At 42.2% G+C, this 250,004-nt stretch overlaps 4 protein-coding genes and 2 long non-coding RNA genes across 11 annotated transcripts; 1 reads left to right on the forward strand and 5 right to left on the reverse strand.

Moving 5' to 3' along the window:
- Positions 1-2,050: 2,050 nt before the first annotated feature.
- Positions 2,051-80,921, reverse strand: ttc27 (tetratricopeptide repeat domain 27). Of its 2 annotated transcripts, XR_007964978.1 has the most exons (21): positions 80,631-80,921; positions 65,520-65,703; positions 63,141-63,270; positions 61,020-61,160; positions 57,639-57,741; positions 52,715-52,873; positions 51,083-51,213; positions 40,403-40,515; positions 37,142-37,208; positions 23,598-23,711; positions 22,150-22,245; positions 20,284-20,406; positions 14,339-14,566; positions 14,052-14,150; positions 12,421-12,473; positions 10,633-10,798; positions 6,340-6,537; positions 6,098-6,209; positions 5,478-5,578; positions 2,889-3,671; positions 2,051-2,421 (listed from the first exon to the last, which is right to left on the reverse strand). XR_007964978.1 is itself a non-coding variant. In XM_052081037.1 (20 exons), the coding sequence occupies exons 1-20, from the start codon at positions 80,719-80,721 to the stop codon at positions 3,546-3,548; spliced, it is 2,535 nt and encodes an 844-aa protein (XP_051936997.1). In that variant the 5' UTR covers positions 80,722-80,921; the 3' UTR covers positions 2,051-3,545. The 2 variants fall into 2 exon arrangements, 1 of the variants encoding a protein (XP_051936997.1); XM_052081037.1 differs by having other exon boundaries at positions 2,051-3,671.
- On the reverse strand, positions 15,003-18,052 carry LOC127610762 (uncharacterized). The gene is made up of 2 exons (XR_007965033.1): positions 17,032-18,052; positions 15,003-16,995 (listed from the first exon to the last, which is right to left on the reverse strand). It is a non-coding gene; the product is annotated as an uncharacterized LOC127610762 (long non-coding RNA).
- A 14,186-nt stretch (positions 80,922-95,107) lies between the features above and the next one.
- On the reverse strand, positions 95,108-211,674 carry birc6 (baculoviral IAP repeat containing 6). 3 transcript variants are annotated; one of them, XM_052080968.1, is made up of 73 exons: positions 211,240-211,674; positions 202,119-202,300; positions 198,699-198,836; positions 196,617-196,810; positions 195,266-195,377; positions 194,935-195,017; positions 194,590-194,815; positions 194,310-194,479; positions 193,522-193,580; positions 191,747-193,384; positions 191,134-191,283; positions 190,830-191,055; positions 190,592-190,752; positions 187,487-187,618; positions 186,048-186,179; positions 185,776-185,942; positions 185,539-185,672; positions 183,231-183,392; positions 182,914-183,045; positions 182,735-182,832; positions 182,502-182,649; positions 182,028-182,161; positions 181,088-181,234; positions 180,809-180,996; positions 178,467-178,778; positions 178,227-178,326; positions 176,017-176,231; positions 175,515-175,723; positions 174,651-175,003; positions 169,506-169,725; positions 167,655-167,791; positions 167,399-167,536; positions 166,094-166,221; positions 165,653-165,781; positions 165,227-165,442; positions 164,859-165,042; positions 157,470-157,643; positions 157,117-157,247; positions 155,594-155,747; positions 155,396-155,512; positions 153,800-153,960; positions 153,169-153,289; positions 152,947-153,057; positions 151,876-152,134; positions 151,221-151,792; positions 150,966-151,141; positions 150,783-150,879; positions 150,454-150,648; positions 150,179-150,379; positions 149,018-149,297; positions 148,674-148,930; positions 148,469-148,577; positions 147,944-148,168; positions 146,791-147,643; positions 146,556-146,699; positions 144,996-145,125; positions 141,344-141,475; positions 141,082-141,243; positions 140,836-141,009; positions 139,923-140,122; positions 138,550-138,883; positions 138,161-138,378; positions 136,502-136,666; positions 135,992-136,163; positions 124,773-124,995; positions 122,629-122,774; positions 120,004-120,114; positions 116,212-116,429; positions 113,227-113,388; positions 110,727-110,804; positions 109,598-109,786; positions 97,249-97,383; positions 95,108-96,309 (listed from the first exon to the last, which is right to left on the reverse strand). In XM_052080968.1, the coding sequence occupies exons 1-73, from the start codon at positions 211,448-211,450 to the stop codon at positions 96,130-96,132; spliced, it is 14,931 nt and encodes a 4,976-aa protein (XP_051936928.1). In that variant the 5' UTR covers positions 211,451-211,674; the 3' UTR covers positions 95,108-96,129. The 3 variants fall into 3 exon arrangements, with proteins under 3 accessions (XP_051936928.1, XP_051936929.1, XP_051936927.1); XM_052080969.1 differs by having other exon boundaries at positions 153,806-153,960; positions 165,653-165,784; XM_052080967.1 differs by having other exon boundaries at positions 165,653-165,784.
- A 4,125-nt stretch (positions 211,675-215,799) lies between these two features.
- Positions 215,800-222,136, reverse strand: yipf4 (Yip1 domain family, member 4). 2 transcript variants are annotated; one of them, XM_052081168.1, is made up of 6 exons: positions 221,914-222,136; positions 221,191-221,344; positions 220,206-220,377; positions 218,625-218,702; positions 218,433-218,546; positions 215,800-217,450 (listed from the first exon to the last, which is right to left on the reverse strand). In XM_052081168.1, the coding sequence occupies exons 1-6, from the start codon at positions 221,969-221,971 to the stop codon at positions 217,313-217,315; spliced, it is 714 nt and encodes a 237-aa protein (XP_051937128.1). In that variant the 5' UTR covers positions 221,972-222,136; the 3' UTR covers positions 215,800-217,312. The 2 variants fall into 2 exon arrangements, with proteins under 2 accessions (XP_051937128.1, XP_051937129.1); XM_052081169.1 differs by lacking the exon at positions 218,433-218,546.
- A 751-nt stretch (positions 222,137-222,887) lies between these two features.
- exo1 (exonuclease 1) lies at positions 222,888-237,750 on the forward strand. 2 transcript variants are annotated; one of them, XM_052081050.1, is made up of 14 exons: positions 222,888-222,948; positions 224,473-224,647; positions 224,747-224,866; positions 226,573-226,696; positions 227,334-227,471; positions 227,798-228,010; positions 229,058-229,245; positions 229,368-229,470; positions 229,708-229,927; positions 231,423-231,612; positions 231,830-231,881; positions 232,227-232,322; positions 232,441-232,518; positions 237,266-237,750. In XM_052081050.1, exons 2-14 carry the CDS (start codon positions 224,487-224,489, stop codon positions 237,434-237,436), a joined length of 1,854 nt encoding a protein of 617 aa, XP_051937010.1. In that variant the 5' UTR covers positions 222,888-222,948; positions 224,473-224,486; the 3' UTR covers positions 237,437-237,750. The 2 variants fall into 2 exon arrangements, with proteins under 2 accessions (XP_051937010.1, XP_051937009.1); XM_052081049.1 differs by having other exon boundaries at positions 231,830-232,322.
- On the reverse strand, positions 227,347-231,501 carry LOC127610738 (uncharacterized). The gene is made up of 3 exons (XR_007965008.1): positions 231,400-231,501; positions 228,350-229,892; positions 227,347-227,461 (listed from the first exon to the last, which is right to left on the reverse strand). It is a non-coding gene; the product is annotated as an uncharacterized LOC127610738 (long non-coding RNA).
- Positions 237,751-250,004: the final 12,254 nt, after the last annotated feature.

The following is a 250,004-nucleotide window of genomic DNA, read 5'->3' on the forward strand; positions in this document are numbered from 1 at the left end:
GGACTGGAGCAGGAGTCAGGGACAGTTCCAAAAAGCTCTCAAAGAGGAGAAAGAAAGATGTTCTGAGTCAGAGGAGAGAGCTGCTCGGGTTTCCTACGCCCTCCAGAAGCAGAGGAGCATCTTTGAGAAGCACAGCCGAGATCTTGAGAATGCTTTGAGCAAACAGCTACAACTGCTGGACGAAAAGCAGACGCTGAGGGTGGCTTTACAGAACGCTCTGGACGCCAACTTAAGGCTGAAGAAACAACAAGAGGAGGAAGCTGCTTTTCACTTCAAAGAGCTCCGTGACGCGGAATGGAAGCTGCAGCAACAGACACGTTCCCTGGAGGGATGCAGACAGGCTCTTGGCCAGCTACAAGAGGCACACATGGATGTTGCCAGCAGACACACTGACCTCAACTCAAAATACTGGAAAGTTCTACAAAGTCACAAAGCCTTGCAGGTTAGACATGAGAGGTTGCGTTATATAAAAGGTAATGCCAGACCAGAAATGAGTCCCACTTTAGTTCGCTATAAACAAGCATGCACATAAGCATGTTGCCATGGTTTCTCAAATGAACATTTGGAGTTGTTGGCTGCTCATTTTTTTCCCCCCGACCAACGGACCTGAAGAATGAACTGAAAGACTTACGGCACATCTGTGCAAGGTTTATTGTTATGTCTGTAAATATAACATTTTAATCAAAAAATGTATTGCTTCCCTCTGACTTGCAGTATGGGACCCTGTGAGCAGTTAACTTACATGGCACAATTATCTCGGGCAGCCGTTGGCTGTCTGTTCTTTTTTTGTAGAACGGAGCACTTTCTCGCAAGAATACATTTTGACCAGGGGTCGGCAACCCAAAACGTTGAAAGAGCCATATAGGTAAAAAAACAAACAAACAAACAAATATGTCTGGAGCCGCAAAAAAAAAAAAAAAGCCTTCTATAAAAGTTACAAGAAAGGAAACACATGCCGTATGCATGTAGGAGACTGGGTCTCTCTCAGAATTGTTTATTCATTCCTTTGTTGTGTGTTCACAAACACCCCCATAGAATTTATTTATTGATTTCCACGCTTGACTTTTTGTTTTGGTGCATTATTTTCATTTTTCTTAGTGTTAGTGAAGTGATCATTAATTTCTGTTTTTCGGAGGCTGTCTTTGAACGAGAAGAGAGAAGGCACGGAGTCGGACGCAGACATGTGTGTTTGTCGAGACTGTTAAAAGCATAAATAAAGTGTGTGTTTTAAAAAACAGTGTGTGTGTTTTAAAAAACACACACTTTATTTATGCAGAGCAATTTAATTTTATTTTTTTTTGTGCTAATGCGCACGGCTTATGTGCACCTCTTGACTACGGTGATCCCTAACTATTTCGTGGTTCGTTTGTCGCAGCTTCAGTGCAGCGCGGATTTTTCTCAAACATCATTAAAAAAAATAATAAATTCATATACATGTAGTACAGTACTGTATATGTTGCTCTATGTGACTCGCTGTAGTTTTGCTGACCATCGCAGCTTCTCGCGGACCGTTTGCGTTTTTATGTTTACTGTATTTTGTTATTCATAAACTAACCTAACTTATACATGTTTAAATCTATATGGAGGAGGGGGGTCGCCACTTTGCGTTTCGTTTATCGAGGGTGGTTTTGGTCCCCATTAACCACGATTTAGCAGTTGCAATCGATTCTACGGTTGGTGCTCACACAGCAGCGGACATCCGATGAGTTGAAAAATTGCTCAGTGCAGCACATCTCAACACTGGCACTCAAATGTTGTCCAATCAGGCGATTAATCGCTAGAATAATTGATTCTAGGAATATACACACACACACGCACACACACGCCGTAAATCTGGTAACTATAATATACAACACATTATTTAGATTGTAAAACATCTTTATTAACTCATTCAGTATCAGCCATTTTCGGACCCGTTTAAAAAAAAAATTGACTTTCAGTATTGGTAAAAAAAAAAAAGCTCGGAAAAAAAGAAAACCTCAGCATTTCGGATTGAATGTGTGAAGTCTGAAATGACATATAAATATGTCTTTGGGAGTGAATGAGTTAGAAGTCTCTTTAGACTAAAGCAAATGTACATATATTGAGTTCCTGGTCACGCAGCCTTCCAATCACAAGAATGGATCACAGAAAATGGCAAAGAGCAGTAAAAGAGAGACAATCTCAAAAAGTGTACTATAGTTGATGATCGATGCTTTGACATACAGCATACTTTGGAATTGTGTAATCGCTTTCACGGCATTCTCCCAAACAGATGAAAAATAAGACTCACGTGACCAATTAATGCGAGGAGCGAACACAGATATATATCGTGGGCAGCGGGCAGACACCTTAAGTCACAATTTGGTTAATTTTTTTTCACAAATCTATGCTACTGATCAGACCACGTGTGGGTGTTGCTTTGACAAATTACTGACCAATCTGAAATGTTGAAAAGGGCATGCTCTCTTTCATGATGAAATGTTAATGTATGAACAAACATGCCGTTTTTTGGGGTCTCCTGAAAAGTGACGTTTCGGAGATACAAGGTTTCGGCTGGATGCCAGTGACATGCAGAATTTTGGTAGTCATTACCACAAACATCAGGCGCACCTGACACTATGCTTTAAGTACAATTTGGCCAATTTTGAACAACAAAAAGCAGGCACATTTGTGAGGCCAAATCTTTTTTTCCTTTTATCTGGACAAAGATGTATGTGCTCAGTGTTGTCAAGTTAAATCCCCTGTGAAGAGGTTGTTTCTTTGTCCAACTTCTGATCAATTCCTTCATCTAAATTCTCCTAATAAATAATACAGTGATTAAAATGCATTTGTATGTTGTGGTTTACCTCAGCCAGAAGAGCATCATTCGCATTGTAACACATGAAGTGGATGTCGACAGTCCAGACATGCAAATATCTGGGGGCTTTTTTGTGATATAAAAACGGGACCATGATCACCATTTCAAAAACAACTCAAATGAAAAAAAAAGTGAAAGCTTTTTGAGAGGCGAAGTGAAAAATAAACGAGGTAATGTGTGTGCGCCGACTTCCATTTGACGCGAGTTTGTAAAGGGTTAATTATTGAACACTGACATATCCCCCAGATCAGTTGTGCAACCGCATTCTCATTTATTTTTCACTTCCCCTCTCAAAAAGCTTCATTTCTTCATTTGATTGATTACAAGGTTTGGAAATTCATAATGCACATTTTATAGTCGCTGCTTGCACACAATTTGTACAATATACAGTACATGTCGCTGGCGTCAGGCTGAAGCCTCCAGTCAATCTTACAATTTGGTAAATTCTTATTATTATGACTCTTCACAAAACTATACAATTGGTCAATCGACATGTGTGGGTGTTCATTTTAAAATTTACTAACCAGCCTAAAGTGTTGAAAATGGCTTCAGCTCTTTAGAATGCAATGATGGCTTTTATTAATTTTTCCTACTTAATTTTGTCTCCTGAAAAGTGATAATTTTGGAGGTAAAGATTACCACCTAACGCCATCGATGTGTTAGATAATAAAGAAAATAACGTGAAGAGACTCCTTTGTGTCGTTATTCAGGATAACTGGCCCCGTAGTTCTCCACAAAGTTCCTGCAGCTCTGTAACGAGCCGCTCGAGAGCCGCGACATCATTTCGCAGCTCAGCGCGGATCTCACCAGAAGCCACGTCAGTGTGCATTTGCTGGAAGGCAATCGGGGAACATTCAAACAATCAGTTAAGGGGGCATGATACTGTCAATGAAAATTGATGTTGTCGTAGATTAACAGTACTTGAAAGACTTGTTGAGTATTTATCGTGAATTAGTCAACTCTGAGGGACTCAAAATAGGATTTTTAAAGTTAGAATGTCTAGGTACAGTGCAGCTCTTTTCTTTTTTGCAAGTTACCCTACATTTTTCCCACATACACACTTAAAATTGTCAGCTCTAGGATCTTTGCATTTTTAGGCACATTTAAAAACTTTACTGAAGCATCTTTGTGTCATTTTTATAGTCTTTGCAAGACTTGTGAAATTTCAAGTGAGGAAACCATTGGAAATATCACAATGGCAGTGAACTTTGCCCCATGCGGCTGCTCTTTTTCGTCTTTATCCTGTCAACATTATACAAATGCTTGAAATTTCAACAACTTGGACCTGAACAGCCTGCACCTTCCTTGAAGTGCTTTGGCGCCCCCCGGGGAGCGTGCATGTCACACACTGTAAACAACCCCACTAAGCGATCCATGCAGAGCCATGCAAAGACGCTCCCCCGCGTGGCCCATGATTGCGGTGGGAAACCTTGTTTCTTTACATTTGGATCTGACTCAAACGTGCAATACGTCGCTTCTCGGTGGCTGACGGTGGTCTCAGACCATAAAGGGGAGATATGAAAAATTCTGCTCTTCTGCGGCAAACTGTTCTGAATGTTGCCGTGATGTCATCATTTGGCTAATTTACATAATAATGGCATCAAGTTTTTCTACCCATGAATTGGCAGCCGGCCTGCCTGAAGACCTGATATTGTTCAGTGATAGCCGATGTCCGATTGCTCAACTACTTGGCATGAGAGAAAGAAAGTTAACCAGTGTTCATTTCTGATAAGGACATACTGTACTTAAATGTTGTCGTGTCACGTCACGACACAAATTGTAAATCTTGGTGACGAAGTGATGCTCCCCTTGGGTGCAGGTGCAAATACCGTATTGGCCCGATTATAAGATGCATTGAAATAAGACTGAAAAAGTGGGGGTCGTCCTATATTCGGGGTCTAGACATTATTCCCATTCACGACGCTAGTTGGCGCCAGATATCATTGAAGCGAATGCCGAACTTGACTCCCCAGGCCAAAGTAAACCCCTGCCACGAAGAAGAAAAATAAAAATAGCGGTATCACGAAGAAGAAAAATAAAAAATTGCGGTAACAAGGAAAATAGAATAAAACAACAGAAGAGATAAGAGAAAATGGAGAAACGTAGCGACAATTTGGAGAAAAGTGGGTCTCAGATGTACTGTAACTATTTTCTGTAAAAAAATTAATTTGGTGTTCAAAAAGTCTTTTTTCAAAATTGAGTCTTGAAAAAGAGGGGGTCGTCTTATAATCAGGACCGTCTTATATTCGGGCCAATACGGTAGTTCAATTCGTCAGTAGCGGCTTTGGACGAGCACCATTCATTTGCAGCCTGGACTCCCAATGGTGAGCATTTGTTCTGGAGGGAGTCGCAGAGACTCCAGACGTCTCAAAGAATGCCACAAAAAGTTGCCAGGTTACTTTGCTAGCCACTTTAAAAAATAAAAAAGTTGATAGAAAGGTTGTGAAATGCCAATAAGTTGTAAAAACGGAGTCTCTGATGTCAGGGTAACAAAAGGTGCATTTGAACGAGACCTCACTGTGACACATGCAGTAAATGAGGACAGGTGGAGAGAAAATTTCTTCACACAGTATGTGTCTTTCTTGAATTCTGATCCGTAAAAGACTGACTTTTCTTGAAGAACATGAGCGGATTGTACCTTGGCTTTGCTTGCCAAGCCTCTCAGGCTGAGGCGTATCGAGGACAGCATTTGAAGAGCTTCTGCAGGATTTGTTTTCTGCTTGCTGCAACTGATGGTTACTATGAAAACAAGAGACATGTTCACATAGATAAATTAATAAAATGATTGGTCATGATATTCATCTCCAAGAAGAAGACTCTAATCATGCTAATGATTCCTCATAATGGTCCCCACAATGATTTAACAAAGTAGGAAACGGATACATTATCAATGTGCACACTTTTTTCTGTAAACCTCTGCAAGTGTTGACATTTTCAGAATTTCTGGAAAATCAGAATCCCCTCCCTGGTGAGAAAGTTTTAGAATAGACCCACCATGACAACATTCTAAATTCAACATGTTGCACGAACGACAACTTAAATGAATATACAGTGTGCTGTGCTGTGTTGTGTAACACTGCCCCCAAACCCTCCGACCCCCCACCCCCCAAATATTGAAAAAATACAATAGTAAACAAAATCTGTAAATATGCAACTCCCCGAATGCCCAACAAGTATGCAGAGGTCGACTCTGCCATCGTTGCGTGGCACATGACGGGCGGCAGTGCGTTATTCGGTACTGCAAATGGATGCCCTCACCTTCGCCCACATCGATGGCTCTTTTGAGCACTTCCTGAAAAAGATCCGGCTCCTTTTCCCAGCCACCACCTTGCAGCTCACAGCGATGGGCCTTGGACAAGAACTGCAGGGCCTAAAACCACAAGCCACATTTATTATTTGGAAAGAAGAAAGGGGCAGACTTGTGGCGTTCTGGCGGTTTGAGCATATATCGGGCTAGCGGGGACTTTGGAGACATTTGACGAAAGATGGGCATCCCAGACCTTTTCGTTCTCTTCTGCCCTGGAGCTGCGGCCGCCCCCGTACAGCGCAGCATACTGCTGCCATATTTCGGGATCGTTGCTGTGGCGGGCACTGATCCGGCCAATCAGTTCCTTTAGCTTGGACTGCAAAGATGCTGGCTGCTCACCCTGGCTGTCTGTCAACTTTTCAACGACAGCCCTAACGAGGATTTTGACAATCTGCAACAGACCAATACAACTCATACATATTGCATGAATATCGAAACAGATATGCACCAGTGGCGGATGCTGGTCTGTCATGGATCAATTTCGGCCGACATCATAAAATGTGTCTGTTTCTTTATACGTGAATTCTACTCTCCGTTCCTTTTCAAGAAAATTATCTGTGACTCTGTCATACCAACAAGGCATCTTTTCCAAGGACTTAACTGGTGTTCTATAACTACAGCAACTACAATAAAACCCACCAGCAATAAAATATTAATTTGGCACTCGTCGATTTCAACAAATAGAGTGTCGCTAAAATGATTAGAAGTCTCCAGTTCAAATCAGAACAGAATGAGAATTGAAAAATACTCCCGCGGATGCCTCCACCAAAAGATCGGTGATTGGCTCATTTCGCTGTCAATCAAAACGAGATTCCGCTGCAGACAGATCATCCAATCATCATGCAGAGAAGCTGAGCGTCCGGGCTAGCCCATAAACGCCCCCTGTCCATAGACTCCCAGAGACGCTGAGCTTCCGATAGGCGGGACAAAACCAGCATTTATCCAATGACTCGTCTCGTTTCAATGCATTGGGACAACCTACAACCAGCTCTCCAGATGCCCAGCGTCCACTCTGCAGACGCTCAGCATCCACACAGTCGAAAGGACAGTGACGCTGCTGGAATGAATGAGAAGAGAGTCGCATCGTAACCAGTAATGAGACGCTGATTCGGAACAAAAGTTGTGGGCGTTGTAGCGCATATTTAGTCAATTACATGTACACACAATTGTATGTACACACATTTATTTGATCACCTGTTTTTTGACATTTTAGGGGAAGCTGAGCTTCCCTTGCAGTCTTAGAGCAATCGCCTCTGATATGTACATATTATTTATTGACAAGTGCAATTAGGTAATGCTTATGATCTATTTTTGTGACGCCCTTTTAATAGTATAGTATTAAATGTCAACCCAATGTCTTAATGGTTTTAGACACTCACAATTGTTACATGGGGCTCTTTTTTTTTTTTAATTCTGAGGTATGCATTTCTGACGCAGTGACCTCGGCTTGAATAAAAAGGTGAATTCCAACTGCATTTCCTCAGTCCCGTTCAATCTGGTAAAGCACGAAGTGCTCTTTTATGGCAGGTGATCGAATTAACTCATTCAATCCCAAAGACTTGGTCCAGAATTGGCTGGTACTGAATGAGTTAATTTGCATCTGCACATGTATGGCCCCAATACGTCGACTGACATCGGGATATAATCGGGATACTGCGTGCACCAAAATTCGGTGCTCTCTGAATATGTGGTAGGAGGCCTGATTCTATTTCCTTGTTGATTTCATGGAGATGCAGAAGGTTATAGCTGCCGTTTTGTTTTCAACTGACATCATATGACACACTATCCAAATCGAAACAATAAATCAGTCATGCTCATAATTCCAGGCTGAAAGTAGCAGTGACTGTTCTTATAGATCTTATGCCAGGGATGAGCAATTCATTTTTCAATGGGTCGGCCATATGGAAAAAGAGATCATCGGCAAGGTCTGCAGAAGCTGGATAATGATTCTGATCATTTAAATCAAGTGTATTGCAGCAGGGAGAGATGGAAAACATGCAGGACGTCGGCCCTCGAGCAACAGGATTCAAAACCCCTGCTGTACTGTACTATCAGGCCAAATCTTCTTGGCACCTTTGCCTCCACCGTGCAGTCAATAAGAACGTTGCTAACATGAGGAACACTGCTGTTATTTTTGCTGGTCTCCTTTTGAGGCAAAATAGTTGCTGGAGTTGTCAGAGAAGTGGTGAAATATAGCAGAAATGTTCCTAGGTTGACTAAGTGCACTGCTTGCTACCTGGCCTTTTTACTCACATCCCTGTGTGTGCACATAAAAGCACAAGTCCCAAAATAAAGTCATAGCATGTTTGACGTTTGACTTCACTGTGAGGGCCGGTCGGAAAATGTACTTTGCTAAGTGTTCTGTCTTCTGTCTCGCTTTTGCACAGAAAACTGATCTGCCTTTCTAAAGTATGCAAATTGTGGAAATGGGTGTGGTCGTGTCCACATCTGCGCCGAAGAGAACTTTTGTGTGAGATGCCATTCATTTGAATGGACTTCTAGTACTCCATCCATCCATCCATCCATTCTATGATGCACTTATCCTCACAAGGGTCCGAGGCAGGCTCGAGCCTACCCCAGCGGTCTTCGGGCGGTAGGCGGGGGACACCCTGAACCGGTTGCCAGCCAATCACAGGTGCACAGAGAGACGAACAACCATCCGCACTTGCAATCACACCTCGGGATAATTTAGAGTTCCATTAACCTGCCGTTCATGTTTTTGGAACGTGGGAGGAAACCAGAGTACCCAGAGAAAACCCACACAGGCACCGCAAGAACATGCAAACTCCACACAGGAAAGCCGGAGCTGGAATTGAACCCTGCACCTCTGCACTGTGAGTCGACCATTGGGCTGCCCACTTCCAGGACTCCGAAAGGTAAATTTGTAATCATAATAATACTGCATATGCATGTGCATCTTGTGGATGTTTAAACGTTGTTGAAAAACAAGAGAGAAATGCCAGACAGTGATAATGGTGACGGTTCCAGCCTTTGGACATATAATGGAATAACTGGAGGGGAAAAAAATTAAATAAATAAATAAATAAATAAATAAATAAAAAGCTTCTTAGTAGATTGCATCTATCGCGGGTTATTTTTTGGAATGGAATCGGATAAACTAGGGACCACAGCACTGCATATATGGTAACCACTTTTTGACTGCACAATGTGCTCAATCGTGCTTTACCAATGATGCTTCTTAATGACGTACTGGCCAATTGGTGCTGTGCATGACGCATGTTTCCCCACAGTGCATACAGTGGCCATGTCCATTCCTGTCTATTGACCGGCGGATCCACCTGGTCAACTTTTATGTGCACTTCAACCAACTACAGTGATCACTCGCTATTTCGCGGTTCGTTTTTTCCGGCCTCAGTGTATCGCGGATTTTTTTTCAAACATTAATAGAATTTTTTTTTAAGCGAGAATGCCGCAAAAAGTTCACAAAAGGTTCGCGAGAGGCAGTGAAAGTCAGCAAACAGCAGCGAGTCACATAGAGCAACATATAGACATACATACATACAGTAAACACATACATGTGTACATGCATACACATGTATGTGTTTACTGTATCTCATTCATACACTAATCTAACCTAACTTATACAGTACATGTTTAAATATATTAGTATATAGCATGAAGTAATGTTGATTACTACAAACATGCGTGTATTAAATTTGGCCTCATAAATATTTATACTCATACACATGTGCATATACCTAGACGGGGCGGGGGGTTCGCTACTTCACTGATTTTCGTCTATCGCGGGTGGTTTTGGTCCCCATTAACGGTGATAAACGAGGGATTACTGCACTGCCAGACAGAAGTAAACGGCTGACTATATGTATAGAGAGAGAGAGCGCGATCAAGCCTGATACCTTCCACTAACTTATTGGCCATTCTATCGCTTGCACTCTGATGCCTTGATCCATGATCCAAAACAAATCTCAAAGTACAATTTGGGTGAGGAAATCTGATTTCACAACAAGTGCAGATGTTGGAGCCTTAAATTGTTCCTTGAGAGAGAGTGTTGAATGCACTAGATTGGTGGGAGTAATATTCCTGAGACATGATCGATACCGCATTTCCATGTTGAAAATCACCCAGTGGTTTCTTTTTCGAATGACAGCGAGATTAAGAAATGTTGCTATGTACAAAAAGCATTTCGTCTTGTCGCTCTGCGTGAAACACGACTTGAGAGTAGGTAAATGATCGTGACTGTGGAAGCGTTTAGATAGTCAGGAAGTCATCTGGCTCTCTCAAATGTTAACCGTGTATGGAAGTGACAAGTTGAGGAGGGTCAGAGCAGTGACGGGAACCGCAAGACACATCAATATTGGACACATGCATCCCCACCTCTTGCAACCATGTCAGAGGAGGAGACCGATCTTGAGTATGTTTCAAAGCACTCAGATGAGCCAATTGTCGTGGACTTTAGGTGTCAAGGGAAGTGTTTTTTTGTTTGTTTGAGGGTTTTTTTCTTGACCTGAATGTCCTTGTATCTGTCCTTGAGATCCATCAGACGATGGTAGGCCTTGATGGCTTCAGCGAAGGCACCAATGTCAACACTGACCACGATGAAATTCTCCCAAATCTGCCAGTGTTCATAATTACACTTGAGGGCTTCTTGGAGGGTACGAAAGGCCTTGTTTCTGGAAAAAAAAAGGTAAAAGGGGAAACTGCTTCAATTTTGCAAGAAGCAGCAAATATTAATGGTTTATATGGGTCCATTTTAAAATGTTTTTGAGGAGTTGCTGTCAGTACAAATTAGTGAGAATGTTTGGATGGTCTTTGTTGTGTTGCTCCAAGTAAAGAATGTTTGCAATTGCTAATTATTTTCATTATTCAAAAATCACACTTGACTCCCATTTTTGTAGTGCCACACAAGCTGTCTGCAGGGATGGACAACTTAAAGGCTGGAGAGGGGCGGGGTTGTTAAATATAGGCAAAATACATGCTTTTGATGTCATTTTTGATCATATAATTTCCAATGCAGGCATAAAAGATCCACTATCCAAGAAAGTGTTTGAAGCTAACAACAAAATAACCACACACTCTAATTTTGTAATAGGCTCTCTTGAGAATGGCACAAAACTGCTGAATAAGTAACCAATATCGAGCGCAAGAACCCATTTTGATTTTTTTTTTTCCCCATAAAAATCAACTCACTCAAAGTAATTCAGAATATTATTGAGATTGTATATTTGTGTTGCATATTACTACAAAGCCGCAAACAACGATTAGGGCTACTCAGGTTGTAGAATCGGGCAGTATCAGGCATGATCATATTCACACTGCAGCCCAATTCAGATTTTTTTTTTTGCCCAAAAGCAACACGTATCTTTTTTTTTTTTCACGCAGTGTGAACAGTACAAATCAGATTGTGCGTGTGCAGTGTGGATGCACACCCTCCGGGCGGCTCATCAGCTAGTTCCTGCGGAAGGCTGGTAAGGTGGTAAGTGTTGTTGCTTGGTTCAACTTTTTGTTCATCTTCATTGCTTATCGCGAAAATAAAGAGATGTTTAGCTCTACTAAATAACTAACAATTTTATTGCAATGCTTGTGGGTAGACAACATTTTTTCGCTAAGATGCCCGCGTGATCGTAGTGAGCCACTGCCTAAGCGGCGCAGTGGCGGCGCGCAGCGGCGCGGTGAAGTAGGTACGTTTTGAAAAGGGACAGACGGAAGGACAGACCGCATGACGCGCAATATATATATATATAGATGTCATCAAAAGCCAAATGCCTTATTTACTTGCGTAAAAACAGTGTCACGTAATGCCAGGGGTTTTTTTTTGGGGGGGGGGGGGAGTGCATGTAACTCAATGTCACACTTTGTGCGCATGCGTGTCGCATCATGGGCGGGTGACGTTCACATTGGAGGTCAGATTTGTTTTTTGTCAACAAGTACAATAAAGGATCGGACTTAACAAAGACCAAGCGTAAGACAAGTCTCCCATCTGGTGATGACAACTTCAAACTCCAGTCGACTCCTGAATATTAGCAATTGGGCACCCCTCGCCTCCGTTTGCCCAGTTTTTCATGGAAAACGTAAACTGAATCTTTGTCAACATTTTTTAAAAAGAATTTGGCGTTTGTTACGAGTAATTATAATTATTATTATAAAGATATGTTTTCTTTTTTTTGGGGGGGGGGGGTGAATCAAGTGCGGTAACAAGCCAGCCGCCAGTTGTCCCTCCCTGGTCAAATGAGTTTTATTGTGAGCCATTGTTTTGTCAGTCATTGAAATACAATCAGCAGTGGCTTTCACTTACTTATTTCGTAGGCGAATGTATGCAGTCGAGAGGTTGTTCCATGCTTCTGCATTCTAAAACCACAATGGAAGAACGTGGAAAAAGAGAGAGCTAAGATGAGAAGACAATAGACTTGTATCTACAGTATTCCACAGATGCTTTGGAAGTGAGGTGTGCGCGCTGAATTCGTCTTACGTTTATTCCATTCATTCGTTCTACCTCTTGAGATTAGAACGCTTTTGGGTTCAAAAATTTAAGAGCACTGAACCATGCAGTTAAACTGTTTACAAATATGAACAGTTTTCAGACATTTTAAATTAGCCAGGCCAGGGTGGCTCCAGCCAACAAATTACATTGAGTGTGTGTGTGGAGGGGGTGTGGTGGGGTTATCTGAAACCTTGGGAATTTTGTGCAAAATTACATTGTAGATATCAGGTGAAATTGAAAGTGTTGCTGCACTGCATCTTTGCAACTTCAAGCCATGAACAAGCCTCTCTTTTCTCTTTTCACCTTATTTATTTCTATTTGCACGAGTCTTGGGAATTGGTGAGCTAAGCTGCGACCTCGGCTGTCGTATTTCATGCCATATCATGTGGAAATGTGTGTTGGGATGACAATAAAAATTCCTTGATTCACCAAGGACAGCAACGATGACCGTCTCGTAAAAACACTGCGGGACGCTTGAAGTTTGCAAAAGAGCACTTGGATGTGTTTGTTGACCGATGACACCAAATTTGATTTATGTGAAAACAAAACATTCACCATGTGCGGAGGCAAAATTGAGAACTTGAATATTTACACATTATGTTCTAAAATTTTAAAAACATAATCATGTTTTTTTTGTGCGTTTCGGTGGTGTTAGTTTCAGCAGATTCAACAAATTCTTGTGATTTCAATGAAGCTCTGTTTCATGACTAATTTGTGAAGAAATGTAAGAAATTCCAAAGGGTAAATATTCTTTTCGCCTCCCACTGTACCTGCCAAATAACTAAGACATCATATTAGTTAGTTACACACTTGCACAATCATATTTTCAGGACACCGAAATATTTGACACAGGCTTGCACACCAAGTTCAAGTACAACCGACCCAACTCTGACAAGTTCGACATCCAATCCTGAAGCAAAGTTCATTTTTTCTCCTACTAACTGATAACCACAAATTGATTTCGACACACTCTTGTGTCAGACGCCGATGTGATGGAGTGCCCTCCAAAAGTATTGGAGCCGCAAGTCATTGGTAAACTCCAGCCAAATAGTGTTGCGCGATAACCAGTTGCCGTTGATGTCATTTTCAATATGAGTTGAACTCTTCATAAAAGAGCGAGTCAATAAGAACTGCGTGAAAAATCAAAGGGAATTGACATTCAACAGGAAAAAGCAGCATTTTGTTTCGCCATAATAATTCATAATCATCGCCCATTCCTAAATTGGCACAATGGAGGCCTCAATAATATTTAGAGTTGTTATTCAAACGGCATGACATTATTTTTCTTCAGTCTAGACACGAGAGACAGTGTGTGTAGAGCGAGATATGAGCATGTGAAAAGAAATGTGTTGTCAAGCAATAGATTTATGGGTTTGTCAATTTTTTTTCTTTCCCCCCTGACTACTGCTGTAACGTTTCATCAGAATGTTTATCTTGGTACTCACATCTGGCTCCAGTCCCACACATCGTTGGAAAGCCCTGGCCGCTCCCTCGTAGCCCTCCAAGGCCAAGTAGGCACAGCCGAGGGAAAACCACACACCAAGCTACACACGCGCAAACACACAGGCAGACAGTCACACGTTCTGCACGCATTCAGTTTCATTTTTATTTCGTGCTTAGATTTATAGTTCCATTCACTTGGGCAGGTGAATGTTCTAAATCAACAACTTCATGGGGACATTCCAAGTGAACCATATCATCCCATCAAAATTTTGCATGGAATAACTTGTACCTGCAGGGCGTTGATCTTGAGTGACTGTTCGAAGCAGTCGACGCACTGATGGAACTCCTTGTTGCGGAGATGTAGCAGGGCTTTGGAGCGCATGGCTCTAGCACTGCGATGGCCTGACAGCTCCCAAGCCCGGTCGTAGTGCTGATGCTCTCTTAAAATGTCCCCCAGTAGGCAATACAGAGTCGCTGTCTCCTTTTTTTCCAACTCCCTGCGGACAACCTCTTCAGCCTGAGCACATGGAAAAACACTTGTCACCTCGGTTCTGATTCAAACAAAGTGTTGTGACATCGAGCGAAACAGCCAAACTGAGACCACTTGAGGAGGTGAATTACCGTATTGGCCCGAATATAAGACAAGTTTGAAAAAATACTTTTTGAACACCAAATCATTTTTTATACAGAAAATAATTACAGTACATCTGAAACAAATGATTATAACAATATATATAGAATTGAATACAAATTCATTGTCAAATGTGCTGTAACTAAAGTGCAATCACATTCGTGAATGGCTTCTGGTTTGTGAAATGTAAATTACATCATAACTTCTCCTGAGCTGCCGGTTAACCTGACTGATCCTCGACCCACTTTTCTCCAGATTGTTGCTACGTTTCTTCATTTTCTGTTATCATTTCTATTATGTTCTTCTCTTTTCTTTCTTACCGTTATTTTTTATTTTTCTTCTTCGGGCTACCGCTATTTTTATTTTTATTCTTCGTGACAGGGGTTCACTTTGGCCTGGGGAGTCAAGTTCAGCATTCGCTTCAATGATATCTGGCGCCATCTAGCGTTGTGAATGGGTATAATGTCTAGACCCCAAATATAAGACGGCCCCCACTTTTTCAGTCTTATTTCAATGCAAAAAACACCGTCTCATATTCGGGCCAATACGGTAGATGCACTTGCAAGTGAGGTTGAGGTGAGATTGAGTTTATTTCGGTTCAAGTATGAACGGTGCACGATCAACGACATGAATTAGTGTTCAAATGATTGATGAGTGCAGCACATGTGTAGGAAGTGTTGTATGGGGCTTGTATCCCAGCTTGTGTTGGTGTGTTGCACAGACAGGCCCACCAGGCAGGCGCTTTTTAATGAACATTTGAGGAACATTTTGTCACATCTCAGCAGCATGTAAAAATAGCACAGCACTATGCTCGTAATGTTCTGGTCCAATTATAAAACCGCAAGTGGGTAATATTATATTTTTTATTTCGGTTGCTTGAAAAATCTCCTTGCTTTTACATGCGTTCCTGGCTAATAGCAAGCAACTATGTTGAAGGTCCCCTTGAAACATAAAAAACAACATTGTCATTTTTGATTTACCTAAACTTGGAAATTAGTTGGGCGCCCTTTTTCCAAAATATTTTTGCTGGTCAGAAAGAACTGTGGTTTTGAATGCTCCATTTTTTCATTAATATGAAGAAATAGTCAAAATATAAATAAGCTTGACTCCAATTGTGTCTCTGTTTTCCTTAATATGTGGTCGTCCTGTCCTGTGGTGACCATATGTCTTCATTGTTTGGCTCGATGCACGTGTCTACAAGCACCTCAGAATTTGAGAGATCTTAAGATTTTATTGACTGTACGTCTATTATAACAGACAGTATGACAGTCCTTGATGAATTGTGTAGGTGTGTTGCACAGACAGGCCCAGCAGGCAAGCGCTTTTTAACGTTTAACATTTTACACGTTAAAAGGTGTTACAGAGACGAGATGCCCATTATCACTGACACTCCTATCGTGTGTGTGTGTGTGTGTGTGTGTGTGTTCCGTCACCCTTGCTTACTTGTTGTTGGGGGGGGGGGGCACTCTCTTGCAAGTCATGCTTTTTTCCCCTTGATCCCTCATTTAATAATTTTTTTTCCTCGCAATTATAAGGGAGCATCAATTAGTCACAGATTTCTGCGATTCATTTTCAGGCTCAGTCGACTGTATTTGTTGAAACCTGTCACGTTCCGTGCCTGCCTGCAGGGGGCGGGCTTTCTCCCCGCCGACTGCACACCTGTTGTTCATTCGGGATGATTATGCTTCCTTTATTAGGAGACTCCGGCAGTTTACTCACTGCCGGAGAATTCCTTACCGTGCCGTTGTTCTCTCGCGCTATTTCATCGTTCGATATTACTCGCTGCCTTTTTGCCTTACGGCCACTACTATTGTTATTCGCGTTGCATCCAAATTGTTATTGCTCTAAGTTTACTGATCTCTGTACTTCCTCGCTCTTTGTTTTTCCGCGAGCGTTTTCGGTTGTCTCCCTTATTTCCTGGTCCTTATTTGACCAGCGTTTTTTGTTACCGTTTTCCCTGTCGGGCTCTTTCTGTTCGTTATTAAAACCTTTTGTGTTTCATACAAGATCTTTTCGTGTCTGCTTTTCCCTGGGATCCACCTCGTTATTTGTGTTGTGCACGAGGCGATTTTTCATCGCCTCGGGCGCAGCGTGACAAAACCGGTATGATCCGTGAACAAACAAAACAAAACGGGTACCTTTAGCCCCTTTTAAAGACAAGACTCAGGCGCCAGCCCGAGTAGGCAGCCGTCAGCAAGTGCTCTCATGAGCCTTGCTTTTTTTGTTGTTTTTGTGTTTGTTATGTTGTGTGGACCTGATGTGGACTTTTTTCAGCATTTTTTGGCCACGACATTCATCAAGGAGGAGACTCTGTGCTTGGTGGTTGCGCCTTTTCGGCAGCATGGGTATACCAGCATTGTTTTTGACTGGGAGGAATGTCGGCGCCATTTGACTGTCGTTGCTGGACAGTCCCGCGGCGCTTGTGTCTTGCGCCTGTTATGGGCAGCATTTTTCACTGCCCCGCTTTATTCAGCGGAGAGATCGGTGCTGTTGAACGGTCTGCGACTGGATGGATGTAAGTCTTGAGGAGCCGACGATGAGAAGAAAGGAGCGTTAGCGCGGAGCGCCGATGCGGATTTGGAACTGGGAGTCGCGCCTTGGAGTTTGAAGCGGATTACGTGGGACAGGAGAAGTGAACTAATCTCTTTTCGTCAATGGACGCTACACCTTCGCGTTTGCTTTCAAAACTTAGCTTGTAGCAGACGTGTGCACATTTTCAGCATGACGTCTCTGATTCACTGGTGAAAGGACACTTTGATCCTCTCCTCTTTCATCTCAAACTGCTTCAGACAACAAAGTGTATGCAGAAAAGTGGTGAAGATTGCACGACAGTCTGTGTCCTATGTGTTGTGTTGTATTATTTTTGTTATTTTGACTTCAAAATGGCGCCGCGAGAGTGGCTGCCTTTCCAGCAGCTCCTATATTTTGTTGTTCTACTTCTTCCTTTCATAACTATGCTGCTGTGAATTGGGAATTTATCCATTGCGAGACTAATAAAGGTTTTCTTATCTTATCTTATCTTTTACATGTGAATGACATTATGAATGAAGTGGATTACAATTTCAATCTCTCATTAAACATCCACAGATCCCGGAGCCTTTATACGGGTCACTGGAGATTTTAAGGGAGCGAGAGATCGACAGGCGGATCGGTGCAGCGTCTGCTGTGATGCGGACGTTGTATCGGTCTGTCGTGGTGAAGAAGGAGCTGAGCCAAAGGGCGAAGCTCTCAATTTACCGGTCGATCTACGTTCCAACACTCATCTATGGTCACGAGCTATGGGTCGTGACCGAAAGAACGAGATCCCGGATACAAGCGGCCGAAATGAGTTTTCTCCGCATGGTGTCCGGGCTCTCCCTTAGAGATAAGGTGAGAAGCTCGGTCATCCGGGAGGGGCTCCGAGTCGAGCTGCTTCTCCTCAACATCAAGAGGAGCCAGATGAGGTGGCTTGGGCATCTGATTCGGATGCCTCCTGAACGCCTCCCTGGTGAGGTGTTCCGGGCATGTCCCACCGGGAGGAGACCCCGAGGAAGACCCAGGACACGCTGGAGAGACTATGTCACCCAGCTGGCCTGGGAACGCCTCGGGATCCCCCGGGGAGAGCTGGAAGAAGTAGCTAGGGAGAGGGAAGTCTGGGCTTCCCTGCTAAAGCTGTTGCCCCCGCGACCCGGCCCCGGATAAGCGGTAGAAGATGGATGGATGGATGGATGGATGGATGGATGGAGATTTTAAATCTGCTCCTCTCTCTTATACAGTAACAGCTTCATACGACATGCGTGCAAAGAGGGCAATGTATGCAAAACGGCAACATGAAAGGCAGCTTTTGTACATCTTAATTAGAAATGAACATATTTATTTACCTCTATTTTCCACCCTAAAAGGCCCACCAAAAAGCCTTCCATTTTCTTGAAAGCTCACAGCGCGCCTTAAAATCCGATGCGCCTTGTGTATGGTCATTACGGTAATATTTTGAGCCCAAAATGGCCCCTTGCTCGAGACATGCTGACAATGCAGAGTTCAAATTTAAGGTGATCGGGTATGTAGATGAACACAGAAATAGAGCAGCGGCAAGAGAATTCAACGTTAACGAGCCAATATTATAACTTGCTGTTGGTTAAGTGAACTGTGTCGCTATGTAAATCAGGGTGTAGTGTGGTGTAATGTTCTGTTGGCATTTCCATGAGCGTAGCTCCATCTAGTGGATGAATTGCCGATGGTATCTTATAATGCGGTGCGTCTAATAAATTAAAAAAAAAATAGGCCATTCATTGAAGGTGCGCCTCATAATCCAGTGCACCTTTTAGTGTGGAAAATACGGTATGTATCATTATTGAAATAAATGTCTTATGCTATACGAACAGCACTTTGTTAGGGCTGTGATTGTAGTTAAAGTGCCACAGTAATGATCTTGAGCCGAGTTTCATCAAGTATGACAGGTGTATTTTTTTAATTACAAAACCTTTAAGCATGGATACATTAGAGAAACTTACAATGTAAACCAGGCATGTCCAAAGTCCGGCGCGCGGGCCAAATCCGGCCCGTGGTCGAATTTCATCCGGCCCTCGGCCCCTGTCATAAAATCAGTGCCGTATGGCCCGCAGGGTGGGCGCAATGGAACACGTGTTGCATTGACTGAGGTCTCGTACACTGGTGAGTGATGTTTCATAGAGTACTGCTTCCCTCTAGTGGCTAAATGAGTAATAGCATTTAGACACTAGAGGGCATCACTAACGAGTTAACAAGACATCACTCCGTGTTTATATCGACTGATATGTCATATTTCAAATGATCCTTACAGTTGTGGATATGTGTATTGCTTGTTCATTTCCCTGTTGTTCGAGTCAAAGGTTTTGTGACTATTGAAAAGTCATGGTGATACATTTTATGTTTCAAATCGATCAATTTGCACTCAGGAGACTTCTGTTTAAGAAAAAGTCAAGTGAATAAGCAGTTGCATGTGATATACCTGTTTCAAATGAACCAAAAGAAATTCTTAAGATTGTTGAAATTAAAATAAAAATGGAAATGTGAAACAGACTGGCTTACTAAAATTTGTTGAACAATATTGTTGTTCAATGTAAAGAATGTCAGCCAAGGTCGGCCCCCCGACATTTTACCACATAAAATCTGGCCCCTTTGGCAAAAAGTTTGGACACCCCTGATGTAAACAAACAGCCAAAACAACTGGTCAACTCGGTTTTCCAGCTTTTTGTGGTTTTCTAATCATTACAGCATGTCTTTATTTCTTTTATGAACCTTGAGTGGGAAACAAAGGACTGAAGTGAATCCTCTTACCTGTAAGATTTGCATAACACTGTGTGCAAAATTTAGTCAGACTGAAATTCGCAGCCATGATTTTCACATCTGTCTTTAAGTTTTAGTTTTGGTCCTAGGGTTGGGAAATGATACATTTATTGAAATGGATGATCATTTTTGTTGATCTTGTGGAACAACTTGAGGACATTGCAGTAACCAGTGGAGCACAAGTAATTCAGACACAAGCCGGCAAGAAGTGGATGAAATTAAAGCAGGAAGTGCATTTTCTGTTGGACAAATTGTTGATTTTTGGGAGTCTCTCCTAATCTAAGTGTGAGTTTGTATACCTTGCCATGTTGCCCAAGTCTCTCGTAGCAAATGATAACATCTTCCCATAGCTGCAGCTTTTCGTAAATGAGTAGAGCTGAACTGATGCAGGCAAGGTCTGTCAGAAGAGTCGCCAACTGTTTCTGTCGAGAAAGCCGGAATGAATTTTTTTCTTGGATTGACATATTATCCAACATACACACACACACAATGTCATTGCCCACGTGAGCACTTCAGTTTCTGAGCAGAATGAGGGAGTCCCCAGGGGGACCACTCTGCTGCAGAACTTCTCTGCCTCTCACAAAAGCGCGGGCTTCTTCCCTGAGAGGTGCCATTGCATGTCCCGAGAGCGTGTTCCTGTAGCCGGGGACTGGACAGCCAAGACTTTGGCTGCTGCCCAGCTCATCAAGCACCAGACCCCTTTGGCCCCTCTCACAGGTGGTGAACCCTTAGGAAAGGAGACTCACATTGCCTTTTCGGATTTCGAGATCTGCAGGAAAACGAAGTCCAAAATTTTAACTCATCATCACGATTCTTTTGAGCTGTGCTTTGTCTTGTCCCTCACCGAGGAAGCGGTTTGCCATGAGTGACCCTGCCAGAAAACTTATTTACCAAGATCATTGGGACCCACAAACCACGCCACTATGATAAAACTGGTAACTCACAAAGTGGTGAAGGTTTGCAAGTGTGTGCGCATCTAGCTAATGTTGTTGTTTTTTGTTTTTTTTTTAAATCAGGGTTCACCCAACATTGCAAACAGCTACAGACGTGCATTCGCAATTTTAACGGTCATAAACGGCTTTTCATGTCGCAAAAAAATTTGCAACTAAATTTCTTAGCAACATGAAAAATTGCTTAAAACCATAAAACAGTTTGGGAATGTCTGTAGCTGTTTGTAACACTGGATGAAAAAAAACATTCGCTAGGTGCGCACACACCTCCAAACCTTTGCCGCTCAATGAGATACGATCTGCTGTTTTAAGCTGTCATTGGAGACATTGACATGTGGATTTTAATTGGATGAATTCTTCAACCCAGATTAAAACATTCTCCGGTTATTGTCAGATGTTACACTCATCCTAGAAACAATGAGGAAAGTAGCAAGGAAACACAATGAAAAGTCGCTATACTATTCACAAGTGCAGAAGAATTGCGTTAAACATTAACCGTTAAAGCCAATGTTATCTTGATGGTATGCCTTCCCATGTCACTGTGAAATCTGAAATTCTCTAGCTCGGCTCCCAATTTTTTTCTGTGTGTGAAACAAGTAGGATATAAATGGAACATAAAATTTGGCATGAAAACAAAGCACACTCACACCGAGCCCACTTTCAACCAGCTGACAATATAAAAGCTCTTCTTTTTGCAGGCCATTCTCCAAGAAAAAAAAAAAGCATCGCTTCACTAGCTGCAATCAAGAGGCTCGACCTACTTTCTTGTCCCCAGGCTGCAATAGGGAGTCTTCAATTCCGGCTTTATTGCTGTTATCAGTTATTATATGGCGCCTGGATGAGCGCGACTCCTCAAAATGCTTTCTCCCTCTCTCAGGAATTCCTCCTCCGTCGATGCTTCAGACAAGTGTAAATTATTCTATTTCTGCAGTCTTTTTTTGTACACATATCCGAGGCATGTTATCATGTCTTTTGAGCAATTATGAAGCTTTGTGGCTCAACAGATGTCAATCTCAATAGATTTCTTTTATAGTGGGGTCCTCATGCAATCCTTTTGCTGACCAAAAGTAAACACGGACTTAAGTCTTATTCCGTCGAAATCTATGTGGAATCAATTTTATGACCACACTTTGGTTTGGTCTTCGTGAAGCCTATTGGTGACGCTAAATCTGGTCGCTGCTCAGAAAACCAAAAACCAATCACACTCCTTGTTACCTGGACAACCCATCTGGTTGGAGCATGGCAGCAGTAAAAGACTTTCAGACGCTCAGTCAAGGGACAGTTCTTGTCTTCAAAGTGGTCTACTATTGCCTGAAATAGAAAACATAAAATGCGCTGCAGAAATAAAGATATTTCTTTTGGACAAAGGATTACGGCAAATCATTTTTATCGACCGAGATGCTATTACCTTTGATTAGATAGCAAGCCCCCAAAATAGACATCTCAAATCTCGACTACTCCACAATACACTCGGCTTATTACACATAACTTCAATGTGAATCACTGAGGGTAGAGAACATATACAGCAATAAAATCGAAATCTAATGACGATATGTGAAGAAGCTCGATCAAACTAACTTTAACTTTTGCTCTGGAGTCTTCCCAAATGGGCAGCACACTGGTTATTGTTCCAAATAACCAATACTGATATAAATGTATTCCCTCTTATTATCTATGCGGCACAAATGCAATTCCACATAAAAGTGGGTACAAAAAGAAAAGGAAAGCAATATAATCAAACAAAATTTGTCCATAACGCTGACATTTCCATTTGAGTTGATGCAGATCCAAAAATCTAAACATTTTGTGGGCCCATTTGGATGCATGGCAGGCTTCCATATCGGGACATGGAGAAGGGGCCAAAGCAAATGATTTCCTGTTTTTGATGTGAACTGCATTCGCATAGGACAGGATGTACATACATAACAGAAACCTCTGAGGAGACATGTCACAGAGTGAAAAGGATACAGCCAATAGCATCACAACCTAAGCTACTTGTGGTTTGGTGCCTTGGTCTCTGCATTTGTTCGTCATTACTCTCGGTCTGTTAGTCCAGGCGGGACATGGACACCGACCCTTCCATGAGCCACAAGTCCTCCAAACCACCGTAGGAGTACAGCCCACTGGTGTTCAATGGGGCTGCGGTGAGCTTTCTTCCACATCAAGCTCTTTCAACCTTGTCATTATGACTTGCTTTGGGCATTGGGACACAATTTATGCCGACCAAAAATGACACTGAAACACCATGCCCAAAATGTCTCAGCCTTCCCGAACAATGCATCTTGACAGCTGATCCATACAGAATCCAGTCAGATTCCGGCTATCCCAGCTGTCTTTGAACTGGTTGGCAGCCAATCACAGGTCACACAAGGACAAACAACATTCGACACTCACACCTAGGGATTGAGAGTGTTCAATGAACCTGCCACGCATGTTTTTGGAAACCGGAGTACCCGGAGAAAACCCACGCAGGCACAGGGAGAACATGTGAACTCCACATAGGAAGGGCGGAGCCGGAATCGAACCCTGCATTTCTGAACTATGAGGCTGACGCACCAACCAGTCAACCACCGGGCTGCCCAAATATTCTGGTCAGGCCCTAATCTTTGGAGCACGAATGATGGGCTGATGTTCACGCCACATGCACCCGCCGTGTAGTTTACCTGAGTTTGCATCATGGCTCTCTCAATACATCGGGGACTCCCTTTTTCCAGTTTGGTCCTTAGGCAAAGTGCAGTCACCTCCACAGCCCAGAACTTGGGCTGAGACAGTAAACACTGCAGACACACAAGATAGACAAGTACATTTCAAGTCGCGCAAGTACAGATTAAGTCTTGGCAAAAATAATTCAATGACTGTGGCCCACACTGTAGCTGGTGTGGTCACCTTAGAATTTGTAAAGTCGTTAATTTTTGGCCGACAAACAAAGTCTATAATACCTAAATTAAAAAAAACAAATTCAAACCTGTTGGTAACCATCAGGACATATTGTATCATTTGAGGGGTATGGTGAACGCATCTTTTTTTTTTTTTGCCTCTATGGTACTTTGCACTTCATTTGAAAACAGCTACAACCACTCGGTAACTGTTGCGATTCACCCAGCTGACTTTATTAAGGGCAGTGTGGGTTGTCTGTCTCTCCATAGTATTTGCTCTGCAAGTGACTGGCAGTCATTCCCCTGGCCAGTGCCAAAGTCGGTCAGGAACACAGAATAGAATATTTTCGCTCAGTGTGGCATCGACAATGGCTGGATGTACGAAGGACAGTCAAAAAGTAATGAGCCATGTACACTTCACCCAACTTGCAGTTCATATTTCAGTGTGGAGTTGAAAATACTTGTTTCAGTAGAAGTTGAATTAGTTTGAACATTTTTTGGAAACAAAATGTTAACTCTGGTAATGAAGGAAATGCATGACGCTCGATGTGATGACAACGCAGTGCTAGTCTCTGTTGGAGTAAATTTGCCTGCTTGTTCATTTTTGTTTTTGGAACGACATCAAACTGATGTTGCGTGCTAAGACTTTCGAACAAAAAGGATTGTCTTCACAATGAAACCTGCTATTATTTTGATGCAAGCCAAGGTAGTTATGTCTCAAAGTACAGTATACCACCGTACATGGGTGGCACTTGCAAATCAATCAATCAAGGGGAAGGAATCCTTTGCTGTCATCATGTGGCATGTAGAGGCTGTGACAGTACCGTGTAAACTTTTGGGGGTTAGGTAATCGCCTGCAGATTTTTGCTATTTACAACAAAACCTGGCAATTCCCTTTAAAAGTGAGTGAACGCTGTTTACCTTCATGCTTCATGTCTGAACGAGCTTTTTCAGTGACAAAGTTGTTGAAGAACAACATTAATACATTATATTGAATATTTAGCTTTTGGCTATACTGTATTTGAATTCAGACTGAAGACATTTGGACATAATTTTTGCTTTTGGTCACTTTGCACTGTGCTACATCTTACTGGGGAATCGAGGTTGAATTTTAGCAAATTTCTTAAATGGTTCATGATGTTAGCATAGATCACATTTTGGCTATTGGCTAAAAATGTGAGTGATTCAGAGTTTGGAGCATAATCATACTGCAATAATCCCGTCCTTTCAAACAACTTGGAATAAACAACATTCATCAAGATTTATGAAGCTAATTTTCTCTTGTAGTATAACAATGTTAGTTAACCCATAAGAGGCGAGAATTATTTAAAGTATTTGTGACATCCTGGGTGTGGAATTCAATTAAACAAAAAAGCATCCAAATCACACCTTTTGATTTGTTCTTTTGACATTGGGACTTACAGTTTTTAGTCAAATAGGATGTGCAATGAATTCAACTGTGCAGTGGGGGAATCAGCCACTTTTTTCTTGATGTGATGCTGCTGTACATATATAGTAAGGGGACAGACATTTTGAGAGATGGCCTTATCGGAGCAATAGCATGTGCCATATAACTCTAGCTACGTCTTGTCTAAGTGCTTAATGTTAACAATTTTAACAGAAGTGGAATTTGAAAAATTGGTTCCTCAGACACAAGTCGACAAAAAAGTAAGTATCTAAGTACGTAAGTAAGTAGGTAAATAAATAAATAAATGCTTGTATGGCAAAACCCCAGCAATTATTGTCTGTTTTGATTCTTTAAACGCCCTCATACAGTAAGTGACAAATTCTGGTCTTCGAGGGCTCCTATCCTGCATTTTTGTAGTTTTTATCTTTCCCACGTCAACCACACCTGATTCAAAAGATCGGCTCATCAGCAAACCATACAAGAGCCTAATAATTATCCTGATCATTTGAATTAGGTGTAGTGGAGGGAAAAAAATATATCAAATATGCAGAATACTTGAGTTTGACACCAGCGTGCTACTGAGAATTAAAATGCACTGTACTTGCATTAAGACTGCTGAAAATTGTGTTTGCTTCCTCAAAGAATGAGATCTTACCAACGTAGAAACAATTTATCATCAGCCTGAACCAAACCTTTCATCAAACGGTTTAAACTCAAAATTCCCTGTTGCTTTCCATTTCAGTATGTTTCTTAGAGGTACTTTCTATCCACACTTTTGTAACAACAAACCCTATTACAACGAAGTTGGCACGTAGTGTACAACATAAATTAAAAAAAAAAAATAACAATGATTTGCGAATCATGTTTAACCTATCATTAATTAAATACACTATGACAAGATATTTCATGTTCAAACTGATCAGCTCTGTTGTTTTTAGCAAATAATCATTGACTTAGAATTTTATGGCTGCAACACACTCCAAAAAATGGGATAGGGTCATGTTGATCATTGTGTTCATTGCCTTTTCTTTTAACAACATTCAATAACCGTTTGGGTAAAGACAACACTAATTGTGTGTGTGCGTGTTTGTGTGCGTGTGTGCATCCCCTCCACCCTGCGCGTTTATGCATTTTTGTGTATGTGTGTGATATAAAATGTAGCAATTGCCCTGATACAAGGTCACACAATATGTCTTAAATCGCATTCTGGTTTCACTTTGTGAAGGCACCTTTGCTGCGGTGAGGCTTTTGCACGAGTACACACAAAGCCACTTTTGAAGGCTGCTTTTTACTTTTGTGCAGACAAAAGTGTCCTGCTGCTCTCAGCATCTCCATGTCCCAGTCATGGTGGAATATATTCTCCCACAAAAGCAATCCTCATGGGTTATAGTTTTGATTTCTCCATCGCCACTGGTTTGAATGCACTCTCTACTAACTACACGTGACTCAGCCGACTCTACGCTACTCCACAACTCTGCTCATGAATTCCTCCCCCTCTAAAACGGAAATGACGTATACATACGTCATGGGTAGGTGGTCGTAGTGGTTTTTCTTGACCTAAACGTCATGGGGAATAAAAGATTTCATGTGTGGGGTGCTGTGTTAAGATTGTTGGAACAGACCACACACACAATACAACCAAAACTGCCTTACTTTCTATCTTCATGCATGGGGTCTGTCACAGATTAAGAATCTTTTGAGATTTGAAAGCTCTTTATGTGTGTGTACCAGGCCTGAGATCCAAGGCGGTGCAAAGTAACTACTGTTAATTATTTATGAAAAATGACACACCGAGACCTCCAGATGTCTTCCAGCCAGAAGGGCGACTGTGGCCAGTTAGTGGCGAAGACAGCCAGACATGTGACAACCATCTAACCAGCCTGCAGATTCCTGGATCTACATGTAGACTGGGAAGATGCCTGCTCACAGAGCTAGCAGCTTTCCTGTCACACATGGTTACTTTACATTCATATGTTACAACCTGATGACGGCAAAGGATGACAAAAATAAGGTAAGCAGGTCAAATACTTGTTTCTTGTTCTCACCCCAATGGCCTATTTGTATGTACAGAACACTCCAAGTAAACACTGGAGTGTGTGTACAATTTATTTTCAGTGCTGAAAAAAACAAAACAACAACAAAAAACCCACAAGGATTTTTTTTCTGCGTTAACGTGTGGCGGCTCGTCCTGCCGACTGGAGAGGCTCGAGTGCCAGTTTACATTGCTGTCAGTAACGGTTGTCAGCAAGATCAATATAATATCATATGGAAATCATGTTCAATCACGTCATTCACTCCCAAAGACGTCTTTCAGACCCTTTTCAAGTACAGTAAATATAAAATGAGGAGCTGGGATTAAATGTGTGGCATCTGAAAAGACATCTAAATACGTCTTTGGGAGTAAATGAGTTAAGGAAGATAAAAGAAAAACTAATTGGTTATGCTGACATTGTATGGCACCAGTTACCAACGTTAGCAGCTAATGGCTAGCAGCTAAGCGAGTGCCTGATACAGGCTGGCAAGAGCCATCGGACTACATGTGAAAGGCAGTTTAATAGGCAAAAATTACTAAATTTTAAACAAATTAGGCTTTCTTCTAAATGTGCTGTTTTAGCTGTCAAAATCGCTACTTAGTTTCTGACGTTACTAGGAGAAAAAATTTGGCATCCAGATGTTACAGGGGAAAAAAGTGTTTGGATGGTAGTTTGCTCAATGGCTACTGTCGAGGTATGCTTAGGCAAGGCATTGCCTCACCCCCAATTCAAGCAATGTAACCCTCCCATTCTTTCACTCTAAATCTCTGCTGCACACTTGTGTGGGAGCTTGTTCTATGTGTGCTTTGCAGCACAAAGTACAACTGAGTATGAGTTAAATTATCCAAGTACGAGCATCGTAATAATGAAAAATGTAATTCCGTACTGAATTTTACAATGGTCTGCACACTTGTCCAACCACATTATTCACCACATACAGGAAATCTTGGAAACATTTTTTTCCCTGTCCTCAAAATGACTCCTCATTTCAATACAGGCATTTTACGTATTGACCTCCTCTTCCTCTGTTTATCACAACTGATCTAAAATAGCCAGCACATTCTGGACACCTTGTAACCTATAGTATCATCTTACCAAACCACATTTTACTATTCTAAATTTTCCAAGAAGTTTACAACAATTGTATATAATTATCGCCTCACCACATTTCACCACCAAGTCAAATCATTCCAACTTCAAACTCCTCAGCTTATTCAGGTAAAATGTTAAAACAATTTAGCATGAGCCAAAATGAGCGTATGTTCACATAAAACATCTCCCAAAATATTGAACAAATTTATCCCCACCTTCCACATTTCTTGACCAATTTAAACATTCCAATGTTAAACTGTGTGGCTTACCTACGGAACTATCACCATACCAAAATTCCAACACTTTCTGAATAGAATTCCCAAATAAAGAAATATTTAATAAACTTACTCCCTCATTTATCTCCTCCTTCCACATTCCTTGACTGACTCAACCTTCAAACAGTCCAGCTCATTCAGGACCTCTTGGAAATTATTTTTCACATTTCTGAAATTCCCCACATCTTCACAGTTAAGTTCCCTAATAGAGAGATTTCTTTACCTATGAAATTAAGATTTTGTTATAATGTATATTTATTTGCAACAAATGTGTCACACAGGCCAAGTTTCTCTTTTGATGAGAAATCGACAGAGAAATTGAGAGAGAGGGCGAGAGAGAGAGCAAGAGATGAGAGACGGACGAAGAGAGAGAGAGAGAGGGAGGGTGGGTGAGACAGAAAAAGAGAGAGAGAAAGAGCGAGACAGAGAGAAAAGGTGAGAGAGAGAGAGAGAGAAAGAGAGAGAGAGAGAGAGAGAGAGAGAGAGAGCGAGTGCGAGAGAGCGAGAGAGAGGGGAAAAACAACATAATCAAGTCAAACTGCTGGCCTGGGGCACACGTGTCACAAGTACGGTAACTCCAAACAAATGGAATATTAATATAAGAGACAAGATATTTTTATCGTGTCACATGCAACAGAATGATTTGGCATCAAACGATTCCAGCTGGATCTGTTAAGCTCCGGAGCCCTGCTGTTTTTCAATTTTAATTTCCTGTCCTGACAGGCACTCTTATCAGCCTGGACAGATTCAGGACCGTCACCGAATAAGCCAAGTACGCTATCCTATTACTTTGTTGAGATGTCTCCAGACGAACAGGCTGTCTCCAAATGAGATCTGTTGAATTAAAGAGGCAGCCTTGTCTTCCAGCGTTTATCAGTTCCAGTTTAGTTTTCAATGATGGAAGTCGACTTGGGTCCCTGACGCTCAAGTGGCAAGTGGGATAATAACTTGAAGACATCAGGAACGCCTCATTACGTCAAGGTGACCTCACAATGGCCGGGCTCTGACGACAATGAATGAATGGCTTTTGCAGCTGCTTTAAGTACAAACGTCTCTCGATTCACATTTGAACACAAATTACAGTGGAATCTTTTACGGCAAACATAATCTGGAACAAGATGGTCAACCATTTGTTCTGCTTTCAAACTTTTTTCCCCCCCCATAGGAAATAATGGCAGGAGAAATGATGACCAAGAAAATTAAAAAAATAATACAGGGTAAAACTCCTGCCATTTTGTGATTTCATGCATCACTGGTATGAACTGAAAGTTTCTTGTAACTTTACGGTAAAAAAACAAACTAACAAAAAAAGAACAAAAGTCAAATCAGCACAATAAATCGCAAGACTTTAAAGGGGGTTGTGTTTCTTCTTATGTCATGCTCTTCTGTGATGCTTCTTTTGAAATAACTGTTGAACTGAGTTCTTGTGAGATGCTGATATGACATCAGCATGACGCTCGGTCGAATTCTAAATTTGGCAACAATTGGGCTGAATTCCAAACTCAGGTGCATTTAACTTTATGGTTCTACTGAAAAGGTTTGTACCCTACCTGAAATACTTTAATTGTTTGGTAAAACAGAGCGGTGCGGTTGATTGACTGGTTAGCACATCTGCCTCACAGTGCAGAGGTACCGGGTTCAATTCCAGCTCCGGCCTCCCTGTGTGGAGTTTGCATGTTCTCCCCGGGCCCGCGTGGGTTTTCTCCGGGCACTCTGGTTTCCTCCCACATAGCAGGCTAATTGGACACTCCCAATTGTGTCTAGGTGCGAGTGTGAGCACGGATGGGTGTTCCTCTCTGTGTGCCCTGCGATTGGTTCAGGGTGTCCCCCGCCTATTGCCCAAAGACCGCTGGGATTGGCTCCAGCACGCCTCGTGTGGATAAACGGTTTGGTTAATGGACGGATGGTAAACCAGATGACGAGTCACTTCCATTATATATGCGAGAGTAGGGCTTAGTCTCAGAGCATCTGTCCTGTTCCCAGTTCAAGTGAAATTTATACAGTTTTTATGGAAGTCACAAGCAACTCGATACTCTTTACTGCAAAGGCAATAAAATATTGAAGATTTAAATGCCAGGGAGAGCAATTTAACAAAAAGCAGCTGTCGAAACATCCACAGACACAGCATTATCAACAGTCTGGTCCACAGGGAGTGGTTATGAAATCATCTCTCAACCAGCAGCAACGAGAGGAGGACAAAAGGGCCAGAGTGAATTGTGACCATTTTCATTCTTTGGGGACTTTGACCACAATTTTAACGCTTTGTTTGTGAATGGTTAACCATTTGTCACCTACAATATTCACATGTTAACAACTAGAATATAATATTAATGGTGATGTTGGATACAGGAAGCCAAAATGTAATATGCATGACAAATGACAACCAGGCCCGATGAGACTAAACAGAGAAATCCTCATCATCAGTCATAAAGAAAAATGGCATTTTCCATATTTACTGTCGAATTGTTAGTGGCGTGCCATCACTGACGAGCAGCCTACAGCGCGCTGAACTTGTGAACAGTGAAGTCAATCAGACAACTTAAATAATACTCACATGCCAAATGTGAAATCCAGATAAGCAGCATTTTTGTTCCCTTTTATTAATTTGAAACTCTAAAAGTTAGAGTCTAAATTGTCCAACGGTGTGACTGGTTATTTATAAGAAAACAGTATAAGAAAACCTTTATTAGTCTCGCAATGGAGAAATTCCTGATTCACAGCAGCAAAGTTATGAAAGGAAGAAATAGAACAACAAAATATAGGAGCTGCTGGAAAGGCAGCCACTCTCGCGGCACCATTTTAAAGTCAAAATAACACGACACAACACATAGGACTCAGAGAGTCATGCAATCCTCACCACTTCTCTGCAAACACTTTGTTGTCTGAAGCAGTTTGAGATGAAAGAGGAGAGGATCAAAGTGTCCTTTCACCAGTGGATCAGAGACATCATGTTGAAAATGTGCACACGTCCACGAAAAGCTAAGTTTTGAAAGCAAACACGAAGCTGTAGCGTCCATTGACGAAAAGAGATTAGTTCACTTCTCCTGTCCCACGTAATCCGCTTCAAACTCCAAGCCGCGACTCCCAGTTCCAAATCCGCATCGGCGCTCCGCACTAACCCTCCTTTCTTCTTATCGTCGGCTCCTCAAGACTTACATCCATCCAGCCGCAGACCGTTCAACAGCACCGATCTCTTCACTAAACAAAGCGGGGCTGTGAAAAATGCTGCCCATTACAGGCGCAAGACACAAGCGCCCCGGGACTGTCCAGCAAAGACAGTCAAATGGCTCCGACATTCCTCCCAGGCAAAAACAGTGCTGGTATACCCATGCTGCCGAAAAGGCGCAACCACCAAGCACAGAGTTTCGTGGCCAAAAAATGCTTAAAAAAGTCCACATCAGGTCCACACGACGTAACAACAAACACAAAGTGACAAAACAAAACAAAAAAACAACAAAAAAAGCAAGGGTCATGAGAGCACTTGCCGACGGCTGCCTACTCGGGCGCCATCTTGACTTCAAAATTTGTGATTTGTGCTCTGCAATTGGCTAGTAAGTAGTTCAGAATTTGAATTCTGAAAAAAAATCATAATAGAAAAAAAAAATCACCAAACACACTGACAGTAAAATTCCAAAATACTGTACTTCAACTCTACATCACTTGTGACATCCCTTTGGAACAGTGAGAGGGCGCTCATTAAATTCAAGACAAAAAAAGAGGTGTGATAAATTGAGTATGAATTCATTCTAATTCTAATTCAGGAGCATGTTAAACACGCAATGTAATTCAAGCACTCAGGAGTGAACTTTTAAGAGTGCTTTTTGCTGTTAAGGTAATTAACCACTAACAGAGTGCAGCCAAGCCTGTATTCCAAATAGAACTGATGTCTCTCTCTCTCTCTAAATTAATCAGTTTCACAAAATAAGTCATCAATGATTTTTTATCGAAACATGACATTAGAGGTGTTGACACGGCACACATTTGCTCCGGTGTTGCACCGATGTATTTTGTTGCGATATATCTTACACAGGAGCAAATTTTGTGGAGCGGTCACACAATGGAAATCAACAATGACTTCAATGACACTCAGAAAAGCAAACATATAATGCTCCAAACAGAAAATCAAGAGAGGAAATCACAAAATAAATTCTATGGGGAGGTTGTGAACACACAACAGAGAAACAAACTACACAAACAACTCTGAGACAGTCCAGGCTCCTACAAAAGGAAAGATGTTTGGGGAGGGGACTACCCCCCCCCCCCCCGTTCTAGTTGAGATGGTATAACCCAAGAGGTGCCGCTTGCTACTGTTACCAGCCATGTCTTGTCGTTATTAAACAAACACATGACGGAAGTACAACAGAGCACGAAAGCAACGCATTCTCGCCATATGTAATCAACTCTTCTCATGCGTAGTGAGGCTACTCCCCCTCACAAACGAGCATTTGTTCCGGAGCAAATTGTAGAGTTCACACATGCAAATTTACATTGGTGCTGCCCCGCAAATGAGCATTTGCTCCGGAGCAAATTTTTAAACCACCTCCATGAGGTGAGGTAAGCTGTTTTCCGGGGCTACTCCGGTGTAGATATGTCATCAGGCGCCGACAGGTATGGCAGCCTCGGTCACACGCTCCCTAGTATTATCCCTGTTTTTGTCATTTTCGTTTGTTTTGGGCGACCCTGAGCGGCTTACTTACACGAGGGAAAAGTTGCTGCGCATTGGGGAGTCTACGCTTGGTCTTTTTTCACCAGCACACGAAAATCCACAAGGTTTTTCGGAGCTAATCGCGAGTGGAGCGGCTGCGCTGTACGGAGCATGGAAACGCCGCCGGAGGAGGGGGAAGCGAGCCGGCGTGCTCGTCAAGCTCCGGCAGCGCGGATTTCGAACCCCGCTCCCATCGATCCATCTTGCTAATCTACGATCTCTGCCAAACAAGATGGATGAACTTCTTCTCCTCACAAAGACCAACAAAACATTTGCACGTTCTGCTGCGCTCTGCTTCACTGAAACCTGGCTCAGTGACCGCCATCCAGATCCCGGGCTACATCTACCCGGCTTCCGCCTTCTCCGAGCCGACCGCGACACGGAGCTATCAGGGAAATCGAAAGGTGGTGGGATTTGCTTCTATATCAACGAAGAATGGTGCACTGATGTCACGAAGCTCGACGCACACTGCAGCCCGGACCTGGAGTCGCTGTCTTTAAACTGCAAGCCATTCTACTCGCCATGTGAGTTCACCTCCTTTTTACTAGTCGGTGTTTATTTGCGCCACAAGCCAACGCTAACACGGCGATACAAACGCTAGCCGAACAAGTAAACAAACTCGAACTAAAATACCCAGAGTCACCCCTGATCATTTTGGGCGATTTTAATAGAGCACATCTTAACCGTGAACTTCCCAGATATAAGCAGCACATCGACTTTCACCAGAGAAGGCAACATTCTCGACCACTGCTATACAACAATCAAAAATGCATACCGATCGGTCGCCCGTGCAGCATTGGGTCTTTCTGACCACAATTTAATCCACTTAATACCTACATACAGACAGAAACTCAAATGTGTTAAACCGGTTGTTAAGACTGTGAAAAAATGGACAGATGAAGCAAAGCTAGCTCTACAAGAATGCTTAGACTGCACTGATTGGGGCGTCTTTGAAACTTCAACGGGCACACTGGATGAATACACAGACACTGTAACATCATACATCAATTTCTGTGAGGGCGTGTGTACCAACGAAGTCCTTCTGCTCCTTCAACAATAACAAGCCATGGTTCACTCCCAAACTCAGGCAACTCAGGAAAGAGAAAGAGGCCGCATTTAGAAGTGGAGATCAGGCACTGTACAAACATGCCCGAAACCAATTGACAAAGGAAATTAACATCGCAAAGATAAACTATGCAGAGAGGCTGAAAAAACAGTTCTCTGCTAACGACTCTGCATCTGTATGGAATGGCCTGAAAGCAATCACTAACTATAGAATGCCATCCCCCCCAACAGTGAACAATAAGTCTTACTAATGAACTAAACATGTTTTTCTGCCGATTTGAAAAGGACACCCCCATTTCCCACACACACACACCTCTACCAGAAACCATTCTACCCCCCCCCCCACCCTCTTTTTCTCCACTACAGATCCACGAACAGGACGTGAGATAGCTCTTCAAGCAGCAAAAGATCAAGAAAGAAGAAGATTCTGTTTGTGGATTTCAGCTCTGCGTTCAACACCATCATCCCGGAACTCCTCACCCCCAAACTACTCCACCTCGGTGTGTCCCCTACTATCTGCCAGTGGATCCTCGGCTTCCTGACGGGACGGACACAACAGGTGAGACTGGGAGCAACAACATCATCAATACGCACCACCAGCACTGGAGCCCCACAGGGATGTGTCCTCTCGCCACTGCTCTTCTCTCTCTACACAAACGATTGCACCTCAACAGATCCAGCTGTCAAACTCATAAAGTTCGCAGACGACACCACGGTCATCGGTCTCATCAAAGATGGCGACGAGTCTGCGTACCGCCAATAAGTTTGAGCAGCTGGAGCTCTGGTGCGGCCGACACAACCTAGGGCTGAACACGCTCAAGACTGTAGAGATGATCGTGGACTTCAGGAAACATTCTTCTCCTCAGTTGCCCCTCACACTATCCAACTGCTCTGTGTCAACCGTCGAGACCTTCAAGTTCCTGGGAATCACAGTCTCCCAGGACATGAAGTGGGAAGTCAACACCATCTCCATCCTGAAAAGGGCCTGGCAGCGGATGTACTTCCTGAGGCTGCTGAGGAAGCATGGCCTGCCACAGGAGGTGCTACGACAGTTCTACACGGCAGTCATCGAATCAATCCTGTGTTCTTCCATCACGGTTTGGTTTGGGGCCGCCACAAAAAAGGACAAAATCCGACTTCAACGGACAGTTAGAACGGCAGAAAAAATCGTTGGCACCGCCCTACCCACTCTTGAGGACTTGCACACTGCAAGAATCAAGACAAGGGCACGGAAAATCCTCCTGGATCCCCCGCACCCTGCCCACCACCTTTTTCAGCCACTCCCCTCAGGCAGACGCTACAGATCCATGCGCACGAAATCCAGTAGACACTTAAACAGCTTCTTCCCTCTAGCCATTAACTCCTTAAACAGTCACTGACGTAGTCACTCTTCTTGCACCACAAAATGGTACTACAAAACTACTGGTTACTCTAAAATGGTTCAATGATTTTGTTGTTTACGATGATACTAGTGCAGCGTGTTATACCGGAGACAAATTCCTTGTGTGTTCTACATACTTGGCCAATAAAGATGATTCTGATTCTGATTCTAAATTTGCACGTGTGAACGCTCAACTGGAGCAGCGCTGGCGCAGCACTGGAGCAAATGTTGCCCTGTGAACACCCCTTGTGTTGTTGTTGTTTTTAACACAGTATTGTATAAGTATACTGTAGCTCCTTAAATGCAGAACAAATATGTTAAGAGCATCAATATTGTACAAAAAGAACAGAGTTTTGACCAGTGCCATCTGAACTCCTGGACTTTTATGAACCACAATGAAGCCCATAGACACGAGTGTCAGCAAAGCACCTGTTATACATAGGGATGGCTATTGATAATCTGTTTATCCTCACAAGGGTCGCGGGTCATGCTGGAGCCTATACCAGCTGTCTTTGGGCGGAGGACACACTGAACCGGTTGCCAGCCAATCGCAGGCCATACACAGATGAACAACCTTCTGTCTCACATTCAAACCTCGGGACAATCTTGAGTGTTCAATCAGTCAGCCATGCATGTTTTTGGAATGTGGGAGAAAACCGGGGTACCCAAAGAAAACCCTCACAGGCCCGGTGAGAACATGCAAACTCCACATAGGCAGGCCGGAGCCAGAATCATACTCTGCACCTCTGCATTGTGAGGCCGACGTGCTAACCAGTCGACCACCAATCTGCCCTCAGCCAAATACCCTCAAATATTTTTAGTAGGGGGGAAAAAAACAGGAATGCTGTACCATCATTGTTAGATTTATGAAACTTTGCAACTCCATTTATATGGCGGTTTCTCAAACTATTTGCAAACAAAGTATAACAAAAAAAAAGACAGAAAATATTTAATTATAAATATAGATTTGTGCACATAAAAATAATCAGTGTCCTCCACGGGGATCAGAGTAAAAATCTGTCCTCCCATCCAAAAAAAACCCCAACTTAATTTTAAAGTTTTCAAATGTTGACAGGTGATATTAGGAGGCATATGACAGGTTGTGTTGAACCCTTCTGGGTATGGGTGAGACTCTGTTTTGGGGAAAATTAAATTGAACAGCCTACTGATTAGAACATTCATTTTATGAATATATTTATATAATTTTTAAAGGATTCTTGGATGGATGGTCATTTTTAAAAATATATATTTTAAAATCTCATATACCTCGTGAAGTGCATTCACGTCACCTAAGGGGTACACGTCGCCCAATTTGACAACCACTGCTTCAACATGTACAGCAGTTAATGTTGATATTGTGGAAGCTACTTACTGATGTGAAAGCCAGAAGCTCTTCTTGTGTCAGTTTGTAGACAGGGTTATTCTTGTGAAAATCAGTGCTGAAAAACACAGTATACACAAAAGTCCAGAGCTGAGTCAAATATTGCCCAAGAAAAAAACTAGCATATTAGTTCAGACATTCTGCTTCAAGCCTCACCCCTCCAAAAAAAAGTGAGGAAACACCTTTGCCAACAACATCCCAAAATTGTCATTTTATGGTGTGTGTATATGTGTGGGTAGCCAGAAAATGACAAGACAGCTCTGATTGCGAATCCATCTCCAAGCAATCTTGCAGGCTTCCTTCACTTGACTTTGTAGTCCGCCTCTCCAGCCACAGATGTCATTCAGCCGATGGATGGCATGTGACGGCTCGTTTGAATGGTTTGAATCCAGCTCAATAATTTCATTTGTTTCGGTCTAATTTTAACTGTGCAGATATTGCTTCTCAGCAACACCTCCTACTTGTTGTCATGTTGTGATATTATTTTTAGATGACCTAGGGTTATTATTATAATTGTTTTTTTTTTGTTTTTGGTGCGTTCTAGAAGATTGTAGGTGACACCACTGCTTTTCTCTCTCTCTCTCTCTCTCTCTCTCTCTCTCTCTCTCTCTCTCTCTCTCTCTCTCTCTCTCTCTCTCTCTCTCTCTCTCTCTCTCTCTCTCTCTCTCTCTCTCTCTCTCTCTCTCTCTCTCTCTCTCTCTCTCTCTCTCTCTCTCTCTCTCTCTCTCTCTCTCTCTCTCTCTCTCTCTCTCTCTCTCTCTCTCTCTCTCGCCCACCCCCACCCCCTCACCCCACCTCCCTATTTTACCTTACAAATAAGAGCAGTAGTTTTGTTTAATTAAACCCTTTCAGGGAAAGTGGTTACTACAATGGACGGCTGATCAGGTTACAGGGTGCATGAAAGGGTGAATCAAGAAGACTCATCAAACAGTTTGCAGTTTTCTCAGTCCATTCCTTTCTAACATTTTTGGCTCCCCCGTCGTGCCGTTTCAGCCCAAGCCAAACTTCTGCCATATAGTTGATCACTTCCCCATCGCCTCAACTGCAAAGTGCTTTTCCCGGATCTTGATCTATAAAACTGAACTCCACCAGTGGGCATCCATCAACCTGTTTCTCCAATCAGGATCGGTACTATGAATTCTTGACCCACTGAATGAAACCCAGACACTGTTGGGCTCTCTCTTATGGATGTCTTTTTCTCATGCCATACGGAATTAAATTCAAGGCACACATGGGAACTTCCTTAACTTTGAGAAATTTGTGGATACATTTCATCTGAATTGCACGACACAATAACAGTCCATGGCAGTCAAAGCAATTCCACAAGGCATGCTGACGACGGTAAAAGGAATGTTGCATTATGAAATAAGGCATGATTCCGTCACTCTTGAGAGATTATGCTTTTAGAAGAAAAATGTAGTGACACGATTCATGCAAGGTGACCTCGACTGTCTTGATAAAGGAAAAATATGTTGAAAGATTATAAGATAAGATATCCTTTATTCGTCCCACACTGGGGAAATTTACAATCCATCCATCCATTATCTGAACGGCTTATCTTCACAAAAGCTAAATAAGCATATTTGAAGACACAAAATGTCTCTTCTTGAGTAAATTAAAACACATTTTTGTATTGGAATAGGGACTTCGCAACATTAGTTTTTTTATGGTACATACATACCAACAAAATATATCTGAAAAAAAAACAAAACCCTAAGGACCCAAAGCTAGAATACAAACATTAATGGTGCCATTCCATGACTTTTTTTTCTTCATTACAATTGCTTTATAATCTTTCATCTTTAATTAATAATTTTTAAAAATCTATATGGAAATAATTTTAAAAAAACATAGGGAAAACGGCTTTCCTTTGAATGGGAGCTAACAAACCTTCTTGGTGTCATCATGGGTGTGTATGGGTATTTCAATTTGGAAAAATCTGAGTATAGCGTACACTAAGCGTTTCTCCAAAAGGAAACAGATAACCTTGCTAAAAAAAAAATAAAAATAAAAATAAAAGCAGACTGTTTTGCAGGTTTTGCCTTCGTGCTGGTCTTCAAAGCAGCAAAAGCAAAACAAGCCATGATTCCAACAAAATAAAGCCAAGATTCGAACAGCCGAATCATGACCAAAATGCTTTTGTTAACGTGCTGGTCACCAACTATCACTAGCTGCAGCCTGGGCCTCACCAACATGATGATATTGTTGCGCGGTTTCGGCTCATTTGGTAGAGCTGGTTGACCAGTGACTGTTGACACGAGCAAGACCAGCAAGAAAACACAAAACCATGCGCTGGTCAACAGTTTTTTGTTAGCAAGGTATTTCTCAATTCCTAATGATTGACAAACAGCCATCATAATGATTACAATTCAAGTCAGCTCCTTTCTGGAGGCTTTCGAAGTCCACTGCAAGCAAATAACTGTATTGTTCTATATGTTTAGGTAAGGCTCCGTTTTTGAATTTTGATATTTCCTTGAGGAATGTTTGTTGAATTGTGATGCTACATTTTGATTAAAATTAGGGGGAAAAAACATGAAGGGGATCTAAAACATTTTCGAGCATGGGCTCAGACATATTGTTCACGATTAGAACGACCATCGTACTGTGAGACTGTGACATACAGACGTGGTATTGTATTAATTTGACTGTTGATAGTGTGTGCTTGAACTGAACTTTAACGACGGTAGCCCTCCCCATATTTGCAATTCGGCACCCTCAGATTCGCATTTTCACAGATGTTTTTTTTTTCTTGGGTTGTAAAATATATTCTTAACTATTTTGACATAAATTGCCCGTGTTTGCGGAACACGCATATTGAATGCTTATCAGCATTTTTAAGCATTAGAAGATTTTTATAAATAAGAGAATATATAAAGAGAGAGAGAGAGAGAGAGAGAGACAGAGAGAGAGAGAGAGAGAGAGAGAGAGAGAGAGAGAGAGAGAGAGAGAGAGAGAGAGAGAGAGAGAGAGAGAGAGAGAGAGATATTCCCTCAACAATGATTTTCATTGAGCGCCAGTTATACGTGGATTTATGGTATTCGCGGGTATTTGAGTCTCTGTTCAATTGTCCAAGGGAGCATCTTTGACACTGACCCAATCCCTATCCGCGGGATTAGGGATTGGGATTGATCCACTGTAACTGAAATGTAAGTCTACGTTTTGGATGATAGCGTTGAGATAAAGCTGGAAATAACACACAACATGCTGCTCGTGTTTGCAGGTCGCGTGCTTATCCAAGTGTAGAAGACCTACCAGATGCCCAGGATGACTGCTTGCTCCTCCGCAGTGAATTGCGGCAGCTTGTACTGCTCTGGCTCTGCTAAATTAATCTTGTCTAACACTGTGTCATCCCCAAGATTGCAATCCTGCAAGTACAAAAAAAAAAAAAAAAAACATCCATATGAACGACTGCATTTGAACAGAACAGACTATGGTAGAAAAGCAAACAAGATTTTTTTTTGTTAAAATATTGTATTTTAAGATTCATTATTCATGCTCGGTGGAATGACTCATTTTTCTGTCGTCTGATTTTTGCTTAACCCAAATGGTGTAGTCAATTGAAAAAATCTAAAAATTGTGAATGACACCAAATATAATTTCTGCAAACAAATCAGTTTGTACAGCATCAATAATGTGTGCATGAATTCTTGCTCCTCCATGACAGAGATCCCGCAAAATTGGCGCCTCACAGCAGTGCACAGTAAAGCTTGCATTTAGTCCTTTTTATAAATAACGTAAACAATTTTTAAATTCCTGGAAATTGAACAATTTTAGGTTAAACAAGACCTCTAAACGATTAAACGATTGGCAAAAATAATTTATTAATTTGATAATAGATTATTGTCGATTAATCGTTGCACCTTGAATAAATAGCCAACCATGCAGACAGAAATTTACGCATTGGCCAAAACTTTGTCTTCCTCCTTGTTTTTGTCACACAAATGAACATTGTGCCAGGGAAGCCCCCCCAAAAAATTGTTAGAACAGTAAATAAATCTCCTGCATGGAACTAAAATATGGAAATCACAATCATGCAAATCCGAATAGAAATTTTTTTTTAAAACAAAAAAAAATTAGCAGGATTAACAACAGACACAAATGCATTTGTTGCAATTGCAGCAAACTAAATCCTCCATGGTAACCTCTCCGTATATTTTTTTAAGAGGCAGCTTCTCCACCGGGGGTGTTCGTCTCTACTGTCTGTCCACACGCACTCATTTCTCTTGCACGGCTACCTCAGTTAATGGCTTTCGCAGTTGGTCAACAGGGTCCTTTTTTACCATGCATCATACTGTTCATGTCTAACCATTCAGTAGGAGGCCAGTGAGATCTTTGAAGTCAGTTTGTAGTTTGAGATCAGGAATTTCATCTGTGGGGTTCCTGAATGACTGTTCCGCAAGAAGATTTAATCTCTGCTGCAGATATATTTTGTTTTTCCTTCTAAAGTTCTGGATAACTCTCAAACAACTGAACAGAACGTCAAGAGTAATTGCCATTCAAACAGAGCACGGGACTTCAAAAACAACACGACCTACTTAACTTGAAAAAATTGACATGAGTTTGAAACAGAGCAGCATCCAGCCCCAGGTTGATGACAACTAAAAGTGGTTGCTCTGCGAGCCGGGTGCAAAAGGCCACTCACCCTTACATAGTAACAAGATAAATTGCGGCGTCCAGCGCAAATCATTCAATAAAAATAAAATCTTTTACTGAACTGCAAAAAGGCAGCGTATTAGCCAATGCAGTTGAAAGGCATCCTCTTTTTCAGTCGGCTGTAGTTTCTGCACTGCGCATATGCAAACTGCTATGGACTTGCACCTGGTTCCATTCGTGGTACATTTAAGCCCAGGGTTTACGTCACGACCCGTTCCACAAACGCACATACAGTACAGTCAAACCTCGGTTTTCGAATGTCTCGGTTCTCGACCAATTCGGTTTTCGAAAATTTTGATTTTGGTTCTCGAACAAACTGAGCGCACTTAAACGCACCATTTGAATCCTCTCGCCTTCCTTACACGAGGAAGTGACGCTTCCTCATGTTGCTTTACAGTGTTAGCAGACGTGTTCAATAAACATTTTTATTTTCAAAAGAGCTTCAAAAGGTTTCGGTTTTCGAACAGCCTTCTGGAACGGATTATGGACGAAAACCGAGGTTTGACTGTAGTACCCATGCCTTCCGGTCGATGAACACGTTGCACACATGTGCATTTACGATCCAAATGGCGATCACGTGAAAATTAAAAAAAACAGCTCCTGTGTTGGTTTTGAAATAGGATGGAAAAAATTGCGTATCTCATTCTTCAATTAGAACTACATGAGGCAGGCAGCTCAATATGGTCAACACTTGCATGCCTGATTCTTTCCTCTTCACTTTTATTTAAAAACATTATTGCTTTTTCTTTTAACACGATGTAAACAGAGTTACCTGTTTAATTCAACTTCGGAAGTCATGGCTGCCCATCAGCCGCACGTTTTGCTGTACGTTTTGTTAATTTCTTACTATTATTTCCTGTTTACTGCTGCTTTCGTTTATTGGCGGATTGTGTTTATTTCATCTTTCTAGCCAATGTTAAAAGGAGGATTCAGACTGAGTGGAGTCGAGCACATTTCTGCCACATCTGATGGAGTAAATTTGCTCATAGCTCACAGTTCTGTCTGTGTACAGCCCGGTCCCAAATGAGCCGAGGCTCGGTACCGGTCCGTGGACCGTTGGTTGGGGATCCCTGCTCTACGGCACACTTTCAAAAAAACCCCAATAAACTGCAAATACATCCCAAAAATTGCTATATTTATATATTTAAATATATATTTCACTATAATTGGTAAATGGGCTGTCAGTTATATCGTTGTTTTTTCTACCTTTGGTACTCAAGTGCTTTACACCGTTTCCCCATTTACCTACTCATGACGCAGCGTCAGGAGAAATTGGGGGTTCAGTATCTTACTCAAGGACACTTCGACAAGGCCCCAATGACTGGCTATTAAACCCGCAACCTCTGGTTTGGGAGATGATCACTCGACCGCTGAGCCATGCCGTCCCAAATAATTATCGAAATAGTTTTATTATTATTGTTATTCTCATCATCATCAAGCAGTAGTTCACCATATAAATATCAGTAGCTTGACGCCACTCCCCAACAGTTAGGCCTTCACTCTTGTCTCCGTTCAATTTGGCTGAGGACATGCAGAAAGCTTTTTAATTATTTCTGCTGAGGCGCTGAACGTCTTTCTTGTGTTTAATTAAAGCAACTCCAACATCATCATCGTATCAAGATAAAACTGTTATGTTGTAAACCCCCAGGAAAAACAGGCCACAAACACAAGAATGGATTTTCTGAAGGACGGGTTCCAGGGACCATGTACAGAGCATCGCAGACAATGCACAAGCCTGCCATACACCTTTATGCAGCCTAAAAGGAAAATACAAACCAACAATGATCTGATGAAGAAAAAAAAGCAGTAAAGGAGAAGAAGAAAAACTTAAAATATATAATATAAAAGATTGGGTACAAAAGAAGAGCACCATGAAGAGGAGGCAGAGAAGGTCCCAACTACACTGCAGTAATATTCATTGTTCCCAAAGAGGGAGTATAAGCCTGTGAGTAATGCTCTATGCTAAGTTCGTATATGTGACTGTGCCGTGTATTAGTAGCAATTGTTCGAATGTTTATAATTACAAGAACAGCAACGCTCATTTCTGTTTGGTCATTGATGGCATTTTGCACGAGAGGTTATTTATTGTGTTATGTTATTTCACCTTACAATTGTTTGTGTCATTTCATTTCCTGAAAGAGATGAGGTACAATAGTCTTCCAATTCTTAACAGCAAGACAGAACAGGCGCAATGGGGGGGGCGTTCAAATATGTGTTTTAATAAGTTAGTAAGATGTGGGAGTAGCAAAACAAAACAAAAAACTTTTTATCGTCACAGATTTTCACCTGGTGGGCCGGGAAAATAAACCCCCGATAAGTCGCGGTTCAGTTCGGGTTCCCACTTCTCTGATGGCTCTGATAAACTACGACCAAAGTCAGAAAGATCCAATCTTTTACAGGCAAGTGTGAAACTAATCAAATTCTTGGTAGCAAGAATGATCTTCCTGAAAACAGTTTACACAATTAAGGGAAGGTTCTATGTCAAGTTCGCAAAAGTTAAGTGCAACATGAGCATGACCTGGCGGACTGAGAATTAACAGACATCCAGTTTTGCATCTCGGATTCTGTTATTGTTTGGTTTGGAAGGAACGTTTGTAATCTTTTAATTACAATCTTAAATCATTTTGTTCAGTGTAATAATTCTAAGGAGGTCCCGTTCCGCTCCGGCATGACTCTGCCTCAATGCACAAACCAGGGTTGACAAAGTCATGTTTCGATGAGATTGATGAGGCCCTCTGCGCAAATTGATTTTGTTTTGTTGCTCTCGATGTATTATTTGGGGTTCCAAATAATTTTGTCCAAATGTAAGTAACAGCCGAGATTATATATGACAGGTTTTAGCCTGGAAACTTTTGTAACTGATTAAATAATTAAACGTAGTCCTCTAGTTTTCATTCCGTTTGAATTTGAATCCAGAAACATTTGTCAAATGACGGCCTTGATTGAACCCACTTACCGGTACCTCCTTGTCCCCCAGTAATGAGGACATTACTGGTCTGAGCGCACACTTTAACAAAAAACACAAAGCAAATAGGTGGAACAATACGTGTTTTTTTGTGGTGTCTTATCACTTGGTTAAAAAAAAAAAAAAGTGGTACGCATCTGACCGCTTACTTCAAATTTCCCATCGTCCCCCAAATTATTTGCACTCTTTGCCCCACTTTGACAAATAACATTGTTTAAACATATTCGAGCAATCTGTTAAACCCCGGCTTTCAAGGCAGCTCTTTCAATTCTATTTTTTCCCCAATCATAAACAAAACAACTGTACAGTGGTACCTCTACTTGGGAAATTAATTGGTTCTGGAAGAAATTTCTTAACTCGAAAATTTCGTTAGTAGAGACGTGTTTTCCATGTAAATGCCCTAATCCGTTCCAAGCCACACAAAATTCAGACCGAAATGCTTTCTACAACATATATGTGCATCAAAATATGTAACAAATAGATGTTACAAATTAGATTATTGCACAATAAATGACTGTTGTGCATAATGTAAGCAATCAAAGAATAGAAGAACAAATAAAAATGATGGTCATTTAACTGTTAACTGCATCCTCATCATTTTTTTTTGCCTTGCCGAAGTGGTTTTCGCCTGGCGTTTTGGAAAGAACTGATCCATGGATGTTTGCTTTTGTCGACTTTTAACAATCCTTCGAAAATGTCCAAGGTAAACATTAGCATAGTGAGCAATCGCCCGACTGGTGAACAGTTTTTTTCCAGGTGATTCACATTTACGTAAAACTATCAGAACACCTCATGGCCCGAGGGCCGAATGACGAGGACGCTGTATAGACATATCTATTTATCTATCTGCACACAGACACATTCGGTGCGGTAGAGGTCCCTCTTAGCCAATGGGATTTCAGGATAATGCTCGGAAGTAGCCAATGGCAGAGCAGCTCTAACTAAGTATGTTGCGTTCAGGAAACTCGGAGCTGCGAGTAGCGGCCAATACTGTATTTTTTACCTTTCGTCTCCTGAAATTTCTTTCGTAACAAGAGGCAATATTTTCCTGTTGAGGTGTTTCGTAACTTGAAAAATTCGCATGAAGGGACACTCGTCAGTACAGGTACCACTGTACGTGACTTTTGTCTGCCACTCCTACCTATGCATCTAAATTGTGCTTTTCAAAATATTAAACATAACTAGTTTATTAGTGACTATATTTCTGCAAACACCAAAGCAGCCTGTGTAGTCAAAAAGTTTGGAGACCCCAATGCATAACCACTGTCAGTTGCGAGTAAGATTTGTGTTGAAAGTGCGGTCTGGGTCCTTGAGGGCAGCGCACGTATTTGAATCAGAAATTCCAATGAGCTGCAGTAGGTCAGAGAGTAACAAATGAATGGAGCAGAGCAAGCAGATTGATGTTGACAGGTAAGAGATTCAATATTTATGAGAGTGGCGGTGTGGATTTTCAGGGTTACAGTATTGGTGAAAGAAGCAAATCTGAAAGTGTGATTTTCTTAAAAGTGCGCTTGAAATAACCGTCACGCAATTACTGTAGAGCAGTGGTCCTCAACTAGAAATGCTGTAGGTCCACTTTTTTTTTTTTTAATAAGACCAAGGTTCAGTCCCATGCACAGCGGTCATGGGGAGCAGGCCTATATGCCCATTTAGTATGGTCAAGCCAAGCTTATACAAATCAACACTCCTCACAACCAGCCAATAATGGGGAGCATGAAAATAACAATTATTCACTTTGCCAGTACACAGCAAATAATGAGAGGTATTGTGTTGAGGCACATGAACTCTTTTATTTTGTTAAGTTGTGCCTGATTAATAATAGAAATAGCCCTTTTAGGGAAATAAGACATTTTACTTTAACTTTGTTAAACAGTAGTTGTCTTTTTTTCTCCTTAATTTATCAAAAACAAAACAAAATACTAATTTTACCAAAATAAATACTAAACGTGAAAACAAAAAATATCCTTTTCATTTGTACAATTCCCCTTTTCACGTCCCCTCTGAAATCACTGAAAAATATATCAGAAGAGGAGTTCAGAACCATTTTAAATACTGACACAAGGGAGCACAGGAATGTGCAGTGCTGTTCTTCCACTAAAGGTGAATGCAATGTCTGAGGCATGCAAATATTATTTGAGGATGCCATTGTGATGTTAATTTACCATGTTGCGGTGTTTTGCTGTTAAACAGCTGCAAAGATCCCCGGGTAGACGGGAGCAAAACTGCACACAATCGAAACCTCCCACGATTCGTCTTGTCTAATTGTCTGTGTGCGGCTCTCCTGGGCTGAAGCTGTGAGCACACTGTGGCGTCGCGCATGCGTCTGTTTCCTGACACAATCATCCATTTTGAATGTGTGTGTATTGGGATAGCGTGCTGATGCTTATGTATGGACACACCTTAAGTTCAGAGGAGCCAATCAGCGCATCGTTATCTCCGACATGCCCTGCTCAGCCAGTGTCTCCTGAACACCAAAATATATGTTTTTTGAAATATTCGAAGCTTTAATCCTAATTTAGGATTTGGGCCAAATTTGACCCTTTGGGATTTAAGGGCCCCTCCGTGAGTCGTCACCTTACCGTGGTGGAGGGGTTTGTGTATCCCAATGATCCTAGGAGCTACGTTGTCTGGGGCTTTATGCCCCTGGTAGGTTCACCCATGGCAAACAGGTTCTAGGTGACGGGCCAGACAAAGCACGGCTCAAAGACCCCTGATGATGATTACAATAAATGGATCTAAGTTTCCCTTGCCCGGACGCGGATCACCGGGGCACCCCTCTGGAGCCAGGCCTGGAGGTGGGGCTCGTTGGCAAGCGACTGGTGGCCGGCCTACACCCATGGGGCCCGGCCGGGCACAGCCCGAAGAGGCAACGTGGGTCCCCCTTCCCATGGGCTCACCACCCAAGAGAGGGGCCAAAAGGGTTGGGTGCAATGTGAGCTGGGCGGCAGTCAAAGGCGGGGACCCTGGCGGTCCGATCCTCGGCTGCAGAAGCTAGCTCTTGGGACATGGAATGTCACCTCTCTGGCAGGGAAGGAGCCCGAGCTGGTGTGTGAGACAGAGAATTTCCGACTGGATATAGTCGGACTTGCCTGCACACACAGCCTGGGTTCTGGTACCAGTTCTCTCGAGAGGGGTTGGACTCTCTTCCACTCTGGAGTTGCTCACGGTGAAAGGCGCAGAGCAGGTGTGGGCATACTCATTGCCCCCCGGCTCAGTGCCTGTACATTGGGGTTCACACCGGTAGACGAGAGGGTTGCCTCCCTCCGCCTTCGGGTGGGTGGACGGGTCCTGACTGTTTTTTGTGCATATGCACCAAACAGCAGTTCAGCATACCCACCCTTTTTGGAGTCCTTGGAGGGTGTGCTGGAGAGTACTCCTGCTGAGGACTCCCTTGTTCTGCTGGGGGACTTCAATGCTCACGTGGGCAATGACAGTGAGATCTGGAGGGGCGTGATTGGGAGGAACGGCCCCCCCGATCACAACCCGAGTGGTGTCTTGTTATTGGACTTCTTTACTCGTCACGGATTGTCCATAACGAACACCTTGTTCAAACATAAGGGTGTCCATATGTGCACTTGGCCCCAGGACAGCCTAGGCCGCAGTTCGATGATCGATTTTGTAGTTGTATCATCGGATTTGCGGCCGCATGTTCTGGACACTCGGGTGAAGAGAGGGGCGGAGCTGTCAACTGATCATCACCTGGTGGTGAGTAGGCTCCGATGGTGGGGTAAGATGGCGGTCCGTCCTGGCAGACCCAAATGTATTGTCAGGGTTTGTTGTGAGCGTCTGGCGGAATCCCCTGTCAGAAGGAGTTTCAACTCCCACCTCCGACAGAGCTTTTCCCATGTTCCGGTGGAGGCGGGGGACATTGAGCCCGAGTGGACCATGTTCCGTGCCTCTATTGTTGAGGCGGCCAATCTGAGTTGTGAACGTAAGGTGGTTGGTGCCCGTCGAGGCGGCAACCCCCGTACTCGCTGGTGGACACCAGCAGTAAGGGATGGCGTCAAGCTGAAGAAGGAGTCCTATCGAGCCTTTATGGCCTGTGGGACCCCAGAGGCAGCTGACGGGTATCAACTGGCCAAGCGGAACGCAGCTTCGGTGGTCGCCGAGGCAAAAACCCGAGCGTTGGAAGAGTTTGGTGAGGCCATGGTAGCCGACTTCCGGACGGCTTCGAGGAAATTCTGGTCCACCATCCGACGTCTCAGGAGGGGGAAGCAGTACACCACTAACACTGTGTACAGCAGGGGTGCCCATTAGGTAGATCCTGCTCTACCAGTAGATCTAAGACAGGTCCCAAGTAGATCCGAGGAGTGTCGAGGAGAAAAAAAACAAAACCATTTGTGTTTCTTTAACCATGTCAGTGATATATTTTGTGTGTTAATATACACTGCACACTAATCATCAGTCTTATTTTCACAAAAAAATTAAATTAAATTAAAAAATAAAATAAAGCAGGTAAATCTTAAATTCACGCTGGCGCGTGATTATGTCACCGGAAGTTGTTAGTGGTCAGCAGTTTGCAATTGCAGCTTGTGATGAGAGCTGTTGCGCTCTATCTTTTATCGTCATGATTCTCATTCAAAGTTTGCTTCATGTACAATTCCCAGAGGGCACGAGCAAAGAATAGGAATCTTGGAGGGCCCAGGAAAGCACTTTAAAATGGTATGTGTGAGATACGATAGTTAACAGGCTGCAAAAGTGCGTGGCATGCCTCCGTTTCAGGTGGTTTCTCATCATGGCGTGCGCGCCTGTGTGCGTGTGCGTGTGTGCGCGTGCCGGTAAGGGTAGATCCCGGGATGTTAGTTGATCGAAAAGTAGATCTTCGGTCCAAAAAGTTTGGGCACCCCTGGTGTACAGTGTTGATGGGGTGCTGCTGACTTCAACTCAGGACGTTGTGAACCGGTGGGCAGAGTACTTCGAAGACCTCCTCAACTCCACCAACACGCCTTCCTTGGAGGAAGCAGAGCCTGGGGACTCTGAGGTGGGCTCTCCTATCTCTGTGGTTGAAGTCACCGATGTGGTTAAAAAGCTCCTCGGTGGCAAGGCCACAAGGGTGGATGAGATCCGCCTGGAGTTCCTTAAGGCGTTGTGGGGCTGTCCTGATTGACACACCTCTGCAACATCGCGTGGTCAACAGGGAGAGTGCCTCTGGATTGGCAGACTGGGGTGGTAGTCCCTCTTTTTAAAAAGGGGGACCCGAGGGTGTGTTCCAATTACAGAGGGATCACACTCCTCAGCCTCCCTGGTAAGGTCTATTCAGGGGTGCTGGAGAGGAGGGTCCGTCAGGAAGTCGAGCCTCAGATTGAGGAGGAGCTGTGTGGTTTTCGTCCAGGCCGTGGAACAGTGGACCAGCTCTACACCCTTCTAGCAGGGTCCTCGAGGGTATGTGGGAATTCGCCCAACCAGTCTACATGTGTTGTGTGCGTTTGACCGTGTCCCTCGGGGAGTTCTGTGCGGGGTGCTTCATGGGTATGGGGTACCGAACCCCCTGATACGGGCTGTTCGGTCACTGTACCACCGATGTCAGAGTTTGGTTCGCATTGCCAAAATGGAGCTGAGCCAAAGGGCAAAGCTCTCAATTTACCGGTCAATCTACGTCCCAACCCTCATCTATGGTCACGAGCTATGGGTCGTGACCGTAAAAACGAGATCCCGGATACAAGCGGCCGAAATAAATTTTCTCCGCAGGTTGTCCGGGCTCTCCCTTAGAGATAAGGTGAGAAGCTCGGTCATCCGGGAGGGGCTCAGAGTCGAGCCGCTTCTCCTCCACATCGAGAGGAGCCAGATGAGGTGGCTTGGGCATCTGATTCGGATGCCTCCTGAGCGCCTCCCTGGTGAGGTGTTCCGGGCATGTCCCACCGGGAGGAGACCCCGAGGAAGACCCAGGACACGCTGGAGAGACTATGTCAACCAGCTGGCCTGGGAACGTCTCGGGATCCCCCGGGGGGAGCTGGAAGAAGTAGCTAGGGAGAGGGAAGTCTGGGCTTCCCTGCTAAAGCTGTTGCCCCCGCGACCCGGCCCCGGATAAGCGGTAGATGATGGATGGATGGATGGATGGATTTAAGGGTAGCAAGCATTTGAGTAGCAGAATTTATAGGGGCCAAATTTGACCCCGTGGTTTCTCCAGGGTTAATCCCACTTGAAACAAAGAGCAAAAATTGGACATTTGTGGTGACGGTCATAATTTTGCCAAGAAGACGATGCATTTGTGGCACGCGTCAATGACGTGCCGTCATCGTTAGTAGGCGTCCCCATCAAATGACTACTTCTCTCGAATATAGGCTGGCCATCCCTGCTATAGAAGTAACTCTTACCTTGGGGAGTAGGGCTTGCGGTGTTGGTGAGGGACTCGCAACAGGTTGATCCTGTGCCTGCTTTCTCTTGACCTCAAGGATGAGCTGAGCCAAGTACTTTTGCTGGAAATAGGTACGTTTTCCCAAGGCACCTTTATTGACCAAAAACAAACAAACACATAAATATCTTACTGGGGCTCATTTTATCCAATCAGTTGAAAATGATGAAGTAAAAAAACGTGAAAACAATGGTCCCATTGAGTTCCAAAAAATTAGGGTGACTTGGATAGCCAAAAAGGGGTTTCAAACTAATGGGCCAAATGGCCGATATTAGCCGATTGTTTTTACCTTTATGCACTCCAACAGCAGTTGTACACATCTAACACTGGTTATTTTATTAAACATAAATCTACACCATAATATTGTATCCGGAAATATACTTTATATCACAAAATTTGTTGATAAGACCATTCTATGGACAGTCCATTCAAAACAAAGCAAATCTTGATTTTTTATTTATTTTTTAACAGGCAATGCTTAGGAAGGAAATTGTGCAAGCAATTGACCTGGATAACACTACTATACACACAACCTGTGTTAAAATATGACACACATTCAACGACTGGTAACAGAATCTCACATACAGGTATAAATAAGGATTAATGCCCTTATAACATCATTAATGACATTAATGAAATACATTGTGCCACGCGTTGCATTCTGGGAATTGACCATCCATCCATTTTCCAAATCGCTTGATCCTCACTAGGGTCGCGGGGGGTGCTGGAGCCTATCCCAGCCGTCTTCGGGCAGTAGGCGGGGAACACCCAGAATCAGTTGCCAGCCAATCGCAGGGCACACAGAGACAAACAACCATCCACGCCCACACTCAAACCTAGGGACAATTTATAGCGCGTTTTTGGAATGTGGGAGGAAACCGGAGCACCCGGAGAAAACCCACGCAGGCCCGGGGAGAACATGCAAACTCCACACAGGGAGGCCGGAGCTGGAATTGAACCCGGTACCTCTGCACTGCGAAGCCGACGTGCTAACCACTGGACTACCGGGCCGCCCTTCTGGGAATTGAAGTATTTTAAAACCACACATTTGATGATGAAGATGCTGATCCTCGCTATTTTTTTTGTGAACGGGAACCACGGTGTCTCGCAAATAGCGAGAAATCGCATAGAATAGACAACCATTGAAATGGATTGGGGAGTTATTTGATGCTTTTCAAATTGCATTTAGCAATGTGAAGTGCGTCGTTGATGGACTCATTCATGTGCAAAAGTGTAACTAGTTGCCATATGGAACATAACCATTAAGGGTGAAAGCTATAACCATCTCGCACTCAAGCCACACCACTCCGTTAACAAATATTCCATGAAAGTAAGACTAATCTCGACAAATTTAATGGAGAATTCTGACATTGAACAAACAAAAAAGCTAAGGCTTTGAGACAAAACCCAAGTTCCTCGTTGATCTCTGGTGCTTTTTTTGGCATGTAAATTAAACCATATTTTCCATATCAGATTTAGCAATGAATGGACAAAACAATCAACAGATTTAGCAATTATTAGGATGATCATTGGTGGAAGTGCTAGTTATAATAAAGGGAGGAAAGAGAAAACAAGGTATGTGTATGCATCATACCAGTCACGTTGATATCAAGCAGTGAGAGCTCCTGGGCTTTCTTGATGTGTTCCTTGGCAGCCTGGTATTCGAAGTAGGTCAGACTACAGTAAACACACTCCAAGTGGAACTGGATTGCCAGATTTCTCTGCTCAGAGAACAGAGACTCGCATTTCAGCACTGTAGGGTTAGGAAGAGGAAAAATTCATCACAACCCAAAATTTGTCAGTATCATTTTCTTTCCCCCCAAAAGTCACTCAACATGTTGATCATTTTTATTGATGTCTATGTACAGGAGGCCCCCCAAGTTACTCACGTCCAATTTAACATTCGTAAATACGAATAATACTGACTGATGTCCATAAATGTCATAAATGTTCATAAAATGCCATATTTTTAACCGCACGCCACATCAGACTGTACAGTACTGTAATCCCCCTTTCTGCCGTAACCCACACCACGCAGTCGTCTGCAATACTTTTGTCAGCAACGGCCTCCCCCACAATGAAAGCCTCACCTGAACTTCAATGTTCAAACTGGCAATGACAATGAGATGTGGAAAAGTGTAAGTGGGAGGAACGACATGCCCCCGCTCATCAGCCCCCCACCCGACCCCCCAACAACTCAAGCGGTGTTCTGTTATTGGACTTCTGTATTCATCATAGAATCCCATAACAAACACTATGTTCAAACATTGGGGTGTCCATACATGCACTTGGCACCACGATACCAAGGCCACAGTTCGGTGATCAAGTTCGTGGTTGCATCATCGAACTTGCCGCCGCATGTCTTTGACTCAGTTGAAGAAAGGTGCAAAGCTGTAATTGGTCTTTGCCCGGTGGTGTGCTGGTTCAGATAGTGGGGTAAGATCCAGTTCTCACCTGGCATATGCAAACATATAGTGAGGGTCCCCCGAGGCAGTTGACCACAGCTGTGGCCATAGGTGGTTCATGCCTGTCGTGGCGGCAATCCCCTGGTGCACGCCACTGAAGCTGAAGCTGAAGGAGGAGTCCTAACAGGCCTTTTTGGTCTGTGGGTCTTTCAAGGCAAGCTGATTGGTACTGACTAGCCAAGCAGGATGCAGCATTGGCGATAGCAGAAGCAAAAATCAGGTGTCAGATTAGTTCGTTGACACCATGGAAAATTACTTACAGATGACTGAGGAAATTCTGGTCCACCCCCCGGGGTCTCGGGAGGGGAAAGCAGTGCACCATTAACACTGTGTATAGTGTATCATGACATTGTGAGTTAATCGCGAGTGTACTTCAAAGACCACCTGTATTCTTTATTTGAGGAAACAGTGTCTGGGTATTCTGAGGAAGACTTTCAAGTCTCTGGGATTGAATGCACCATGGTGGGCACAAAGCTCTTCCGTGAAAAGGTCCAGGAGTAGATGATATATGCTTAGAGTTCCTAAGGGCACTGGATGGTGTGGGGCTGACCTGTTTGACACACCTATACAATATCGTGTGGTCAACGGGGACGGTGCCTCTGTATTGGCAGACCTGGATGGTTGCCCGCTTTTTAAGAAGGGGGACAGGAGAGTGTGTTCAAACTACAGGGGGAATCCCACTCCTCAACCTCCCTGGTATGGTCTATTCAGAGATGCTGGAGTCAAGGGTTCATCCATAAGTCGATTCTCAGATGCAAATGGAGCACTGAGGATTTCGTCCTCACCGTGGAAGTTCCATGAGGGGGTACTATAGTGGTACCAGGTACCACGCCCCCTGACACAGGCTGTTTAGTCCCTGTATGACCGATGTCAGAGTTTGGTTTGCATTTCCGGCAGTAAGTCTGATCCGTTTTCAGTGAGCCTTGGACTTCACAAAGGCTGCCCATTGTCACCAATTCTATTCGTAACCTTTATTGATTGAGTGAGAATCTCCAACCTGTGCATTGAGAGGAGCAAGATGAGGTGGCTTGGGTTTGAATATGCAGATTTTGCTAAGTGGCTCCTGGTGAGGTGGTCTGGGCATGTCCCACTGGGAGGAGACCATTTGGAGGACCCAGGACATGCTGGAGAAACTATGTCTCTAGGTTGAGATTCTCCCGGAAGAGCTGGGCGAAGTGGCTGGGGAGAGGAAAGTTTAGGCTTCCCTAAAAAGGTTGCTGGCCCTGCAACCTAGCGCCGGATAAGTGGAAGAAAATGTATAGATGGATGAAATTCCATCCATCCATTATCTGAACTGCTTATCCTGTAATGGGTAGTGGCGGTGCTGGAGCCTATCCCAGGTGGTTTCAGGCAAAAGGAAGAATACACCATGAATTGGTCGCCAGTTCGTAGCAGGGTACATATAGAGATGAACAACCATTCACACCATCACTGAGTGGGAACCGATCCCACGTTGCGCGCACTCCACTTTGCCAGGTCTATTATAGTCCGTCAAAAGGAATTCGCCTTATTTTGACATACGTACTTCAGTAGATTGTGAAAAAAAAAACATTGTGATTTTAAATAAATATACTAGGAAGAAGACCATGCTGTATAAGTTTCTAAACTGCTTCAAAGTCACTGTAGTACCATCCCAAAATATTGTGCCAAAAAGAAAAACTGAATCAATAGTAATCAGTTTCCTACAGTTACTATATATTCCATTAACAGCATTTGTGCTCTTTGCATCAAAGTGTTTTGTCTAACCACATCAATGTTGAGTGAACGCTGGCGCGTTTTGGCAGCCGCTGCCCATCTCTTATTGTTTTGTGTTTTTTTATTGTAAAGTGTTCTTGGGTGTCTTGAAAGGCGCTTGTAAATAAAATGTATTATTATTATTATTATTATTATTATTATAACGTGTGATTTAGCCACAAATAGTAACACACAATGAAATACATTTTGGAAGGCCAATTCATTGATAAATTGCTTGCTGACAAAACAGAAGAGAATCTCTTCAACAAAGAGTCCCAATTGAGATATTAGTTCTGGGCAGGATTTAGTCTACTGTTCAGTCGCCAAGCAAATACCCTTCCAATTGTGCTAGAATTTACAATTATGATGACAAAAACCAGTTCCTCAAATATTGACAATAAAGACAAAACTATGTACTACCAAGAGGACATCTAGTAAAGAGATTAACTGAGTGAGAGTTGAATGAAGAGGTGGATTTGTCTATCACATTATGATCCTCGTTTGTGTTTATATGTTTGAATTACAAACCACAAAACTCCTATCAAAGTTTTTGCTGTCAACATGTGGGGTTTAAATAACCAATTAAGTTTGCTGAGTCTCATCCACGTGTACAAAGAACAGAGTTGCACACTCCCGGCAGAACAGCCAAGAGTTTGATGTTAAAAAGGCACTGGACACCCAGCACAAAGATGAGGACTGGAACAAAATTAAATAATTGTTTTACATCTTCCCGTCTGGGCTATGAGTCTCAATCCTTTTTTCAATTTGATCTGACAATTAATTAGGTTCTATCAGGTAAAGTGACTATGCCCAGCAGAGAAGTGAAAGACATCATCGGAAATTACTTCCTTTTATCTCGATGCAACATTAATGAGGGAAAGTAAGTTCATGGTGCCAACAGCAAGTCAGGAGCGAGAAAATCGACATGGCAAAGCGGTAAATGCAGTTTAAAGTCATCTAAAAGAAATTTAGATGTGAACAGAATTTTGCCTTTACTTTCTGCGTCAATATACCTCCTCAATATACAAATGGAAACTCTGTGGTCAAACACAATCCAATCAGGCACGATGGACCTTCGCTTTGTTTGAATTTTGATAAATCCCTTACAAAGTCATGCAAACAGGAATAATCCATTCCATTGTCAAAAACACACCCACACAATACCCCTCCACCCCAAAAAAACCCCGAGATGCTATTTAAGATGAGGTAAACCAGGCATGTCCAAAGTCCGGCCCGCGGGCCAAACCCGGCCCGCGGTCGAATTTCATCCGGCCCTCGGCCCCTGTCATAAAATCAGTGCCGTCTGGCCCGCAGGTTGGGCGCAATGGAACACGTGTTGCATTGACTGAGGTCACTACTGAGGTAGACTGGTGAGTGATGTTTCATAGAGTACTGCTTCCCTCTAGTGGCTAAATGAGTAATAGCATTCACTAAATGAGTAATAGCATTTAGACACTAGAGGGCATCACTCACGAGTTAACAAGACATCACTCCGTGTTTATATTGACTGATATGTCATATTTCAAATGATCCTTGCAGTTGTGGATATGTGTATTGCTTGTTCATTTCCCTGTTGTTCGAGTCATAGGTTTTGTGACTATTGAAAAGTCATGGTGATACATCTTATGTTTCAAATCAATCAATTTGCACTCAGGAGACTTCTGTTTAAGAAAAAGTCAAGTGAATAAGCAGTTGCATGTGATATACCTGTTTCAAATGAACCAAAAGAAATTCTTAAGATTGTTGAAATTAAAATAAAAATGGAAATGTGAAACAGACTGGCTTACTAAAATTTGTTGAACAATATTGTTGTTCAATGTAAAGAATGTCAGCCAAGGTCGGCCCCCCGACATTTTACCACATAAAATCTGGCCCCCTTGGCAAAAAGTTTGGACACCCCTGAGGTAAACTGTAGTCTTGCATGCTATGCTGGCAAATCGTGTAATTTTATACATGACTGCAGTCTTCCTTTTGAAATCGGTGTTGCAAGAAAAAGGTTAAGAAGGTGAATTGATTGAACCTCGCCGCAATCTGGCATGCATCAGGCATGATGGCAGTTCAAAAGTTTATATTTGTAGGAAATTTAGGAGCATTCTGCTTCAGAAGCTTCATTGTAAAAACATGTTTCAATTCCTAATTGACCTAATTTTTATGAGCAGCATGACTAACTTACTGAATGTAAATTAATAAAATACATTTCCGAACCACACATGGATGTAATTATCTTGCTATTGATTTCAACAAGTTGAACTTTTCAGCACACAGCTCTAATTCTATTCTTCACCCATCTGATGGTAATATACATTGCGATATGTAGACCTTTTTCCATGCTCATGAGGGACAAGTTGAGGAGCTGCTGAGAAAACGCCTCCAGGATTTGCTGGTGCAAGTTGATGTAGCGCAGAGTCCACCAGGAGAGAAGCTGCCAAGAAAAAACAAACAAACAAACAAACAAACAAACAAACAAACAATTTAAATGGGGGGGAAAATAACAATATGTTCTATGCACCCCCCATAAGTCTAAAAACGGCATTCAGATTAATATTGTGTTTGTGGAATGAGAACTGAATCTTTTAATGGCAGCGCGGGCACCCGCAGCGGCTCCTCTTGTTGTCTTGTCTGTTGAGAGGGAAGAAATTTCATCTGTGCTCTAAGCTGCACATACTGCACATTTGACAATAAAGTTGTACTTGACTTGAAGTACCTCCTCAATAAAAAATATGAACAGCAAAATCTACTCGTTTTTATCCATCTTTACGAGCGAACAATTTACCACTTGCTATGGACTGACAATGTTTTCGGATTTGGCTCAGGTGATGTTCACAAGCTGAACCGTGATGGGTCATTCCCTGAGTAAGTGTGAGATCATTTTCAGTACACAGCAACTGGAAAAATGGCCGCCCCCTGACGTGGATAAAAGCAGGTGGATTCTGCTGCTTAATTCATGTTCCACAAACGCAGTAAGAATCAGAACACCATATGTAAACTAGTGGGGCCACATCTAGCATGTTATTATAAAGAACATTTTTGACTTGGGTGGAACACTTTTTTTCCATTTATTAATATTTAGGAAGTAAAAAAGTCAATACTGGTTAATTGAGAACAAGACCATTCATAACGGTAAAGCTGTGGTGACATTTGTTACTTATTTCAATAGAATACCCGATAAAAGTAGCAAAGAATTGGCTGGTAGTAAATTTGTCCTCAAGATTGGGAACACTCTGAACACACACAATGAAAGAGTCAATTCAGTACAGTATTTGAATCAATTGATATCCATTCTTTGGCATTCGACTCAGCATGACTTAGTTTTGTTCTTGGTTTTACTGTTTGGTGCTTTCTACTGCCTTTATTACCGATTTGTCTTACTGTTTATTGTGCATGTTAAATTGCTCCATGTACAGCACTTTGTATGCAGCGATGGCTGTTTGAAAGTGCTCTATAAATACTGTTGACTTGACTTGACTTGATATGGAATGGGTTAGTCAACCACTGTTGATAAGAAAAACAAGCTCAGTCGATTGCCTGAAAAAGTCAACATTTTTACAATCAATGTGATCAATCACATCAAATCAGACTGGGTACTAAACTACTGGTGAGAAATTCTCAATTGATTGATTGAACATAAAAAGGAAAATGGAAGAAAGAAAGAAAGAAAACAAATCATCAATAATTGTCATAGTCCAACTTGGTTTTTGCGTTCAAAGGGAGTAGGAAGAAGTGCAAAACAAGTCCGACAACCTTGTTCACATGTCAAATTATTCCACCAGTAGGTTATTCATATACAAAAAGGGTCCCGAAGTACAACAAAAACAAACAAAAGACACTTCTCAACACACACGTTGCTTGTGAACTCTTTCAAATATACCGTACATGCTATATATGAAAACAAACAAATAAACAAACTCCATTAAATCCTTGCTTGTACTGATCATTCATTCAACAAGGGTACACTGAGACACCGAGTTATTGTAATTCATGTTATTTTAGTCATGCTGCCGAGAACTGTCCGCATCTACTTTTTTTTTTTTAAATACAATGGTACCGTACTTACGAACATCTCTTCATACAAAATTCATCAAGTTACGAAACGTCTCAAGAGAAAAATATTGCCTCTAGTTGCTACTTGCAGCTCCGAATTTCCTGAATGCAACATACTTATAGCTACTCTGCCATTGGTTATTCCCGAGCATCTTCCTGGCATCCCATTGGCTAAGAGGGACCCCGCACCGAATGCGTGTCGATAGATCGATGTGTGTTTGTGCAGCGTCATCGTCATTAGCCTCTCAGGCCATGAAGTGTTACGATAGTGTTACGTAAATGAAAGTGTTCAACATTGTAACATGTATTAATTACATAGTTTTTATGCTTTAGAAAACATTTTTGTCTGAATTTTCGGGGGCTTGGAACGGATTAGTGCAAATATGGGAAACGCGTCTCTACTTGTTCTTGTTCAGAAATTTCTTGCGGAATCAATTAATTTCGTCGGTAGCACTGTACAGTGTTGCAGAAACGATGTCCTGAGAACAAAAAGTAGAAAATGAGGACACTGGATCAAAAAAAACCTCATCTGACTGCAACGGCTTCGAGAAAAAAATAAGTGGGGAAAAAAAAAAAGGATGAAGAGAACTAACCAAATCTAGCTCTTAAATATCTTTCCATGAGCTGAGTCTTGAAACAATGTACTTTTAATATCAATTAATAGAGTCGCCCATTGTTTTGCAACAAGAGGGTGCAAGATAAGCATGTAAGAAGCTTTGCAATGTGTCAAGGAGGTCCTGCATCGTTGCAAGAGTGAAATGGATCCACCATTTGTCTCTCTCAGCTAATCAATATCCTGACACACACTAGCCAAGAATGTTCGCACATGCTCTCAAAATGTCAGCATTTGCATGGATATTTGTCTTCTGGCCTGACAGCGCTTCCTTTTCAGCTAGTCGAGGTGTGAGGTGCTGGCAGGGGTAAAGTAGCAAGTGGGTGAACTTGAGCTTAATATGCACAAGGGATGAGCATGCACGTGCATGCACGTGCATCTGGAGGTTTAATTTAAAGCGAGCCTGGTCCTATTCCCGCATGCCCGGCAGACACCGGCAGTAATAATTAATTTCCTCAACATCCATTCGTATTTAAAGAGCAAATTAACATTGAATCACCTCGGACAGAAAAGCACTGTTGAACTTGTATGTACATCAGTGTTGCCGATGTCAGATCAAGGGAACGTGACAGTTATTTTCTGCCCAGTGACGTGACGTTGATTTGCACTCAAGCATTCGCGATGACTTATGGCTTGCTGAGAATGGAGAAAAGGTGCCATTTGCAGTTTCTTCAGTATTGGTATTAGCAGAGAGGGAGGATTAAGCGGATGACAGAAAATGCCATTGAGTTCCTTCCGACAAATTTAGAAGCTGGCTTTTAACGAGCAACCGTGTCATTCTAAATCCATTCAATGAAAGACAAAGTCATTAGCTGTTAGCCCGCTGGACGTTCTTGTGGGGAGGATGAGCTACTTCTCACGGACACATTTGATATTCCCAACTCGACTCTGGGACCACAGAGTCGAGTTGGGAAGATACTGATGCTCAGCTATGATTAATCCTCAATAACAAAACTTGATGCGACAAAATAAAACACACACACTCAACACTGGTTAAATAAGAGTTTTTTTTGTTTTAGTTTTTATTAACGCCAGTGATCGTTTACCTGAAAGCTTTCCATCTTGGAAGAGCATTTGGTGAGAATAACCCTCGCTAGCAGGAGGAGGAATGGGTTGGCCACCAGGCTGTACACGGACTCGCCGTCCAGGAGCAGGCACGCATGGATATTTTCCACTATAGACTGGGGCTGGAATCAAAATTGCATCGGAAATTACGCTATCAAGCTTTACTACAAGATCAATGACGGTCATGTGCATGCGTGTGTGTATTAGGGGTGTGGAAAATAATCGATATTAATCGATACATCGATGCGCACGTCCGCGATCCGAGTGCATCGGCTCATTCACTGGGTACGATGCGATTGACGGGTGAAATCGCGATTCATCACGATGCATTGATGGGTATCGGTGAAATCGCGATTCATCACGATGCATTGATGGGTATTAGGGGTGTGGAAAATAATCGGTAAAATCCGATTCTAGTAACCGTTTTGACGGGTGAAATCGCGATTCATCACGATGCATTTGGTGGGTATCGGTAAAATCCGATTCTAGCAACCGTTTTATTCATGTTAAACGTCACCTATTTGCCCTTTCCTAGGCGCAATGAATGCACCATCATTGTTTTGCGTTTTGTGTTGAATACGGACGGTACACAACTAGCGAAACATGGAAGTTAGCGCAAGCAGCAGCGAGGAATCTATTATATTTAATGCACCCGCAACATTCAAATCTTATGTTTGGAAATACTACGGCTTCGAAAGGAAAGACGGAAAGCTTGATAAAACCTCCGTAATTTGCAAGGAATGTCGAACTAAGAAGCCATACAACGGCAGCACCACAAATATGCAGACCCACTTAAACCGATGGCACCAGATCACCGACAAGTTTCCCTTCCGCTTCCCCGCCCAGTTCCTCGTCGGACACCGGAGAAACTCTTGGTAAACCAGGTCAGGATCAGAAAAAAATCGCCTCTTATTTTGGGAGTCCCCTTGCAACTCACTGTGACCGCGCATTGGCTATAACTAAGGCCACTGCTTATTTCATATGCAAAGACCTCCAGCCTTAGCGTGGTGGATAACGAGGGTTTCAGACAGCTCGTGCACGTTTTGGAACCCAGGTATAAAATACCAGACAGGTCTGTGTTCACTTACAAACATATTCCCGATGTGTACAACAAACTGAGAAGTGAGATTACTGTGTCGCTGAACAGTGCGCAAAGAGTTGCACTTACAGTGGATGGGTGGACATCTTGCGCTAGAGATTCATATACATATATATATATTATTATTATATTTCATATGCAAAGACCTCCAGCCTTAGCGTGGTGGATAACGAGGGTTTCAGACAGCTCGTGCACGTTTTGGAACCCAGGTATAAAATACCAGACAGGTCTGTGTTCACTTACAAACATATTCCCGATGTGTACAACAAACTGAGAAGTGAGATTACTGTGTCGCTGAACAGTGCGCAAAGAGTTGCACTTACAGTGGATGGGTGGACATCTTGCGCTAGAGATTCATATACATATATATATATTATTATTATATTTCATATAAGACACTCAGTGAGAATAGTCTGTTTGTGTTTACACTATAGCAACAGCTGTGAGTCTCAGGTGCCAAATTGTTTACATTTTCTTTGCACAAAACCCAATTGTGAAAGGGCTTAAATAAGTTGTTTTACAAGTTCTACTCTTTATAAGGAATAAAGTGGTATCCTTTTTGTAATACCATACTGAATTCCATCTTTTTAAAAGCTTTTTTTCTTTGCTTATTTGCATCATGTTTAATTGCACAATATCGCAACAAATTGCATTGTATCGTATCGGATCGCATTGATTTGAACTTAATGTGTATCGAATCGTATCGCATCGTGACGACGGTGAATCGTATCGCATCGTATCGCCAGAAAATTCCATGTATCGTTTAAGTATCGCATCGCTGGCAGTGGATCGTGATGTGTATCGAATCGTCTTCAGTGCTGAGATTCACATCCCTAGTGTGTATGTGTGTGTGTGTGTTTAATGTTCTAAAATGTTTTAAAATGTTTAACTTCTTTTGTAAATGTACCGTGAATGAGGAATAGAAAAATCTCCAAAGGTTTTGTTAAGATAGCAAATAGCTGAAGGTAGAAGACAAAAATGGTAACGCAATGTTATGTTGTACCTCAGAGGAGAGCAATGCCGAAGGCAGAATGTCAGAGAGCTGAATGGAGAGTGGCGGACCGGTCCAGTTGCTTTGAACAAACATGTGGAGGCACGAGACTGCCAGGACCATCACGATCAGTTCTCTGAATCTGCAAGGACAAGACAGTCTTAACACAGTTTAGAGTGAAGGTTACCTCTGGGTTTCGAGTGGGAAGCTGAGTTTCAAAAAAAAGGAGACCGCTGCTCTTTGGAGCTGCCGTTACACTTTACAGACAATTAACGCGCTTTAAAAATTGGCAATCGGCGACATGCTTTGCTGCCTTTCGATTTGCTTCCTTTCTGCGTTGATGGAGGGTGATGGAGGAGAGGAAACGGAAGCAATCATGACAAGCGAAGAGGAGGGGCAATATGTGCCACATTCATTTTATTTATGAGCCGTTTTCGAGCTAGCGTGAGGAAGGGCCATGTTAAGCTGTCCTTAATGAGAATTAATAATTCATGACGAAAGGAAGAGAGACTCTTAATAGGAGCGAACAAACACTTTTAACATCTTGGAGTTCACGCTCAACTACTTGCAGTTCATTAGGTCATTATGAAGATTTTTTTTTTTTATCAGTGAAAACTGCAAGCAACATAGACAGTGGAACCTCCGGAGTCAAATTACCTGAGGTCATAAAGTTTGGAATTTGAGCACAATATTTTGGGAAAAATATCCGGTGATGGTGTAGTGCAGGGGTCGGCAACCCCAAATGTTGACATATTGGACCAAAAAAAAAGAAAAACAAATGTGTCTGGAGCCGCAACAAATTAAAAGCCTTAGAAAGAAGGCAACACACATTGTATGCATCTATATTAGCTACATTAACAGACTATCAAAATGACTACATTGGCTCCAAATACACAATGAGCCTTCCTGATTAAACGGTTTGTTTTCCTGTAGAGCAGGGGGGCCCAACCTTTTTTGACCAAAGCTCTATTTTTCGATCCACCTGCCTCCCGCCATCGGCCCGTGACTGCACACGCCGGCACTTACACAAGCATGCCATAATGAGCAACAGCCATTACAGCCCCTGAGATGAACGAGACACGGGATGCACTTTTGCAGCGGGTTAACTTTCGTAGCTGAAGTGTACCCTTTTAAAATGCTTCTCTCGGTCCTTCAGATTGACATTCTTTGCCAGTTCCCTCTGTGAATTGGACATGAAACGCCCTGCTAATAGAACCGTGTGTCGCAGGCGTAAACCGTCGTTGACAGAAATGTTGAAATGTAATATTTATTCGACACATTTTTACAGCATTGGAAAATGTTAACTCATTCAGTACCAGCCAATTCTACACCAAGTCTAAAAAGACGTTTAAAACGTCTTTGGGAGTGAATGAGTTAAGAATGTTTGTCCTCCTACAGAAACTAGATTCAAACAAAAAAATTTCACTCCCTCAATTTTTTCCATTTTCAAACATTTTTAAAAAGCTCCAGGGAGCCACTAGGGGGCGCTGAAGAGATGCATGCGGCTCCAGAGCCGCGGATTGCTGACCCCCGGTGTAGTGGCACACTCGCCTGACTTGGATGTGGGCAGTGTGGGATCGTTTCCCGCTCAGTGACGGTGTGGTGGTGGGTGCATGTGGTTGCTCTTCTGTATGTGTGCCCTGCGACTGGCTGGCGACCAGTTCGGGGTTTAGTCACCTAAAAGCAGCTAGGATAGGCTTCAGCACCCTAACTCACTGCACCCGCAACCCAGGAGAGGGCAAGTGCTGTTGAAAATGACAATATTCCTCAGAAGTCACATAATATTTCTCTTTTTTCCGTCTTTAAGAAAATGACACCAACAATACTGTGTCCACATTTGAAAGCATAATTTATTTTAAAAAAAACATAGTCTACAAAAAACTGGGGAGCTTAAAAATGCGTACAATATTGACCTGTACAGACAATTTTTTTACTAAATGTTATCCATGAAGGACACGGCTGTATCTTCTTATATATATATATATATTGCGCGTCGTCCCGCACGCGGTCTGTCCTTCCGTCTGTCCCTTTTCAAAACGTACCTACTTCACCGCGCCGCTGCGCGCCGCCACTGCGCGCCGCCACTGCGCCGCTCAGGCAGTGGCTCACTACGATCGCGCGGGCATCTTAGCGAAAAAATGTTGTCTACCCACAAGCATTGCAATGAAATTGTTAGTTATTTAGTAGAGCTAAACATCTCTTTATTTTCGCGATAAGCAATGAAGATGAACAAAAAGTTGAATCAAGCAACAACACTTTTGTGGGCCGAAGGCCCACCTTACCAGCCTTCCGCAGGAACTAGCTAATGAGCCGCCCGGAGGGCGGCGAACCAGCTAGTACTGTATAATTTCAGTCAGCATGAAAAGAAATGATGAGTGAGTGTTAGTCTACCTGTTGGTTTGATGCCCATCCGTGTCATCTGTCAGGTACAACAGGATGCATCTCTCCAGATATACCTCAATGTTCTCATCCTCATGACAACTACCATCACCGGTAAGCAGCGCCAACACCTGAGGGCTTCTCAAAACTGCCTCAAAGTCCCCATTCATCAAGGACTCCAACAAAGAGCCCATTTCTAGAAGAAAACAAAGATTGACATCAAAATTAGAATATCTGAGGTTGTTCAATCCGAGACACAATTGCACAACACAATTGTGCAAGTATGGTTTTAAATACAGGATGGTTTTATTCACATTTTTAATGAGGGATAAAAATTGCAGCAGTTGATTAAAAAAAAACATTTCCTCTCTTTCACCTATAAAAAGCTTCAAACATCATGTTGACTGTGCAAACAATAGAGGAATAAAATTCTGGACCTCCTGTATGCCAAATGCAAATGTCAAGGGAGCCACAACTGCGTGAGAACATAATCAAACAGTTCAAGGACAATGTTCCTCAATGTACAGTTGCAAGGAATTTAAGGATTTCAACTATGGACCGTAATAGCATCAAATGGTTCAGAGAATTTGGAGACGGACCATTTAAAAAAAACAAAAAAAAACAAACTGAAATTTTACTCCTTGGATGTGCTTTACACTCATTTATACTTATTAAAACGAACTTATGTTTTTGAACGAGCATTAAAAAAAAATCCAAGCATAAAATAAGGTATAAAACAGAAGTATGCAATTACAAAGAGATTCTGGGGGGGGGGTTCTCATAAGTCCAAGGTTCATTTAATTCGGTTGGTCAGGCTACCTGCAATAATACTGCAATATTAAAACCAAAATTATGTTTTGATTTAAAACAACTAAAACATGAACTAAAATAAAATGTTATAAAATAATAGCTGTTCATAATTATTTAATCGATTGTCAACCTAATTGAATATTTTGATGGTCCATTCATCATTTTGAGACCTTGTTAAATGCAAAATTGTCATTTCAAATGCATGAAAGCAGAACGATTCTTTGTATTGAATCAAAATAAGACATTTGCAAACATCTGATTTTGCTCTGTAAAACAACGCTCAGCATTTTTTGACAATGTTCTGACCAGCGGCCTCTTACCGGTACTTTCTTTGTATTCTTGTAACAGAAAAATATAGCTAGAGGGCCTGGAGCAAGTCTTTTTTTTTCTTCCTTGACAATCACGCCATGTTTCTGTTTCAATAGGCATGAAGTTTTCTGTTGCAGCAAGTGGGAGGCTGTGCAACTGTCAGTTGCAGATTGGAATTAATTTGTCCTTGGTACGGTTGAATATTAGCTCAGTCTTGTCATCCGCTGTGCAGCTGGCTTTAAGTGACGTTGCCGGCAGGGGTAGACAAACACCGTTACATTATTTGAAGTACAGAAATAATTGGTTTTGGTCCAATTCGGTGAAATTAGGTAATTTGCCAGGGCGCAGTAATGTGCGACGGTTGGGAATCGCCGGTTCTAACTATTTTTCATCATCCATTAAATGACTAGTAGTTTATCATGTCCACCCTGTGACTAAATATTATATTGGACATACATACTGAACATGTCGTTTTTCCTTAACACTCCAAGTAATTTACATTATCTTTTAAGAACACCCCCGGCTTTAATAAGGATTTGCAGCACCTGGTGTGGTAAAAGAGAAGGGGAGAGGGTTTTTTTGTAGATCTAATGAAACCCCGGGGCTGCTATGAGAGCACTATCAAAAGGCTGGGAGGGGATGAAGTGATGGAGGTGCTTTGGCTTTATGAGGGAGAAAATGAAAGCCTGAGGACACGGCCAAGTGTTTAATAACATTTCAGCTACTCTCCACGTCTGCTGATGAAATGGCAGCAATTATGGAAAACAAGGCCGAGGTCCTCAAATTACTCTATAATTCATAACAATTCAGAGGGAGCACTGCATTTAATAAGCGGCGGGGAGCAGAATTTGCGGCTAAATTACCTGAGAGAAGCAAAAGATCCAAAATGAACAATGAAATAAATCTCTCGAGACACTTCGATCCCTGAGCCTTCATTAAGAAGCCAACAGCGCAGTCAATGTGTGGTGGTTTCTATCCATCAGTTAATATGTGGGCTGGGTAGCCTTGGTTTCATCCAGAGGAGACTGTGCTGAGATCATATTTGGGATATTTTGGAGGCTTGAGCTTATTGACCAAATTCCAGGTCAAAGGGAAAATAAAATATGGTTGATATTCAAAGTACAGTCAAAGGAAAGACATCCTAATGGAGTTATTACAGTGTCTGCAATTGGTCATATTTTGACATTTCTTCACTCGCCATTCAGTTTCAATCAATTCCAGATGATGTTTTTTTGTTTTGGTTTGGAATAAATACAGATTCGCTCTGGAAAGATAGACAAAATTTTTTCCAGAAGTTGTTCCCTCCAAGGATTTTGCACGATTATGTAGGAGAATCCTGTTTACCAATCAGTCCAAATTGTGAAAAGAGGCTTCATCATCAGGAAATCAAACAAAATTATATTTCACGAGCTATCAACTTTATTTCAAGGTGACCATTCACATTGCACTTCAGCGATTCTCATGGTATTGTACTGGTGGTACACAGGCTCCCTCTAGGGGTATGCAAAAGAATGCTGAATATTTCCCCTCCGTGAGTCGTCACCTTACCGTGGTGGAGGGGTTTGTGTGTCCCAATGATCCTAGAAGCTAAGTTGTCTGGGGCTTCATGCCCCTGGCAGGGTCACCCATGGCAAACAGGTTCTAGGTGAGGGGCCAGACAAAGCACGGCTCAAAAGACCCCAATGATGATAAAAATAAATGGATCTAGGTTTCCCTTGCCCGGACGCGGGTCACCGGGGCCCCCCTCTGGAGCCAGGCCTGGAGGTGGGGCTCGTTGGCAGGCGCCTGGTGGCCGGGCTTACACCCATGGGGCCCGGCCGGGCACAGCCCGAAGAGGCAACGTGGGTCCCCCTTCCCATGGGCTCACCACCCATGAGAGTCAAGTCAAGTCAAGTCAACAGTATTTATAGAGCACTTTCAAACAGCCATCGCTGCATACAAAGTGCTGTACATGGAGCGATTTAACATATACAATAAACAGTAAGACGAATCAGTAATAAGTAATAAGTAATAAGGCGGTAGAAAGCACCAAGCAGTAAAACCAATAGCAAATCTAAGTCATGCTGAGTCAAACGGCAAAGAATACAAGTGAGTTTTGAGGAGGGCTTTAAAGATGGGCAGCGAGGAGGCTTGCCGAATGTTCAGTGGGAGGTCATTCCAGAGAGATGGACCAGCAACAGAAAAGGCTCGATCCCCTCTGAGCCTCAGTTTAGTTCTTGGTACGTCTAGCAAAGACTGGTCCACAGACCTGAGGCGCCGGGCAGGGGTGTAGGGGCGTATGAGCTCAGAGAGGTAAGGTGGCGCGAGATTATTCAGAGATTTGAAAACAAAGAGGAGGATCTTAAAAATAATTCTAAAATGAATGGGGAGCCAGTGAAGGGGCCAAAGGGGTCGGGTGCAATGTGAGCTGGGCGGCAGCCAAAGGCGGGGACCCTGGCGGTCCGATCCTCGGCTGCAGAAGCTAGCTCTTGGGACATGGAATGTCACCTCTCTGGCAGGGAAGGAGCCGAGCTGGTGTGTGAGGCAGAGAATTTCCGACTGGATATAGTCGGACTTGCCTCCACACACAGCCTGGGTTCTGGTACCAGTTCTCTCGAGAGGGGTTGGACTCTCTTCCACTCTGGAGTTGCTCACGGTGAGAGGCGCAGAGCAGGTGTGGGCATACTCATTGCCCCCCGGCTCAGTGCCTGTACATTGGGGTTCACACCGGTAGACGAGAAGGTTGCCTCCCTCCGCCTTCGGGTGGGTGGACGGGTCCTGACTGTTGTTTGTGCATATGCACCAAACAGCAGCTCAGCATACCCACCCTTTTTGGAGTCCTTGGAGGGTGTGCTGGAGAGTACTCCTGCTGGGGACTCCATTGTTCTGCTGGGGGACTTCAATGCTCACGTGGGCAATGACAGTGATACCTGGAGGGGCGTGATTGGGAGGAACGGCCCCCCCGATCAAAACCCGAGTGGTGTTTTGTTATTGGACTTCTGTGCTCGTCACGGATTGTCCATAACGAACACCTTGTTCAAACATAAGGGTGTCCATATGTGCACTTGGCACCAGGACACCCTAGGCCGCAGTTCGATGATCGACTTTGTAGTTGTGTCATCGGATTTGCGGCCGCAGGTTCTGGACACTCGGGTGAAGAGAGGGGCAGAGCTGTCAACTGATCACCACCTGGTGGTGAGTAGGCTCCGATGGTGGGGGAAGATGCCGGTCCGTCCTGGCAGACCCAAACGTATAGTGAGGGTTTGTTGGGAGCGTCTGGCGGAATCCCCTGTCAGAAAGAGTTTCAACTCCCACCTCCGACAGAGCTTTTACCATGTTCCGGGGGAGACGGGGGACATTGAGTCCGAGTGGACCATGTTCCGTGCCTCTATAGTTGAGGCGGCCAATCTGAGTTGTGGCCGTAAGGTGGTTGGTGCCTGTCGTGGCGGCAATCCCCGTACTCGCTGGTGGACACCAGCAGTAAGGGATGCCGTCAAGCTGAAGAAGGAGTCCTATCGAGCCTTTATGGCCTGTGGGACCCCAGAGGCAGCTGACGGGTATCGACTGGCCAAGCGGACCGCGGCTTCGGTGGTCGCCGAGGCAAAAACCCGAGCGTGGGAAGAGTTCGGTGAGGCCATGGAAGCCGACTTCCGGACGGCTTCGAGGAAATTCTGGTCCACCATCCGACGTCTCAGGAGGGGGAAGCAGTGCTCCACTAACACTGTGTACAGTGGGGATGGGGCGCTGCTGACTTCGACTCGGGACGTTGTGAACCGGTGGGCAGAGTACTTCGAAGACCTCCTCAACTCCACCAACACGCCTTCCTTGGAGGAAGCAGAGCCTGGGGACTCTGAGGTGGGCTCTCCTATCTCTGTGTTTGAAGTCACCGATGTGGTTAAAAAGCTCCTCGGTGGCAAGGCCCCAGGGGTGGATGAGATCCGCCAGGAGTTCCTCAAGGCTCTGGATGTTGTGGGGCTGTCCTGGTTGACGCGCCTCTGCAACATCGCGTGGTCAACAGGGAGAGTGCCTCTGGATTGGCAGACCGGGGTGGTAGTCCCTCTTTTTAAAAAGGGGGACCGGAGGGTGTGTTCCAACTACAGAGGGATCACACTCCTCAGCCTCCCTGGTAAGGTCTATTCAGGGGTGCTGGAGAGGAGGGTCCGTCAGGAAGTCGAGCCTCAGATTGAGGAGGAGCAGTGTGGTTTTCGTCCCGGCCGTGGAACAGTGGACCAGCTCTACACCCTTAACAGGGTCCTTGAGGGTATGTGGGAATTCGCCCAACCAGTCTACATGTGTTTTGTGGACTTGGAGAAGGCGTTTGACCGTGTCCCTCGGGGAGTTCTGTGGGGGGTGCTTCGTGGGTATGGGGTACCGAACCCCCTGATACGGGCTGTTCGGTCACTATACCACCGATGTCAGAGTGTGGTTCGCATTGCCGGCAGTAAGTCGGAATCGTTTCCAGTGAGGGTAGGACTCCGCCAAGGCTGCCCTTTGTCGTCGATTCTGTTCATAACCTTTATGGACAGAATTTCTAGGCGCAGCCGAAGCGTTGAGGGGGTCCGTTTTGGGGGCCTCAGTATTACATCCCTGCTTTTTGCAGATGATGTGGTGCTGTTGGCTCCTTCAAACGGGGCTCTCCAACTCTCACTGGAGCGTTTCGCAGCCGAGTGTGAAGCGGTTGGGATGAAAATCAGCACCTCTAAATCTGAAACCATGGTCCTCAGTCGGAAAAGGGTGGAGTGCCCCCACCGGGTCGGGGAGGAGATCTTACCCCAAGTGGAGGAGTTCAAGTATCTTGGGGTCTTGTTCACGAGTGGGGGTAGGAGGGAGCGGGAGATCGACAGGCGGATCGGTGCAGCGTCTGCTGTGATGCGGACGTTGTATCGGTCTGTCGTGGTGAAGAAGGAGCTGAGCCAAAAAGCGAAGCTCTCAATTTACCGGTCGATCTACGTCCCAACCCTCACCTATGGTCATGAGCTATGGGTCGTGACCGAAAGAACGAGATCCCGGATACAAGCGGCTGAAATGAGTTTTCTCCGCAGGGTGTCCGGGCTCTCCCTTAGAGATAAGGTGAGAAGCTCAGTCATCCGGGAGGGGCTCAGAGTCGAGCCGCTTCTCCTCCACATCGAGAGGAGCCAGATGAGGTGGCTTGGGCATCTGATTCGGATGCCTCCTGAGCGCCTCCCCGGTGAGGTGTTCTGGTCATGTCCCACCGGGAGGAGACCCCGAGGAAGACCCAGGACACGCTGGAGAGACTATGTCACCCAGCTTGCCTGGGAACGACTCGGGATCCCCCGGGGAGAGCTGGAAGAAGTAGCTAGGGAGAGGGAAGTCTGGGCTTCCCTGCTAACGCTGTTGCCCCCGCGACCCGGCCCCGGATAAGCGGTAGATGATGGATGGATGGATGGATGGATGGATGGATGCTGAATATTTGAAAATTATGCAAATAAAATTCAATTCATTTTTAACCCTTTCAGGGACAGCGGTCACTTCAGTGGACAGCTTATCGTGTTATTAGGTTCCAGGTTATCATTAATGGTGCATGAAAGGGTTAAATATGATATGCATCCATCCATTCGTTCATTCTCTGTACCACACATCCTCAATAGTGTCACAGGTGTGCGATGAAGCCTCAGCGAAGTGATATACCTTGAACTGGTCACCATCAACTTGCTGACATAAAACCCATCAAACATATTACAATGAAATAAAATATCTGGCAAGATAATGCATAATTGTGAGAGCATCAAGTGGTATAGCAATCTCTCCCATCGGGCAGAATCATCACTGTTCAGGAAACCCGCCCAAAAAAAATCAGCATTTGTTAAGCCAATATTGCATTGTCAAACAGACAATGCCATTTTTTGTACCTAATATTGGCCATTAATTTGCATGGCTTCTTCTCCAAATCAAGCATCAGGGCAATATTCAGTATGTGCAACATTTACATGACAGAAACTGACATTATGCCATCCAAAAATTAAAAGCTATTACTCTGCTAGGACACTGGTGAACATTTTTTAAATCACAGATGCATGTAAACGTTGAGATGATATATATTTTTTTGTTTTAGATTATGAATCTGCCTTTGTTTTGTTTTTTTAGCTAGCACATTAGACTTTCATAAAAATAATATTCCTATCATAATAATAATTGTAACCTAGTAACAATTACAAATTATGGGTCACAGTCAGCAACACCTGGAATTTTTTCTTCATAGCTATAAATTACAACGTGTGGTAAAATCTGGATTAGGCAAACTTGTACAGGTCAACCTTGAACTAAATTGCTTCAAATGGAGCCTGAGAGCTCAGGGATATGGCCTAAAATTCATATCTTGGCATAAATTGAATCCTTTCATGGTAGCGGTACCTACTGGAATATAAACTTAAGCGTAAACATTACAATGGATTTTTTTTTTTTAATTTAAATGTAAAAAGTAAATATTTCTGTTTAAGGAGGCACAAATAAGATCACTCGAAACGTAGTGGCACCAAAAGACACACGGAGGATAGGGGCTGACAAACGCAACAGGACAACGCATGCGACAGAGCCAGTCCCAGGAACTGACGACACATACAACAGGGGACCCCAAACAGTTGCTGCAATTGCAACGCCACAGACACGGCTCATAACTCTTGCTTGCGACTTTGCTTGTACTCACCTCCACACATGTGAACACAACATAGAAAATATAAGCACCACATATTTTATGCTTTACTTTGACTTCATGGTCACATGTTGGGGTGCTGTCAGAGATCGTGGCCTGATATGGACCCGGGGCACACTTTGCCCAGGGCTGTCCGAAACAAGGAAAGGCTCCATCAAATTATTGTGATGGCTTCAATCAGAAAAGTCAAGAAAACTGTGGAGTAGAAGCGCCAAAATTAAAGAGGACTAAAGATGAGCCACATATAGTACATATGTAGTACTGTTGGAATTGTTTACAATGTACAAGTACCACATTTTCCGCATAATAAGATGCTTTGGAGTAAAAGGAACACCTTCAATGAATGGCCCGTTTTCAAACTGTTTTCATATAGAGCAGATGTGGGCAAACTACGGCGCGCGGGCCAAATCCGGCCCGCCGAAGGTTGGTACACATTAAAATTCAATGTCAACGACTGCATTCATTTCATTTGGACTTGTAATGACAGGCATTTCAACGCCAGGTGGCACAGTTACTTGAAGTTGCGGAGCATAGGGACGAAGGGGGAGACGATACGGAAGCCCGCAGTAGCGCCAAGTCAAGCAAATCCTGTTCGATACAACGGAATAATGTACTCTTAAAGTCTGAAAAATGTGCCAAAAAATGCAAAATACTGCTTTTTAAATAAATAAATCCGATTAATATTATGTCAAATTTAGTTCACCCTTTTGATCCGGCCCTCCATAATATTTTCTGGTTCTCGTGTGGCCCTATGCAAAAAATAATTGCCTACCCCTGATATAGAGGGTGCACCGCCTTATAGGGTGCATAGGATAGAAGCAACAATAGAGGCTGTGGTTGTGTTAGGCATCCACTAGATGGAGCTGCGCTAAAGTGAATACAATACAGCTGTATTTATGGAGAGCTCTCAAAGCGCATTACAGAACATTTAAAATACTACGTCCAACAAATCAGAATATTGATGCATAAATAGTGCACATTGGATTGTAAGGCGCACTGTCGACTTTTGAGGAAATTGAATGCTTTTAGATGCGTCTACGAGTGCGGAAAATACGTTAACTCATCGATGCAGGATTTTTTTTTTAATCAAGTAGTTATTTTTAACTTTTCATGTAAAGTATAAAAAAGAGTGACTACAGCTCAAAATAGATGGATTTAACTTTTAAGTACAATAATAAAAATAACAATGATAACCATGATTATCTTTGAAAATTCTATCTTCAGATCTGAACCATTTTATAAGAATCTTCTTATGCTTCTATGACAAATAATAGTAGAAACATAAACATTTTCTATCGAGTAAATGAAGGTTTCAGAATGCAAACAATTGGCTGATACAAATTATTCCTACTATGGGTAATGTAATGGAAAACCAAAATGGTGTTTGTCATGAATGTTATTGTGAAAAACCACCAAATCAACCTATGGCGAGGGTCACAAAAGTGACTGAACTTGTACTTGAAGGTAATCTTAAAGCAGTGGTCACCAACATGGTGCCCGCGGGCACCAGGTAGCCCGTGAAGACCACTTGAGTAGCCCGCCAGTGCCTGGACATTGTGATTTGCTAGTAGAAATTATGATTTAAAAATGCAAACATTGGCAGTACTGTGAGACATTTCGAAACACGATCAAAGTCTGACAATTTAAATCATCAAGTATTAAAAATAACACATCCTCATATTATTGAAGGTATTTTGGACAAATATGTTATTTCAGACGTGTATCAATTTGGTAGCCCTTCACACAATCGGTACACATGAAGTTGCTCTCACCCTCAAAAATGTTGGTGACACCTGTCTTAAAGCTAGTCATGGCCAAATGAAGCCCCATGAAGCAATGAAGCTTTGTAGCCAATTGGTTTGCACATGTAGCAAAGCTTCATGGTGCATTATACTCTATGGCGCCATCAAGTGGTCCAGAAGCCCAACAGGTCAACAGTGTTATGAATTCAATGGCTATTTGCTTAAGACAAAGATATGAATGTGCTTGTGTTAGTAATTTAGTATGTGAACAAAATACAACAAGTGCTAAAGATAATTTGTTATTCATTTTTATTTCGAAATAAAAGCTTTCCCACAGTGGCTGGCTTTAATCGGGTTCTTTTTTGGACAATATTTCACCAGCTTTAGAAAATATTCTTTCACAAGGCACAGATGAAGCTAGGGTGCAGAGAAATGCGAGTGCTAGTTTATATAAATCTGGGTTGGTATGGCCCAGTTTCATGGCTCTCCTTGCTCTCATGCGAGGCTCTATAATGCATCAACTTAGATGAGGCGTTATTGTTGTATACAAGTTCCCCTGCACACAACAAACACTTCACCTGTGAAATAACAATTAGATAAAGTTAGAAAAAAGAACAAACGAAAAGCTGCATTGTCACATTAAATTAATGTCATTTTTCTCCCTTACCTGATTGGAAGCAATCAAATCAAAATGTTCCCTTACAGGGGAGGATCGCCTTTTTCGCGCATGTTCCATCGCAAGCAACGGGCACGGCTCGAAAAAAGATTGCACTCGTTGCACTGTTGCGCACAGGTGTAACAAGTCCAGGAGCCCGAAATCCACAAAATGTGAGATAACAGGCGAACGCCATTGCCTTTTGCAACCTATTTACACCGTAGTCTGTATTGTGTTTGCTATGCGTCGGCCCATACACGTGATTCAGCCGGCCGGCGAGGCTTCACACGTCATCATTTACGGGCTTTGCCCGAAATGAAGCACGCCTCGATACAAGCTTCGTGGAAACGCCCCTCCCATTACTCGACACAAGCTTCGGAGCCTCGACCCATTTCGTCCCATCACTACTTAAAGCTATGAAGAGGGCAGTGCCAAACCGTAAAGGGTCATCACACACCTTTTGAAAACTGTTTGGTTGGCGCTTCAACAGTCACAAATTTTTCGCAATTCATTATTACAAGAACACAGCTGCTGTCATGTTCAGACGACAGCCGTGTTTACCCATTGATGTGTTTCTTGGAATATCTACTGTCACGTATAAGATCTCACTTTGTAAATGCCAAAAATCTCACACGTTGCCTGAAGGAAAACAAAAAGTCTGCCAGCTGAAATGCTGCCAACACACCAAAGAGAAATAGAAATCAGTCACCTCAAAGCTGGAGGTTGGCTGTTTTCTTCTTTGTAAAGCCAGACTGAGAGGAAAACACAAGCTTGTTGATAAATGGCAATCTGGAATCAATGCTGTCGTGATCTCAGGATCTGCATATCTGTACGATAAAGCCTTTCATTAAAGTCATGTTTCTTAGCTGTTATATTTGTCACTGTCCAGTAACTATGAATGCCATGAAAGATGGGCATGACAGTTGCTGATTCAGATTTCAGTCGATTATAACATATCCTTTATTTGTCCCACACTGGGGAAATTTACAGCCTCCAGCAGCTAGAATGTGGGTAGAAAGAAGAAAGAAGAAAAAAAAAACACCGTTCAATTAAGTGCAATATAAATACAAAATGGATAAATCGCAGTGCTATTTACAATTGTTTTTCACATCACACACATCACATCATTTAATTATTATTATTATTATTATTGTTGTTATTTTTATTCAGCAGCCTGACAGCAGTCTGTAGGAATGAGCGGCGGTATCTCTCCTTCTTACAGCGTGGGTGTGAAACTGTTTATTAATCTTGTCTTGACGCAATAGTCAAGTCAAGTCAACAGTATTTATAGAGCACTTTCAAACAGCCATCGCTGCATACAAAGTGCTGTACATGGAGCGATTTAACATACACAATAAACAGTAAGACGAATCAGTAATAAAGGCGGTAGAAAGCACCAAGCAGTAAAATCAAGAACAAATCTAAGTCATGCTGAGTCGAACGCCAAAGAATACAAGTGAGTTTAGAGGAGGGCTTTAAAGATGGGCAGTGGAAAATGGAATCCACGATCTGGCTGCAAACAGAGGAGGTGGTGTTGATTCATAGTCTCAACTAGTTGGATTTATCAATAAAATAGGACTTCAGTTGAGGTTCCGAACAGACACACACACACACACACACACACACACACACACAAAAGGAATGGTAAAAGTTGATGTAGTGATTCAACTTGTCCTAACTTACCGGTAAGTTAAAAAAAAAAAGTAAGTATTGAAACTGAAATGTACTTAAGTAGGCATGCTGGCCGACTGGTTAGCACATCCGACCTTCCTGTGTGGAGTTTGCATGTGACTGCATGGGTTTTCTCCGGGTACTGCGGTTTCCTCCCACATTGCAAAAACGTGCATTGCAAGTTAATGGAACACATAATTGCTCACCGCTCAGTAGGGTAGGGGCTTAAAAAACACAAAAATAAACTCTTGGATTGGTTATTAATTTGGTTTTGGCGTTATAAATAAGCATATTATGATGAACTTTGTGGGTTATGTGTTTTATTGTAATGTGTTGTCATGGAGGGCTTGTGGCAAATATGTCATGTTCTTTTGCTTCGAGTGCTACTATGTGCGAGTTCATAAATGTAAAACTGTGTGGTCACCAAGTAATTGTGAGGGGCGCCTGGTAAATGTCAATCATGGGCATACACGAATTGTGTTTTGGCAGTTAAAAAGCGTGAGTTTGCTGACTAACGCCTCCATCATGCAGCGTAGATCCAACAATATGTATCAAACCTGACAGGGTAGCTTGTGTGTGCTAATGCTAGCTTGGTGACACGATTGTCCCTATGACAGAAATTAAATCGGTCATCAGCCACAATATGCTTCCTTTTCAATATTCGTTTATCACCGCCGTGCTGACATGACAGGGAAGTTTACAGGTATAAAGTGTTTTGGTTGAAACGTGCCCGAACTTTCTGACTGCTGTTAACACGGCTTCACCATGACAATGTCTTACCCACAAAGCCTCGAACTACAGCCAACAAACTACAAACAAAGCGCCGAATAATAAATAAATCAACAACTTTGAAATTCATTGTGAATGATTTTGATGGTCAACATTGTTGTGACCAGTGGACAAATCTTGGCAGTGCTATTTTGAAGGTGTCATTATTTAGATTTATGTTTTTCAAGACTTTAATAAGTGCAGTTTCATTGCTGTGGTGTGATTGAAATCCAGACTCTAATGTATGAATGAGACTGTTTTGAATCATAAAATTGTGACGCTGTTGAAAAACAACCCTTTCAATGACACATACTGCATCACACTGTCCCTAAGAGGCCAAAACGCACAGGAACATTTGTTTTTCGTGTTTTTCAATTTATATTATTTTAGTATGTTTTTATTTTACTTCTTTGTTCATTTATTCTCTCATTGACCTTTAAAGTTCTATTTATTTTCAAGGATTCAAGGAATTTTTCTTTCCTCAAAATTCAAGGTTACAAAGATCCAAGGACTTTTGTCTTTTTTGGTTGCATCAACCCATATTTGCACATGACATGGCATGAAAATCAATTTCTGAGATCCCAGGTTAACCCGGTAAGTCTCAAGAATACTGAAAATAGCAGAAGAAAAATTAAGTATTACAAAGACATAACGGTAATGCTTATTCAAGGCTTCAATGTGTGCAATTATAAGCAAAGCATAAAAGTTGTGGATGTAACTGAATGGCTTGACTTTCATGTTATTTGCGAGGTCATTTTGTACTTGACCAAAAATATATATATATACAGTGTCCAAGAATAAAATGTTCCAAGTGTAAGGATGAATGGACATAATGCTATCATACAGTTTTTGAATTTTAGTGGGTGAATACACACACCGTTTTGAAATGAATTATGCATATTCTCTTGTCGAAATGAATTGCTACGCATGTAGCTATAGTATGTATTGTCATAATTAGGAAATATAAAATGATTAACCGTCATTAAAGTGACGTCTTGACACTTCAAAAATGATAACATTCATTTTGTACACCGAAGAACAACTCATTTTAGCCGTTCCTCATGAGTACAGTAATAAGTGGGAAGCACACTGTCATATTATGGACAGTGATGTATAACCATACAGTGATGACTTATACATGAATCTCGAGATTTGCATGAAGTATATTCAGGGAAAACCTTCTCCCTATTCTGCCATGCAGGAAATACTGTATGAATGTTGCTAACATTAGGACCACTGTTGTCATTTTTGCCTGTCTTGTTTTGGAAAAATATTTGCCAGAGGTGACCACAGACACATATGGCAGAGGTCCCCCTCTTAGCCAATGGGATTCCAGGAAGATGCTCAGTAATAGCCAATGTCAGAGCAGCTACCTGTGTTAGTATGTTGTGTTCAGGAATCTCGGAGCTGCGAGTTGCAACCCATACTGTATTTTTACCTTTCGTATCTTGAAATTTATTTCGTAACAAGAGGCAATATTTTCCTGTTGAGGTGTTTTGTAACTTGAAAATTTCGTATGAAGAGACGTTCCTGAGTAGAGAGGTACCACTGTATAGCGAAAATGTTGCCAATTTAGCAACACTGCAGATACAAGTTATCGCTCTCATTCGAGGTCTTATTCAATATCTTGTTTGTATTGGGGGCCACACTTGTGCACATTATAAGCACAACTTTCAAAATAAAAGAACCTCAGATTTTATGTTTTACTTTGACTTAAGGTTCACTTTTGGGGTGTGATCAGAGTCTGAGCGGCCTGGATGTGGCCCCAGGGCATTCCTTTGCCTCAAGCTCCTCGAGCTATGGACTGGCTAAATGAAGCGCCTCACCTCAATTCAACGTAGTTCATTCACACAAAGATGCCAGAAGATGGGGCCAAAGCAGTATTCTTAGATTGAACATGCCTGGCTCAAAGTTTGGGAAAAGTGGAATTGCAATCAAAGTATTTGAAAGAGAATAGAAAGAGGTGACAGAGGGCTGCATTGAGAGCAGTCTTGTACCCAGCCAAACCCCAATCAGAATTTCGCAAAAATATATGGCACTGAAATGGTTGCGCAAAGAAACAATATTGGATGAAACATAAGGTTTGGTTTATGAAAACGGTGAGAGCATAGCAACATACGGGAAATCGCAAGATCAAATGCATTTTTTAGTGCTTGCTTTCAAGTATATTTCCATTAGCTAAGTACTCATAAGCGTTGTTAAAACTGTGAATTATTGAATGGTGTCAACCACGACGTTGTTCGCGACGAACCGGCTTTTTTCCCGACACAATCCTTTCTGATCAACCACGGAAGTGAGAGAATAAGGTATTTTTTTCGTTTTCAGGAGCGATGCTTAAAATAATAATAATTAGACTAATGATAATAATAATAATAAAAAGCATAGCGTGATTGTTTCCCTTCAGAGAGTAGTGACCCGCGTGCATGTCTGTCAACGTTGCCAGGTGATGACACCAATCCCCCACGACAGGGTTCATGTTTGCGTGGCACATTGGTCCAAAAGGTATTCTGCTGTCTAACCTGTTACGTTGTAGATGTCCTGTTTCCATGCCGTCTCCTCGGTTGGTGTGAGAAAGCCTCGAAGGATGGAGATCTCCACGTCGAGCAACATTTTGACGGCGGCAACTTCCTAGTCTGGTCTTGCTCGCTCTTCCTGTTTTAGCCGGGATTTAAATGCAACTCTAAACGATGTACGTTATCCGTCAAAATGATTTGACATAAATATTATCTTCATTTGCACCCATGTGGAGCGTGAGAAGTCAGCGGGCAGCCATGACAGCTGCGCGTTGCATTGTGGGAACATGACTCCAGCCTTGCACGCAGTCAGGCAGCCGGCTTGTCAATGACGGTTTACCCCCACTACTCCACGGATCGTCTTTCGCGGATATTTAAGGCAAATTTTTAGTTTTCTGTACAACACAGTATAATGTTTTCCGTGTAAAAATATGAAATGAAATAAATTATACCGCTGAGTGCTGTGGTCAACTGGAAGAGCTGCAGCATAATAAACAACAACAGGATGCCCCCTCAGTGCAGTACAGTACAGTGATTCATTGACTTATAACTTTAATTCATTTATGACCAAGTACCCCATTTAAATGAATTCAAATAGTATACATGTGTTTCAGCACCTCAAAAGTTTCTAAAAAAAAAAAAGAAAAAACAACTAACAACAAAAAAACTAAAACTTACAAATACTCAAAAACTCAGCCGCAGGAGTCTTGACAAGGACCGTAGGGCGGGAACACATCACACCAGTGCATTGGCTCCCTGTGTGTTTTATGATTTCGTACTCTTATGCCGTAGCGGACCCTGATGTCCTCTGGCACTGGACTTTCAATTATTCCAGGGGTGAGGATCAAAACACATGGTGAGACTGCATTCAGACACTTTGATCCCCAAATAGGTCTGCAGAGACTGTTGACGTTTTTAAGACGAGGCTTAAGGCACATCGTTTTAGCTTGGCTTTTAAATAACGTATTAATATAGTTATTTGAAGTTTTTGAACTATTTATATATATAAATAGTTCAAAAATAACAGTTTTTCAAAGTTCACTATATATATATATATATATATATATATATATATATATATATATATATATATATATATATATATATATATATAAAAATCGAGTGGTGAGCGCAGGGGTCGGCAACCCGTGGCTCCAGTGCCGCTTGCGGCTCTTTAGCGCCACCCTAGTAATATAAGAAATATCTTTTTTGTTTTAATAGGATTTCTGTAGGAGGACAAACATGACACAATCATTCTTAAAGTTTTCCAATGTTGTAAAAATAAATATTAAATTTCAACATTTCTGTCAATGAGGATTTGCGTCATGGGCTGCTACACATGTTTCTATTAGCAGGGCGGGATACCAGTCAGGTGGCAGTTGTGAAACAAAAAACAGCATTTCACTTACAATTCACCAAGGGTACTGGCAAAGAATGGGAATCTGGAGGCCTTTAAATTTTTTGCGTGCGTTCTGGAGCCCGTCACAGCTGTCTTCGGGTGGTAGGTGGTCTTGACCCTGAACTGGTATTGAAAATGATGTCCTTATTAAAATGATCATGCACAAAGTACATATACTCCAGTTACAGCCTCGGAGAGCATCCTGACCAACTCCATCACAGTCTGATATGTATTGTACCGTAAAGGACAGGAAGACTCCCGAGTGTTTCATTAAAAGTGTACAACACATCTGTGAAGTATCCTTCACGCCACCACCCCACATATACACTGTGACAGCCGTGCCACAAAAAGGGGCACAGAACATTATCAGAGATCCACAAACATACACTTTTCAAACTTCAAACTTTTCCCATCTGGCAGACACTATTGGAGATTAACAACCGGGATGACAAGACTTGGGGGTCGGGGACAAAAAAGCTTCTCCCCACACGCCATCAGTCAACATCACAATCTGTCAAGCAAGTTGTTGCAATATTTTGGGCCCACGCAGCGACCGCTCCGATGTGAAACTTTTCATTGCGAATTAATAGAACCTGTAGAGTTTATCAATAGTTTTTATTTTCGATACAACATTGAAATTATGCTGTGACGGCATAAATGGAAACATTAAGGAATGTTCTTTTTTTAATGATCTAAAAAGGTACTTTTAACAGCAATGCATAACACATTACTTTTTGAATTAAGTAATCAATTGAGTTACTTTTCAATGAAGTAACTAGTTACTATTTACGATTTTTCAGTAACTATCAAAACATTGGTAATAGACAATATCGCGAAAGCAGAAGTAGTCTAAATGTTAAATGGCAAAAGTGAACTGAAAAAAATGTCTTCTCCATCATTCGTTCGAGAAAGTGAATTAGACCCAAAATGTAAATAAAATGAAAAGGATTTGAAGCCTGTTTAAAAACGTTCAGAGAACTAGAGTCCTCAACAACAAGATTCACAGCATTAAGCACAAAGCCAGTGTCGTCCTTTGTTTGGGAAACATCTCTCAGATAGTATGTTCTGACTGACTAGATTGAACTATAACACTGCAATTGAAAACCATCTCGATTGTCGGGCTTCTTTGATGTTTGGGAGTTTTGGTGGGACCGATGCACTGCCCTAATTTACGAGTACAATTTTACAAGCCTCGTTTTGTCCACAGTTGCTGTCAAAAAAAAACTGGATCAAATAAACCCTAACCCCATTTAACCCTAAACGAAGCATGTGACTGACTCGTGTGGGGACATGAACCAGGGCACTTGCAAAGGATTGCTGTGAGACTTCAACAAGAGGACACTGCTGGGGAAGATGCAGATGGGGTGAGTTTGGTTTTGGCAATTTGAAGGAGAAAAAGAAAGTGTGTACACCGAAGACTCCCACAGACTCCACTGCGCATTAAAGCGACCCCTGTTGAAGCACTACCGATTGCAATCAGATTGATGCATCTTTTTCTTTCCCTTATTAAAAAAAAAATATCTCTCCGATGTGATACGATGCGATACACATTTAGTTCAAATCAATGCGATACGATACGATACAGTGCAATTTGTTGTGATATTGAACATGATGCAAATACGCAAAGAAAAAAAGTTTAAAAAAAGATGGAATTCAGTATGGTATTGCAAAAAGTAGACCACTTTATTCCTTATAAACAGTAGAACGTGTAAAACAACTTATTTAAGCCCTTTCACAATTGGGTTTTGTGCAAAGAAAACGTAAACAATTTGGCACCTGAGACTCACAGCTGTTGCTGTAGTGTAAACACTAACAGACTATTCACTGAGTGTCTTATATGAAATATCCATCTCCGCAGGACAGAAAAAAAATACAATTGAAACAATGTGGCAGTCACAGCCTCAAAGCTGCTGTGTGTGTTGTAGCGTACACAGACCACTCTCACTGAGTGTCAAAATGAAATGTCCAAAAGTATGGATGACTATCCATATATAGTTTTTCCTTGCGCGGTCACAGTGAGCTGCAAGGGGACCCCCCAAATAATAGGCGATTTTTTTTCTGATCCTGACCTAGTTTGCCAAGGTTCTCCGGTGTCCAACGAGGAACTGGACGGGGAGGGGGCGGGAACCTTGTCGGTGATGTGGTGCCATCGTTTTAAGTGGTCTGCATATTTGTGGCGCTGCCGTTGTATGGCTTCGTAGTGCGACATTCTTTGCATATTACCGAGGTATTATCAAGATTTCCATATATCTTTTCGAAGCCGTAGATTCCAAACATAATTTCTGAATGTTGCGGGTGCATTAAATAAAGTAGTTTCCTCGCTGCTGCTTCCATAGTGTTTCGCGAGTAGTGTATTGGACTGTATGTACACTCACGGCTTCCGTCCGTATTCAACACAAAACGCAAAGTAATGATGATGCATTCATTGCGCCTAGGAAAGGGCAGATAGGTGATGTTTAACATGAATAAAACGGTGCTTGAATCGGATTTCAACGATACCCACCAATGTATTGTGATGAATTTCGATTTCACCCGTCAATCGCGTCGTACCCAGTGAATGAGCCGATGCATTCGCATCGCGCACGTGCGCATCGATGTATCGATTAATATCGATTATTTTCCACACCCTTAATATATATATGGAGATAGATAGATAGATAGATAGATAGATAGATAGATAGATAGATAGATAGATAGATAGATAGATAGATAGATAGATAGATAGATAGATGCACAGATGATCAATATATCTACTGTATTCATTCATTCATTCATCTTCCGAACCGCTTAATCCTCACTATGGTCGCGGTCGGCATTCTCCACCTTAAGTCGCTGCATCTGAACACAACTCTTTGAATACTAAAAGCAGCAAAGAGGCTTTGACATTTAACTATGACTTTGAGGTGATGAGACACACACACACACACACACACACATATATATATATATATATATATATATATATATATATATATATATATATATATATATATATATATATATATATATATATATATAAAGTATATAAAGTATATAAAGTATATATATATATATATATATATATATATTTGGTTTGGTTTGGTTTGTTTATTGAACATAAAACATATACAGTAATAATTTGACAGAAAAAAAGGTAGATAAAAAAGTAAAAGAAAGAAATCAGTCTTCATTCAACACAGTTATTATGTTCAAGGGAGTAGGATGAAGTAAAAAAACTTATCTAGTCCTACCCCGTTATGTGTTTATATCTACTAAATCATTTTTATATCAATCAGAAAAGAAAAAGTAATAAGAAGTCTCCATTAAGGCTCATACTTTACCCTTAACCGTGATATTTTCACAACTTTTGGTTTGTATCGAGATTATATACATCCTCACCCTGGCACTCTTGTGTCAATTTTTTCTTGTATTCATAATGGATATTGCAATACCTTTCTCTATTTATCAACTTAGTTCTGATTTATCATTATATTTAATGTTTAGTATTTATCATTTTAACTCTGATTGGTGTAGGTTGTTTGTACTATTTTTTTGAATTTGTTTTTGAACTCAGCAAGCGATTTACTCATTTTTAGGTTCGTTTCGAGATTGTTCCACAGATTAACACCTTTGCTAGATACACTTCTTTGCTTGATGTTTGTTCTTGTTTTGAGTTTTTTGAATAAGTTGGTACCTCTTAATTCATAGTTGCTTTCTCGAATTTCAAAAAACTTCTGAATGTTTTGGCAGAGCAGGTTATTGTGTGCTTTGTACATTAATTGGGCGATTTTAAAGTCAACCAGGTCATAAAATTTCATCGTACTTAATTTAATAAATAGTGGATTTGTGGGTTCCGTATATTTTGATCTATTAATAATTCGAATTGCTTTTTTTTGTAGTTTGAGAATAGGGAGTGTGTTTGTTTTGCAGGCATTTCCCCATATTTCCACACAGTAGGTCATGTATGGTAATAATAATGAAGTGTATAATGTGTACAAGGATCTCTTATTTAGCACTTCCTTGGTTTTGCAGAGGATCCCTACGGTCTTGGCTATTTTTCTTTTTACGTTATCGATATGTGGTTTCCAACATAGTTTTGAGTCTATTACTAATCCGAGAAACTTGGTTTCATACGCTCTTTCTATTTCAATTGAGTTTACCATAATTTTAGCTTGGTGTTTGATTGGTCTTGTGCCAAAAACAATTGACTTCGATTTTTTCAGGTTAAGTGACAATTTATTTCTGTCGAACCAGTTTTTTAATTTGTTTAATTCGTTTTCTACGGTTGTCAGGAGCTGTTTCAGATTTATTCCAGAACAGTAGAAAGTTGTATCATCAGCAAATAGGACACATTTAAATAGTTTTGAGACCTTGCAGATATCATTTATATATAAGATGAATAGTTTTGGACCAAGCACTGACCCCTGAGGTACTCCGTGAGTGATTTTCAGTTGATTCGTTTTTTTATTGTTGAGTTGCACGTACTGATATCTGTTTTCTAAATAACTTTTTATCCATTTATAAGCTACACCTCTAATGCCATATCTTTCTAGTTTTTTCAATAATATACTGTGATCTATTGTGTCAAAAGCTTTTTTTAGATCTAGGAAAACCCCAACAGTAAATTCTTTGTTGTCTATATTAGTGGCTATTGCTTCCATAAACTCCATAACTGCCATTGAGGTGGTCCGTTTTTCCCTGAAGCCATATTGATTCTCACTTAACAGCGCATGCTTTTGTATAAAACTATCAAGTCTGCGAGAAAATAGTTTTTCTAATATTTTTGAAAATTGTGGTAGTAGTGATATTGGTCTATAATTTGTAAACAGATGTTTTTCTCCACTTTTATAGATTGGAATAACTTTAGCAATTTTCATTTTTGATGGAAAGATACCAGCTTTGAATGACAGGTTGCATATGTGTGTGAAAGGTCGCACTACATATTCTATAATCTGCTTGATTATTGTCATATCAATATTAAAGCAATCAGTTGACTTTTTATTTTTAAAAGTTTTTATAATATTTGATACTTCTTCTTGTTTTACTGCAGTAAGGAACATCGTGGAGGAGTTTTTTTCTACGTATCTATCCACTTCAAACAGGTCTGTTGGATCAGGAATTTGTTTTGCTAGGTTACTGCCGATGTTGACAAAATACTCATTAAATTCAGTTGCTATTTCTGCAGTTTTTTCCAAAATAGTATTTTTGCCTTTGATAAAATACTCTGGATAATCCATTTTTTTAGGACTATTTCTGATTACTTGGTTAAGTATTTTCCATATTTCTTGTGTGTTACCTTTATTCTGCTCTAATAGTGCATGATAATGATCTCTTTTACTGGTTCTTATAATATTTACTAATTTATTTTTATAGGTCTTATATTTTTTTTCTGCTTCTTCAGTTCTGAATTTTAAAAACAATTTATATAAATTGTTTTTCTTTTTACATGCGTTTTCTATGCCTTTCGTTATCCATGGCTTACTTGGGTCTTTATACTTTTTGGAAACTTTAGTTAATGGAAAATGTTTATCATATAAGAAGATTATGGTAGACTGAAATACTTCAAACGCTGTATTTGGGTCTTCTGTCAGGTTGGTCCAAATTGACACTCAAGAATAACCAAAAGGAGGAGACAGGAGACTCGATTCTGGTACCAGGAGGGAACGAGGAGAAGCGTTCGGTTTCAGTTCTCCACACGGAACCCTAACGATCTCCCCCTTCACCTCCTCATTTATTGGGAAAAGCTACTACATAGGTGTGTCCAACCTAAAGGGTGGGGGCTGTTGAACACACACTGAACTTGTTTGACTATGTGTGTGTATGTGAGTGCAATTTACGTACATGTGTGCAAATAGACATAAACATCCCGTTGCAGCTGGTGTTGATGTCTCCATTCACGGTTCAGCCTTGCTCGCTGTTTAGTCTTAACAGTTATCTCTTCCCAGCCACGTCCTCTGAAAGGTGGTTGCGACCCTAACTTCTCACACAGTACAGCAAGCAAAAGTGAGCACATAATGAAGAACATATAATGATTATAGATGTGAGTAAATAATAAAGGATAAATCTTTATTGAAAGCATAAGCGTTCTTCATTGCAGGCAAAGCCAACTAATGATTGCAAGCATAAGCGTTCTTCTTTGCAAGCAAAATCAAACTATACTGACAGGCAGAAGCATTCTTCATTGCGAGCATAAAATGACGACACGAGAATCAACCGAATAATACGTGAATGTATGATTACTAAACAATAATAAATCCAACACTTCGTTTGAGTAGACCTCGGTCCAGTTTTGTTTTTCTAGGTCTTGCTTAAAGGCATCGATGGAACGTTGGGTTCTTAGTCTTATTTCTGTTATACAAGTTGTTGATTTAGCTTTTCTATCGAAATAATTATGAAAAACTGCAAAAACAGGCAGGTGGTCACTTATGTCATTAATGAGAAGTCCACTTTCCATTTTATGATCAATCTTATTTATAAATATGTTATCTATTAATGTGGCCGTGTCAACTGTTATTCTGCTAGGTTTCAGGATTACTGGGAAAAAGCTGTTGCTGTATATTATTCGTGTTTTCTTATCGTTGTAGTAACTGAGCATATCTGTTAGTTTTTTATTGAATGTGTCAATACATGTTCCTGGTGTCCTATAGATGCAACTTATGATGATATTTGATGCCTTTTTATTGTGTATTTCAATGGTTAGACATTCCATTAGGTTTTCTATTGTGTTTGTCAATCTCTCGATTTTACTGCATTTAAGTGCTTTGTCTACATATATTGCAACCCCCCCTCCTTTTTTGTTTTCTCTATTAGTTGCAAACATTTCATAACCTTCTATTTCCATTTCAGTTGTTTTATCTTCATCAAGCCAAGTTTCTGATATGGCAATTATTTTAAATTTATTGAATTTAGTCAGGTATTCTTTAATTTTTGTGAAGTTTTTATAGAGACTTCTACTGTTTAAGTGTATTACCGAAAGTGCATTTTCCAATTTTATATTAGTGTTGAATTGTTCATCCAGGTAATAGTCAGAGTTTGTTACCCTTTGTTTGTTGTTGAAGAAGTTATTGTCTGGGTCCAAATTGTTCTCGGGATCGAATGGCTTATAGTCAATATCTTCAAAGGGTTGGAAGTTCATGTTTTTGGGATGTGAATTTCCCGCTCCCACACGGTCGTCGATGGCTCCCTCACGGCCGTCGTTGGTTCCCTCGCTGTCGTCGCTCGCTCTCTCACCGTCATCACTGGGTCCCTCGTGGTCACTGGCTCCCTCGCGGTCGTCGCCGACTCCCTCACGCTCGCCGGCTGGCTGCCTCCCGGCTCTCTCACGCGCGCTGGCTGGTTGTCTCCCGGCTGCCTCAGGCTCGCCGTCTCCCGGCTCCCTCGCGGTCACTGGCTCCCCTGCAGTCGTCGCTGGTTTCCTCTCGGTCGTCTGTCGCTCCCTTGCGGTCGTCGTTGGCTCTCTCACGGTGGTCGCAGGCTGGTTGTCTCCAGGCTTCCTCACGGTCGCTGGCTTCCCTGCAATCGTCGCTGGCTTCCTCGCGGTCATCACTGGCTCCCTCACGGTCGGTCGTCGCTGGCTGCCTCGCGGTCGGTCGGTCTTGAAAAAGTTATTGTCCGGGTCCAAGTTGTTCTCAGGGTCAAACGTCTTGTGGTCAGTAGGGTTGGAGGTCATCAAAGCGTTGGAAGGGTCATCAAAGGATTCGAAGTCCATGTTTTTTGGTATGTGAATTTCCTGCTTCAGTAGGGTCAGAGTTTTTATTGTCGGGTAGTGAAAAATTCTCAGTATGCTGCTTGATGGTGTTGAACTCGAGCCTGTTGTGTTGGAGTACTGGTGCGGGGGTGGACAATAAGTTTGTTATGTCTTAAGTAGGCAGTTTCCCCTCTGTCACGTGCAGCTTTTAATTTTGGGAGGAGCTCTTTTCTTTTTTGTCGTACGGCATCTGTAAAGTCTTCGTTAATGTAGATGTTGGAACCTTTTAAATATTTTGCATTTTGTAGGATCCTTGATCTGTCCTTGTATCTTAGAAATTTCACCACAACTGGCCTTGGTCGAGGTCTTCCAGGGTCTTGTCTTCCTGTGCGGTGAGCTCTCTCCACCTCAATTTGCCCCTGTATCAGCAGTTTCTCCTTAAGGATTTTTTGAACTTTTTCCTCTGTTTCAGTCCACGTTTCTCCCGGTTTTTCCTCAATTCCATCAATTACTAAGTTGTTTCTTCTTGACTGTCCTTCCAAGTAGTCCACCTTGTCCGTTAATACAAGCATGCCGTCACATACTTTGTAGAATTCCGTTTGCATGTCTTTGGAATGGCCAGTTTGACAGATTAGATTTTTTTTAATGTCGTCTACCTCTTTTTGGGTAAAGTTGATGCTGGTTTTTATTTCTTGGACTTCCCTGGTAAAAGTGTCAAGTCGTGAGTTTGTTGAGTCTATTATCATCTTGACAAATCCTTTGAAATTTTCCTGTTGTTGTTGCAAGAGCGCCGTAAAAAGTTCTTTTTGTTGCTGGAGTAATTCATTTACTTGAGTGAGGGTCAGGGAATCCTCTTCCTGCTTTGTGTCTTGCTTCTGTTTGGGTGGCATTTTGTCGGGTCTCGTTGCTAGCCGGTTGTATGCTAGTTTGTGACGTGTCCAGTAGGCTTGCTGCTGGGTGTTTCTAACGAGGCAAGTGGGTTTACCGGCTTCCTCACGCTCGCTGGCGTTTGGTTGGTTGGTCTCTGGTCGTGGGTTCCAGCTGCGTAGCGACTTTTCGCAGTTAGCTTCCGCGCTAACGTCCGCGGTTAGCTTCCGTGCTAACCAGCTAGCGTTTCGTCCAGCCCCCTCTTCACGTCGCCAATTTCTACACACGCACTGCCACCGTGTTTCGCTCTGTTCTTTACTTTCAAATGTGGGAAAGCTTCACACGAGAGAAATGTTGACTTTACTGTTGCTGTTGCTGCTCCTTCTTTCCGCTCGGCAATGCGTAGCAACTCACGTGACGTGACCCAACTCTTGCACCATGCACGATATATATATATATATATATATATATATATATATATATATCGTGCATGGTGCAAGAGTTGGGTCACGTCACGTGAGTTGCTACGCATTGCCGAGCGGAAAGATATATATATATATATTTCCCCTGCAGGAACAATAAGGTGGCCAAAGGAAGAGATTCAGACCACGGACGTTAACACCCGAAAGCTCCTAACCATGCATGGAGGGTTCCATCCCAAATCCAGCACCCTGAGACTGTACGCAAGCCGAAAGGAAGGAGGCCGGGGACGAGTGAGTGTGAGAGCCACTGTCCAGGATGAAACATCCAAGCTCCATGAATACATCAAGGAGAAGGCTTCAACGGATGACGTACTCAGAGAATGTCTCAGAAAATGGGGAACAGAAGATGAGGTGCTGGAAGAGGACAAGCCCCTACACGGGATGTACCACCGGACCATAACTGAAGTGGCTGATCTCAAGAAGTCCTATCAGTGGCTGGAGAGGGCTGGCGTGAAGGACAGCAGAGAGGCACTCATCCTGGCTGCTCAGGAGCAGGCCTTGAGCACCAGAGCCATCGAGACCCAGATATACCACACCAGACAAGACCCACGGTGTAGGTTGTGCAAAGAGGCACCTGAGACGATCCAACACATAACTGCAGGGTGTAAGATGCTGGCAGGGAAAGCCTACATGGAACGCCATAACCAGGTGGCTGGCATAGTGTACCGAAACATCTGTGCGGAGTATGGACTGGAAACCCCAAGGTCAAAATGGGAAACACCTCCGAAGGTGGTGGAGAATGACAGAGCGAAGATCCTGTGGGACTTCCAGATCCAGACTGACAAGATGGTAATGGCGAACCAACCAGATATCGTGATCATAGATAAAGGGCAGAGGAAAGCCGTTGTAGTGGATGTAGCGGTCCCAAGTGTTGGAAACATCAGGAAGAAGGAACAAGAGAAACTCGAGAAATACCAAGGGCTCAGAGAGGAGCTGGAGAGAGCCTGGAAGGTAAAGGTGACAGTCGTGCCTGTGGTGGTCGGAGCACTTGGGGCAGTGACCCCCAAACTAGATGAGTGGTTGCAACAGATCCCGGGAACAACATCGGACATCTCAGTCCAGAAATGTGCAGTGCTGGGAACAGCAAGGATACTGCGCAGAACCCTCAAGCTTCCTGGCCTGGTAGAGGACCCGAGCTGAATGAGGGACGGACACCACCCGAGGGGTGAGGTGAGGATTTTATATATATATATATATATATATATATATATATATATATATATATATATATATATATATATATATATATATAGAGAGAGAGAGAGAGCCCGGTAGTCTAGTGGTTAGCACGTCGGCTTCACAGTACGGAGGTACCGGGTTCGATTCCAGCTCCGGCCTCCCTGTGTGGAGTTTGCATGTTCTCCCCGGGCCTGCGTAGGTTTTCTCCGGGTGCTCCGGTTTCCTCCCACATTCCAAAAACATGCGTGGCAGGCTGATTGAACACTCTAAATTGTCCCTAGGTGTAAGTGTGAGCGCGAATGGTTGTTCGTTTCTGTGTGCCCTGCGATTGGCTGCCAACCGATTCAGGGTGTCCCCCGCCTACTGCCCGAAGACAGCTGGGATAGGCTCCAGCACCCCCCGCGACCCTAGTGAGGATCAAGCGGTTCGGAAGATGAATGAATGAATGAATATATATATATATATATATATACACACACACACACAATTATAAATTTAATTCATTACATTTAATAAATGTAACCAGGTGAACCTTATTTAGACGTTTGTAGTAAAGGCTTCCTTGTTTAACAAAAACAAATGTAGATAGAACTGTCACTTTAAGAGCCTCTCTAGATCAAAACACGCGGGAACATAATATGTATCGTGTGAGAATCAGACCAATAAGTAAGGGTGACATGCACCTGAAGGAGGGTAGTCGCTGAACTGTGCCCACTGCTTATCCCAACTTGATACACCCATGATCGTCGTCGTAACCCTGGCGATATTCAGAGCAGAATATCTGGAGTGGTTTGGTTTGGAGTTTGAAATCCACCACTAGTGAGTCGTGTGAACAGCTGTACAGCGTAAGTGTTAATGTTATAAGATGTAAGATGTAAATATGTTTTTTTTTACTGTGAAATTATATGAACTGTGTTATCCGTTCTTTAGATCATTTGTGTTTGTCCACGTGCTTTGTACACACCCAACACACCGGAACATATCGAGTAAGTGTGGCTGCATCTCAAAACATCGGGTTGTAATGATTATTTGTTCTGCACTAAGAAGTATTGTGGCTTGGAAATAATTTTTATTTCGGTTTCCCTATTAAGCAACACATATATACATACACACACACACACACACACACATATACATACTGAATATACACATACATACACACATAAAATATACGTGATGTCTGCTCCAAAAAAAATAAAGGGAACACTTGGGAGCTCCATTGTGTTGAACTGTTCCCTCTATGTATGTACAGAACTCACAAAAAGTTGAGTGTCATCAGCAAATTGCAACAGAATATCGAGAAACTGGAAGAGTCACACAAAGAGGTCGAAGTGGACGCCCTTTGGCCACATCCCATGGTGATGACCACTACATTGTGAACAATGCCCCGAGGAACCAGATGATGAATGCCACTCAACTCCAGGCACATTTAAGGGAGGTGAGAGGGCACCCAAGTGCCATGTCAGACCATTCCAAATCATTCACATCAGCGTGGCCTGCATGCTCGATGAACCGATACCTGACCATACCACCAGGCACAGGCGTCATCGTCTTGCATGGGCCAGGGAGCATTTACGTTGGACGAGTGCTTAGTGCTGGTCTCTGATGAGAGTCCATTTAGGTTGAGCAGAAATAATGGCCTCTATAGATGTTGGAGACGTCAAGGGAGCGCGATGCATCAGCCACTGTTGTCATCAGACAAGATTCTGGTGGTGGCGGTGTTAGTCGGGGCAGGTGTGTCCAATCGGTGCAGAACTGTGTCTGTGTGCATGTTATATATTTTTGTGCTAGTGTAAGCTGCACGCCTAACATCCTATCAGTTTCACTTTCACAAAAAATTATTTCAAAAGATTAAATTAAATTTAAAAAAGCAGGTCACCTTTCACTTACAGTGTGCATGGAAATTACCGAAAATTGTTAGCAGTCAGCAGTCTGCAATTGCAGCCAGCAATTAGAGTCGTTGCGATATATCTATTTTTTTTCTCACTCAGTGTGTTTCATCTGCTATCACCAATGGCACTGGCAAAAAAAATGGGAGCATGGAGCACGAGGGGAAGCATTTTAAAACTGTATATGTGAGCTATGATAGTAATGTTCATGCATTTAACATGCTGCAAAAGTGCGTCCCATGCTTCCGCATTAGGTCTCCCACTAAGATAGGCATTGATTTCCTTTCCACAAACTAACGTATGTGTTTTATTCATGCTGGGGCGCCATTATAGCTATTGCTTATCATAGCATCCACGCGTGCATGTGTGTGTGTGTGTGTGTGTGTGTATAGCGTGCACGTGCGGTAATGGCAGATCACGGAATGTTAGTTGGCTTGAAAAGGAGGTCTTTTGTCAAAAAATGTTGGCACCCCTGATTTGGACCATTTGTCATTGATCATCTGATTATTCTGTTCAAACTGAAATGGTTAATGGTTACTGACATCCAAGCTTATTTTGGTTGCATTTATAGTTCTGTGAAATCCTATTGATTCTCAAAAGACACAGAAAGGCTGCAATTTGTGAATAGTAAATGACTAAGTGCTATCCAGCTCAGTGTGCATGTACAAGTATGCTTCACCCTCACCTGTAAGATAATTCAGCATCTTACTCATGCTTTTTTCTTTCATGGATATCAAAAAAATGCTCTAAGCGCTCTCCACAGGCACCCTTCAAACCATTTACTGTACGAACACGTTACGACCATGTTTTTCAGCATCAAGTATTGCTGCTGGAGCGCATTTACTCATTTTACGTTCAAGTCATGAGGATTTGAGCAATAGATTAACCTTTCCCGTGTCCTGTGACGCACAAAGCGGGAATTCTTCATCTTCAGTAATACGCCAAAGTCTTGCACATGGAAAATGGACAATAAAAAAAAAAGCATTGGCACAATCGATGCATACTTTCAAGCATCATTTAATGTCCTAGCAAAAGGATTAAGCGGCTGTTCTAGGGAGTGATTAAAATAGAAAGTGCATCTTTTTGTTCACTGGAGTTCTAACATTAAAAAAAATAAAAATAAAATTGTTCCAAGCAATTCTATTTGTCAGATGGCGCAAAATCCACAATCATCATTGGGTAGGAACAGCAAAAGAAGCTCAGGAAAGGTACACCGTGTACTGGAGTATTTGGTGGTATGGAGTCACTCAAAGGCACATCACAGTTTTGTATCGCACAAGGATTGTTGCACACGCACAGAAGACACACAACATGCACAAGCCTTCAGATGACACGTGGACGTGATACGCAGTCTCATGATCCATAATGTTTTTCCAGCGTTCAGACGAGGGAGAAGATAACGTTTAAGGATGTCAGCTTTTATTGAAGTGGATATGATCCCAGAGATATCAAATGAAGCGACGTGTGACCAAATGGGCTTTTGTCTTTTGACTCCTTTTCCTCTGTAGTGTTTTCCTTATTTCATTCCTCTTCATTGCTGCAATTCCTTTAAATATGTTCCTTTAAGAATGACCCCTATATTCTCAATAACATCAGTTGTCATTCAAACAGTCCAAAAGATGAGAAGAAAAAAAAAAATTAGTAAACATTCATCTCTAAAGGTAGTTTCCCTTATATAATTTTTCTCTGCCATTATGTATTTATAAACAAGTTTAATAACATACCAATCAGTGGTTATTTCACAACTTGGGTCAAAAAAAAAAATCCAAAGCACAAAATGTTTACACGCTTTTTTTTTAGGTAAATAAAAGTCTTTGTTGACTGTTTTCATGACGGGCATAGCATAGTTCAGAGTTCTCATGGCGTTGTGGTTCCTCACATCCCCACGCGTTCCACTATTATACTACTAGATCTTTACATACAAATATGGACAAAATGGCGGCTTGTGCTCCAAACCCTCAAGTCTTTTTTTTTTTTCTCTTCAAAGTAACCATCCGCACTGAGGCCCCGGCAAGGCAAAGACTCATAGCTGGCCCTCACCGCTGGCTTCGTCCTGACTACTGCCGGGCTTCTCCGAATCGTGACCGGGCAGCTCTCGGAGAATGAGGGCGGCGCTCTTCTCCGAGAACTCGTCGCCGTCTGCTTCCAGACCGTCGGGGCAGTGTAACTTCAGTAGTTCATCTTGGAGCTGAGCTGTGTGTCGCTGCATCCAAAAACAAACACGTCGGAAATCAATTTCAAGGGTTCTTGGAAATGCTGAACACTACTGCGCTTGGGAGGGAAAAAAACCCAACAAAAACGAATTTAAAAGTTACAGCACATTTTTAAAACAGCAATGATGAGGTATGACAACGCATGTATGCAACACGTGCGCACGCACGCACAAATGAAAAATAGCACTCAAAATGTTTGTACCGTATAAAAACAAGAGTTACTTCATAATGAAATAGAATGTAAAGCATGAAACAGTTTGTGCATCTCGGTATCATGCTGCAATGCAATTCAGTGTGCAGCTCCTTCTGGTGTACTCGCCTTGGCCACCAAGAGTGAGTACTGTCTACATGTGTTGCTTCAAATATTAGCTGCTTTGAACTCATTCAATGCCAGACATCTGCGCTGATCACAACTCGAGAGGAAAGACATTTAAGAACACTTTGGGGAGTGATTTTTCCAAGATCCACAGCTTATCGTGTTCAATCATTACATCGAATCTACCAAATGAAGGAATAGACTCTTCTGTTAAAGAGATAAAGAATTCTATCCTATTCAACTCTCGAGTAATCAGCAGTAGAAAATAGATCGCCTTGCCCCAAAATCCGGAGAAAAACAGCTTTTTGTGTCAACACTTAGATTTTGGCAAAACAGTCAATTTGATACTATTATTTTTGCTTTGGTGACACATCTAACCTCGGAGCAGTGGTTGCTCACAATAAAATCAGCTCATTCAACAATTTGGATTGTTTTTGATTGCACTATAATCTATTTAGTGAAAGGCAAGCACTGTGAGTGGTGCCATCTTACCAGGACGACTCCATCAGCCTTCAGTGGATGTTCACGTGATGACCTTGTCATCCACATCATATTGAAAGACAACTATCAATGCGTTTCGATAGGTCTGCGTTTCGAAATTCCTTTACAATACCTTTAGCGCTGCAGCATGATGGGACATTGTACGCCCAACCCTCTTGTCACTGCTGTACTGCTGAATGTCAACGATCCATTCCTCGCACTGAGACATTATCTCTGTTCGCTTCAGGTAAAAATGTTTGTGGATCACCTGCAAACACAAGAACAGGGTACAACGATCCAATCACAGACAACCATACAATACGATACAAATGGCAAATGTCTTTTCTACCGTTGGTACTGAAAGCGCTTTACACAGTTTCCTCATTTACCGTATTTTCACGACTATAAGGCGCCATTAAAAGTCTAAAATTTTCTCCAAAATGGACAGGACGCCTTATAATGCGATGCGTCTTTTATATGAGCTGAGTTCCAAAATCTGGCTGAGACCCGACACGCTGTTTATATAGAGAAAAGGCGGAAGTGAGGTGGGCCAATCAGTGAAGTGCGGGGAAGAGGTCGGCCAATCAGTGAAGCGCGTCCGCGCACCTATATGTAAATTATGGGGAGAGAGAAAATGTGTACGTGAGTGACGACACGCACGCATGCGGAGAAGAGGTCGGCCAATCAGTGAAGCGCGTCCGCGCACCTATATGTAAATTATGGAGAGAGAGAAAATGTGTATGTGAGTGACGACACGCACACATGCGGAGGTCGGCCAATCAGTGAAGCGCGTCCGCGCACTTATATGTAAATTATGGAGAGAAAATGTGTACGTGAGTGACGACACGCACGCATGCGGAGAAGAGGTCGGCCAATCAGTGAAGCGCGTCCGTGCACATATATGTAAATATATGAAGAGAGGTGGACGTGAGTGAGGACAGGCACGCAGGGGGTGGGTCCGGCAATGAGTGAAGGGTGGGCGTGTAAGTGGACGCTAAAGGCACGCCTATAGCAGGTACCAGCACCTGTATAAAATGTGAGTATGTGCATTATTGCAAAACAACTTCGGTTTTGGTTTCCAAGAACCCCCGAAAATGAATTCCACAAAGAGACACGCCTACGAAGCGCAATTCAAACTCCAAGCCATCGGTTATGCAGTGAAACATGGGAATCGAGCAGCCGCCAGAGAATTTAATGTCAACGAATCCATGGTTCGCAAATGGAGGAAGCAGGAGAAGGAGCTTCGCCAAGTCAAAAAGACGAAGCGGAGTTTCCGTGGAAATAAGGCGAGGTGGCCCGAGTTGGAAGACCAACTGGAGCAGTGGATTCTTGATCAAAGAGCAGCCGGCAGAAGCGTCTCCACGGTCACCATTCGACTAACGGCGAAAAGGTTAGCCGAAGAATTGAAAATTGAACATTTTCAAGGAGGTCCGTCTTGGTGCTTTCGCTTTATGAAACGGCGCCATCTATCCGTGAGAGTGAAGACGACCGTGGCTCAGCAACTTCCAGCGGACTACAAAGAAAAGCTGTCCGTTTTCCGCACCTACTGCAGTAAAAAGATTGTCGACAAACGCATCCAGCCTAACCACATTACCAACATGGACGAGGTCCCGCTGACTTTCGACATCCCGGTGAACCACACTGTGGAGAAGAAGGGGACCAGCACGGTTGCGATACGCACAACGGGGCACGAGAAGTTAGCTTTTACTGTCGTTCTTGGTTGTCATGCCAACGGACAGAAACTGCCACCTATGGTGATTTTCAAGCGAAAGACGCTGCCGAAAGAAAAGTTTCCAGCCGGCGTCATCGTGAAAGCAAACCAAAAGGGCTGGATGGACGAGGAGAAGATGAGAGAGTGGCTAAGTGAGGTCTATGTTAAGAGACCGGATGGCTTTTTCCATGCCTCGCCGTCACTCTTGATTTGCGACTCCATGCGTGCCCATCTCACACCAGCGGTGAAAAATAAAGTCAAGCAAATGAACTCCGAGCTTGCCGTCATTCCCGGAGGCTTGACTAAAGAACTCCAACCGCTGGACATCGGCATCAACCGGGCGTTCAAAGTGAAGTTGCGAGCGGCATGGGAAAAATGGATGATCAATGGCGAACACAGCTTCACGAAGAGTGGGAGGCAGCGCCGGGCTAGTTACGCCACAATGTTTAATTCGGACACAGAAGATGACGACTTTGATGGCTTTCTGAGTGATGATTGAGCAAAAAACGTGAGTACCTTGTAAATAAAATACACCCGAACTCAGTTCTGCTTTCGTTGCCTTTTTAAAAACGTGTTTTAGCTTCGAGCTTCAGTGTGTGCTTCAAGCTAACGTGTTAGCGAACGTGTTAGCATGCATGCATGCCGTATGTTTAAGCGTATGTTTTACCACTGTAAAACTGCGGCCATTAGTACGGTGCGTCCTGTGTATGTGTAAAATACAGAAATGTCACCCATTAATGAGACTGCGGCCATTAGTACGGTGCGTCGAATAGTCGTGAAAATACGGTACCGACAGATGAAGCAGCATCAGGAGCAAGTGGGGTTTCAGTATCTGGCTCAAGGACATGTCGAGAAGGTTGCAATGGGCGGGAATAGAATCCCCAACCTCTGGCTTGGGAAACAACCATTTTACCACAGAGCCAGGCCGTCCCAATACAACCATACTATACATCTTTATTGACATTCATGACATTATGTCACGCCATGGAAGATGAAGAGACATTTTCACAAGTATTCCCCGTGTGTGTGTGTGTGCGCGCGTGTGCAGGGGTAGTAATTGTGTTGCTTGTTGTGCAACCCGCCATTGCTTGTTCTAATTAGAAAATTATTATTCAAATTGGGTGGGTAAAAAAAGCCACACATCAAATTGACATTAAATTACTAAATATATTCAGTCACTCACGCACACAAAGATGTCAACAGTGTCCATATTTCTTCCTCTACTTTTAAAGTATGCTGACATGAGCAGACACCACTATAGTATTAGTTGTTCTTATACAGTTTAAGGACCAAATCATTACAAGGGCAAATTCCTGTCCTCCCTCCACTGTGCAGGAAATAAAATTGTTGCTAATGTGCGGACCACAGTTGGTGTTGGCACTCTTTGTTGACTTTTTGGGATGTTGCCCGTGGGCCTGACTTTGCCCAGATGTGCAGTAAATATTTACGTTCATTCATGAGGTTGGTGAGTCAGGAAAAAAAATGAGCACCAAACAACAAACCTCTGCTGCTCATCTGAGAACACACTCTTTTTTTAATGTGCACCCCTGTTAACACGATCAAATCTAAAACAATCGAATATGACTGAAATCCACGACCCAACTGTGGTCACTCAGTGTTTTACCATCATGCCTAGAGTTCCATTCAGTGAGGAATTAACTTAATTAAAATATATGAAGAACAATTAAAATGAAGCAAAAACTTTTTTTTTGGGGTGGGGGGGTGAATTTTCCTTGTAAGCACCTATACACACACACACAATTTTGTCAGTTGTAGGCATTTTGTAGTAGATTATTGACTAAATGTTTTTATTCATGTTTTGCCTGCGTGTCACGTGTGAAGTTGAGGCCAAGTGAATAGTTTCTGATTAGCTCAGCTTTAAATGTCATTCGGACTCCACGTCATGTTGTCAACTGATTCCCTGGGCAATTCAGGTCATCGGTCTCCTTAACTTACTGTCTCTCTTCAGTAGATGAAATACCAGTGGTAAAAACGCTCAGTTATGTTCAGAAACATATCTCACACACACATATATATATATAAGAGAGAGAGAGAGAGAGCCACTGAGCGGCTGGAGAGCTCAGTTGGTAAGGCATCGGTTTGGCATATGGGAGACGGTGGTTCGAATCCCGCTTGAGGCAAAAATGAGCACATAACACCATCCAGTGTGGGTCCTTGGGCAAGATCCTTCACGCTAATACCTACATCATACAATGATTAGAGACAATAAAACAAATGACATGCCGGCTCAGACGTTGCCCGGCCAAACAAGGTCTGCGTCAGGTGCTGGGGAACCAGAGCACCTTGATGAAAAATGGGAACAAAGCGGAGATGGGCGAGATGCGATAACATGGCTCTGTTGGAATGCTACTACTCAAGCAACCCTAGTCAGAGGGGTTACATGCAGAGAATGTGGGCTAAATGGTTACTTTGAAACCCACAGTCACGGTTGACCACGAAACAACTAGTAGCTCAGTGTTCCAACATCCACAAACGGCAACTGCTGTCACAACTTGAGATTGATGAGGTTCCATGCAGGTTCCATGGTGAAGGGTCCCAGGCTGCCAGATCAGAGGAGGAGGTCATACAAGAGATTGGGAGGCAAGCCCCAATGAATGCAGATGATGAGATTGGGTGGCCAGCCCCAATGAATGAAATGCTGAGCGAGGCAGAAACTGACCTGGAAGCTAAGATCACGGCGAGAATGAAAGCCGGGCAACCTAGAAACCGATTACAACGGCTATGTGAAGTACCATCTGAAAGTCTCATAGAAAGTGTGACTGCAGCACTGAGGGCGATCCCTACCGTAACGATCACAGAAACCAATGAGCTGATATACGCTTCAGCATCAGTGATCCTGGAGACTCTGGGCTATAAGAGCAACCATGGAGGCCATGAGATATATTACCCACCATGGAAAAGACGGTTGGAGGCTAAGATCAAGGCGGCCCGGAAAGATGTGAGTCAATTGAGGGAGGCCCAGAGAGGTGTGATGAAAAGGCCGATACCCGAGAGGTACATCCAGATGACCATACCTGAAGCACTCGAAACTGCCAAAAAAAGGCTCCAAGCCTTGTCCAGTCGCCTAAAGCGGTACACGAAAGAGAATGAGGCCAGACGAATAAACAGGCTGTTCACAACACAACCTGCGAAAGTGTACGCTCAGTGGCAGGGTCCTAACAACAGGGCTGACCCACCAAGACTGGAAACTGAAAGGTACTGGAAAGGCATATGGGAGAAGGAGGTTGCACATAACAGCAGTGCACAATGGCTGGTGAGCCTGAGAGAGGAGCACAGCAACCTGAACAGAACCCAGTTACCATAACAGTGGCAGACATACAGGAAAGAGAGTCTCAGATATGAAGAACTGGACAGCACCAGGCCCGGACATGGTCCACACCTACTGGCTAAAGAAACTCACAGCACTCCATGAGCGCCTAGCAGTACAAATGAACCAGCTGCTGAGGGATGGGACTCACCCAGAATGGCTAACCGAAGGGCGAACGATCCTGATCATGAAGGATCCCTCAAAGGGTGCAGTCCCATCCAACTATCGGCCAATAACCTGTCTCTCCACAACATGGAAGCTCATGTCAGGCATCATTGCAGCTAAGATAAGTGGACACATGGATCAATACATGAACGAAGCACAGAAGGGCATTGGTAGCGATACCAGTCGCACAAGACTGCAGGTCCCGACGTACCAACCTGTGCACAGCTTGGATTGATTACAAGAAAGCCTATGACTCGATGCCACATACATGGATCGCTGAATGCTTGGAGTTGTATAAGATGAACAGGACCCTAAGAGCCTTCGTTGCGAACTCGATGAGGATGTGGAAAACCACACTTGAAGCCAATGGCAAGCCACTTACCCAAGTGTCCATCAACTGTGGCATATACCAAGGTGATGCACTCTCCCCACTGCTGTTCTGCATAGGACCGAACCCCCTAAGCCAAGTAATCACCAAGACAGGCTATGGATACCGCCTCAGAAATGGAGCTACAATCAGTCACCTCCTCTACATGGATGACATAAAGCTGTATTCCAAGAGCGAAAGGGACATAGATTCCCTGATCCACACAACCAGGATCTACAGCAGCGACATCGGGATGTCATTCGGGCTTGAGAAATGTAGTCGGATGGTGACTAAGAGAGGAAAGGTAGTCCGCACTGAAGGGGTCTCACTCCCTGAAGGAACAATAGCAGACATTGAGGACAGCGACAAGTACCTCGGTATACCACAAGCCAAAGGCAACCTTGAACTGGCAACAAGGAAAGCGGCTACGGCCAAATACCTCCAGCGAGTGAGGCAAGTCCTAAGAAGACAGCTCAATGGCAAGAATAAGACCCGGGCAATAAACAGCTATGCCCTGCCAGTGATCAGATACCCTGCAGGAATAATAAGGTAGCCAAAGGAAGAGACTCCGACCACGGACGTTCAGACCCAAAAGCTCCTAACCATGCATGGAGGGTTCCATCCCAAATCCAGCACCCTGAGACTGTACGCAAGCCGAAAGGAAGGAGGCCGGGGACTAGTGAGTGTGAGAGCCACTGTCCAGGATGAAACAGCCAAGCTCCATGAATACATCAAGGAGAAGGCGCCAATGGATGACGTACTCAGAGAATGTCTCAGACAATGGGGAACAGAAGATGAGGCGCTGGAAGAGGGACCATCATGGGAGGACAAGCCCCTACACGGGATGTATCACCTGACCATAACTGAAGTGGCTGATCTCAAGAAGTCCTATCAGTGGCTGGAGAGGGCTGGCCTGAAGGACAGCAGAGAGGCACTCATCCTGGCTGCTCAGGAGCAGGCCTTGAGCACCAGAGCCATCGAGACCCAGATATACCACACAAGACAAGACCCACGGTGTAGGTTGTGCAAAGAGGCACCTGAGACGATCCAACACATAACTGCAGGGTGTAAGATGCTGGCAGGGAAAGCCTACATGGAACGCCATAACCAGGTGGCTGGCATAGTCTACCAAAACATCTGTGCGGAGTATGGACTGGAAACCCCACGGTCAAAATGGGAAACACCTCCGAAGGTGGTGGAGAATGACAGAGCGAAGATCCTGTGGGACTTCCAGATCCAGACTGACAAGATGGTAATGGCGAACCAACCAGATATCGTGATCATGGATAAAGGGCAGAGGAAAGCCGTTGTCGTGGATGTAGCGGTCCCAAGTGATGGAAACATCAGGAAGAAGGAACAAGAGAAACTCGAGAAATACCAAGGGCTCAGAGAGGAGCTGGAGAGAGCCTGGAAGGTAAAGGTGACAGTCGTGCCTGTGGTGGTCGGAGCATTCGGAGCAGTGACCCCCAAACTAGATGAGTGGCTGCAACAGATCCCGGGAACAACATCGGACATCTCAGTCCAGAAATGTGCAGTGCTGGGAACAGCAAGGATACTGCGCAGAACCCTCAAGCTTCCTGGCCTCTGGTAGAGGACCCGAGCTGAATGAGGGACGGACACCACCCGAGGGGTGAGATGAGGATATATATATATATTATACACACACACACACACACACACACACACACACATTCATACACACACACAGTATATATATTTGCCCGAGTCCCTTGATGGTGGTTAGATTTTATTGCAAGTAGTAACAGGGCAACAGCTGTCATACGACTGCTGGAGTAAGTTGAATATGTAGTCCAGGGCTAAACAAGAACAAAGGAATAAAGCACAGAGAGTGCAGACCGAGTGTGTCAAACAAAGCATGGACGGAATCTATTTTCTTCTATTTTCGACAAAACTCAGACGGTTTATTACCAAGGGGACTTAAGTCATATTTTGACATCTTATCTTCAACACTGTACTCCAGAAATATCAATCATGTTCGCTTCATTGTCACTTCGGTTCGCTGGTTTTACACCCTTCTATCCTCCAGCCAGCTTGCTGGTGGCGGTGAGCAGAGAATGTGTGTCACCCTTGATCTGCTGCCCAACTGCTGCAGCATTAGGTGTGGTCACTGCTGATTTGCTGCAAAAGCAGCAGCAGAGAGGGTTGATGGACCACTTTAATCTCCATCTTCCTTCCACGTCCTTTTCCGCTCTATCCATCACAGTCACAACTTTCTAGCTCATCCTCGTTTACCTCCACCCGCTGCCTGCGTTACATCCACTGAGGTGAGTGATGGTTTCCCCATCTTAGAATGAATGTTTCAAGGTCACTGATGTGTGGTAAAAAATGGCAAATTTGAGCGACCGCCGAAGGCCAACACAGGATTTGTGACAAAAACCTCAACGACAAGCACATGGCCGACATCATGAGCAGACATGGCAAACACATTGAGGTTTAAAAAAGGGATGTTTTCCCCGAGGCTCCGTGTAGTGGCGACAAACAGCCACTTGACTTTTGGTATTTGGACATGGCCATCAATCACAGTATGCAAAGACACACGATGCCAACACTACACTCCGATACACACACACAGAGAAGCACACAAGCACACATGAAGGAAACGTGCAGTCGCAGATGAAGTCCATTGGCAGAGGAAGATCCCTGACGACCAGATAAACTCAGTGACCTTTAAGGTAATGCTGTCCACTCATTATTCCACAGGGCAACCACGAGGGGAAGACGAGCCAAGGGATGGATATGCGGAAGCTGTCTGTCGGTTGGCGGGTCAAGGACAGGAGTGAATCACATCACCGTTATCTAGTTATTATTCATTGTTTCACATATTCCAATCAGTAACACACTGAGGAAACCAACTCATTTTTTTTCACAAGAGCAACATGTGCTCTTCAAGAGCGTGGGTTTTTTTGTTGTTTATGTGTTTGTTTTGTCACTTTGTGTTTGTTGTTACGTCGTGTGGACCTGATGTGGACTGTTTTCAGCATTTTTGGCCATGACATTCGTCAAAGAAGAAGAATCTGTGCTTGGTGGTTGCGCCTTCTCAGCAGCATGCTTGTACCAGCATTGATTTTGATTGGGAGGAATGTCGGCGCCATTTGACTATCGTTCCTGGACAGCTCTGGGGTGCTTGTGTCTTGCGCCTGAAATAGGCAGCATTTTCACAGCCCCGCTTTGTTCAGCAAAAAGGTCGGTGCTGATGGACAGTCTGCGGCTGGATGGATGCATGGCTTGAGGAGCCGACGATGAGAAGAAAGGAGCGTCCGCGCAGAGCGCCGGTGCGGATGTGGAACTGGGAGTCGCGGCTTGGAATTGAAGCGGATTTACATGGGACAGGAGAGCCAATCTCTTTTTTTCGTTAATGGATGCTACAGCTTCTTGTTGCTTTCAAGCTTAGCTTGTAGCAAACTTGTGCACATTTCAGCATGACGTCTTTCATCCACTGGTGAAAAGGACGCTTTGATTCGCTCCTCTTTCATCTATTACTGCTTCAGACAACAAAGTGTATGCAGAAAAGTGGTGAATATTGCACGACTGTGTGTTTTATGTGTTGTGTTGTATTTTTTGTCATTTTATGTTCAGTGTTCTTTTAATGGCGGTGCGGGCACCCACAGCAGCTCCCCTTGTTGTCTGTTTAAGAGGGAGGAAATTTCATCTGCACATTTGACAAAGTTGTACTTGATACTTAATTTTGACTTCCTGACTGAAGCTTTTGGTAATGTACCAGCGAACTAACACTTACTGGAATGTCGATAAGCTCCACCGTTTACGGTTCTGTTGATGAGGGAACGGGGGGGGGGGGGGGGGGGGGGGGGGTCCTGGGCGACCCTGCCAAGCCCGATCCGGACGATCTCAACAAGGGTGGATGCAACGACACAGACATTACCGCAGACCCTGGTTGCCTGCTCCATGAGTGCAGGCTTTTAACATCAGTCATATAATACTATACTTGAAGGAAAATTTAATCCGCAGTGCCATTGTCCAGGAAAATCTGTTACAACTTATGATTTTAAATCAAATGGTCATAGCCGTGATGCTGACCCTGATATTGTTGAACTGAGCATTATGGAACTATGAGCCGGCACTCATACACACCCAGTTTACAAACACATTTCACACACTAAGGTCCAAGTGTAGACTTATTCTTTCCCCCTCAGGCATCAATATTTTAGAACAGAACCGATTGTCCTTAATTCCACCTGACAACCTGCTGCTGTGCAATTCACGCTTGTGCCGCATCCTCCACATCTCCCATTATCGCACTAGTTAGGCACTCCTTTCTCACACACAATTACTAAAAATAAAATGGCATCTAAAGCATCCCATTTTGAGTTTAATAAACAATATAGAATATTTTCACTCCAGTGATACCTGGAATATAATATGCTTCAGTGTATATTACCCCCGCCCCCAAAACCACAGATTTTTGTGATTTTTTTTGGATTGGATACAATTTTATTGTCAAATGTGCTGTACAGCAACAAGACAACATAAAACAAGAGGAGCTGGTTGTTGTTATAACAACAAAATATGTTATACAATCAGGCCAAGATGAATAATTTCAAAAGTTTTTCCAGCTTTGAGGTGACCAATATACTGAACAACTTGACTGAAAAACAAACTGAAATACTTGAACAACAACAACAAAAGAAATGCAATAACCTGGTTGCATGTACTGGACATGCACAAATGATTGATGTGGCAATATTTGCCCACTTTTCTTTGCAAAAATGCTCAAAATCCATCAATTGCAAAGACATCTCCAGCTTGCCTTCAGTCTTATTTCAGCCTGATTCTTAGACAAGGAAGCAGAAAGACGTTCTCTCTGCATGTAGGCATTGAACGGGGTCGTTCATTTAGGGTTTTTAAATCAAATATACATGTGACATGGGAAAAATGTGACAAAGAATATGTACCACAAGGTCAAAAAGCATTTTTCCTCTGTTATTTAAGAAGTGTGTGCAAAATATCCAATATTACACGAACTTTACTTTGTTCTGTTGGCAGGCTTTGGTGAATCATAGCAAGCTGAACTTTGACGTATGAGGAGATTAAATGTCATGACTTCACATTACGGTATCAGACTCAAGTGTGATTTTTCCGGTCCCTTGAGGCATTCTTAAAATAATTTCTTTAATTCAAAAGGACAGCGATGACTTCATGGTGCGCTTGGCCCTTGACCACATCTTCCACCCAGGCTAATTGCAAGTTAAAGGAAACCAGTCTCAGGCTCAAGACTATTTTAACAGTAACTTCAACAGTAACTAAAATGTAGGAACTCCCATTCAACCATAAATATGACAGCTATGGGTGGGTAATGGGCTTGATTCTCTCTTATATCTTGAGAAATTTTGCAATCATAATTTTGCTGTGTTATATAAAGTAAGTAAATGGTAAAATCGTGAATGGAGTGCACTTATACAGCGCCAAATCTACAACACCATATGGTCCCAAAGTACATTACAAAGCCATTCACCCGCTCTCGCACGTTCGTACGTCAATGGGCAGCTGCTTCCATGCAAGGCATTTGAAGGTGTTGTCAGGCCCGCTGCGAGAAAATTGGGTGGTTTTGCTCAAGGACACTTTGACAATAGGTGCTGGGATTTGAACCGGTGATCCTCCATTTACTGTAGCCCCCACTCTACCAAATGAGCCACAGCTGCCCTAATTACACATTTTTCATTACGATTTTAGGCCATATTAAATTCACATTCTTAATAAACTTTTCCAATGAAAGCAAGGCAATGTGTTGAGGTCTTTGGCATTTTAAGACCTTTTAACAGCAGGGTTACATGTCACATATAATATACAAAATCGAATTGAACCATTTTGATGCAGACATCACAATATCCTTGGGTCTACTAGTCTCAACACTTACTACAGTCATCTCGTTACCTCTGCGTCCCGCGTCCTAGATGCATAATTTTACCGCAGGATGCACAGTTCCAAATAACGTGCGTTTTTGGGACGGACGCAAGGAAATTTCTCAGTCAAAACAAACAATTTGTTGTTTTGATATCGCGTTAAGTAATCTCGCGTGACGAGATTTACGTTCTCGCGAGATGAGATTGGCAAGATCGGCCTTCAACCTCTTGGAAAGCAGACGGTTGCCAAGTTGTGTCACGTTAAAACATGTGTTGCGAAAGTTTATTGCAGAGACATCACAGAGGAAGCAGCTAAAGTTGGATAGTTTTTTGCGATAATAAGTTGACTTTGAGAAAGTCTTGCATCATTGGAAGCAGTAAAGAGAGGAGAATTTATGAACTCAAAGACTGAACCATGGGATGAAATAAGAACCTATTTGTCAGCAAATCTTGCATGACTGAATTAATTAAATGTTTGCAGCATTTGTTTATAAGAAATAAACCCATGATCAATGCATATTGTTGTTGGTTGAGTTATTACCATATGCAATTGAATAACTACTTATTCAGAATTTGAAATTTGGGACTCTCTCCATGCATAATGGGACTCTTACTTTTCTGATCAGCGAGTCCCTGGGACTCGCTGGAGTTAAACTGTAAAGTTATCACTGTTACTATATAAAATGTGTTAAAAAATGGGAGTTGACCATGCCTGAATTGTAAAATAAATATGCCAAGGTACAATGAGTGTTGATGAATGCAGACTAGATCTCTAACAGCAGTAGCGTCTCAAACAACAACACTTTGATAGCCTGCTTCAGAAGTCTCAGGGGCTGTAGTAAAGTTGTTTGTTTGGCAATTTGTCCATGTGTGCATAGAGATTTTCTGTCCCTGCAATTTCAAATGCCTTCACTGTCTTAAAGCTAAGGGCACCTGCTTGTTTTCCACACTCATGGCTTTGTTTCCGCTTGTAGAAGCAAGCAGCTGTCATTTGCAATTTTTACACAGTTGTTGAATTTTTTGTGATCCTACCTCTTTGAAGCATGGTGATGGGTTGCGCATCTGTTCCAGCATGGCCCATTTTACGGTGGCCTGGCGTATGTTGCCATCGTATTCCCGTGAGCTCTGGGTGCCGCTCGGAGTCCCCCGGGAGCGCTCGTACCCCGGCTCGTTGAAGTAGGGCTCAGCCACCAGGATGAGGGACTGCACTGACACTAGCACCTGCAGCACAATGGCAAATAACAGACAAATTGACTGATACGTTTTCTTTTTTATTATCTTCAGTTGGAAAACAGTATTGATTATTAAACACTATTGTACAGGAAACCGAAGCCAAGCGGAAACGCTTTTAGGTCAAGCCTATGCGAGGGACGCATTTTGTAGCATGTTAAGTGCAGAAACATCACTATCGTAGCTTATGTGTGCCATTTTAAAATGCTGGTCCTGGCGCTACAAATTCCCTTTCTTTGACAATGCCATTGGGTCTTTGGGGTATTGCCATGTGCATCTAAGTGCAGTGCACTTAAAGTGACAGCGGCAAAACATAAACGTGATGTCATGGATAACTACAATGTGTGGCTAGACTTTTGATTCTGTTCAGTCACTTTGGCGAAGAGGTTTACGACCTAGCGCCATCCTTGGTTAAGTATGAAATCCTCAGTTATGTATGACTAATCCAAGAGTTTATTTTATAAGTAAAACAGTGACGTTTTAAAATAATGCTTGAGAAAGATTCAGTCTTTTGAGCGGCTCCTGAAAGAACAGCAGCTTTTAAAGAGCCACGTCCTATCACACCACCCGAAAACGAAAACACATCATACATTTACCCCAAAAGTTGATGATAAACGGGATTAAACATGGAGAAAACAGAGTTTACATCAACGCTGGCCATGCATCGCCATCATTTTGTGTGTTTTCAACCAGGCAATTGTTTTATTTTTACAAACATAACATCATGTTTTACTAAACGCCACAAACTGAAACAAATAATCAACTTTCAATAGGATCTAAAAAGTCAGCTTTCACAACACTAAGCCCATAAATACATTGCGCCTGGTAGTGTAATGACTGACTAATAATAAAATCTCGTGACGCAAGACTGGGACAGCAGCTCCGCGGATCTTTTCAAGCAGGTGACTGTCATGATGGATGTTCAACTCACCTGTAGAAAGCTTGAGGTTTGTGGGTTCCACTTCTCCTCTGGTCTCCCATGCCATGTGTTGAGGATACTTAAACATACCTGACAGAAACACAAATGGCAAAAATCAGGATAGACTTTTTGCAATTCATCTAATCAGCCCAGTATATAAAATTGAGAGAGGTTTACTGTGTCAATTGCTTGGAATACGATTGGTGGGTTGTACCACATGCTATTTTATTCATGCCAATACAACTAAATTAAGCAGATAGTGTGGAACATTTCATTGTAAAGCCCCCCCAAAAAGTGATGTGTGGCATATGAACTTCATTTATTCCCAAATATAGAGTTATGCGTTGTATACGTTATAAATTCTTGAGTTATACAGACTATACTAAACTGGCAAAGGAAAAGTGAAAATCCCTAAAGATGTTCAACCCCGATGTGCAAATGAAATTTTCGAAGGCATTCAATTTATCGGTAAAAAATAATCAACGAAACAGCTTTTTGAAATTTTGCTCAGAATTGAAGGAACTTTGGAAAATTCAGGCTTGCAGATTATTTTTTATTTCAATGATCTGTTTTTATTTAGATTTGTGTTAAAATACTTTAATACAAGTTTGCATAAACCATAACTGTGCTTGGAATGAATTTGATAGATTTAATTTAGAAATGTGGCATATTTAATCTGGAAAATGTTTTGATTGATTTAAACATAATGCAAGGATCATGGTCAGGACAAGAGCTGTCCAAGAGAATTTGATCAAACCCTTCCGCAACATTCGCCCTCCACCGCCATTTAATCAACTGTCCCTCATCTGTGTACTAAATTGCTTCCTGCTTTGTCCAAGCTGTACCATTGATGTGGGATGCCCTGAGTATGTCTTATAGCAGCTGTCTACATCTATTATGGAAATACATGGGGACTGTGAGCAGCTGCCTAATGAAGTATAACAGATGGTGAACTGAAGCACATTGGACCTTTCTAAATGGAAAGGCAAAGCATCTAGGGCTACTGAGAAGGATGTGGATGTCTGATTCCAAATGTCAAGTTAAAAAAAAATTGTATACAGTATATATAGTAAGATCATTACATATATTTACTATACATATTCAAGCAGGTTAATTATGTCATCCTTTTTACGAGTCTTCAGCCTCAACCAGAAAGCCAGTCAAGAAACATTGCATCAGTGGAACGTAATCAATGTCGGTCCTGGCTGTTCAGTACAATACGGTACGCGTCAAGTAAAAATATGTTATCAGCATTAATAAAAGAAGATTGAGGACATTTTTTGTGAGGTTGCAAAAAACAAATCTATATCAGTTAACTTATTTATTCTCTTTATGACAATGTTGAAAGGTAACATTTGAGGAACAGAGTTGGCGCCATTATTATCATTATGATTATTATTATTCTAAATAGTTATTAGAGCAATGTTCACTCTAACTGCGCGCGTGGGCAATTGCACACTTCTCTAACCCTGTCAGCGCACACGATGATGCTGGCGGGCACTACACAGACTAGACATTTCTATACGCAGTCCTTCATTTCCACCCCACTTTAATCCACAAACGGGACGCCACACGAATCCCACATCCATTAAAGTTTCAGCAGTGTGACGCAGGGTGCGCACTCAATTGTTCTACAATAGTTTGATGACGTTGACACACAGTCACTAACACACAGACGAGAGGCTGCAGGCGATGCACAGACAGCTCCATTCAGGAAGCCAAAACACGGCTTATGGCATAGTTTACAAGCCCCTTCAATGAGGCGCTATATCTTTTATTAAATTACGTTTGCCAATATTTATGAGTAGACAATGTGGGACCATAGTTATACACATTAATTATGCTTAAAATAAAGTGTGTGCTAAAATAAAAGTAACAAACTCTTCGCTATTTCATACGTGTCAAAGTTCTCGATTCAGCGGAATGTTCAATTTTGATGAGAAGGATAAAGTATCCATTTCAAAGCAGAATTGGCTTACACAGCTGCACATCTACGGTAAACATCGTTGGCTAATTTTATGTGGCCTTCCACTGTTTCCATCGCAGGTAGTCAAAAGCCATCAGTACACTTTCAGATGCTTTATTTAATAAACTGTAACAAGAGGAACATGTAACAAGTACATCCATACGCAGCCTGTCAGAGCTCCTGCGAAGTCACAACTGATACCGAGTCACTGAATTCCTAATCAGCCAACTCTATAATCATACATACATTTAAACTCACAGATACTACAGTATAGTATGGACGGACAAATAAATAAACCCCACATGAATATTTTGTATTGTATGTATAAAGCTTTAAAATACATATAAATGACAAAATAATCATATGGTTACCACTCTGCTAATTTTAGTCTATTGAGGGTGCTGTGTTCGACTGCACATTTTAATTTATATGATAATATAAACAGTTACCATGAAGGGGTTCAATTATACTTTGATATTGCCCAGTCCTATGGCATTTAACTGTACCTCCAAAATGCCCAAACGGTGTCAAAATGTTTCCACTCACTTTGCCATCATTGTAGAGATTAGGGTTAAAGCGCACACTGTGTCCACCGGTTGTCTCCAGGTTCACCAAAGGAGGTGAATTGGGATAATCTTGAGGAAAATACACATCAAATTCGAAGCAACCATTGGCATATGGGGTGTCTGCTGGGCCAGTGATGAGAACCTGTAAATAAAATCAACAGTGGAAAAAAGAACACACCATTCTGTTATGTTGTTCATCTTTGCACTCTGCTGTATTGCAGGTTTTTAGTGATATGTAAGGTTATTATAAATCATCCTTGTAAGGCATCTTAACGCTGGAAGATAAATGTTGATTTGAAACATTTAGAGATTTCACCGTGAGATAAGTTCAAAATTTAATACCATTAACACACACACAAAAATCCAGAAAACTGGTACGATGAAGCACCAGTATCGATTCCCAGGTATCGATCCTGTTCAAATGTGAAAGGCACCCATCCTTATTTTTTTATAAGTCATTGTAGCACTGATATCATCATGCATCTGAATACAGTGTTTAACACATTTTTAATATGTGTTGTTTTTCCATCAGAGATGCACATTAACTTCTCTAGATTATTTTTTTCCCCCTGCTGATTTAAAAACAGTAATATAGTATGTAATCTACTTCTTCCTTTCATAACTTTGCTGCTGTGAATTGGGATTGTCTCCATTGCGAGACTAATAAAGGTTTTCTTATTTAGTAATATTTATGAATTAAGTCTTATGGTTTCAGCAACATGTTTATTTTTTTCCTGCAACATCATCGCTATGAATGACAATGCATGGCAAAATCCATATTGTGCAAGTTTTATAGGTAAAACTCTGATGTGCTTGAAAAAAGTAAAGGTCCAAAACAGATTTAGGGGTGCATAAAGTCATCTCTGATTAAAATCTGCTGTTGCCCAGTCTTATCTGAAAGTGTGATTCCATCTCAGATGTGTGCAGGTAGTATAAGCTGCTTTGGGAAAGCTTTTCTGAAAGTGACATGCCTATAAACCGGGGTTTGACTATTAAGTTTCTTGTGTGCTAGTGTTCAATTCATCAGTTTGCTGACTAAGTATCACATTTGACGTTTGGGCAGCTATGGAAAAGTGATGAGGACCACCGCCAGTGGTGGGCACTACAGGTTGGCCTCAGCTCCAGTGTGAGCTTCACTATTGTGATGAGTAAAATGTAAAAGATACATCTTCAAATCCTACGTCATGGTTTCTCACTTTTTGCAGGGTAGCGGGGAGGTGTTCCAGAACCAATTAACTCCAAAAAATGAGAGATTACTGTATTTTGATTTGTTTAGCAGATTACTTATTCATTTTCATGCCAACATTTGAGTTGGGGGGGTGGGGGGGGGGGGGGGGGGGAAAGGCCTATGAAAAATAAATTTATTTAATTTATTATTTTAAAAATGTCTGTTATACCCTACTTTTGGAAAATCAACACAAGTCAGGGGGTATTAATGGTATGACCAAAAGGTTCCGGGTACACAAGCCAAAAAAAGGTTCTCAGTGTGCAGGCCATAAATCCGTTTTGTGTTGAGAAAAAGCAACCTTTCTTTTCTTCACCTGCTCCTCAGTTGATATCTCACTGCCCTTTTCATCAGCAGTATCGTCTGATTTGGGAACGTTCACAGGCTCTCTTTTACCCCAGCATGCATCGCTCTATTCTCATTTTGTTAAAAATGAGAAATAGAGAATGAGCAAAGTCCTTGTTCTAATGAGCAAAATGCTTGTTGTTATTCTGTTGTTATTCTGCGGTGCGTATATGTGGTACGCGTGTATGGTGATCCGATGTGTAGCCATCGGCTCACCATACGCGTGTTCGCACCAGCACGTGACCTATGCGGTCTTATTATATCCGAACACATTCTGCATGATAACCAAGTGATAGCTTATGCTTGAACTGTTTCCATCTGTAATGCCAGACGCACTGGCGCCCCGTCCCTTGTCCTCAGTTGGGAGCGTCCAGAGCACGTTGCTCTAGATACACTATGAAAAATCAAATGACACATTTGGGGAAATAAAAAAAGATTTCCATACAGTTGGAGTGGAACAGAACGTGCTCGAAGCTTATTTCCGAACGCACCCAACTCTGTCACTGCAACAGGAGAGAGTGTAGGAGGAAGCTGGCTACAGCACTTTAAAATCACACTGCGACTTTCAATCACGTCTTAAACTGAGTGAGCATGAAAACATGAACTCGCTCCATGCGACTGGATGAAAGTTTTACTGACAGACACTGAAAAATTGCCTGATTTGCGAGCATTTTGTTCACAGTCTTGAACCCCGCTTAACGAAAAATGATTCACTCAAGAAGAACTTGGGGGGCAGTTTCTAGGACGCAAACTAAATTTCTTCCATGAAAATGATTAAAATTATATGGAAAAAGAGCTTTTATACATTGTTAGACAACAAGATCTCTTTAAAATATATGAGGAGCTGTTCATGCATTAGGTGTATTCTGATGTTGAACATTCAGGTTTAACAATTCGATGCTTCTGCACTTAAATCTGCTGTGAAAGTCTCTGAAGACAAAAAAAAAAGAAAAAAAAGACACTGGTTGGAATAAATGCAATGGCTTCAGGGGGGAGTCACAGGGGTATACTGACGCGTCAAAGGTCAGGCAACTTTTTGCTGATGTTGCTGTGTAGATAACTCATAAGCCCCGAGAGGCAAGTGGGAGGAAAAGCAATTCTGGTGATTTACTTACTCAACTTCCAACTTTCGTCATCTGAAAATCTATGACTTCAAAGTGGAAAAAATATGTTTTTTTGCAGGATAAACTTTCAACCTACTTTATCTTATATTGTGAAACAACTGATTGTGATAAGCAGATAGATTAAGCATGTTCATAAACACATTTATAATTGATCTGATCCTAAGATTTCACTCAGATTTGACTTGATCCAATAGTGTGATATGTGGAAAACATGCATATAATTAAGAATACATACATAACTTGGTTGAATATATCATATTGCCAGGTATACCTTCATGATGTCCAGTCTCTCCTCATCACAGCGTACAAAGACACTTGATGAGGATGACAGAGGCAGAGAGGTGGAAAGGGTGACAGCCTCTTGGGCAAGTCGACGGGATCTGGCTGCACTGTTTGTATCGTTGGCATTCTTCACCTGAGACATGTAATGGTAGTTGACCTTGAACATCAGCTTCCCATCCTCATCCTCTGATACCATTTCAAAAGTATCTGAATAGAGAGAAAAGTGTGTTCAAGTTGTGCCTTATTACAGGAAAAAACTCATAACCACGAATTATTCATTCATTCTCCAATCCGCTTTATCCTCACGAGGGTCGCGGGGGGGCGGGGGGGGGGGGGGTGCTGAAGGCAGTCAGTGGGGAACAGCCCCGAAGTGGGTGCCAGCCAAGCGCAGAGCACACAGAGACGAACAAACATCCACACTCACACTCACAACGAGGAACAATTTAGAGTGTTCCATGAACCTGCCATGCATGTTTTTGGAATGTAGGAGCAAACCAGAGTACCTAGAGAAAACCCACGCAGGCCCGCGAGAACATGCAAACTCCACACAGGAAGGCCGCAGCCGGGATCGAAACCACAACCTCTGCACTGTGAGGTCTACGCATTAACCACCTGCCGACCGGGCTGCCCAACCAGGAATTAATTATAGCATAAATTGTCTCCAATTAAGTGGGGACTGTGAAAGGAATCAAAGTATTTATGGCAAAGTAAAAGAATGATAAGGTACTCAATGGTTTTAGTATCTGGTTGAAATGAAAGAAAATAGTAAATGTAAGCATGTACATTGCACTATACCTAAAAAAAGTCATTTCGAATCATATTTAAGTTGAGTTTCCAAGGATACAAAGTTGCAAGGACTATTTTGTATGGCATTTTTGTTTGTTTTGTTGTCGAACCACCACACAATTCCACATGGAATGGAACAAAATAAAATCCCCAAGATCCCAAATTAGCACAGTAAGTCCCAAGACTTGTGAAAATAACACAAGATAAAATAAATTTGATAATGGCGTAGGCATAATGCAACAAACATTCGGCAAAGATGGAAGGCAACAAAAGTGTGGATGTGGCAGAATGAAAATGCAAGAGGCTTGAATTTCACATGATATTTCCAAGTTCATTTTGTACCCGACAATAAGATTGCTCAAAAATGAAGTGTTCAATGTATAGGGATGAATTGGCATGATGCTATGATGAGCGATTGGAGTTCGGTAGTTGAATTTTAGTAGTTGAATAAACACTCAGTTTTGAAATCAAGGAATAATCTTTTTTATTCATCAGTGATTAATCAGTAATCAAGTAATCGTGATTATATTTTCCATATTATATATATATTTCCATATTATCCATAATCTTCCAGACCCAATTCTAGGGAGTCTCTTCCCTCTCCCGTTGTACATGCTCTTGATCTTCTTTACACATGCTGCATTATCAGCGTGTGGTGAAATCTACAAACGCATGCAGCGATTTCCACTTGCGAGTGTGGGATTGTTTGCCCTGCCTCAGGCTTGAATTGTCAACCTGTATTTAAGTTTCATTATATTCATACCACCTGTCGGCCTCAGCTTGTGATATCAAAAGATCTTGTGTTGTGCCAAAGTGAACAATAGATGAAAAAGCTCAACACTTTTTCTTTTGTTGGACGGTCGTTTACTTCTGAGGCTTTTGGTGCTTGACTTGGCAAAAAAGTAAAAACATGAGAATTATCCCCGTTGAGCAAGAAAGTGAAATAGGCACAGCCAAGTTGAGCTGCTTAAATTCTTCGACCACAAACAAATGCCAGCATATATTTGTGTCAGGAGTCACTTATAAATTACTCGAGATGGAGGTTCAAAAAAATCTATTCAATATCGTAATGAAGCCCAAAATGATTAAATTGTTAGAGGAATCTATGAGCAAAATTGTATCATGTTTAAAGTTTCATTTAATTTGGACACGTCTAAACGTTTGGGTGCGTATCCAGCACCCCCAAATGCCTGTGCACAAAGGCGCTGGCCACCTGACCGGAGGGCTGTTGAAGTCCACAATTAGCACGTCAATGCAGGAGGGCGATCAGAGGAGAGAGGGCGAGACTCTGTCACAAAGGGAGAATGAAGGGGGAACAGCGGTTGAACAACAAAAGACGATTTGAGAACACCCGTCACGCCCAGGCGACATTCGTCGTCCGCAAAGTCTCCAACATGTTGATTCAGCGTAGACCAGACAGAAATACGTCAACGTACCGGTGGTTCAAAACTTAAACCAAGGTAACCAATTACTACTGAGGGGCCGGACCGGGGCCGTGGTATGCAAATATTGGGGGCAGTGTTTTTCTTGTATGTTACAATAAAATTTAAGAACTGGCGGAGAGGGAGGGGAGTGTGATCATCAGGGCAACTGCTGTCGTTCGCTCTCAGAGATTCCTCCCGCCGATATTGAAGACAATTTTCCCTGTGTGCCGAGTCATTTCTTTAACTTTGTCCGAGAAAAACTAACAGAAACTTGAACACCCTAAATTGCTCCTAGGTGTGAATTTGAGTGTGGATGGTTGTTTGGTGCCCTACGATTGGTTGGCAACCACTTCAGGATGTACCTCGCTTCTCGCCCAATGTTAGCCGGGATATGGGCCCAAATGTGTTTTTTTAAAAAATTTCTGAGTTGTAACACAATGCAGGATGATCATATTAGAGAGAATGGCATCTGTTTACAGTCCCATATTTTCACGACCATAAGACGCACATAAAAGTCTCACATTTTCTCCAAAATGGATGGGGCGCCTATAATATGCAACAAGTTCCAAATCTGTGAATGCTGTTGTGTGACTTCAATGGTCTGCTTGACAAAGTGATGTTGAGCCGACACCTTGCTTGTACAGAGGAAAGGCGGACGTAACTGAGGACAGCATGCAGACATTAAAGTGGGAAGGGTGGACGTGAAAAAGGACACTAAAAGCACGCCCCAAGTAGGTCCTAGCTTACTCACTTGGGGTACGACGAGTAATGAGGGACACTTAACATGCTATATGAATACTTTGCATTTTGAAATACAAGAAAAAGCCTACATGGATGGGGTGCTGTTCACTTTCGATATTCTCTGTGAACAACACTGTTGAGAAGAAGGCGACCAGCACGGTACCGATACGCACAACGGGGTACGTGAAGCCAGTTTTTACTCTTGCACTTGATTGCCATAGGAATGGACAGAAAGTAAAGCTGCGAGCGGCGTGGGAGCGATGGAGAATACAGCTTTCCTTAGACTGAGAGGTAGTGTTGGGTGAGTTACGCCAACATTTGTGAATGGGCTGTGGATGCTTGGGTTCATGTGTCTGCTTGTAATATTGTTGGAGTTTAGACAAAAGGTATCATTTCTGAGGAGCCGAGATTGACGTTAACAATGATGCAAGGGAACCTGGCAGGCTTGATTGTGAACTTGCTCAGCTGTTCATTTCGGATAGAGAACATTCGGACTTTGATGGATATAATAATAAGGATTGATTAAAAAAAATAGCGTGAGCATATTGTTGAAAATGTACAATACAAACTCAGCTTTGCGAGACTAATAAAGGTTTTCATATCTTATCTTAGCTCCCACTGCCTTTTTAAAAACACACGCGAGCATGCATAATGCTGCCGTATTGTTTAAGCTTGCATACGTTTTACCATGCCGCCGCGCAATAATACAATATGTCTTGTGTATGTGTTAAATACAGAAATAACTGACACTACGCCTTTTAATACGGTAGATAAACAGAAACAAATAAAAAAACAACTGCTTGCAAATAAACGTGAAGAAATGGTCTCACCAAACTGCAGCTTCTTCATGGCAGCAACGTATTTTTCTTCAAGAGAACGCAGGATAGAAAGGGGCTTGGGTCTGCTTGATACCTTTCTTGAAGTCTCAACCAATTTCCTCTCTGTTAAACAAGATGTATTGCAAGCAGAGATGAACAGGTTGGAGTGTAATACAACTGTGTGCCCAACTGGGGCCATGGAAACATCATTTTTTTTTTCCCCAAGATGGCGCCCGAGTAGGCAGCCTTCGGCAAGTGCTCTTCAAGAGCCTTGCTTTTTTGTTCTTTTTTGGTGTTTTTGTCTTTTGTTTTGTTACATGTTGTTTGTTGTTTCATCGTGCGGACCTGATATGGACTGTTTTCAGCGTTTTTTGGCCACGACATTCGTCAAAGGAGAAGCATCTGTGCTTGGTGGCTGTGCCTTCTCGGCAGCACGCCTGTACCAGCACAGATTTTGGTTGGGAGGAATGTCTGCGCCATTGACTGTCGGGGCTGGACAGACCTGGGGCGCTTGCGTTTTTTGCGCCTGTAATGGGCAGCATTTTTCACAACCCCGTTTTGTTCAGTGGCTATGTCGGCGCTGTTGGACAGTCGGCGTTGGTGCGGCTGAATGGATGGCTGCTGAAGTTGAGGATGAGGAGAGAGGAGCGTTGGCGCAGAGCGCTGATGCGCATTTGGAACCGTGAGTCGCTGTTTAGAATTGAAATGGATTTCCATGGGACAGGAGAAGTGAATGGATGCTACAGCTTCTTGTTGACTTTGAAACTTAGCTTGTAGCTGACGTGTGCACATTTTGAGCATGACGTCTCTGATCCACTGGTTAAAGGAAACTTTGATTCTCTCCTCTTTCATCTCAAACTGCTTCAAACAACATAGTGTGTGATGGAAAAGTGGTTATGACTGCATGACTGCCTGTGTTTTATGTTATGTGTTGTGTTTATTGTTTTACTTGATGTTAACTGTTTTGTTAAGCGCTTTGTTACAGCTGCCGCTGTTGTGAAAGCGCTATATAAATCAGCATGTATTGTATTGTATCATGTCATAGCCTCGCTAGACTTAAGGGTTTTTTTCTGCACAGAATGACTACTTAAATATCTGTATGAAAATAAAAAGATCAAGTTTGAAGGGAACTGGTTGAGAATTGTCATTTGTGCTGGCTGACAACATCAGATGGTGGATGGGTGAAATGACCTTGATACATGACTGGGAAAATGAATTATGTATATTTTTCCTTCATTTGATTTTTTGTTATTGTTGTTTTTTTACGTGAGTTTTGTATGTCAGACACTATAATTAGTTTGAAAGCAGCCTAAGCACTTAAGGCAGAAATTTTGTTGAGATCATGTTTTTTAAAGATACATTCCTCAAGAGAACTCCCTTAATTAAATGATTATTAATTTGTCAAGGGGTTCATGTTGCAAGGTACACATCGAAAAAAAAAATCTATGATGTGATTTGTGAGGCCTTAAACAGATGGAATTCATAAAGGGAAGTAATATAGCATTGATTTCTATACCCACAGCCCGCATACTTTTACTGTGTTTAATAGTCAGTTCTGCACCTCAGTGATCAGTTGGCTCGCTATTTATATGGGCAGAGCATTAAAATTCTGTCTAGCTTGAATGCGTGGTTGGGGGATAATTAAGAGTACTGTCAGGCAACAAGGTAATGAGGGTTTTGGTGTGCAGTCAAGATTTTATTCATCTGCTATTTTATTAAGGTGACTAATTATGTTGGAAGACTCTTATTTTCTGCATTTTTCTGCTTCGAGTCATTGCCATGGACTCACCGTGCCTTAACTGTCTCTGTTTAAAAGCTAGATACATGTGTGGAAGCGTTTTCAAATGCTCTCCTCTATGTTATACAAGTGCAAATCCAACTCAAGATGTTGCTTCATGTTCCACAGAATAAATGAGGAAAATGTGTGATGTGTAATATTGTACATGCTGGAAATTTTTTACTTCAAAGTTAACCGTCAATGATCAATTCTGAAGACGTTCAAGGTTGGCCTTGGTTGCTTCTGAATATATGACCTACAGTCAGAAGTTACGAAAGTTGAGTACTTTTGGGTTGAATAAAGTGTCAATTTCTGTGTCCTTACACTAAGGATGAAGAAGAACAACGTATGAAATGAAGAGGATTGCCAAGTTAGAGCCAGACAATAAGGCAAACACATGGTGAAGTTTGGTTTTTGCTGTTTTATAGTAGTGCCCCAGAAGTCAGACTTAATGAGATACTAAATTTATTTAGCCATTTTCGGTGATAAAAGGGAGAAGGGATACTTTACTTATCTAGTCATTTTCCGCACTAAAAAGTTAATATTTTGTCTATACTATCATAAATTTGATAGCTTTTTTATTTTTCCAAGTACACTTAACACCTTTAAAGACGCCTTTTACCACTTTCTGTTGACAGGAAGTGGCATAATGTGTACTCAGGGGTCAGGTAACCGAGTTTCCAAGGTGTCAATTGCACATTAAAAATAATGAGGAAATCTAATTCATTATAGACAAACTTTTAACAACTGCAAATGGTAAAATAACTTCAGTAGCCCTTTAAGATTGAACTCACACAGATTAGAAACAATGTGAAATTTGCTGCAACAGTCGTAAAATAGAAATAGGCACATGCATCTACCTTGGTTAGCTTGCCGGAGGCTCGTCGTCGCAGCATAGACTATCTCAGCTGTCCTCTGGATGTCGGGCACAAGAAGAGTGAGGCCCTCAGGCTCTGGGTCTGAGCTATCTGGCTTCACAACGCCTTTGCTTTTATCTTTCTTTGACCTGTAATACACAAATATACATTTATTCATAATGTAGCACCAAATATAATACTCAAAATTTTGAAATGGGTGTTTCCTCGTAGATATGAGACAACCAGGCCGACAACAACCGATCTATTTGATAATCAGGGTCAATTTTGAAATTTTGCATCATTAAGTGAAAATTCCATCTGTGATCCAATTTTCCCCAAAATAAAAATAAAGACTCCTCCGAACTCCGTTTTGGAAAACCAACACTGCATTCTGGTCTTCTCAGGTCTCATATTAATTGTTTTACTAACTGTAGGTCCCATGTCTCATATTAATTATTTTACTAACTGTAGGTTTCAGTTCGTAACAAAATACTGCAGTGAGACTCCTAACGAGCACAAGAGAGTTTTGATCAAATTACTCCATACTGGCCAACTGGCAAGTTTTGTTACTTAGTCATAACATATTCTGGGACTTTGCTCCTTCCTAACTCACCAACTTAATAGTGCTGTACATTTCTTCCCGAAACGATCACTTAAAATAGACTTGTCATTTGGTGATACTGAGAGCTAAAAAGAAGTCCACTGGTTCCAGATCCAGAGTGTTCTAGGGCATTTGGGCTCCAATGCTGTGAAATGCCCTACCTGTCGAGATGAGTTACTACCTCAGTAGAAATTCTTAAATCTTGATTTCCGACTTATTTTTATACTCTTGCATTTAGTTAAACTACATATAGGACTGTTTTGCTCTCGCTTCTTCCTTCTCCTGCGCATCCTCCACTAATTGGAGAGCGGGCTAAGTAACAATGACCAAATTTAATGTTGCTGTACGCAATATGCACCGATTAAGCGGGACAAGATGTCAGGTGGGCCTCCTTCCCAAAGGCGTCGTGACAGAGAATTCTGCATCGACCGACAGGGCTGTGTTTTGAAGTGGACCCATTAATCCAGAGGTGTCTTCCTGCAGTGCTTCATCTTATTAAATGGACTCCCACGCTATTCTAAAAAGTAGTTAGACATTGTATAGCATGACATTATGGGTTAAATGCTGCCCATTTAGCATCCATTGCAAGACATTAAAAGGTGAAATCCAAGGTCAAGTTCAATTAGTGTCAGATCACACCATCTGTTGTTGAGCCAAAGTGGACAACTTGGCCAATGATGACATCTCGGTTGAAAATAAATCATTAAAAATTTGAATTTGCCAAACTGGATGTTAAAAAGGCACAAAAACATCTGGGAGGATGTCTTAGGAATAGGCAAGTCAAAAGTGGAATTTCAATTGTGACGCTGTGTTGATCACAGAGGCAAAATTGAAACATGCCAAGAACAGAACACTGCACCTCCTGTGAAACATGGAAGAGGCTCTGTTATGTTCTGGCCTACAAAGGGTGTGACAAAGGGTGTTTTGAATCTGTGAGGATACAACAAAACTTCAACACTGTCAAGGAATTCTCGAGAGAGATGTGCTGCCCAGTGTCAGAAAGCTTGATGTCAGTCACCGATCATGGGTCTCACTAAACAAGATGACCCAAAACACAGGTAAAAACACCCACAAATGACTAATAGCAAAACAGTGGACTACTTTGAAGTTGCCTTCTATGAGCTGTGATCTATGTAAAACCTGTTACAAATCTGCTTTCGCAGCTGAAACATGGCGTCTGAGGAAAGCACCATTCAAAACTGAGCACAGGAGCAGTTCCCCATGGTGAGTGGGCCAAAATACTGAGAAAAGCTGAGAAGTGCAGAAGTCTCAAGAGAAAATTACAAAAATCATTTGATTGCAGTAAGTGCCTCAAAAGGTTGGGCAAAAAATATCGTTTAATCATTTTTGTCCAGGCCTGTTTCATTTTCTTTTTCAAATAATTCTATTGAACCACAATTTAAAAGCAATTTCTGATTTTATTGGTAATCTGTTTTTAAAAATGTATTCTTGCAATTATCAGATGGAAGTTATTTCTTTCACCCATGTGGGTTCTTCTTTCACTAACGGTGCGGTACCAACAATTTTGTTCACATGCAAGTCCCACCTGAGGCGATTCGTGTACGTGTCAACGCATGTCTTCATTTTGGCCAGCAGCATTCCAACAGAAGTCTGCCCCTCCGAGTGTTCTTCATCCTCCTCTTCTTCATCCTGCCCTCGGTCACCAGACAAAGGAAGCAGCAGAGGGACGAGGGATGTGCAGGTTGAGATGGCCCGAAGCAGCTCCAGTAATGCCCGATACAGGGGCACATGACGCGCCATATCCAGAACTACAAAGACACAAAATAGTGCTTAATATCAATTTACAGTTTAGTGGGAATATTATATATATATATATATATATATATATATATATAAAGAAAATTATGACAGTTTCACCCTGGATTACACTAAGCAAATAACACAATCAGATAACAGTCAGCTGGTGACTTCTCATTTCCTTGATAACCATGGTGACCATGGAAAATATTCCTCCACAAGGTCCATATTTGGGGCCTGCATGAAGCAAATACCACACACACACTACCGCAAGGATTTGGGGGAATCTACAGAACAGCATTTAGTCCTTGGTCGACAAATCTTGGTAAGGCTTAATCAGGCCATCTCCTCTTTTTGGTTTTGGAATACAATCATTAATACAATCATCACGTCACAGGGTGGTTCTCTGAAAACAGGTTCCATCTCCGGAGTAAATTACATCAAGTACTCCTGATTTCTCATTATTCATGGCAGCACTTGGTGCCATGACCCCGCAAAGTACAGGTTACTGTAGTCGGTCGAGTATGCCATGGTTTGCTTCAGTGGAGGCGGGCTAAAAAAAACTATGTTTATGTCAGCCGTCTGAATGGAATAGGCCCGTGGTCATTTGTATTTCTCGTTTCCAACCAATGCCACCACAGAGCATTGTACTGTGTGGTATTTCTCTTATTTGAAGATCTGATAGGGTTGATAGAAGGTGGTCACACAGGAACCGTAAGTGCAAATAATGAATGAACAATGCTGAGTCTTATGAATGTTGTCAGGCTATATTTTCTCCCTGCCCACAATCAAGATTCTTAACCCTCAGTTTTCTCACACCATCTTTTTCAACCAATTTCGAATGTACTCAACCAACACAGCCCCTTGCTAAGATCCCTGTGGTCATAGCTGACAAAGTGATATTTGGTATTTTACTGGAGTGTGAGGTGGTGGTGGGACCATCCACATAAAGAAAACAAATAGGGTTCATGGGTGGTATTGTTAAATTATTAAAATAAAAATGAAATTATTTGAGTTGAAAACAACCTTGAGTTATAACATATCTTGAAATAACGTCACTAAAAATGGGTTCAAAAAACGTGTGCAATGCATAATTGCTTGAATACGGTTTTGAGCAAGTCAACTAACCAGAAAGATCTGAAATTTCAATACATGATGAAAAAAAAGCAGTGTTATGCAAACTAAAATAAGCTCTGACAAATAGTGTCTGTCTCAGTGTGCTTGCCTGCCAAAGACGTGGACAGTGTACTCTGTCCATACAGTCACGACCACTATCATCAGCATCAAAAAAAAGGGTGGGTTGGGAGTGGGAGAAACCACTTCCCATTTTATTACTTTTCTCTCCAGCGCACATAACACCACACGTCAAGTGCTAAATTTCGTCTCGCTATCACCATGACAACAACTAGAGGCAGGTGCACATCAGTGATGCAATGACATTGCTTGAGAGCTTCAACTTCACTCTGCTGTAACTGAGATTTAGTGTATGTTTCATTGGACAATGAGAACACCCACTACACGCAGCGCGACTTACAAAACTGCCAAAATAGTACAGGCATTAGGGTGCAAATGGTTGCTCGTAGTCGTGGTGTTTAATCGTTTCCCTTAGGAACAGTGGGGAAAAAAAGCAAATGGGACATAACCGGTGAGTGGCTAATAATCTAACTAAAGATCATGGTTGAAGTGTGTCAGGTCTTCTTCAACCTTTTAAGACAAATGAGCAGTTTAGAGAATGAAATGGTAAAGTTTTGCCAACACATTATCTGCCTCAGTGGACAGTGTAATAATGTGCATTAAAGCGGCGAGTCAGTTGAACAAACAGGAAAAAGTAGCCCAAGATTTAAGAAGAACCTTTCCTGTAAGGAAGTCATATAATCTCTTTTGTCTCACTTTGAAAAGCCACAAATTGTCCCCAAAAAAAATCAAACTGATTCTATTATCTAGGACAATTTTCCCCTCACTGCCAATCAGTAATCCATCTACAAAAGATGGATGGAAATAAGCTTGAAGCTTGGTATGTGGTCAGTTTAATAGGACGCTTCTAAGAGTCATGTACCAGACACCTTAAAACTAAATCATTAACATCGGTTAGTATGTATTTTGTAAACCATGCAAAATACATACGGACTGAGTGATGCCTTCACTGATATGATTAAATTGCATGCTAGAGAATGAGAAGGAACAGTGTTGCTTCGCGAAAGTTAATTAGGCCTGAATTAGGAGTTGTTTTTCTGTAGTCACTTGATTAGCAAACGGCATTCTTCAAACCAGAGATGCATGGCTGTCGACGTCTTTACAGAGACATTAAATCTATGAGGACAAAATGCTAACTTCAGCCAAATTGAAAGCAAAACAAAGTTGAGATATTAAGTACTCTTCCAAACATAATATACAAAGTTGAAACCAGCTGTTTACATCCATTATAGAAAAATGCAAACACCCCCCCCCCCCCGCCCCCCCGTCTGACATGCAATCAGACTTAACTCTTCCTGTTCTAGGTCAATTAGGCTTACCAAAATAATTATTATTTATTTATGCCAGTGTGTGTGTGTGTGTGTGTGTGTGCGCGCATAATTTACCCTCGTTTGTAAAATGCCTTGTTCACATGCCTTTTTAGGTCTGCCCATAAATTTCCATTAAAATTGAGAAAAGGTGCAAAGGAAAACCAATTTGCATCATATAATTGGTTTTGATTTAAGACGAATTGCTAAATTTTAAAATGTACCACCCTTGAGTCATATCAAACCACAGGAAATCTAATGTTGCTGATGATTTGCGTTTTCTTTGAAAAATTATCTGAACTTGAAAAATGTCAACATAACTTAATTTCAAAAGCTACAGACATAAAATACGGAATTGAACTGTAATCCCACGGAATTGTTCTCCTTCAAAATGTACCTTCCTTAATGGGATGCTGTTCCCATGCTTGCAAGTTTCTCCCTTTTCATCCGAATGATGCTCATTATGTCCAAACAGTTCAATTTTAGTGTCGTCTGACCACAGAACATGTCTCCAAAAATTAAAGTCTTTGTCCTTGTGTGCAACTGTAATCTGGATTTTTTTTTCTCCTAAGTAATGGATTTCTTCCTGGCAGTGAGCCCATGTCACTTACAGGACTCGGTTTCCTGCGGATAATGACACACGTCTTAACGGCTTTAAACAACATCTTTACAAGGTCTTTTGTAAAGATGCGTACAATTGAAAAGATGTGGCACCTTCAGGGATCTCAAAATTGCACCCAATGATAAACTAGACTTGCGCAAGTCCACAATTCTCTTACTGATATCTTGGTTGACTTCTTTTGACTTTCCAATTATGTTACACATGGTGCTTCACGATTGTGTCGAAATTCATCCACAGGTGTGTCTCTTATGAACTGAAATGTTCTCGATAAACACCTCCCAAGCCTCCCAAGACATGACATCATCATCTGTGTTTTCCCAAATTGTTGAATGGATAGCAATTTCACGGCAAGTGCACTTTTGAATTTGAAGAATGCACTGAAAAATGGTCACCAAAATTTCCTTCTTTCATTATTCTGGCATTTAGTAAATAGAAATACTTAACATTCCATCGAAGCCTCCTGATGTTTCATGATGAGTAATTAAACCGGGCGACGATCGTACTTTGAGTACACAGATAGAACAGAGAAATAAAATGCTCGATAATATAGCCATTCAGGTATGTTTTACAGCAATCTAAGACCAGAGATGACTACGCGTACACGATGGCTGTCACAGAATCACCCCCTTTAGAGATAAATAACGTACGCACAGATCCCCTCTGCCCCCCATCCCTTTTCATTGCCTCCTGCTTTGTCCTCCGCCCAGCTTCAACCAATTTTTATTTCACCACTGCTTCAAACTGCCCCCCTTCCTTCCTCTATCGCTCTTCTGCATGGCTCTGTCCAACAAACATCAGCTGGAGATGGGCTCCACGTCACACCAACAGGAGTGTTGATATGACATTTAAAAAAAAAAAGGTTTCCTCCCTTTTTACATTTGTGCTGTTTTGGTGGAAGCTGTGCTTCTGTGTGCACAACCAGCCCCCACAGCAGGGAGAGGGGAGGAGAGAACGCTAAGCGTGAGCAATGTTGTTTCCCCCACCCTCCTCTTTCTTCTTGCTCATTCTTATGCTCCTTCATTGCCACGGCCATCAGGATCCATCCTCCCTCTTTTGCCATCATTCTGCTCGGTTATGCAATGCACAGTCCTGCCATGGTATCTAACTGGTGTTGAGGACCCACCGTAACACTGCTGTCACTGCCGGTACGTTAACATCTCGAAGGCTATAGTAATCGTCTGGCTCTGCGGCTGGCTCTGCCTCTCCACAGTGATCTAATCTATGGAATATTTGGGCTTTTTATCTTCCTCTGGAATATCAACAACCAGACCTGGCTACTTCAGGGACCTGTGCATTCTCCGTTAGAAGATTGGAGGCATGGTGGCATAGAGACATCAGCTGACACACCTACACAACTATCAGACAATGATATATCGTTCGGGGTCGGATGCATCCGGAATGAGCAAGATACTTGATTGAGAAGCACTAATTGGACTGTTTCCCAGAAGAATCCGGTGCAAGAAAGATGTAACTGACAGAGCAAGCGGGGTGGGTAAATTAACCAACACTATGAGGAGGGAGTTGGGAGAATTGTGCAGAAGAGTTGACACGAAACAGGGAACCACAAGGGAAGGGATGGAAAGAAAGGTGGGAAGAGAGAAGAGAGCTTGCCATCACCATCATCAAATAAAGCTGGTTGTACTTAAGCAGATGAAAAATTACTGAAAACTAAGAAGGGTCTGACTGAATTCAAATTTCAGGGGACATTGGACTTGATGGTGTTTTGAACTGGATGTGACAAGGTGGGTTTCCCTGGAAGTACAGTTGAGCAAAGCTGCTCACCCCCCCCACCCCCCCTTCGCCTGCAGGTTTCCATATGTAGCATGCCTTTAAATCTGAGGAATTTTATGAAGATCCAAAAAGCATGGATCATCAGTAGTGACGGCATATTTTTCAGGAAAAAACGCAGAAGCTCTCCGTTCACAAATACACCCAGCAAAAAGGAAAAAAACAAACAAACATCTTATTGCTCATGTACTGTATTTGTCTTGCTGTAGGACACACTGCAGCTTTTTAATAATTGTGTTTTCTTACACGAGGATGCGAATGACGCTTGTTAACGCCACAGAGCATCTGGGGTATTTAATCATTTACAGCACATGAAAATCAGTGGGCGGACGTGAGAGGTTCTAATGGCAGCATTTAATCATGCTTCTTTTGACAGGACAACCATGAAACATTACCGCTGGTAATTTTGCAATTTCATCCCAGATAATCCAATGTTATGCTTATCCAATTGTTGACATAAAGTCTGAAATGAGTCCTTATCTCCAAGTTTGTGGCAGGTCAGTAAAAATGGTGACCCCAGCGCTGCATGGCCATATTTGGTTTAATTTATGATGGATACACTTTAGTGAGAGGAGTTTACCAAAGCCGTTCTAATGTACAACCTATTCAGTTAACATTCGAAAACTGACAGGTGTATTGTTTATTTCTTTTTATTCCAGATACGGGTCACCTTGAGAGGTTAGGGGAGTTGCAAGATCATGGGCACCACAGTTATCACACTTGATGATGTGCGTGCACTGGAGCTGAAGGAGGAGCAGGAAGAATCCATCTTGGCCATGTTAGGCATCGTTGGCACATTCCTCAACCTATTTGTAATTGTGTTTGTATACATTTACACCACATTATAATGAATAAGATATTTTCGTAACAATTGACTTTTAGAAACGACTACAAGACATTGAGAGAACAATATCAAGTTAGGAAAGATTGTTCAAAAAGTTTGAAATGAATCTCATCCTAATTGAGAGGTGGGATAAGTTAGAGGAACTGTGTGAAGACATGGAAAACATAACAAGTCAAAGTCATGAGCTGGAAAGATAGCGAAGGGTTGGAAGAGACAGCATGAAACATGAAGAAGGTATTACTGGAACTGGAACTGTGATGGACATACGCAAGAGCTCAACCAGGACTGACATCCCTACGATTCAGCAAACTATAAACTGGGCCTCAAAGTCGTTTTTTTTTCTAACTGCTGATACAATGAAATTTTCATGTCATATGTTGTCTCTTACCTGAAATATATTTAAAAAGAGAGACTAAGCTGGTAGTTGCTTTGATTTGCCCATAGGTTAACAAAGCATTTGACTATAAAGAGAGTACAAGATGAAACTGAAGTCCTTTATCCTCATTAAAATTTGTTATCATTTAAAAGCCAAAGGATATTTTTGCCTCATTATGTGGGCTATCACAGTTGCAGAAAATAATTAATAATTAGGTATCATATTGAAATATTTTACAAGGATTATCTTGGAACAGTAAAAGAAAACTTAATTGAGCTATTACTCCTAATAGCATTTTATTTAAGAGTTAATGTAAATAAATCAGAGTGCAAGCGATCAATGGATCTGATCCAACCTGTCGCGGGACATTTTCACTAGAAGATAGTGAGTCATGGTCATCTCTGTAGGGAGTGGTTCATCCAGCATCGGCAGGGAAAATGTGAAACCTTACGGTTTCACACTGAAAATAGTATGGAAAAAAAAATTCTGAGCAACAGCCCATTTAGAGAGCCAAGTCAGTCAGGTCGCATTTGCCTTGTTCTTTCTGTCACGGTGATGTTTATGCATTACTTAAAATGGGAGTGCGGTGGGACAACAATGCTGCCCTAACTGATGTGAGTGGCAAAAATATTAAGGGCTCCAGTTACCAGTTACCATACCAGTTACAGAGTTGTACATTAACAATGGCCAGATGACCCGGGGCCACTACGAGTCTGTCAGGCCACCCGAAGTTCGCTGACGCTGGCCCCACTGGTCCAGTACACATTTGATCCATAAATAGAATAAAATCAACACGTTCATGATATTTATGAATCATTATTGAGTATTTGTTCGTGAGCATGGCGCGTGCGTGCCTGCACGCACGCAAACGCACACACATATGCTGGTGTTGGCATGAAACCGACTCAGTCAAAATTTGGCACGTTTCATATTTCTTAGGACTGTCACTATCTATCATTTTTAGAATCGATTAATCTAATGATTATTTTATTGATTAATTGAACACATTTCCATTTAAAAGCATCTTTTCTGATTACTGTTTATAAATCTGTTACCGTTTATCTAGTATTGATAAATGCTTAACTTATTCACTCCCAAAGACGTTTTTAAATGTCTTTTCAGACTTGGTCTAGAATTGGCGGGTACTGAATGAGTTAAAAAACAAACTCATTAAAAATTTTTGAAATGGAGATCTATTTCTTCGGCACGGATTCATGTGAATTTCTGGGCTTCAGGTTCAACTATATGTCATACAGATTATTCCTATTATGACTGAACATAAAGAATATTTTTCTAACAGATTAAACTGCATATTATTTTGCCATAAATTTATTATGACTCAGTTCCTGATGTGGTCCCTAAAAATAAGTTAAAATGAAAAAGAAGCATATGTAACCTCCCCCACCACACACACACATACCGTATTTTCCGAATAATAAGGCACACCTAAAGCTATCAATTTTCTCAAACGTTGACAGTGCGCCTTATAATTCGCTGCACCTTAGGAAAAAAAAAAGTGTGTTTCCGGTAACGCGACCAACCGAGAATTTCTACGTTGAAAATGCAGACCATAAAGTTTTATGAGCATTTTGTCCTCATAGATTTAAGAAAATAGCATCCATTGATATATCGTTATTTGATGAACACCATGGGCCGAGTATAAACCACGTGAAAATAGCACAGTGTCAATGTGCCACCGGTGAATTCTATGACATTGATGATATGGATATGTCAGTGTTTCAAGTTTTAAATACTCGATCGATTCATTTGAGATGTATAGAAAAAACACAAGAAATAGTGGCAAAAACAGAAAGTGTAGATGTATTCGATGTCATGATGAAAGCAGCACGTTCAGAAAAGGAGAAATACAAAGAATTTCAGAAGAAAACTCCAAGGTAGGTGGGTCTACAACGTGTAACTAGACAGATTTTGAGTTCTGAAACAGTCAGAATGTGTTATGTTTTATGGTTATTTTGTTAAACTTTTTGATGAAAAAAAAAATACATTAAACTGTCCTACCTTCTGACCCTATGCTTAAATTTCATGTTACCCAAAACACACTATCTTTTTTGTTTGGCCTTATACAGTACATGGTGTTTGTTACAGTCGCTTTATAGTCCCCACTGAGTTGTTTTCCTGTTAGTGTTCCTATGCTACCTAGTGGTGATTATTTGTAGGAACCAATTGTAACCGAAAAGCATTCTGTCCAACACTAATAGACAAGTGAATTCACCAACACACTCAAACAGAAAACTACTTAGCTCTGCGCGGTAATAATGAAACGAAGATAAAACCAGAAGCATAGTTAACTACTGGCTAAACAAAGCAAGTAGGACACAAGCAAGACTTCTAAAGATAGTATTTAGCCCCTTGTGGATGTGAGCCCATGAGGTGTGTGTGCCTTTTTGTTGAATCAATTGTCTTCATAATGTTTGTCTTCCATTCAATGATTTGTAATCCCATTTGTATTTGTTTCATGTCTGTGACCAATTCTCATGGCTTGTCAATGAATAAACCTTGTATTTTTATGGACTTTGTGTTGTGCTTCATGCTACATCCAGAGGGAGCTACATATAGATCAAAATTCTGATTTCTTGGACGTAGTATTAGAAATAAAAAATAAAGAAGATGGCACAATGTCTTTGTATGTTTGTAATAATGTAACATTCTCCTCCACCATCACACTCAGCACCCGTTCTCAAGGATGTGTACTGAGCCCCCTGTTGTTCACGCTCTACACATTTGACTGCTCTCCGACTCGTATTAGTGGTCCAGTTTGCGGAAAGTTTTTAACATGATAACACTCAAACCATTCTAGGAAATGTTCAATTACTCGAGCCACAAGCAATTCACTCTGAGCATGGAAATCGCCAGAAACGGACTGAGTAAGAATCGCTTCCTTGTTTTTCAAAGTCTCGTAGATTTGAGTCTTTCCAACTCAAGGCATCTCCTGAATGTTTTGTACTTTGTTACCCGCTTTGTTTAATTAGATACATATCACTTTCCCTTCCATGGTCATTACTCTCTCCCTCTTTCTTCGTCTTCCCCTCTCTCCCTGTGCTCAGCAACTCGAAGTCAGTGTGCCACCCGGTGTTGAAATACCTGTCATTACAAGTCCAAATGAAATGAATGCAATAAACCTAAATTGTGCACCAATCTTCGGCGGGCCGGATTAAAAAGACCAACGGGCCGCATCCGACCCGCGGGCCGTAGTTTGCCCACCCTGCTGTAGTGTATTCTCTTTAGCGTAGCATCATCTAGTGGATGGATAGCGCAACCGCAGCTACTATCGTAGTATCTATTCTATGCGCCTTATAATTCAGATTCAGAAAACTTTATTTATCCCCGCGGGGCAAATAGAGTAAATGAATGCAATGCACCCTCTATTTGAAAACAGTTTTAAAATGAGCCATTCATCGACGTTGCGCTTTATAATCCGGATTACCGAGTGTAGAAAATCCGCGCACAAGCTCACGCACACAATTTTTAAAAAATTTAAACCAAATAACCATAAAACAAACTAAGAAGACATTGAATGCGCTGCTGCGCGGCCAGCGCTGCCGCCATCAATTATTTTTCTCCCCGCTCTGCATTCGGGGGGCCCGGGGTGCGCCGCCGCCTCCGCCTCCGCCGATGTCTTCCTCCGCCCTCGGTGTTTACTCGGCCCGTGGTGTTCAACAAATAGTTCGCCGATTTTTTTCGATACATCAATGTATCTATTTTCTTAACATTACGGTGCGAGCATGTAACACAACAGTAACACAGAAAACGCGGTTTAAACTGTCGTCGCAGATCGCGGCCGCCGCCATGTTTCAATGTTGTTGACAAACGACAGAGCAAACGACGCACGCGCTCAACTTGAATATCCCGAGAGTTTGCACTGATGTAAACCCTCTACACAAAAATGTAGAGGGTTGTTTGAAAAAAAAAATGCAGACCGTCAATTTTTTTTTTGACAGAAATTCTCGGTCGGTCGCGTTACCGGAAACGCACTACTTTTTTTTCTACGCCTAATATGGGAGGAAGCCAGAGTACCAGTCAAAACCCCAAGCCAGCACTGAGAAAATGTGCGACCTTTGCAGCGGAAGGCCTGAGCCAAGATTCAGAACCTCTGTCTGTGATGCAGACAAGCTAACCACATGGCCAACTGTGTCACTAATCAGGCCCAATTGTAAAGTCTACAAAAAAATTTAACTTTGAATTTCACAATGAATAGAAAAAGTGTCACTCTTTGTTCTGAACATACACGGTCAGACAAAAGCGCAGATGCACACGTGTACACACACACACACACACGCACACGCACACGCACACGCACGCACAAACACACAATTTTATCGTTCGACATCAGTGTTTAGTCCTTCAATTATATTATTCTTCACTCCCTGGTTGAGCAGTAGAATTTATTTCTGTCTAGCAGCTCTTTGGACACCAGAGGCGGAGGAGGAAGAGGAGGGGGAGGAGGAGGAGGCCTCTTTTTTTTTCGCTGCAGCCAGCTCTCTGTGACATTTATTGAAGGACCAGAGATGCTGGGCAACTGTCTCTTACAGAAATTGATCAAAGAGCTACCAGCTTTTATTTAAACACATCATGTTCATTTGGTAATGCAGTGGCATTCCCCTTGAAAAGACATTCTATCGGCCACACTTCAAATAAAGTGGTCATATGTATGAGGCTGGACACATATCACTCACTCACTACCTAAGTGAACTGAACTTTGTCAGCTACGGCGAATGAAAAATGCAATTAAAATTCAAAGAAAGCCATCTTCACCCAATAGAAAAGTTGGAATGTAAGCCGGCGGGGCCTGGAAATACTTATCGATAAGCCTTGCCCAGTTGTATCAACAAAATTAATGAATGGAATATGGGCTTACCGGAATCATTCCGTAGGTAGGAGGACATAGCAGGGATGAGACAGGACTGACTGAGCAGGTCCTGCAGCACTACTGGGAGTGCTGAGCTGTTGTGGGTTCTGCTCTCTGCTGAAGATGGATCAGTGCTGTGGAAGCTGCTGGAACCTGCGGCATTAATGTAGCTTGCCAAGACCTAGGAAACGGAACCACGTTATCAGAGGAGATAATTAAGTCTAATCACTGAACACAAACGGCTTCACTAATACACAGCAAAGTATTACTGTCCTATAATGATAGATATTTTTCATCCTTGTTAACTCATCCACTCCCAAAGACGTTTTTAAACGTCTTTTCAGACTTGGTCCAGAATTGGCTGGTACTGAATGAGTTAATTTTCAGCAAATCTGTATGATTAAAAAAAAAACTGACATTAACTGTTGATACACTTCGGATTATGTGTAATGCTGCTTATAGCGCAGCGCGCGTCTTCCGAGCAGTACGTTGAATCACTCGAACAGAATGCCGACTTACCTGGAGAAGACAAGTAACATGCTCCTCCTCGAGACGTTGCTTTGTGAGAGCCTGCTCAACATCCCATCCTGAGGCTGTGGATCCAGTGCCAAAACCGGTTCCTTTGGCCCAATAAAGCTGCTGCTCCTCACTGGTTCCTCCACCATGACAATTTGACATCTGTGGCTGTCAAGAACATGCATCAGACATTGTAAGATGACAGCAACTCTACAATAATTATCTTACAAATGATATACAAAGTGAACAGAACTAATTCCGAAGCAAATTTGACAATCAATGTTGAGAGATGTGCGATATCAAAGGTCATGTTGGAGCAGGCACGTCTCATATTCTGTTTTTGAAGGCAACATTGAATTTTCTTCAAAGTTTGTGACCTGAATTTTCCCAGGGACTGAAAAACATGAAGACAAATCAATGTTCAACACATCTTTTGCACATGCTGCAAACAGGTCAGTGTCATGTGTCTGCCCTGCAATCCAACTACATCGATTGGCGCCGGACAAGTTTATTTTACATGGATATTGGCCACGCATGGACACAACATCAATTTTATAAGTTATTGATCAATTGAATCGATATAACTAAAGTAATTGTAAACTCAAAATTCCCATTCCCCTTTTATTTGTATTCAAGTTTGCATGTTGTTTGTTGGATTGGAAAGTTCCATTCCATATGGGAACGTTTGGGGGTTGCTCACATATTCTGAATGATTTTTTGCAAACAGTAAAGCTAAATTGGGTTTAAATTAAAATCCAATGGAATGGCATTGTTTTTATTTGGTGTTACCTCTAATTACCGCAGTATTGGTTTATTTACAGAAAAGCCATTGTTAGCAAAATATTTTAAAAACCCATCATCGTGTCACAATTTTTCGTTCAAAAAGACTGCTATATCGCTTTGTGACAAATCATTTCGCCTTCTCTCGACATGTTATAACGGTAACATAAATACATAAATAAATAAATAAACTACAAATAATAACCCTACAACACAATTGCGGATTGTGCAGCCACTTTTGTTAATGCCCTATGAACTTGGGCGGAATCATATTCAGATTTTGTCTCATCAGATCTACTGTGGGGTATAAAAGCAAATTCATTCAAATATTCCATTGACAAAATACTCCTGGACTTAACTGTATGTCCATAGACAAGTCTAACAAAGCTGAAACCAGTTTAACTGAATTAGGGGGATGAGCATCCTGCTTTTTGAAGAGACTATGTTTTGACTGACTGTCTCTGCTCCCCTTCAAGCTCAAGGTCAGCCAGAGAAATATATTTGGCTGTTGTTCAAGTCATCTACCTTATGAACTGTCCTCAGCTATGAGACCTCCATCAATTCACAAGGAAAGGAAAAGAAAGAACAGGGATAGTACGTCAAAACAAATGTGCCTGTTTTTGCACAGAACTCACATGGAGGACTCTAAATACAAAGCTCCAAATATGTAGTTGAATACTGTCCAAATCATCACACATCAATCAACATTTTCCAACCACTTCTGGTGCACAAATCGAAATGTCTATGACAAAACTAAATGCATCTTTCCAGGTTGAAAAGTCGGTCTTGCTATTATTCTGGGGCTGACAGAGGTTTAGGTAAAAGAGGTGTATGGAGAGAGATGTCTGTTTTACAAAAGGGGTAAGTGTCAGTGAACCATACCTCGGAGACATTGCTGCTTGCATTGGGGTTCCGGGGGGCATGGTGGCTGAGAGCTGATAGACAGGCCAAAATAAGGTGAATGGCACCGATCTCCAAAGCCATGCGACGGAGCAGCACGCCATCGTCAGTAGTGAGAGGAGTGCTTCTGAACAATGCTCGGAGGACATGAAAGGGCAATGTGGGCAACACGTTTGCTGACGGAGATTGCAGGATGTGACCTGGAGGGGATAGCAAAAGAACAAAAACCAAGTATTCAACAAGAAAGGAGCAGTTCACTCAATTGTTGGTGGCAATTTAAAGGAGCATTTAAGAATTGAGTAAGTGTGCATGATAGCAAAGGTTGAAAAACCTGCTTGTCAACACTTAAAACTAGATATATTCGAACTTACTGCCCTCTCCATCATCTGTGACACCAAGAACCAGGCGCAGCAGGCACTGGGCATGTTTTCTCTCCTTCAGCAGCACTTCTGCGTAGCCTGGCAGCCGCAGGAACAGGCCAAATGCTGCCAGGGAATGGGCAGGGATGGGTGACATTGTTTGCACTGAGGACGAAGATGAAGACGCCGACTGGGACTGCTGCTTGTTGATGGGGGGTGGCTCGGCAGCAATGGACTCGGGCGCCTCGTAGACCAGCTCTCCGGATTGCTCAATGGTGACCCACTCAAACTGATCAGTGTCTTTTGGTTTCTCCTGGGTTGCAGAGGGCACAACTGGTGCACTGACCTGTAGCCAAGAGAATAGGGCACTTCAATAAAGGTCAGAGATGTGAGATACTGAGTTTTTATACTGTGGGGAGGAAGATCTTGTGTGTCGTGATATTTTAAAACCTAAAACATTATATGTATGTGTCTGAATACATCGCAAAGTAGTGTAATTATAAGAAATTATTTTTCATATCAACTTACTACAAGTAGCAGCAAGTTAGCAAGTTGCATTTATATGAATACAAGTGAATTAAAGTCAATTAAATATGCTCAGCTGTATTATTTTTTTTTACTATGTGCAAAAATATAAGCGGTTTAAGGCAATTATTGTATTCGTGAATTTCTACTTCAACTCCACTTATTCCGGTTGAGTGCACTATACAAGTGAAAACCCATTTGCCATTTTATATCCTCTTGACTCAAAATTGCAAATAGTATAAAAGTCAATAAGCTAGTTGGACTTTTATCTATGAGTTACAAAAATAAAGAGATGTTTTATAACATACAATTCTTCGTTTTTACTTACTTGTGGTTAAATGTGCAATGAACATAATGCTGACTTAATGAACTTCATTACTTTTGAGTTGATAGATTATCCTCTATTTGAGTGAGTGTATGTTCCCAAGGCAATTTAAGATATGTGAAATAAGTATATGATGCATGTCTCATATACTCATTTATGTCTCTAAATTATTACATTTATTAAAAGGGGAGACAAATCTGAATAAGTACAGGAATTGACCCATGAACCAAAGAACTTGTGCCACCCTTGGCTGCAATAACTGAATTCAAGATTTTCATTAACTGATGCAAATTCTTGATTCGTAATTTTGGCCCACTCTTTCCTAAATTATTTTAACAAAGGTTCCCATGTCTATAAAGCTATTATTGCTTTGTTCATAGATCCACCAAAGTAATGATTTCTAATAACTTCTGCCGATAACTTTGCTGCTGTTTTAGTCATAGAACGCTTTCCTTGGTTGTACACTGATAGAGGCCATTTATGCCTAAAATGTTTCTTTTAGTTCCTTGATTGGCTGTTCTAATGCAAATATCACCTGCTGAATGACATCAGGATATAGCATGGGTAGCCTCTCTGCAATGAGCGCCAGGCCACCCATTCCAGCAAAAACTTGCAACGGCGACTGGATGGGGTGCGTTTCGAGTAAGGACTCATCAGTTGTGGTGTCGAGACATTCTTCGCCGGGAGTCATAGGTTCATCTTCAGGGCAGTTGTTCAGCATGTCAGTGTGATCCACTAAAAGATAAAGGAAAACGAGAACCAGCTGTTGGGAGTTCAAAGCATTTTTTCAAGAAGAATACATCCTGTGTTTTTTGTCTGATAAGACCACAGAAGAGTAACCGTATATGGAAATGACTGAGACTGCGGAGAGGGGTTCTGCGTGCTCAGGGCACATAAGCAATTCAATGTAATTTAACCCAGGGGTGTCAAACTCATTTTTTGCCGCGGGCCACATTATTGTTCCCGGTTCCCTTGGAGGGCCGTTACGACTGTGAAACCATACCGGGAAGTCAAGAAAATTTGTTTATTTTAAGTTACTGTAATGAGGGTTTTGGTAACAATAAAACTTACAATCGCTCTCTTGTATATTACATATGAGAATTTGAAATTTTGGTTAAAATTTTAGCAAGCATCATAGAAGTCAACATGTTTGATTTGCTTTCGCAGGCCACATCAAATGATGTAGCGGGCCAGATCTGGGCCCCGGGCCTTGAGTTTGACATCGATTTAACCAGTGTGACGGAGCAGGAGTTTCTTTGAGCCAAAAATATCCTACATACTAATTTGTGTTATTTGACTCATCATTTGCTTATTACATCAGCATCAAGAACGCTTAAACGTGGTATGGATTGTATATTGTGAGTGTGTCAATCAACATTTTCTGTGTAAAAATACAGTTGGATAGAAAGTGAGTGGTCTTAATGTTTCACAGAAATGCCTTTCTGTACCTTTCTCGGTGCGCAACCGTTTGAAAGAGTCCGTCTTAGAGAGACCAGGGTCAGAAATGACTTTGGACCCCAGTCTAACTGTGAGGTTGATTGACTGGTAGCCCTGTGGCATCTTGCGGTCATACAGTAGTGTCAGTAGTTGGGCCAAAGTCATCTCTGGTGCGAGGGGCTGACCTAGAGAGAAGGATGAAACAAACATAAGATTTATATGCCTGCATGTTATCTTTGCATAGGATTAGGTTGTACCTGGAAGCAGTTTGTGGTAGAGGTGGAAGACAGGCACGCTGATGCTTTTGGCACAAGGGTCCACACCTGATGAGGGCGTCAACTTGTCACTCATCACCCGACCCCGTCTCGATGGGGGTCTAGGAGGAGTTGATAAAGCTCGCTTGGACTGGGACTTCAAACCTAAGAAAAAGAAAAAAATCGCTCATTTTGTGCATAGTAAGAGCATCACATCATTTGATCATGATAAAATAACTAGAGGTTGCAAATGGTAAATGATTACCTGAAGCAACAACCACACTGTAATTGTCCTGGAAGCCACTGTCAGCTTTCATCTTCTCCTTTTCCTCATGATTCTTCTTCTCCTTGTCCTCTTTCTGCTCACTGATCAGCTTGGCTGTAATGCTGGGTGTGTCTGAATATATGAGGAGAACGTAAGAGGCATAGATTTCCTAAAGCATTGTTTTATGAAAGCACCAACTGATAGACAAGTAGACTAGCACCATTATAGAGAAAGAAATAACCCTAGTTATTGGCATTATCAGAATACTACAATAAGAAATAGAAACCAAAATTCAAAATGCATGCTTGTTTGAAGTTGAGCCGCACACAGGACGGGAGAAGCTCAAAGTTAAACACAACATTTTTCTCGAAAACGTTTCATGACGCAAACCGTCGGATGGATGAGTGGATGAATCTGCGTTACGTTTCTCACGCTATTTCACCATAATTACTACTGTGCATAGCTCAGTGTGATAGTTATGCTGATTTGCTTGGCTTTAGAATGACTTACTGAGTTATTGTTGCGTGTAAATGACACAAAAATACATATCAAACGTGGTGGCTGAAGATGGAATGCGTCAGACGGAAGCCACACAAACGCGCGCGCGCGCGCGCACACACACACACACACACACACACACACACACACACACACACACACACACACACACACACACACACACACACACACACACTTCTTGCAATGACAATTGTAACAGTGGCTTCCTAGATTTCTGATTAACGTGGCAAAGAAGTTCGACAGTATGTACGATAAGTACAGTATATATTATATTGGAAAGCCTCTTGAATTGAAAAAAAAAACATTCAGTCATCACATTCAGCAGAGAAAAATGAAACTCAGGAGGAGGTTTCTTCTGCTATAATAGAAGAAAAATGCAGCAGATGGCGTGATCTGCACGAGAGGTAAGATCTGTCCTAAAAAAATCGAGCCCGACCCGACCGGGCCCGAGGGTATTAAAGCCCGACCCGGCCCGAGCCCGACCAATGAACTTGATTTGCAGGCCCGAGCCGGAAGCAAGCCCCAAATTTCATATTTTATTTGTGAGTATTTTTGGCAGAAAAAAGATTTCTTAAGGTTAAAATAATACATACATTTTCATGAACATGATAAATGCATTTGCACAACGAAATAACGCTGAAACACAGAATAAGAGGCCAGAAAAAGAGAGATCTTGATGCGCGTTTGCTTAATTACGCTGAGAAATCCTGCAGCCCACTGGCTTTATATAGAATTCATTCATTCATTCATTCATCTTCCAAGCCGCTTGATCCTCACTAGGGTCGCGGGGGGTGCTGGAGCCTATCCCAGCTGTCTTCGGGCAGTAGGCGGGGGACACCCTGAATCGGTTGCCAGCCAATCGCAGGGCACACAGAAACGAACAACCATTCGCACTCACACTCACACCCAGGGACAATTTAGAGTGTTCAATCAGCCTGCCACACATGTTTTTGGAATGTGGGAGGAAACCGGAGCACCCAGAGAAAACCCACGCAGGCCCGGGGAGAACATGCAAACTCCACACAGGGAGGCCGGAGCTGGAATCGAACCCGGTACCTCTGCACTGTGAAGCCGACGTGCTAACCACTGGACTACCGGGCCGCCTTATATAGAATTCAAATCAAATAAATAGTAAAGATATATGAAATTATTTCAACAGTTTTGTTTAAACGAAATTTAACATACAAGTTTCATTTTTCCGTTATCTGTAATTTGGTGTGACTGTAATGCAGTGCATGCTCAGCATTTGGCCATCTGCGGCTGCGCTCCTGTTTCGTAGTTAAATAGCAATTACACTACAGTGCCTTCTCTGTTTTATCCAAATTGTTTGTTTGAAAACAAGTATTCCTTAGTTTAGTATTTGCACATCGTTTTAGTAGACATTTTTTAAAACATATATTTATTTTTAAAAAAGTCAATGAGAGAGAAGCCCGACCCGAACCCAACCCGAAGCAATGATTGACATTTTAGGGCCCGATCCGACCCGAATTCGAGTGGCCCGATTTAACCTCTAATCTGAAGGCATTTATTTATCAAAAAGGACCATCCTAATAAAACTGTGGCCAAGAGAGCAATTGGTCTTTTAAAGGATAATGTGTGTCCCACTTCCGGAAAAAAAAAGTTTCCATGTAACAATTTTTTTGTACGCGCCCAAAATTAAAAAAAAAAAAAAAACCTGAATAAGATTCGCTTTTTTTTTTTTTTAATTGGGGAGCTGGTGTCCTTCTCCCCGCCTCACAATAAGTGCAGTAATCATTTATACACGCGCTTCTTCCAATTCCAAGAGCAACTGCCTGAACATCATTAACATGGCAAAAAAATAAATTTAAAAAATCTTAAGATTGTTACGCTATTTTGGAAGGAGACACTTTTTCATTGCCCTCACTGCCCTTCTCACTTAAACGTTCAAAGCACAATAAGCACTACACGTTGAGTGTGTGTATTTCTTCATAGTGAAGTAAATTGCCACTTATTCTAATGTTTACTGTATTTATTCTCAACAGCACATAGACTAAAATGAGAATAAAAGAAAATATATCCGATCATAGTCACTCTTCTTGCACCACAAAATGGTATTACAAAACTACTGGTATACTCTAAAATGGTTCAATGATTTTGTTGTTTACGATGATACTAGTGCAGCGTGTTATACCGGAGACAAATTCCTTGTGTGTTCTACATACTTGGCCAATAAAGATGATTCTGATTCTGATTCTGATAAAACGTAAATGTAACAATTTGGGGGCTGTAACGTACTAACTGCATTTCTATTAATTTCAATGAGCTAAATTACCTCGACTGACAAATGTCTCGAGTATCATGGAATGAATAAAGTTTGTAATTTGAGGCACCACTGCAAGTGAAAACACAAAATTATACAGAAATACACTATAAATAATCATTAGTAGTCTTGATAGGGCTGGTCAATATGACTGAGAAGTATATCACAATATAAGTATTTCATATTGGTTAAAACGATCCAGAGAAAAAAAAGTCTAAAATTAGGGAATTTCATTTTAACATATAATAATTCAGTCAGCCCGACTATGAAAAAATAAACAGGTAATATAAAGATTAAACAAACACCTTTTTAGAAATAATGTGTAGGACTGCGGGATAATGGCTGAAAAACGGTCCACAATACAAGTGTTGCATATTACCGTAGTAAATATTGACAGTTATTGACTTTTTTAAATGCATTTCAAAAAACGTTTTGTACATTGTAATGCAATGTTATACAAAAAAAGTTTCTTCTCCACCACTTCATTGTAAGATCTTATTTGCGTTACATGCTCCCCCAAAGCAGTATTGTTGATTATTACATCAATCTTCATTCAATGTTCATACAAAAGTGGGGAAAATTAAAGAAAAGAAAGAATTTGGTGACAGATTCTTTTGTGTGTAGTAAACAAACGCCTACTCAAAACAAATATTCCTTCATCACAGCCAGGCTCTCCCCCAAAAGAAAAAGCCAGTGAGAAGAGTAAAAAGTTGTGTTCATCTGCAGCAGTTATGCTTTTTCATTTTCTTCCAGGGTCACTTGAGGTTGCTATCATTTCTTGATTGGCATTTACTGACACAGGTTAGAGATGGAAATTGGCTGCAAAGTCAACATTTTCCATTTAATACATACCAGACACCCGGTCCAAGACTTCAGCAAGAGTGGTGGAGATTGGCAAATGGAGGGTGCGGTACTTGTGCCCTGCTCCATACATCGGATGTTGGATCATGTGGCTGGTAGCATTGATGCGTCCTTTGTACAGCTGAAAATTCAGATGATCATACAGGTAAAAATAAGTAATTTTTATCTCGTAGATTAACATTGGTTTCACATGAATAAGATTTAACTTTGGACCTGAGAATAAGATACTTGTGTTGTCATAGCAGCCAACCTTACAGTTCAGACGGTGAAATGGCATCAAAATCTGAATCTCACCCAACCCTACCAACAATGACAACAACATGAACTGGAAATCTTAACGAAAAAGATGACCTTGTTATCTGGAAATACCTCTTTGAACGTGCAACATTGAATGCATCAAGTCACAAAGAAACTGCAACATAACTAAGAGATAAAACGGTTGGACTTGAACAATCAAAATATGTTTCTTGATATCCAACAGAAACAATGAAATATCAAACAGCTTTCGTGACAACAAATTGTAAATGAACACCAGACAACTTGGGGAAAGTAGACTGCTGTAAAACTAGAACGTCACCCAACCAAATTCAGGGTGCCAGCATTGCATGGTGTTATATCTCCCTCAAGTGGTCAGAAGTAAGTAGTCCACATGATCAACAACTGCAGAAAAAAATACATAACTTGGGCGAGTGTATGTCCGTCCTGTGACTTTGAGAGGATGGACTTGCGCCATTCGCCTGCAGGCATATTGTAGTCAGCTACTCAAGAACATAGCTCACATAACATCATGGGCTTTTATCTTCTTCCCCTGGCTATTTAGCCAAAAAATTGCGGCACTCCTGATTGTGTATCAGAACAGTACTTAATCAAATAAAAATATAAAGGCATGCATGAACACAAAGGCATCATTCGACAGAGATGGCATGCCCTTTTTGAGCTGCGTAGCCACAGTGATACTTAGCCAGGTGGGGCAAAGGCATCAGTGCATTCCGTGTGTGTGGACAGCAAGAAAACCGAAAACAAGGGTAATTAGGACAAAGGATCTGAGAATAGTATTTCCTTGGATTTAAAAGATGTGCTATAGCTTTAACTGGTAAAAATACATTATCAAGTTTTATTATTTATTAATTTGATGTTGTTAATGATTGGCTGTTTTAATGAATTAAATTAACTTGAACAGTTGGTGTACACAGAGTTTTTAAAATATTACCTATTGATAAACATGACAAAAACTACAAAAAAAACTTCTTTGACTTTCATAAACACTGAAGTAAATGCCACATTTACAGCATTGACAAGTTAATTCATACTGTAAAACAATTTGTCTATGTTGAACAAGAAACATCATACCCTTTCAAACTGGACCGTACATTAGTGAATTGGAATCCCACTGAATCTGAAAACGCTAATGCCGCCAAACAGCTTTTTTTTTATTTTTTAGAATTTTAAATTAAATAATTCTAACTAAAATAATTCTAATTAAAGCCATCAATGCACGTAATCATCACAGTGATCAAATGGTTAAATGGTGACGAACAACTGGCTACCCACCGGGCAGGGAGACTGTAGGAAAACTGTGACTTTCTCATCCTCCAACATGAGTTGCAGGAAAAGCCTTCGTATGAAACCAGATATGCTTCCAGAGAGAGGCACATTGCCTCGCTGGGGTGCTGATTGGAATAGCTCACAGAGAACCTTCAGCAAAAACATACAGCAAAGTTAAAAATAAGCATTGTGTGCATGTAATTAGCTCCTCCCATAGCAAAGAGGAAAGCAGAAATTCTACCTGCGCCATGAGCCGCTGGTTGTTAGGGTGACATGAGATGCACTGGAGAAAGAAAGCCACTGTGGCATTCTCCAAAGCTGTTCTCTGCTGTGTGGTGAGCCATCCTGATTGGCCAGAAGATGCCAGGGAGAAACGTGAGCCTAAGAGATATGGCTGTGATGGAGACAGAATGCCTCCAGATGAGTCCTTGCCCACAGGCTGACAACTGGTGTTGGCACTTGCACTGGAGTGGCATAGCAGGAACAGCAATGCTGTCCACAGAGGGTTGACCTCTGGTCCGCCTAACCAGTCCTTCATGGGGTGGCTGTTGCCTACTTCGGTGAGGAAGCGCAGAACTGGAGCAGCTAGCTCTGCGGCAAGTGGTGGACGATGTGTGGATGTGGAGCACGGCTGGTACTGGTAATGTCGCCTGTCAGCCAGAGCAGCGGGCAAGGGAAGGTCAGCATTGGCGAGTAAACGGACACAGAACTGGGCAAGGCTGCGCACAAGCAATGAGGGCAATCCCGAGTCTAGCAGTTGCTCTATTGCTCCTGGAGACTGCGAGGCAGCTGCCAATGTGGTTAGCTGGGACTCTGATAAAGTCACTGGAGGTCTTGCATGCTTGGAGTCATCTGTAAGTCCCGTGGTGGTGGCGGTGTTAGCATTGTGCTGCTTTTTGCCATCGTCAGTCATGGCAAGTCGGTGCTGCTGAGCTTGGGAATGAGTAGTGTTGGGCATTGTTACAATACCCATCCAGGACATGAGCAATGAGAAGTAGCTTGGATGAATGTGACACATGGAACACAGGAGGCTGTCCACTGCCTTCTTGAGCACAATGTCACAAGGCAAAGACATGGACCAATTGTACAGGAGTCTAAGGGAAATGAAAGGCAGCAATTCAGTATTTAACCACAAAACCTATTAAAGTTGCAATTTGCAGGGCTGCACTTTAAATGTCGACATAAAGAGTAGCATGCAACTACTGATGTTAAAGTTTGTCAATCATTGCACAATGTTATAAAAATACAAAATTTGAGTTGACGAAGATGAATGAAAAGAATAAAGTAAGAGCAAAATTGTCCAAAAGAGAAATAGGACAAACTTTTGTCACAAATAGATTCTCAGTCGTAATACATATGCTTGGGGGGAAAAAAATTAAAAAAAGAAGACTCACTCAAAAAGCTCTTGGTTGAGCAACGTTGGGAGGTCGTAATCAACAGGCAGCTCGTAGCTGTGCCACAAGATGGCTGCTACACAATGGAGGTGGGACGGTGAGGGCATGAGAAGCCCATACTCCCTCAATGAAGAGGAGCCACTCATGGTACTGGAATTTTTAATGGGAATTTTTAGCGCTGCAACCCTTGAGGAGTCATGAACCCACTGGAGAAGAGCCTGGATTCTGGAACGATAAAAGTTCAGAGAAATCTGATGAGGCTGGACGATATTAAAAGATCCACTCCCACTGTCCTTGAAAGTGATCTTGGTCAAGTGTCTTAAAATGCAACAAATGGCACACTGCGACGGTAAAGGATGACAAGGATAAACATAATGACACTTTTTATGATCAGTTTAAGAGCCCGTTGAGGATATCACCTTGACAGAAAACTGTTTCTCATTCATCATTCTAACAGCAAAGCCAAACATCAAAATCAGAGGGTAAGGACATCCTAATTTAAATGAAGTCATTTGCGTCACAAACCTGTCCTTAGTTCCTGAGTCCTGTGTAGTGCCCAACTGGTACAGAATGTCGATAGTTGAGTCTGAGGAAAGGCCATTTAGTCGACCAAACAACAGAGGGCTGTTCAAATCTAAAAAGAGAGAATATTAGTTTTTTGACATTCATAAAAGTTCATCCCGAACAGCTAGAAGCACATCCAAGTAACAAATAAAAAATGTTCACTTACTGGCTGGGTCAGTGCCGGAGGCAGCACAGTTCCTCAACAGAATGTCGATGAGTTTAAGACCAATGCGCGTCGACTGCAGGCCAATCTTCACTAAAACCGCTTCAATGTTAGGCGAATGCATACCACAGTAAGGTGACATGAGCAATGCAGCGCAAGTCTGCAGAAGGTTAGCAGTAGGTGCTGCTGCACTGGCCATCATGGCCTCCAGATCACTGACATGGGTCAGGCAGTGGTGAAGAAGACGCAGCCAACCAATACTGTATACAAAGAACAAAAGGTTCACCACCAGGCGCATGTGACAAAAAATAAACGTGTTTGTCAGTTGATGAGAATAGATTTTGGACCTGGTTTTCGAGACCTGGTCCTCAGAGGGTAAGAAGGGGTTGTTGACTGTAGCAGATGAGGTGTTACCAAAGGCTGTCAGGCCCAAGAGTTTGATCTGAGACAGACCAAGTGTGCTGGCATCACGCGGCCGGTGCAACCTTAGACATACAGCTGAGGCAACTTCAGCCTTCACCAGTTGGATCTTGATGTAGGTCAGGCCACTGGTCATAACTGGCGTGGAGAGTGGCAGCATGTTTACACCATCAGCACTGATCTCCACAGAGACAGAGGAGGGGCAGGCTAATTGGAAAGAAGAAAATACAACAGCTAAATAATTATATGGTGCTTTTTTTTACTTTAAAGAAAAAAACTCAAGTACAGAACTACACATTTTGTACATAAATTTACAGTCCAAATTATTCACAACACCAGTGACTCCACCACGGATCAGTTAGTACATCCATCCATTTTGTAATCCGCTTATCTTCACAAGGGTCACTGGGGCCAGCTGTCTTCGGGGAGTAGGCAGGGTACACCCTGAACCGGTTGCCAGCCAATAGCAGGGCACACAATAGATGAACAACCAACCACGCTCACACTCACACCTAGTGACAATTTAGAGTGTTCCATTATCCTGCAACGTGTGTTTGTGGAATGTGGGAGGAAACCCAAAGTCCCTGGAGAAAACCCACGCGGGCAAGGGGGAGAACATGCAAACTCCACACAGAAAAGCGTGTTAACCGGTGGACCACCGGGCTGGGCTGCCTAAGTTCATACAAATCCATGATTTTCCCAGACCGGCACAACTTCAGTTTTTTCTTTGATTATATTATTCACTATGGTTGTATATACCTTCTTCTCTTGTGCTGTCTTGAGCAAATTTTGAACTTAAAACTTAACAGTACAATCGAAAACGTACCTCGAAGGACATAACAAATCTGTACGTGATCATAGTAGTTCGTCAAAACCATTTCCAAATAAAATGGCCGCTTACCAAAGGGGTAGGGGGATTTACGTCTTTCTGTATACTTGAACTAAGCAGACTGGTGGTTGGAGAGACTACATCATTGATACACATTCAAAAGATGACCACTGTAGGTCTAATAAATGCAATTGCAAAGGAGGCCGGATAATTTTGAGAAAATACTGAAACTGTAATGGCTGTGTACGACACTTCTTACTAGCTAAAGAAGCCAGATGTGGCTGAATGTGGAGCTCCTTTAGCAACACAGCAGCAGGGAGATGAATGGTGAGGTCACACCAAGCCTCTTCTGGAAGGAAGATGTAGGACCAGGCTGCAGAACGAGCCCGACGGTGAGGTGGCGTAGCTTGAAGGAGGACTTCTGCTGGCTGCGCTGTTGGGCTACTGGAAGTTATTGTACCTGGGAAAAGACAGGTCATTTCAAATTGATGACATGCCATTGCAAAATATGTTTTTCAGAACACTTTGAAGCACCTAATGGGGCAAAGTTGTGGAGTCCTTCTGCATTATCTGGCTCTGACGTCATCACTCGGGATTTGAGGTTGCCATCTGAAGTCTTTCCTGGACCCGAGTCTAAAAACTTCATAATGGTAGACACCATGCTGCGTGCAGTGTTCACTATGGCTCTGGTGCTGGTCACCATGTTGTTACAAATTAACTGGACACCACCTACACAGGGACAAGGAAGTTATATGATCTTGTATGGCTACAACTAGAGTGATTGATGATGATCATGATTAGAAGGTAGACATGAAAAATAAATTAAGTTCAGACAATACAGATATTGATCTGTGACTCCCTACCCATATCGTGGAAAGCTTTGAGAGCCTCACTGGTATCCAGCACTCGCAGAATGAACCACAAAAGAGGTTCAGACAGCTGACAAGTTGAAAGAGACCCCTAAAAAACAGTCTATATGTAGATTTTGCGAAAAAAAAAAATTGATCGACTATACACTCCGCCAAACACGCCAGTGCCTTGCTCACCTGTCGACCCATGTATCCACAGGCCATGTATGTGAGGATGGGCTGCAGCATGACCTGAACAGACGTGGCCCTCTTGCTGAGCGTGGTGAGGATGGTGAAGAGGCCATCACCTACTGAAATAGCATCCAGACCCCCGTGGAAGTTTTCATGTTTGGTTAGATGGAGACCACTGGCTCCTGAAGACCAAAGAGGACTGTCAGATCAGCGGAGAATAAGTCATATTACTATAAAAGAAAAGGTTTTGGTACATCTTACCGATGATCATGGCCATGGCACTGCTGTTGCACTGGCCCAGCGCAGACAAGATCTGACTCATTATCTGCTGATTAGCCAGTACCAGATCAGCCACACCAGCAGACGGACCATGACTGGATGTCGATCCGCCAGCCACACTTTCTTTGCTTCCGCAAACCTTCTCTTCATCCGACACACTGCTATCAGAAGCCCCACTGCCGGCCATTGGCAGCCGACCACTGAACTCTCTGTCCCCGGAGAGAGGCAGTTGCACCAGCACATTAACCAGTTTAAGGAGATCAAACATCAGCTGGTCACGGGTGGTTTCACCACAGACAGCCTTTGCATCTCCTGGTCGAATGATGTTGGCAAAAAGGCCACCGAAACAAGCACGAGCGCCCACAGAACTGTCAGAGCCACTGCGTGAGACAATTTTGTCTGAGCAGGTGATGTAATGGTGAACAAGGAACGTGATTGACTCGATGACAGAGGAGATGGTGACCACAGACACCACTTCAAAGTTTTGCTCTAAAGTAAACTCCAACAGCTTCACCTGTGCATCAAGTGGACCTTGACCTGACTGGAACGGACCCCTGAAAGTTCAAGATACACGTAAATTCCCCAAAACAACAGTAATTTCGCAATGCAAAACATCCCTTGACAAATGAACAAATACCTTTCAGTTGACAAGATGTGCAAGAGTTTGAGTAGGAACTCGCTGAACATTTGTGGACAAGTGGAGGAAAGATGCACCTGCAAGCGACTCAAAAACTCATGCATAGCTTGAGTGGCAGTGGGTCCAACTTGAGAGCTATGCTGATTTGTCCCATTGGTGTTGCTGCCAGAAAGGAAACGCACCAGGACATGAACCAGCGTTGGATCGGACACCATCTGATGTGCTGTGCTTTCTTGAGTGTTCATCCCATTACTGGAGCCTGAAAGTTTAGACACGTTTTCAGTATTAGCATTCAGACTATTGTATCATTTCTTCCATTCTATGCAGATGCAACGGATTTCATTACCGAGTCACAACGCCACCGTTTCCCTGGCCCGAGCACGGTGCCCCTTCATCTAATCCTAATACTTTTTATGTTAAGAGGGAAGAAATTTCATCTGTGCTGTATATAATACAGCACATTTGACAATAAAGTTGTATTCAATTCAATTATGTCCTATGAACTGAATCAGGGAGTACAGCCTGTCACTGAATTTATTTATTGCTGTAATGTGAGTGGCCCAAAAAATATGGCTCACAAAATTCTTCTTTTTGTCACCTTTGTGAACACCCTTGGTGGAGGTTTGTTCTGTACTTAAGATTGTTCTAATTTGCATTCACAAATCATCTCTCCGGTAATTGTGCTTTAATAACCACTAGATGATTACAGTGGGAACAATTGAGAAAAAAAATGGTGAGTTACATTTTTACACTGATTAAAAGAAAAATGCAGATTATAAAATTGCACTTTTTTTCCGTGCATGTTTTTTCTCCACAGCTTACCCTCCAGCTAAGAAAAATTACTCTGTTTAGCTGTAATGAAAGCTGATCACAACTGGACTCATCGATAGCGCTGCAGCAATTAATTTGTAGTCACAATTGAGACAAAAATTAAGAATATTATCCCCACAAGACTCATATTTAGTAAAAATAATGTATGTATAAAAACAGTCAGGATCTTGAGGTGACAATTTGATCAACAGATGTGACTCTGCATAACTTTGCTCAACTAGGCAAGTGAAAAATACTGACCATGGTCAGGCATGTTAGTCATCAGGGTAAGTGAATGCAGCACCAGACACCAAGTTCTCAGGGAGGCGTTGGGGTACCATGCCAGCACAGTGAGAAAACTGCTAATTGATGCTAGACATACAGAAACAAATATATGTATGCATATTTCACTAAATTACTAGCTTTCCTAGAAGTGCAGAAAATCACAGTTTATACAGAATGGTGGTGGAGAGAAGTCCTGACCTTGATTCAGTGGAATGGTGGGTACTCGACTGGAGTTAAATAAGAAGATATCTGATCCATTCTCTTCATTGCCGCTTGTGTTGAGACTCAGTGTTATCCACAACTGCAGCAATGACTCCAACTGACAGGAGAAATGTTAAGATTAAATGACAATGTCCTGTGAAAAGAGTCAATTTGATTCAATTGAAAATAGGTTTGTGACCTTTTGTGTTTTGGTATCTGGATCTATGTGAGGTTATGGCTCCCAAATTAACGTGTGGTCACACATATTGATAATTAGGCAAAAAAAAAACCGTCAGGAAATATATTCCCCCTTTCAAGTCCGCAAGGTTGAAGCTCACATGGTTGCCAGACTAGAACGGAGATGGAAGTGGTTGTGTTGTGTACGCATCTCATGCATGATTTAGCACAATAAAAATTGACAAGAAGAAGAGTTTGTACCTCCAGTGTTTTACTCTCTCAGGTGAGTTACAACAGACATGTGGTGTAAGGGAGGAGACATCCCTGCATATTTGTGATTTTTTTCCCCGTGTATGTAGTAGGTAAGATGTCGTTTTTTGATTTTTTTTTCCCCCCCCACGTGTGTAGTAGGTAACATGTTGTTTTACTGAGTCAAAAAAAGTGTGTAGACCTGTACATGGTGGACTTGCAGCATGGAGAAAAGCTTGTTGAAGCAAGCACTCAGCATCGGAATTGAAGATGGCTGGACTACCAGGGTGCTGCCAGGAGGAGAGCCTCCTCCATGAAGAGCCCTCAATAGAGAGTCATCTGTGCCATTGGTAGTCTGGCAAACTGGAAAACAAAAAGTTTTCATTCTTGTAAATTGATTTTGACGTTATACATTTTATATTTTTGGACTATAATCTGCACATTACCGCAATCACTTGTTAAAATTATCCGCTGTGCAGCGCGACTTTGTGTGTATAATGTTTGACTAACTGGAGAGAGACGCTGGCTGAGCAGGGCATGTCGGTGATAACGATACGCTGATTGGCTCCTCTGAACTGAAGGTGTGCCCATACATAAGCGTCAGCATATACAATGCGCCGATTGGCTCCTCTAAACTTAAGGTGTGCCCATACATAAGAGTCAGCACGCGTCTATCACAATACACACACATTCAAAATGGATCATTGTGTCAGGAGACAGACGCATGCGCAACGCCACAGTGTGCTCACAGCTTCAGCCCAGGAGAGCCGCACACAGACAATTAGACAAGACGAATCGCGGGAGGTTTCGATTGTGTGCAGTTTTGCTCCCGTCTACCAGGGGATCTTTGCAGCTGTTTAACAGAAAAACACCGCAACATGGTAAATTAACGTCACAATGGCATCCTCAAATAATATTTGCATGCCTCAGACATTGCATTCACCTTCAGTGGAAGAACAGCACTGCACATTCCTGTGCTCCCTTGTGTCAGTATTTAAAATGGTTCTGAACTCCTCTTCTGATATATTTTTCAGTGATTTCAGAGGGGATGTGAAAAGGGGAATTGTACAAATGAAAAGGATATTTTTGTTTTCATGTTTAGTATTTAGTTTGGTAAAATTAGTATTTTGTTTTTGCTAAATTAAGGGAAAAAAACAACTACTGTTTAATAAAGTTCAAGTAAAAATGTCTTATTTCCCTAAAAGGGCTATTTCTATTATTAAGCAGGCACAACTTAACAAAATAAAAGAGTTCCTGTGCCTCAACACAATACCTCTCATTATTTGCTGTGTTCTGGCAAAGTGAATAATTGTTATTTTCATGCACTCCATTGTTGGTTGGTTGTGAGGAGTGTTGATTTGTATAAGCTTGGCGTTACCATACTAAATGGTCATATAGCCCTGCTCCCCATGACCGCCGTGCATGGGATCGGACCTTGGTCTTATTAAAAAATAAAAATAAAGTGGACCTGCGACATTTCTAGTTGAGGACCACTGCCTTAAAGCATAGGTGTCAAACTCAGGTCCTGGAGGGCCACTGTCCTGCATGTTTTCCAAGTCTCCCTGTTGCAACACACCTGATTCAAATGAACAGGTTCAATAACGGGCTTCCGCAGAGCTTGCTGATGATCTGATCATTTGAATCAGGTGTGTTGCAACAGGGACACTTGGAAAACATGCAGGACAGCGGCCCTCCAGGACCTGAGTTTGACACCTATGCCTTAAAGTAAGGAGTCATGTTCTCTGGGCACTCTCGTTGTGTATTTGCCACACTGTTCTTAATTTGTCACTCTGCTTACCTGTGGAGGAGCTTGATGTGAGAGCCTGAAGAATCGAGTCGGCCTGTAAAGTTGCCATCATTTTTAGCATCAGTTCAGCCTGCTGCTCCAAGCCGACCTCTAATCGAGCATCCAGTGCTGAAGACAAACAGGCAGTGGGTCAAAATAACTGATGCCAAGATATCAAAAACACAAACATTAACAGAAGAAAATCCTCACCTTGTGAAACTGAGACCGAGAGCCCTTGTGACCCCGGCTTTTCAACAGCAACTGGTGGTTTGGACACTGGAATGCCAACACCTCCAATGTATGGCGTGTAACCATACGTGCCATAATCAGAACCCCAATAGTCATACCACGTGCTGCTTATTGGCTGCAAAAAGACAAATAGGAAAAGGATGAGACATGCAAGGATAAAAAGGGGAAAAAAGGCTCTTAGTGAATGTTAAGTGTGTGCAGGGAACCAATTCACTGATAATTTATGAGTAGTATGTTGCTTCCATTTAAAAGAGCAACAGGATATTTTTGTCATGTCAAGGAAAAGTTCAAATTCCTGGTGTGTGGTTATCACAATGCCTCTGAGAAATGTTTGGTTGCCTTCTGTAGTGGTATCACAAAACAATGAAAGAACAAAAAAAGATACATCATTCATGCATTATGATCTATTATTGCTCATTGAACAGAGGTCTAAGAACTTTTTTTACATTTGCTGACGCTTCTGGAAAGTCATGCACAATCGCTTGAATTCCAAGTTCTGTTGAATGTCTGAAGCATATTTTTCATTTAGTGATTTTCAATCATTGCAAGGTGGAAACTGGTTCGTATGTCCGCCTTACAGTGCAGCAGTGCAGTGTTCTAATCCGGTTCGGGCTTTCCTGTGTGGAGTTAGCATCTTCCCCGTGCTTGCGTGGGATCTCTCTGCGTACTCCGTTTTTTCTCCCACATTCCAAAAAAGCCCACATAGCAGGTTAATGGAACACTAAATTGTTCCTTGGTGTGATTGTGAGAGCGAATGCTTGTTTGTCTATGTGTGCCTTGTGATTGGCTGGCAACCACTTCAGGGTACCCGCGACCCTCACGAGCAGGGGTGAGCAATTATTTTTTGCATAGGGCCAAATAAGAACCAGAAAATATTATGGAGGGCCGGATCAAAATGGTGAACTAAATTCAACATAACATTAATTGGATTTCTTTATTTAAAAAGCAGTATTTTGCATTTGTTGGGACGTTTTTCAAACTTTAAGAGTACATTATTCCGTCGTATCGAACGAGATTTGTTTGACTTGGCACTACTGCGGGCTTCTGTATCGTCTCCCCCTTCCTCCCTATTCTCTGCAACTTCAAGTAACTGTGCCACCTGGCGTTGAAATGCCTGTCATTACAAGTCAAAATGAAATGAATGTAGTCGTTGGCATCGAACCTTAATTGTGTACCAACCTTCAGCGGGCGGATTAAAAAGATCAACGGGTCGGATTTGGCCGCGGAGTGGGCCGTAGTTTGCCGACCCCGCTCATGAGGATAAGTGGATTAGAAAATGGATGTATGGATGGATGGATTTTAATTTCTTCTATGACAGTGGCAAAGTTCTATTCTATTTGTGTGGGTTATTTGCCTTTTGGTGAGTAAGGTTTATCTTCAGATGTTTACACAGAAAGACATGTTGAATGTTAACATAAAACATCGTTGAGGGAGGGGAATAAGAGAAAACATGAAACGGAAGATGTTTCAGAAAAAAAACATACCTTGAACACTTTTGCAGCAAGCGGATCTTTTTCCAAGTCAATATCTAAAGGATCAATATCAACATCCATCAGGTCTTGTAACAAGTCAAAGTCCATGTCTTTTTCTTTTTCCAAAGACACAGGTGGGGCACCTTTGGATAATGAAAGCAGCTTTTAACACAACACTACTCAGCGAAGTGATTTATCATTTGAATACTGAGTGAGAAAATAGTTTTACGGTCTTGATAGAAGAAAAAATACATTAAACTAAATGTTTGATTGTTTATATGCCCGCATATCAAGCATCGGCGGTAGTATGTGAAATGTTGGTAATTGATGGGCCATCCCACACACTGTGAGGGTCCAGGTAGCACCTGCAATCATATCAGGCACGAGGGTCTCATCAATGCTCTCTACCAAGGGGATCGGCATAGGCTGAGGCAAGGGGTCATCTTGATCAACCCCAACTGATGAGGACGAAGCCCCGGCCTCCTCAACAACAGTCACTTCATCCATGACATCCATAGAACCAGGAGACAGCAGTTCACCTGAAATAATGTTCATTATTATTACGAATGACCATGTGTTTCCGATCTTGTTTTTCTTACAGGCATTGTGTAGCAAGGACATAAAAAGTGACTCCTCCAATACTTTGAATCTCTTGAACATTGTTGTGCATGACCTCTCTCACACAGTGCCTTATTTAGTGACGTATTCTATTATCCTGGCTATTTGTGAACAATTTTCAGTGTTCACAACAAAAGGCATGTTTATTCTTTTTTGGGTTCAATATCCCCTCTGTCACATTTTTTGTGTGTGCATGCACACTAAGAGCCCTATTTTGGTAGAATGGCAGAAACATTGTAGAAATAAAATACATCATCTAAAAAAATAAAATAAAAAAATTATTCGCAACCCTGGCACTACTGAGGAGGTGCTGAGGGTCACACACAGACATATGATCAGGGGGACAAGGCAGAATCCAATTGCCCATTGCCACGTGGACGGTAGACTTAAGAGATGTTCGTCTCTTTGTAATCACACTTGCTAAACCCCAGTGGACCGAAAAAAGACGCCGTGGACAAGACTACTATTGTAGGAGAAACATATATATTTGGACAGAGAAAAAAGGAAAACCACACATATTACCAATGAGAGTGTATCCGTCCGACCTCTAGCGTCATGTCTGCTGTACTGGCTTAGCTGTTGTCTCGGCTTGGCTAGCTTAGTTGGTGTCGTGGATCAAAGCTCTTTGATGTGTAACGTCCGTTGCGTCGACGCTGATTGGTTGAAGCCAAGAGACGAGCGCGTGCGTACATGTTCATGCTGACGCATGCACAGCAGAGAGCAGTGGACTATCAACTGCTGAGTCATGCTTCGCTCGAGTGGCGTCGCTAAAGGCCCCACTCCTGAATCCGAAGTCGGCGAAGGCGACGAAGGAAAGAAGCCATTGGAATGACGGAACGTCTGGAAACGCCGATAGGAGATGAAAAGATTGGGGAAGCAGACTCGTCGGCCGCTGCGGGTGGTTGCCAGATTTCAGTGGCGAAGTGCAGGGCGAGCGGGACATCGTAGGGCGAACAGCCGTGGATGATGTCGTGGTCGAGATGGGAACAGGAAGGGCAGCGGTTGAGGTTGACGGAACCGGGAATGGAATAGCTGCTGTTGATGAGGGAATTGCGGGTGAGGACGGACTTGTGTTGTTGGCGAAAGTCGATGTTCCTGAGCAAAGAGACTGCTGCTCTCCGACTGCCGGCTTGAGTCGGTCGATGGTGTCCTCACGGCCATTTATTCTGAGTTTGAATGTTTTCTCCCCTCTGGCAGTGACAGGGAAGGGACCGTCGTAAGATGGTTCGAGAGACTTCCGCACTCGATCACAGCGGAGGAAGATGTGAGGGCAGGTCCGAAGGTCGGGATCAACTTGCGCTGACAGGTTGGACTTTCGTGGCGGCTTGGGTTGCTGGCTTTGCGCGAACTGATGTAAGCGGTGAAGCAGGTCGTTGACGGCACCCGCCATTGGTTCGGTCATGTTGAACAACTCACCATGCAGTCTCAGCGACGCACCGTATACAAGCTCCGCGGGACACAAGTTGATGTCTGGCTTCAGCATGGAGCGAATGCCAAGCAGGACGAGTGGCAGGTTGTCAACCCAGTGCTCTGCGTTGTCGGACGACATCAGTGAGGCCTTCAGTTGGCGATGAAGGCACTCGACCATTCCGTTGGCAGCAGGGTGGTAGGCAGTAGTCCGACGTCGTTCGCACCCGAGGAAGGTGCAGAGCAAGAGGCTCGACTCTTAACTGGGCTCCACGATTAGTGGTCATGGTTCCCAGTGAACCAAAGTGAGCGACCCAGTGTTGGAGGAAGGCCAGCACGATTGACTCGGTACTGCTGTCAGGAAGAGGGATCACCTCGCACCATCGGGTGAAGCAATCAAAGCAGGTCAGGATGTAGCGGCAACCACGGGACGCTGGAAGGGGTCCCACCAGGTCGATGTGGACATGGCTGAAGCGAGAATCAGGCATGTCAATGGTGTAGACGGGCGATTTCGTGTGCCGGTGCACCTTGGAATGTTGTCACCGGAGGCAGTCTCGGACATCTTTCTGCAGACCCTTCTAGGGGAAACGTTTCGCGATCAGCTTCGTCGTGCCGCGAATTCCTGGGTGAGAGAGTCTATGCAGGGAATCGAAGACCTTGCGTCGAAGGGAGTCGGAGACCAATGGTCGGGCGACACCATCAGTCTGGACACAGGGGAGGGTTCGGTCGGAGTTGGGGATGGGCACGGAGATGACATCTGGATCGGTTAGCCAGACCCTCACGCGCCTGAGCCTCTGCCATCGCGTCGAAATTGAGGCCCTCGGGGAACTGGATGGCTTTGATCTCAATTCGAGCGAGAGCATCAGCAACTTTTTGGGAGAGGTAGTCAAAGTGATGGATCTCTTGCTACAGGTAGTTCGTGCAGGCAGATGGAATGGCAGAGAGCAGTGGCTTGTGGTCGGTGAAGACGATGACGCGAATGCCCTATATGAAGTGGCGGAAGTGCTTCACACTGGGGTAGACTGCAAGCAGCTCGCGACCAAAGGTGCTTTAGCGTCATTCAGCAGGCTGGAGGCTCTTCGAGAAGAAGGCGATTGGGCGGAAGTCACTGTCGTGGCCGTCGCGGAGGACTGCGCCAACAGCATCCTTAGAGGCGTTGACCATCAGAGACAACTGGTTGTCGGGGCTGAGGTGGGCAAGGAGTGTCGCGTCCTTGAGCCGTTGCAACTTCCTGTGAAGGAAGGACACGCAGTCGTGGATGTGTGGGATGGGATATCGATCGGGGATGATGACGGAGTTGAGGGCACGGTAGTCTCCGCATGGACGCCAATCACGTGCCTTTGCTTTGAGAACCATGTGTAGCGGGGAGGCCCATTTGCTGCTCGCAGGACGAATGATACTGAGCTGAAGCATGTGATCAAATTCGGCTTCAGCGATCCCTTGCTTCAAAACGCTGGAACTTGGCGGAACCGGCCGTCTCGATGTGATGAACGATATCGGGAGGCGCTGGCTCAGTCATCTGCGCAGGATTTGTCAGATTAGGGAAACGCCGCAACAGGGTTGGTAGGGAAACGAAGAGGGGGCAAGGAGATGAGACAGACGCTGGAGAAAATGGTCAGAGGTGGTTCCACGTGCCGTAAGGCTGGTCTTGTCGTCAACCAGCACCTTCCTGCGAACGCCGACTGACAAGTCAAATTCGTGCAGGAAATCAGCACCAATGATGGGACGGGGGACATCTGCGATGGTGAAAACGAAGTGGAAGCAACAGCGCAAGCCCAGATTAAGTTTGAGGAAGCATTGGCCGTACGTCTTGATAGTGGTGCGGTTGGCTGCTTGGAGGGAGGAGCCGCTGGCAGGGTGATGGCGCTCTGCGGGGGAGGGAGGGACAACGCTGACATCGACCATGAAGCGTCGCCCAGAAGTCCGATCGAGGACGTCGAGGATGTGGCTCGCGGCAGAGATGCCAGGAGAGTTGAGTGACGCACTCACTTCCTGGCAGGTCCGTTTCCCGCTTTGGGAGGGGGAGCGCTCCCGCTTTCTCGTGTACGGAACTCGAGAGGAGTTGAGTGGCGCATTCAAGTACGCTCAGTTTGGTCGAGGACCGGAAGCCGAGTGACGTATTCAGGTTTGCTTAGTTTGGTAGACAACAGATTTTCGGTCATAATCCGAGGCATAAAGAAACTTGAAGTTTTTGGTCTAAAACTGATTTGGTCGAGAACAGAGACTTTCAAAAACCGAGGTTTGACTGTATTTGGACAGAGAAAAAAGGAAAACCACAATTACCAATGAGAGCGTATCCGTCCGACCACGAGCGTCGTGTCTGCTATACTGGTTTAGCTTTCGTCTCGACTAGGCTAACTTTGCTGGTGTCGTAGATCAAAGCTCTTTGATGTGTAACGTTGGTTGCGTCGACGCTGATTGGTTGAAGCCAAGAGACGTGCGCGTGCGTACATGTTCGCGCTAACAGATGCACAGCACAGAGCAGCGGACTATCAACTGCTGAGTCGCGCTTCGCTTGAGTGGCGTTGCTACACACTATAGTATGTGTACTAAGGTTGTGGAAAATAATCGATATAAATGGATACATCGATGCGCATGTGCGCGATGCAAGTGCATCGGCTCATTCACTGGGTACGACGCGATTGACGGGTGAAATCGAGATTCATCACGATGCATTGGTGGGTATCGGTAAAATTCGATTCAAGAGCCGTTTTATTCATGTTAAACGTCACCTATCTGCCCTTTCCTAGGCGCAATGAATGCACCATCATTGTTTTGAATACGGACGGTAGCCGTGCATCAGATACACAACTAGCGAAACACTATGGAAGTTCGCGCAAGCAGCAGCGAGGAAACTATCGTATTTAATGCTTCCGCAACATACAGATCTTATGTTTGGAAATACTACGGCTTCGAAAAGAAAGACGGAAAGATTGATAAAAGCTCCGGAATTTGCAAAGAATGTCGCACTACGAAGCCATACAACGGCAGCACCACAAATATGGAGACCACTTAAAACGATGGCACCACATCACCGACAAGTTTCCCGCCCCGTCCCCCGCCTCCCCGTCCAGTTCCTCGTTGGACACCGGAGAAATTCTTGGCAAACCAGGTCAGGATCAGAAAAAAAATCGCCTCTTATTTTGGGGGTCCCCTTGCAGCTCACTGTGACCGTGCAAGGAAAAACTATATATGGATGACTCTTTTGGACATTTCATTTTGACACTCAGTGAGAGTGGTCTGTGTACGCTACAATACACACAGCAGCTTTGAGGCTGTGACTGCCACATTGTTTCAATTGTATTTTTTTCTGTCCTATGGAGATGGATATTTCATATAAGACAGTCAGTGAGTACCGTATTTTCATGACCATAAGGCGCCATTAAAAGTCTTAAATTTTGGCTGAATGATGGCTAAATAAAATACACCCAAATTTAGTTCTGCTTTCGTTGCCTTTTTAAAAACGTGTTTTTATCTTATCTGTATGTCTTGGCATGCTACCGTATGCTTCAAGCTAACGTGTTAGAGTGCGCGCATGCATGCTGTATGTTTAAGCTGGCGTATGTTTTACCACTGTAAAACTGCGGCCATTAGTATGGTGCGTCCTGTGTATGTGTAAAATACAGAAATGTCACCCATTAATGAGACTGCGGCCATTAGTGCGGTGCGTCGAATAGTCGTGAAAATACGGTAGTCTGTGTTTACACTACAGCAACAGCTGTGAGTCTCAGGTGCCAAATTGTTTACATTTTCTTTGCACAAAACCCAATTGTGAAAGGGCTTAAATAAGTTGTTTTACATGTTCTATTGATTATAAGGAATAAAGTGGTATCCTTTTTGCAATACCATACTGAATTCCATCTTTTTTCAACTTTTTTTCTTTGCGTATTTGCATCATGTTTAATTGCACAATATCACAACAAATTGCACTGTATCGTATCGGATCGCATTGATTTGAACTAAATGTGTATCGCGTCGTATCACATCGTGAAGACGGTGAAACGTATCGCATCGTGTCGCCAGAAAATTCCATGTATCGTTTAAGTATCGCATCGCTGGTAGTGCATCGAGATGTGTATCGAATCGTCCTCAGTGCTGAGATTCACATCCCTAATGTGTACCTGCCAATGTCATGCACGGAGCCCAGCGAGTTTATTTGTTTCTGCAATGTCAAGCATGGCGTAGTAATGCCCTGATTTTGATGAAAATGAGTGATATCACAAGGATTGGCCAGGATAAGACTACTTCCATCCAACACACCAAGATACTACCGCCGCGTTCCACCTACCGTATTTTCACGACTATAAGGCGCCATTAAAAGTCTTAAATTTTCTCCAAAATGGACAGGACGCCTTATGGTGCGGAGCGTCCTTTATATGCGCTGAGTTCCAAAATCTGACTGACAGCCGACACGCTGTTTATATAGAGAAAAGGCGGAAGTGACTGTGGCCAGGCATGCGGGAAAGAAGTCGGCCAATCAGGGAAGGGTGGGCGTGTATATATACATATATGGAGAGGGAGAGAGAGAGAGAGAGGGAGAGAGAGGACAGGCAAGCTAGTCCGCCAATGGTGAAGGGTGGGCGTGTAAGTGGACGCCTCAAGCCAGTACCAACACTTGTATAGAGTGTGGCAATGTGCATTGTTGCAAAACAACTCCGGTTTTGGTTTCTAAGAACCCCTGAAAATAAATTCGACAAAAAGACACGCCTACGAAGCTCAGTTCAAACTTAAAGCCACCGGTTATGCTTTTAGCATGCGTGCCCATCTCACAGCAGCGGTGAAAAAAACAAGTCAAGCAAATGAACTCTGAGCTTGCCGTTATTCCCGGAGGGTTGACTAAAGAACTCCAACCGCTGGACATTGGCATCAACCGGGCGTTCAAAGTAAAGTTGCAAACGGCATGGGAACAATGGATGATCGTTGGCAAACACAACTTTACAAAGAGTGAGAGGCAGCACTTGGCGAGTTACGCCACAATACGCAACAATGAGAGGGAACGCAGCGTTTTTGATGGATTACGGTACTTGCACAATTGTTCAATTCTTTCTACACACACGCGCGCTGCCACCATGTTTCGCTCTGTTCTTTACTTTCAACTGTGGGAAAGCTTCACACGAGAGAAATGTTGACTTTGCTGTTGCTACTCCTTTCCGCTCGGCAATGCGTAGCAACTCACACTAGCATGTGATGCATTCAATGACAACTGAGATGTGCAGTCCTCTGCTTCCGATACAGAGGATGAGGACTTTGATGGATTTCTGGGTGATGATTGATCGAAGTATGTGAGAACATTGTACGATGGCTAAATCAAATACACCCGAACTCAGTTCTGCTTTCGTTGCCTTTTTAAAAACGTGTTTTTATCTTATCTGTATGTCTTGGCATGCTATCGTATGCTTCAAGCTAACATGTTAGAGTGCGCGCATGCATGCCGTATGTTTAAGCTGGCGTATGTTTTACCACTGTAAAACTGCGGCCATTCGTACGGTGCGTCCTGTGTATGTGTAAAATACAGAAATGTCACCCATTAATGAGACTGCGGCCATTAGTACGATGCGTCGAATAGTCGTGAAAATACGGTAATTCTGTTTGCCAAGTCAAGAAAAATATCAAAACAAAGACAACTCCACGGATGCGCAGTTAGATTGCGCTTTGTGCCAGACTTGCGCTCGGTACAAAAATACAGCCCCATGTCTAAATTTGCAAACAAAGCCCACTAAACAGCATACCTGCCAGGATGTCTTGTAACATACAGGTGAGAGAATACTGAGCCCAGGCACCTCCCCAGGAGATATCCCCTCGATTGAAGTCCGTCCCCACGAGCAGAAGGAGTAGGCGCTCTAACTGGTTCTCAGACACCACCTCAGAGAGGTGAATTGTTGGTCTGGTGGCATTTGCTATCCTAGCCAGGACCTGAAGAGGTGATAAGTGTGTTCATTAAGAGGATTTGGGAATTACAAAATGAGTAAATCAACGTAATGATCTTCTTCAAATCGTTTTATTTTTATTTATTTTAACCCAATTCATTAAACATAAGGATATGTGCTAATTAACAAAAAATTAATCTTGAATGAATCTCTCAAATTTAAGACACTACCTTGCAGACAAAAAGTAGCAGGTCAGCATGACAGGTGAAGTCCATAGATAGGAGGAAAAGGGCTAGCTTCTGCACCACTGAGATGCAGCGCTCATGCGACAATGTAAAGGGCAGGGGCTCAACTTCTGGTGCTTCTTTGGCTGTTGCAGACTCCGTGTCTAACGTGGAGCGTGGCCATTCAGCCGTCCGCCGAAGACGGATTAAGTCTTTAAAGTGCTGGGAAAGCGAGAGAGTTTGGACATCAATATATGTTTTGCAGGAGATAACAGAATTTTCTAAAAGCAGTCCCCATTTTGGATTCACCATTCAAATCAAAATCATCAATCTGTATTTAAACAATATCAGGAAAACTATGACATTGCAAAATCATCTTTTTCCTTTCGTCTTTCAAAAGAGGATAATCTAGAATGTAAAAGCAGAACCTACCTTGGATGTGGCTTGCTTGAGCTTGGCCTGCTCCACTAAGAGTTTGTAGGAGGAGCCCTTGTTGCTTTGGATTTTCTCCTTCTCAATTTGCTCGACTAAAGCTTTTTGTTTTGCTTTCAATAGATTTAACTGCTAGAAATAAAGGGCCACAGTGAATATCAGCCCTGAAAAATATTCCCCTTCTGAAAACCCACAATAATGCATTTGTTCCAATGCAAAAAAAATATGTTGATGAATACTTTTAATAAATAATGACTCTTGAATAAGAGGGTTAAGCAGTTAACTTAAATTTACGTGTGTAAGAGAAAGAAGGGCTGTTTGAAAAGGCAAATGACATGACATTCACAGATAACTAATTCACAATTTGTAATTTGCAAAAAAAAAAAATAAATAAATAAAAAATAAACAAGGATAAGTGGTAAACCAATGAGATACGTGTACCTGCTTGTGATGGACAAGTTGCTTCCGAATCTTGCGGGAGTAAAGTCTGTCGAGGCTACTGCTGCCTTTAGCTGATCGGCTGGTGTTCTGAGACTGAAGGCTGTTGTTGATAAAGCTCCACTGAATACCTGAAAAAAAAAGAATTATCTTCAGTCAGGGCTTCCACTCTTTTCTTAAGTTATTTTCGAGGATTTTTTTCATCTGCTGTAGAATGAATCAATTCATCACAAGGTGTACGAATAGATTCAACACCCAAGCTTTTGAGAAATGTTATTTTCTACAATTGTAGTTTATATTTGTACATTTAAACAGATTGCCTTAATATTAAGATATCCTTTATTTGTTCCACACTGGGAAAATTTACCGTCTACAGCAGCAAAATTGGTGGGTAGAAAGAAGGGAAAAAAAGTGTTTGCATGCACAAAAATAAATGCTTCAGAAGAAAGCTGAGCTGTGTATTCTATATCTATCTATCTATCTATATATATATATATATATATATATATATATATATATATAAAATCATATATGAAACTGGTATAAGGCGGCTGTGCTATTTACAATTGTTACTGTTTTTTCACAATTTATTTTTTATTCAGCAGCCTGACAGCAGTCGGTAGGAACGAGCGGCGGTATCTCTCCTTGCAGCGCAGGTGTAACAGTCTCTGGCTGAAGGAGCTCCTCAGTGCTGTCAGGGCGGGCTGGAGGGGGGTGGGAGGGACTGTCCATAATAGCTTCAGCAAATACTATACCGAATTGGCTGGGGAATTTTATTATGATTTTTTTTTTTTAAACACGACCATCGCTCTCTCCAAGCTGCAAATCGATTGTCAATGTTTACCGCAAAAGAACGACTCAGTCGCAGTCACAACACAAATTTAGGATCTCACTTGGATGTTGATATCTAAGTTACTTTCATTCCAAAGTAAATCAAGATGATCGAATACAGCTGGTTGACTAATGAGCTGTTGATGGGTTGGAGAGAAGCCAAAGGCCATGGCAACACCCATGGCCCCGCCACAGTCAGGTTGACTAGCCTAGGAGCATAGCACTAGCTAAAAGCAGCATGAAAAGTCAAACATGGTATTTTCAGTGAGCTGAATTCCTAATGAGTGTTTTTCGAATTCACATATTTTCTGTTTCTGCTGTCAGGACAATGGAGCAAGTAGGAAATACTGAGTGAAACGTCGCCCAGTAAGACTACCTGTAACCCGTCGCTATCTCAAAGCCGCCGTCCGTCAAGGTGCTGCGGCTCTACTGACACTTGTGAAATCACTCAAGTATGAAATCAAAGTGCTCAAGTACCTGTAAAAGTTCTCTCCCTCTCTTTCCCTCCAAGGTGTTTCTTCCCACCTGAAGCTTCATCTTCTAAACTTGTGACATAGTCCAACAGTCTAGAAACAAGCATCACCACCCAACTGATCATCGGGATATCCAAAACACCTGCAGAACACAAGACAGTCAGATTGATTCAAAGTCAATATCTCTTATGTTTAAAATCGCAAGATGTGCAAATCAACAGATGATCCTTGCTAAGCCCTGTGTCATTCTGTACCACAACCTTCAGTCCTTTGCTGTAGAGCAGCTTGTGGTTGCTGCAGAGGAGACAACAGGCTGTCCAGGAGGTTCAATAGACCCTCTAACACGCCACTGTTGCTCAGGGATCTTTGGCCAAGGCAGGAGAGAAGCATAAACACTCTGTGATAAAAAGATTCAGAAAAGTTATGATCACATGTTAGAGGAATCTATGAGCAAAATGGTATCATGTTTAAAGTTTCATTTAATTTGGGCACGTCTAAACGTTTGGGTGCGTATCCAGCACCCCCAAAACCCTGTGCACAAAGGCGCCGGCCACCTGGCTGGAGGGCTGTTGAAGCCCATAATTAGCACGTCAATGCAGTTGGGCGATCAGAGGAGAGAGGGCGAGACTCGGTCACAAAGGGGGAATGAATAATTTGAGAACAGCGGTTGAACAACAAAAGACGATTTCAGAACACCCGTTGCGCCCAGGCGACATTTGTCGTCCGCAAAATCTGCAACATGTTGATTCAGTGTAGACCAGACAGAAAGGCGCCAACGTACTGATGGTTCAAAGCTTATACCAAGGTAACCAATCACTACTGAGGGGTCGGACCGGGGGTGTGGTATGCAAATATCGGGGGCACTGTTTTTCTTGTATTTTGCATATGTTACAATAAAAGATCAAACTCGCGGGGAGGGGGGGTGGTGCTCTGAGTGTGATCACGGAGCAACTAAACCGTCGTTCGCGCTCAGAGATCCACTCCTGTCGATATTGAAGACAATTTTCCCTGTGTGCCGAGTCATTTCTTTTGTTATTCATTTCTTTGTCCAGGAAAAACTCTGACATTAAAACAAGACTGTTTGCAAGGTGACAAGGAATGCAGCCGCTCAAATGATATGATATTCAGTTTTCAATTATAAGATATACATTTTATTTGTCACATTTGTTTTACTAAGTTATAAACAAGGTATATACTCGAGGTGTCACGCAAACCAATTTGAATCATTGTATCGGTTTTGATTGGAAAGATGTGAGTGCATCCATCAATACATAAACTAGCGAATCTGTCTCAAGATTGCTCATGCCAGACAATGGCTCAATCAAAATGTTGTGACTCGGTATAAATGGGTTGGATGTTGCCAATTTGTTTTTTCTTGGATTTTAATCAATCTGACTGGTTTATGTGTTGGAGAGCTTTTGGTGTTACGTGTTAATAAACAAGCCAAAAGCTCCACATACATTTGTTCACTGGTCTTTCATAAATGTCTTTGAAGGAATTGCTTCAATTACGGTACTGAAAGGTTCATTTGTATTGTAAAATGAAATGTAAATTCATTGCATCCTACCCTTTTGAACTGAGCTGTACTATATCGAATCCTTCCACTACCGTAGTTGAATTGTGTCACACTCACTGTATCGAGATACATGATCAAATTGGCTTTTATTGGAGAGATGTACTCCCACTACTACATACAATATTGCATGTTATTACATGTGATCACTTTCTTGAGTCATTCTAAATACAGACAAACCTTGGTTTTCGTCCATAATCCGTTCCAGAAGGCTGTTCGAAAACCGAAATTGTTCGAAAACCGAAACCACGCTCTTTTTAAAATAAAAATGTTTATTGAACACATCTGCTCACAAAGGAAAGCAAAACGAGGAAGCGTCACTTCCTTGTGTAAGGAAGGTGAGAGGAGTTGAATGGTGCATTCAAGTGCGCTCAGTTTGTTCGAGAACCAAAATTTGTTTGGCATCCAAGGCATAAAAAAATCTAAATTTTTGGTCGAAAACCGAATTGGCCGAGAACCAAGACATTTGAAAACCGAGGTTTGACTGTCTATTAAAAATACATGGCCCCTTTTTGTAATGTGTTAAAGGGCACTTTACCTGTCCTGGGGGAAAATGAGCAGCTGTTCCGAGTTGTACAGCTCCTGCAAGACGTTAGAGAGGAACTGTCCCCACCAGCGTTCACCTCCACACAGCTGTACCAAAAGCAGGCCAGCATGAAGACGGATTTTCGGTGTCCCACTGAGGCAAAGGTGTTTGAAGAGCTCCTCGCAGGCCTGTGCATGGAAGGTACTCTGGAGCACTGATGGCACAGAGTGTCCTGAATATACAGATGTGTTAAAAAAAAAAAAAAAGCAGGATAAATGAAGTATGCAAATCCATAGCTGGGTTTCCCTTGCCCTCAGACATGTCACAAAATGGCAATTGCACAATAACAAACTGCTAACTGAACCAGAAATTTTGAAAAAACTGCTCAGGAAATTTCTCAGTCAAAACAACAACAAAAAAACTAAGGTAAATCTTTTTTTCCAACGATCGCAGTTTAACCATCGCCGCCATTGTCGTTTTGATTTGAAGTAATCTCGCGTGACGACATTGGTGAGATCTGCCTTCACCTCGCGGGAAGCAGACAATTGCCAAGTTGTGTAACGTTAAAACAAGTGTTGCAAAGGTTTATTGCAGAGATATCACAGAGGAAGCAGCTAAAGTTGGATAGTTTTTGCGATGATAAGTTGACTTTGAGAAAGCCTTGCATCATTGGAAGGAGAGTAAAGAGGACAATTTATGAACTCAGACTGAACCATGGAATGAAATAAAAACCTATTTCTCAGCAAATCCTGTATGCCCGAATTATTAAAATGTTTGCAGCATTTGTTTACAAGAAATAAGCCTATTATCAATCAATGTATATTGTGGTTGTTTGTGTTATGATCATGTGCAATTGAATAAGTAGACCAATTCTGAATTTGAAATTTGGGACTCTAAATACATAATGGGACTCATACTTTTCTGATCAGCGAGTCCCTGAGACTCGCCGAGCTCAAATTGTAAAATTATCATTGATTTTGGTCACTTCCGGGGTGAGAGGACGCTGGCGTGCATGTCGCCGCTTCTCACTCCAAAATGTTTCCAATCTTTACAAAGCACAGATTTTCTTCTGATTTTTCCTTGCCCTTCTGTTTTTGGACTGTTTGGACTGTGATTGATGTAGCAAATCATAGCTTCACCTGGTCAACCAAACCCAAATCGTAACTTAGTCCATGGGCTAACGCCGCTAGCTTAAACTTACCGGCTGTCACCGCACCGGCATTTCTCCCTCGTCATGGCGCGGCACAACTTTGCCGCCTTTGGGTTATTTCTGATACTCCTGACGTTCTGCCATCAGTCAGCGACAGGACTACTCCATTATTCTGTCGCGGATCTTCTCCGGATCCGGAGGATTGCACCGGAGCCTCCACCGCCGGAACTGCACCATCATCCTGACATCGCTCGCCTGCCTTGACGTCGCTACTTTCACCGCGGGTCGCGTAGACATGTTGACTACAAAAATGCTGGCTCAATCAACTCGACCTGGTCCACTTCTCGACGTCCTCCCAGGAACCGCGGCCGCAACACCACCGACTATGCAGTAGCCCGCCTGGCTAGGTCGGCTAACGGTACTGCCGCCGTCAAACACGACACCTCCGTTGTCAACTTTGGACTGCTGAACATCCGCTCACTTACGAACAAGGGACACCTCATTCAAGATGTACTCGCCGAACGCAAACTTGACTTCCTCGTTCTAACAGAAACCTGGCAACAAACAAACGAGTTCGCTGCTCTGAATGACTCCACTCCTCCCGGCTTTGTTTACATCTGCCGCTCCCGTGGCAACGGCCGTGGAGGAGGGCTCGCGGTAATCCACCGCGAGAAGTGGAAAGTCTTTCCAGTCTCCGTTCCTGCATCAAGCTCTTTTGAATGCATGGTGTTTAAACTCCCTGGACCCACGCCAACCATCATTGCCACAGTTTATCGCCCCCCAAAGCCACATAGTGATTTCATCAATGAATTTTCCAGTTTAATCACACACTTATCCACTCTCTCGCCAAATTTAATTTGGCTGGGAGATTTCAATATTCACATGGACAACCCCGACCTGCCACTCACAAGAGACTTCACATCCTACCTGGAGAGTCTCGCGATACACTGTCTCACTGACTTCCCCACCCAAATCAAAGGCCACACATTGGACTTGGTTTGCTGCTCCGGCCTCTCCCCCTCCAAGCCCACTGCTGATGTTTTTCCTGAAACCGATCATTTTCTCCTCACTTTTAACACCGTACTCCGTCTCTCTACAATCAAAACCTCCCGCCTCATTTCTTTTCGGAATATCAAAAATATCAACATTGACACCTTCTGCTCCATTATCGACCGTTCCCCGCCTCCAGACGCCCTTTCAAACCCGGATGACCTCACCGCTCACTACAATTCCTGCCTCACAAATACTCTAAATTCTCTCGCCCCCCTGAAGACCAGGACTGCTTCATTCTCTACATCTGCCCCCTGGTTTACACCCGCTCTTCGATCATTGAAATAAAAAAAACGCCAACTTGAGCGACTCTATAAGAAAACCGGTCTCACCATCCATAAGGACATGTACACTAAATACAAGGACCAAATTGCACAAACCAAATCCAGCTACTACTCTGGCCTCATCCTCTCCAACGAAGGAAATTCAAGATCTCTCTTCTCCGTCATGAACAAAATCCTCCGGCCACCAAACTCTCTCCCCCTACACCTGTACTCCACAGCAACCTGCAACTCCATAATGGAACACTTCAACCACAAAATCCTCAAGATCCATCACCAACTCCATCACAACCTGCCTGCTCCCCCCCCCCCATCTGAAACTTCTTCTCCTTGTCATTTTTTCTCCAGTTTTGTTCTACCAACGACTGCTGAATTATCCGACCTCATACTCAAATCCAAGCCCACCACTTGCCAACTTGATCTCCTCCCTTCATCCCTTGTTAAATCCTGCCTTCCTTCTGTGCTTCCTCACATATCTGCTATTATCTACTCCTCACTCTCTTCTGGTATTGTCCCATCACTCCTCAAAACCGCTGCTATCACCCCCACACTGAAAAAACATGACTCTGACCCAAACAACTTTGATAACCTCCGCCCCATCTCCAACCTTGCATTTATCTAAAAAATCCTTGAAAAAACTGTTGCTGCTCAACTCCACTCCCACCTGTCCCTTCACTCTCTCTATGAACCCTTTCAGTCCGGTTTCCGCCCCCGCCAGAGCACAGAGACTGCCCTAATCCGTATTGTAAATGATCTCCTCATAGCATCTGACTCCGGTTTAGTCTCCATCCTCATCCTCTTAGACTTGAGCGCTGCCTTTGACACAATCTCTCACCCTATCCTCCTCAATAGACTCTCCTCCATTGGTCTCTCCCACACTCCCCTCAGTTGGTTCCACTCTTACCTCACTGGCTGCACACAGCCAGCTCAAATCATTCACCTCAAAGGCCTCCCCAGTCACCACAGGTGTACCACAGGGATCTGTCCTAGGTCCACTTCTCTTCATCATCTACCTCTTGCCTCTTGGCCATATCCTCCACAAATTTAACATCCACTTTCACTGCTTTGCTGATGACACCCAGCTCTACCTCTCCTGCAAGCCAAACTCCATACTCCCACCCCCCTCCCTCACCTCTTGCCTCTCCGAACTCAAAACATGGTTCACAACAAACTTTCTTAAATTAAATGCTAATAAAACAGAAGTCCTCCTTCTTGGCATCAAATCCACTTTATCCAAAGTAAACAGTTTTTCCTTCAACATTGACAGTTCCCTCGTGTCCCCCTCCCCCCAGGTTAAGAGTCTGGGTGTCATCCTGGATAGTATGCTCACCTTCCATTCACATATCAACACCATCACCCGCACTGCTTATTTCCACCTCCGCAATATTACCAGACTTCGCCCTTCCCTCACCCCCCGCACCACTGCTATCCTTGTCCACAGTTTTGTCACATCCCGCCTTGATTACTGCAACGCTCTCCTCTTCGGTCTACCTCAAAAGTCCCTTCATAAAATCCAGCTGGTTCAGAACGCCTCTGCTCGTATCATCACAAAAACATCTTCCCACCAGCACATCACCCCCGTTATAAAACAGCTCCACTGGCTCCCTGTTCAACATCGAATCAACTACAAACTGCTTCTATATACATATATGGCCATCCACAACCCGGCCCCTCCTTACCTATCTGACCTTCTCCAGGTGCATATCCCCTTTCGCTCCCTCCCTCCGCCTGTCAGTGCCCCCTGCCCGACTGATCACCCTGGGAGCCAGAGCCTTCAGTCACGCTGCTCCAAAGCTCTGGAACAACCTACCTCCGGACCTCCAAAACTGCACACCTCTTTCCACTTTCAAGTCCCGACTAAAAACACACCTGTTCAGGATTGCCTACAACACATAGGTCTTCCATTTCCTATGTTTTTATGATTTTATGTCCTGTTTATATATAACATCTAGTTTACAAATTTTTACATTGTATTTTCTTATTGTTTGTACAGTGTCCTTGGGTGGCATGAAAGGCGCTTTTAAATAAAATGCATTATTATTATTATTATCACTGAATACTGTACAGCAAGATGCCACACAATACTGTGTGTACTACAAAGACCAATCACGTTTACATGACCAAATATTCAGATGAGGAAATGGGTAGGCCAAGGGCCATATTAGTGTTTTTGCATATGTTTATGTGGCCTTTCAAAACCAGAATACTTACAATATTGGGCTTTGAAAGGATTGACTCCATGTAAATGTCGTGTCTCAAAATATCCCAATATAATCTCACCTAATCTAATATCCTGCAGAGAAATCAATTACCTTAAAATGTCCGCCGGCGGCTTCACTACTTGCTACGGCATTGCCGTACATATAAGCACTTCCTCTTGCTAATAGACCAAGAATCCTTGCGGATAGAGCATGCGCAGAACACAAACCAATGTCCCTTTGAATGGAGGTATTCCGATACGTGTTTAAATGACATGGTTAGAAAAGGGGTAACCTAGGCTTTTTTTTTTCAAAAACCCGAATATAAGCATATTCCTTTTTTTTATCTTTACTTGGCCTTTGAAAAGGCAAATATTGCCAATATTCAGGTTTTGAAAGGGTGATTGACTACATGTAAACATAGTCAATATTAATGAGGAGAGTGTAACCCTGGTATCCAAAAAAGAGCATTCCTCACCATTGTTAGAATGCAGCAGGCTAAGCAAGGTGTCCAGAAGGTAATGGATGATATTTCTCAGCTGCTCTGTAGAGGAGTTGTGGACCAGATCTTGAGCCTCATTCGGCCTGGCCGTGGCGATGGACTTTCGACTGGCACCAAGTGACACTCGTAACCTCTGGACAGCATGGTGAGCCAGATTGAGCTGCAACTGAAGCTGGATGCAATCTTGGTAGGCTGAAAAAACACGTTGGTCCTCCTCTACCACCTTGTCTGGTTTACGTAAGAAGTATTGGGCATTGTTGGCGCTGTTGAGGGGTGGCAGGTCGATATTCTGTAGAAGGGTTTCCAACCGATGGCACGCAAGATTGTACCTATAATGAGATGAAAAACTCTCAGGTGTATTCATATGAAATTCAAAGTCTGATATAATTCTCACTCCATCCCATACATTGGAACCTCAGTTCATCAATGTATTTCCTTCGAGGGCTCTGCTCACAAACTGAAATGTTTGCTAACCAGAGATTTGCCATTGAAATTGATGGGAGTGCAATTAATCAGTTCCAGTTTCTTATTCTTATTGGTGTGTGTAGTGAGAAATACAATCAAGAATCTGAAAAAAATGTGAATGAATCGCAGTGCAATGGTAAATGAGCTTTTCTTTGTATCGCTGTTTTCTACCTTATGTACTCAAAGCACTTTAACAGTTTCCTCATTCCCTTACTGAGGACAATTGGGGGTTCAGTATCTTGCTCAAAAATTTCAACAAAAGGGAGGGTGATTTAAAGGAAAATATTAGATCGACCACAAAGCTTCAAAGACTAAATTCATATTTGCATCATTGCATGTTCCATATTTATTTTCATTAGATACTTCATGTCTCACCTGCACTGGATATCTTCCTGTAATGCCATCATCATGGTCAGGTGCTGATCCACATCTGGCTGAGTGGCAGGTTCAGTTTCTCCCCGCAGAGGATCGTGCATCAGTTTAAGCTCACTCTCCCAGGGTAGAATATAAGTATGACCATAGTAAAAGCCCAAAGGAATCTTTGCACGAGCATTTGTACTGCCATAGCGGCCAATCACGGTGATCTGAAAATTGTAGAAGGGGGAAAATATAACTGCAGAGGTGATATAATGTACATCTCTGAGACAGTCTTAAAAATAATAATAATAATAAATAATAAACTACCAGAACATCAAAACCCAAATCCAACAGGAATCAATGCTGTGACAAACTATTCTAAACAGGAACATTTCTGCCCCAATGATATTAAAATGCTGAAAATTCAATTCTACAAGTTCTTCCAGCAAACATTTTCACTCACCTCAAAACAAGTTTTGTGAAAGCTAAAATAAATCAAGAAATAGAAAGAGCAACAAACCTTCATAAACCTGCAAACGGGCGGAGGCAGCAAGTCATGTAGAATGAGGGAGTGAGTGCTGATGTCGGTGGCCACCACCAGCCTGCGGCCATCCACCTCCTCACCTAGCGTCCAAATGTCTATGGACAGAGAGGCCAGGTCGCTACAGGTCGGGATGAGGGCGTCAGTCAGCAGGACAGGTCGACCAAAGTCCAGCGTCACAAAGCGACGGGCTCCTGAGAGGAGAGGGGAAGATAGAATTGTCTTGACTGGGTATAACTTCGCTACATCTACACCAGGGGTCTCAAACTCAGTTCCTGGAGGGCCGCTGTCATGCATGTTTTCCAAGTCTCCCTGTTGCAACACAGCTGATTCAAATGATCAGATCATCAGCAAGCTCTGCGGAAGCCTGACATTGCACCTGTTCATTTGAATCAGGTGTGTTACAACAGGGAGACTTGGAAAACATGCAGGACAGGGACGTTCCAGGAACTGAGTTTGAGACACCTGATCTACACAGTTTAAGGATGGAGACACGAATGACCCCAATTTGAAAATAAGTCATAAAAATCAAATGCATTTCTTGTACATTATTAGCTATTTTGAAGAGAGTACTTGTACACCACTCTCCAATTATTACGCAAATGTACTTCGCTGATTTTTAGAAATAGTCTATGAAAATGTAACTCAGCATAATTTTGCAGTCATCAACTGTTAGAGAATGTAACTTTTTGACACTCCTACTATGTTCATTTCTGAACAACAATTTTCATCTGTAAATACAATCCACTTTAAATGTTAAAAAATCCAAAAATATCACATAGTCCATTGCAGTTTTTCAATACTAAAAAAAATAAAAATGAAAAACCAAAGAAGGTTTATTGTATTTTTCTTCTAAATTTTCCAGATGGGTCAATCTGATCAGCAACCTAACAGGATGGTTAAAGAAAAACCCAATTATATTGTTGAATTTGCAGCATTGGGGGGTTGTATTTACTGAAATCAAAAGCTATTTAAATCAAAAACATCTTCACAGCTCAAGTTACATTTTAACACAGGGCCTATTATTTGGTAGCAGACTTGCAAGTCCTGCATCCATTGAATTTGTGAGTTTTTAAGCAACATCTGCTTGATTTTTCCAGGCTGTCACAATAGCCTCCCAGAGCTGTTGTTTGGATGTGAGCTGCTGTTTGGATATGAACTGCCCCCCAACCTCATAGATCTTTGCTTTAAGATTCTCAGTAAGGTTGATCATTAGGGGGGGATGGCGGCCACAAGTTTATTTCCTTGTCTGCCGATAGCAGCCCATGATGAAAATGATTTTTTTGCGTAATAGATGGTGCATTGTTATGCATAAAGTTCAATTTGATAAGTTCTGTTCTCAATTTTGTACCATTGAAAAAAGTAGTCGGTCAGTGGAGTCAGAAATTACACACACGTTTCAGGGTTAGTTTCACAACTTCCCATCTTAACTAAATATCTCAAAGTTGACTGCTTATTACTAGCTTACATTCAAGCAGCACTCAAATTTGAGACAAATATAGTTTGTTTCAATTTGTTGACCAATCACGGCTCAGTTGTTTACTGAGGCTGAGCCATGAATGTTTGTTACCAACCCCTGAGCAACTGCGACATCATTTTCAGTCATCGGCAAGTGGAAAAACAGCCACCCCATGAGATGGACAAAAACAGGTGTATTTTATTGCTTTCCTCAGATTCAACAAATGCAATAGTATTCTGAATGCCGTACTTAGACTAGTGGCAGTGCAAAGAACATATTTTTGTAAAGAAATGTTTTGGGTTGACTCCCCCTTAACATGTTTTGGATTTAAATAGCTTTTGATTTCAAGAAACAGAACCTCTTGAAGCTGCAAATTCAACATTTTTTTTTAAATACAACCTATAAAATATCTTGAAACACAATTGTACATAATTTGGAAGAGTGGATTGTAACAAAACTAAACAAAACATTTCAAGAGGCTATTCCTAAAATTCTAATAAATATCGGTATAATAATTTGGAGTGCAATATAGGGCATGCGTTGACTTAAGTTACTCCACTAAAATACAACTGACTGAAGGCATCAGAAAGAGCAACACTGTTCAGTGTAATGTCTATGAAGAGGCTATCAAGACAGAATGTGTAGATGCAGTATAAAAAAAGACACAAATTCTGTTTGACATGACCAAAAAAAAATAAGAAAAAAACAATGTGTGACGGGTGTGGCATACCAGAGTGCATCCGCTCTATGATGATAGACTGGTGTGGAGGAGGCTGCAGAAAATGGGATGCCTGAGAAATAGCTAAAGCCAAACCACTGCCCATGGGAGTCTGCAGGGGGTGAAAATAAATGAATAAAGATCCAAAATTCAAATAAATGATTCCTTCAAATTAAATATCAAACTCCAATGCTTCCATTTGAAAAACAAGTAAAACATTTGCTTTAAAGAAATGGTTGCAGCACCACTAACCGGCTTGACTTTTTGGGAATTCTTGTGTGCTGCGAGATTAACTGGTCCAGGGTCCATCATAGAGCCAGGGAAGAGGTGAGCCAGCTCTGCGCTGAAGGCTGCAGACACAGCCTCATTCGGAGGTGTGAGAGGAGGTGTCATGAAGAGGGGTGTGGTCTTAGGTGTTGGGGGGATGACATCAGAGGGATGAATGAAGAAACCCGGAGCACAGGAGGCGTTGGAAGGCACTGAATTGTGGATGGGCCCCACACCAGAGGCGGCTGCAGCAGCTGCAGATGTGGTCTGATGCAGTTTGGCTTCAAGCTTGGCCTTCTGCTTGCAGCAGACACACAAAGATTTACTCAGGGTTTGACATGAACAGTGGCACAGTGGCCTGGGGCCACCAAAAGTTTGCCGATGCTGGCCCGACTGTGCCAGTAAAAACATCTAAAACTAAATAGAATGAAATAAACATAATTAATAATCAATACTTTGAGTTTCACTCACATATATTGATCAATCATCCCAGATTGATTTACAGCTCTGTGCACATTTTTTGTGAGTCAGGTTAAATACTTGCATTAGGCTTCAACAAGACATAAAGCCTAGAAATTAATGTTAAATATTGAGTCAGATTTTACACTGCACCAAAAAAAGAAAACACACCAAGTATTTAGACTCCTAAGTCACATTTTTTTTAAAGGCTTAAATAATATAGTATGAAGATGCCGAATATGAAATAATCACTGAAACTTTCGTAATATATCATAAATATACCAGTGCACAGCTGACACGGCCACCACCCAAATAGGCTTCATATAGGATCCTGGTATTGAAGAGGAGGAAAGGTCACAGCGACCTAACTCAAATCACCTTTCTATTTATGAGTGCCAAAGAGGCTTACCGGTAATCTAAAAACTCAAGTGCATTAGGAAGGGCATTTGGTGTAAAAAACTATACGATACATCTTACCGGTACAGTTGCAACACCGGAAAATATCATTTATTGCAGTTCAACTTTCTACCAAGAGAGGGTATTATATAAACTGTGAAAAAAGTTTCGATGGAGTGCCATGGATGTGCCCTGGGAAAGTATGTGAGGACAGCAAAATGGTGCCGGCGAGGCATTGAGCATTCGTTTGTGATCGTCTCGGTTGACTTTCCCCCCCCCCCATCCCTCATGATGGCCATGATTCTGTCACTTGTTGAGATGTTGATGCATCCGTCATCTTTGTCAAGCTAAGTAACGGTGTTCAACATTATGCCTATTTGAGTGAAGGCAATGCCACGACCAGCACTGACCCTGTATAGTCATGACATAATAGGTTATGTTTTTGATTATTTCGTACTTGGTGTGTTAACACTTCTTTTTTTTTTGGGGGGGGGGGCAGTGTAAAAATCCAACTGAATATTTAATATTTGACAGTATCATCGCTTTATGTCTTGTTTAATCCAATCCTTATGGAAGGATTCAACATAATGTTGAAAAGGTCAATGATGATTGATCAATTTTAATAGATAAAACTCAAAATAATGAAGTTTAATATTGAATGAATGACTATCATTAATTGTTAATAACGTATGATAGTAGTTTGAGTAAATGTATTTCAAAAATGCGTAGTATCAAACAGGTAGCCCTTTGCATTAATATAGCCAAGAAGGAGCTCTCGGTTGTAAAAAATGTTTGTGATCCCTGAGGTACACGAAGCATCCTATCAGTTTAACTTTCACAAAAAGTATTTTTTTAAAAACAAACAAAACAAAACAGGTCACCTTCAACCTAAGGTGGCACGTGACCTTCATCGGAAGTTGTTCGCAGTCAGTCGTCTACAATAACAGCTTGCGATCAAGGCTGTTGCGATGTATGTTTATATATTTATTTATTAGTTTTTCTCAGTTTGTTTCATCTGAAATTCGCCAGTGACACTGGCAAAGAATGGGAATCTGGAGAACCAGGAGAGGCATTTTAAAATGGTACACATGAGCTAAGATTGTGATGTTCCTTCAATTAACGCGGCAGTTTGGTTGCGTGAAAAGTAGATTTTCGGTCAAAAAAGGTTGAGCACCACTGCTATATAAGGCAAACCCTAACCACAATGTAGCCCGTGACAAAAATAGGTTTGACACCCCTGCTCTTTGATAATATATGGATGATTAATTCATTATTATTAATTATACAACACATTAAAACGTTGATGTCCCTTCGCCCAATTCAAAACTATAATTTCACAATGTCCTGCATTCAAATTACTTTTTATTATGATTGTGTGCTCATTGTTTATTAAATTTTCATTATCACTGAAAATGAGGTTATGCTGACTTAAGATTAAAATACAAATTGAATTGAAAGTGAGTTTTTTTCACCTGCTGCTGCAGTTTGAGCAGCTGCTGTTGCTTCTCCTGGAGAACCTGTAACTGTTGTTCGGCTGACACCATGGCATGAGACAGAGATTGCAGGGCCACTTGTGCTGCAGAACTAAGAGCTTTAGAAGCTTCGCCAACCGTTCCTGTCGACAGACCGCCAACTGCAGGAGTAACGCCAAATGTACTTACTGAGGAAAGAACAAACACATAGACAAAACACCTCATATAGCGAGTTGACCTGAAACAATGGCAGAGAAAATGAACATGTGTCATATTCACCAGTGAACATGCTGGCATCATCACGCTCCACTCGAGTACCGTCACTAGTGGCGATGCAAGAGAAGTGCAAAGGCTCTACCTCCAGGAGCCCCGTCAGTGCTGTGAAGCTTCCCTCTGCTGCAGCACAACTACTTACTTTTCCATTCCCTGTAGAAAAAAGACACCATTACACAGAGAATCCTGTAGTTTAGTTTAGGAATAAAAGGTGAAATCTCATAGGTCATGTCCACATGAACAATGAAATTTTTAAGACCACATCTTTACTTAGCCCTGAGGCTATGATGAGGGGAGTTGATTTATATCCACACATGACAGGGTTAAAAAAAAAAGTGTATCCAAAGGATAAGAAATCGGTCAGCTCTTGTGCAAATTTTGTAAACGTGAGAAATACATCAGATGACTTGCTGTCCATTCTTTTTAAAATGATTGTACACCTGCATACGAGACAGCAATATTCATTCCTTCATTCATCTTCCGAGCCGCTTGATCCTCACTAGGGTCGCGGGGGGTGCTGGAGCCCATCCCAGTCGTCTCCGGGCAGTAGGCGGGGGACACCCCGAATCAGTTGCCAGCCAATCGCAGGGCACACAGAAACAAACAACCATTCGCACTCACACCTAGGGACAATTCAAAGTGTTCAATCAGCCTGCCACGCATGTTTTTGGAATGTGGGAGGAAACCGGAGCACCCGGAGAAAACCCACGCAGGCCCGGGGAGAACATGCAAACTCCACACAGGGAGGTCGGACACACACAATACATCCTGATTTATATAGCGCTTACACAACAGCTGCAGCTCTAACAAAGCGCTTAGCAAAACAGTTGACAAAGTAAAATTCCAGTCAGAACTTTATAAAATACAAAAATTGGTATCATTTGTATAATTGCATGTGTAACATGTATAATTACACGGATTATACGAGAATGCATATTACTCTTACCTGAGAGAATGTCAGACAGGTCAATCTCATCTGACTGGACCCCAATGTTGCTATTGAAGGCAGTCTTACAGGAGGACCCACTGACCTCCAGGTCAAAGAGCACTGGATCAAAAGGCGAGCTGTATAATCCATATCTGGAAAGAAACCAACAGTAGATATCACTGTAAAAGATGGCCATCACAGATAGAGAAAGTATCTTGTCCTGGAAAAAAATAGTCTTGAATACTCTGCCAAGTTACAGTAGCACTGTTACTGATAACTTGAGAAAGAAACAAGGGGATCTCAGGCTGTAAAACCATTGACATGATGCATTACCCACATTTTCCATAATATAAACTTTACAAAAGTAATAAAAATGTGAAACTGAATTGGCAATAAAATAACCTTGCATTTTGGTGGTAGTGACTGCGATATTAGATAATTAATATCTGATCAAAATTATTCTTAAATAAGTAGTCATGAACTGGAAAATACCTGGTCTGCAGTAGTGCCTCCATTGGGGTGAGTCGGTCTTGCAGCTGTCTTGAGATGGCCGTGAGTAGGGAAGCACAGGCAGTGCTACAACCTGCCAGGTCCTCCTCCTTTACATAGTTCAGCAGCACAAAGTACCAGAACACTGAGCCTGGAAGAATAATCCCAAAGATAGAATACAATTAGATAGGAAAATGGTTCAGAATGTCTTATTGTGCTGCTGTTCTGCTACATACCGCCTGTTGCTGCAGCAGGCAAGTATGGCATATTGTCCAGGAGAGCCTTCAGAAGACTCGCGACAAAACCTTGTTGACCAGGATCGCCTTTTCCGTTGCTTCAGCAAGAGCAGAAAAATATAATGATGAAACAACCTGACCACAACGTCATCAATAAAGACGTGGTCAATGTCACTCACCTGATGCAAAGGGCAAGAAAGCGTGCGCACTTGTGAGCTATGCTTCGGCCGGCCTCAAAGAAACAAACTGCAACAATATCCATTAGCCTCAATCTGGTTTTGGCCAGCAGCCCCTCCTTTCCTTCTCGTAAGCTAAAAAGAAGTCATGAGGATCACACGAGCAGCGTGCCAATGATGTCATGTATGAAGTACAGTAAGTGCCCTGCACGCTGTAAAAAACGGGCCTAGAAACAAACAGTATCTAAAGAGTGTATTTCTATATCATGCAGTTCACTTATTGCGGGGAAGGTCTGGAAGGTAACATGACCAAATCACACCTGCACGGTCCATTGGAAAAAACACCAGCCAGCCAGCATAATATGTCCAGGATGAGGCCCTGGGCATGTTCTGTGGATAGGCTACCCTGTATCCGCTGGCACAGTGCATCCAGCAGCTTCTCGTGGAAATCTGGAAACTGCAGCATTGCACAACGCTGGACCCTAAAACAGAAAAGAAAGCCACATTTCAATTTAACTAGATAAATAGATAAAGACAACACCAAACACTTAATCAACAATATCTCGCCATTGCAAGGCATGATGTTGTCAGAGTTTCATCAGCGGGTTGCAACAGAGATGCAGAGAAACTGGAACAGTCACAGGAAGGTATAGAGGTGGGCATGGCAGGTAATCAAAAAAAAAAAAAAGATTTCAAAAAATTTTGCTGTTCAGCTCTTTGTTGCAGAAAAGTGAGTTGCCCCAAAAAACTCTGCAAAATTTAACAGTTGGACAGGTGAATTGAAACGTTTTAGAGAAGGTCAATTTAAATTCATTTCAGCATAAATGCATGTAATTCATTATATTTGATATGTTGTGTTTAAAAATAAAACATACAAAAAAAAAGGAACAAAATATCATTTTGGGGAAACACAAAGCTTTAAAGTAGACACCTACGATTAAGGACCACGGCCGACCGGTAATCTTAGGATCATTTTGTTGTTAAAAAAAAAGCAAAGTAAATAAAAAAACGAAATAAGACAATTTGGCTGGACCTTTTCATTTTTGCCCCCCGCCCCTAATACAATGCCGAGGTATCAGTTCAGGAATTCGATCCGATTCGAAAACAGGTGACTGACTTGGAAAAGGTAGTCAAAGACATCCCTGGTAAACACCTTATAGCTCAGCACACATACACAATTCACAGTGCCTGTAAGGACAGGTCAATAATTTAGATGATGAATAAAAATGACTGTAGTTGTGTAGCTCGGTGTAAAACAATGAACAACTGACTGCACTGCAAAGTACAGGATGAACATCATTCTTCCTGCCACGTCCTGTCTTCACAACTTGACCAGCTCGACTGCAAGGCTCGAATCAGGTTGAATTTCCAAACTCAGCCCCCTTGAGACAATTAGGAAGTCCAACATTTGCAAAATTACCAGTGTACAAAAGACAATTGGTGCCTAAACTTGGGTTTTAAAGGGGCTAAGTTACTCATAGAGCCACGTGCCCATCATTTTAGAAAGTTAACACTATCTCGTGCTAAGATCATCAATTTTTAGTTTTTTCATCGTTTTAATATTCTTTTATCCTTTCATATTCTCATTCTATGCTACTCTTGCCACCATAGTTAATTTTCTTATGGCGTATTCCTCCCGATTCCCATGTAGATGTGGAGAATAAACTTTCACCTCATAAAACTGTATTGTGTACTCTGTGTGTGCACATAAAAGTTATCAACCTCAAAGTTTCAAATGCGAACTCAAAACTCTAAATGTTGCAGCCTTCTAACTAATGACGGATTTTTCTGAGGTTTTTCATCTGTATTAGCTGTATATATTGACTAAAGGGCGGCCAGGTGGTCCAGTGGTTAGCGTCACAGTGCAAAGGTCGTGGAGTTTGCATACTTCTGCCTGCATGGGTTTCCTCCAGGTACTCCGGTTTCCTCACACATTCCAAAAACATGCACGGCAGGCTGGTTGATCACTCTAATTTGTCCCTAGGTGTGAGGTTGAGCGCGGATGGTGAGCGTCTCTGTGTGCCCTGCGATTGGCTGGCAACCAGTTCAGGGTGTCGCCCGCCTAACTGCTCGAAGACAGCTGGGATAGGCTGCAGTGCCTCCCGCGACCCTTGTGAGGATAAAGCGGATCGGAAAATGGATGGATGGATGAATATTTTCTAAAGGAAAAAAACAAAGTGCTGCCTCCAGTGGCAGCTGAGTGTACTGGAGCCATTAACATTCAGCTGTCATTAATTCATAATTATTAGTACTTCTTTATCGCAACAACTATACAACACAGCTGTTGCATAGTATTCCATTGATTTTGATGCCATGTTTAGTTCTACTTTGGCAAAGCTTTTGTGAGCCGAAGCAGTTACAGCAGACATGGACATTGCAGTCTTGCCGTTTAAAAAGAGAAATAAAATAAAAGCAAAACATTTCAGCCGTTTTGTCATGTTGCGAATTGGCTGTCTTTGAGCATTAGTAGGCTTGTTTTGTTTTGTTTTGTTTTTACAGAAATAATGGATTGGTTGAAAACAAATATAAAATAAAATAATTATTCTAATATTAATTTTTAAAAATGGGGACTTTGTGAACGCCAGACCAAGATAATTCGGGCTACCTCTAAGAGTGCAACCCATTTACCTTTCTTTAGGAATAGATGCCTTTTTGAATCTTCGGATTGTCACAGATACTTCCTGCAACAAGTCGCAGCCTCTCATGTTTTCTACTTTCTTAGAAGATGCTTGACAATCTGGTTTAACTCCAGACACCTTGTCCTGCAAAAAAAACATCACATTGGTTTGCTTGAAAGCCTGCTTGAAAGCATACATGATGAATTTTACAACTATATCGCAAACCGTCAATCTAATGACCACACACCTTGGAGGCCTGAGCCCTCTGAAGCAAGGTGGACAAAGAGTGTGATTTGGAGCACTGGGGTTTGGCACTGGGCATTCTCACAACAGGTCGGGGGCTGTCCTCCATGTTTTTGTCACTCGCTGCTTTGATATGAACCAGGAAGGAGCGGTATTTCCCACCAGCCATGCCTGCAGGCAAGGTATAAATTGGACTGGAGAACATTGATACATTAAACTTCATTTATTGGTTTCATTAACCCCTACTGGGTTCAGGTTAGGTTTGCCTTTTCATACCTTTGACCAACTTTGGGCTGGTGAGACTGAGCATGCCAGCATGACCCGAGAGATCCAACCCACTGGCAAGCCACACTGGTCCACACAAGATATCCTCTTTGTGCTCTTCTAAGAATGGACATAACATGGAGCCTACAACAAATACATGGCAATGTTTTACACATGTTGGACAGTAATCGGCCTTTAACGCAAGCATAGTGCTTCAGTTCAATCTCAGTTCCAATGTCAAGTGTGATTTTGGTTATTTTTCCTTATTTAGAAAGGGTTGGGCCAAAGAAAGACATTACCTTTGCTAGACTTTATTAAAGTCACTGTAAAGTGAGAATTATGTATATAGTATGTCTTTAAAATTTGAGTTATTTAAAACAAAAAGAAAACTTTTTTTTTTAAAAAGGCTTCATATACATAAAATAAAACTTCAAAATTGTGAAAAATCAAGCCTTTCTCTCCCCTCTCAAACACTGTCGGTGTTTCTGCTGAAGCACACCCCAAATAACTGTCAAGTGTCAATAAAATAACACACAAGCGCATGGCACCCGCTCCCATTGAGTGCCAATATGAAGAGATCGTGGGGCCCTGTCGGACGTGCCATACGATGTAAAGTAAATAAATAAATAGTCGTGACACACCAGTCTTTCCATGTTGTGGTCAACAGTTTTGGATTATGTGACACTATTGGGGGTACGACGCTTTAAGACGACTCATAATTGGCCATGAAAGTGACCGTTTATCTGCGACGTGGTTATCGGGCCCAAATCGTGCAGTCTGGGCTTGGCATAATGAGGATATAAGATAAGATATCCTTTATTTGTCCCACAATGGGGAAATTTACAGCCTCCAGCAGCAAGAATGTATGTAGAAAGAAGAAGCGAAAAAAAAAACAACAACAAACATCTTTCAATTAAATACAATATGAACACAAATGGATAAATCGCAGTACTATTTACAATTTACCTTCACATCATTTAATTATTATTATTATTATGATTGTTATTTTTTATTCATCAGCCTGACAGCAGTCGGTAGGAACGAGCGTCGGTATCTCTCCTTCTTGCAGCGCGGGTGTAACAGTCTCTGGCTGAAGGAGCTACCAAGTGCTGTCAGGGCGGGCTGGAGGGGGTGGGAGGGACTGGCCATCATAGCTTTTAGCTTAGCTTAGTTAGCATCCTTCTCTTCTTCTCTTCTTGTTGCCCACCTCCTCCAGAGTGTCAAGGGAGCAACCCAGGACAGAACTGGCCTTCCTGACCAGTCGCTCCAGTCTCTTTCTGTCCCGGGCCGAGATGCTGCCTGACCAGCAGACAATGCCATAATAGATGGCCGAGGCCACCACCGAGTTATAGAACGGTGTTCTATATGTGGCAGTCATATGTGGCGTATATCTATATACGGAATATGCGGTAAAGAAAATGCATTGAGGTATGAAAGACTTCAATTCTTACCCGATGTGTCCTCTATGTCCATAAGCTGGATATCCTCAGTGAAGTCGTGCATTGAAGGTCGACCATTCTTCTCCCCATTGGCATGGAGGACATTGGAAAGTGGGAATGTGATCTGTCTATCAACGGCTGTCTCTGTCAAAGAAATATATTGCTAGGTGATCAAAGGCCCAAAGGCTGAAGGGTGAATGTGAGGATGTGTCGAGCTGATGGGATGCTGAATAAACAAGTGAGGTGCAAGACGCAAAACCGTTGACACAAGTGTCCATCCTTTTTTGTGTTTCAAATGTTAATGTTTTATAATTTTAGTTACAATGTGTTTGTACAGTGGAACAAGTGAAGACTAATCGCACTTTTGAGCCCAACGTAGTACATACTGTACACCCCAAAAGCAGATCTGATAGAAAATCTTGAGTTTTCTTTCGGAATAAATACTTTCTATGGCAATGCTCCACTAAATACCGGTGATGCACATTCAGTCCCTAGAACATGTTCGGCCAAAGACGGCCCCAAATTTTCAATTTCCGTCCTCAAGACTTGTCACCAAAACAGGATAATGTGATGATGCGAGCCAAAATGAGCACAGCAGCTGGCTATTTGCCTAGGGCGAGAAGGCTGCCTAAGTGCCAAGGACTGCCACTCCAGCGGCTGTGAAAGTGTGTGCATTGCTTGGATGGCTGTCGAAACCCGGTCACTCAATGAGCCGCAATCATGATCGCACATTCTGAGTGATGGTGGAACCACTGTTATCTGTTTCATCGCTTATGCTTTTTTCATTTGACCACTATACGCCTCCACGAACAATGCCATAGAGCAGGTGTCCTTGTTATATACACGGCTTTGACATTTCTCCAAATATCAAGAACACTCTGCATAAGACTGTCAAGATATCCCAAATTTGTTGACAACCCACTTTAAAAAGTTGACACGAGTAATGTGATTTCCAGACTACAAAACACACCTGATTAAAAGCCACAATGGTTGAATTTAGCCATAAAAACAAATTTGTACATACACTGGCGACTTCACATGAATAGCCACGTGTAAAAGTTGGATATTTGTAAAGAAAGAGGTCACACAAATTGATTTTAAAAAATGTTTTTTTTTTTACTTGAAACAATGCCAAAGGCAGTTAGTTAGTCACGTCCCAGAACCTCTCTCAGTCTCTTACTGTCACTCGAGGCAAATTTGGCGACAAGCTCCACCACTTAGGACTTATGCTTTTGGAAACTAATTTGTTACATGTTGGGGAGACGCAGGGGATGCACGGACTTAAGTCCGCGAGGGGATATTTCTGCAAGGCCAAATTTGCTGCCCTTTCATCTGTTGTGAGTGAGGCCGTCACACTGTAAAAAGGGCTAGATTAATGGCACTCGTTCCCGATACTCATTATACTCAAGATGCGTATTTTCGCTGCGTATTTCTCTTTTGAGAGGCAGTTTGCCACACCCTCATGCACGCGTACTCCAACCGCAAATGGCTGATGAACATTCAGCTTGAGGGCAGACTCCACCGTGACATGTGTGGTGAGACGTGATGACATGGGTAAATCTATTGACTGCTTCGAGCTTATCAGTAAAAATTCCTGAATATAAACCGTGTCACATTAAAAGCCGCAAGGTTTAAATAATGGGGGAAACAGGAGCATATTACAATCCGGAAAGTACGCCAAGGCCGATTTAAAAATCCAAATGTCCATGTTATGTAATTTCTTCTGCTAAATTTGAAGTAAACTGATTCAAACTACAGACATTTTTTGGATAGTTTTCCAGGTCCCGAGTGATGTTACTCTGACCTGCCTCGATGGCTCATATTTTTCGTCACTTCTGATGCTCCTTCCATGAATTTATCATGGCCTTGTAACGGTGGTATTTTTTTCCTTGCCATGTATTTTAACTACTCGCGGTGAGTTTGTTCATTCTGGACTCCTAATTAGTTTTCTATGGATTGCACCTATAACAAAAATGTCGCACACTAATAATTATCATTATGTAGTCACCAACACATATTACTATTTCATGGAAAATTTCAATTTGATATACACTGGTTTCAATGATAATTTTTGTTGTTCCGAGATTTACCACGTTTCATTGCTTTACCCAAGTCAGTGGTCCCCAACCTTTTTTGCCCCATGGACCGGTTTATGTCAGACAATATTTTCAGGGGCCAGTATTTAATTAGTGGCGGAAATAATAACAAATAATATGGTATGAGCTGCATGAAAACTGTGGCGTTTTCGAAATATAATAACAATGAACAGTGCCATCTCGTGGTAATTGGAGACAATGACACCTCAAGTGTGTGTTTTATGTCCAGTCTACTTCGTAATTTTGTTTTAGTCGCCATTGCTGCAGAAAACCCCAGCCTCACACAGGTAGCATGTCGGAAATAGCAACAGTGCTATTGTGGCGATCTCAGAATATTCAGCCATAACTTCAATCCAGTTGTCTCAAACGTCCTTGTAAGGCCGCAGTCATTTGTGATCTCCAGCAGTTTTTTTACTAAGTTTTTCTTTAGTCTTTTTTTTTTTTTTTTACATAATCGGTCACGGGACGCAGAAGCGTGGTTTGACGCGTGTCAAGCGTGACACGGACGGATGTAACGGAGAATCCGGTAATTTTTCAAAATAAAACATCTTTCGTATTCCAAAATAAACAAAACGGAATTAAGGCAAGTTCTTTCTGTGCGGCCCGGTACCAAATGCCCTGCAAACCGGTACCGATCCGCGGACCGGTGGTTGGGGACCCCTGACCCAAGTGACTAAAATTAAAAAGACCACAGAGCTGTCTAATAATGCTGGTCTCATATAAATCAATTAATCTTTGAAGTTTTACATACAGATAGATTTGGCAGCGTGCAGAAAACAACCCAACTTAGAATATATATATTCTTTTAAGGTAATGACATTTCTTTTGATGATTCAATTTTCTGCGTTGGTTTGGCCATTTTCAGGGTTCTTTTTCAGCCAAGAATTTACATTGCGGTGAATGCCTACTACATTTTGCCACAAACATGGGGCCACTGATTGCCAATTAAGGTTGTCAAATGTAACTAATTTATTTTAATTTTACAAAATGAGTCTAGGAAAAAAGAAAATGTTGGCCTTACCATTGACCTTTCCTAGGCCGGGTGCTTTATTCTTCAATAAAGTTATCTGTATCTGAGGAATGTTGACAATGTTGGCATTCAGGACAAACTTGAAGTCCACATGGCCGACCATGCAGGCCTTCGGCAGCACCAGTTCGAAGACATGCTCATCCCAGCTGGAACTACACGACGCACAAACACCACTACATCACCTGCTGATAAATTCATTTGGCCATACCAAGTTGCCAGTGTTGCAAACCTATCACTCTGAAGCTTCCAGGTGCGGGTGTGCTGAGCTGCATCCCCATGGTGCTGCTGGTGGAGATGCTGTGGATGGCGTCGTTGCTGCTGTTCTTGCTGTACCTCGACCCAGCATGGTGGCACAGTGGCTGAGAAGCGGGGAGTCAATGTCTCAAAGCGCGTCAGCTCCACCAGAGACATTAGGCTCTCCGTCGTCAGCGGTTGGTCCACCAGGAGCTCGACACCTGTGCAATAATATTATGTGGTATGTGTGGGAAATCAGGCAAAATAACAAAAAATGTCATTTAGGATGTAACTTATACCTGAGATCCCCGGACTAGAAGGGTTAGAGGAGGGCCTGGCCCAGTCCAGTAACAGTTCTGCCCCTTTAGAAATGGGGCCATCAATAAACATGTCTCCATCATCTATATCATCACAAACTCCTCCAATTTGAAGGAAATGAAGCTCTCCACCTGTCAAGAAAGATTACAATTAATACTAACATACACAGATGCTTCATTTAATCATTCTGCTTAAAAATTCTGACACCACACCCTAAGCATCCTTTGTTTCACTTTCACGAAATTAAAAAATATAATTTAAAAAGCAGGTCACCTTAAACCTATGGTGGCGCATGACCTGCATCACCAGAAGTTGTTCGCAGTCAGCAGTCTGCAATTGCAGCTTGCGATCACAGCTATTGCATCTCTCTCCATCTCTCCCTCCCTTCCTCTCTCTCCCTCCCTCTCCCTCAAAATACTGCATCGATGTGAAAATGCTCAGTAAAATAATATCTGATATCAAAAGGACTCTGGCATTTTCGCAATTCCAAATATTGTACTGTGCTTTCTTATCAACTATACTAAAGCACACACAAAAGAATGCCCTTTTACTGCCAGAGATCAGCAGTGATGCTGATGTAATTTAAACACTTACCTTTAGTGCATGCACAAAGGCGGTCAGTCCCAGAGCAATAAGTTACAGACACAAATGGGTCTATCTCTTCCACTGCTCCCTCTTTCTTAGGGGGTTCCACCTTGGTTAGAACCTCCAATGTCGACAGGTCCAGGATCATAATATTCCCACCCTGTGTAGTCACCACTAAATGGCCCAGGCCTGCCACTTCTTGTTTCTTGGACTCTTTATGATTGGCAGAGGGACTGGTAGCGTTAGCACTGCTGCTGCTTGTGGTTGTCCCACAGGCAGTACGAGTTAAAGGTGCAGCAGACCCTGCCAAGGGCATTCCAAACCGTGGAGTGCCATTTTTTGAACCAGAGGGAGGCTCCTCTGGAGTCTCCTCACTGTCATCTTCCCTGCTATCAAGCACATCTGGAGGAAGCAGTATAAGGGAAGTAATTGCATCACAAGGCTGGCATATCTGCTGCACCTTAACAGGTTCCTCATCCAAGGTTACAATACGGGTAGAGTAGTTGAGCTTATAGAGTGCAAGATAGCCGCCGCCGCTTGAGCACATCTGCTGGTGGTCCCCGGAAGGCAGGATGAAGGGTGCTTGGGAAAGTGTGCCCTCTTGGTGGTTAGCTTCCACTCCATTGGCAACTGGATGAAGGGTGTCCCTCTTTTGCTGGTTGCACAGAGCAGAGTGCAGGCGATTCAGATTGTTCAGGGCTTCCACCTGGTTCGCCGCACTCAGAGATTCTGCGTTGCATGGTTGCAGCCCAACTAAAAGGTGCACACCATCCCAGCACGGTGTAATTGAGTCCACACAAAGATTCTCCTCCTCAAACTGTTTGGGTAACCTCAAACACTGTACTAGCGTTCCAGGTCGAGGCGGGACAGATGCAGTAGCAGCAGCTAATGTGTTCCATTTGTCCATATGACCATCAAAGCCAGCCAGATTGTTTGCAGAGTCAGCAAACTGTTGGATATATGTGATAGGAGGATCCTGGAGAAGGAGCTGCTCGTGTGAGTCAAACTCCATCTCGATAATTTGCGGCACAGTGAAGGTTTCATCGTGGAGACCCTTGCTCATTAGGTTGTTCATCTGAGCAAACACCTGCCCCGAGGTCTTGTCATCTGTCTCTCTGATACTGTATAATAACAGCACGGGTATAGTCCTGCGCACAGATGACGCAGAGGAGGGACTTGGAGGCTGAGAACCTCCCAAGTTAGAAAAGCACTGTTCTTGGGCAGCAGTCTGGGAATTACACGTATCTATTTCCATGGGACCTTGGTCCTGGATAGGTCCCGCTTGGAAGGGTTCCGGGCCCTGAGTTCTACAAGGACCATCAGACAATCTGCGAGTTGAAGGTGGGACTGTGGGGTGAGCTCCAGCTGTGGAGTTGCTAAATGCTGTGCGGTAACTGAGCAGGCCTCCAGCCAGCAAGCAGGGGAAAGGAATGTTGTGCTGCTCGGGGACCTTTTCCTTTGCTTTGGCCTGGTTGTGGGTCTTGGCTTGATTCAGTGAAGGATTGGCACCAAGCTCCTCCAGGTCTTTGACTGTGTCCTCCAACACACTGGCCACCACCTCCCACTGGAGCTTCTCTGGCTGCTGGAGCACACTGAGCGCTGTCACGCCTAGGCTCAGATCCATGCTCTCCCACTGGGACGGCTGGCCTGTAACAGAGGACAAATATGTTTAAAAAGTACAGACATATCTTCAAATTTAGACAAATAAGGCCAACATTGAGGGCAACAGCTTATGAATGGAAATAAAACTACAAAAACAAATTCTGTGTGTGCAGGTAGAGTACCTGTGACTGACTCGGACCGGGAATGCTCATCACTGTCTGAATCCTCCAACTGGTCATCACTTGGGAGATTATTAATAAATAAAGAGTGGTCAGGAAATTACGGAATACAACGATATAACACAAAATGAAATCAATCTCTTTCTGATACATTTCCAATCCTCACCACTTTCTTAGGAAAAGCACTCAAGACATTTTTTCATGTATAGTTTTCCATGCAGTTCGTAAGATATTCAGATGTGAGACCAGGAAAAAAATTATTGTCATTCAAGGCCTTTCTGTTTAAGGCATTATTATTCACAAATATTGAGGACCAAAGTCAAACACTCTGGAAATGTATCTCCAAATTCAAACACAAGAAACAAATCTTTGTGAACTTCAGCTCAAGGAGTATGGACAAGACTGGTCCTCTATATTTTTTGCGTTGTCACCATATATTTCATAAAATAACGCAATCATGAAAAGAATATTAAATATCAACTGCAATAAGGAGGAGGAAAATGAATCGTTCAGCTCTACTATTTAGAATTTTGTTCTAAATACAACCAGGTTGTACCTCGCCTCTCGCCCAAAGTCAGCTCAGATGAGTTGAGTCTCAAATGCAACACCAGTGAGGATAAACAGTATAGAAAACTGATGGACGGACAATTTGATTTCCTCAATAGAACAACATATACATATTAAGATTTTATGTGGGTGACAAATGTTATTTTCGTTCCTTTGTTTTTTATGCATTTTATACTAGCATCATAAAACGACGTCAGAGGTTCCTCTGTACAAATAAGGCTCACCTATCCCCCTCAAGCTTGGGCAAGTCTGAGCACGAGGAAGACTCCTCAAGCCAGGCCAAAGTCGGTCTCCGTGACTCAGTCGGCATCTGCTGGCTGTGCTCACCGCCACACAGGATCAGCTGCCTCAGGATGGCTGGGTCATATGGGTTAATGTCAAACTTCAGGTGCACCTGTTTACAACAGCACACTAATGAGACTGACCATCCAAAACAAGACTGTCATTTTTGATTGACACTCTTCATACAAGACACACCACCGATGGTACCATGTGTAATCTGACCTTCATCATTTTGGAGACATCCCAAATACAGATCTTCCCTCTCTTTGTTGCGACTGCCAAGAACTGTGGGCAGCTGCCAAAGCCGGAGCAGGCAATTTTGTCTGTACTGTCAGGACTGTTGGGAAACTGAGCAGGACAGGTTGCCAGTGTCACTGACAAGGGGACATTTTGTGTGTGCTCGCCCTTAACAAATGGACAATTTGGGGAGTGTCGCTCATGTTCTGACCTGGGTATAATGGAGAGATGCAAAATGGCAAACAGAACATACATACTGTGTACGTAGAAAATACACTTCGACATTATGACATGGTCAAATACATTCTGTAGTTAACAGTATTCACTCACCACGGCTCATCCGTTGGTTCCCAGCACACCAGACATACACTACAGGTGAAACACATGGCTCTGTCATCCCCTGATGAAGCAGGCTATGTAACGAGAGAGAGGGTCGAGGTGTTTATAGCCACTTATACAGCTGTACTACCAATTTGTTAACTTCGCACGACTTGTTTTTATCACTGAATTCCTGCATATTTTAAAGATCATGTTTGAATGTACTTTAAAGTCCAGCATCATCTTGTATTGGTACCATAAACCACCATCTATGACAAATTTAGTTAGACACGTTTTTCTCAGAGGTGATGATGGGTATGTGTAAAGTTCTCTCTGAACCCACCTGGTGGTAAAATCCTGCCTGAGCCATTGGATCAGGTTGAGCCCACCTATACCCAGCATGTGGCCATGATGTAAACGTCTCCCTCCTGTTAGCCTCGCTGTACATTAAAGATCTACAGGGGACAAAAGAGCATCACAATAACATATTCTATATGTTTCTATATGTGATATCATATTCTGGAATTGCTGTAAAGTATATTTGATTGTAGGAGACAGTTTTTGGTGTCAGTGTACAGAAAAAAACTGCCTTGGAGCTGAATTTACTGCTGGATTATTCATTTACTCTTTTATTTTTAACCACTCATACTGTTTGGAGACACAAGTGAGGTGGACCCTGTCTCAGCTGAAATTTGGTGGGAGGCAGCGCCCCACCTTGATCTCCGGCAGAACTACGACCGCATCCTGAGAAAAGCAAATTCATAGCGCTGAGCCCAAGTAGGCTGTGTTCCGTGGTGACATTTGTTGAGGCGGTCGACCGGAGCTATGGCCATGGGGTAGTTGGTGCCTGCAGAGGCGGCAATCCACAAATCAGTTGGCTGATAGGGCTAAAGAAGGCATCTTTTCAGATTTTTTTGCCCTGTTAGAGCCCAGAGGCAGCTGATGGATAACTGCAGAAGGCTAAGCGGAGCACGGCTTTGAAGCTTACTGAGGTGCAAACTTGGTAGTGCGATTGGAAACCACTTACAAATGGATTCAAGGGAATTCTGGTAAAACCTATGTTGGGGAGTTCTGCAGAGGAGGGTCTATCAGTTATTTCAAGTTCATGGACAGTGGAGGTCTACTTTTTCTGGTTCTGGAGATTACATGGAAGTTTTCCCAACAAGTCTACCTGAGGTTGGACCTGGAGATGGCGGTCGACTGGGTCAATCATAGCTTTCTGCGGAGGGACCTTTCGAGTATTGGTTACTGGAACCCCTAATACAGGTCATTCGACCCTTGTAGAACCGATGCCAAAGCTTGGAAAATCTATTATGGAATCCTGGTGCAATACCACACACAGTTTGTGTATTGTACTTCTCAATTCCCGAATGCCGAAATATAGTATTACGCTTTGAAAGATAATTACTTTTGTTTAGCTTTGCATAAAGCTTCTCATGCTTGGACCAAAATTCCAAAATGATTAATAGTAGGGATGTTCCGGTCAGGGTTTCATGCTGCCGATCCCGATCATCCATGAGTGTGATCGGCCAATGTCCGGTGTAAAACTTATAGCTCTACAGATCTACAGGGCGATTTTTAAAAGATTCATCAATCCTGCACTTTTTCAACGAATATCGACCCATCGGACACTGATCAATTAGAGCATCCCTAGTTAATAGAGGGGTTTCTTTCCTCTTTTGCAGGTTTCTCACCTATCTACAGAGCGCCCAGGCCCCACTCCAAGCTCAGGTCGGGCGCTTGACAAGAGGTAGGAAAGTCTGTCCATAATGGATGAGGCCACAGACAAGGCAGCAATGTTCTGGTTAATCTTCTTGAGCTCACTGACAATGGCACTGGCAACCAGCTTCAGCACATGGTGAGGAAGCTGAAAGGTTACTGTCGCCCACTGAGAGGAAGAGGAAAAAGACCAAGAACTTTAGGGTTATTAAAAAATAAGCAGATCACATACTGTACATATGTAGTACATTAACATTAGTGGTGCAACAGATCATATATCCTTGATGATCCATATGGTTCAGGCATCGCGATTCGGGCTGCCAATGGTCCGTGGATTGGTTGGTGGGGTGGAGGGGGGGTGCATCCCCATTCACTATAATAGCAAGAAAGGAACTTGAATCATGTAAGTCAGATTTATGGAAGGATCTTGGCAACTACAGGTGAACTGAATTCACAAATAGTTTTAGTGACTCATAATAAAATAAAATAAATGATATGATTGCATATTATTTTTTGTGTGTGTGCGCCATCATTTTGACATGTCAAGGAAGCTGCAAACATTCTCATAATTTTAACATGCCACCAACACAAAGGCAACCTTTAAAATAAGGCTTCCCACATGATACAATGATGCAAATGCAATGCCTGAGGAAGCTTTTATTTTGAAGTCGGCCTGCATGGGGGAAGTGATGGAAAGCTTGACTTGTCTTTGACATTTCAGTCTAGCCTCGTCACAATTTTTTTATTGCAATGACATAGGCGTTAGCAACATCAACACAATACCCTCCCAATCTTCAATTGCTAATTTTGGACACTAAGAAACCACTAGTCAATAACACCGTCATTGTATGATGCGGCACAATTTTGATGGCGGTGCGGACACCCGCAGCGGCTCCTCTTGTTTTATGAGAGGGAAGGAATGCCATCTGCGCTGTATGTTACACATACGTACAGTACATTTGACAATAAAGTTGTATTCAATTAAATTCAACAAGCGTCCAGCTAGAGGCTAGCTGGCCATTAACTGCTAGCAGCGAGTGCCCAGCTGGCAACAGCAAGTAGTTCCTTGGAGTTGCTTTGCTTTGCTTTATTTTCAATGACGTGGACATAGGCTGGTTTATAATTCACTCTGCATACATTAAGGAAAATGATTAGACTCAAATTGCACTGAAATTGTCTTTTATTCACGGTCAATGTAATAAAATAAGGATGTATCCTCCCTTATTTTGCACTTTGTCTAAACTAAAAAATCTAAACTGCCATATTTGACATTTTGAGTTGAATGTTTTCAGTTAATTTGATGGGCAAAGTGTTTATAAAATAATGAAGGCTAAGCGGCTGGATAGATGGATGAAGACAAAGTTCTGTTTGTGCCCCCCGCCCCCCATGCAAATAGCCATCTGATCCATGATTCATACCCATGATCCAATCCGAACCGAGTTTTTTGATCCGTTGTACCACTAATGAGAATGATTAAAATAAATACATTAACTTACATGTTTTGTTTTGGTTTGTTTTTTGTCAAAACAAGATGCAAGCGACACATACATAGAAATGTAACATAGTTCAACAAATGTCTCTATGTAATGCAAAAGACAAAAGTGATGTTCCACAATTGTTTGAAGTCACGGCACAGCCGGCATTAAACCATTTTGTCATTGATTACATAGTAGTAATTGATTAATTTGTACTTAATCCGCATTATGATGCATAACAATGTCATTCAATAAAATTATGACAGCTCATATGTAAGTATTCCAACTATGCAATTTTTTAAAAATAATGGCTAGCCATACATTTGCAAAAAGTACAAATAAAAAATGACCTGAACTCGAGAAAACAACACGGCCTATATCAGGAGTTGGAGCAGTGGCATGAACGAAACAAGACTTTGAGGGAGTGTTCAGTTTTTGGTCAAAGTGAACCATTGAGATCATTGCGTGATGATCGTGGAATTAAGCAAATCTGGATTGGCAAGACTTTCTCTCTCATGGTAGACACAAAAGTGACGCAACATACAGTAAGAGCAGGATGTTAAAGGAGGCTCCGATACCAACCTTGGCCACTTTGTGATTGGCTGCTGTCTCATGTGAGGTATTCTTCAAGCCTTCTTTTAGCTGTACGATAAAGAGTTCATAGCCCTTTGTGGTCGAAATGTCAATCTTTTCCTGGCAGGCTGACAGCAGATGTTGGGCCTAAGCAGACAAACAGATTTATTGGTCAAAACAGTGCAGATTCCATTTCTTACCGGGGCCACAATGTTCTCTTGTTACCCGAGCTTATTAAACATAGGAAATAGCAAGGCACCTGGTATTTCAACTGGTGTTCTACAATGCAGTCCAGCTCCACGATGCTGCTAGTAGTGGTGACAGTGCGATCGGACAGTGTATTGTATTGAAAATCACTTGTATTTGTCCGATATCAGAAAAATTAGATCAATACTGAAAGACACCTCAAATACAATAACGGTGAAGTTCCAGTGAGCTATTTTTTTAATATGGCTTTAGTTTTCCCAGAGACATTTATTTGAACTACGGCTTCAGGTGATGCCAAATTTCACGATGTGTCAAATATATATATTTTTAATTGAAGGTTGAACACATACAACAAGCTGAAATCTCGTAGATCCTAAATAACATTTTTATTATAAATATTGAACTTGGGGGAATAATTTTCACGAGAACACGCACAGCTCACTGGCTCGCATTGACTTGAATAATAGCCGCAGCCGAAGCTCCCTTGGCGGTCGCCCCGCCTGTCGATCGTGAGAGCGTCTCAAGGGTGGCCTGGTGTGCCAGATGCCAGAGAGTGACGACAACCGAGTCATTTTCTTTTACCTTTGCTGCCGGATACTACAATCGTATGGACTGAACACTGGATTTCTTGCGATTTTTCTACGCACTTTCAACATCCCAGACGAGAGTCACCAGTGTGATTTCCGTGGATTGTTTGTCAAGCAGGCGGAGTCAGTGTAAGGAACATATACAAAACCAGGACAGCCAAGCCAAGCTATGGCTAAACTAATGGCTAAGTGTTAAGGAATGATTCCGCTAGAAGTAGTAGTAGAACATTGTTAATGAATTTCATCTTGCTATGAAAACTATTGACACTAGTCTCTCTCCTGAACATCTGCTGAAGTACCGGTAGTTTAAACAAAGAGTGTAGGGTGAAGTTGGGGTCCTATTTCCCTTGAGTGATTAACAGTCCCCTGGCTGTCTTCTTTTGCGTCCCCCACATCGTAAAAGTCCCTGAAGGCTGTCAAGTTCCTTTCGAAGAGGAAACCTAATCTCAAGATTTGTGGACCAGCAGATATTCTCTGTACTTTGTCAAAATGCCAAGATCGAACTTTGCTTGACTTTCTTTGTTTCAGATTTTTACATAAGGGGAAGGACTGCCCGCCCCTAATTAACATAATTAACATACTATGCCTATATGTACTAAGGGTGTGGAAAATAATCGATATTAATCGATACATTGATTCGCACGTGCGCGATCCGAGTGCATCGGCTCATTCACTGGGTACGACGCGATTGACGGGTGAAATCGCGATTCATCACGATGCATTGATGGGTATCGGTAAAATCGCGATTCAAGCGCCGTTTTATTCATGTTAAACGTCACATTTGCCCTTTCCTAGGCGCAATGAATGCACCATCATTGCTTTGCGTTTTGTGTTGAATACGGATGGTAGCCGTGCGTCACATACAGTCCAGTACACAACTAGCGAAACATTATGGAAGTTAGCGCACGCAGCAGCAAGGAAACTACTATATTTAATGCAGCCGCAACATTCAAATCTTATGTTTGGAAATACTACGGCTTCGAAAAGAAAAACGGAAAGCTTGATAAAACCTCCGTAATTTGCAAGGAATGTCGCACTAAGAAGCAATACAACGGCAGCACCACAAATATGCAGACCCACTTAAACCGATGGCACCAGATCACCGACAAGTTACCCTCCCGCTTCCCCGCCCAGTTCCTCGTCGGACACCGGAGAAACTCTTGGTAAACCAGGTCAGGATCAGAAAAAAATTGCCTCTTATTTTGGGAGTCCCCTTGCAACTCACTGTGACCGCGCAATGGCTATAACTAAGGCCACTGCTTATTTCATATGCAAAGACCTCCAGCCTTAGCGTGGTGGACAACAAGGGTTTCAGACAGCTCGTGCACGTTTTGGAACCCAGGTATAAAATACCAGACAGGTCTGTGTTCACTTACAAACATATTCCCGATGTGTACAACAAAGTGAGAAGTGAGATTATTGTGTCGCTGAACAGTGCGCAAAGAGTTGCACTTACAGTGGATGGGTGGACATCTTGCGCTATAGATTTATATACATATATATATTATTATTATATTTCATATAAGACACTCAGTGAGAATAGTCTGTTTGTGTTTACACTATAGCAACAGCTGTGAGTCTCAGGTGCCAAATTGTTTACATTTTCTTTGCACAAAACCCAATTGTGAAAGGGCTTAAATAAGTTGTCTTACAAGTTCTACTGTTTATAAGGAATAAAGTGGCATCCTTTTTGTAATACCATACTGAATTCCATCTTTTTAAAAGCTTTTTTTCTTTGCTTATTTGCATCATGTTTAATTGCACAATATCGCAACAAATTGCATTGTATCGTATCGGATCGCATTGATTTGAACTTAATGTGTATCGAATCGTATCGCATCGTGACGACGGTGAAACGTATCGCATCGTATCGCCAGAAAATTCCATGTATCGTTTAAGTATCGCATCGCTGGCAGTGGATCGTGATGTGTATCGAATCGTCCTCAGTGCTGAGATTCACATCCCTAATATGTACGTGTGACTGAAGTTGCTCGGGGCTTCCTGATGAAATCTGAGACTCACAGGAGCCCGAATCGATTCGTGTTGTGTTGTGATAAACTGTAGAAAAGACTACGTGGTGTTGGGTCTTCTTCCACCTTATAGAGAAATAAAAGAACCTGTAACCAAGGAAGGGCCAAGAGCAAATTGACAGTTCCCATTCCTCAACACTAAGCTATTGGCAAGCCGCTCAAACCTCCGCTGACGAACCTCTCTACATCCAATGCCAGATCCATAACACAAAAAATGGATGATCTGGAACTACAACTCGCAGGAAAACTCTATGTTCATGGACACGAAAGACGATGTCACTGCACTGTGTCCGACTGTCATGGTCGCAATCAATACTTTTTATCATTTGGTTTTACTTTGGTCTTCACATGAAAATGGCCAGAAGCACTGAATTATTCAGGATTCTGCCTTAAAAAAACAAAAGACAATTATAGGAAACCATCACGCATGCAATCCCGCTGTAATGTTCCTGACAGATTTTTCAAAAATATTAACATTAAGATAAATTGTTCAGGAAGTGAATTTCTATAGATTGACATCTCTGTGAATGTGATGCAGTCAAAATTTTTGATGATTTAGCACTGGTGCAACCAGTACGAAAAGTTAGTTGAGAGCCCTGTTCTACCTCCGTGACTGGAAGCTCCATCTGAATCAGATCCTCGGGTTTGGTCACTGGAGGTTGCAGGGCTGTGTCCAACAGCAGAATGCCGTTTAGGTCCTTCCTGCATCCCACTGCATAGTCGTCAAGAAAAAGCACCTTATCCACAGCAGGAACGTACTGACATCTGACACGACCGCCGGGTTTAACTGGAAAAGCAACAGAGGGAAAACAGAACATAATCAGATATGTACAAACTCTGGCAATAAAAGTGTTTTCAGTCATTTTAAGTAAATGTCACATCACATGGTCTTGCATCAATGAAGATTTGTTTTCGATGCTGCAAAAAAACCAAACTATTAAATATAAACATAAAACCAGTGAATACGTAAAGCAGCTGTACGGCGAATACTATGTGGCGGTCAACTAAATATCTTTTTTTTAATGTGTTTTTGTTGAGGGGGGTTCCCCAGTTTTGCTTTGTAAAACCCATTCAGAAAAATTATCATCATACGTAATATCAATTTTAGCGGGCGCTACAGTGGTTTACTGGTTAGCACGTGCTAGCGTGACTTTTCTACGGGTCTTGTGCCGCATTCCAAAAACATGATTGGTAGGTTGAGGAAACGTTATAGATTGTCTCGAGGTGTGGTTATGAATGTGAATAGTTGTTCATCTGTGTGCCCTGCGTTAGCTAGCAACCATTTCACGGTGTTCCCCGTCTGCTGCCTGAAGACAGCTGGGATAAGCTCAAACGCACCATGACCCTTGTGAAGATAAGAGATTCAGATAATAAATGGATGGGTGCATTTTACATTTTATTGCCCAGCCCAAGCAACATGTTGATGAAGCTACATTGTACTGAGCAGCCAGGACAGTGACTTGAGCCTCGCTTGGGTCTGTTCGTGGAGATACTCGATGTTTTGTGAACTCATGCATGATGGCGGTTTACCGAGGTTTGACTGTACTCCAACCATTTACAGGAGTTGTACACAAGTAATACTGGTCTCATTATTTATTACACATAATTCTGTATTATAACCATCTTAATCATATCCTTATAATACAAAATGAAACTTGTTGATAAGGTAACAGGAAACATTATGTGCGCATGCGGGTTGCTATTTTAGCCCGCAAGTTGAGAAAGCACCTGGATGATGAATCAGGGTGATGGTGGGGGGAAAAAAAATTTAAAAAAAACGCCAAAAGGTGTATTAGTTACTACATTTAATAAATGTCGAATTTGCTGAGTCATTAGATCAAAAGGCTAATTGCTATAAAAATATTATGAAACAGTCTTATTCTATAATTGTTGTAGACATGGTAACTATGAATAAAACAAATTTTAATTGAATTTTCTCTGTGTGCCACAAGGGGATGTTTTATGAGATCCATTTATTTTGTGCAATTAAGTTGCATTAACTTGAATCCAGTTGTCTCAAATGTAATTTTAAGGTTGCCGTTATTTGCGATCTCCAAGCAGCTTTTATTCATTTTGCGGGCTTCAGCGTTTTGTTTTTGAGCGTCATCAGTCACGTGACCGAGAAGCGTGGCTTGACGTGATTCAAGCGTGACTCAGACGGATGTAACGGAGAATCCGGTAATTTTTCAAAATAAAACATCTTTCGTATTCCGAAATTAATAAAACAGAAATAAGGCAAGTTCTTTCTGTGCGGCCCGGTACCAAATGCCCTGCGGACCGGTACCGGTCCGCGGACAGGGATTGGGGACTCCTGATCTAATGGAACCGAAAAACAATTTCTGTAAATTTCAGAAATTCTCAGGCCTGCAATCTTAATTCTTACATGCAATGCTAAAGTGAGCAATGCAAGGAAATTGTGCAAGGAACTGACCTGGGTATTACTATTTTACACACAATGTTAAGTCAGAGTTTGTTTTATATACAGTATATATATAAAATTCCTCGTCTCACCCCCCCCCCCCTCCCTCTGTTGCAACCACTCATCTAGTTTGGGGGTCACTGCCCCGAGTGCTCCGACCACCAGAGGCACGAGCGTCACCTTTACCTTCCAGGCTCTCTCCAGCTCCTCTGTGAGCCCTTGGTATTTTCTCGTGTTCCTTCTTTCTGATGTTTCCATCATTTGGGACCGTTACATCCACTACAACGGCTTTCCTCTGCCCTTTATCTATGATCACGATATCTGGTTGGTTCGCCATTACCATCTTGTCAGTCTGGTTCTGGAAGTCCCACAGGATCTTCGCTCTGTCATTCTCCACCACCTTCGGAGGTGTTTCTCATTTTGACCTTGGTGTTTCCAGTCCATACTCCGCACAGATGTTTCGGTAGACTATGCCACCTGGTTTATGGCATTCCATGTAGGGTTTTCCCTGCCAGCATCTTACACCCTGAAGTTATGTGTTGCCTCTTTGCACAACCTACACCTTGGGTCTTGTCTGGTGTGGTATATCTGGGCCTCAATGGCTCTGGTGCTCAGGGCCTGCTCCTGAGCAGCCAGGATGAGTGCTGTGTGTACTGTGCTGTCCTTCAGGCCAGCCCTCTCTAGCCACTGATAGGACTTCTTGAGATCGGCCACTTCAGTTATGGTCCGATGGTACGGTGGTACATCCCGTGTAGGGGCTTGTCCTCCAATGCTGGTCCCTCTTCCAGCGCCTCATAATCTTCTGTTCCCCATTGTCTGAGACATTCTCTGAGTACGTCATCCGTTGGAGCCTTCTCCTTGATTTTTTGCCCCAAGCGGGATTCAAACCACCGTCTCCCGTATGCCAAACCGATGCCTTACAAACTGAGCTATCCAGCCGCCAAAAACAAAGTATGCAACCATGGCTTAAATCCACTATAGGCTGAGTACTAGTTTACCTTAGATGTGCACTTTATAATGTTATATTGCTCCATTTTGATTCCATAAAAAGAGCTGTTAAAGCAGCTGTTGTGTGACAAAATATTTTTTCACTGTTGTTGATAGACGGTAATATTGTGTGAGAGATTGTGTGAATAACTGCTCCAAGTGAAAAATGTTCATGTAAAATTGAAAATCGAAATTAGTTCAGTAAATATTTGCATTTTGCACATAGAAAACTGATTCATGATTCCATGTTGATGAGAGCATTAAAATAGGAAAAAAATAGGACACAAAATATTTAAATGGAAATTCAGAAACGATAACACATTTGTGAGGAATCACGATTAACTTTTAGTAAATTTGAGTTAACTATTAGAGTTGCATTTTTAATTAGATTAAATATTTTAATCGTTTGACAGCTCTATAATATATATATATATATATATATATATATATATATATATATATATATATAGTGGGAGCATATAACTCCCACTCTGGCATCCCTTCACTGGCTCCCCATTCATTTTAGAGTTATTTTCAAGATCCTACTCTTTGTTTTCAAATCTCTGAATAATCTCGCGCCACCTTACCTCTCTGAGCTCATCTGCCCCTACACACCTGCCCGGCGCCTCAGGTCTGTGGACTAGTCTTTGTTAGAGGTACCAAGAGCTAAACTGAGGCTCAGAGGGGATCAAGCCTTTTCTGTTGCGGGTCCCTCTCTCTGGAATGACCTCCCACTGAACATTCGGCAAGCCTCCTCGCTGCCCATCTTTAACGCCCTCTTCAAAACTCACTTGTAATCTTTGCCGTTCGACTCAGCTTGATTTGTCCTTGATTTTACTGCTTGGTGCTTTCCACAGCCTTTATTACAGATTCGTCTTACTGTTTATTGTGTATGTTAAATTGCTCCATGTACAGCACTTTGTATGCAGCGATGGCTGTTCGAAAGTGCTCTATAAATACTGACGACTTGACTTGATATATATATATATATATTGTATATATATAGGGTGATCCCCCCCCCAAAAAAACGGGCCCCAACTCTAATTAGGCCCCGTTTCTTAGTGTTTTGTCCGAATGAAATGAAACTTTGGCCATAACTAGTTTATTGTATTCAAAACATCACATCAAAACACTGGGGTCTTTGGCCTTTTGTTCTCCGTTCTACAGCATATGTTCGAGATGGCCTCCATTTAGCTCCGTGCATTTCTTGCACTTCAGCACGAAGTTGTCCATGACGTTCTTATAGACTGAAATGGCAATGGCTCTCATCTCCTCCCTGATGGCTTTCTTGAGTTCTGTGATGTTTATGGGTTTCCCTGCGTAGACTCTGTCCTTAAGATAGCCCCAAAGAAAAAAAATCTGGGGGGGCTTAGGTCCGGGCTATCGGGTGCCCACTCAAGATCAGTCTTGAGACTGATCACTCGGCCTCCGAAGTTCTCTTTCAGCCAATCTTGGGACAGGTTTGAGGTGTGAGAACTTGCTCCGTCTTGCTGGAACCAAAACTTGCTCATATGCGACGGGTAGATGGTCTGGAGCTCATTCTTGAAGGTTTTGAGGACCTCCACATACCGCTCCTTGGTGACTGTCACTGCTGCTCCAGATTCTTCGATGAAGATTGGTCCAATGATGCCTCTGGACAACTTCGTGCTGCGCCTCAAGAAATGCATGGAGCTAAATGGAGGCCATCTAGAACATATGCTGTAGAACGGAGAAAAAAAGGCCAAAGACCCTCGTGTTTTGATGTGATGTTTTGAATATAATAAACTAGTTATGGCCAAAGGTTCATTTCATTCGGACAAAACACTAAGAAACGGGGCCTAATTACAGTTGGGGCCCGTTTTTTTTTTTTTTTGATCACCCTGTATATATGCATATTATATATTAGAGCTGTCAAACGATTAAAATATTTAATATAATTAAAAATGCAATTGTCATAATTAAATCAAATGAACTAACAAATTAATCGTGATTACTCACATATTTTTTATCATTTCTGAATTTCCTTTTACATTTTTTGTCCTATTTTTCCCCCATTTTAATGCTCTCATCAACTTGGAATCATGAATCAGTTTTTTATGTGCCAAATGCAAATATTTACTGAAATAACAATTTCACTTTTCAATTTTACATGAACATTTTTCAGTTGGAGCAGTTGTTCACACATAATCTCTCACACAATATTACTGTCCATCAACAACAGTGAAAAAAAATATTTGGTCACACAACAGCTGCTTTAACAGTTTTTTAAATTAAATCAAAACAGAGCAATATAACATTATAAAGTGCACATCTAAGGTAAACTAGTACTCAGCCTTGTAGTGGATTTAAACCATGGTTGCATACTTCGTTTTTCTCAAGTTTGCTTTGAACACAGCAGTCTGTTTCTGTATGTTTGTTGGAGAATAACGAGACCCCGGACACCAGTGTTCGTTATGTGCCGCTGTATTCAAAACTGCCGGCCGTACAAACAAGCGCAAGCACTTCCCCCGTGCTGCTGGGGCAAACCATTCTGAAAGAGGGGGGTTTCACTCCCCCTAACAAAGTCAGGCTATGTTGATTATGTTGGTACTTCTTGCGCGGAAGTCTCTCTACGGTTTATGTGTCTACCTCATTTCGGATGACTACACTTGGTTCGATGACAACACTGGAGACGTTTTTTTTTTTTCGCTAGGTCGCTACCACTGCACCGCTGAACTTTCGTTGTCATGTCACCGCCTCTGCGCACCGTCACTGTCAGACGAAAACAGAGAAGTGCCACCCGCTCTATTTATATGGACACGGAACGCTGTAACCTTCCACACAAAATAGTTCCAAAGAAGTAACAATCGCGTCAGTGGCATACATCGTATACCTGTATGATACACAGAGAGAAAAGAACAGGTAACTTTGATCTTGTCAGTGGAGCAATCTGGCAACTTTTTTAAAGTAAACTTTCCATTCATAAACTCTTAAAAGTATCCGTTTTTGGTGTCTCGCGCTGCCATGGCTGGCAAAACAGACATGGGCGTGGACTTCTGCAGCGCGCTTGTTGTTTTGTTCTGGTGTATTTATAGAGCAACGTAACATCCGCTTGTGACATGTGCCGCGTTAATCTCGCGAGAAAAAATTTAATCCCGTTAAAATTAATTTAAATTAATGCCAATAAAAACGCGCTAAACTGACAGCTCTAATATATATATATAAATAAATATATATATATATATATATATATATATATACACACACACATACTCACACTCACTCACTCACACACACGCAGATCATTACAAAAAGAGTGCAACATAAAACAAACATAAATGTCGCATTAAAAATTACACACTGGTGTCAGAAACATACAGTATGATCAGGAATAATGTCCTTACAACTTCATGAATTAAATGCATTGCGTTATGCAATGCATTCTGGGAACCAAAAGCTAAAGTTATCTTTTCTAATCATATATTTACAGGTGACCGGGCCTGCAAATAGAGAAAATCCGCATTGAAGTGACATTTTTGGATTTTTTTTTTAATTTCATGCATGATAATTATTTTATTGTTTCTGTCAAAAATCAGCATCAATCTCAAAAAAAGACTTATCAGATACTGTCTCCAGGCTGAAATCATGCGGGTTACCTGTTCAATATTTTTTTGAAGTAAAGAGGACAGTACCTATTTGAGGGAGGCGTTTGTCTTCAGTCGGATGAAAACTAAGGCACATCCGAGTTCCATATTCACAGTTTGCTTCTAGATGAACATTTCACCTATTTTGTCCATAGTCTCACTGGCTGGTAGAGCCAAAATTAAAAATATCAAAGAGTTGTAATCGTTTGGGCAATTACACGTTCAACACCCCAATCAAACCAGTCAAGTTGGTCTGAGCCTTTTACCGCCTGCACACTTCAACAACGAAGTAGAATTGGAATACACATGCATCATGTGAAACTAATGACAGGGATCAGTAATGAACCCTGTTCATTCGAGGTCACACACCAACACTAAACAAAAAAATATTTTGATAGATATACAGTGCCCTCCATAATTATTGGCACCCCTGGTTGAGATGTGTTTTTTAGCTTCCAATTATTTTATTTTTTTTCTAAATAATATGGGACCTTAATGGAAAAAAAGAGAAAAATCCAACCTTCAATACAAGTGCATTTATTCAGTGGGGAAAAAATCCCACATAAAGAAATAATTATTTGACATCAAATCACCTGTTCCACAATTATTGGCACCCTTAACAATTCCCAGGAAATAAATATAATTGAAGCATTTCTGTCATTTCTACAGTAGTTTACAAAGTTTACCAGAGTATGTAGGAACATTTAATTAGTAATTCATCACTTCCTGTCTCCCTGGGGTATAAATATGACGTGACACCGAGGCCATTTCTCTTATCCACTCTTAAACATGGGAAAGACAAAGGAACACAGCATACAAGTGAGGCAGATGTGCGTCGACCTTCACAGGTCAGGCAGAGGCTACAAGAAGATTGCCACTCAACTGCAGCTGCCCATATCCACTGTGAGAGGAATAATTAAGAAGTTCAAAACAACTGGAACAGTGGTAAACAAGCCTGGACGAGGAGCCAAGTTTATTTTGCCACCACGCACAGTGAGGAGGATGGTAAGAGAAATCAAAAGATCTCCAAAGCTCACTGTTACAGAATTACAACAAATGGTAGCATCCTGGGGTCACAAAGTCTCCAAATCAACCATCAGGCGCTGTCTACACGCCAACAAGCTGTTTGGGAGGCATGCACGGAGAAAACCTTTCCTCACTCACAATCATAAACGCAAGCGTCTGGAGTTCGCCAAGCGGTATTGGGGCTTCAACTGGGACCGTGTGCTTTGGTCAGATGAGACCAAGATTGAGCTTTTTGGCAACAAACACTCTAAGTGGGTCTGGCGTACCACGAAAGATGCGCATGCTGAAAAGCACCTCATACCCACTGTGAAGTATGGGGGTGGGTCAGTGATGCTGTGGGGCTGTTTCGCTTCCAAAGGCCCTGGGAACCTTGTTAGGGTGCATGGCATCATGAATGCTTTGAAATACCAGGACATTTTAAATCAAAATCTGTTGCCCTCTGCCCGAAAGCTGAAGCTGGGTCGTCACTGGGTCTTTCAGCAAGACAATGACCCTAAACATATGGCCAAATCTACACAGAAATGGTTCACCAGACACAAAATCAAGCTCCTCCCATGGCCATCTCAGTCCCCTGACCTCAACCCCATTGAGAACCTGTGGGGTGAGCTGAAGAGGAGAGTACAGAGGAGAGGACCCAGGTCTCTGGATGATTTAGAGAGATTCTGCAAAGAGGAATGGCTGAAGATCCCTCTTTCTGTCTTTTCCCATCTTGTGAAACATTATAGGAGAAGATTAGGTGCTGTTTTGTTGGCAAAAGGGGGTTGTACAAAATATTAACACCAGGGGTGCTAATAATTGTGACACACATTATTTGATGTCAAATAATTATTTCTTTATGTGGGATTTTTTCCCCACTGAATAAATGCACTTGTATTGAAGGTTGGATTTTTCTCTTTTTTTCCATTAAGGTCCCATATTATTTAGAAAAAAAATAAAATAATTGGAAGCTAAAAAACACATCTCAACCAGGGGTGCCAATACTTATGGAGGGCACTGTATATATATATATATATATATATATATAGACATTGCATTGTTTTGACAAACAAAAGCATGATGGGTCCGAAACTTGATGCGGTACGTCCATTGAGAATGAAGCCACTGTTTACAGTGTCAAACAGTTTCCGCAATGCCGGCAACTGAGTAGCTGAAGAGTAAATGACAGTTCGCACGGTAGTGTAAACGATGCGACTACACCTGATTTAGAGGTAGCCCGGTGGCTGGAATCCCAACCATTTTATTTCGCACTGTCACCAAATTTAATCTTGCAGTTCTTCCCAGTGTGTATTTACACAAGACAAACGCGCGATGGATGCTGAGCCATTTATTGACAAAACACACTGATGTAGAAAAGTTCAACCAGCGAAGTGCTAAGTGGACCAGGTAGCTGTTAGCTTTCCTTCTCCAAATGTCATGAATCTTAGGACGCACCCAGTAACGTGGTCAACAAACACTGTCGGTACGGAAGTAACCTCTCATACAAAGTATCAAACATACCAATGCGCAGTGTCAGTGTTTTAATTGAACTATCAATCGTGTTTAACTCATCTCATTAGGCCCCAAAATAACTGCTAATGTTAGTACGGCTAGCGCTAGCAAGATGGGATCGAATGCTTAGCCGATCTATGTCATGTTGACAATCCGTAGCCAAGTGCGACTGCCCGGGTTCGGAAGTCGAGCTCCGGTGCTTACCGTGCTGCGCAGAGGCCTGGAGAATCGCTCCCGAAGTGCCGTCAACGACTTTAATAGCCCCTTTGCTGGTGACTGCTAGGATAGCATTGAGGGCCGGGTGGTATGAAAGGCTTCGCAGGCCCTCCTCGTCGCAACGCAGGCAACCGTCTCGGAGTACAGTCCAGTCAGAGGGGGTGGACGAACCGGAGCCCGGCGAGGCCGCGGCCGCCATTTTCCCTTACTTTTCCCTTCCCGTCCCTTCTCGATTTTGCTACAAACCGCTGACACACTCAAGAAAACTAGACCTACAGGACTAGCTCCGGGCTGTCAGTCCTCTGCCGCTGCTGATCCGTTCTGCTGCTTCTTCCCGTCCGCCCGTCAGCGTAGCAGCGGCTATTCACTAACAACGCTGAGAAAGTCCTGTCAGGGTTCGCCACTGTCAGTTACATGATAATCAAACGAAACTGGCGTAGCCGGTGTCACATCTCGCGAGGCTGTTGTGTGCAAACGAGAACAGAAAAATCACTGTGTCTCGCATTGGTGCAAGTATGAACGACACATTGTTGTACAGTACTTTCCACTGCCACGAGCGCCTATTAAAAAATCTCATGAGTATTAGTAAATTGTTTTTCTTATTAGACCTCAGCAATAACTTCATGTATCCAATTGAACTGAAGTGTACCCTTCATGTGTTCAAAATGTTTTATATCACGTTTTGTGACGTATGTGACAAACGTTTTAAGAATACAAATATATTTTGCATCAAAGATGTTTATTTGTTCTGCTTCCATTGTAATATATATTTTTTAAAACAGCTGATTTGGGGCCGAAGGCAAACTGCACTCAAGTCTGGCACTGGTCGCAAGTCATACTACATTTTTTTATTGCTTGATTTATTGAACACATACACACGTTGAAAACATGCACATTAAATTATTACGATATGAGGTTATTTATACCCCCCAAAAATCGCTAAGTAGAACAAAAACAAACATAACAAAACACAAGAACTTTTGATAGAACCAGGCTTACCTGGTTTGTGAACTCTTTCGAGACGAAAACAAATAATAGCCTTTAAATCCGCGCGCTGATTATCTTATCAATGGACTACCCTTGTATAACAGTTTCACATATAGTCATTAAACGTGTGTATATATTATTCATATTTATACCTGATTTATATATTTTTGTAACACTATATTTCTGAAACTCCTTTCAAACACTGCAAGTGATTCAAACCGTTTCAATTTATTTACATAATTATTCCATAAATTAACACATTTAACAGACATGTTAGTTCTTATCTTTATTTTTTTAAGTCACTTGAGCAACTTAAGTGATATCAGCAATCCTCTCTAATTTCACTCAGCTTCTGAATACTGCAGCACAGGCGGTTATTGTATGCTATGTACATTATTTGTCCTGTTTTAGATTCAACTAAGTCGTAGAATTTGAGTGTTTAGTTTGATAAATAGCTGAATGGTTGGTTATGCATAATTTGAACAGTTGATCGTTTGTATCGCTCGTTTTGTCGTTTATAGATTAAGATATCCTTTTTTTTTGTCCCGGAATGGGGAAATTACAATCAGAATTCAGAAAGGAAAAACGCTGGGTAGGGAGAGGGAAAAAAATTGATTGAGTACAGTATTTGTTTTGTCCGTATTACCCAACATAATATATCACTTATGGTAGTAATAATGAACGGTATAATGTGTCCATTATATATATATGTTCATTATGTTTTTCCTTTATATATGTTTTTGCTTGGTTTTCTAAAGAATACTTATAGGTTTGCATAGTTTACTTTTAACATGAGATTTCCAGCATAGTTTTGCATCAGTGACGTCAAGAAATTGAATTTCATGTTCTATCTATTTGAATAGTCTACGATGATCTTGACTTGGTGTGTGGTTTGTATGGTGATTACAAGATTATAACATTTGTTTTATTAAATAAATTACATATAAATGTATTTCTATCAAACCAAAAATTGATTTGTATGAAACCAGTTATTTAACATATTTAATTCTTTTTCAACAGTAGTCAGAAATTGCTCGATATTTTCTACTCATTCATCTCGGGCGACTCCTCTCTTCTCCTCCCTATCACTAATCTATACACATTAATCTACAGACCAGACACACGCAGCAGGATTTGTGAAGAAAACATTGCACACAGTCTAATACTCTAATCCCTATCATGAAATTATTTTTTCATCCCTCACATTCTCAATTTTCTGCACAGCCAAGTGGAATTGTTTCCGATGATTGTTTTGTCTGGAAGCCCTTTTTAACATACATATAAGAGAGAAAGAAAAACCTTTATTAGTCTCACAATGGAGAAATTCCCAATTCACAGCAGCAAAGTTATGAAAGTAAGAAGTAGAACAACAAATTATAGGAGCTGCCGGAAAGGCAGCCACTCTCGCGGCGCCATTTTGAAGTCAAAATAACAAAATAACACAAGACAACAAATAGGACACAGACAGTCGTTCAATCTTCACCAATTTTCTGCATACACTTTGTTGTCTGAAGCAGTTCTAGATGAAAGAGGAGAGGATCAAAGTGTCCTTTCTCCAGTGGATCAGAGACGTCATGCTGAAAATGTGCACACGTCTGCTACAAGCTAAGTTTTGAAAGCAAACACAAAGCTGTAGCATCCATTGACGAAAAGAGATTAGTTTACTTCTCCTGTCCCACATAATCCGCTTCAAACTCCAAGCCGCGACTCCCAGCTCCAAATCCGCATCGGCACTCCGCGCCAACGCTCCTTTCTTCTCATCGTCGGCTCCTCAAGACCTCCATCCATCCAGCCGCAGACCGTTCAACACCACCGATCTCTCCGCTGAACAAAGCGGGGCTGTGAAAAATGCTGCCCATTACAGGCGCAAGACACAAGCGCCCCGGGACTGTCCAGCAACGACAGTCAAATGGCGCCGACATTCCTCCAGTCAAAAACAGTGCTGGTATACCCATGCTGCCCATCCTTTGATGAATGCCGTGGCCAAAAAATGCTGAAAAAGGTCCACATCAAGTCCACACGACGTAACAACAAACACAAAGTGACAAAAGAAACACAAGAACAACAAAAAAAGCAAGGCTCATGAGAGCACTTGCTGACGGCTGCCTACTCGGGCGCCATCTTGACTTCAAAGCATACATATCCATAGTTCTTAATTATGTTTTATGTATTAGTACGTATTTGGTAAAGTCTGAGTTCTTATTTTTCCTTGGCCTAAGGCATCAATCTGCCTCATTTCAGCAAAATTGGACCTTTTTGATTAAGACAATTAGAGGGGAATTCAGAATAGCATGATGCTGTATGGAATTACCACAAAACACATAGGAAGCATCCAACCAAAGTACTGATCTTAATCAATTCATTTTCTTAAAACTGTTTTATTCTTTGGCTTTTGACTATTGTGTTTACTGTTTTATGTTATTTGTTGTTCTACCTGTAACTGTCATTGTCTTCATATCTGATTTTTAATTTATGTACAGGCACGGCAACCCAGCAAGACCAACATGATGTTGTTGCTCCACTAGTAGCTGGTAACACCAACAAGACTCCAGCTAGTCACCAGCTATCACGAGCTCCTGGCTGGACCCCAGAAACATGCTTGGGTGGCTCTCAGAATCGGAATCATCTTTATTGGCCAAGTATGTAGAACACACAAGGAATTGGTCTCCGGTGTAACCTAACACGCAGCATTAGTATCATCATAAACAAGGACATGACAGATAAGTACGGAAAAATTAAGTATGGAAGGACATTTCGTAATGTAAGTGAACCGTAGTGCGGTAGTACCACCCAGTGACAACTGTGAGACAATGTGCAAAGTGTCAAGCGGAGCTAAAGTGATCAGTGGTAGAGTACAATACTTTAAAGTGACCAGTAGCAGTATTTGTAGGACAAGAAGTGTGCAATTGTGCAGATGTCCTTGAGCGATTTGAAGTGTCTGGTGCGGTGGAGTATATGTCAGTGACTGTTGAGGGAGTTAATGGCTAGAGAGAAGAAGTTTAAGTGTCTGCTGGATTTGGTGCGCATGGATCGGTAGTGCCTGCCTGAGGGGAGTAGATGGAAAAGGTGCTGGGCAGGGTGTGGGGAATCCAGTAGGATTTTCCGTGCCCTTGTTTTCATTCTTGCAGTGTGCAAGTCCTCAAGAGTGGGTAGGGCGGTGCCAATGATTTTTTTTTCTGCCGTCCTAACTGTCCGTTGAAGTCTGATTTTGTCCTTTCTTGTGGCGGCTCCAAACCAAACCGTGATGGAAGAACACAGGATTGATTCAATGACCGCTGTGCAGAACTGTGGCAGGCCATCCTTCCTCAGCAGCCTCAGGAAGAACATCCTTGGCTAGGCCTTTTTCAGGATGGATTTGATGTTGACCTCCCACTTCATGTCCTGGGAGACTGTGATTCCCAGGAAATTTAAGGTCTCGATGGTTGACACAGGACAGTTGGATAGTGTGACGGGCAGCTGTGGTGAAGGATGTTTCCTGAAGTCCACGATCATCTCTACATTCTTGAGCGTGTTCAGCCTTAGGTTGTGTCAGTGACCACAAAACCATACTGGTCTACACTGTGTTTGTTTGTTTGTTTTAAGCAGTGGCGGTAATGACTGTCATCTTCCTTATTGACAAATCTCAGTGTAGAATATATCCGTCCATTTTCCAAACCACTTTATCCTCACAAGGGTCGTGTGGGGTGCTGTGGAGCCAGTCCCAACTGTCTTTGGGCTGTAGGCAGGGGACACCCTGAACCGGTTGCCAGCCAATTGCAGGCCACACACAGACAAACAACCATCCATCCGTGCTCACACTTTGGGACAATTTTGAGTGTTCCATTAACCTGCCTTGCATGTTTTTGAACTGTGGGAGGAAACCGGCGAACCCGGATAAAACACACAGGCACCGGGAGAACACGCAAACTCGACAAAAGGAGGCCGGAGCCAGAATCCAACCTTGCTCCTCTGCACTGTGAGGTCGATGCACTAACCACTGGACTACCTGGCCGCCCCAGTAGAATAGATGTTAACGTGCCAAAAATGTGTTATTTCACAAGTTTTTGTTTTTTCTATTGCATGTATGGGTGCCTCTGTAGTTTTATCATGACATAAACTAAATAAATTTACAATCAATGGATTACTTCATATTGACATAGACACACTTAATGGAGAAAGACTATGTTTTAGTGACAGACCAAAAGTTAACACAACACCAGTAAACAATCTTTAGAAGTGTTGCCAACTTGCCAAAACCGATAAATGAGTTAGTCTCACAGTTCCATCTTTCCATAGAATTCTCTTCATCACAATTTGTAGGCCAATCTGCAAAATGCTGATTAAAATGCACGAATAGCCATACTCTTTTGAAAGTTGTGAACAATTAAAAGGCAATGTTATGAAACAAATAGTATGTGAATCCTTTGGAATTACCTGAACTTACTTTTTTCCACCACGCATGGTAAATATTTACATAGTGTGTTCAATAAAAATACATGAGAGCATATTGTTTGTGTAGTATTAGGTCAAGCAAACTGTGTTCGTCTATTGTTGCGACTTGATGAAGATCAGAGCACATTTTATGACGAATTTATGCAAAAATCCAGATAATACCTTAAGGGTTCACATACTTACATACTTTTTCTTACAACTGTATTTTACGATTGCGATTAAAACATAAAACCCAAAACATTTGACCGGGGTACTACTGAATGCTGTCTCAGATCATCCGCAATCACAAATATTTGCCACAAAATTTATTAAAGTGCATTTTAAGGAGAACAGTACTTAAAAAAGCTGCTATAAAAAGTCTCTACCATAGGCAACTTATAAATGGTATTATCCCATCTGGATTGAACTGGTAGGAGAGCTACACGGTTGAAGTTGTGAAACCAGCTACTTTTTTTTTTTTTTAACTGAACATTATGAAGACATAAGAGTTAAAAGTACATATTGGTTTCGATTTGGATTGGATACAACTTTATTGTCAAATATACAAGGAACACACAATGCTAACATCCCCGGAGATTTTTTTTCCACCTTGTGGGGTATGTGTCACAGTATATGAAAAAGTCCACAGTTCAAATTCATCTCGTCAGACACCGGTATAGAGTGATAGGAAGTAAATGTACAGAAGAAAAATGGGATAGATGAGAAGAGGCTTCTTTGTTTTAAATTCATCGCCAACCAGCAGTGATGCAGCGCTGTAGGCGGCCCAGAAAACTCCAAACAGCTGAAAAGATCAAGCAATGATAACCATCACATCTGATTTTTTTCATTTTATATTAACAAACCTAAGAGCGTGTTAATCAAAAGCACATTTTACAACAAGTATGAAACATCCATGTCACATCAAACAAAACAATGCTGCTTAAATATAATTTAACCGGTTCTTTTTACTTGTCCGACTGCACCTTTCTTATTGCGGTCGTAGGTTGCAGAGCATTTGAACACACTGAGGTGTTCCGAATGGTTTTCCCCGCTTTTGTCGCTTAGTAAGGTCGTCAAGATGTTGCAAAAGATTTTGAGTATCATGTATTGAACAACTATAGGAATGATGGTAACCTTCACCCTTTTGGGGACAGCGGTTGCTACAGTGGACAGCTTATCATGTTATCAGGTTACAGGCTGCATGAGAGTTAAGAGTCAACATTAATACCTCTGTGAAAAGAGTTTATGAGAACTAGCTCTTATTATCCAAGGCTCGACATGTGTGGTTTCGCATCCCAGTATGCAAGGAAAATTTGCATTTCGTGCCACATCAAAACACATTGAACAGCAAAACTGAGAATCAACTGCGGGCTGGACGTCAAATACTCGTCGGCAGTCAGAGGTGTGGGCGAGCTCGGTGCTACTTGGAACACACCAGGGAACCAGCAATAAGCGGTGGGGGAAACTAGTGCCATCGGTAGCATCCGCTACTCTTTAAAATTTTCGGGATCACGACGTGTTACTTGCGTAACAAGTTGTGTTCAGTGATTTCTGTAACATTTGTCAGCACTGCGTTTTTTGCGGTGCTGCGTTTCAGTTTGCAGCTTGATCAGGGTGCTAAATTCCAATTATGACTCGCCAACTGCAATGCCGAGCCACTTATTTCGAGCGTTGTTGTGCGTGTGACTTACGGCTTAATTACGCTTTATAAAAGCAGTTTATTTCTATTTTCTATATTGTGTTGTACATCTCAGGATGCCGGCGCATGAACGTCATTGACTCACTTTGATGAAGGTCGAAACCACCTCAAAACCTCCGATCACAAGAAGAAATGGGGCTATAACAATTAGCGGAAGAAGGGAATATCCAATCACTCCTAGGACCTGACCGTAGGAAACCTGCTCAAAACAAGTCTCATTAGAACAACACTTATCACATTCGAAAAAGTGTGGCGACTAAAAATCAGCTAAACTTACCTCGCCGCCAAGAACACGTGCCAAGAGAAAAATTGTTAGTGATCCAAATATCCAGATGGTGATGATCCAGGAAACCACCTGCCAATTCAATGCAGCGTTTCAGTTTCAGGGTTCTTTTAATGGGCATTTGAATCAGACAGCTTGGCACAATGCCCATCATTACAACTTTTACAGTATATGTTTTTCGTGCCAGGTGAGCCAGGTACAAAACCAGTCAAGGTAACTCTGAGAAAATCACAGCTTTCTTTGGCATGCAATATATCTGTGGTAATGCAGTCAAATGGCTAAGTATTTTTCCAGATTCCCTGTCATCCTGACCAGGATCTGGGGTATTAAAAAATGGATGGGTGGAACCATTTTCACTCAGTACAACAGTTCAGTATCGCTGAGTTCAAGAAAGTATGGAGAACAGTCAGGATCACAAAAGCAACTTAAAACTGACAAGATGTTACTGCCTTTATATTCCACAAGTGTAATATGAATCAGAATGCAGTGTTTAACTTGTGAGGGCGCACTGAACATATTATTGTAAAGAAAATGTTGGGTTTGACTTCCTCCTTAAAAGCGTATTGAATTATACATATTAATTGGGAATGGTTATTCCTGAGTACCAGATTGGCCCGAATATAAGACGGTCCTGATTATAAGACGAACCCCTCTTTTTCAAGACTCAAGTTTGAAAAAAGACTTTTTGAACTCCAAATTAATTTTTATACAGAAAATAATTACAGTACATCTGAAACAAATGATGATAACAATATATTTGAGAGAAAAAGCATGTTAATTCAAATCTCAATACCTGAACATTTAAAGATGTAAACTAAAGTGCAACAACATTTGTAAATGAATGGCTTTTGGTTTTTGGAATGTAAATTACATCATAACTTCTCCTCAGCTGCCGGTTAACCTGGCCGATCTACGACCCACTTTTCTCCAGATTGTCGCGACGTTTCTTCATTTTCTGTTATCTCTTCTATTATTTTCTTCTCTTTTCTTTCTTACTGCTATTTTTTTATTTATCTTCTTCGTGCTTCCGCTATTTTTATTTTTATTCTTCGTGACATGGGTTCACTTTGGCCTGAGGAGTCAAGTTCAGCATTCGCTTCAATGATATCTGGCGCCATCTAGCGTCGTGAATGGGAATAATGTCTAAACCCCGAATATAAGACGACCCCCACCCTTTCAGTCTTATTTCAATGCAAAAAACACCATCTTATATTCGGGCCAATACGGTAATATGGAAATGTGGAATAGTATTGAATGATGAGTCATACAATGGAATGTTGTTCAGCAATCATATAGAGCTTTATCTAATGAGCTGAAAAGTTTAGAGTTGGAATGATATCAGTCTGTTAAAATGTGGAATTAAGAGGTTAAAAAAAAGTGATTTTTTTTTAAATGCCGAAAAAAATCATCCTAGGAATGCGCTGAACAATTTTGAATTGCTTAACACTAACCTACCTCCCTCCATAAATGATATGGATAATAAAATCTAAAGTGATGAGATGAGCCTCAAATGGTTTTGTGGAAATTGGAGATGCAGTTTGTAACACATCTTCTATCATATAATGATCTGCTCACCCTAAACTGTCCATAGATCGAGATCATAGAGAAGAGTAGGACCACAGCAAGTGGGCCCCAGAAGTCCGGGTTATCTCTGACCACCTGTCTGTTGTAGCCCAACGATGGCATTGGCATAAGCACACACCGAATCTTGTAGTAGATGTCCTTCACGTCAATGTCCAGCTCATCACTGATCACACATACATCATCACATTTAATGACACAAGAGTTAAATGGATGAATGGATTTGCATACTGAGACGACAGTCAAATCACATAACAACTAAAGAAAAACATGAAGTGCATCCCTGTGTAAAAATGCTACAGAAACCTAAAGTTTCACCAAGCTAGGTATCCGTGATATTTATCAGTATATCTCGACTGCTGACACTTATGTCATGTTGACATAAATAACACAACTCAACAACAGCCAGTAAGCATTAGAAAGTGTTGAATGACTCGAAAAATAAAGTCGGCAACAACAACAGTATTCGTTGGATAAAAATAATATTTTCCACCATCCAAAAATTGTTTCGGGCATTCACACGAGCCAATTTAGGCAAGTACAACAGCCTAGAAATACTGAGTAATAAATCGATTGTCCACTTTCTCCATAGTTTAGTTAAATGTCCATCCTTATTTCTATTGGCTAATCATTGTCATAAAATGTCAATTTTCTTTGTGGTTCTTTTTTATTTTACGGCTAGTTAAGCTTTCCTACAATGCTCTGTCCACACAAGCAATGACAACCACATTTGTCACAATTAAACATCTTACACAACAATTTAACATTGCACATCTGTCTACAAAAGGGGTCATCAACTTCAAAATTAGTACTCAGCATCAAAAAGGTTGGTGATCCCCGGTTTAAGATGTGTAATTTAAATTTGCAGCAATACCACAAGTTTGTCTGTGGTATTGATGTGTGATGTGGATCTCCTAGAAATGGCCACATTGACTCTATAGGTGTGCATTGTAATAGCACAAAAAAATCATTGACTTACAGAAGAGGTTTGTTCTCCTCACCATCATCTTCTTCCACTTCCAGCAGCCAACCGTACCCTCGCTGTCGCAGGAAGGCAGTGGCATAGGGGTCTTTACCACTGTCACTGCCCATATTGACTTTGATCTCAGGGGCAGCGATTGTGCCACTAAGCTCTGTAGGATACAGATGATGATTATTTTTCATTATTTATTTGAAATATATTACAAGTCATTACTGAAAAAAAACAATGCGACTGAAATACTTGAATTAATTACGTAATTAGATGAATTCAAAATGTATACAGTATACTTGACCAGTTGAGCATTAATACATTTCGCTTTAATCTAATGTCACTGCATAACTTACCATCTAAAAAACACATTGGTCAAGCTAGCATCGTATTGCTATGTAATCGATCAAACATAATGTCAAAAATATATATTGGATGACCAACTGGGTTTGTGTGAACATCGACCATTCGTCACTGCACGTCCACATTGGGTTTAGTAAAAATGATTCCAAAGCCATGTCATTGCTACATAACTAACTATGCGACATTAATCTGGAATTTCTCCATTGCGAGACTAATAAAGGTTTTCTTAATCTTAATCTTACACTTCACGCAACACGTGAAAATATTGTTGACAACATTCGTGACAAAACAATACCAGCATAATGACGCCAAGTGATGTATTCTTGGGCCTCGTATGCTCGCAGGCAAGCTGAATCGCCGTTAGCTTACCTTGCGCCTCAGTCGAGGAGACAAATGTAAAGTCTCCGTTGTTGGGAGAAAACTGCATGGTTTCAATTCGAACGCGTCAAATTCACAAAAGACCATTCGAATAGGAAAGTTGGGAAATATACCCTGGGGTCGCTGTCATTAGCTACAGCTCTTTTGGGTGTTTGACTATCGCATCTTGTTTTCGTCTGTTGACTCCGTGAAGGAAAGCGGAAGTGCAGAGGATGCTGGGAAATGGGACACGTCTCATGATGCATTCAAGTAATGTGAACTCAGTTTGGAAATTGGAAACGTCGATAGGGAAAGAACCATCACGTGTGATGTGTTTTCTGTGGTGGTCTGTGCTTCTGTTGTCTATCAAGCATATTTAGTGGCGGTTGTGGTATGAATGTGGCCTCGAGGTTCTGACAGCGCACGTCTGGTGATGGTTTGAGGGCATGATTACATATTAATATTAGTTTTATTATCGACAATCATCCCCATTGCTTTCACTCATCTTTGTAAGCTGTGGTTCGCCAAACTGAGATAAATTTTAAATGGCGCAAGAGTACTTTAATTTTTAATTCATTTTAAACATCGTTTTACTAAACTGAATGGTTTGTTTGTCTATGTGAGCCCTGGGATTGGCTGGCAAACAGTTCAGGGTGTACCCCGCCTACAGCTGGAATAGACTCCAGCACGCCCGTGACCCTTGTGAAAATCCCCAACTTCCTGAAGATAGCTGGGCTAGGTTTCACTATGCCCGAAACCCTCGCGGAGGATAATAAATGAATGGATGGATATTATATATTCATGAAAACTCTATTTCATATTCCAGTTTCCCACATTCCAAAAACAGAAACCGGAGAACCCGCAGAATCAGACATACAGTGATGAGGCGTGCTTCCAATAACGTTTAGGACTCCGCCTCTTCCGCCTGTTTATCCAATCGTAGCCATTCTTAGCCATTTGCCGCTAAAACTAAACTACTGTATACCCCGTCATTTCCTCGTGCATTGCAGTCAGCTACGGATTGGAGCGTGAACTAACCGAGAAGAGGTATGTTTTCAAAATTCTTCTTTGTGCTATTTATGTCGGACTGCCTTTCTTACTCATATCATCTATTCATATTACCAGCGAAAGCAAACGGTCAAAGCACCTAATTTGGGTTCCATACCGCGTGTCATGGTTGATGCGCTGATAATTCTGTTTAATTTGACACACGTCCAAAACGATGAAAAGGTTTCATACTATTCTTTTCTTCACTTGCTGGTCACGACTGTAACTGCTCTACTTCTGCACCGACTGATGTCTAAGCATTCCAATCGTGTAAGAATAAACCATTTTGTGAGGACGTAATTTTTCTTTTTTTTGCGAACGTTACTACATTTCACAGGAGTGTACAATAGATTTTGCATCGATTCAGGAGGTCCTGAACACTCAACAAGTTTTTTTTAACTTATCCGTTGGCAATCAGAATATCGTTCAAGTTTTCACCTGATCAATCCCGTGAGGGAAATTTAGAAGAATTAAAGTCACCTGCCTCGATGACAAATGGTCCGCTTTGTAGGTGGTGACTGATGAACGAAGAGAAACATAAATTAAAATTTTATCGAATGCGTTGTGTCTGGACTTGTAGTGATTTGAATTGTACACTTGAAGAAAATGTCCTGGTGGTTAAGATATAACAACACAATTGAGCTAAAAATAAGTACAGTAAGCATCTTGATTTGACGTATGGGATAAGGTGGCAGATATTCGCCTCCTATTGGATAATTGATTTCAGATGGACACGTTTATACACCACACACAGTGCTCTTCAAAATAATAACAGTGCAATGTGACTAACCAGAATGTCCCTGGTTTTTAGTATATTTTTTTATTGTTACACGCCAGACAAGTTACCAGTAGGTGCAGTAGATTCTCAAAACAAACAAGACCCAGCATTCATAATAGACACGCTGGGTCTTGTTTATTTTCTGAGAATCTACTGCACCTACTGGTAACTTGTCTGGCATGTAGCAATAAGAAATATACTAAAAACCAGGGATATTCTGGTTAGTCACATTGCACTGCTATTATTTTGAACAGCACTGTATATGCAAATCCACCGGTTCCAAATTGCGAGTATGCAGGGAGCGGTCCACCGCACAGTGCATCCCGCATAATTGCAGACAGACATCAACAAATTCATTTAATTGTAATTTTTTCCCCGGAAACTTTTCTTTGTGATTTGCTGAAAAAAACTCACCTATTTCTGTTTTCTGCACAGACCAAAGAAAATAAAATGTATTACTTTGGTGCTGTGTTGTGGAATCTTAGCTAAAATGAGTTGAGGGGTTTCACTTGACAAAAGTAGTGATTTACTTCTATCTTGTGGCATTGTGGGCACATCACCTTTTTAACGATGGGGCATCAATTATACGCAGATTATCGCAATTACTTGGTTCCTCACCAATAGCAGGGGAACACTGTATTTCCAAAATCCCCCAGCTTTACTTATCATTAAAAAAAATGTACTGAACATTTGCTGGAAATGTACCACCCCTTTGCAACCCTAATTATTTGAAGTTTGTGTTTCAGTGTGAACTCCGAACATGGGCATCCCTGGCCTACTGCAGTTCATCAAAGATGCAGGAGAGCCAATCAATGTGAAGAAATATAAAGGCCATACTGTGGCTGTGGACACATACTGTTGGCTTCATAAAGGAGCATTTTCATGTGCTGAGAAGCTCGCTAAAGGAGAACCAACTGATCAGTAAGTGTATTTGAAGATATATTGGTTACAAATTCTTCATTTGCGAGTGTGTTAATGTTTTTTTTTGTTTGTTTGTTTTTTGTATGTGCCCACTTCTAGGTATGTATGGTACTGTATGAAATACGTGGACATGCTGTTTTCCTTCAATGTGAAACCAATTCTGGTATTCGATGGACGTAATCTACCTTCAAAACGAGAAGTGGAAAAGGCTCGCAGAGAGTGAGTTTAAACTTTGCAAATACTGTATATCAGGGGTGCCCAAACTTTTTGGGCCGAAGATCTACTTTTCGATCAACTAACCTCATGGGATCTACCCTTACCGAAACACACACACACACGCACACGCACACGCAGACCTACCCACATGCGTACACGCACACGTACCTGTACCAGTACAAGCACACGTACCGTACGCGCACACGCACACGTACACGTACACACACACACCATGATGAGAAACAGCCTGAAACTGAGGCATGCGATGCACTTTTGCAGCCTGTTAACGATCGTAGCTCACACGTACCGTTTTAAAGTACTTCCCTGGGCCCTCCTCGGTTCCTATTCTTTGCCCGTGCCCTCGGTAAATTGTACACGAAGCAAACTCTGAATGAGAATAATGTCGATAAAAGATAGAGCGCAACAGCTCAAGCTGTAATTGCAGTCTGCTGAGCGCAAACAACTTCCGGTGACGTCATCACGCGCCACCATAAATTCAAGATTTATCTGCTTTATCTTATTTTTTAAAAAAATTCTTTTTTTGAAAAGGAGACTGACAGGATGATTATGGTGCAGCGTACATTAACACTAAAAATATATTACTAACATACATTAATAAAATATATTATTAAAATGTACAAAGACACACAAATGGTTGTTTTTTTTTTCTCCTCGACACTCTTCGGATCTACTTGGGACCTGTTTTAGATCTACCGGTAGATCAGGATCGACGTAATGGGCATCCCTGCTGTATATGAATGGAGATCAGATGCTGTAGAAGTGTTGGACTTTTTATTTGGGCCCAACTGATATGGAGTTTTGGGGCCGATGCCAATTTCTGGCAGAAAAAAATTGAGCGATTAATTTAAATAGGATGAAATACATAATACATGTATTTGAGTGGGCGTCAATTATATACAGATTTTCGCTATTGATGCACAGGCCTGGTCCTTATTCTCTGGGAATAGCGGAGGGTCAACTGTAAATATATTGCTGGGTCTGACACCCTTTCTGGTTGGTGGCCAGACAATGAGCGTAGTTGTGGTAAAAACTGTCAGAACCAGCACTGGCCTTGATTTAAAATGATATTTAAAATGAATAATTGAATGGTTAATTTCGTCAAGTATAATAAAAAGATGTATCGATATTGAAGATGTTGTTTGCAGTTGTATTTTTATTTTGTGTTCAGACTTTACGAAACACCTTGTAGAACACAAAATTAAATGAATTGAAAAATATATATATAATGAAACAAATGTCGAGTGGCTAAAAAGAAAAGTCCCAATCAAACTGTGTTTGTCAACTTCTTTTGAGTGGAAGTGTAAATTGGACTGGCTCTGGTTTTTACTTTGGAAAATGGCAATGTGTTTAATATCACAGTATTATTTCTGATATATCTGAGTTAAAACTTGTGGATTTCAACATTGCTTATTGTAGAGAAGATGTGATGAAGATATTTGTAATATGTTACATAGAAATAACACATTAAAACAAGTGTCTTTGTCATTGTAACCTGGCAGTATTGATTGAAGTTCTATTGCAGCATCAATCATTTTCCCCACCGAAAAATCAAACATACCATACTCGCATTTAGCTTTAATCCCGTTTTTTGTTGAGCTTTGATACGATATATCGAAAGAATAAATGTCATTGTATTTGCAAAATATATACCATCACTGTGCATATACTGTATCCATGTGCCCCCCCAGGCGTCGAGAAGCAAACCTCCAAAAAGGCCGGCAACTGCTACGAGACGGCAAACTTTCTGAGGCCAGAGACTGCTTTACCCGGTGTATCAACATCACTCCAGCCATGGCACATAATCTGATTAAGGTGCCCACACTCTCTCTTGTGTTCCTGCTTTCTTCTGATTTGTGCCCACGTAGTGCTATGAACGTCTGGTGTAGTTTCTCAAACAAAGAAATGTTATTTTGCGGTCTGATCAACGTGATACCTTTTCAATTTTGCTGTACACGAATCCTACTTCGCCAAGAGATCTTGAATAAGAATACACTACAATGAGATAGAGGGAAGTGACAGTAAGTAAATTTAAACAGTGAACAGTTTTCAATATACTTTTTGCCGCCGGTTTTATTTCTTCAGTCTGATTATCAAATGCCGCTAGGTTTTAATATATCACTAACAACCACATATACTGTAAATATAGGATTATAAATGACACATGTCTGTGGGTGTGTAATTTATTAGAATGTAAACTACGTCAATATGAGTTAATGTTATTTTTGTGTGGATTGTTCTCAATAGGCTTGTAAGAGGTACGGTACACCCTGGACTTGACAGAACCTAGACAAGCAAACATACATTCTTGCATTTACACTGATGAACTGTAATGGGTCTTATAGGAGGAAAAGGGAGTATCCACTTCATGTCAAGCTCCAGACTTATGGTACAGTAATGCGAGTCGCGAAGAAGTAACACTCTTGGCGGTGTATGTGTTTTGTTGTCGAAGGCCGCGAGGGCGAGGGGAGTAGATTGTGTCGTGGCCCCATATGAGGCTGATGCTCAACTGGCATACCTGACCAAGTCTGGTTTGGCTCATGCAGTCATCACGGAAGACTCTGACCTTCTGGCATTTGGCTGTAAAAAGGTATTGAAAGAAATGAAGATCAATTAATGCTCAGATGCGATAGACACGGTGGGAGAGGTGATAATATGAACCATAAACTGTAGCTTTCGAACCGCTCCATTTCATATTGAGGGCTCTGTCTCTCAGCTATAGTTTTAGCAACAGCACCCAGTGCAAAAGTACAATAGTTACAGTATAGTAATAATTCTATGAAGAGTGGCCAAGAGGTGAGCTACAGTTTGTACTTAGCAACAATTCAATCAAAAGCAGTCATAATATGTTGCTGGCTCATGTATGACTTGCCAGATATTATCACAAGTCAGACAAGATCTTTCATAACAACACAGGTGATCCTAAAAATGGACAAGGAGGGAAACGGCCTGGAGATTGACCAGCGCAACCTTGGTCGATGTCGCTCCCTGGGCAACGTTTTCACGGAGGAGAAGTTTCGCTATATGTGCATACTCTCTGGCTGTGACTACCTGGCCTCTCTGCATGGTATTGGCCTGGGCAAGGCCTGCAAGCTGCTGAGACTGGCAAAAGACCCTGATATCCTTAAGGTGAGATCACTTTCCATTCATATGTTTCACTTTACATATGCACAAAAATGCCTAGGTGGCGAGGGCAAAGAGGAAATCGCTGAGAACCAGGCATGCATGCACTGAAACGCAATGAGATGCAGATAAATAATGGACAGATTCTCTGTAAAATAAAATCTGGAAACTCCACACAGAAAGGCCTGAGTTGAAATGGCATATTCAATTTAGGTGCTACCTATTGAATTATCAGAAATACTGAATGTGTAAGGCTAGTTTCTGTTTCACCATTTCTATTACCTTTGCTCGACATGTGGCAGATACAAATTATTACCATTCATTTTCTGATCCGCTTATACTCACATGGGTCATGGGCGTGCTGGAGCCTATCCCAGCTGTCTTCGGGCAGCAGGCGGGGGAAATCCTGAACTGGTTGCCACGGCACACAGAGACGAACAACTATCTGCGCTCACACTCACACCCGGGGACAATTAAAAGTGTTCCATCAACCTGCAATGGATATTTTGTGGGACAAGTACCCGGAGAAAAATAACGCAGGCACAGGGAGAACATGCAAACTTCATACAGGAATGCCGGAGCCCGAATTGAACCCTGCACCTCTGCACTGTGATGCCTGGGTGGTAACCAGTGGACCACCGGACCTCCCTACCAAAGTTTGTTCAATGAAATGAACATTCTTCAATTAGCAATCACATGTTATGGCCAAATTATCTAGGAAAAGAAGAAAGTCAGTTAGATGTAGTATTTCATATTGAATTATTACAGTCCTGGTTTGTTTTTGATTTGTTTACGACTGTCCAGCCATGCAAAGTTGCAGGCCTACAAATAGCACCAAATGAAGGGATTGTCACGTGCCACAAGAAGGCATGATTATAGCCGAGCAGGTTTTTTCGCACAAATATTTCCTGTAATTATGACTTCAATGCTGAGTTAGTAATACTGTAGACTGCAGCACATTCCGATTTGCGTTCAAATTCAGGTGCTGAATTACCACTGTTGAAGCGTTTGGCATTACTTGTTTTGCATTGTGCCGTCTGCTTTTGGCATCAGGTGATCAAGAAAATGGGCCAGTACTTAAAGATGGATCTCGCAGTCCCTGAAGAGTACATTGAAGGATTTGTCCGAGCCAATCAAACCTTTCTTTACCAGTTGGTATTTGATCCTGTCAGCAGGAAGATTGTCCCCCTCAACCCATATGCAGAGGACATCAACCCGGCCACTCTCAGTTATGCCGGAGTGTATCCTACACGCTCGTGGGATAAATCTGAATTGAGGTTTAAACGTTTTCGGAAACTGCAAATTTCTCAATAGTTTTCTACACACTTGGGCAGCACAGGTACCTTAACTGTATCGGATGTAGGCCTGTCGGAGAAGACACAGCCTTGCAGATGGCCTTAGGGAACCTTGACATCAACACAATGGAGAAGATTGATGACTTCAACCCAGACAATCCTATGACACAGGTACCTGATGCGTTCTTTTTCCCCCGTTAACAATCAAATGGCTGACAATGTCAGCGCGACAATTCCTTTCAACATAAAGGGGCGCGCGGGTGGACCCGAACCCTCCCTATCACACTGGAAGGTGAAATGGAGAAAGAGAAGTGCAAAGGTTGATGGCCACGGTCAAAGAGGCTTGTTTTAAGAATAGAGACAGAAATGCCCTCTTTGATCCAGAATAACTCCCAGATCTCTCCCCAGCCCGCAAAACACCGCAGTCGCAGCTGGAATGAGAGCAGGGTCCCCGGTCCTGCTGGGCTCAGTATTTGGAGTAGTAGTAGGAAGGTGACGTCAATTGCACCGGCCCAGCCTTCTGCCTCCCCTGACAGGCCCCCGTCCACCAGGGGGAAGGAGAGAGTCATCAACCTGGCTAAGGTCAGGCTTCCCTGCAAAACCGTGCAAGTGAAGAGACCGCGAGAAGGTGAGACAGTCACATGAAGCTGAAATACATCCCGGCATTTATTTATACTGACAACATTTACTCACTGGAAAAAAGATATGTAACATGTCTAACAGCCATTTTTTAAAATAAAGTCGAATGCATTCATGCATCAAAACAACGCGAGTATGGTTATCTTCTCACGATTCTGATCTGAAGTTGTGGCAGTAAACCTTAATTTCTAGCAGGGGTCAACCAACATGGTGCCCGTGCGCACCAGGTAGCCGCCAAAAACCACGGGCTTTGTTGTCAAAGTTATCATTCAAAAATATAAAGACTTGCCAACACTTTATATGAATAAAGTATTGCACATTGATATTAATTATTCCTACATTGGTGGAATATTATTATAATGAATAATAATATTAATATCATTATGAGAAATCATGAACATGATCTGTCTTCACACACACTACAAGTAACAAAAATTGAACACTCATAGGATGCCATCCGGTTGGCATCAGGCTGGCTGCCCAGTAGGGGAACAGAGGCCGGACCACCTGACACTCGCCACAGCTCGAGCCCGCCCAGTCCAACCATATCCCAATGACTGACTGAAGTTTACTCCTGGAGGTGCTTTGCCAGATTAGATTTGAGATACCGACGCTCGTTCCTACCGACTGCTGTCAGGCTGATGAATAAAAAATAACAATCATAATAATAATACTGTAATAATTAAATGATGTAAAGGAAAATTGTAAATAGTACTGCGATTTATCCATTTTGTGTTCATATTGCATTTAATTGAAAGATGTTTGTTGTTTTTTTCTCTTCTTTCTACATACATTCTTGCTGCTGGAGGCTGTAAATTTCCCCAGTGTGGGACGAATAAAGGATATCTTATTTTCTTATCTTATCTTATCTTATCTTATGAAAGCAATGTCAAATTGTGTGAGAATGATGCTAGAGAAAAGTGTGACAGCTTGTGAACCAAAGCATCCCACATCATGTGGTCAGCATGTTTGTGCAAATGGAACGGACTCCTTACTTTTTTATTGATGGTACCTGCTGACAGAAGTAACAAGCTGAATTGTGAGATGTATTTGTGCGTTGTTCAATTTAAGCCAAATGCTACTAACTGGCGGTTAGAACTGTGACTTTTTCTCAACTTGTGAATGGTTGATTAGCAATACTGTATGCGCCTTGTGAACTCAGCCTGGACAGGCTCTAGCTCAACCACCAATTATTTGGGCGCATGAAAAAAATTATTTCATCAGATAATATACTGTACATGTCATGTCTTTCGGTTCATGTTGACCCTTTCCGGGACAGCGGTTACTGCAATGGACAACTTGTCATGTCATCAGGTTACAGGGTGCATGAAAGGGTTCAATATCCCAATAATATCGATATAGCAATGGTCGACACCCACACGGGATATCAACAATTTTTTTCAATATTGTACAGCCCAAATGGAAATGATTTTGGTCTGTGCACTTTGACTGAATTTGCACCTTCTCCTCTCTCCCTGCCACAGACAGGAGTCTATCAGATCAAGATGTTCTGCAGCAGTACTCCTCCATTGTAAAGCGATCCAAGTCAGACCAGCAGCCAGAAACATTAAAGTTAATACCAATCGGTCTGCCACGGCCACGCAACCGCTTTGCCACACTCCTGCAGAGGAGGAACCAGGATGTCGATGACGAAGACCAGGCCATGAGCAGCAGGTGATCTTTTTTTTTTCCTCCATTTTTACCTTGAACAACAGGAAGACATATTAGCAATGGTGATATTCATATTGATGGTATGTTTTAATAACAGTCTTTTGTCTTCAGTAAAACTGCTGGAAACCCCCCCGCCCCCAACCGATTTCTCAACAATAGGGATTTAAATTTTTGTATAAGTATGCAGCAAGATTAAATCTCTCTTTGTTTCCGCATACAGATTCTTCAGCAATTCCAGTTCAGCTGCCATCAATATAAAGGAATCTGCTCAGGTGGGTTTCGGTCAGAGTGTGGGGCCCCAAGCTACAAGCCTTCTTGAGCACACTTCCATGCCCGACTGCTCAGAAGGGCCCGAAGCTCCAAGCGTGGAAACACCCAGCCCACCTCCTTCTCCGAATCGCACATCCCCCCATTCAGGCAGTCAGGGCCTCAGACTCTTTAACTGGTCAGACGGTTCGCCCCCGACTGATCGATCACAGACACTGAAGTCTAGTTTAGGCCTGGATGGCCTGCAGCAGTTCCAGTATAAGAAGGACCGTCTCTCCTTATCCACCAAGTCCTCAGTTCACAGAAGCCCAAAAGAGGATGACAACCTCAAAGTCTCTCTTTCTTCCCAGTACAGCGCCTATTTTTCCCAGTCCCAGCCTTCCCTTGTTTCTTTATACAAAGAAGAAACACTCCACTGTGGCCACAACTTCTCCTGTTCAGTGCCCGTAAGTTTGTACAAATCTATACATCCTGTGGAGTTACGCCGCCTTTCCACATACTGTATATGAACAGATTTGCATGATTTTGTGCCTGATGTTGAAATAGTATTTCACGTTATCTCAGGAAATGGATTCTGAGTCCGAGCAGAGTCCCACGTGCTCCAACGAAGCCGGGGATACATTTGGAATGTTACAATTAAAGGTGGGTTTATCGAGCTGCGGCACCATATGTGAGAAAATTTGAATTGTGTGGGGTCCTCGGTTCACAACGGAGTTCTGCTCCTAGTAGGGGTTGATTAATTTGATTTGCCAATACTCACTAATCTTTCTTGCGTCACGGGCAGGTTTCACATAAAGACATGTATACAGTGAATCCGGGAAGTATTCACAGCACTTCACCTTGTCCATATTTTGTTATCTTACAGCTGCATTCCAAAATGGAATAATCACCCCCCAAACGGCCACACACACCACCACAGAATGACAATGTGATTTTTCTTTTCTGTAAATTAATCCATCCATCCATTTTCCGATCTACTTTATCCTCACAAGGGTGCCTATCCCAGCCGTCTTCGCGTAGTCAGTGGGGAACACCCTGAACCGGTTACCAGCCAATTGCAGGGTGCACATAGATCGGGGGTCGGCAACACGCGGCTCCAGAGCCGCATGCAGCTCTTTAGCGACATCTAGTCTTCCCTTTCTTCCCTTTCTAGTCTAGACATCTAGACATCCCTGGAGCTTTATAAAAAAATGATTAAAAATGTTAAAAAGATTTTGATAGTAGGCTAATATAGCTCAAATATATATATAGATACACATTGCAGCTCCAAAAAAGCAGAGCTGTGATGTTGGTTTTTTAAAACGCACACTTTATTTATGCTTTTAACAGTCTCGACAAACACAGACACGTCTGCGTCCGACTGCGTACCTTCTCTCGCCTCGTTCGACTCGAGAGGCGTTCAAAGACGGCCTCTAAAAATGGAAATTAATGTATTGTACAATACATGCTGATTTATATAGCGCTTTCACAACAGCGGCAGCTGTAACAAAGCGCTTTACAAAACAGTTAACATAAAGTAAAATAATAAACACAAAACATAACATAAAACACGGACAGTCGTGCAGTCCTAACCACTTTTCCGTCACACGCTTTGTTGTTTGAAGCGGTTTGAGATCAAGAGGAGAGAATCAAAGTGTCCTTTAACCAGTGGTTCAGAGACGTCATGCTCAAAATATGCACACGTCGGCTACAAGCTAAGTTTCAAAGTCAACAAGAAGCTGTACCATCCATTGACAAAAAAAGAGATTGGTTCACTTCTCCTGTCCCATGGAAATCCATTTAAATTCCAAGCGGCGACTCACGGTTCCAAATACGCATCGGCGCTCTTCGCCAACGCTCCTCTCTCCTCATCCTCAACTTCAGCGGCCATCCATCCAGCCGCACCAACGCCAACTGTCCAACAGCGCTGACATAGCCACTGAACAAATCGGGGTTGTGAAAAATGCTGCCCATTACTGGCGCAAAAAACACAAGCGCCCCAGGTCTGTCCAGCACTGACAGTCAATGGCGCCGACATTCCTCTCAATCAAAATCTGTGCTGGTACAGGCGTGCTGCCGAGAAGGCGCAACCACCAAGCACAGATACTGCTCCTTTGACGAATGTCGTGGCCAAAAAGCGCTGAAAACAGTCCATATCAGGTCCACACAATGAAACAACAAACAACATGTGACAAAACAAAAGACAAAAACAGCAAAAAAGAACAAAAAAGCAAGGCTCTTGAAGAGCACTTGCCGAAGGCTGCTTACTCAGGCGCCATCAAACAAAAAACTTCACTTCACTGACAAAGAAATGCGAAAGTAATGCACCAAAACAAAAAATCAAGCGAGGAAATCAAAAAAGAAATTCTACGGTGCCGTTTGTGAACACCCAACAAAGGAATGACTAACATAAACAATTCTGAGACAGTCCTGTCTCCTACATGCATACAGCATATGTAAGTTTTATAGAAGGCTTTTATTTGTTTGCGGCTACAGACACTTATTTTTGTTGTCCTATATGGCTCCTTCAACATTTTGGGTTGCCGATCTCTGACATAGATGAACAACCATCCATGCTCACAATCACACCTCAGCCCAATTCAGAGTGTTCCATCAACCTGCCTTGCATGTTTTTGGAATGTGCGAGGAAACTGGAGTACCCTGAGAAAACCCACGCAAGTACGGGGAGAACATGCGAACTCCACTCAGGAAGGCCAGAGTTGAACATTTCACCTCTGCACTGTGAGGTGGACGCGCTAATCAGTCGACCAACGTGCCACCTTTGTGAATTCATTCCAACTAAAAAAAAAGAAGAAATCACATGTATTTGAGTATTCGCAGCTTTTGACACAGAGCTCCAAATTGAGCTCATCATGTTTCCACTGATCATCCTTGAAAGTTTCCTACAGCTTAATTGGAGTATAGTTGTGGTAAATTCAGTTGATTAAACACAACTTAAAGAGATAAACACCTATCTGTCTACACAAGATCCCATAGGTGATGGTGCATGACAGAGCTTAAATCACGCATGATCTCAAAATAATTGTGTGTCAACCGCCGAGACAGGCTTGTTTTGAGGTACAAATCGAGTGAATAGTATTCCTGCTGCTTTGATGGTTCAGATGAGTACAGTGGACTCCGTCATCTGTAAACGAAAGAAGATCCTAACCAGTAGGACTCTTCCAAGAGGTGGCCTACCATCTAAACTGAACAATCGCGGGGGAAGGGCCTTAGTAAGGTGACCAAGAACCTGGTGGTCCTTTGTGTGAAGAGAGAACCTTCCCAAAGGGACAACATCCCTGCAGCACTCCACCAATCTGGCCTGTATGCTCGAGTGGCCAGACAGAAGCCACGCCTTCGTAAAAGACATATGGCAGCCCACTTGGAGTTTGCCAACAGGCGCCTAAAAAATTTCACACCAGGAGAAAGAAAATTCTCTGATGAGCCAAAGATTGAACTCTTTGGTATGAATCCCAGGTGTCATGTTTGGAGTAAACCAGTCAGTGATCATCACCTGACCAATACCATCTCTAAAGTGTAGAATGGTGTTGGCAGCAGCATCGTGCTTTTGGGATGTTTCTCAGCCAAAAGAACTGAGAGACGAGTCAGGATGGAGGCAAATATAAATGAACCAATGTCCAGAGACATCCCGGATGAAAACCTGCTCCAGAGTGCTCAGGACATCAAATTGGGGTGAAACTGCCCAAAGACAGATGTGCCAAGCTTGCAGCGTCATCTTCAAAAAGACTTGATGCTGGGATTACAGTCAAAAATGCATCCACAGTAATGAGCAACGGCCATGGATACTCTGATACGTGTGACATTTTAGTTTACTGTTTTTAATACATTTGCAAAATATCCCCAAAACTTTTTGGGGTGTTGTGTAAAACTTTGAGGGGGGAAAATGAGTATAGTTTTCGCAGTTGATGCATTCCCAGCCGTCGTAACTCCTCAGTAAATTGGCCGACTGGAAGACGAAATGCGCAAAACGCAGGATTCACGCTTTAAACATCGATGTGGAATAGTGGAGTCAACTAATTGATTCATTGGTTCAACCCCTAGTTCCTACAATGACAATGTTACAAATGTGTCCACTAGCTGTAATGCAGTAATGCACCCTAATCTATCACTTATTTACATAATGCAATCGTGACGTCAGAAAGTAAACATTTTCGGGGTGGGGGGGGGGTCACTTGCCCTTGTCGTGCCATGTGAAGATGGGATTCATACGCTACTGTTAAATTGACTTCATTGTACACTGTTGGCAGCCTCCAGATACATTTTGGCCTTGTCGTGAACCAAGGATGGTCTCTTTTGTTTATGTCATGTCGTGATGGTCACTGTCGCAGCACGGTGAAAGACTGGTTGAGCGCATCTGCCTCACAATGCACAAGAGTCTAGTTTCGAATTCCTTCTTGTGTAGCGTTTGCATGTTCTCTTTGTGCTTGCCTGCCTTTTCACTGGGGACTCCAGATTCCTCCCACATTCCAAGAAACAGCATGTTACGCCATTTAAAAAAAAAAAAAGATAAACCACTGGTGTCAAACAATAGGCCCTTGGGCTAAATCCAGCCCTCTGTATCATATCATCCGAAATGAAAGACAATTTTAGTGGCAGCCTGTGAAAAGCTCTGGTGAGCACTGTGCCCCAAAACGGGAAAGCGACGGTCCGATCAAGGTTTTATGCTGCTGAGTTCGATACCATATCCAAATTTCCATCTCTTTGCTATTGAAAAACAGGACATGAATTCAAATTGACAGTACATAAAAACAATTGCATAAGCATATCTTATGATTCAGTTCCTGTTTTGGTCAGTAGCATGCGGTGTTAAAGATATTGGGAGGGGAAACTTCACAGCACAGAGACTGGTCTCGTCTTGGCTGCAGGCTGTAATGTGTGAGCTGGGTTTGATCATCTTTTTTGTTTGTTTGTTTTGTTTTCGTGATTGGCAATTAAAGGCATTTTGGATAATCTGCAATTTTTTCACTTGGTGGTGTTGTCACTTTTTCCTCCTAGTGATTTCGACATTACTGTCTGTGTTTTGAATTATTTTGAGGGGACAGTAAATTTACGGTTACGCAAGCTGGGCACTCTGTGCTTTCCATAATCAGGATAAGGACCAATAGCGATGTGCCAAGAAGTATCCCCCTCCTCCATACAGCACAACCTTTGTGCAACAGTGGTATTGATGTCTGCAGTGGTGTCACTAAAATCAGTCTTTAAAAAATATCTTATTTTCATTCTAAAATGGCATGACAACATAACTTGTAACGGAATATTTTTGGACAAGAAAATGATGTGGTATGCTTGCATTTTATATGTGATGGTATGTGTGGTACAGATTATGGATTTTTCCACACCCTCATTGTCTGCTTTCTCCTTGTTTCCCTTTCCCCATTTCATCAATCAGGTCACAGGTCTGTCAAAGCCCAAGAAGCTTAAAAGTCTGGTTAAAGCCACAAAGGTGCACACATTGGGCCCAGCAAGGGCCAGTGGATTGAGGAAGAAATCCTCCACAAACAACGCTAGTCTCCAGGCCACCATCAGTAGTCTGTGGAAAAAGTACAGCTTGAAAAAGTAACTTTTTTTGGAGGGGGTCATGTTTTTAAGTAATAGAAGCATAGTCTTTGAATGCGAAACTGATCGCACTGTACTTGAACCCTGCTGGATTGGAAGCCAGATCGACTGATTCCGACTCCATTTCTGTAAACAAACTGGTATTTTGACTGATCGTGGCTGTGATGCTTATATCCATGACTTGTTAAAAAAACCCTTGTATTTGTTTTTTTTGAGACACCGAAAAGACGACGTCTCGCAAGAAAGGAGAGCCGATGTCTGCGCTTGAATGCAATCTGTTGGCTAGTTCACAGCAGACAAATGCCTCACAATCAGCCACCTCTGATTGTTATGAATATTTCACATAATGCCCAGCACTTTTTTGTTTTGTTTTTGTTTTTACAACAAAGTTATATGTTTTGTCTATCATACGGTAAACACTGAAGGAAGTGGGGTGGCATGGTTTTTTTTTTTTGCAGTCAAAGAATGTGTCAGGTAGTGGAAGTGATTGACAGAAAATTCCCGGCCTGCATGCATGCACAAGATTGTGGCAATAATAATTATAGTTGGCTCGGTATTTCGAAGGTTTCCTCTGTCTCTGTGGAAATGACTCTGGAATGAATGAGCTCTCAAATGTGTGCAGAATGAACTTAAAAGTCCTACTTAACAGATGGGGCGGTGTGAAATAGGACTGGTTTATTTTCTGATCCCTTTTGCACCAAGTAAAATGAATCTGCCTCCAGATATTCCGTGGCATTTGTTATTGATGATACAGGCACCGACCCCCTGTTTGCTACAATGAGTTTTTCATGCAGGCTGTTTGGGGTCAGTGTTAGGCTTGGGCTAAATTATCATCAGAGTCTAGCCAGCTTGTACACGTGCACAATGAGGCACATTATTTACACGGGTTAAAAAATAAAAAATCTGGTCATGGCCTGAAAGGACTCTGGCATTAATTACCACACTTAAATAGTCATTTATTCATATTTGTCCGTTCTTCCTGTTTTGGGTTCAAGTGACCCGGTCAGTGCCCGTCTCAGCTAACTTTGGCAGGGTATGCTCTGAACTTGTTGCCATCCAATTACAGGTCACATATTAGTAAATGACCATTTATTCAAAGTCACACGGATTGGCAAATTAGACTCTTTCATCAACCTAACGTGCTAGCATTGGGAGAAAATGCACAACAGCTCCACACAAGCACTGCGAGACAGACTTGTTAACCAAATGCTGCACCTGACACACCCCGACTTCATGCTTTGTATATTTGATCCAATTAAAGAACTGTTCAAATTTTTTCCTTTACAAGCCAGCGTTAAACCTGTTCGACTAACACTTTACATTTCGGGGTTCTCTTCTAAAGCGTCTAAAAAATGGTACCAGTTTTATTAGCATCATGGTCACAATGTTACGATGCTGTATAGATACTTTTTCTCTTCTTTCGCTTCATGGAAAGTTACTTCCTCCTCCTCTTGTCACTGCACAGCAAACAGCAAGAAGTGCCCTGTTGTCTTGGATTTCTTCCAGGACTAATTACATAACAATTGAGCGTGTAATACTGTTTTTGCCTCCTCCTTTCATGTTTGTGGTGATGGAAAGAACAAGTGAGAGGATAGCATCATCTGTTTTCATTTTCTGATTCATGACCTGTGTGATTCTCCGCAATATGGATCCATTTGCTTCTACAATAAGAGTGAACAGTAACAGCATAATGTCAGTTAGGGTCCATCAGATGACACTTTTTTTCCCCATACATGCTTCCACCAGGCAAATTGTCTGTACAGTGTACAAATAAACTTCTCAAATAATGCTAATTAACATGAATTTCCTTTGTGTGTGTCTGTCTGGAACTGTATCCGATGACTTTGTCCGTTGACACAGTGACATCTGCCCCCTATTTGTTGTGGCTGGTGTGTCCCTTTTTTTCCAGTGGCCCACTGCAATTTGAACTTTGCCTAGCAACAAGTTGTCAAATGTATGACATACACAGTGTTCTGGGAAAAAAACGAATGTTGAATTTACTCAATGGCTGCAGCATATCAGACTCTGGATTTTGATTTTTATCATTTTATTTTGTGCAACCACTTTAAATGAAATTGAATAAATTCAACAACACAGATTTTCATTGTATTTAGCAGTTAAAATGTCATTTCATTGGTTCACTGTTTAAATGAACAAGAAATAAAAGCACTTTCTCTTGAGATTAATAATGTTGCTGATGGAAGAGAACTGTGAACATACAGAAATTGACAAAACATTTTGGGGGTTTTGTCTAAATATAAAAATATCCTGCTCTATTTACAGTAATGATGTTGAATTACCAAAATTAGTGTTATGTATTGCCAATAATACTCAAAGTAATGAGTCATATACCGGTAACTTGTCATTATTAGTGGCGGCAAAAATAACCACACTGTCTTAAAATAGAAGTACAGATACTTGCATGAAAAGAACTGATTCGACTTGACTAAAGCAAAAATTAAAACACACAAACAGAAATGTAGTTATTAAGTACAAAAGTAATTTGGCTTTGGCTTTTATGCTCTCAAAACAATGGGTTCTCATTGCTTTGTTAATATTATCTCACAAAAAAAAAAGTTAATTTAGCTCATGGTAACTGAAAAAAAAAATACAGTCTACCTGACAGAGAATTTTTGAACGCCAGAAGCTGGTGGTTTTGAAACTGGCATATGACACAACAAATTTGCGACAAATTATTCATTGAGTCAACCACATTAAACCATTCTAAATGTGGCCATGGATGGGGAATACTGGAGCTTGCATTTCCTCTCCTGATAACGTCATAACACTGTCTGCACTAGGGTGGCGGCTCGGTAGACGACTGGTTCGCACATTCGTCTCACAGTATAGAGGTGCAAGGGTTCAATTCCAGCTGCAGCCTTCCCGTGTGGAATTTGCTTATTGTCCCCCCTGCCTGTGTGGGTTTTCTGTAGGTAGTCCGGTTTCCTCCAATATTCCAATAACATGGATGTCAGGCTAATGGAACGCTCTAAATTGTCCCTAGGTGTGAGTGTGAACACGAATGGTTGTTCGTCTATATGTGACCTGCAACGAGTTTAGGGTGTACCCCGCTTACTGCCCGAAGATAGCTGGGATAGGTTCCAGCATGCCTGCAACCCTTGTGAGAATAAGTGGATTAGAAAATGGATGGATATGTCTCCACTAGGTTACCATATTTTGACTCCCCGAAAAAGAGGAGAGTCGCCCCGGCCTCGAGATACTAAAATGATCCTTAAAGATGTGATACATAACTCTAATATAGGACTGCATGATGTAGGAATAAATATTGCAATATTGATATTACTGGGACATATAAAATGTACCTAAAGAAATGAAATGCTTATTGTCTAATGAACGAAATACATTTTGGAAATGATACAAATGTATTCTTATCTAATTTGGTTATTTAATCTGCCAGTAGCATATGCTTGTCTCATAGATCAAACCAAGCCTGAATACACTTGGACCGTAACCTAAACAAGAAGAACAATGCTGCTCGGGATTGTTGAGAGAGTTGTTTTGATCAACGCAGCAAATTCTTGAACTCAAACTTTTTAATAAATTCCAATCAAGACTCCGACTTTGTCATAGTACAGAAATGGCTCTTATTCAGTCTTGACTGATATAAGATTGAGCACTGACACAGGGAAGGTGTTGGTGCTCGTCTTATCGATCTCAGGAAACTATTTGATTTAAGTGATCATAACATACTGTTGAACAAGTTGGAAAGTTGGGTAGGATTAAATGGATCAGTCCTACAATAGTTCAAGTCCTAGTTGGGGGTGAACATGTGCGGAAGGAGTTCATTTGTGACCATTGGAAGTTTTGAATCATATCAAATGGCCATAACAAGGGGTGCCTCAAGGGTCAGTCCTTGGACTCCTACTGTTCAGTCTGTAAATGTTAGCTTTGGGTCAAATGGCAAAGTCAAAGTCAAGATGGCGCCCGAGTAGGCAGCCGTCAGCAAGTGCTCTCATGAGCCTTGCTTTTTTTGTTGTTTTTGTGTTTCTTTTGTCACTTTGTGTTTGTTGTTACGTCGTGTGGACTTGATGTGGACATTTTTCAGCATTTTTTGGCCACGACATTCATCAAGGAGGAGACTCTGTGCTTGGTGGTTGCGCCTTCTCGGCAGCATGGGTATACCAGCACTATTTTTGACTGGAGGAATGTCGGCGCCATTTGACTGTCGTTGCTGGACAGTCCCGGGGCGCTTGTCTTGCGCCTGTAATGGGCAGCATTTTTCACAGCCACGCTTTGTTCAGCGGAGAGATCGGTGCTGTTGAACGGTCTGCGGCTGGATGGATGGAGGTCTTGAGGAGCCGACGATGAGAAGAAAGGAGCGTTGGCGCGGAGTGCCGATGCGGATTTGGAGCTGGGAGTCGCGGCTTGGAGTTTGAAGCGGATTATGTGGGACAGGAGAAGTGAACTAATCTCTTTTCGTCAATGGACGCTACAGCTTCGTGTTTGCTTTCAAAACTTTGCTTGTAGCAGACGTGTGCACATTTTTCAGCATGATGTCTCTGATCCACTGGTGAAAGGACACTTTGATCCTCTCCTCTTTCATCTATAACTGCTTCAGACAACAAAGTGTATGCAGAAAAGTGGTGAAGATTGCACGACCGTCTCTGTCCTATGTGTTGTCTTGTGTTATTTTTGGTTATTTTGACTTCAAAATGGCGCCGCGAGAGTGGCTGCCTTTCCAGCAGCTCCTATTTTTTTGTTGTTCTACTTCTTCCTTTCATAACTTTGCTGCTGTGAATCTGGAATTTCTCCATTGCGAGACTAATAAAGGTTTTCTTAATCTTAAATGCTTCAAAACGTCAATGTCGGCTATCGCAGTTCTGCAGATGACCCTATACGACAGAAGTTCAATTAATTTATGGTGTTACTTTCCAGAGCAGGGGTGTCCAAAATCGGTCCTTATGGGCCAATGCCCTGCCTGTTTCTATCTCTCCCTGCTGCCACATAAGTGATTCAAATGATCAGGATTGTTATCTTGCTTCTTCAGAGCTTGCTGATGAGCTGATCCTTTGAATCAGGTGTTCAGCAAGGAGAGATGGAAAACAGGCATAACATCGGCCCAAGAGGACCGAGTTTGGACACCCCTGGTCTAGAGCAAATTAACTCGATTAACCAACATTTCCCTCAGCTAAAATCGAACAAAACAGAGATTGTTTTAGGCAAAAGGGTTTAGGATTGCTGTTAAACACAGAGAGTCACTGTCTTTAGAAATCAAAGGCCAAGCCCAAAATCTTGGGGTGCTGATATACTCAGACCAGCAATCACTAAAACAGCCTTTTGGTACCTGACCAAATCCAGACAGAAGGGTTGCATGCTACACACAGACCAGGGGTCCATTTCACAAAGCAGAATCTCTTCACCCTAAAATGAGGGAAACTGAGTTTTCCGCTTCAAAAAGAGATAAGCCAAACCAGAGAAGGAGGGTTAACTCAAGCATGTTTCAGAGAGAGATGTCACTTAAGCTCTAAATTAGTTCCCGCAGTAACAGATTCTATGAATCTAAACTGGCTGAGACTGGGTTTTTCTTAATGAACCTCAAGTTTTTCTCTGCCTCCGCCCCCTTTGAGAGCAATACACTCCATTTTATTTCCTCATTCATTCAGTCAGCAAGCGAGGTTTGGCATAGTCTACTCCTGCCGCTAGTCATTAAAAGAAAAAGAAAAGAAAAATCAGTCACTGTATGAGCGGTCCATTAGGCACAGTAGGTGGAGACAAACATGGCATGTCATTTTGATAATGATCCGGTAAGATGTAGGTGCAGCATTACTGTGCAGAAAATTTATTACCGGTATTCATCAGGAGATTGTTAGACTGTGCCTAGATGTTTTAGCATTTTCAGACAATTATCTTTTTGAGCCGCACCGTTGTCCATCAAGACTTGGTATGTTGCCCTTCATGACATAATATGTTTCCAAAGCCCCTTTTTTCTTGACCAGGACGAGGAAGTAGCCGTACCTGCTGTGAATAATCATCTCCACAGAATCCGGGAGGTCTGGAAGTCAGCCCTCCCCCGTTCTGCAGAGAGAAACAAGTGAGCTAACCTACATCACTCCCCACCCCACAATGATCAAGATAGACACAAGGTGTGGCTGTCCTCCTGAGATCTCCCCGTTCAGACTGAGCCACATTTACCCTTGGTTTGTGGGACTGCTTACGATATCGAAGGTCATCCATCACTCGTCCTCTGTCTGTGCTTTGAAAGTTCTTTGAACGTCGTTCATGTTCTTTTTTTGCCATTAAATACTAACTGGACTTTTTCATGACATATTGTACTACATAGTTTGCCACAACAAGAGGGGGTTGGAGTGGGACTACATTTTTAAACACTTTTTACACACACTATGGAGAAAATATCTGAAAATTTTTAATAACATTTTGAATTCATTGATATAGATTTATTTCCATCAGAGGTGGCAAGGATTTTGGTAAAGGTGGCAGCTGCACCCTGTATTCGTGTTAGCATAGGTTACTGATAAAAACTGACAATTGATGATGTGACAAATTAAGTCCCTACACTATAGCTTACTGCCTATTTTTAACTTTCATGTGTAACAATTGTATCATGAGGTGTTAAAGACAGATGTATACTGAGTGAATTTTATAACAGTCATCATTCTCCAACGTTGCCATGGGGCAAAATTCTTGAGCTAATCCAGATACCACCGATGCTTTGGTTTCTCTCGAACCAGCCTGACTTAGTGTTGCACAAGGGCCAAAGGCCTCACTGCTGGCTTTAGCCTTGAAACGTGAGTTTCCTCATTAGGCCAGCATGTCTGAGATGATGTGTCTATGTACTGGTACTTAAGTTTGCTTCCAAGTTGTTCACTTATTTCATTTATTTAAAAAAAAAAACATTTTTCCATAATGTTGAATGAAAATAATAATTCTATTACATGTCTGTTATCTATTCCATATAATATATATAGTTAGAGCTAGAATTTTGTGATTAAAAAAAATAACTGAAAAATGTAAAATGCTTTTCAATGGAAGGCCACATTGTACATTCATTTACGTTAATTTTCCTTTTGATTGTGACTATGAGTTTCCAGCCATCCATTTTCTATACTGCTGATTCTCATTAGGGTTGCCGGTGAGATAAGGCCATACCAGCTGACTTCGTGCCACAGCAGACGCTGCACTGATCGGCCTGTTGATCTCCTGCTTCACTCGTGAACACGACCCCAAGATACTTAAACTTAACCACTTGTAGCAAGATATCATTCATACCTGTCCCATAAAGGCACTGCGCCCTATTCACCATTGTTTCAAATTTGGAGGTGCTGAGTTTCATCCCAACTGCTTCACACTCGGCTGTGAACTGCTCCAGTGAGAGTTGGAGATCGCAACTTGAAGAATCTCCAAAAAAAAAACCTGGGGCCACCAAACCTGACCCTCTCTACACATCGACTGCACCTATAAATTCTGTCCATAAAGGTTATGAACAAAATTGGTGACAAAGGGCAGCCTTGGCGGAGTCCCACCTTCACTGGAAATGAATCTGACTTACTCCTCGGGGAATGTGAACCGAACTCTGACATTGCCGGTATAGAGACCGAACAGCCCCATCAGCAGGTGTTTCCCTACCCCATACTCCCGAAGCACCCCCTGCAAAGCTGTCAGAGGGACACGGTCAAACACCTTCTCCAAGTCCACAAAACACATGGTGACTGGTTTTCTCCAGGCGAATCGATTATTATCATCGTCTTTTGACTGGACTGCCTCAAAAGAGCATCAAAAGCTGCAGCTCATTCAGAATGCTGCAGCTAAGCTTTGGACAAAAAAAAAGAGCTCAGAACATATTAATCCAATCCTCCAGGCTTTACAGTTGGCCCCAACAGCTGTAGAACAGATTTGAAAAGTTATGACGCTACAAATCTGTTAATATATGTCTATAAATGACTGAACGGTTCGTGTCCTGAATCCACAGACTTCCAACTAATAATAGTGAAGTTGCATTTAGCTGATATATGCTGCATGCAAATGGGAATAAGATGCTGAAAGAAATGAAGTCAACTGTAACTGATTTCAAATCCAGTTACAAAACGTTGCTTCCTTGTTGTTTTTGCGCATTGATTTACAAAACAAAAGTCATATCATAATATAGATGGAACTTGAGATTTGCCTCTTTCAGTATTGGCTCGATCCAGTCGCTTTTATCAGGGAACAAGATGAATCTCGACGAAATCGGTCCATTTTGAGCCACAAGTACGTGCGACACTTAATAAACACAGATTTAAAAAGATCACGTGGTGCTTCTATCAGATTTTTCTCTCTGTGGAGAAACTGGTGATTATAATCCTGAACTCTTGAAAGGGTGATAAAGATTTCAACAACACAAACAGTCTGTTAAACAATATGATGAGAATGTTGCTTCACAGCATTCCATTCTGCACACATGGCATGAGTAAAGGCTCCAAGTCTTGCAACATCTGCCAAATCATCACTTTGGACTCCGTTTTACAGTACATCGAGTACATCAGTGAAACTGCAGATAATAATAACAATAATAATAAATTTTATTTATAAGCGCCTTTCAAGACACCCAAGGACACTTTAGCAAATGCCCAATTAATTTTTCTAAATGATGACAGTTCGAATCACAAAGAATAGGTGAGGCTGCGTGGAATACCCGCAACCTGCAATATCATGTAATAGAAAAAACACAATTTATTGCAAAATTGATGGAAATTACAAAATTGTTCACGATTGAGTCATCGAGTGTTATGTTCATACCTATTCAAGACCCAATGTGAGAAAATGTTGGTGGAATGTTTCCCTACAACCATATGTGGATGGAAATGTATGAGAACAGCTGACCTGGAATTTGGAGTCAGCACAGTTGTGCTGGATTCCCTGATGAGTTCAAAACTGTATTGGATCAATGATGTCACACATTCACAAAGCTCACTCCATCCTGCGGCGGCAACATTAACCAAATCAGTTAGTGCCCTTATTTGTTTCAACTAATTACAGCGGGCAGTGGCGCTCAATTTATGGCCCTTTGTGATCTGCAGTTTTATATTTTGCCAAGTCGCGGCCCATGTTTACAGTAGTGAAGAAAAATAACAATTTTTCTAAAGATAGCATTTCAAAACTCGTAATAACGTATTTTTAAACATGACAGAACACGTTTACATAGTTAACCCTTTCATGCACCATTAATAACCTGTTACCTGATAACATAAGTTGTCCACTGTAGTAACCGCTGTCCCCAAAAGGACATGACAACTTCATTTACAAACATTAGCTCTTAGCAAGCAACCCCACTCCCGCCCAAAACGTTACATTAGCTGTCACAATTCCACAAAATAGGACCACAGAATTTTCACTCAACAAATAAAAGTCAAGGCTGACCAGGAATATATATTTTGAATATTCCATTGGCTCCGGATCCTCAGTTTTTGCTAATGTAGGTACGTAGGCTATATGCCGTAATCTTATCACTAATCTAGAGTAACACAGTAGTAAAGTCATGTTTAAAAACTCTTCATAAACATAAAAGTAGGCGATGTAAGTACGACATTAGCTGAAGGGGTTTTTGTGTGCCACCTTAGCATGTGTTACCATGGCCGTGTGCCACAAAGGTAATTTGTTTGCTTTGATGGAGTACTAAGGAAATTAGAAAGTATTCAAATTTGACTGAAAATCTGACGATTTGGGATCTAAAATTATACTTTGTTTTAAAAAACACAGTTCTGAACCTTTTCTTCCTTTCCGTTTTGTGCGCAATAAGCTGAGTGACAACAATGATGATTTGCTGATTTTTAACCATAAGCCATTAAAATTGTTTTGTGACTTGAGCTCTGCTGATAGTGTGTTTTAACTTCTAGAATATAGAACATGACAAACAAATGAAGCAACTCATAATGCTCGCACTCAAACCTTGTCTTCAGTTTATGAGTTTATTTCATTTTTCAGCACCTTATGGTGCCCTGTGCATCCATTCATCATCCATCCATTTTCAAAAGCACTTATCGTCACTCAGGTTGCGGGTGAGCTGAAGCCCATTTCACCTAACTTTGGATAAGACGCAGTATGCTAAAATTGCAACGCTTCGTTAAAATAAAAAAATAATAATTTGATGCAAAAATTGGAATGAATAGTGCTATATATATTGTGATGTTCTGAAACTCATCTTAACCCTTTCAGGGACAGTGTACATCTTATTATCAGGTTACAGGGTGCATGAAAAGGGTTAAAGCAAGGGTGTCAAAGTCATTTTCGTCGCGGGCCACATTTTAGGTACCATTTTCTTTGGAGGGTCATTATGATTAAAATCATATAAAGAAGTCACAAATAATAGTTTATGGAACTATTGTTATATGTAATGGGGTGTTTGGCAACAATAAAAATGCTTACAACGTCTCTCTCATTTGTTACATATGAGAATTTGAAATTTTGGTCCATATTTTAGCAAGCTTCATGGAATTTGCCATGTTTGAATTGCTTTCACGGGCCACACAAAATGATGTGGCGGGCCAGATCTGGCCCCCGGACCTTGACTTTGACACCTGGGTTAAAGGGATTGAAATGGAAAATTAACCTCTTACATTTAACTGAGGAGTATTGCGGTTGGTTACAGGATGGTGTGAATTAATCACAAAATATTCCAATTCCTACTGTGTTATGCTGGTTTACATAAGATGAAGATCACTGTGCGTTATTTTTACCGATGACTAGTGAAAGACTTCACTGCAAAAGAGCAAACCAGCAGGTATGTGATCCTTGGCATACTTTCTGTCTCCAATGAATAAGCTTGTCTTGAGTGGCTGCCTCTCCAGCAGCTCATATCCCTGTACATACATTCTTGCTGCTGGAGGCTGTAAATTTCCCCAGTGTGGGACGAATAAAGGATATCTTATCTTATCTTATTAGTACAACTCTGCAGCACCGCGGGACAATCAAGGAAGCTGACTTTCCTCCGCATGCTGCACATACCTTTTCTACCGATGAGTACCATATATCAGACAGAGCAATGCCACAACAGCGAGGAAAGTAATGTCTGTCTGCTCGCTTGTCAACATGCCCGCGGACTATTTATTAATTCCGTAAAATATCATGTACGCTTCGTTGGTTGGGTGCACCTGCCTCATAGTCAAAGGTTCTGTCTATGAATCTTGGCTGTAATCTTTTAATGCAGAATTTGTATGCTCTCCCTGTGCTCACGGGCATTTTCTTGAGGCACACCGGCTCCCTCTCCTTTTCCAAATCCATGTATGTTACGACTATTGCCCATCGGCGTGAAAGGGCAAACCGTTCCGAATGGAGGTATGAGACAAAGCACAGGTTAGAACCTGTTAGGATGGAAAAACAAAATGGACCACGTTTTCCCTCACCCAGAGGTAGAGCTTGGCCAGGATGTTTGAGCGGTCTGGGACTCCAGAGTTAGCAGTATTTGGATTCTGTGATGAAGTCTTTGGACACTTTGTTGTCTGGACTTGCCCTGGATGGAAAAAAAAACCACACGGACATGACTCCTATCTCCCTATTCTCCTCTGGTCTTGTACCTTGCAGCTGCAGGTGCAATGTCAAAGTCTTCGCTGTATTCATGTTAAGTCTTGAGAATCGTTGTACTATGTTTTTGAATGTACGCTACATTTGCAAGGGTTTTTTGACCCTCCGGATCAAACCGTACTCCCATTGAGGAGAATGTTTTTTTCCCTCCTCATTCCGACTATTTTCTTCCACATCTATGATATCTGGTTGCTTAACAGCGACCATCGAGGCTTCTCGTTCGACCTCCCCTATGTTGGTTATTGCTGTCATGTTAGGGGTTGTAACTGGGAAGTAAATTCCTTGTGTTTTTATTGCATACTTGGCCAATAAATCGGATTCTGATTCAGAGGACAGTACTTTTTGATTGGCAGGCCTGGGTGGTGGCCCCCCTTTTTAAGAAAAAATCCACAGCACACATTTTTTCCCCACTGCTGACAATGTTCATGTGACCGTTAATGCACACAACATATTACATAGTCGTCAAAAACTCATTGCAGTGTCTTAGTTTCACAAAAAAGTTGTTTACCAAAACAACAGCTTTTGATATTTTTTTTCCTCATATTTTGAATTTAAAAAATCTTTGATATCCTTTTTTATTTGGTTTCCAAGATCATTCTTGTTGGAAATGAGCAGGATGCCTTTTGCCGAGCTATTTTCGCTGGTCAGAAATAGCTGGATTGGACGGTCTACATTTCTTTTGTCATGAATATACAGAAATATTCATGATGTCAATAAATGGGTCACTGTTATTATTAATTTCATATGGAAATTAACTTTTATCTGATTGGTTAGTTCCCGATACATGGGCATCTCGTGGTCATTGGAATTCAGCGGGCCAGAACTCCTGTGTTTGGCACATTTCGTAGAGCTTGGCTGAATCAATGTTAGCTTTGTTTCCGGGTATTCTTGTTTCCTCCCACATTCCAAAAACATGCACAGTAGGTTAATTGATGATGCTAAATTGTCTCTCGGTGTAATTGTGAGTGCAAATGGTTGTTTTTCTATGTATGCTCTGTGACTGGCTGGCAACCAGTTCAGGCTGTACCCTGCGTACT

Source organism: Hippocampus zosterae, chromosome 11 (genome assembly GCF_025434085.1).
Source record: "Hippocampus zosterae strain Florida chromosome 11, ASM2543408v3, whole genome shotgun sequence".
Lineage (NCBI taxonomy): Eukaryota > Metazoa > Chordata > Actinopteri > Syngnathiformes > Syngnathidae > Hippocampus > Hippocampus zosterae.

What these genes read in the sequence shown, in the direction of transcription:
- exo1 (XM_052081049.1), top strand. Translation starts at nt 224,487, where the DNA reads ATGGGCATCCCTGGCCTACTGCAGTTCATCAAAGATGCAGGAGAGCCA. An exon ending in ACTCTCAGTTATGCCGGAGT is followed by an intron (nt 229,246 to 229,367) that starts GTATCCTACACG and finishes TATCGGATGTAG; the next exon opens with GCCTGTCGGAGAAGACACAG. An exon ending in GACCAGGCCATGAGCAGCAG is followed by an intron (nt 231,613 to 231,829) that starts GTGATCTTTTTT and finishes TTCCGCATACAG; the next exon opens with ATTCTTCAGCAATTCCAGTT.
- birc6 (XM_052080967.1), bottom strand. Translation starts at nt 211,450, where the DNA reads ATGGCGGCCGCGGCCTCGCCGGGCTCCGGTTCGTCCACCCCCTCTGAC. An exon ending in CATAGAGCGGATGCACTCTG is followed by an intron (nt 176,232 to 178,226) that starts GTATGCCACACC and finishes CTCTCCTCTCAG; the next exon opens with GAGCCCGTCGCTTTGTGACG. An exon ending in TCAAGCAAGCCACATCCAAG is followed by an intron (nt 165,443 to 165,652) that starts GTAGGTTCTGCT and finishes TCGCTTTCCCAG; the next exon opens with CACTTTAAAGACTTAATCCG.
- yipf4 (XM_052081168.1), bottom strand. Translation starts at nt 221,971, where the DNA reads ATGCAGTTTTCTCCCAACAACGGAGACTTTACATTTGTCTCCTCGACT. An exon ending in CACGTGTTCTTGGCGGCGAG is followed by an intron (nt 218,547 to 218,624) that starts GTAAGTTTAGCT and finishes TGTTTTGAGCAG; the next exon opens with GTTTCCTACGGTCAGGTCCT. An exon ending in TGGTTTCGACCTTCATCAAA is followed by an intron (nt 217,451 to 218,432) that starts GTGAGTCAATGA and finishes TGATCTTTTCAG; the next exon opens with CTGTTTGGAGTTTTCTGGGC.
- ttc27 (XM_052081037.1), bottom strand. Translation starts at nt 80,721, where the DNA reads ATGTTGCTCGACGTGGAGATCTCCATCCTTCGAGGCTTTCTCACACCA. An exon ending in CAACCAGATGGGTTGTCCAG is followed by an intron (nt 20,407 to 22,149) that starts GTAACAAGGAGT and finishes CTTTCTCGACAG; the next exon opens with AAACAGTTGGCGACTCTTCT. An exon ending in GTGTGGGACTGGAGCCAGAT is followed by an intron (nt 12,474 to 14,051) that starts GTGAGTACCAAG and finishes TTGTGGTTTTAG; the next exon opens with AATGCAGAAGCATGGAACAA.